This window comes from Oncorhynchus tshawytscha, linkage group LG33 (assembly GCF_018296145.1).
Source record: "Oncorhynchus tshawytscha isolate Ot180627B linkage group LG33, Otsh_v2.0, whole genome shotgun sequence".
In the NCBI taxonomy this organism is placed as follows: Eukaryota; Metazoa; Chordata; class Actinopteri; order Salmoniformes; family Salmonidae; genus Oncorhynchus; species Oncorhynchus tshawytscha.
Genome location: NC_056461.1, coordinates 18,395,821 through 18,682,575, shown reverse-complemented (window position 1 = coordinate 18,682,575; position 286,755 = coordinate 18,395,821). Strand labels below are relative to the sequence as shown.

The 286,755-nt window shown below is 43.8% G+C and overlaps 10 protein-coding genes across 20 annotated transcripts in view; 2 read left to right on the top strand and 8 right to left on the bottom strand.

Annotated features, from left to right (window-relative positions):
* The window catches only part of LOC112230921 (NMDA receptor synaptonuclear signaling and neuronal migration factor), a 46,168-nt gene extending 33,900 nt beyond the window's left edge, over positions 1-12,268 (bottom strand). For all 4 annotated transcript variants that reach the window (XM_042311475.1, XM_042311477.1, XM_042311476.1 and 1 more), the window contains exon 1: positions 11,885-12,268. In XM_042311475.1, coding sequence (XP_042167409.1) covers positions 11,885-11,955 — 71 coding nt within the window. In that variant the 5' untranslated portion in view covers positions 11,956-12,268. The remainder of the gene's footprint in view (positions 1-11,884) is intronic.
* Positions 12,269-51,075: 38,807 nt separating this feature from the next.
* LOC112230500 (patatin-like phospholipase domain-containing protein 7) lies at positions 51,076-99,266 on the bottom strand. Of its 3 annotated transcripts, none has more exons than XM_042310989.1 (35): positions 99,123-99,266; positions 89,334-89,425; positions 89,051-89,134; positions 88,296-88,383; positions 87,927-88,006; positions 86,219-86,307; positions 86,004-86,144; positions 85,750-85,909; positions 85,302-85,382; positions 84,764-84,892; positions 84,412-84,492; positions 83,825-84,035; positions 83,648-83,736; positions 83,336-83,491; positions 82,867-82,944; positions 79,182-79,387; positions 78,947-79,078; positions 78,111-78,234; positions 77,118-77,231; positions 74,722-74,788; positions 74,432-74,581; positions 73,876-73,939; positions 73,533-73,701; positions 72,498-72,680; positions 70,531-70,649; positions 67,807-67,963; positions 67,111-67,227; positions 66,573-66,642; positions 62,188-62,304; positions 61,818-61,966; positions 61,279-61,431; positions 57,264-57,383; positions 53,718-53,805; positions 52,981-53,099; positions 51,076-52,633 (listed from the first exon to the last, which is right to left on the bottom strand). In XM_042310989.1, exons 2-35 carry the CDS (start codon positions 89,421-89,423, stop codon positions 52,496-52,498), a joined length of 4,113 nt encoding a protein of 1,370 aa, XP_042166923.1. In that variant the 5' UTR covers positions 89,424-89,425; positions 99,123-99,266; the 3' UTR covers positions 51,076-52,495. The 3 variants fall into 3 exon arrangements, with proteins under 3 accessions (XP_042166923.1, XP_042166924.1, XP_042166925.1); XM_042310990.1 differs by having other exon boundaries at positions 83,648-83,733; XM_042310991.1 differs by lacking the exon at positions 52,981-53,099 and having other exon boundaries at positions 52,559-52,633.
* A 25,693-nt stretch (positions 99,267-124,959) lies between these two features.
* Positions 124,960-126,483, bottom strand: LOC112234465 (histone-lysine N-methyltransferase, H3 lysine-79 specific-like). Its single transcript, XM_024402613.2, has 2 exons — positions 125,866-126,483; positions 124,960-125,635 (listed from the first exon to the last, which is right to left on the bottom strand). Exons 1-2 carry the CDS (start codon positions 126,101-126,103, stop codon positions 125,385-125,387), a joined length of 489 nt encoding a protein of 162 aa, XP_024258381.1. The 5' UTR covers positions 126,104-126,483; the 3' UTR covers positions 124,960-125,384.
* A 261-nt stretch (positions 126,484-126,744) lies between these two features.
* On the bottom strand, positions 126,745-132,000 carry clic3 (chloride intracellular channel 3). Its single transcript, XM_024402608.2, has 6 exons — positions 131,682-132,000; positions 129,270-129,379; positions 128,889-129,014; positions 128,447-128,553; positions 128,166-128,341; positions 126,745-127,787 (listed from the first exon to the last, which is right to left on the bottom strand). The coding sequence occupies exons 1-6, from the start codon at positions 131,715-131,717 to the stop codon at positions 127,623-127,625; spliced, it is 720 nt and encodes a 239-aa protein (XP_024258376.1). The 5' UTR covers positions 131,718-132,000; the 3' UTR covers positions 126,745-127,622.
* A 4,085-nt stretch (positions 132,001-136,085) lies between these two features.
* LOC112234372 (alpha-(1,3)-fucosyltransferase 7) lies at positions 136,086-142,496 on the top strand. The gene is made up of 2 exons (XM_024402430.2): positions 136,086-136,297; positions 140,856-142,496. The coding sequence occupies exon 2, from the start codon at positions 140,863-140,865 to the stop codon at positions 141,952-141,954; it is 1,092 nt and encodes a 363-aa protein (XP_024258198.1). The 5' UTR covers positions 136,086-136,297; positions 140,856-140,862; the 3' UTR covers positions 141,955-142,496.
* Positions 142,226-146,027, bottom strand: pou5f3 (POU domain, class 5, transcription factor 3). Its single transcript, XM_024402429.2, has 5 exons — positions 144,990-146,027; positions 144,736-144,847; positions 144,380-144,510; positions 143,947-144,111; positions 142,226-143,704 (listed from the first exon to the last, which is right to left on the bottom strand). Exons 1-5 carry the CDS (start codon positions 145,743-145,745, stop codon positions 143,450-143,452), a joined length of 1,419 nt encoding a protein of 472 aa, XP_024258197.1. The 5' UTR covers positions 145,746-146,027; the 3' UTR covers positions 142,226-143,449.
* Positions 146,028-157,168: 11,141 nt separating this feature from the next.
* Positions 157,169-188,763, bottom strand: npdc1a (neural proliferation, differentiation and control, 1a). Its single transcript, XM_024402605.2, has 9 exons — positions 188,273-188,763; positions 172,326-172,475; positions 165,036-165,137; positions 164,635-164,838; positions 164,352-164,418; positions 163,494-163,578; positions 159,396-159,475; positions 159,108-159,207; positions 157,169-158,929 (listed from the first exon to the last, which is right to left on the bottom strand). The coding sequence occupies exons 1-9, from the start codon at positions 188,370-188,372 to the stop codon at positions 158,858-158,860; spliced, it is 960 nt and encodes a 319-aa protein (XP_024258373.1). The 5' UTR covers positions 188,373-188,763; the 3' UTR covers positions 157,169-158,857.
* A 6,257-nt stretch (positions 188,764-195,020) lies between these two features.
* Positions 195,021-215,114, bottom strand: si:ch211-282j22.3 (ER degradation-enhancing alpha-mannosidase-like protein 3). 2 transcript variants are annotated; one of them, XM_024402599.2, is made up of 20 exons: positions 214,972-215,114; positions 214,737-214,782; positions 214,305-214,405; positions 213,866-213,905; positions 213,422-213,534; positions 213,023-213,176; positions 205,728-205,862; positions 205,532-205,637; positions 205,112-205,209; positions 204,418-204,543; positions 204,003-204,086; positions 203,845-203,928; positions 203,594-203,718; positions 203,297-203,462; positions 203,054-203,208; positions 201,297-201,408; positions 200,891-201,067; positions 199,391-199,556; positions 197,108-197,305; positions 195,021-196,655 (listed from the first exon to the last, which is right to left on the bottom strand). In XM_024402599.2, the coding sequence occupies exons 1-20, from the start codon at positions 215,112-215,114 to the stop codon at positions 196,396-196,398; spliced, it is 2,589 nt and encodes an 862-aa protein (XP_024258367.1). In that variant the 3' UTR covers positions 195,021-196,395. The 2 variants fall into 2 exon arrangements, with proteins under 2 accessions (XP_024258367.1, XP_024258368.1); XM_024402600.2 differs by having other exon boundaries at positions 197,120-197,305.
* Positions 215,115-215,771: 657 nt separating this feature from the next.
* On the top strand, positions 215,772-225,094 carry slc31a2 (solute carrier family 31 member 2). 3 transcript variants are annotated; one of them, XM_024402440.2, is made up of 4 exons: positions 215,772-215,905; positions 223,185-223,251; positions 223,582-223,786; positions 224,044-225,094. In XM_024402440.2, the coding sequence occupies exons 2-4, from the start codon at positions 223,185-223,187 to the stop codon at positions 224,207-224,209; spliced, it is 438 nt and encodes a 145-aa protein (XP_024258208.1). In that variant the 5' UTR covers positions 215,772-215,905; the 3' UTR covers positions 224,210-225,094. The 3 variants fall into 3 exon arrangements, with proteins under 3 accessions (XP_024258208.1, XP_024258206.1, XP_024258205.1); XM_024402438.2 differs by lacking the exon at positions 215,772-215,905 and adding an exon at positions 216,872-217,047; XM_024402437.2 differs by lacking the exon at positions 215,772-215,905 and adding an exon at positions 217,101-217,224.
* niban2a (niban apoptosis regulator 2a) lies at positions 225,081-285,245 on the bottom strand. 3 transcript variants are annotated; one of them, XM_024402434.2, is made up of 14 exons: positions 285,155-285,245; positions 272,714-272,844; positions 271,657-271,785; positions 271,349-271,454; positions 270,778-270,945; positions 247,508-247,623; positions 235,695-235,799; positions 235,275-235,437; positions 229,374-229,561; positions 228,968-229,123; positions 228,603-228,722; positions 228,235-228,342; positions 227,890-228,001; positions 225,081-227,658 (listed from the first exon to the last, which is right to left on the bottom strand). In XM_024402434.2, exons 2-14 carry the CDS (start codon positions 272,825-272,827, stop codon positions 226,556-226,558), a joined length of 2,688 nt encoding a protein of 895 aa, XP_024258202.1. In that variant the 5' UTR covers positions 272,828-272,844; positions 285,155-285,245; the 3' UTR covers positions 225,081-226,555. The 3 variants fall into 3 exon arrangements, with proteins under 3 accessions (XP_024258202.1, XP_024258200.1, XP_024258201.1); XM_024402432.2 differs by having other exon boundaries at positions 284,846-285,212; XM_024402433.2 differs by lacking the exon at positions 285,155-285,245 and adding an exon at positions 284,785-284,846.
* Positions 285,246-286,755: the final 1,510 nt, after the last annotated feature.

Sequence of the window (286,755 nt, the reverse complement as noted above, 5' to 3'; positions counted from 1 at the left end):
TCTATCAACTCACAATCCTTCCCTGTCGTTTCTCTATCAACTCTATCAATCCTTCCCTGTCGTTTCTCTATCAACTCACAATCCTTCTTTCTCTATCAACTCATCAATCCTTCCCTGTCGTTTCTCTATCAACTCACCATCCTTCCCTGTCGTTTCTCTATCAACTCACAATCCTTCCCTGTCGTTTCTCTATCAACTCACAATCCTTCCCTGTCGTTTCTCTATCAACTCTATCAATCGTTCCCTGTCGTTTCTCTATCAACTCACCATCCTTCCCTGTCGTTTCTCGATCAACTCTATCAATCCTTCCCTGTCGTTTCTCTATCAACTCACAATCCTTCCTGTCGTTTCTCTATCAACTCTATCAATCCTTCCCTGTCGTTTCTCTCAACTCACCATCCTTCCCTGTCGTTTCTCTATCAACTCTATCAATCCTTCCCTGTCGTTTCTCTATCAACTCACAATCCTTCCCGTTTCTCTATCAACTCTATCAATCCTTCCCTGTCGTTTCTCTATCAACTCACAATCCTTCCCTGTCGTTTCTCTATCAACTCTATCAATCCTTCCCTGTCGTTTCTCTATCAACTCACCATCCTTCCCTGTCGTTTCTCTATCAACTCACAATCCTTCCCTGTCGTTTCTCTATCAACTCACAATCCTTCCCTGTCGTTTCTCTTCAACTCTATCCTTCCCGTTTCTCTATCAACTCACCATCCTTCCCTGTCGTTTCTCGATCAACTCTATCAATCCTTCCCTGTCGGTTCTCTATCAACTCACAATCCTTCCCTGTCGTTTCTCTATCAACTCTATCAAATCAACTCACCATCCTTCCCTGTCGTTTCTCTATCAACTCTATCAATCCTTCCCTGTCATTTCTCTATCAACTCTATCAATCCTTCCCTGTCGTTTCTCTATCAACTCACAATCCTTCCCTGTCGTTTCTCTATCAACTCACCATCCTTCCCTGTCGTTTCTCTATCAACTCACAATCCTTCCCTGTCGTTTCTCTATCAACTCACAATCCTCCCCTGTCGTTTCTCTATCAACTCTATCAATCCTTCCCTGTCGTTTCTCTATCAACTCACAATCCTTCCCTCTCGTTTCTCTATCAACTCTATCAATCCTTCCCTGTCGTTTCTCTATCAACTCACAATCCTTCCCTGTCGTTTCTCTATCAACTCACAATCCTTCCCTGTCGTTTCTCTATCAACTCTATCAATCCTTCCCTGTCGTTTCTCTATCAACTCACAATCCTTCCCTGTCGTTTCTCTATCAACTCTATCAACCCTTCCCTGTCGTTTCTCTATCAACTCACAATCCTTCCCTGTCGTTTCTCTATCAACTCACCATCCTTTCCTGTCGTTTCTCTATCAACTCTATCAATCCTTCCCTCGTTTCTCTATCAACTCACAATCCTTCCCTGTCTTTCTCTATCAACTCTATCAATCCTTCCCTGTCGTTTCTCTATCAACTCACAATCCTTCCCTGTCGTTTCTCTATCAACTCTATCAATCCTTCCCTGTCGTTTCTCTATCAAGTCTATCAATCCTTCCCTGTCCTTTCTCTATCAACTCACCATCCTTCCCTGTCGTTTCTCTATCAACTCACAATCCTTCCCTGTCGTTTCTCTATCAACTCTATCAATCCTTCCCTGTCGTTTCTCTATCAACTCACCATCCTTCCCTGTCATTTCTCTATCAACTCACAATCCTTCCCTGTCGTTTCTCTATCAACTCATAATCCTTCCCTGTCCTTTCTCTATCAACTCATAATCCTTCCCTGTCCTTTCTCTATCAACTCACCATCCTTCCCTGTCCTTTCTCTATCAACTTACCATCCTTCCCTGTCCTTTCTCTGTCAACTCACAATCCTTCCCTGTCCTTTCTCTATCAACTCTATCAATCCTTCCCTGTCGTTTCTCTATCAACTCACAATCCTTCCCTGTCGTTTCTCTATCAACTCACCATCCTTCCCTGTCGTTTCTCTTTGCCTCTTAATGCAGTGAAATGACATACTCCGATATCATTTAGAGGACAAACAACTAATGCCGCAAGACAAGCAGCAGTCCACTGGCAGAATTCTCAGTAGTCCTTGGATACCTGTAGATCAAATCCCCAGCCTTTGGCTCCCCTCATCTATAAACAATGGGCTGGCCAGCAATATCTCTAAATGTTGGTTAATCGAATCCTCTCGCTGTTTCACTAATTGAATAGCTTTTTCTCTTCCAGCTGCTTAGCTCAACTCCCTGAGCTTAAATCCACCTGGTAGGTATGAGTAGTTAGGCTCTCTAATTGCAGGCTCTTGTAGGGGTGCTTTATAGGGCATTGGGGCCCAGCACTTGATCAGAGGGCCGATTAAAATGTCACCTCGTCAGAGAGTAGGTGCCACTTCAGCCTCCTCAACCCTGAGTTTGGCACTGAATTCCCTCCCGCCCCCGACGCAGCTCATCAAACACATGCACAGAAGCATTTACACTCAAACCCATATACACACACACACACACACACACACACACACACATACATAACCAGCACCAAACACGGCAGAGGCCTAACTGCTGTGTGTCGGTATCATCTCACCCAATCAGCGTAATAACAGCAATCACTTTAATTACCTTTAATACACAGGGATGGAGGGAGAAAGAGAGAGAACACAGGAGCTCGATAGCTCCTTTCACAGTTGAGTAAGCTAATCTTAAGATAGTTCAGCTCCGAAGAACAGACAGACAAGGGGGGTAGAGGAATAAATAACCGAGGGAAAGCAGCATTATGTGAGAGGATCGGGAACAGACTAAATAAACGGGGTAAGGCTATCTGTCACGCTGCATCACCAGAGACAATGCACTGGCCGTAGAGATAGAATGACTCATTGTATTGCCATTGCACTGGCACTCCTTTCAACCCGCCTGCCTTTTCTTTGAAAGAAACCCATCGCTCCATCTGTCAGAGTGCTCTCGTTGTCTAATTAGCTTCAACTGATCAATCGTATCGCTCTCCTTAAGGACACACAGATCAAGAATTTGGGGATTTTCCTGATGCCATGTTTCCAAAGATGATCCAAATGGCTGCAGGGTGAGCTAACTGTTGCACTAGCCCGAGCTGGTCGAAGGGTTCAGTAGTCTGTGTGATCTGTAATGCAATCAGGTATACGTCAGATAGGGGACTCTAGATGGATAAAACCTGTTTTGGCATGGACGTTGAGGGCTTCCACCATTTTAAAGTAGTCAACTTGGTGGGGCATTCTATGGGTTAAGGAATGATTCCATGATTCCATCAGGGTCATCAGGAGGGACCAGCCAATGAATTATACTTGTGAGTAAACACTAGGCAGTGTGCACTCTTTCAGTTTGTATACCAACTCATAGGAGTAGTAGAAGAAGAAAATGGACTACTTCAAAATGGAGAAGACCTCAATGGCGCTGCCCGTGCTCTCACAGACTATCTATCTCTGTGGTGTTCACACACCCGGGCAGAAGGCGGCTGTCTCCGCATCTTCACTGAGTCAGTCTGACACTCTGTCTGCACTGTCCAATCAACACCTAGAGTGGCCAGACACCTCATAGTGCGGGGCATTTGGATTGGTGGTTGGATGCGATTAACTGTCCAACCCCATCCACCCCTATACGATAAGCACTGTGTGCTGTAAAGACACAAAGCATTACTCTTCACCAGACTGTATATACTAACAAGAGTGTGTAAAAATACCGGTAAACGGTAATGAGTGATGACTCAGACATCGGACACACATGCTGTCCGGACACAGTGGCTGAGATGTGCGTGACCTCCAGTCGTTTGCTGTGTCCACTGGCGGAGCTCTTCAGTGAGGCCCCCCCCCCACAGTTTGACCCTGTGTTTCCTGACGCTAATGCCAGGAACGGATGAGCGAGACAGAGAGGCCTCGCCACTGTGGATGAGAACAGCTGGCCTCATCCATCACACAGACACCGGCCGACGGGAGCACGGAGGAGCCATGGAGCTCAGCCATATGTCCCACTAACACAGGACGCACACTTTCACCTGAGACTGTCTGTTCCACTGCTTCTGGTTCAGGTTCAGCCTCGGAGATGAGTGCAGTTTGAGTGGGCTAAAAGAAGAGGACAGGAAAGAGAAAGCATTGCAATGAATCCATAGGTGGGCAACAGAGAGGAAAAGGGAAGGCCAAATGTCAAAAATCGTAGGTACTATCGCTAAGATAAAGAGGGAACATGCTATGTGTCGGGATCCAGCAGGGACAGAAGGTACTGTGAATGAGGCTCTTTGATGGAGCACAGAGGGAGAGAATATGAGAAGGCATAGAGTAAAGCACAGTGGGATAGAGCAGGAGAACAGGCACTGCAAAAAGAAAAACCACTCTGATAGGAGGAGCAGTTTGCAGAGCTGCAGAGCCCTGCCTGCCCTTTAGACAATGGGGAGGAGAGCAGGATGGGGTGCATCAAATAGAAGGACTCTGTGTACCAGCTGTACTGTTGTGTGTGTGTGTGTGTGTGTGTGTGTGTGTGTGTGTGTGTGTGTGTGTGTGTGTGTGTGTGTGTGTGTGTGTGTGTGTGTGTGTGTGTGTGTGTGTGTGTGTGTGTGTGTGTGTGTGTGTGTGTGTGTGTGCCTGTGCATGTGTACATGAAAGCACATGTGTAGAAAGCAGGACCACTGGAGGAGCTTCTGTGTGTTGAGCACGTTCAGCCCACAGACCCTGACACCCTTTTAATGGCTTTATGGGGTCACAACGTCACACAGCACAGGCCTGACTGTGAATACCAATCATATAGGCCAGCTGTGTGCATGTGTCTATGAGAGAGAGGCATACTGTGTGTGTGTGTGTGTGTGTGTGTGTGTGTGTGTGTGTGTGTGTGTGTGTGTGTGTGTGTGTCTGTGTGTGTGTGTGTGTGTGTGTGTGTGTGTGTGTGTGTGTGTGTGTGTGTGTGTGTGTGTGTGTATGCCTGTGCATGTGTGTGGAAAGCAGGACCACTGGAGGAGCTTCTGTGTGTTGAGCACGTTCAGCCTGACACCCTTTTAATGGCTTTATGGGGTCACAATGTCACACAGCACAGGCCTGGCTGTGAATACCAATCATATAGGCCAGCTGTTTGCATGTGTCTATGAGAAAGAGACATACTGTGTGTGTGTGTGTGTGTGTGTGTGTGTGTGTGTGTGTGTGTGTGTGTGTGTGTGTGTGTGTGTGTGTGTGTGTGTGTGTGTGTGTGTGTGTGTGTGTGCGTGCGTGCGTGTCTAGAGATGTCGGATCTTAACTTGATCATTCTTTTGTCGCAGAGAACTTTCCCCTTGCATCAGGAAATTCAAATGAGCGCTGACAGTCCCTGAAAATTAGCAGTTCTCTTTCTCTCCATGCGGGGGCAGTAGAGTCATTGGGATCAGGGCTTGCTATCAAAATAAATGTATCTTGCTTCCTCAAACACTACAGGCCAAGGTCCTATTACTGCAACATTCAAATGTACAAAAATGTGCCTGAAACACAGCCATACAGATCAGCCACCATTGTTTTATATAGCTGAATAAGATAGATATTGGTCTCCACTAGGCTATGACATACAAGTCCCAAGTGTATGCTAAGGTCAAGATTCAGTTCAATTGTGGCCTGGGGTGGTCTAGAGGTTTGGGACACAGCCTTCAGAGCACATAAAGGCCTACAGTGTTAGTGTTGGTTTGAAGCCAGCCCATGCCCTTGTGGCACAAATAATTAAATCGCCATGATATATTGACCATTTTAAATATGGACAGTTCGGGGATATTTTACCCCTGATCTTGATAAGAAATTACCATACCAGACACTATTAGACAACATAAATAAGAAACAAATAAAATAGACTACACCAACATTAGTTTCCATTCATACAAAGTGTTGGGTAAATTGTCAAGGTAGATGTGCCACGGTAAACGAGGAAATGCTTGATTTATATTATTGTACGGAATGCTGGTCAAACATATAAATCGCATTTAGTCCAAAAAGTTATTCCGATTGCAATACAAACCAGAGGGTGAACATACACTACATGACCAAAAAGTATGTGGACACCTGCTCGACCATCTCATTCCAAAATCATGGGCATTAATACGGAGTCGGTCCCCTCTTTGCTGCTACACCAGCCTCCACTCTTCTGGGCTTTCCACTAGATGTTGGAACTTGGCTGCATGGACTTTATTCCATTCAGCAAAAGCGCATTAGTGAGGTCGGGCAAAGATGTTGAACGATTAGGCCTGCCTCGCAGTCAGTGTTCCAATTCATCTGAAAGGTGTTTGATGGGGTTGAGGACAAGGCTCTGTGCAGGCCAGTCAAATTTCTCCACACCGATCTCGACAAACCATTTCTGTATGTACCTCGCTTTGTGCACGGGGACATTGTCATGCTGAAACAGGAAAGGGCCTTCCCCAAGCTGTTGCCACAAAGTTGGAAGTATATAATCATCTAGAATGTCTTTGTATGCTGTAACATCAAGATTTCCCTTCACTGGAACTAAGGGGCCTAGCCCGAACCATGAAAAACAGTCCCAGACCATTATTCATCCTACACCAAACTTTACAGTTGGCACTATGCATTCAGGCAGGTAGTGTTCTCCTGGCATCCATCAAACCCAGATTTGTCTGTCAGATTGCCAGATGGTGAAGCGTGATTCATCACTCCAGAGTACGTGTTTCCACTGCTCCAGAGTCCAATGGCGGCAAGCTTTACCCCACTCCAGCCGATGCTTGGCATTGCACATGGTGATTTTAGACTTATGTGCGGCTGCTCGGACCATGGAAACCCATTTCATGAAGTTCCCGACAAACAGTTTTTGTGCTGACGTTCCTTCCAGAGGGAGTTTGGAATTCGGTAGTGAGTGTTGCAACCGAGGACAGACGATGTTCGTGTTTCAGCACTCGGCAGTCCAGTTCTGTGAGCTTGTGTGGCCTACCACTTCACGGCTGAGCCGTTGTTGCTCCTAGACGTTTCCACTTCACAGTAACAGCACTTACAGTTGACCGGGGCAGCTTTGGCAGGGCAGAAATTTGACGAACTGACTTGTTGGAAAGGTGGGATCCTATGATGGTGCCACGTTGAAAGTCACTGAGCACTTCAGTATGGCCATTCTACTGCTAATGTTTGTCTATGGAGATCGCATGGCTGTGTGGTCAATTTTATACACCTGTTAGCAACAGGTATGGCTGAAATAGCCGAATCCACTAATTTGAAGGGGTGTCCACATACTTTTGTGTATATATAGAAATATATATAGTGTATCTTGAAAGATTTTGGTTGCAAGCAGGACTAACATTAATGTAATACTGACATCGCATTTTAGGGCGCGAGGTGACCAGTAATGATTGCAATTGAGATCAGCTGTGTGGGTGAATTTAGTGCTATTGATTGTTTAATGAGACATCAGCTGGCGATAATCTAGTGCAATCGATGGTTGCACAAGGCCCATTGTTATTTGATTATATTCCAGTACATTCTTTATGCTACCCGTTAGCCTATACATTGTCAAATAATGAAAGGTGAAAACTGATAATAGACTACTGTTTGTTTCCCCCCGGCTGAGTTGATGCGCTGATTTGGGCCAGTTGATTGATCGATGTAGGCCTACTGTACGTACACACGTTCCTCCAGACCAGTATATCTTCAAGCTTTTGTTGAGCTGAGGCACATTTCCTCGATGCGTAAATTATCAGACTATTTATTTAACACTCTTTAAAAACGCAATTCATTTGTGGGCCTAATTAATGTAGGTTCGGGCTGGTCACGAAATCGACCAGCACTCATGCGGCTCGGAGCACTCGGAGCTGGAGTGCGCTGTATAGATCACTGTGCCACAACGGTTCACAATGTTCTAGCAAGCACTAAGAATACTGATTATTCTTAGTGCTTGCCTCCCCCAAACCACTCGGAATGAATGCCTAGACTGTTAACCTTTGACTTGTTTCTGTTTTAACCCTGTAACGACGTGGAATTAATGTGCCAAAAATAGACATTCAACCACGAATCAAAGAGCAGGAATCAAATCCTTGCCAATTTCGGAATATGTGTGTTGGGGTCCGTGCCTTTAACCGCAAGACCACACAGGTAACCAAAACAGTTTATTCTGCCTACTGCTTGCCTTCAACATATAATAAAACAATTTATCTAATGTAGGTACGGTACTGCATTGTATACAAAAACCGCTTCCAGCTGCCCCCTGGTGGCGATTCTAAATCTTTCTTCAGATATTTAAATCCTCTTGCTGCAGGATTATTTTCCCTTTACGATGAGTGTGTACATGTTACATAGATTAGGTTAGTACTGTACATGTTACATAGATTAGGTTAGTACTGTACATGTTACATGTTACATAGATTAGGTTAGTACTGTACATGTTACATAGATTAGGTTAGTACTGTACATGTTACATGTTACATAGATTAGGTTAGTACTGTACATGTTACATAGATTAGGTTAGTACTGTACATGTTACATGTTACATAGATTAGGTTAGTACTGTACATGTTACATAGATTAGGTTAGTACTGTACATGTTACATAGATTAGGTTAGTACTGTACATGTTACATGTTACATAGATTAGGTTAGTACTGTACATGTTACATAGATTAGGTTAGTACTGTACATGTTACATAGATTAGGTTAGTACTGTACATGTTACATGTTACATAGATTAGGTTAGTACTGTACATGTTACATAGATTAGGTTAGTACTGTACATGTTACATGTTACATAGATTAGGTTAGTACTGTACATGTTACATAGATTAGGTTAGTACTGTACATGTTACATAGATTAGGTTAGTACTGTACATGTTACATGTTACATAGATTAGGTTAGTACTGTACATGTTACATAGATTAGGTTAGTACTGTACATGTTACATGTTACATAGATTAGGTTAGTACTGTACATGTTACATAGATTAGGTTAGTACTGTACATGTTACATAGATTAGGTTAGTACTGTACATGTTACATAGATTAGGTTAGTACTGTACATGTTACATAGATTAGGTTAGTACTGTACATGTTACATGTTACATAGATTAGGTTAGTACTGTACATGTTACATGTTACATAGATTAGGTTAGTACTGTACATGTTACATGTTACATAGATTAGGTTAGTACTGTACATGTTACATGTTACATAGATTAGGTTAGTACTGTACATGTTACATGTTACATAGATTAGGTTAGTACTGTACATGTTACATAGATTAGGTTAGTACTGTACATGTTACATAGATTAGGTTAGTACTGTACATGTTACATGTTACATAGATTAGGTTAGTACTGTACATGTTACATAGATTAGGTTAGTACTGTGCGTGACCATGCATTGATGAATTCATATGCAGGTGAGTGAGTCATGAATATTGAATGTGTTAGATGTGTGATCTCAGTAATGACAATAAAGGTTGGAGCTGACTGAGCTGAGATGAGTGTACTGAGAAGTGTAGAGAGGAGTGTACTGAGGAGTGTACCGAGGAGTGTACTGAGAAGTGTACAGAGGAGTGTACAGAGGAGTGCAATGAGGAGTGTACTGAGGAGTGTACAGAGGAGTGTACAGAGGAGTGTAATGAGGGGTGTACTGAGGAGTGTACTGAGGAGTGTACTGAGGAGTGTACAGAGGAGTGTACTGAGGAGTGTACTGAGGAGTGTGCTGAGGAGTGTACTGAGGAGTGTACTGAGGAGTGTACTGAGAGGAGTGTAGTGAGGTGTGCACTGAGGAGTGCGCTGAGGAGTGCACTGAGGAGTGTAATGAGGAGTGTACTTAGGAGTGTAATGAGGAGTGTACTTAGGAGTGTACTGAGGGGTGTCCTGAGGAGTGTACTGGGGAGTGTACTGAGGAGCGTACTGAGGAGTGTAATGAGGAGTGTACTGAGGAGTGTACTGAGGAGTGTACTGAGGAGTGTACTGAGGAATGCACTGAGGAGTGTACTGAGGAGTGTACTGAGGAGTGTACTGAGGAGTGTAATGAGGAGTGTACTGAGGAGTGTACTGAGCCTGGATCCTACTCTAGTGTATACTACTGTTTGTTCAATCATATCATTCAAACTCCAGTCAACTGAAAGGCTTGAGAGATAATGTCTATGAGTCAGGCAGGAGATTGGTGTGTGTGTGTGTGTGTCTGTGTGTGTGAAGAAAGAGATGAGAGAAATGTAAAAGAGATAGATCCCCTTTCTTTAGTCATAGCCCTGTGTGTGTTCAGAGAAAGTAGCGCAGTACAGAGTGGAAAACACACACACAGCACTGCATACAGAGAGGGTTTACACACACACACACACACACACACACACACACACACACACACATAGAATGACATAAGCATACTAATATAATCCAACATCTATCTATGACATTAACCCAGCATCTGGATTCAAGGTCATGCAGTGACCTCCATTAAACAAAGGTTGTGTGACAACTCATGTGTGACCAATCAGATATGTTTATCTCTGTGAATTTCTCTCCTATTCCACCTGCTGCAAGGTCCATTTAATCCCACCAAGGTGCAGCTGCAGCCATGATGGCATGAGGGAGCCATCACACTGATTTCATTAGTGGCTAAATTGAGTCGAGGCCGATCCATTTTTGGGAATCCATAATCAGACTACGTGCTTTGAGAAAACTGCGGGTTATTCCGCTCAATATACCCAAACAGTAAACACAGGATACCTGCGCATTGCCAACTTTAGAATAAACGTAAATGCGGTGCTGTTAGACATTATTGCCTTGGTGACACGGTTTCAGAAATCTCCCAGATGAATGACCTGTGTTTAAACTTTCACAGGGCACGCGAAGTAACGTTTAGCTCACGTGAGTCGTTTAGACTGGTTAGCCTTAGCCTATAGCCTCAGAGACCTGCCAAATATAGGATTGTTTATGCTTTCTTTGCTTAATAAATTAACGGTGGCGTTTATAGGCATTCTGTTTCCATTTTTCGACTGGTGCAATAACTCACCGTGACGCCCGATGACCGAAGGCGCGCGAGTCAATTGCGGCTGATTGATGAATTGATAGCTCGATCATTTTCCCGCAGGGTGCAACAGTGCATCCAATACCGGTAGTCGCTGCTATTAAGGTCAAATGCAGACCATTACAAATCCAATTGTTTCTAAAGATAACGGTTAATGGTACGTGTCCGTCTTATCTGATCCACTGGTTTGAAACAAGTCACCATCCGTGCGGTGGGACCCATAGGCTACAGTCTCCTAAATGGGTTAGACGATGTTGCCATCATTGTACCTTTCTTTTACATATCATGTTTGATTTTAGGCCGCCTTCAAGAGCTATATGTGCTAATGTGTTAAACTGTTGTCTGCAAATGAGATCCAGACAGAGTGAACTGAAGTTGAAATGGACTAAGCTCAAACGAATCTAAATTGCACTGCACCATACAGATGTCCAGTATACGTGAACATATTCCCTGTCATGATACACACTTTCTGCATGCGCCCTGAGACATGCATGCGCCAATGGTGAGAACAAAGGCCACTTTGGGAACCTAAACCGTAAATTGTGCAACCCATCAATTGCTATTTGTGCAACCAAGTCATGTCGAGGAAGCTGAAGACGCAGTGATGGGTTGATGTTGCTCCCCGATTATTATGATGATATCGATCCTAACTGTCCTGCACGGGACGACATAACGTAAAATAATTGCAGGGGGACCCACCATGAATAGATCTAGGCGTTAATAAACGCGCAATTACGCAGTTTCGTTAGTTAGCCTAAATACACCTGTTCTTGTTGCATAATGAGGTAGCCTTAATGTCACTGTTAGGTCCTATCTCACGCTATGTTCAGTAATTTTGTAGCACAGCAGATATCTGGCTACAGTGTGACTGACGGTAATGCCGAAAGGCTAGTCTGTCGGTGGATGTTTGGTCGGTCGGGACAGAGGGCACTCACCTAACTTTTGCTGCCACGGAAGATGTCGCATCGTTTCTTATATTCTTCCTTTTGGACACGGCAGTTCCCATGCTGACATGGAAACGACGCAAGCAGGAAAACAGCTCATTCCAGAAAACCTAGGATGGAGAAATGCGGCGAGAAGGTTGAAGGGAATCCAGGAAAGACTGTGGCAACTGGCGAGAGTTCCACTTCAGCAGGAATCGTGGTATTTTCACGTCTGCAGAGCTCTCTCTGAAAGAAACCAGCCAGTAATGCAACGGATAGATACGGGTGCCCTTTCTCGCTGCTGTGTCTTCAGAGTGCGTGTGAGGTAACGTGTACTGAACGAAAACACTGTGACGCTCTCTCTCTCTCTCTCTCTCTCTCTCTCTCTCTCTCATGCTCTCTTCATTGATCAGAACCAGAGAAAATGGGATGTGAGGGGGTTGGACTCCTGCTTGTCATCATTAGGTGTGTGTGTTTGTGTGTGCGTGTGCGTGTGCGTGTGTGTGTGTATATGTACGTGGGGGTGGGGGGGCAGTGGACAGGAAACTGAGTAGAGCCATATAAGGAGCTGTCATCCCCCTACACCAAAGTGAAATCCTGCAGTATAAATTTGTACACCAAATACAGGTATGTGCAAGTGCATTGTCCCACGTTTTACTTACAATTTCACTGAAATGTAGAAATGTACTAAGGTGCCTAAAGTCAAGATATAAGGTGTGCCCGAGTCCTTTTGGTGCTTAGTTGAGTCACTTTCTAGATAGCACAAAGCGAGGGATTGAGACACACACAAAACGTTAACCCACAGGGCAGGATACACTGGGGATTTGTGGTTGTATTCACACACTCCACTGGCAGACACAGCAAACAAGTAACGGGCCATCAGCCTTCGAATACTAATCAATCTATCCCAAAACAACCTGCTAGTGAAACAAATGAAGGAACTGGACGTCCTTGGGAGTTTGTTATAGAATCTGTTTCAGTCATTGTTACACACTCACGTACACGTACACACGCACGCACGCACACACGCGCACACACACACACACACACACACACACACACACACACACACACACACACACACACACACACACACACACACACACACATTGACACACACACACATTGAGACAAAAGGAATACAAATAAGTAAAGCAAAGCATCCCAGATCAGTGTGCGCTGAAGGCAGTCAGGTAGTAAATAATGTGAGGCAGCAGATAAAGGAAGGAATGCTGGGGATGAATGAAGAACGGACAGCGTGGCTCCACAGACTGAAGTGGAGAGGAGGGGCAGACGAGGGAGGAAATAGGAGAGATGAATGAAGAGGGGAAACAGGGTGGTTCCTTGTACAGACTAAAGATAGGGGTGTGTGTGTGTGTGTGTACACTACTGTTCAAAAGTTTGGGGTCACTTAGAAATGTCCTTGTTTTTGAAAGAAAATCATTTTTTTTGTTCATTAAAATAACATCAAATTGATCAGAAATACAGTGTTGACATTGTTAATGTTGTAAATGACCATTGTAGCTGGAAATGGACGATTTTTAGTGGACTATCTACATAGGCGTACAGAAGGCCATTATCAGCAACCATCACTCCTGTGTTCCAATGGCATGTTATGTTAGCCAATCCAAGTTTATCATTTTAAAAGGCTAATTGATCATTAGAAAACCCTTTTGCAATTATGTTAGCACAGCTGAAAACTGTTGTCCTGATTAAATAAGCAATAAAACTGGTCTTCTTTAGTCTAGTTGAGTATCTGGAGCATCAGCATTTGTGGGTTCGATTACAGGCTCAAAATGGCCAGAAACAAATAACTTTCTTCTGAAACTCGTCAGCCTATTCTTGTTCTGAGAAATGAAGGCTATTCCATGTGAGAAATTGCCAAGAAACTGAAGATCTCGTACAACGCTGTGTACTACTCCCTTCCTAAAACAGAGCAAACGGGTACTAACTATAATAGAAAGAGGAGTGGGAGGCCCCGGTGCACAACTGAGCAAGAGCAAGAGGACAAGTACATTCGTGTCTAGTTTGAGAAACAGTCCCCAACTGGCAGGTTCATTAAATAGTACCTGCAAACACCAGTCTCAACATCAACAGTGAAGAGCTGACATCAGGATGCTGGCCTTCTAGGTAGAGTTCCTCTGTCCACTGTCTGTGTTCTTTTGCCCATCTTAATCTTTTCTTTTTATTGGCCAGTCTGAGATATGGCTTTTTCTTTGCAACTCTGCCTAGAAGGCCAGCATCATGGAGGTGTCTGTTTTCTCATTAAAAATCAGCTGTTTCCAGCTACAATAGTCATTTACAACATTAACAATGTCTACACTGTATTTCTGATCAATTTGATGTTATTTTAATGGACTTTTTTAAATTAATTTTTTTAAACAAGGACATTTCTAAGTGACCCCAAACTTTTGAACGGTAGTGTATGTGTGTGTGTGTTTGTACGTGTGTCTGTGTTTGCCTATGTGTGTGTGTGTTTGTACGTGTGGGTGTGTGTGTGTGTGTGTGTTTGTACCTGTGTGTGTGTGTGTGTGTGTGTGTGTGTGTGTGTGTTTGTACGTGTGTGTGTTTGTACGTGTGTGTGTGTGTGAAGAAAGAGTTGAGAGAACTGTAAAAGAGGAGTCAGAGAGTTACTGTATTGACCTCCACCCACACCTTTCACTAAAAGCATCAATTCATGTGTCTTCCAGAGATATATGTGTCTCCACTAACCCCAAAACCACTCATGTTTGACTGATGAAATAGCTGATCAATATTTTAGTCTGAGTCGGGTAGTTATACCGGCCTATAGTGCATGGCTGAAGTGTCGCTCTTGTTTGGCTCTGCCCCATTGAGTACTATGAAAGGACATCATTCTTCCTCCTTCTTCATTCCACAAGTTGATCTCAGATCTAACATGATCAACAATTATGGGGAAATTATCGCTCTCAACCATCCATCTTAGTTAGATTTGGGATAGCTGAGATGATCTCATTACCAGTAACAAAAACTATGTCACTCTCCGTGGTCCTGAAAAGAAAGTCACTCGAGTAAAAGCACTGCTTTACTTGATCAAATTATGTGAGACTGGAAGGAGAAAGTAAGACAATGCTCCAACAAAATCCAGATGTAACCTACATGGTGAAAAATGTGTGTTGCTCTCCATGGTCCTGAAACATCAGGTCAGCTGTACTACTAGGAGACAATGTACAGTATTTTGTTTTCCATGGTCCTGAAACAATACACACAGGTCTGATAGCTACTCTGATAGCTACTCTACTGTCAGTGCATGTTTGCAACACGGTGCTCAGACAGACAGTGGCCTGAGAGTCCCACAGGACCTTGATCTCCTGACAGTTTTAATCGGTTAGGCGTACCCCCAGCCCCACCATTGTATTTCACCAAGAGGAGCTGCTCATACACCTCAAGGTAACTGTCCCTTGGTTGCCCCCCAACAAAACAAGCCTTTGAAGAGTACGGTGTCCATATGAGGACGTTCTTAGCAAGAGTTGTAGAAGAGAGGTATTTTTTAAACGAAGGTAATAAAGAGGGTTATACAATCAGAAAAGACTACGAACTGAGAATAACAGACTGTGTTAAGAAAGAATATGCCAGAGAGAATGTCATCAAATCTGACCTGCCACTCTTACCAGCATAAGTTATAGTTCAAATCTCTGAGGTCCTGTGGGAGTGTTGGAGGGAAACAGGATGTCTAGCTTCTTGATGGCTTCTCTGGTTTTGTTTATTATCCAATTCCTTTGTCCTGCTATTTGTTTCTAATAAGACACTTGATCACAAAGAAAGAAAGAAAGAAAGAAAGAAATAAAGGATGCAAATGAAGAGGTACAATGTAGGCAAATAAATGAGGTACAATGTAGGCAGATGTCTGCAGTTAAATGGTTCTCTACCTTGGTATAGAGAACTATGGCAGTATTTCTCTTAGAAGGCACAGATCAGCTGACAGGAGAAAGCAAGAGGGGGAGGGCTGTAGGAGATAGATGGCAGCAGTAAAATGACAGAAATGGAGGGATAAGATAGAAATTAAGTGTGCCCAAGGAGGGAGATTTTCTCAGACAGATGATGGATAGTGCAATCAGCGGGCAAGGAGTGAGAAAGTGTGTGTGTGTGTGTGTGTGTGTGTGTGTGTGTGTGTATGGATCCAGAATGCCGCGCTTCCATTCTGCCTCTTACCTGGATAAGTATGTTTGATCTACTGCCCTGATCAACAGACGAAAGGGAATGGCATGCAGAAACACACACATTTTCCGTCTCCGTCTGTGTTCTGTAATATGAGAAGGCGTTGGTGAATGTAGAGGAGGAAGGGCTGGTTGCCTGCTCTCATCTCCCTGGCTATGCCTATGCTCTCCTCTCCATATTGCCAAAGCTGCTAGAGAAAACAAACAGCTAAACAAGTTCAGCCAACCACCATTCATCCACTTCCCCCGAACACATGGTCTAGCCACAGCATCAATCTCACTGTAATAAGGCTGCTATGAATGTAATTACAGTGCCCAGGCATGTAGATAATCACGGCTATGAGCACATCCAGAAGCACTGATGAGGCCGAATGCAGCATAAGACATGTCCCTCAGTGTTTTGTCCTTGTCCTTGTCTTGTCTGGACCAGATGTCAACTTTGTGACGTTTACTCTACCAACTGAGGCAGACCAGCTGCCAATAACACCAATGAGCAGTTTGATTTGCATAAGCAAATCATCAGGAATGATGTTAATGTTGTCCCAACAAGCTTTTGATGGCATTGAACGTGTCAGTCAGTACTTTTCTATTTTAATTTCATCACTGGGTTTGGAATGGGATAGCGATGTCTTCTCAAAGGTGGAAAACATTTCACTGAGATGGACTTTATGATGAATAATAATGCTGGGATGACCTACTCATCAAATATAGATAGGACAGCAATAGACATAGGCTGCATCCCAAATGCCATTTTGGGACACAGTCATAGCCTCAGATGACCTGACCATGTGGATCTTTGACAGAGCACAGGTGGCTGATCATTTTAGTTTTTCACCACCATTGCCAGCAACCTTGTTGACCAACTCCCGGAATGCACTGTCACCTCTGTAAACCATCATATTCAAACCTATTATTAAGCAAGGGGCGTCTCGGGAGGACAGTTTGCATTTTCCCAAGTTTCAACTTCAGACGTTACAAAGATGCTTGAATATCTCGGCAACCAGAAACCACAGGACCGCATAACATACCAGCTATCGGACCTCGTGTAAAACACATCATCAACCATTCCATTCAACATGGAAAAGTATCACAAGAGTTGAAACATGCAAGAGTTGTTCCCTTTTATAACAAAGGAGGCAAAGTTGAACAAGGGAACTACAGACCAGTGTTAATCTTCAGTGTGCTGTCAAAGGCTTTAAAAAAAGCACTCCGTGAACAGATCGTAAAGCACATTGATGACCATAACATTTTATATGACCTTCAGTCCAGTTTTAGACAATCCTATTTGGGCTCCCGAGTGGCATAGCGGTCTAAGGCACTGCATCTCAGTGCAAGAGGGGTCACTACAGTCCCTGGTTTGAATCCAGGCTGAATCACATCGGGCCGTGATTGGGAGTCCCATAGGGCGACCACAATTTTCCCAGTGTCGTCTGGGGTAGGACGTCATTGTAAATAAGAATTTTTCTTAACTGACTTGCCTAGATTAAATAAATGTTGTATATTCTACTATTTGTTTACTATACTTGACAGATTTTATCAAGCAGGAAATTGACAGGTAGCAACCTCTGTGGTACGGTCATGCTTGACCTACAGAAAGCTTTTGATTCGGTGAAGAATAATATTTTGTTGTACAATCATAAAACAATTGGTTTTGTCACCAACTCCTTATTAGCAAAATCAAATCAAATCAAATCGTATTTGTCACATGCGCCGAATTCAACAGGTGTTGACCTTACAGTGAAATGCTTACTTACAAGCCCTAAACCAACATTGCAGTTTTAAGAAGAAGTAATTGTTAAGAAAGTATTTACTATATAAACTGAAGTAAACAAATTAATTTAAAAAAATGTATATTAAAAAAAAATAGAAGAATTACAAATAATTGAATACTTTTTGAATGCACTGTAAATGACATGCACTGTAAATGACATGCACTGTAAATGGGGTGGCAGGGTAGCCTAGTGGTTAGAGCATTGGACTAGTAACCGGAAGGTTGCAGGTTCAAATCCCCGAGCTGACAAATCTGTCGTTCTGCCCCTGAACATGAAGTTAACCCACTGTTCCTAGGCCGTCATTGAAAATAAGAATTTGTTCTTAACTGACTTGCCTAGTAAAATAAAGGTAAAATCAAAATAAATAAATGACATGCACTGTAAATGATATGCTCTCTGTCCCTGTATACGGATGATTCTGCCATCTTGGCTTAACTTAAGAATCAGGAGACCGTTGAAAAGGCCCTAAGCAGCTAACTGACCAAAGTCAGTAAGTGGGTATCTGACAACAAACGGTCTCTGCATTTAGGCAAGATAGAATGCATCCTGTTTGGTTCCAAACACAAAGTGATAATCTCTTCCGACTTCTCGTAATGGTGTCGCGGTGAAGGAACATTTTTCTGTGACATACTTGGGATGTGAACTGGACCAACACATGACAGGTGAACTCTGAATGTCATTGGGAAGGTTCACTCCAGGACAAAGGACCTGGATACAGACACTATGAGGACCCTGGCAACATCTCTGATCCAACGCCACTATGACTATGCATCTTATGGTTCAGACTGTACATCTTATGGTTCAGACTGTACATCTTATGGTTCAGACTGTACATCTTATGGTTCAGGGGTATTAAAACAAATCTGAAGGACAAACTTCAAACGTCCCAAAACAACTGAGATTGATACTCAAGCTCAGCCCTAGGACGCACATTGGCCCTAATCATTTCAGGGAACTGAACCGGCTTTCAGTTGATCTCCGGTTGGTGCAGATCAAACTGTTGATGGTTGTTAAAGTTATACTTGACTTTTGCCCCAGATACCTGTCTGGTTACTTTAATTTCATTAGACTCTCATAGCCATCACAAAGAGACCCGGTGTTGCCAATATCAGACCGCTGCGATATAGGAGCATGTCTGGACAAAGCTCTTTCCTTAACACTGGTGCAGAGGAATGGAATGGTGTACCAAACCATTTAAAATCCCGACCTATGCTTGGGAGTTTTAAGAGAAACTTAAGAAATGGTTTATGGGCAAAATGCTTTAAAACTGCACAGGCTTTAAGAAAGTACAATTGTTTCAATGAAAAGTTACTTGGTAATCTATTGTCGAATCAAATCAAAGTTTATTTGTCACGTGCGCCGAATACAACAGATGTAGACCTTACAGTGAAATGCTTACTTATAGTATAGTGCAAAAAAAGGTGTTAGGTGAACAATAGGTACAGTAAGTAAAGAAATAAAAACAACAGTAAAAAGACAGGCATATACAGTAGAGAGGCTATAACAGTAGCGAGGCTACATACAGGCACCGGTTAGTGACTGAGGTAGTCTGTACATGTAGATATGGTTAAAGTGACTATGCATATATGAACAGAGAGTAGCAGTAGCGTAAAAGAGGGGTTGGCGGGTGGTGGGTGGCGGGACACAATGCAGATAACCCGGTTAGCCAATGTGCGGGAGCACTGGTTGGTCAGCCCAACTGATTGAGGTAGTATGTACATGAATGTATAGTTAAAGTGACTATGCATATACTGTATGATAAACAGAGAGTAGCAGCAGCGTAAAAAGAGGGGTTGGGGGGGGAACACAATGCAAATAGTCCGGGTAGCCATTTCTGTTGTTCAGGAGTCACAGCGACTATGATGGTCTGCTTGAAACATGTTGGTATTACAGACTCAATCAGGGACATGTTGAAAATGTCAGTGAAGACACCTGCCAGTTGTTCAGCACATGCCCGGAGCACACGTCCTGGTAATCCGTCTGACCCCGCAGCCTTGTGTATGTTGACTTGTTTAAAGGTCTTACTCACGTCAGCTACGGAGAGTGTGATCACACAGTCGTCCGGAACAGCTGATGCTCTCATGCATGCCTCAGTGTTGCTTGCCTCAAAGCGAGCATAGAAGTGATTTAGGTTGTCTGGTAGGCTCGTGTCACTGGGCAGCTCGTGGCTGTGCTTCCCTTTGTAGTCTGTAATAGTTTGCAAGCCCTGCCACATAAGACGAGCGTCATGGCCGGTGTAGTATGATTCAATCTTAGCCCTGTATTGATGCTTTGCCTGTTTGATGGTTCGTCGCAGGGCATAGCAGGATTTCTTGTAAGCTTCCGGGTTAGAGTCCCGCACCTTGAAAGCGGCAGCTCTACCCTTTAGCTCAGTGCGAATGTTGCCTGTAGTCCATGGCTTCTGGTCGGGGTGTCTACGTACAGTCCCTGTGGAGACGACGTCCTCGATGCACTTATTGATAAAGCCAGTGACTGATGTGGTTCTACTCCTCAATGCCATCGGACGAGTCCTGGAACATGTTCCAGTCTGTGATAGCAAAACAGTCCTGTAGTTTAGCATCTGCTTCATCTGACCACTTTTTTAGACCGAGTCACTGGTGCTTCCTGCTTTCATTTTTGCTTTTAAGCAGGAATCAGGAGGATAGAGTTGATTTACCAAATGGAGGGCATGGAAGAGCTTTGTATGCGTCTCTGTGTGTGGAGTACAGGTGATCTAGAATTTTTTCTCCCTCTGGTTGCACATTTAACATGTTGATAGAAATTTGGTAGAACTGATTTAAGTTTCCCTGCATTAAAGTCTCCGGCCACTAGGAGCGCCGCCTCTGAATGAGTGGTTTCCTGTTTGCTTATTTCCTTTTGCAGCTGACTGAATGCAGTCTTAGTGCCATCATCTGTCTGTGGTGGTAAATAAACAGCCACAAAAGTATAGCTGAAAACTCTGTAGGCAAGAATTAAGTTGATCATTTTAAACACAATACAATCAGGTGAGCAAAATCTAGAGACTTAAAATGATATACTTAATTCAAATAAAGAGTTCATCAGGCTGGCTCTTAGAGAGGAGAGCAGAGTACAAACCTACTGAGCCACAATTAGTACCAGATAGTACAAGATAGTACAAGATAGTAGAACCCAAGAGATGGAAAAAAGGACATAATGAACGAAATAGATCCAAAGAGAGGAAAAGTGGAAGTTAAAGAGGGAGAGAGGGACCGACTGAAATAGAGGGAGAGGGAGAGAGGGACCGATTGAAATAGAGGAAGAGGGAGAGAGGGACCGACTGAAATAGAGGAAGAGGGAGAGAGGGATCGACTGAAATAGAGGGAGAGAGGGACCGACTGAAATAGAGGGAGAGAGGGGCCGACTGAAATAGAGGGAGAGAGGGACCGACTGAAATAGAGAGAGGGACCGACGGAAATAGAGGGAGAGAGGGACCGACTGAAATAGAGGGAGAGAGGGACCGACTGAAATAGAGGGAGAGAGGGACCGACTGAAATAGAGGGAGAGAGGGACCAACGGAAATAGAGGGAGAGAGGGACCGACGGAAATAGAGGGAGAGAGGGACCGACTGAAATAGAGGGAGAGAGGGACCGACTGAAATAGAGGGAGAGAGGGACCGACTGAAATAGAGGGAGATGGAACAGGTGGGAAGAAAGGAGACAATAACATTGGAAAAGAGGAATAGAGAAATGATTAAAAAAGGGGTGAAAGGTATTTTATTGATAAAGCAGTGCGTGGTGTGTGCCTGCTGTGCCCACATGTCCCAGTCAGCCGTATCGTGCAGCCACCACAGCAGGACAGACAGGTTGGTTTATTTATGACTCCTGGACAGCCACCTCATTAGCGGGCTGAGCACCTCCACCTACCAGGCCAATCCTACCTCAGCACCATGCCCTTCTCCTGGGTGAGTCATCCCATATGCCCCCTCCACCCAGACATCCACTCCCCCTCTCCATAAACACACGCTATTACGCGGAATGCCAAGGTGGTGGGCAGATAATTGTAATTCCGGTGGGTTACCGGGAATCTCCCTCCCGCCCCCCCATCTCCCCACCACTGCCCCCTCGGTGACATTCTCCGGTGTGACAGTGGTGGATGGATGGGCTGGAGGTCCTGGAGATGATGTGGGTTGTGGAGAACACTCTGTCTTTGTCTGTGTCCCAAATGGCACCCTATCCCCTGTAGAGTGGGCTACTTTTCACCAACGCCCATTCGTAGTGCTCTGGTCAAAAGTAAGGGCAGTACAGAGGGAATTGGGTGCCATTTGGGATATGACCTATCTTTTTATTACATAGAAGGAAGAAGCCTTTAAACAGGGATTTGCTTGCAGGATGGAACTCGAGCACCCCACACCACACCAGTTGTCATTAGCAAGAAGGAAACTCAATGATTCCCTTTCAATCATGTGCATTCTTATGGCTTCCATGCATTTAAGTATGATTCATCGCACCATATTGGCATATCATCTACAGGTCTACAGTGCCTTCAGAAAGTGTTCCTACCCCTTGACTCATTCCACATTTTGTTGTGTTACAATCTGAATTCAAAATGGATGACATTTTTTCTCACCTATCTACACACAATACCCCATAATGACAAAGTAAAACATATTTTTAGAGTTTTTTGCAAATGTATTGAAAATGAAATACAGAAATATCTAATTTACAAAATTATTCACACCCCTGAGTCAATACATGTTATAATCCCCTTTGGTAGTGATAACAGCTGTGAGTTCTTCTGGGTAAGTCTCTAAGAGCTTTGCACACCTGGATTGTACAATATTTGCACATTACTATTAAAGATGTTCAAGCTCTGTGAAGTTGGTAGTTGATTATTGCTAAACAGCCATTTTCAATTCTTGCCTTAGATTTTTAAGCTGATTTAAGCCAAAACTGTAACTAGGCCACTCAGGAACATTCCATGTCATCTTGTTAAGCAACTCCAATGTATATTTGGCCTTTTTTGGCTATTGTCCTGCTGAAAAGTGAATTTGTCTCCCAGCGTCTGTTGGAAAGTAGACAGAACCAGGTTTTCCTCTAGGATTTTTCCTGTGTTTAGCTCTATTCCATTTATTTTTATCCTAAAAAACTCCCTAGTCCTTGCCAAAGACAAGCATACCCATAACATGATGTAGCCACCACCATGCTTGAAAATATGAAGAGTGTTACTCAGTAATGTGTTGTATTTACCCCAAACACAACGCTTTGTATTCAGGACATAAAGATAATTTCTTTGCCATATCTTTTGCAGTATTACTTTAGTGCCTTATTGCAAACAGGACGCATGTTTTGGAATAGTTTTATTCCGTGTAGGCTTCGTCTTTACAATCTGTCATTTAGGTTAGTATTGTGGAGTAACTACAATCCTCAGTTTTCTCCTAGCACAGCCATTAAACTCTGTGACAGTTTTAAAGTCACCATTGGTGCAACTTATTAAATGACTTGTTAAGCACATTTTTACTCCTGAACTTATTTAGGCTTGTCATAATAAAGGGGCTGAATACTTATTGACTCAAGACATTTCAGCTTTTCATTTTTAATTAATTTGTCAAATTTTCAAAAAATATAAGGTCAAGTGGTGTAAATACTTTCTGAAGGCACTGTGGGATCTTAATTTGACCACCCTGTTGCAAGAGAATTTTCCAGGAAACCTTAAACTTGTGTATTTGTGGTTTAAAAATACTCTGATGTTTGTACTTAGGGGTTCAACAGCAAAGCTGCTGAAACTATGTTGTATTTGTTTGCGTTCATTATTATTATTATTATACCAGGTTCTTCCCCCAAGGAAAATAACATGCAAATTCCTGTGAATTGGTAGGCCTAGGATAGCGCAATTTGGTTGAACATGCAAATTGTGAAAGGTCCCGCCCCTCACCCAATTTGACCTAGATTCCTTTTTTTTGGTACATAGATCCCTCTCCTCACAAGGAAAACATTTGCCTCAAGGACCCATAATGGGTTTTCTTCCATTTTGATATTTGTGAAAAACACTTCAAATGCTACTCCTCGGAACCGAATCACTGTTCTGCACTAAAATGTATATGTAGCATCTATGGAACAAGGTCTCGCAATGCGATATTTGGTGCCGATCAGTCCAGCGGTTCTGGAGAAAAAGTACAAATGTAGTCAACAACATAAAAAAATAGGCCAAAATACATCAAAACTATATTGTATGATCAGTTTGATTCTGAGTTCCGATATTTGGCAAGCATGGTAAACATTTCAGAAGTAGTTCATCCTATGGGGATGTGCCCATTTTGTCCGGATGGTGTTACAGTGGGCCCACAGCCGAACCGCAGCATTGCTGCTTGCAGCTATATTTTCCAATATGAAATTGCAGATTTGATTTTTCCCTTACAAAAAATTATATCAACACCTACAATGTATTATAATCCACATAATAAATTCCTGTTGCTGCAGGATTACTTTCATGCTGTAGCAAACTGGTTCAAATTAAGATCCTACACCTGCAGGCTACTAGGAGGATAGTAATCCCTGTTTCAGTGGCATTCTGCATAATATGATGTCACATCAGCGCTATCTACAAACAGACTTCTGGCCAAACCTTGAAGCAGATTGTTTTATGTATGTGAGCCACAGCAAGCCCATAGTGCATCACTGTGGGATGTTGACAGTGATGAGATGGCTCTTTACTCTACAGCGGCTGGCGTCTAGAGCCTGCTCAACAAAGGAGACGGACTATCTCTCAGCAGCGCAGCACACCTTGAGGTGAGGTCAAACACTCATATCCCCAATCTGTCGTGTCCGCACCCCAGAACCCAGTGATGCATACAGCACAGCACGTTGGTGCAGCACACAAACCCAGACAGGGAAATACACACAGACACCCTGAGATTATTAGTAGCCCAACACGTATCAATACCTGTGTGTGTGTGTGGATTAGTGGCTGGGCTTGGAGGGGTTCAATTAAGTGGATGTGACAGATCCAGAAATGGAGAGGCCCTGCAGTACAATAGCAGCTGTTACTCACTGGGGTTACGTTCCAAATGACACCCTATTCCCGATATTTCGAGGGTATATCAGAGACTATAGGGCCCTAGCCAAAAGTAGTGACCTATTTAGGGAATAGGGTGCAATTTGGGACGCACACTGAGTATATGGTCGGGCAAGGCAGAGGGGGCTGATGAAAGTCTTTACCTGCCATTGTTACTCATGTTCCATTGACACACTTGTTCCAAAGAAGCCCTTCTACTATAGTACCAATCAAAAGTTTGGACACATCTACTCATTCAAGGGTTTTTCTTTATTTGTGCTATTTTCTACATTGTAAAATAACAGTGAAGACATCTAAACTATGAAATAACACGCATGGAATCATGTAGTAACCAAAAAAGTGTTACAAATATTTTATATTTGAGATTCTTCAAAGTAGCCACCCTTTGTCTCGATGACAACTTTGCACACTCTTGGCCTTCTCTCGACCAGCTTCATGAGGTGGCATGCATTTCGATTAACAGGTGTGCCTTGTTAAAAGTTCATTTGTGGAATTACTTTCCTTCGTTATGCGTTTGGGCCAGTCAGTTGTGTTGTGACACGGAAGGGTTGGTATACAGAGATAGCCCTATTTGTGTCACGTTTGTGTGGAGAGACGGACCAAGGCGCAGCAGATGTTGAGTTCCACATATTTATTTCAAAGTGAAATTTTAAGCAAAAAACAATAAATCAATAAATGAACAGTGACTACGTGGTGCACATGCACAAATACAAAACAATATCCCACAAACACAGGTGGGAAAAATAGCTACTTAAATATGATCCCCATTTAGAGACAACGATTACCAGCTGCCTCTAATTGGGAACCATACAAAACACTAACATAGAAAATATAAACTAGAACACAACATAGAAATATTAAACTAGAATACCCCCTAGTCACGCCCTGACCCTACTACACCATAGAGAAACAAGGGCTCTCTATGGTCAGGGCGTGACAATTTGGTAATATACAAAGTCCATATTATTGCAAGAACAGCTCAAATAAGCAAAGAGAAATGACAGTCCATCATTACTTTAAGACATGAAGGTCAGTCAATCCAGAAAATTTCAAGAACTTTGAAAGTTTTTTCAAGTGCAGTCGCAAAAACCATGAAGTGCTATGATGAAACTGTCTCTCACGAGGACCGCCACAGGAAAGGAAGACCCAGAGTTACCTCTGCTGCAGAGGATAAGTTCATTAAAGTTACCAGCCTCAGAAATTGCAGCCCAAATAAATGCTTCACAGAGTTAATATACACATCTCAACAACTGTACAGAAGAGACTGCGTGAAACAGGCCTTCATGGTCTAATTGCTGCAAAGAAACCACCACAAAGGGACACCAATAAGAAGTCTTGCTTGGGCCAAGAAACATGAGCAATGGACATTACACCGGCGGAAATCTGTCCTTTGGTCTGATGAGTCCAAATTTGAGATGTTTAGTTCCAACCACTGTGTCTTTATGAGAGGCAGAGTAGGCGAACGGAAGAACTCTGCATGTGTGGTTCCCACCGTGAAACATGGAGGAGGAAATGTGTTGATGTGGGGATGCTTTGCTGGTGACACTGTCTTTGATTTATTTAGAATTCAAGGCACACTTAACCAGCATGGCTACCACAACATTCTGCACCGATACGCCATACACTCTGGTTTGCGCTTAGTTTTTCAACAGGACAATGACCCTATGTGAACAAGAAGGAAAGTGATGGAGTGCTGCATCAAATTACCTGACCTCCACAATCACCCGGCCTCAATGCAATTGAGATGTTTGGGATGTGTTGGACCGCAGAGTTAAGGAAAAGCAGCCAGCAACAAGTGCTCAGAATATGTGGGAACTCTTTCAAGACTGTTGGAAAAGCATTCCAGGTGAAGCTGGTTGAAAGAATACCAAGCATGTGCAAAGCTGTCATCAAGGCAAAGGGTGGCTACTTTGAATAATCTAAAATCTAAAATATATTTTGATTTGTTTAACACTTGGTTACTACATGATTCCATATGTGTTATTTCATAGTTTTGGTATGTGAACGTAGATAAAAACCTCCCCATCTGAGTGAGCTAAATTTACAGTCTTGTTAGTGACATAACACTATGCCAGTTCACCAATCTCATTACTGCTTCAGTACAGCCGTCGCTTGGAATTAATGACATTCCTGCCGGGGCTTTAGGTTCAGAGAGTGTGTGTGTGTGTGTGTGTGTGTGTGTGTGTGTGTGTGTGTGTGTGTGTGTGTGTGTGTGTGTGTGTGTGTGTGTGTGTGTGTGTGTGTGTGTGTGTGTGTGTGTGTGTGTGTGTGTGTGTGTGTGTGTGTGTGTGTGTGTGTGTGTGTGTGTGTGTGTGTGTGTGTGTGTGTGTGTGTGTGTGTGTGTGTGTGTGTGTGTGTGTGTGAGGGAGGCCTTCAACATATATGATGCCCATGCCTATCGCCACCTTGTCTCACCTTGCCCCTGCAGCACCCCTCCTTCCCCCTTTTGTTTGTGTGTGAGTAGCTGACAGCTAAGGCTGAAATGGAGCTCCATGATGTCATCAGATATCGGCTGCCCATTGACTCTGAGAAAGTTTGAGTTTCCCTGTGTTCACACACACACACACACACACACACACCCTCTTGCACTGGGCAAGTCAGACTGGGGACTCAGGTCCTGCGTGACATGGTCCATTAAGAACAGGATGTTCCTTTGGGGATAATGTTGTTAGGAGCAACAGGCCTACTCTGAGACAGGTCCCAAACCAGAGGAGCACAAAGTAAGTCACGTCTGTGCTGACCCAGATATGTCCTCCAGGCAAAGGGACAGACAGGGAGGACAGGGAAATGACAAAGGGCACAGTGATCCGATTAAACCTGGCCTCATCTCTGCTCAATGGTAAAGGCCAATTTTTCTCTACCCCCCTCTCTCTTTTTAAGAGTAAAATGGGCTCTAAACAGAGTAGTAGACAGATAGAATGGCACTAAAGGGAGCGGAAGAATGGGAGAGAAAGAGGAGGAGAGAAATGAAAGAGTAAGAAAGAAAGAGGGACATTTTCCAGTCCGCTGAAGAGAGGGATATACATCATGGAGAGATGAATGATGGAGGGAATGGGAAGGCTGGTGACAGCCCATCCAGAGTGGAGATGAATGGAGAAGTGTATTAAATGAGGAATGAGAGAGAGAGAGGAAAGAGTGATTAATGAGTAGTTGTTGGGCTGCCAGGGGCATACACCATTCACATACAAATACTGTATATTTATATTCTGGATTCTGGTCCGGAAGCTAATTTCCTGGAATTCTATCCATTTTGTCATGTTTTTTGTACTGTGTATTTAAATACTGTATTCTCGACATAGCTCACTCTAATATTGTTACTACTGTACATTGCTTTGTGGTTGCATTGTTGATACACACCGCCTGTATTTACAGTGGGGCAAAAAAGTATTTAGTCAGCCACCAATTGTGCAAGTTCTCCCACTTAAAAAGATGAGGCCTGTAATAAGTACACTTCAACTATGACAGACAAAATGAGAAAAAAAAATCGAGTAAATCACATTGTAGGATTTTTTATTAATTTATTTGCAAATTATGGGGGAAAATAAGTATTCTTTCTTTAAGAGGCTCCTCTGTCCTCTACTCGTTACCTGTATTAATGGCACCTGTTTGAACTTGTTATCAGTATAAAAGACACCTGTCCACAACCTCAAACAGTCACACTCCAAACTCCACTATGGCCAAGACCAAAGAGCTGTCAAAGGACACCAGAAACAAAATTGTAGACCTGCACCAGGTTGGGAAGACTGAATCTGCAATAGGTACGCAGCTTGGTTTGAAGAAATCAACTGTGGGAGCAATTATTAGGAAATGGAGGACATACAAGACCACTGATAATCCCAGAACCACACGGGGGGGACCTAGTGAATGACTTGCAGAGAGCTGGGACCAAAGTAACAAAGCCTACCATCAGTAACACACTACGCCGCCAGGGACTCAAATCCTGCAGTGCTAGACGTGTCCCCCTGCTTAAGCCAGTACATGTCCAGGCCCGTCTGAAGTATGCTAGAGAGCATTTGGATGATCCAGAAAAAGATTGGGAGAATGTCATATGGGCAGATGAAACCAAAATATAACTTTTTGGTAAAAACTCAACTCGTCGTGTTTGGAGGACAAAGAATGCTGAGTTGCATCCAAAGAACACCATACCTACTGTGAAGCAGGGGGTGGAAACATCATGCTTTGGGGCTGTTTTTCTGCAAAGGGACCAGGACGACTGATCCGTGTAAAGGAAAGAATGAATGGGGCCATGTATCGTGAGATTTTGAGTGAAAACCTCCTTCCATCAGCAAGGGCATTGAAGATGAAATGTGGCTGGGTCTTTCAGCATGACAATGATCCCAAACACACCGCCCGGGCAACGAAGGAGTGGATTCGTAAGAAGCATTTCAAGGTCCTGGAGTGGCCTAGCCAGTCTCCAGATCTCAACCCCATAGAAAATCTTTGTGAGGGAGTTGAAAGTCCGTGTTGCCCAGCAACAGCCCCAAAACATCACTGCTCTAGAGGAGATCTGCATGGAGGAATGGGCCAAAATACCAGCAACAGTGTGTGAAAACCTTGTGTAGACTTACAGAAAGCGTTTGACCTCTGTCATTGCCAACAAAGGGTATATAACAAAGTCAATACAATCGATAAACTTTTGTTATTGACCAAATACTTATTTTCCACCATAATTTGCAAATAAATTCATTAAAAATCCTACAATGTGATTTTCTGGATTTTTTTTCAAATTTTGTCTGTCATAGTTGAAGTGTACCTATGATGAAAATTACAGGCCTCTCATCTTTTTAAGTGGGAGAACTTGCACAATTGGTGGCTGACTAAATACATTTTTGCCCCACTGTATATACTGGATTATTAAATGATAAGAGGCTGTCTGCACTCTTTTAAGGTCCTTACTACGGAATAGCTCATTTAATTGATGTAGTTCTGTCTGTTAAGTTCTAAATAAACAGAGTAAAAAAACTCACGGACGCTTAGTAAAGCTCAAACCAAGTTTATTCACTCAAGGGTCAGACAGCTTCACAGACAAATACATGTTTCCACCAGTGGTAGTATATATACCTCAAATATCCTCCTTCTCTCTAAACACCACATATTTGATGCTAGGTAGGAAATTAAGTGATGCAGGCAATAAACGGTTCCTTCTCCCTTAATGTGACCTGACGTGACCTCCATTCCTCACTAAACCAAGTCTCTCCACCCTTATCAGTGACTGCAACCATGTGATGGCCTTTCCTTTACTCAGTACATTCCAAGCTTTAATTGCCTCCACCATTTACATTCCTCCTACAGATAACCATTACCTTCTGGAGTAGAAACCAGACTAAGGCACTCATCATTTCCATAGGATACCTGATAATGAACAATATCTCAAGTTTAAAAGTCAGAACCCATCATGTCCTTGAGCTGTTCTTGTCTATTAATGTTCTGTATGTTCTGAGGCTTGAATGCAAAATAAAGATATGAAAACATCATGGTGACCAACAAGGCACACTTCACCAGCATGGCTAATACAGCGTTCTGCAGCGATACGCCATCCCATCTGGTCTCTGCTTTGTGGGACTATCATTTGTTTTTCGACAGGACAATGACCCAACACACCGCCAGGCTGTGTAAGGGCTATTTGACCAAGAAGGAGAGTGATGGAGTGCTGCATCAGATGACCTGGCCTCCACAATCACCCGACCTCAACCAAGTTGCGATGTTTGTGATGAGCTGGGCCGCAGAGTGAAGGAAAAGCAGCCAACAAGTGCTCAGCATATGTGGGAAATCCTTCAAGACGGTTGGAAAAGCATTCCAGGTGAAGCTGGTTGAGGGAATGCCAAGAGTGTGCATAATTGTCCTCAAGGCGAAGTGTGGCTACTTTGAAGATTCTGAAATATAAAATACATTGTGATTTGTTTAACACTTTTTTGGTTACTACATGATTCCATATGTGTTATTTCATAGTTTTGATGTCCTCACTGTTATTCTATAATGTAGAAAATAGTTCAAATAAAGAAAAACCCTTGAATGAGTAGGTGTGTCCAAACTTTTGGCTGGTTCTGTTTGTCATATGATCAAGCAAGAAAACACATCAGAAAAATAATGAATCAGTAGAATGCATGATCTAGATTATATACAACATATACAAAAGCGGACAGAGAAATATCATCAATTATTGCTTTTACATATACCATGTGAACATTTCCATAACACAGGATTGTAATAGTCGGGGAGCTTGGAGATCCACCTGCATTTTGATAGTGTACCACTAGATGGCGGTATGAAAACCAATAAGAGGCAATAGAGCCCCACAGTGGACGTGTCACAATACCCATAAAACCTTCCGGTCAAATAGGGAAATGGTTCCAATCATTTTTCTACCATTCATTTTTCCCATAGGGGATTTTAAATACACTAAAAACAAGGTCTGTGTTTTGTGTAGGCTCACCCTGGGCGTGATGTTTTGATAACTGTGTAAATCTCTCTCGGACAAGGTGAGGTTTTTAAATAGAACATCCACCGGCATTCTGTCTGGAGAAAACTAAGTTCAAGATGACTACCCCTACGTGAACGTTTTATCCCACATATTGCTTATTACATGGAAAATAGATAAGAAATATGACGTTAGGAGAGCTGTTTGCCAGTGGCAAACAATACATTCCTTTTTACAGGAATCCCTACATGCTGCACAACTACGGCAGGGGTAGAAGCAAGTCAGCCTTCAGTCAGTTCTTTTCGGGGGGGACATGAGTGTCAGCCCGAACAACAAAGTCCCTGACATTCCTGGCCCTGCAGTATGAAAAGAGGAGAGTCTGAGAAAATCTTTTGGCAAGTCGGATCAGCCATGAGCACATTCCGATGTTTCTTAATAGCGGCAAGCTTACTCAAGCACAGATGAAGCTGGTGAAATTATTTTGAAAAGTATTTGAACGCAGGTCTGCTGTACGAGAGGTCATCATATTGACCTGGCATGTCTAACTCATTGGCATATTCATTAACTGTAGTTCATTTGCATTAAACAGCCCACGAAATGTCATTGACATGCATATTAATACATCTAACTCATTCTTTGATCATTTCAAACTGTTGATGTTGTGCTGGGGAAACTTGCTTTAGCTATTTACAATGACCTCCATGAGCTTTGTGAGCAAAAGTCAAATGAGAAAGTAAATATGACTCTGGCTAAGTTTGCGCATTTTCTCACTTGGCTTAAAGTGTGTAGATCTGGGCCTACGCTGTGTTCCTGACAGTGTGCAATGCAACGTGTGTATCTGTCTCTGCATCCTACATGGCACCCTATTCCCCATATGGCTCTGTGCACTATATAGGGAATATGGTGCCATTTGGGACACAGATAGTGTGCGATTCTGTATTTAGATGCTCCCGAACCCCAGTGACGCACATCGACAGGGCCGAGCTTCCACTCACCTTCCACATGGCGCCTCACGCTCCCACTTAGCAACACCAGTGGGTATAAATAACCAACCAGGAACCGCATGTAGCCTCCCAGCACCACACGCTCTGATTTTGGATCAATCAGCAACTCTGACTCTCATCTCATTATGTTCTGTTTTTCACTTCCTCACACTCGCTTTCTCTCTCCCTTTTCCTCTCTTTCTCTTTCCTCCTTTAACAGGTGGTGACACCTTCGCCGTCGTCACCTATCTGATGGGCGATGAAAGTTGTTCAGCCAGACCAGAAATGTATAGACCCAACCTCACATAGGGGATGGCTGAGTGATAGCTGGCCCAAGGGGTCTAACTGCTTAGCAGAACCTCTGGGCGGAATGTTCTACTGATCTTCATGGAGAGACATCAGACAACTCCACAGTGGCCCAGGCATTATTGCTACACTGATCTGATGAAACCACTTTGACAAGGATGCCTTCAAAATATGTCTCTCTTAGAAAATACACTTTTGACAAGACGTAATGATGTGTATACAACCATCCGGAACCCACCGTATCACATTATATTATTTAACCAATCAATGTGTCAACAGAGGCACAGAGAGGTGGGGTCACAATGGTACTGAAACCTTCAAAGGGACATGGACATAAATCCCTGTGTCATCAAGTTTACACTGTTATCTGAAAAAGTGTGTTGCTCAAGATATACAATAGGTCAGTTGAAGTATTTGTCGTCCCCATCCAACAAAGACAATTCTAAACACTAACATGAGGGGGACGTAGTGGCGTTAAATGGCAGATAACGTGGGATACTGCATGAAGGAGTAAATAAAAAAAGTAGTACTACTGTTTCAAAAGCAACAGCATAACCCTTCAGAAACTGTGTCTGCATGGAGATGGGGGAGAAAAAAAAACTCCACTTGATCAGGCAGCCATTTTGAGCATAGTGCTGAGTCACTTTGTTTATGTGAGGTCAACTCTGCCATTCGCTCCTCCGTTTATTTCTTCCGAGCTTTAAATCTCTCTATCCTTCCTTTTCCCCATTTTATTTTCTCTCTCTCTTACTCTCTGTCTGTCTCTCTCTCTCTGTACTGAACTTCTAATCGAATGAATTTCTAATCTACTGCCATAAGAGAGAACATTGCATCATTAACTCTCTGAATACTGTTGGTCGTTGCCGAGGGTGAAATCAGATGACAGGATAAAGAGGATCGTTAAATTGAAATGAAATGCGAATAGTAAATAGTCTTTCCTCACGTCAAGCCGTATACCACCTTTTAAGAGAATTCCTTTCAAGCAAAAGTAAGATATTTCCGGCATCACAGTTGTATACTACTTTGAGGGGGATCACTGTAGCGTCCCTGGGTCTACCCTATGATGATGACTCAGTGCCCTGTCACTTCATCTAAAGAGGAGAGAGGAGGAGGGATATATTAGGTGACTAGGCCAGTAATGACCTAGATCAGGGTCCTTCCTCCTGGGTGCACGTTTTTGTTTTTGCCCTAGCACTACAGACCTGATTCGAATAATCGAAGATTGATGATGAGTTGGTCATTTAAATCAGGTGTTTAGTGCTAGGGCAAAAACATTTAGGAAATCCGTAACATATGGTATATTAAGCAAATTCACCACATATTGTACATTTTGCAAATCGTAACATTTAATATAAATTGTAATTCGGAACATATCATACGCGTGATGGACATCCACAGATTAATACATACCATGCGAAACGTAACATATCACACTAAATGGAGTGTCACGGATTGACGTACAGAATAATACGACATGCTCTGAGACCAGGTGGCTCTGAATCACTGACTGTTTTAAAGGCTTTGTGGTGACAGTGGGACTGTGCACCAGCAGCTACTGCTTCACACCGACCTCAGTTGGCTATCCAGAGGGAAAACACTACAGAGGCCTTTTGAGCTGCAGGTTGAAGGGATTTTCTGTCTGAGTACTCACACCCCCTTGTGGCTGTGTTCGAGGACACGGACTGGGTGGCCTCAATCGTCTATCTTGCTGTATTCAGCAAACTGAACAATCTGAATCTAACTCTGCCAGGTAAAGACAAAGTGTGTGGATTCATGAATACATGAATACCAGCTTTAAGCACCAGCTGTCAGATCACTGTGTGTACATAGCCCACCTGTAATTAGCCCATCCAACTACCTCATCCCCATACTGTTATCTATTTAATTTATTTTGCTCCTTTGCACCCCAGTATCTCTACTTGCACACTCATCTTCTGCACATCTACCACTCCAGTGTTTAATTGCTAAATTGAAATTATTTTGCCACTATGGCCTATTTATTGCCTTACCTCCGTTACCCTACCTCATTTGCACACACTGTATATATACTTTTTCTATTGTATTATTGACTGTATGTATGTTTAACCCATGTGTAACTCTGTGCTGTTGTTTGTGTTGAGCTGCTTTGCTTTATCTTGGCCAGGTCGCAGTTGTAAATGAGAACTTGTTCTCAACTAGCCCACCTGGTTAAATAAAGGTGAAATAAAAAATAACATAAAATGAAGATCAAACTCTAGGAGAGGAAATGCGAAAATGGGGATATAACTAACTTTCTACATATGATGTTGACAGAGTGCAAATAGTAAGCTCACATTTATCCAAACTCAGTGAGTTCAACTCCTACTTCACGGACATTGAAAACCAGTCTGCCAAACTTGACTGGGTGTGTAATCATTTCATCAACAACAACATTCTGACCAGACTGCAGACAAATCTTCTGGATGTGTCCTGAAACCGTGGCCTGAAGATGAGGTACTCAGAGACAAGACCGTCACAGTTCTGGTGTGATGTGGAGAAGGAATATCCTGATTTGTGGAAACATGCACAGAATCAACCGCTGCCTTTTGGATCTACATACTTATGTAAAGTGACGTTTTCTTCCATGACCCTAATCAAGATCTAGCACAGGAACAGACTCGACATGGAGAAAAGCCTGATCACTGTTGCCACACACCAAGATTGACAAAGCTTATGAGTGAGGGACAGGGTCAACTTTCTCATTGTTTGTTTCATACACAAGTCTGTAAATATGGGTTACATGTATTGGGTGTAGAAAATGTATTCTTTGTTTTTGTATAATTTGTCTGGAAGATGTAAAAAAAATCCAATAAAAAATATTAAACTGATGTTAGAAGACACAAGTGTTATTATTGTAACTTATTATCATTATTCGCAGTTATGACAGACACAGACAAATAATATTGATATTAAACCTAATTTAGTCCAAATCTAATCTAGGAATCATGCCGGTCGGACGCGCATGAGGGGATACTTCAGGCAGGTCAAAGTGTTTTAGTGGTACAGTACCCCAAAAAAAGGTTGGGAGTTTGGGACAATACTTTCTTCTCCTCCAGGAACGTGTGCATACACCTCTTAAACGATTCCATATGAAGTTATCTAACTATACTGTTTGCCGTATAGGTAAACAGCACTGAAAATCCCCAAAACTATCTGTACAGGACTATTTCTTGCACATTTTGATGGCGAGGAAGTAGAAACCATTTCCAGTGCAGCCCCCAGTACAACATTTGATTGACACCCCTCCTGTAAAGCCTATTGTATCAATCCAAGTATTTATTTCTATGCTTTAAAAAAACAAAAACAAAAACACATTCATAACAATGTAACCTACAAAAGGCCATCAACCAAGGTCAAACACTACGTGGTGTGTAATAAGTCGAGGTGGTATGCAGTCCAGGACACAAGCCAGGAACTACATTCACATCTGTTCTCTCCCAGTGTGTCTCCACCCACTGCTGTGCATCTCCCTCTGGGACTCCTCCCTATTGGCCACCTGCAGTGCCAATCACAGTGTGTTGCTCCCATGTCTCGCCCTGGTGCCTTCTCTGTCGCCTGAGGACTGTGCTGCCTGAAGGATGTGTGGTGTCGTCCATGTCAGCAGGTGTACCACGGCAACCAGAGTGTAATTACAGCTCCCCGCCGTTGTCAGGGGAGATGGAAGTGAGTGATTACCCACAGAAGAACCACCTCCTGGTCGCCCCAAAAACCAGAGCAGGCCGCCAGGGAACACAGAGAGATAAGGAGAGGGGGGATAAGGTGTGTGTGTGTGTGTGTGAGAGAGACAGAGGTAAAGGAGGTTGTTAAAACAAAACTAGGAAGGTATGGGCTGCATATATTTGAGAGAGAAAATGATCGCCTAGCAGTGTGCCAGCAACCGGAGGGCTGCCAGTTCAAATCCCGGGTCCGTCCGGGAAAATCTTTTGGGAACTGTGCTGGCAGCTGTATGGTTGCTGGTATCAAATCCGGGATACCATTGCCTGCCGGTGTACCCTTGAGCAAGGCACTTAAGCCACCACAACAACAGCTCCCCGGGCACCCACCGTCAGGACACAGATGTCAATTCAACATCTATTCCACTTGAAAACAACGTCGATTCAACCAGTGTGTGCCCAGTGGGCAATTTGGCTGCCCCCGGACCTCTCCAAAGGAATCTGTGTATGTGTGTCTTTCGGAGGGGTTGGGTTAAAAGCGGAAGTCAAATTTTGGTTGGACCTTGTATGCAATTGACCAATAGAGTGATCTTAAAACTTAATGTTAAAAATACAGAAAAACATCCCATTCTTGAACTGTGTATCCTGCCTATTTAAGCCTATAGTAAAAAATATATATACAGTGGGGCAAAAATGTATTTAGTCAGCCACCAATTGTGCAAGTTCTCCCACTTAAAAAGATGAGAGAGGCCTTTAATGTTCATCATAGGTACACTTCAACTATGACAGACAAAATGAGAAAAAAAATCCAGAAAATAACATTGTAGGATTTTTAATTTCTGGCTCTCACAGACCTGTAACTTCTTCTTTAAGAGGCTCCTCTGTCCTCCACTCGTTACCTGTATTAATGGCACCTGTTTGAACTTGTTATCAGTATAAAAGACACCTGTCCACAACCTCAAACAGTCACACTCCAAACTCCACTATGGCCAAGACCAAAGAGCTGTCAAAGGACACCAGAAACAAAATTGTAGACCTGCACCAGGCTGGGAAGACTGAATCTGCAACAGATAAGCAGCTTGGTTTGAAGAAATCAACTGTGGGAGCAATTATTAGGAAATGGAAGACATACAAGACCACTGATAATCTCCCTCGATCTGGGGCTCCCCACGCAAGATCTCACCCTGTGAGGTGAGCAAGAACGGTGAGCAAAAATCCCAGAACCACACGGGGGGACCTAGTGAATTACGTGCAGAGAGCTGGGACCAAAGTAACAAAGCCTACCATCAGTAACACACTACGCCGCCAGGGACTCAAATCCTGCAGTGCCAGACGTGTCCCCCTGCTTAAGCCAGTACATGTCCAGGCCCGTCTGAAGTTTTCAAGAGAGCATTTGGATGATCCAGAAGAAGATTGGGAGAATGTCATATGGTCAGATGAAACCAAAATATAACTTTTTGGTAAAAACTCAACTTGTCGTGTTTGGAGGCCAAAGAATGCTGAGTTGCATCCAAAGAACACCATACCTACTGTGAAGCAGGGGGTGGAAACATCATGCTTTGGGGCTGTTTTTCTGCAAAGGGACCAGGACGACTGATCCGTGTAAAGGAAAGAATGAATGGGGCCATGTATCGTGAGATTTTGAGTGAAAACCTCCTTCCATCAGCAAGGGCATTGAAGATGAAACGTGGCTGGGTCTTTCAGCATGACAATGATCCCAAACACACTGCCCGGGCAACGAAGGAGTGGCTTCGTAAGAAGCATTTCAAGGTCCTCGAGTGGCCTAGCCAGTCTCCAGATCTCAACCCCATAGAAAATCTTTGGAGGGAGTTGAAAGTCCGTGCTGCCCAGCAACAGCCCCAAAACATCACTGCTCTAGAGGAGATCTGCATGGAGGAATGGGTCAAAATACCAGCAACAGTGTGTGAAAACCTTGTGAAGAGGTTTGAAAACGTTTGACCTCTGTCATTGCCAACAAAGGGTATATCACAAAGTATTGGGAAAAACTTTTGTTATTGACCAAATACTTATTTTCCACCATAATTTGCAAATAAATTCATAAAAGATCCTACAATGTGATTTTCTGGATTTTTTTCTTCTCATTTTGTCTGTCATAGTTGAAGTGTACCTATGATGAAAATTACAGGCCTCTCTCATATTTTTAAGTGGGAGAACTTGCACAATTGGTGACTGACTAAATACTTTTTTGACCCACTGTATATATTTAAATGAACACACCCGCATCCAGACATGACCCAGATGGAAAACTTAATTCACAAACACAAAGATTAAGGTCATTCTGAATGACCTGCAGCATGGTAAACCGCAGAGTAGACAGAGCAGGCTGCTGGTGGTAACAAATCTTACAGTGATTTGGCCTGTGCGGCAGTGGGCACTGATCATAATGCCAGAAAGAAGTCAGTCATATACACGACATGGCCGCTGGCCACTAATCTAATCCACATTTTCATCTACTAGAAGCATTGAACACTGCAGACAAATGAGAACCTCAACAACGGCAGAACAAGCTACACCCGTCTACAGAACCAGGTACTATTATGGATGAATGGATTCTGTCTTAAGGCAAACTTACCCATCAATACACCCATTCTCTCAGAACACCGATTCCTCCTGGTGCCTTTCAGGTGCAGGGATATTGGTGTCATGTTCTCACTAACACAGACGGACATAGACACTATTAGATGTGTCCCAAATAGCACCCTATTCCTTACGTATGTGCCCTTGTCAAACGTGGTGAACTATATAGGGAATAAGGTGCTATTTTGGGCATACACTGGGAGAGAGAGTCTTACTGCCGGCTGATTGGCAGATGAACTGTCGGAGGACAATGTTCAGTTCACACAGACGAGATGAGGTGACTCGTCCAGGCCGACCTTAACTATGGGGCTTGGCTCAATTTCAATCACAGCTCCTTGAGGAGATGAGGCCAGTCTGCAATAGTGGAAATGACACATCTAATCCTCCACTGAGCCAGTGTGCCAAAAAAACACGCACGGGCAAGCGCTCACGCACACAGAAAAGTTTCATCAAAACTAATTTTGTTAGGAAATTGATTTTCTTCCATTTAAAGTCCTGTGAAGATTTAGTGGGGCAAATAACAGATAAAAACAATTACACAGACAATTGCAGTGATTAAATGAGGAAAGAATGATGTCTCAAATGAAGATAGCGTGGTGCATAGACGACTGTGTGAGTAAAAGGAAGTGTGTGGGAGTTTACCGGCAAGTAAACATAAGGACATACTATATGTACTGTAAGTGAGTGTAATTGAGGAAGTTGAGCGTCCATGTGTTTCTATTTGTATTCATGTATCAGAATGAGGTATTCAAATACCTGAAGCGTTGAAAGTGACCCACTTACCTGTTTAAGTAATCTGTGTCCCAGATGAACTGGTCAGAGAGAGAGACAGAGAGAGAGAGAGAGACAGAGAGAGAGACAGAGAGAGAGAGAGAGACAGAGAGAGACAGAGAGAGAGAGAGAGAGAGACAGAGAGAGAGAGAGAGAGAGAGACAGAGAGAGACAGACAGACAGAGAGAGACAGACAGAGACAGAGAGAGACAGACAGACAGAGAGAGACAGACAGAGACAGAGAGAGACAGACAGACAGACATATGACCATGAAGAATGACTTTCCATAAATCAACTTAGCCTCAGTAAAAAACGACCCCTCAGCCCACATATTCCCATAACGGCCCATCCGTCTGTGTGTCCTGTCGAAGACATTCAGTACTGGACTTCCTCTATCGTGATCACTCTCTCTCACGTCCCTTTCACGTTTCACCTTCTCATTTCTTTCCTCTGACATGTACAGTAGATCCTGTTACAAGCACACAGTCTGCTTGCTCTCCATTTCTTTTATCAATTCAATTCAAGGAGCTTTATTGGCATGGGAAACATGTGTTAACATTGCCAAAGCAAGTGAGGTAGATAATATACAAAAGTGAAATAAACAATAAAAATGAACAGTAAACATTACACATACAGAAGTTTCAAAACAATAAAGACATTACAAATGTCATAGTATATATATATACACTGCTCAAAAAATAAAGGGAACACTAAAATAACACATCCTAGATCTGAATGAATGAAATATTCTTATTAAATACTTTTTTCTTTACATAGTTGAATGTGCTGACAACCAAATCACACAAAAATTATCAATGGAAATCACATTTCTCAACCCATGGAGGTCTGGATTTGGAGTCACACTCAAAATTAAAGTGGCAAACCACACTACAGGCTGATACAACTTTGATGTAATGTCCTTAAAACAAGTCAAAATGAGGCTCAGTAGTGTGTGTGGCCTCCACGTGCCTGTATGACCTCCCTACAATGCCTGGGCATGCTCCTGATGAGGTGGCGGATGGTCTCCTGAGGGATCTCCTCCTGACTAAAGCATCCGCCAACTCCTGGACAGTCTGTGGTGTTGGTGGATGGAGCGAGACATGATGTCCCAGATGTGCTCAATTGGATTCAGGTCTGGGGAATGGGCGGGCCAGTCCATAGCATCAATGCCTTCCTCTTGCAGGAACTGCTGACACACTCTAGCCACATGAGGTCTAGCATTGTCTTGCATTAGGAGGAACCCAGGAACCGCACCAGCATATGGTCTCACAAGGAGTCTGAGGATCTCATCTCGGTACCTAATGGCAGTCAGGCTACCTCTGGCGAGCACATAAAAGAAATGCCACCCCACACCATGACTGACCCACCGCCAAACCGGTCATGCTGGAGGATGTTGCAGGCAGCAGAACGTTCTCCATGGCGTCTCCAGACTCTGTCACATCTGTCACATGTGCTCAGTGCGAACCTGCTTTCATCTGTGAAGAGCACAGGGCGCCAGTGGCGAATTTGCCAATCTTGGTGTTCTCTGGCAAATGGTAACGTCCTGCACAGTGTTGGGCTGTAAGCACAACCCCCACCTGTGGTCATCTGGCCCTCATACCACCCTCATGGAGTCTGTTTCTGACCGTTTGAGCAGACACATCCACATTTGTGGCCTGCTGATAATTTTGCAGGGCTCTGGCAGTGCTCCTCCTGCTCCTCCTTGCACAAAGGAGGAGGTATAGGTCCTGCTGCTGGGTTGTTGCCCTCCTACGGCCTCCTCCACGTCTCCTGATGTACTGGCCTGTCTCCTGGTAGCGCCTCCATGCTCTGGACACTACGCTGACAGACACAGCAAACCTTCTTGCCACAGCTCGCATTGATGTGCCATCCTGGATGAGCTGCACTACCTGAGCCACTTGTGTGGGTTGTAGACTCCGTCTCATGCTACCACTAGAGTGAAAGCACCGCCAGCATTCAAAAGTGACCAAAACATCAGCCAGGAAGCATAGGAACAGAGAAGTGGTCTGTGGTCACCACCTGCAGAACCACTCCTTTATTGGGGGTGTCTTGCTAATTGCCTATAATTTCCACCTGTTGTCTATTCCATTTGCACAACAGCATGTGACATTTATTGTCAATCAGTGTTGCTTCCTAAGTGGACAGTTTGATTTCACAGAAGTGTGATTGACTTGGAGTTACATTGTGTTGTTTAAGTGTTCCGTTTATTTTTTTGAGCAGTGTATATACAGTCCCTTTGCCGAAAGTATTCGGCCCCCTTGAACTTTGCGACCTTTTGCCACATTTCAGGCTTCAAACATAAAGATATAAAACTGTATTTTTTTGTGAAGAATCAACAACAAGTGGGACACAATCATGAAGTGGAACGACATTTATTGGATATTTCAAACTTTTTTAACAAATCAAAAACTGAAAAATTGGGCGTGCAAAATTATTCAGCCCCCTTAAGTTAATACTTTGTAGCGCCACCTTTTGCTGCAATTACAGCTGTAATTCGCTTGGGGTATGTCTCTGTCAGTTTTGCACATCGAGAGACTGAAATTTTTTCCCATTCCTCCTTGCAAAACAGCTCGAGCTCAGTGAGGTTGGATGGAGAGCATTTGTGAACAGCAGTTTTCAGTTCTTTCCAAAGATTCTCGATTGGATTCAGGTCTGGACTTTGACTTGGCCATTCTAACACCTGGATATGTTTATTTTTGAACCATTCCATTGTAGATTTTGCTTTATGTTTTGGATCATTGTCTTGTTGGAAGACAAATCTCCGTCCCTAGTCTCAGGTCTTTTGCAGACTCCATCAGGTTTTCTTCCAGAATGGTCCTGTATTTGGCTCCATCCATCTTCCCATCAATTTTAACCATCTTCCCTGTCCCTGCTGAAGAAAAGCAGGCCCAAACCATGATGCTGCCACCACCATGTTTGACAGTGGGGATGGTGTGTTCAGGGTGATGAGCTGTGTTGCTTTTACGCCAAACATAACGTTTTGCATTGTTGCCAAAAAGTTCAATTTTGGTTTCATCTGACCAGAGCACCTTCTTCCACATGTTTGGTGTGTCTCCCAGGTGGCTTGTGGCAAACTTTAAACGACACTTTTTATGGATATCTTTAAGAAATGGCTTTCTTCTTGCCACTCTTCCATAAAGGCCAGATTTGTGCAATATACGACTGATTGTTGTCCTATGGACAGAGTCTCCCACCTCAGCTGTAGATCTCTGCAGTTCATCCAGAGTGATCATGGGCCTCTTGGCTGCATCTCTGATCAGTCTTCTCCTTGTATGAGCTGAAAGTTTAGAGGGACGGCCAGGTCTTGGTAGATTTGCAGTGGTCTGATACTCCTTCCATTTCAATATTATCGCTTGCACAGTGCTCCTTAGGATGTTTAAAGCTTGGGAAATCTTTTTGTATCCAAATCCGGCTATAAACTTCTTCACAACAGTATCTCGGACCTGCCTGACTATTCTTGTTCTTCATGATGCTCTCTGCACTTTTAACGGACCTCTGAGACTATCACAGTGCAGGTGCATTTATACGGACTTGATTACACACAGGTGGATTGTATTTATCATCATTAGTCATTTAGGTCAACATTGGATCATTCAGAGATCCTCACTGAACTTCTGGAGAGAGTTTGCTGCACTGAAAGTAAAGGGGCTGAATAATTTTGCACGCCCAATTTTTCAGTTTTTGATTTGTTAAAAAAGTTTGAAATATCCAATAAATGTCGTTCCACTTCATGATTGTGTCCCACTTGTTGTTGATTCTTCACAAAAAAATACAATTTTATATCTTTATGTTTGAAGCCTGAAATGTGGCAAAAGGTCGCAAAGTTCAAAGGGGCCGAATACTTTCGCAAGGCACTGTATATATACAGTGTTGTAACAATGTTCAAATGGTTAAAGTACACAAGGGAAAATAAATAAGCATAAATATGGGTTGTATTTACAATGGGGTTTGTTCTTCACTGGTTGCCCTTTTCTTGTGGCAACAGGTCACAAATCTTGCTGCTGTGATGGCACTGTGGAATTTCACCCAGTAGATATGGGAGTTTATCAAAATTGGATTTGTTTTGGAATTCTTTGTGGATCTGTGTTATCTGAGGGAAATATGTCTCTCTAATATGGTCATACATTGGGCAGGAGGTTAGGAAGTGCAGCTCAGTTTCCACCTAATTTTGTGGGCAGTGAGCACATAGCCTGTCTTCTCTTGAGAGCCATGTTCGCCTACGGCGGCCTTTCTCAATAGCAAGGCTATGCTCACTGAGTCTGTACATAGTCAAAGCTTTCCTTAAATTTGGGTCAGTCACAGTGGTCAGGTATTCTGCCACTGTGTACTCTCTGTTTAAGGGCCAAATAGCATTCTAGTTGGCTCTGTTTTTTTGTTAATCCTTTCCAATGTGTCAAGTAGTTATCTTTTTGTTTTCTCATGATTTGGTTGGGTTTAATTGTGCTGCTTATCTCCATCCCCCCTCTCTCTGACCCAAATTCCCCCGCAGATCTTTACCAGCTGACCAAGGTCCACTGTCCCTTGGGGAGATGGCGAGTGAGAAAAAACTCATTACACACATCAATACGATTGGTTGCTAAAATGAAAGATGCACTATGCAGAAATCGCTTTGTCAGCTCATGCGTACTAACATTCTAATACACTGAACATGTTGGTCCCATGTTTCATGAGCTGAAATAAAAGCACTAAAAGCTGATTTCTTGCAAATGTTGTGCAAAAATGTGTTTACATCCCTGTTAGTGAGAATTTCTCCTTTGCCAAGATAATCCATCCACCTGACAGGTGTGGCACATCAAGAAGCTGATTAAACAGCATGATCATTACACAGGTGCATCTTGTGATGGGGGCTATAAAATGACACTCTAAAATGTGCAGTTGTGTCACACAACAGAATATCACATACAGTGCATTCGGAAAGTATTCAGACATCCTGGACTTTTTCCACATTTTGTTACGTTACAGCCTTGTTCTAAAATGGATTCAATTGTTTTCCCCCCCTTATCAATCTACACACAATACCCCATAATGACAAAGCAAAAACAGTTTGAGTGGCCGAGCCGGGCTCTGGCTGGGCCACTCAAGGACATTCAGAGACTTCTCCCAAAGCCACTCCTGCGTTGTCTTGGTTGTGAGTTGTTGTCCTGTTGGAAGGTGAATCTTCACCCCAGTCTGATGTCCTGAGCGCTCTGGAGCAGGTTTTCATTAAGGATCTCTCTAAAATTTGTTCTGTTCCTCTTTCCCTCGATCCTGAGTAGTATCCCAGTCCCTGCTGCTAAAAAACAGCCCCTCCCCATCATGCTGCCACCACCATGCTTCACCATAGGGATGGTGCCAGGTTTCCTCCAGACGTGACGCTTGGTATTCAGGCCAAAGATTCAATCTTGGTTTCATCAAACTAGAGAATCTTGTTTCTCGTGGTCTGAGAGTCCTTTAGGTGCCTTTTGGCAAACTACAAGCGGGCTGTCATGTACCTTTTACTGAGGAGTGGCTTTTGTCTGGCCACTCTACCATAAAGGTCTGATCGGTGGAATGCTGCAGAGATGGTTGTCCTTCTGGAAGGTTCTCCCATCTCCACAGAGGAACTCTGGAGCTCTGTCAGAGTGACCATCGGGTTCTTGGTCACCTCCCTGACCAAGGCCCTTCTCTGCCAATTCGTCAGTTTGGCCGGGCTGCCAGCCTAGGAAGAGTCTTGGTGGTTCCAAACTTCTCCCATTTAAAAATGGAGGCCACTGTGTTTTTGGGGACATTAAACGCTACAGAATGTTTTGGTACCCTTCACCAGATCTGCGCCTCGACACAATCCTGTCTTGGAGCTCTACAAACAATTCCTTCAACCTCATGACTTGCTCTGACTTGCACTGTAAACTGTGGGACCTTGTTTTCTTTAAGTATAAATTTGCAAAGAATTATGTTTTCGCTTTGTCATTATGGGCTACTTTGTGTAGATTGATGTGGGGGGAAAAGTATTTTATCCATGTGGAAGAAGTCAAGGGGTCAGAACACTTTACTCAAGTTGAGGGAGCGTTGTCATTGGCATGCTGACTGCTGGATTGTCCAGCAGAGCTGTTGCCAGAGAATTGAATTTGAATTTCTCTACCATAATTCGCCTCCAATGTCATTTTAGAGAGTTTTGCAGCACGTCCAACCGGCCTCACAACCGCAGACCACGTGTAACCACGCCAACCCAGAACCTCCACAGCCGCCTTCGCTACCTGCGGGATCGTCTGAGACCAGCCACCCGGACAGCTGATGAAAATGTGGGTTTGCACAACCGAAGAATTTCTTAAACTGTCAGAAACTGTCTCAGGGAAGCTCATCTGCGTGCTTGAGGTCCTCACCAGGGTCTTGACCTGACTGCAGTTCAGCGTCGTAACCTTCGATTGCCACTGGCACGCTGGAGAAAGTTTGCTCTTCACGGATGAATCCCAGTTTCAACTGTACCGGGCAAACAGCATGTATGGTGTCATGTCGGTTTGCTTTTGTCAGCATTGTGAACAGAGTGCCCCATGGTGGCGGTGAGGTTATGGTATGGGCAGGCATAAGCTACAGACATCGAACACAATTGCATTTTATCGATGACAATTTGAATGCACAGAGATACCGTGATGAGATCATGAGGCCCATTATCGTTTTATTCATCCACCAACATCACCTCATATTTCAGCATGATAATGCACGGCCCCATGTCGCAAGTATCTGTACACAATTACTGGAAGCTGAAAATGTCCCAGTTCTTCCATGTGCTGCATACTCACCAGATATGTCACCCATTGAGCATGTTTGGGATGCTCTGGATCGACGTGTATGACAGCGTGTTCCAGTTCACACCAATATTCAGCAACTTCACACAGCCATTGAAGAGGAGTGGGACAACATTCCACAGGCCACAATCATCAGCCTGATCAAATCTATGTAAAGAAGATGTGTTGCACTGCATGAGGCAAATGGTGGTCACACCAGATACTGACTGGTTTTCTGATCCACACCCCTAGGTTTTTTTTTTGTTGGTACACTATATATACAAAAGTATGTGGGCACCCCTTCAAATTAGTGGATTTGGCCATTTCAGCCTCACCTGTTCCTGACAGGTGTATAAAATCAACACACAGCCATGCAACCTCCATAGACAAACATTGGCAGTAGAATGGCCTTACTGAAGAGCTCAGTGAATTTCAATGTGGCACCATCATAGGATGCCACCTTTCCAACAAGTCAGTTTGTAAAGTTCTGCCCTGCTAGAGCTGCCCCGGTCAACTGTAACTGTTATTATTGTAAAGTAAAAAAGTCTAGGAGCAACAATGGCTCTGCCGCGAAGTGGTAGGCCACACAAGAACGGGTAGTGCGTACAATCATCTGCAACACTCCCTACCGAGTTACAAACTGCCTCTGGAAGCAACGTCAGCACAATAACTGTTCATCGGGAGCTTCATGAAATGGGTTTCCATGGCCAAGCAGCCCCACAGCATTCTCTGGAGTGATGAATCACACTTCACCATCTGGCAGTCCGATGGACAGATCTAGATTTGGCGGATGCCAGAACACTACCTGCACGAATACATAGTGTCACCTGTAAAATTTGGTGGAGGAGGAACAATGGTCGGGTGCGGTTTGGGCTAGGCCCCCTAGTTCCAGTGAAGGGAAATATTAAGGCTACAGCATACAATGACATTCCAGCAGTTCTGTGCTTCCAACTTGGCAACAGTTTGGGGAAGGCCCTTTCCTGTTTCAGCATGACAATGCCCCCATGCACAAATCGAGGTCCACACAGAAATGGTTTGTCGAGATCGGTGGAAGAACTTGACTGGCCTTCACAGAGCCCTGACCTCAATCCCATCAAACCTTTTGGGTGAATTGGAACTCCAACTGCGTGCCATGCCTAATTGCCCAACATCAGTGTCCAATCTCACCCAATCTTACTTATGGCTGAGTGGAAGCAAGTTCCTGCAGAAATGTTCCAGAAGAGTGGAGGCTGTTATAGCATTAAAGGGGGGACCAACTCCATATTAATGCCCATGATTTTGGAATGAGATGTTCAATGAGCATGTCCTGTATCTGTGACAAACAGATTCTCAGTCCTGTGAAATCCATAGATTAGGGCCTAATGAATGTATTTCAATTGACTGATTTCCTTATGAATTATAACTCGGTAAAATCTTCAAAATTGTTGCATGTTGCGTTTCTATTTTTGTTCAGTGTAGTTTGTGACAAAACAAGCAAGTAGAGAATCATTGTACCATCTAAACCGCTATGAAATATCTTTACTATAACCAAAAATATTGTATTTTCAGCTATTCGAAGCCGTTGTACAAAACCAAAAGTAAGACACGAAAACAAAAAACTTAAGAACGGGAAGGCTAGAAATAGCTCACATAGAACAAATCTACCACTTCTTAGACTTGCTTTATATGAGAATGATCGATCTAACACACATTTATATGTGAATTTGTTTGGGTTTCCGAAAAAGGTACATATTGCGGCTTTAAAAGCTAGTTTTCCCCTCCCCACTCAGACCACTCCCAGAGTCCTAGAAAAATGATTGCTGAAAAATTGATCTCGCTAAAAAGCTCTTTTTTTGGACCATTTGAATTGAAAACAACCGCAGTAAGGCACTCAATTGTTACCCAGCAATGATTTGATAGTGAAAAAAAACATCCTTTTAACAAATCCCCTCATTAGTACGAAGCTGGGGAAATAGACAGACACAAATGTAAAAAGACTCCGCTAACCAATAGTGGTTTATTATTAGTGAGCAGTGATAATGGATTATCAAAAACATCAATTCGGTGGTACAAGTAACATTCACACACAAGCAACGCCTAAATAGTACATAAGTCCTTCATTGTTTAACAGGGTCATTGGCAAACTGTGCTCAACATTCAAGTTGAACTAATCAGCATGTGATTGTCAGTCACCAAAGGCACAATTAAATAGCTTGAAATGTGTTAAAAGGTCAAGTTGGCCAGTTTAGTTCAGTAAAGGTTCACAAAAAGCTTTGTCCCATTCACTGAACATATGCATGCATTTTATAAACAAGCCTCCTGTTACTGACATGCTCACACACACACACACACACACACACACACACACACACACACACACACAGAGTCTCTCTTCTGCATTTAGACAGGTTGACTCCCAATCCTATCCCCTTATACAACGCATTACCTCTGATCCGAGCCCTACGGGCCCTGGTCTAAAGTAGTGCACTGTAAAAGGAATAGGGTGCCATTCAGGACGCAGGCCTTACAACCTCAGGGGACTGTAGCAAAAGGGACTTTCTAAGATCTACAACACAATGAAAGGCTACCGGTGCGTCAATATCAGCTGGGTTAAAGGCACTGCACTGATAAACACACGTAAAAATAATAATAATACGTTGCATTGATTTGCTTAATGTTGTGCCAGTACATCTATAAAGTTAGCTCTAGAGGTAAGTAAAGGTTAATAATTCATTAGTCAAATCAACTGTGTTACACTGGTCAATTGTCTAGCGGTCTTGGATGTGCCTGTACATAGATAAATGCTTTATAGCATTAACAGTGTGGTCTGCATTTAACCCTTCATCTAATTGATTGAAGCCAAAAAACAGATGAGAAGAATAAACAGATGCTACCGCTGCTTCTTCTGTGTGTCCCGTCACACTGTGCACGTCGAACTGCGCCCCCATACCCGTGACTCGGAAAGGATCCTCTTTCTTCTCCTTTTATCGCAATCTAGGACCTCAGACACCGAGGCTGACGGGAGGCGTACAGAAGGTGTGAGCTCCAAACACCAGTAGGCAGCCATTTCAGAAGAGACCGCCGCATCTTCACCACCGCCCAGCTTGTGTCCCATTCAAATTAGTGGATTTGGCCATTTCAGCCTCACCTGTTCCTGACAGGTGTATAAAATCAACACACAGCCATGCAACCTCCATAGACAAACATTGGCAGTAGAATGGCCTTACTGAAGAGCTCAGTGAATTTCAATGTGGCACCATCATAGGATGCCACCTTTCCAACAAGTCAGTTTGTAAAGTTCTGCCCTGCTAGAGCTGCCCCGGTCAACTGTAACTGTTATTATTGTAAAGTAAAAAAGTCTAGGAGCAACAATGGCTCTGCCGCGAAGTGGTAGGCCACACAAGAACGGGTAGTGCGTACAATCATCTGCAACACTCCCTACCGAGTTACAAACTGCCTCTGGAAGCAACGTCAGCACAATAACTGTTCATCGGGAGCTTCATGAAATGGGTTTCCATGGCCAAGCAGCCCCACAGCATTCTCTGGAGTGATGAATCACACTTCACCATCTGGCAGTCCGATGGACAGATCTAGATTTGGCGGATGCCAGAACACTACCTGCACGAATACATAGTGTCACCTGTAAAATTTGGTGGAGGAGGAACAATGGTCGGGTGCGGTTTGGGCTAGGCCCCTAGTTCCAGTGAAGGGAAATATTAAGGCTACAGCATACAATGACATTCCAGCAGTTCTGTGCTTCCAACTTGGCAACAGTTTGGGAAGGCCCTTTCCTGTTTCAGCATGACAATGCCCCCATGCACAAATCGAGGTCCACACAGAAATGGTTTGTCGAGATCGGTGGAAGAACTTGACTGGCCTTCACAGAGCCCTGACCTCAATCCCATCAAACCTTTTGGGTGAATTGGAACTCCAACTGCGTGCCATGCCTAATTGCCCAACATCAGTGTCCAATCTCACCCAATCTTACTTATGGCTGAGTGGAAGCAAGTTCCTGCAGAAATGTTCCAGAAGAGTGGAGGCTGTTATAGCATTAAAGGGGGGACCAACTCCATATTAATGCCCATGATTTTGGAATGAGATGTTCAATGAGCATGTCCTGTATCTGTGACAAACAGATTCTCAGTCCTGTGAAATCCATAGATTAGGGCCTAATGAATGTATTTCAATTGACTGATTTCCTTATGAATTATAACTCGGTAAAATCTTCAAAATTGTTGCATGTTGCGTTTCTATTTTTGTTCAGTGTAGTTTGTGACAAAACAAGCAAGTAGAGAATCATTGTACCATCTAAACCGCTATGAAATATCTTTACTATAACCAAAAATATTGTATTTTCAGCTATTCGAAGCCGTTGTACAAAACCAAAAGTAAGACACGAAAACAAAAAACTTAAGAACGGGAAGGCTAGAAATAGCTCACATAGAACAAATCTACCACTTCTTAGACTTGCTTTATATGAGAATGATCGATCTAACACACATTTATATGTGAATTTGTTTGGGTTTCCGAAAAGGTACATATTGCGGCTTTAAAAGCTAGTTTTCCCCTCCCCACTCAGACCACTCCCAGAGTCCTAGAAAAATGATTGCTGAAAAATTGATCTCGCTAAAAAGCTCTTTTTTTGGACCATTTGAATTGAAAACAACCGCAGTAAGGCACTCAATTGTTACCCAGCAATGATTTGATAGTGAAAAAAAAACATCCTTTTAACAAATCCCCTCATTAGTACGAAGCTGGGGAAATAGACAGACACAAATGTAAAAAGACTCCGCTAACCAATAGTGGTTTATTATTAGTGAGCAGTGATAATGGATTATCAAAAACATCAATTCGGTGGTACAAGTAACATTCACACACAAGCAACGCCTAAATAGTACATAAGTCCTTCATTGTTTAACAGGGTCATTGGCAAACTGTGCTCAACATTCAAGTTGAACTAATCAGCATGTGATTGTCAGTCACCAAAGGCACAATTAAATAGCTTGAAATGTGTTAAAAGGTCAAGTTGGCCAGTTTAGTTCAGTAAAGGTTCACAAAAAGCTTTGTCCCATTCACTGAACATATGCATGCATTTTATAAACAAGCCTCCTGTTACTGACATGCTCACACACACACACACACACACACACACACACACACACACACACACACACACACACACACACACACACACACACACACACACACACAGAGTCTCTCTTCTGCATTTAGACAGGTTGACTCCCAATCCTATCCCCTTATACAACGCATTACCTCTGATCCGAGCCCTACGGGCCCTGGTCTAAAGTAGTGCACTGTAAAAGGAATAGGGTGCCATTCAGGACGCAGGCCTTACAACCTCAGGGGACTGTAGCAAAAGGGACTTTCTAAGATCTACAACACAATGAAAGGCTACCGGTGCGTCAATATCAGCTGGGTTAAAGGCACTGCACTGATAAACACACGTAAAAATAATAATAATACATTGCATTGATTTGCTTAATGTTGTGCCAGTACATCTATAAAGTTAGCTCTAGAGGTAAGTAAAGGTTAATAATTCATTAGTCAAATCAACTGTGTTACACTGGTCAATTGTCTAGCGGTCTTGGATGTGCCTGTACATAGATAAATGCTTTATAGCATTAACAGTGTGGTCTGCATTTAACCCTTCATCTAATTGATTGAAGCCAGAAAACAGATGAGAAGAATAAACAGATGCTACCGCTGCTTCTTCTGTGTGTCCCGTCACACTGTGCACGTCGAACTGCGCCCCCATACCCGTGACTCGGAAAGGATCCTCTTTCTTCTCCTTTTATCGCAATCTAGGACCTCAGACACCGAGGCTGACGGGAGGCGTACAGAAGGTGTGAGCTCCAAACACCAGTAGGCAGCCATTTCAGAAGAGACCGCCGCATCTTCACCACCGCCCAGCTTGTGTCCCATTAAACTAGAGTGATTTATATTAAGAGGGAAGAACACGGGACACAAACAATCAATATCCACCATCTCCAGGTGGCTAGTCAGACAGACTCAGACAGGAATATGATTATGCATTGACTGTTGAAAATAGTTGGTCCTGTATTTGTTGTGGGTCTGTAAGGCACTGTGTTAGCGCTAGTGCTCAAGGGACTGGCACCCAGAGAGTCAGTTCCTTGCGCTTCCAGACTGTGGGTTCAGTGACTCTTGGCATGGTCTTCGCTCAGTGGCGGGGTTCCCCTCTGTTTCCTCCAAGGGGTGGGGCTGTAGGCGGGGGGTGGGGGGAGGAGAGGGGGCTCATGTCGCTGTAGCCCGGGGGAGGAGGGCGACGTCTTCTCCCCATGTCCAGCAGCTCTTCATCCTAAGGATGAGGAGGACACAGTGACTAGCTGATATGTCATTAGGCTAATCTCAGGCTTAAAAGTCTCAAACGGAGAGAGAAAATGATAAGACTGCACAGGTCCTAAAATGTCCTCTTATTTTACACTGTCACGCAATATCGAGTTAAGAAAAAGCATCAACATTCAACAATGTGTGGCTCAGTTGGTAGAGCAGGGTGCTTGCAACGCCAGGTTGTGGGTTCGATTCCCACGGGGAACTAGTACAAAAAAAGGACACAAACGTCAGACTGTAAACTATAAGGTCACTCTGGATAACAGCGTCTGCTAAAATGACTCAAAATGTAAAAATGTAAACCCTTCACCGCACCGTGTCCGCAGTCTCCTCCCCCTCGGTGGTGTGTTCGCTGTAGTGATTGGACAGCTCAAAGTCTGAGTAGGCACTCTCCATTGCCTCCTCCTCATAGTCTGTGGGGTAGTCGGACTCCTCTGAGATAGGGAAGGGTCATGGAGAGGGAAGCGTTGCGGGGTGGAAAGAGAAGAGATGGAAAGGTGCACAAAGAGAAAGGTGGTGAAGAAGAGAGTGGACAGGGGTGATGAAAGAGGAAGGAGGGGTGTGTCATAGGAACTGTCATAGCTGCATATTAATCATAATTTAACCAAAACAAATGTATCTGCTAAGTGAGTGTGGCTGCATTCACAGAGCCCAAACAATAGTCAACAACAAGCAAGGAGAAAGACAAGATAAGCTTATTTTCTATCTTCCCCAGGAGTGCAGGAGGCAGAGTGCCAACCCCATGACAGAGAGGGGAGGGGGGTGAAAAGCTAGCAGAGCGGCATTAGAAACATAAATATTCAATTGCTCCAGCTGTGACGGTAACAGGAAGGTCAACAGCTATTGGCTCGCAGGCTCTTCCCAGCTTACAATAAAAAAAGGCCTTTTTCTAGTTAAAATAACACAGTTACAGCTTTTCCCCTCTCTTGTTGCCAAATATCTGGGGTCCCAGAGGTCATGTGTCTCGTTGTGATAGGCCTACAACTTATAATGTTTGACCTCCACAGCACTCTGCTGCTCTATGTGCAGATCAGATCATCTGCCAGTCTCACCGTCGACCAGAGCTGGTTTGGCCAGCTCAATGCGGGACACGATCTCTGCCAGGTCAGTGAAGGAGGCGTTGGGACAGGTCACAGGTCCCTGCAGAACACATAGGACAGACAGCACACTGGTATCATACACTAGAGGCCCCATACAGAAATCATTCAGAATAATAGCATTAAAACACACATTTGTACATTATCTAGTCATGACCATCCATTCTGGTCTGGATTTTATTACTGTTCTGGTTAGCGATTGTATCGCCGTCATGGTTTTGTTTTTCCGCCAACGGTTATTTGATCATCTATTGTCGCCTTGGATGTCTGCTGAGGACCTCTTCAACCTCCTCCTGATACCTGCTGCTTCCAGCCTGCCCTGGTCTGTCTCTCTCTGTCTGGTACAGTTGCCCCTGCCTATCTCTCTCTCACCTACATCGCAAACTTTTTACTGTTCTGCTGTTGGACTACTTGATTTGTGACTCTTTGTTTTGTTGCAAATGACATAGGTGATCACTGTGCTATTGCCTGTGTGAGAGATGGTAAAATTCCTAAGCGATCTCCACCTGTCGTTACGAAAAGAAAACTGGAAGTGGTTCAATATTCAAGTTTTTTTAACATTTGTATTTAGCATTGAATGGAATGGAATTAATCCCTGATGTTGAACTAGCCTTTTCTTCCTTCCACAAAGCATTCCAGGATGTATGCAATAGGCCCCTTAAAAAAATTCAGGATTACGGGCAGAGAGAACCTTTGGTTTACTGATGAACCTGCTCAAATCATAACGGAATTAAATGCTATGTGGGCTAAAGCTTTTAAACGTCTTTGAAATCTGGGTGTGGCTATGACCCGAAAACTGAAAGCAGACCACTACCTTAAATTTACTTTGGATAATTTAAATAATCCCGCCACATTTTGGCAAGTAGCGAAAGGTTTAAAAAGATACACAGCTTCCCAAACAATTGTTGGTAGACACACAGATTGTATCTGAGAGAACCTCTATTCTGAAAGACTTAAATCAGAACTTTCTAGATGCAGGCAGTTTATTTGAAAAGGTTAAAGGTCTACATGAGCCCCCTGTGAATTACTGGTCATGCTCTAGATTGGTTTATAAATTACCTATCAAATCGTACACAATGTGTAATGGTGGGTTGTTGTAAATCTGAGTCTACAGAGTTGTGCTCAGTTGTTCCGCAAGGTTCTATTTTGGGCCCACTGTTGTTCATTTTGTAGACAACAACATTGGGGATCATATTGAAATAGTGGATGTACATTTTTATGCAGATAATACTGTTCTTCATTCAAGTGGTAGTAGTTTGTCTTCAGCTTTTCAAAATGCCCAAAGAGCACTTAACACAATACAACAGAAACTGTATGATTTGAAGCTGGTTCTGAATTCGGGTAAACAAAATGCATGGTATTTTTATTAACGGCATAAGGCTTCTATTTCTCTGGAGGCCAGGAAGGAGCTGGTACGATGTACATTACTGGTGGCTTTAGATTTAATTTAACCTTTATTTAACCAGGAAATTCAGTTAAGAACAAATTCTTATTTACAATGGCGGCCTACCCCGGGCCAAATCCTAACCCGGACGATGGGACAATTGTGCGCCGCCCTCTGGACTCCCAATCATGGCCTGTTGTGATACAACCTGGAATCGAACCAGGGTCTGTAGTGATGCCTCTAGCACTGAGATGCAGTGCCTTAGACCGCTGTGCCAGTTACAGTGTGCATTCGGAAAGTATTCAGCCCCCTTGACTTTTTCCACATTTTGTTACGTTACAGCCTAATTCTACAATGGATTAAATAAAACAATCCTCAATCTACACACAATACCCCATAATGTCAAAGCAAAAATCAGATATAGCTTCTTTACATAAGTATTCAGACCCTTTGCTATCAGACTCAAAATTAAGCTCATGTGCATCCTGTTTCCACAGATCATCCTTGAGATGTTTTTACAACTTGATTGCAGTCCACTTGTGGTAAATTCAGTTGATTGGACATGATTTGGAAGGGCTCACATCTGTCTATATAAGGTCCCAAGGTTGACAGTGCATGCCACAGCAAAAACCAAGCCATGAGGTTGAAGGAAATGTCCGTAGAGCGCCGAGACAGGATTGTGTCGAGGCACAGATCTGGTGAAGAGTGCCAAAACATTTCTGCAGCATTGAAGGTCCCGAAGAACACAGTGGCCTCCATCTGGAAGAAGTTTGGAACCACCAAAACTCTTCCTAGAGCTGGCCGTCTGGCCACACTGAGCAATTGGGGGAGAAGGAGTTGAACAGAGAGTTGACCAAGAACCCGATGGTCAATCTGACAGAGCTCCAGAGTTCCTCTGTGGAGATGGGAGAACCTTCTAGAAGGACAGCCATCTCTGCAGCACTCCACCAGTCAGGCCTTTATGGTAGAGTGGCGCTTGGAGTTTGCCAAACGTCCCCTAAAGACTTTCAGACCATGAGAAACAAGATTCTCTGGTCTGATATAACCAAGATTGATTTTTTTGGGCTGAATAAAGCATCACGTCTGGAGGAAACCTGGCACCATCCCTACAGTGAAGCATGGTGGAGGCAGCATCATGCTGTGGGGATGTTCTTCAGCGGTAGGGACTGGGAGACTAGTCAGGATTGATGGAAAGATGAACGGAGCAAAGTACAGAGATATCCTTGCTAATCTGCTCCAGAGACGTCAGGACCTCAGACTGGGGTGAAGACAGGAGTGGCTTTGGGACAAGTGGGCTTGAACCAGGACTTGAACCCAATCGAACATCTCTGGAAAGACCTGAGAATAGCTGCGCAGCGATGCTTCCCGTCCAACCTGACAGAGCTTGAGAAGATCTGCAGAGAAGAATGGGAGAAACTCCTCAAATGCAGGTGTGCCAAGCTTGTATCATCATACCCAAGAAGACTCAAGGCTGTAATCGCTGCCAAAGGTGCTTTAACAAAGTTCTGAGTAAAAGGTCTGAATTACATTATATTACATTTTTATAAATAAAAAAATAAAAAAAACATTTTTGCTTTGTCATTATGGGGTATTGTGATGGCATTATGGGGTATTGTGATGGCATTATGGGGTATTGTGCGTAGATTGATGACGAAACAAAAACTATCTAATCCATTTTAGAATAAGGCTGTAATGTAACAAAATGTGGAAAAAGCCATGAGTCTGAAAACTTTCCGAAGGCCCTGTATATATGCAGGCCTCAACCACAACTGAGAGCACTTGACTCAGCATAGCATGAGGCCCTCAGGTTCATTAACAATGAAAAACGTCTAAACACATCACTGTGATCTCTACAGCGCCGTTGGCTGGTCGTCATCGACCTCGCGTGGGATAAACACTGGTTTATAAGGCCACTTTGGGTAAAATGACACTATCTATACCTGTTCTTCTTTAATCAGGTCAGCAAATAAATATCAATTACGGTCCCGTTCTCATTTGCTTTTAACAGTCCCAAGAATTAGAACAGTTTTAGTTACTCAGCTCCGTGGTCCTGGAATTCTCTCCTGAACATTTAAACATTTGATGATCTAGTCACTCCCTGACCCTCCCTCCCTCACGTTGTTGTTGCTGTGCGTGTTGTGAAACTCTTCCTGGTGACGGTCCTTCAGCATCTTCTCCACCACTCCACTGCGACTCCACACGTCAAACACCGTCTTGCCGTGCTGGTAGCCCACCTCCTACACACACACACAAGGCTGAATGTAATGTAGCTAATGGGGGGGCAATCCTTGAGGCAATCCTTGAAAACCTTCTCACACTTTTGACTGAAGATGGAGGAGGCAAGAGAGACAAATAACGAGACAAATAATGAAGTGTGAAGAGGTGAGGTCTAGAGTAAGAGGGGGTCATGGGAAAACGAGAGGAAGCAAGAGGAAGCAAGAGAGAATAACAGACTGACTGCCCAGGTCAAAGAGAGAGAGAGAATAACAGACTGACTTCCCAGGTCAAAGAGAGAGAGAGAATAACAGACTGACTGCCCAGGTCAAAGAGAGAGAGAGAATAACAGACTGACTTCCCAGGTCAAAGAGAGAGAGAGAATAACAGACTGACTTCCCAGGTCAAAGAGAGAGAGAGAATAACAGACTGACTGCCCAGGTCAAAGAGAATAACAGACTGACTGCCCAGGTCAAAAAGAGAGAGAGAGAATAACAGACTGACTGCCCAGGTCAAAGAGAGAGAATAACAGACTGACTGCCCAGGTCAAAAGAGAGAGAATAACAGACTGACTGCCCAGGTCAAAGAGAGAGAATAACAGACTGACTGCCCAGGTCAAAGAGAGAGAGAGAGAGAATAACAGACTGACTTCCCAGGTCAAAGAGAGAGAATAACAGACTGACTGCCCAGGTCAAAGAGAGAGAGAGAATAACAGACTGACTGCCCAGGTCAAAGAGAGAGAATAACAGACTGACTGCCCAGGTCAAAGAGAGAGAGAGAGAGAGAGAATAACAGACTGACTGCCCAGGTCAAAGAAGAGAGAGAGAGAGAGAATAACAGACTGACTGCCCAGGTCAAAAAGAAGAGAGAGAGAGAGAGAATAACAGACTGACTGCCCAGGTCAAAGAGAGAGAGAGAGAGAGAATAACAGACTGACTGCCCAGGTCAAAGAGAGAGAGAGAGAGAGAATAGAATAACAGACTGACTGCCCAGGTCAAAGAGAGAGAGAGAGAGAATAACAGACTGACTGCCCAGGTCAAAGAGAGAGAATAACAGACTGACTGCCCAGGAGAGAATAACAGACTGACTGCCCAGGTCAAAGAGAGAGAGAGAGAGAATAACAGACTGACTGCCCAGGTCAAAGAGAGAGAATAACAGACTGACTGCCCAGGTCAAAAAGAGAGAGAGAATAACAGACTGACTGCCCAGGTCAAAGAGAGAGAATAACAGACTGACTGCCCAGGTCAAAGAGAGAATAACAGACTGACTGCCCAGGAGAGAATAACAGACTGACTTCCCAGGTCAAAGAGAGAGAATAACAGACTGACTGCCCAGGTCAAAGAGAGAGAGAGAGAATAACAGACTGACTGCCCAGGTCAAAGAGAGAGAATAACAGACTGACTGCCCAGGTCAAAGAGAGAGAGAGAGAGAGAGAATAACAGACTGACTGCCCAGGTCAAAGAAGAGAGAGAGAGTCAAAGAGAGAGAATAACAGACTGACTGCCCAGGTCAAAAGAGAGAGAGGAGAGAGAGAATAACAGACTGACTGCCCAGGTCAACTGAGAGGTCAAAGAGAGAGAGAGAATAACAGACTGACTGCCCAGGTCAAAAAGAGAGAGAGAGAGAGAATAACAGACTGACTGCCCAGGTCAGAAGAGAGAGAGAGAGAGAATAACAGACTGACTGCCCAGGTCAAAGAAGAAGAGAGAGAGAGAATAACAGACTGACTGCCCAGGTCAAAAAGAGAGAGAGAGAGAATAACAGACTGACTGCCCAGGTCAAAGAAAGAGAGAGAGAGAGAATAACAGACTGACTGCCCAGGTCAAAGAAGAGAGAGAGAGAGAGAATAACAGACTGACTGCCCAGGTCAAGAGAGAGAGAGAGAGAATAACAGACTGACTGCCCAGGTCAAAAAGAGAGAGAGAGAGAGAATAACAGACTGACTGCCCAGGTCAGAGAGAGAGAGAGAGAGAATAACAGACTGACTGCCCAGGTCAAAGAGGAGAGAGAGAGAGAATAACAGACTGACTGCCCAGGTCAAAGAGAGAGAGAGAGAGAGAGAGAATAACAGACTGACTGCCCAGGTCAAAAAGAGAGAGAGAGAGAATAACAGACTGACTGCCCAGGTCAAAGAGAGAGAGGAGAGAGAATAACAGACTGACTGCCCAGGTCAAAGAGAGAGAGAGAGAATAACAGACTGACTGCCCAGGTCAAAGAGAGAGAGAGAGAGAGAATAACAGACTGACTGCCCAGGTCAAAGAGAGAGAATAACAGACTGACTGCCCAGGTCAAAGAGAGAGAATAACAGACTGACTGCCCAGGTCAAAGAGAGAGAGAGAGAGAATAACAGACTGACTGCCCAGGTCAAAGAGAGAGAATAACAGACTGGCTGCCCAGGTCAAAGAGAGAGAGAATAACAGACTGACTGCCCAGGTCAAAGAGAGAGAGAGAGAGAATAACAGACTGACTGCCCAGGTCAAAGAGAGAGAATAACAGACTGGCTGCCCAGGTCAAAGAGAGAGAATAACAGACTGAGGTCCCAGGTCAGACTGAGCCCAGGAGAGAATAACAGACTGACTGCCCAGGTCAAAGAGAGAGAGAGAGAATAACAGACTGACTGCCCAGGTCAAAGAGAGAGAATAACAGACTGGCTGCCCAGGTCAAAGAGAGAGAGAATAACAGACTGACTGCCCAGGTCAAAGAGAGAGAATAACAGACTGGCTGCCCAGGTCAAAGAGAGAGAGAGAATAACAGACTGACTGCCCAGGTCAAAAAGAGAGAGAGAATAACAGACTGGCTGTCCCAGGTCAAAGAGAGAGAATAACAGACTGGCTGCCCAGGTCAAAGAGAGAGAGAATAACAGACTGGCTGCCCAGGTCAAAGAGAGAGAGAATAACAGACTGACTGCCCAGGTCAAAGAAGAGAGAGAGAATAACAGACTGACTGCCCAGGTCAAAGAGAGAGAATAACAGACTGGCTGCCCAGGTCAAAGAGAGAGAGAATAACAGACTGACTGCCCAGGTCAAAGAGAGAGAGAATAACAGACTGACTGCCCAGGTCAAAGAGAGAGAGAGAATAACAGACTGACTGCCCAGGTCAAAGAGAGAGAGAATAACAGACCGGCTGCCCAGGTCAAAAGAGAGAGAGAGAATAACAGACCGGCTGCCCAGGTCAAAAGAGAAAAGAGAGAGAGAGAGAATAACAGACCGGCTGCCCAGGTCAAAGAGAGAGAGAGAGAATAACAGACCGGCTGCCCAGGTCAAAGAGAGAGAGAGAGAGAATAACAGACCGGCTGCCCAGGTCAAAGAAGAGAGAGAGAGAATAACAGACTGGCTGCCCAGGTCAAAAAGAGAGAGAATAACAGACCGGCTGCCCAGGTCAAAGAGAGAGAATAACAGACCGGCTGCCCAGGTCAAAGAGAGAGAATAACAGACCGGCTGCCCAGGTCAAAGAGAGAGAATAACAGACCGGCTGCCCAGGTCAAAGAGAGAGAGAGAATAACAGACTGACTGCCCAGGTCAAAGAGAGAGAGAGAGAATAACAGACTGAATGCCCAGGTCAAAGAGAGAGAGAGAGAATAACAGACTGAATGCCCAGGTCAAAGAGAGAGAGAGAGAATAACAGACTGAATGCCCAGGTCAAAGAGAGAGAGAGAGAATAACAGACTGGCTGCCCAGGTCAAAGAGAGAGAGAGAGAATAACAGACTGGCTGCCCAGGTCAAAAAGAGAGAGAGAGAATAACAGACTGGCTGCCCAGGTCAAAGAGAGAGAGAGAATAACAGACTGGCTGCCCAGGTCAAAGAGAGAGAGAGAATAACAGACTGGCTGCCCAGGTCAAAGAGAGAGAGAGAGAGAGAGAGAGAGAGAGAGAATAACAGACTGGCTGCCCAGGTCAAAGAGAGAGAGAGGGAGACTCACAGCGATCTCGTCAAACTTGCCAAACTCCAGTGTACGGTAACGGTCTATGGGAGGCCTGATGTACTCGCAGTAGTCACTGCTCTTCACCGACTCCAGCTGACGCACACAGCACACGTATGCCAGCCGCGTCTGAATCTCTGCCATGTTCAACACCTACAGGGGTCAAGGGTCAAATGCCACAACACTTAGCACAGCAGGGTGACAACTGTGCACATACCTCCAGTGCCTAGTGTGTCCAAAGTGGCACCCTAATCCTTATATAGTGCACACGTTTTGACCAGAGCAAGAGTAGAGCACTAAATAGGGAAGAGGGTACCATTTTGGAGACACAAAGTAACTCCACACATTCACAGTTCGTGAAAAACTGCAGAAATATTCTCAGTGAACGACAACACATTTTCACTCCGATATGAAACCAATACCATTTCATAACAATGAATTGCAAAGTCGGACATGACATGAATGCCATATCATCACACCAAAGCTTTCGGTTTCCACCTGAGGCTGTAGTCCTATACAGTGCTGTGAGAGAGGCTCACCTTGACCTTCTCTGCCAGTGGGTTGAGGCGTTTCCATAGCAGCCACCAGCCGGAGAGCGAGTCGCCGTAGTTGGTGAGGTTGGTCTCGTCCTGGCTGCCCACGTCTATGGCGATCACCACCTTGGCACCCATGGAGCGAGCCACGTCCGCTGGGAGAGGGGCGGAGACACGGGTTTAGGGCTTAAGGTGACAATGAACATTGAGGAGTTTCACTTTTTACACACTTGAACATGTACATCGGACAAATAGAAGCACCCACCAAATAATAATTATTAGTGGTACATCGCTGAGCAGGAGAGAAGCCTATCCCCACCTTGTCTTATCTTGCCACTGCAGTGTGTGTAAGTGTGTGTGTGTGTGTGTTGCTGACCTGGTAGGTTGTTGATGTAGCCTCCGTCCATCAGTAGGTGTCCGTCTTTAGGGTCACATAGAGGGGGCAGGTAGCCAGAGAGAGACATGCTGGCACGCACATACCTCCACAGAGAGCCTGAGACAGGGACAATTAAACACAGGGAGGCACATAAGAGGAACAGGTGCCTTCTTCACAATTCAATCAGTTAAAACAGAGAAGAGGGTTAGAGAGAGAGAGGTAGAGGGGTAAGAGAGCAAGAGAGAGGTAGAGAGAGAGAGGGAGAGAGAGGGGGGGTAGAGAGCAAGAGAGAGGTAGAGAGAGAGAGGGGTAGAGAGAGCAAGAGGGAGAGAGGTAGAGAGCAAGAGAGGGGTAGAGAGAGAGGGGGTAGAGAGCAAGAGGGGTAGAGAGCAAGAGGGGTAGAGAGCAAGAGGGGTAGAGAGCAAGAGGGGTAGAGAGAGAGAGAGGTAGAGAGCGAGAGGTAGAGAGAGAGGTAGAGAGAGGTAGAGAGAGAGAGGGAGAGAGAGGGGGGTAGAGAGAGAGAGAGGGGTAGAGAGAGAGGGGGTAGAGAGCAAGAGGGGTAGAGAGCAAGAGGGGTAGAGAGCAAGAGAGGTAGAGAGAGAGAGAGGTAGAGAGAGAGAGAGGTAGAGAGAGGTAGAGAGAGAGAGGGAGAGAGAGGGGGTAGAGAGCAAGAGAGGGGTAGAGAGAGAGAGGGGTAGAGAGCAAGAGGGGTAGAGAGCAAGAGGGGTAGAGAGCAAGAGAGAGAGAGAGCGAGAGGTAGAGAGAGAGGTAGAGAGAGGTAGAGAGAGGTAGAGAGGGGTAGAGAGAGAGAGAGAGGGGTAGAGAGAGAGAGAGAGAGAGAGGGGTAGAGAGAGAGAGAGAGAGAGAGAGAGAGAGAGAGAGAGAGAGGGGTAGAGAGAGAGAGAGAGAGGGGTAGAGAGAGAGAGAGAGAGAGGGGTAGAGAGAGAGAGAGAGGGAGAGAGAGAGAGAGAGAGGGGTAGAGAGAGAGAGAGAGAGAGGGGTAGAGAGAGAGAGAGGGTAGAGAGAGAGAGAGAGAGAGGGGGTAGAGAGAGAGGGGTAGAGAGAGAGAGAGAGAGAGAGGGGTAGAGAGAGAGAGGGAGAGAGAGGGGGTAGAGAGCAAGAGAGGGGTAGAGAGAGAGAGGGGTAGAGAGCAAGAGGGGTAGAGAGCAAGAGGGGTAGAGAGAGCAAGAGGGGTAGAGAGAGAGAGAGGTAGAGAGCGAGAGGTAGAGAGAGGAGAGAGAGGTAGAGAGAGAGAGAGAGAGAGAGAGAGAGAGAGAGGGGTAGAGAGAGAGAGAGAGAGGGGTAGAGAGAGAGAGAGAGAGGGGTAGAGAGAGAGAGAGAGGGGTAGAGAGAGAGAGAGGGGTAGAGAGAGAGAGAGAGAGAGGGGAGAGAGAGAGAGAGAGAGGGGTAGAGAGAGAGAGAGAGAGGGGTAGAGAGAGAGAGGTAGAGAGAGAGAGAGAGTAGAGAGAGAGAGGTAGAGAGAGAGAGAGAGGTAGAGAGCAAGAGGGGTAGAGAGCAAGAGGGGAGAGAGCAAGAGGGGTAGAGAGCAAGAGGGGTAGAGAGCAAGAGGGGTAGAGAGCAAGAGGGTAGAGAGCAAGAGGGGTAGAGAGCAAGAGGGGTAGAGAGCAAGAGGGGTAGAGAGCAAGAGGGGTAGAGAGCAAGAGGGGTAGAGAGCAAGAGGGGTAGAGAGCAAGAGGGTAGAGAGAAAGAGGGGTAGAGAGAAAGAGGGGTAGAGAGCAAGAGGGGTAGAGAGCAAGAGGGGTAGAGAGCAAGAGGGGTAGAGAGCAAGAGGGGTAGAGAGCAAGAGGGGAGAGAGAGAGAGAGAGAGAGAGATTGAGAGAGACAGAGAGCGGTAGAGAGCGAGAGAGAGGTAGTGAGCGGTAGAGAGAGGTAGTGAGCGGTAGAGAGAGAGGTAGTGAGCGGTAGAGAGAGAGAGAGTGAGCGGGAGAGAGAGAGAGAGAGAGGTAGAGAGCGAGAGGTATAGAGCATGGTAGAGAGAGCGGTAGAGAGGTAGGTAGCGAGAGAGAGAGGTAGAGAGGTAGAGAGGTAGAGAGCGGTAGAGAGAGAGAGGAAGTGAGCGGTAGAGACAGAGCGGTAGAGAGAGAGAGATCGGTAGAGAGAGGTAGAGAGCATGGTAGAAAGAGCGAGAGAGAGAGGGGTAGATAGCGAGAGAGAGGGGTAGAGAGAGAAGTAGATAGCGAGAGAGAGAGAGGTAGATAGCGAGAGAGAGGGGTAGATAGCGAGGGAGAGAGAGAGAGGGTAGATAGCGAGAGAGAGGAGAGAGAGATAGAGAGGTAGAGAGAGAGAGAGAGAGAGGTAGATAGAGAGCGGAGAGAGAGAGAGAGGTAGATGAGCGGTAGAGAGAGAGTAGAGAGAGAGAGGGTAGAGCGAGAGAGAGAGAGAGAGGGTAGAGCGAGAGAGAGAGAGAGAGAGGGGTAGATAGCGAGAGAGAGAGAGAGAGAGGGGTAGATAGCGAGAGAGAGAGAGAGGGGTAGATAGCGAGAGAGAGAGAGAGGGGGTAGATAGCGAGAGAGAGAGAGAGAGAGGGGTAGATAGCGAGAGAGAGAGAGGGGTAGATAGCGAGAGAGAGAGGGGTAGATAGCGAGAGAGAGAGAGGTAGATAGCGAGAGAGAGAGAGGGGTAGATAGCGAGAGAGAGAGGGTAGATAGCGAGAGAGAGAGAGGGGTAGATAGCGAGAGAGAGAGGGGTAGATAGCGAGAGAGAGAGGGGTAGATAGCGAGAGAGAGAGAGAGGGGTAGATAGCGAGAGAGAGAGAGGGGTAGATAGCGAGAGAGAGAGGGGTAGATAGCGAGAGAGAGAGGGGTAGATAGCGAGAGAGAGAGGGGTAGATAGCGAGAGAGAGAGGGGTAGATAGCGAGAGAGAGAGAGAGGGGTAGATAGCGAGAGAGAGAGAGAGAGAGAGGGGTAGATAGCGGGAGAGAGAGAGAGGGGTAGATAGCGAGAGAGAGAGAGAGGGGTAGATAGCGAGAGAGAGAGAGAGGGGTAGATAGCGAGAGAGAGAGAGAGGGGTAGATAGCGAGAGAGAGAGAGGGTAGATAGAGAGAGAGAGAGAGAGGGGTAGATAGCGGGAGAGAGAGAGAGGGGTAGATAGCGAGAGAGAGAGAGAGGGGTAGATAGCGAGAGAGAGAGAGAGGGGTAGATAGCGAGAGAGAGAGAGAGGGGTAGATAGCGAGAGAGAGAGAGAGAGGGGTAGATAGCGAGAGAGAGAGAGGGGTAGATAGCGAGAGAGAGAGAGGGGTAGATAGCGAGAGAGAGAGGGGTAGATAGCGAGAGAGAGAGGGGTAGATAGCGAGAGAGAGAGGGGTAGATAGCGAGAGAGAGAGGGGTAGATAGCGAGAGAGAGGTAGAGAGCGAGAGAGAGAGGTAGAGAGCGATAGAGAGAGGTAGAGAGCGAGAGAGAGAGGTAGAGAGCGATAGAGAGAGCGATAGAGAGAGAGAGAGCGATAGAGAGAGAGAGAGGGTAGATAGCGAGAGAGAGATGGGTAGATAGCGAGAGAGAGAGAGGGTAGATAGCGAGAGAGAGAGGAGAGAGATAGAGAGATAGCGATAGAGAGAGAGAGAGAGATAGAGAGAGCGATAGAGAGAGAGAGAGCGAGAGAGAGAGGTAGAGAGAGGTAGAGGTAGAGAGAGAGAGAGAGGTAGAGAGTAGAGAGGAGAGAGAGAGAGAGAGAGAGAGGAGAGAGAGAGAGAGAGAGAGAGAGAGAGCGGAGAGAGAGCGGTAGAGGAGAGAGAGAGAGGTAGAGAGAGAGAGGTAGAGAGCGGAGAGAGAGAGAGAGAGAGCGGTAGAGAGAGCGGTAGAGAGAGAGGTAGAGAGAGGTAGAGAGAGCGGTAGAGAGAGAGGAGAGAGAGCGGTAGAGAGAGGTAGAGAGAGAGAGAGAGGTAGAGAGAGAGAGGTAGAGAGAGAGAGCGGAGAGAGAGAGGTAGAGAGAGAGAGGGTAGAGAGAGAGAGTAGAGAGAGAGGTAGAGAGAGAGAGGTAGAGAGAGGTAGAGAGAGAGGTAGAGAGAGAGAGAGAGAGTAGAGAGAGAGAGCGGTAGAGAGAGGTAGAGAGAGAGCGGTAGAGAGAGAGAGAGAGAGCGGTAGAGAGAGAGTAGAGAGTGAGGTAGAGAGAGAGCGGTAGAGAGAGGTAGAGAGAGAGCGGTGAGACAAAGAGACAGAGAGAGAGGTAGAGAGAGAGGTAGAGAGAGAGCGGTAGAGAGAGGTAGAGTCGGTAGAGAGAGGTAGAGAGAGACGGTAGAGTAGAGAGAGGCGGTAGAGAGAGGTCCCTTCAAGAGAGGTAGAGAGAGGTAGAGAGAGAGCGGTAGAGAGAGAGAGAGAGCGGTAGAGAGAGAGAGAGCGGTAGGTAGAGAGAGACTTGAGGCCGAACCGTCTGTGTGCACTCTCATGGTGGAGGCAGTGATGTCAGTGGTGATGTTGAAATAGGGGATCCACAGGTCCTGAACAAACAACAGCACCACTTGTCATTAAATGGTTATGTCAATATTGCAACTGTAAAAGGAGGCTTAATTCCCTTCAATTATATTTATTGCCAACGCGTTTCAAAGCAGGCTCCTTTTCTTATTAGTATAATAAGTTCAATCTTTCAGGCCGTGTACGACAGGCAATTTTTAAAAATGTATTTAATCTACTCTTTGTTTACACAGGTGATCCCATTATGATGAAAAATGCCTTTTTACAAGAGAGACGCAAGACACACTAACTCCGACTGCGCCGTTCCTCACCTCTATCCGTTCCTCACCTCTATCCGTTCCTCACCTCTATCCGTTCCTCACCTCTATCCGTTCACCTCATCCGTTCCTCACCTCTATCCGTTCCTCACCTCTATCCGTTCCTCACCTCTATCCGTTCCTCACCTCTATCCGTTCCTCACCTCTATCCGTTCCTCACCTCTATCCGTTCCTCACCTCTATCTGCTTGCCCTTGAACACCGTGTAAATGCTGGAGTTGAAGGCAGCGCCAGAGAACATAGAAGTGATGGGGTAGGTCAGGTCCAACACCTTCTTAAACACCAACGTCATTCCCTGCAACACACCACCAAGAAGAACCCCCAACAAATCCATGAGAACACGTTTACTTTCACCTTCATTTGACCAAGTCGTCCCATTGAGGTCAAAATCAGGTTTCTTCAAGGTTGACCGGCCTGGACAACATTTAAACACTTGAAGGTTTGAGTGAAGATCAAGTTAATATTCCTCGATTTGGTCTTTTCTGGATTCCTCGCATCCTCTCTCCTTGCCTCCTTCTCAAGGCATTTTGGACAAAAAGATACAACGTCCTTCCCCTTGGACTTAGTCTCTCCTTCTCAAACTGCATTAGGAGGAACAACAGACTGACTGCCCAGGACAGGTGGGGCGGCAGGTAGCCTAGTGGTTAAGAGCGTTTGGCCAGTAAACCAAAAAGGTTTCTGGTTTGAATCCCGGAGACAAAAAAAGAAAGAAAATCAGTTGATGTGCCCTTTAGCAAGGCACAACCCGAAAAAAGTCGCTTTGGATCAGAGCGACTACTAAATTACTTAAACGTCAACGTGAAACGACAGAGGACGTGAGGAATCGCGGAAAGATGCGCTGAGAAAGAGACTAGCCGTGGTGAATTCCTCTCACCATAGCCCACTCTCGTGCCCTCATCCTCATGCGGCAGTGACTGCGGTCCTCTGCGTACAGCGCCCCCATCAGGGAGCCGATGGAAACACCTCCCACCAGGTCCACAGGGATCCCTGCCTCACTCAGAGCATGCATGATACCCACCTGAGAACAGCCCCTGAGAGAGGATGAGAGGAAGAGGAGCGAGAGACATTGGAAATATGCTCACGACTCCACACACACACAAATTCCCTCATTAAAACGTATCGGAATGTAGATTGAGGTAATGTCTTGGCTTCCATCGTCATGTTTGTGGTTCTGATGGCTAACCCGTCTGCAGTGTTCCCTGTAATTTGGCAGGTGTACTAACAGATTGCATTGCAGGTTGTTGGAAATGGTTTCACACAACATACATACATCTCCGTGTACTGTTAGGGATTGTAACTGCCAAGTAGCCAACTTGTTTAACACTACCACATACAGTATGTCAACACCAGTACCACAATTCACAAGGGGCCCAAAATGTACGCCTTATCCTACACACTTCCCAGTAGTTGGTATTCAGGCTTACCTTATGCAGGTATGTAAACGGGCTTTGCAGGCGTGGTTCCCTTGCGCGCGCTGAATACATTTAATTCAACCAATGAATACATTTAATTCAACCACTGAAAATCCTCCCACTCACTGGACAACACATTTGCTCGTGGAGTTTGCATTCAATAGGGCTTTCAGTGCATTTATGTTAAGCTGTCCCTTTAAATACAGTGTGCCTTTAATATGGGTTTGTTGACAGACTCACTAGAAGACATTGAGAGAACGGGTTCAGATTATAGGGATCAATCAAAGAACGCCATCTAAATGTATGTATATTGGTCTCCGTTTCAGCACCAACTGGTAGATTTAAAAACACTCTGATCTTGGAGATTATTTAGGCACATTTAAAGGTTAGGAACGTAATTGAGTTAAGAGCCTTTACGCACAAAATATATTGAGGAATAAAAAATAGTGGTTTGCTTCAACCTGAAAGTTGCCAGATTCTAGATCAATGCATGAAATATTGGAAGGTAGAAGAAAAGAAAAGTGTACAATATGAGTTGAACAATAGTCCTATAAATGTACCCTAATCATAGTCCTATAAATGTACCCTAATCATAGTCCTATAAATGTACCCTAATCATAGTCCTATAAATGTACCCTAATCATAGTCCTATAAATGTACCCTAATCATAGTCCTATAAATGTACCCTAATCATAGTCCTATAAATGTACCCTAATCCTAGTCCTATAAATGTACCCTAATCATAGTCCTATAAATGTACCCTAATCCTAGTCCTATAAATGTACCCTAATCATAGTCCTATAAATGTACCCTAATCATAGTCCTATAAATGTACCCTAATCATAGTCCTATAAATGTACCCTAATCATAGTCCTATAAATGTACCCTAATCATAGTCCTATAAATGTACCCTAATCATGGAACTGTATGACAACGGTCCAGTCATCATGAACCGTGCGCCAGGCTCCAGCTTTAAACTGCTAACGTGGGGTCTGAGTACCAGTAACGATTCAAAACAGGCTACATGTCCCAAATTAGCGCACACCATTAGCCTAATGTGATCCACTAATGCTAGAGACCCTCAGGAACAACTACACTGATGTGACAGAGGAAAGAAAGGCACATTGGAATGGAATGACGCAAGATGTAAGGTACAAATTGAAGGAAACCCTAAAGTGAGTTCTAAATGTATGTGAGTATCACAGAACGGTGGCTCCCGATATCGTGGCTAATATTTCACATGCTAGAAACGGTCAAATAAAACAGATGTTATCCCGGGAAAATTATAAGGGCATACAATAAAATATCTGAATAACGGCACAGCTATTTATAGCCTATTTCACTGTGGAAAAGGGGCCGCAATACATGTCACGTTGATATGACTGTCAGTTTGCTGGTATGGTTTCGCCTTCAGGGATCATAAGGGGAAATGATCTAAAACAATTGCTGCGCGTGTATTTACAATCTCCAAACAGATTTAAACTAATTTACCTAGCTCTTATAAAATGTCTAAATTACGGTTGCATTGAGATTCTAAAAAAAACCCATGAAAATAAAGCAGATGCTTTTTCCACTTGGAACCGGTAGGTTCGCTGAAACCTCATGGTTTCCTCGTGTGAAAAGAGGGTGGAATTTTTAGGGGATTAAGTCAAGGTCAGAATACGGCGTGTCTGTAGACACACCTTCATTTATACCATCTCCATCCCAAAGGAATAGCGGGTGAATAGCATGCTATTCTCATACTAAAGTTCAAGGTTAGAATAAGAGTAGGGAGAAAGGGGCATGAAAAAGGACATGACCTTCCATTTAACGCGTGCTTCACGCGAGTCCCGAATTCCCCAAGGGGAACAAGACAAATATTAGTACAAAGCATTTAACAGGCACGAGTTAAGAGCGAGAGAGAGACAAGAGGAACCAACCTTGAAACATCCCCTGAACACAACACAAAAACAGGACAAACGGAAGGAGAAGAGAGAGAAAGACAGGAGAAGAAGAGAAGAGGAAATGAGCAAGATGTTACATTTGGCAGAAAAGTGGAAGCATTCTGCTTTGAGTGTTTCATGCATTAGGAAAGACAACACCACCACCCCCCCTACACGGCTCCATAGAAATTACTATAAATGGGGCCTAGTGACGTCAGTGACCTAGAGGACAGAGGTTAGAGATCAGGGGTCATTGGGGCGTACCTGGCCCCTCCTCCCCCCAGTATGAGGGCGATGGCGTTCCCGGTCAGGACCCTGGCCAGCCGGGAGAAGTCAGAGTGGCGGTCAGCCGGCTTCTGGAACACACGCTGATACATCTCAATCTGGAGAGGAGAGCAATACACAGCAGATATTAAAACACTATTTCTTCAAATGGTGGGACACTGGAAATAACTGTGGGGTTGTGAGGCAATTCCTTCCTTAGTTATGAGTTAGGGGCGTGAACATTTAAATTTAAATAAAAATTTTAAAAAATGGGGATGCTTAACGTTAAGAATAATAATTTTTTTGTTGTGTTACGTCGATGCAGAAAGTAAACAGCATTTTCGAAAAAACTAAGAGCGTTGAAGCGCGAGGCTCATCTTCTCCTCTGTTCTAGTGCCCTGGCCACCACTCCCTGGCCACCACTCCCTGGTCACCACTCCCTGGCCACCACTCCCTGGCCACCACTCCCTGGCCACCACTCCCTGGTCACCACTCCCTGGCCACCACTCCCTGGCCACCACCCTGGTCACCACTCCCTGGCCACCACTCCCTGGCCACCACCCTGGCCACCACTCCCTGGCCACCACTCCCTGGCCACCACTCCCTGGCCACCACTCCCTGGCCACCACTCCCTGGCCACCCTGGCCACCACTCCCTGGCCACCACTCCCTGGCCACCACTCCCTGGCCACCACTCCCTGGCCACCACTCCCTGGCCACCACTCCTGGCCACCACTGGCCACCACCCTGGCCACCACTCCTGGCCACCTGGCCACCACTCCCTGGCCACCACTCCCTGGCCACCACTCCCTGGCCACCACTCCCTGGCCACCACTCCCTGGCCACCCTCCCTGGCCACCACTCCCTGGCCACCACTGGCCACCACTCCCTGGCCACCACCCCTGGCCACCCTGGCCACCACTCCCTGGCCACCACTGGCCACCCTGGCCACCACTCCCTGGCCACCACTCCCTGGCCACTCCTGGCCACCACTCCCTGGCCACCACTCCCTGGCCACCACTCCCTGGCCACCACTCCCTGGCCACCACTCCCTGGCCACCACTCCGTGAACAGCACGGCGCGAGCCAATACACGTGCAGATACGGCAACAAATCACTCTCCAAAAATACTGAATCTTAGGAGTCAATTCTTAGAGGAAACAAATCTTGGCACTCAATGGGAGTCGATACCGGGAGTCGACGTGCAAGGAGTCGAGGAATCAATTTTTTCGGAGTCGACACTTCACCACTATGACATCATCGTTAACAGTTGGAAAAATGGCAGAGGAAGGCAAGCGACGGCAGCGAAGGCCTGTATGGCAATATTGAAATGAGAAGGTTAAATGAGAAGGAAATTGAAACTTTGCGAGGTGGAATTGGAGGTACAGTAATGACAGTACAGGTGCAATGCTTAACCTTCTGAAAAAGACCCAAACTGTAGCTGGCAGCAGCCTTGTGAATTCCCGTGGAATTTTATTCATTTTCTTATTGTTTTAACGGAAAACCGATTAAAAACGGCAGTTTTTAAAGAAAAAAATGTAATATTTGTCACATCCTTATCATGGGTGGCGTGTGCAGTTTGGGAAGATCAGGTGTGTGTGTGTAACAGTTTGGGAAGATCAGGTGTGTGTGTGTGTAACAGTTTGGGAAGATCAGGTGTGTGTACCAGTTTGGGAAAATCAGGTGTGTGTACCAGTTTGGGAAAATCAGGTGTGTGTGTGTGTGTGTACCAGTTTGGGAAGATCAGGTGTGTGTGTGTGCGTACCAGTTTGGGAAGATCAGGTGTGTGTGTGTACCAGTTTGGGAAGATGGGAAGATCAGGTGTGTGTGTGTACCAGTTTGGGAAGATCAGGTGTGTGTATGCATATACCAGTTTGGGAAGATCAGGTGTGTGTGTGTACCAGTTTGGGAAGATCAGGTGTGTGTGTGTGTACCAGTTTTGGAAGATCAGGTGTGTGTGTGTGTGTACCAGTTTGGGCAGGCTTCTCTTGGAGAAGACCCTGCGTGGGCAGGAGAGGTGCAGGTGTCTGGAGATCCAGCTCCTCATGTTGAGCCACTCCACAGTGCCCTGGGGCGGGGGGCCGTCCTCCCTGTGTAACAACACCAGTTGCTTCTGGGCCCTCACCGCACTGACCTCCAGCATCCGCTCCAACTACAGGGTCAAAGGCCAGGGGTCAACTAGAGGTTGGCCAAGGAGAAGTAGGACATAGTTTGTCCAGAATTAAACAGGCATGTATTGCATACTGAGAGGAGAGGAGTTTCTTACACAATAGTATCAAGCCACTTGAGTCTGTGACTGGTTGGTATTCCTCTCTTTATCTTAGTAAATGGATATCATATCAGGGATAAGAGGTCAGCGAGGTCGACCCTACCACCAAGACCCAGGCATGACTCAAGAACCCAAGGATCTGCACTGACGCTAATCCCACATCAAACACAGTGGCCTGCTAACACGCTAAGCTAGCTAACCTCTCCCCAAGCACCATGGAAATACGCTAAGCTAGCTAACCTCTCCCTAAACATCATGCTAACACGCTAAGCTAGCTAACCTCTCCCTAAACATCATGCTAACACGCTAAGCTGGCTAACCTCTCCAAAAGCCTAATGCTAGTTTTGCAACAAACATGGGAGGTCCCGGTCTGTTTTGTCCGTCCCTCCGTCAGTCAAACAGAACGGTGAGCAAAAAAACAGAATTTGTCCAATCGAAACTCTTGTTTTGATTGCAACTGTTTGCACTAAGGATTACACCCCAGGAGAGGGGCCTATTTCCTCTGCTTCTGAAGCATTTGCTGCCACTGAAGATATTCAAAGGCTAGACAAAATTTAGTAAGTGTGGTCACGCATGCAAACGTATTGCTACACCCTCTGTGGAAGCACATAAATGATTCTGTAACAGTCCAAATGTGTTACAAGTGACAGACTCATAGGATGGATCAGTAGAATTCCATTTCCCAAAATCAGTTCCCCTCCCAGAGCCCCCAGTCCCTCCTGGTTCCCCCCGTACCTCCCCCACAGCGGGGTCTTGCTCCCCCAGTCCCACAATGATGATGCAGTCGGCCTGGCGGATACATCGCTGGGTCCAGGGGGTCAGGGTGTAGTCTGTCTGGTAGAGCACGATGCGGTGGATGTCCTCCTGCTGGCCCAGCCAACTGGACAGACGATACTCATGAACACTGACACCGAGAGAGAGAGAGAGAGAGAGAGAGACACCGACCAGACCAGACCAGACAGACAGGAGGGTGAAGCGAGAGAGAGACAATGATTTACTTCTTTAACAAATATAAGGAACCCTTTATAATGCATGTGGTTAGTTCAAGATGCACACAACCCCGTTCAGTCAAGCTCACCTGTCCAGTGCGGCCGCTCCCAGGCGCTGCTTGATGCTGTCGCTGGTCAGTAGAAGTGTGGGGCCTATGAAGAAGGACAATTTAGGTCAGGTCTGTGGAAAGGGCATACCTAAATCAAATCACATTGTAGTTGTCACGTGCTTCGTAAACAACAGGGGTCGACTAACAGTGAAATGCTTACTTACGGGTCCTTTTCCAACAATGCAGAATTAAAGATAATACAAAATGAAAAGACACAGTCATGGTCCAACTGTACTAACTCATATCATTCCCCAGGCCCTAAAGCTTTCTAAGAGATGACCTGGCCACCGGAACACAGATCATTCTACTGAGGAGGGAGGACGGCCAATTCAAGGTCCCCATGAATGGAGATCATTAATTCAGCCTCAGCAGAATATTAGATCATAGGAAACAGCACCCGGACATAAACACAATGTCCCCTCCCCCTATCTATATAGATGAGAAATCTATAGAAGGGCAGCACTGCTGAACTGCACTGTCTAGACAGCCTTGAACTGACATGATGAAGAGAGAGGTGGAATGTGTGTGTGGTTACCAATGGCGATGAGTGCGTGCTGCAGCTCCAGTGTGAAGGCTGTGAGGGGTACCTCCTCAGACACAGGCAGCACGGTGACAGTGGACAGGTTGGACGCCGGGTTCCCTGCATCCCACTTACTGCCTGGGGTGTGCAGGGCCAGGCTCCGGGCTGGGAGGAGGACAGACACACAGCCATGGATGGAGAGAGCCACATTATCATAAAGATATATTACACATAGCAGGTAAATGAGGGGTTAGATCCTTCTGGGTACAAAAGGTGCCTGTAAACACACACGCACGCCTACACACCTGTCAGAGGGCCATTGACCTGCTGAAGGATCTTCTGGCCAAGAAGGTGGATCAACCTCGTGACTACCTAAAACAAGAGAAAGAGAGCGTCAGCGTGTGTGTGTGTGTGTGTGTGTGTGTGAATGAGAAGTGTGTGTGAGGGAGTGAAAGCCAGTCATAGACCAAGGTAGACTTCTCATCTTTGTATGTGTCCCATCATGGCATCTGTGAAAGCACGGGAAGCACCATAGAGGCCATCTCTATTTTAAAGTAGTCCATGTATTCTTCTACTTCTATGAGTTGGTAAACAAACTGAAAGGGTGCATACTGCCACCTGGATTGGGTTGTTTGAGCAGGTATAAAACCCAAGGTTGGTGATTTACCGCCACCTGCAGTTATGGAACATTTGCTCATATGTAGGTATGTGGCGGTCACAAATTTTCGTCAGCCGGTGATTGTCAAGCAAATAACTGTCGGCCTCACGGTAATTGACCGTTAATTAACAGACACATTTAGCATCTTCTGGCTTCCACACATAGCTTACGAGCCACTGATGCAGAACTTTGAAACGTCTACATTTGAACAAGTCTAATAAATCCATGTAATATAGCCTAAACCTTCACAATAAATCCATTATTTATTTTAGACAGGTCTAAAGAAACATGATGTGAAGAAAATGTAGTATATTTCAGAAGAACAGAATAGTATACTCTGAGTTGTCCTTATGTTAGGTCCTCATCTGGCTGTGCCATATGGCTGTGGGCTACACTAGTTCATTTAGCAGACAATATTTGCTTAGGATTCCGTGGCATTATTTTATAGTATGAAGAATACAATTGAACAAAGCTGAATAAAATATCAATATTTTCTCCAAACGATTCAGGGAGTGTACACATGCGCCTATTCTGTGTTGAGCGGTTAACAAAGAAATAGGTATCTATATGCTAAATGTACAGTTATTCATGTAACTTGTTGTTCTACAAACAGGCTATATGTTTTGATTTTTAATACATTTTAAGTCTGCACAACAGTGATCACCGAACAATGAGACAGCCTATAGGGAGGAGGTCAGAGACCTGGCCGTGTGGTGCCAGGACAACAACCTCTCCCTCAATGTGAAAAAGACAAAGGAGATGATTGTGGACTACAGGAAAAGGGGGCCCGAGCACGCCCCCATTCTCATCGACGGGGCTTTTCCTTTTTTTATTTAGTTCACCTTTATTTAACCAGGTAGGCTAGTTGAGAACAAGTTCTCAGTTACAACTGCGACCTGGCCAAGATAAAGCAAAGCAGTGTGAGACAGACAACAACACAGAGTTACACATGGAAAAAACAAGCCAAAAACACAATAAACAAGTCAATGACAGTAGAAAAAAAAAGAAAGTCTATATACAGTAGTGGGGCTGTAGTAGAGCAGGTTGAGAGCTTCAAGTTCCTTGGTGTCCACATCAACAACAAACTGTCATGGTCCTAACACACCAAGACAGTCGTAAAAACAAAGCTTATTCCCCCACAGGAGACTGAAAAGATTTGGCATGGGTCCTATGATCCTCAAAAGGTTCCACAGCTGCACCATTGAGAGCATCTGACTGGTTGCATCACTGCCTGGTATGGCAACTGCTCGGCCTCAGACCGCAAGGCACTACAGAGGGTAGTGCTTACGGCCCAGTACATCACTAGGGCCAAGCTTCCTGCCACCCAGAACCTCTATACCAAGCGATGTCAGAGGAAAGCCCTAAAGACTCCAGCCACCCTAGTCATAGACTGTTCTCTGTTACCGTACATCAAGCGGTACCGGAGTGCCAAGTCCAAGTCCAAAAGGCTTCTTAACAAAAGGCTACTCCAGTTGTAAAGATAAACAATGTGCTTAACATTAGGAAAGTTGACAAATAAATATAGTAGTCCTAGCCTATAGAAAGCTATAGAAATCCTCCTCTTTTTAATAGAGGCCATCACTCTGTTTTCTCATGCAACTGCATAGCCTATAGAAATGTTGCGCAGCATGAGCTCATGAAGTGTTTGATTAGATTTTCAAACTATTTGCATTGATGTCAGTGATTAGAGGGACAATAGAGTGCTGAGTACCAGGCAGTTATCAAGTTTGGTAGTCTACTAATGACCATCAGCAGCATGAGAGCTTGGAGAAGCCTAATTACCGTTACTAAATGGTCACGTAGAATTTGACTGCCTTCATGACTCGTGACCGCCGGTGTGGCGGTAATACGGTCACCGCAAACAGCCCTACTCACAATGGATTGGCTGATCCCTCCGGATGACCTTGATGGAATGATCTGATTCTTCCCACCCAGTTACCTACACAAATGGTGAAAGTCCTCAATGGCGCTGCCGATGTGAAAACGCGCTTTTGGGTATTAGAGTCGTCTATCTAAGTCTATGAAGCCAGTTGACCTACATACCTGTGGGAACTTCCTCTTAATGTAGCCGAGTGCTCCCTCTGGTAGTTTGGCCAGCTCCGAGTCACGTACTGCATGCACCGTGGTGGCTCTGTTCTGATGGGTCAGGGCCTCCACCTGGACGGGGACACATCAACCACCAGAGGCTCCCATTGGTCAACACTGCGAATCATCCCTCAATCATTATACAGGAACTATGCACCAAACTTACCCCTTAACACTCTTGCAATTGATTTAATAATCATTGCACATTCCTTGTTTTCATATGGAGTTGAAGTGATCTTAGCCCTACAAATAGGAACATATTTAGTTTTTAAAAAAGCACTTACTGGTGCAAAAAATGTAAATACTATTTAAGATAAAAATTAGTGATCAGAGGAACGGATCAAGAAAAGCATGGTGAGCCAGACTTTTTAAGCCCCGGTGATTCTCGTGTCCATTTTCATCAGCGTCAACAAGCCAGCCAGGCAGTGACCTTTCATATCAAAGCGATTGATCTCTCTCTCTCTGTAATAACACTGTGATGCTGGTACACACATGGTCTAATTCTGTATCCTCGCATTCCACGCTCTCCTGACTCTGTCCTCATGGACACCGTAACTACGGCTACCGTCTGGAGCCGGTAACCATGGCATCGGACGATTCGCCTCAGGCAGGTATTCTTAGCAGCATAGGCATTGCCACAGCAATGCAAATACACATCAGCCAATGGGAGCGTAATGCAGTGAATTAAAGGGAGAGGGGTTACCAAACAGAGCTAAATCCTCTCTGGATAGCAGATACACACACACCTCTGAGATGTTGTAAATAGCCATGTCATGGTGGGGCGTACTCATGACCCTGCATAAAACCGTGTCAGTGTCTAAATGGGTTTGCTTACATCTAGAATCAATAAAAAACTATGAATTCTTTAAAAGCCTGGCATTGTTTATTCTATGGCGGCTGCGTTTTTAAAATGGTACCACCCATTGTGCCACCTGACATTTGACCCCTTACCACGCCGATGAGGTCACCGCGGCCGTACTCTCCGGTCAGCTCCTTCTTGCCGTCCTCCTTCATGATGACGGAGCGCAGACGGCCACTCAGAACTATGAAGGTGCTGTCTGACTTATCCCCCTGTCTGAGAGAGAGAGAGAGAGAGAGAGAGAGGATTGTTTCAACTGTAGCCAGACAAATTCAAGCTTCCCGAATTGGATTGTAGTAATGTCTTGACTTCCATTATCATGTTTGAGGTTAAAAGGGATATTGCGTGATTTCAGTCTTTTCTTTCTCCTTGCCCAGAGTCAGACGAACTCATGGAATCCATTTTTATGTCTCCGGGTGCCGTTTGGAGATGATTGAAGTCCCGTACGCTAACAGACGCAATAATGGGACAGATGCGCTGCCATCTCTACGCGACAGAGAACAAGGAAGTGGATAGAATCTCGTTTCTTATTATCATCAGTCAAATTAAAAAGATGACAAAAATAACGACTACTTTGTGAGACTATAAATGACCAACCACCCAGCTTTGGAGTAGTTAAGTCTTATTTCCCTGCTTTTGAAGAGGAGGAGCTGGCTAATGTACCGGGACTCTTCCAGCAATTGCGCTAAAATAAAGATATGCTAACTTTAAATCATCTCCAAACCTGCATGCAGATACATAGAAATGGTACGTAGAAAAACAACCTCAAATCTTGAAATCTCGCCGTATCCCTTTAAGACTAATCACACTTGGGGATTCATTGTAGATGTACCATCTCTAGATGAGATGGAAATACTGTAGATCAGTGAAGGCAGTCAAGCTGAACGGAGCGTGATAGACATCGGTGTGGACAGAGGGGTTTACCTACCTGTAGACTGCCCGGCCGGCCTCCACAGCCATCCAGTCCAGAGCAAAGTCTATCTGCCTGACGAAGGACGACATCCTCCGAACGACCGTGTGAGCTACGTTCAGCACCACTGTGGGTTCTGCACGCATGATCCTGAGGGGTGGGACACACACACACACACACACGTAAATGTCGGAGTGTGCATGCATGTATATGAAATACATGTGCACGACAGTGTGTATTCCCAGTGCCTCACTCGTAGAAGTGGGTCTTGGAAATGGAGAGGAAGCTGCAGTCTCGGTGGGCTCGGACAGTGAAGATGAGGGGCTCGCCGGTCAGTACAGCCAGCTGGCCCACCAGCTCCCCGGGGTGGGTCACAAACAGACATGTGTCCTCCTCGCGGTCGATCATCCGCTGGTACACATGCAGCAGGCCCAAGATCACAAACTGCACACTCACCTCCTGAAAAACACACTGGGATGAATACTTTCCAGGAAATCAACCAAGTTCCTGTCCTGGGAATAATTCATATTTATACCCAAAAATTTGGAAGTGCCAATTTAAAAACCAAGAAATGGTCACTATGCCAGGGTTCTCCCAAAATAAGATTGTCGCTGGGCCACATTGTCGACTTGGCTGCTCCTCTATGTCCAGATTTCACAGCAAGTGAAACTGATATTTGGCCATGAGTGTAACTTTGATCGCCAATGACATTGTTGTGAATTGCGAAATAGGATGTTCATAAATTCGGAGCGTAACGATGTTCCTCAATTAATTCAGCGCATTTTCAGCAGTAGGCCTAGGCTACCTCGAGGAAATTGTTTAAATATTAAGATCTTAACGGGGACCAACTCTTAAAAAATATATATCCATATCGACCTTCATACAGTGTGTTGATGACACATTCTTTAAGTAAGCTCTCATATGGGCAGCGATACGAGACAGAGAAGCAGGGGAAATGTCATAGCGGTATTTTGACAAATATAGGCGAGAGACCTGCTTCGATCATGCAACCTATGGATTACAGAATAAAGTTAGGAATTTTCATGCGAGACAGGAGTCAGGATTTGGGGTTTCAGTGGGATTGGGATGACAGGGAAATAGCCTAGGCTCTATATAAGGATACTACTTGTGTCAATAATACACCTGATTTAGGCTAAGTTATTGCATGCTCAAGGTTTCTGATCAGTGATAGATGAGAAAACAAATAAATTAGCTTGCACTTTCACTTGTCCAGCCAGAGGTCAATTAACCAAATGTACAGACAGATTCAGAGAAACAAAATCACACTGATTATCAGTCAAAGGCTTTTGGTCGGGAATAGGACAAGGCTGAAGAGAAAAATCTACTTGTATAACATGCTAGCAAAATCAGCTAATACAGTTGAAGTCGGAAGTTTACATACACTTTAGCCAAATACATTTAAACTCAGTTTTTCACAATTCCTGGCATTTAATCCTAGTAAAAATTCCCCGTCTTAGGTCAGTTAGGATCACCACTTTATTTAAAAAATGTGAAATGTAAGAATAATAGTAGAGATAATGACTTATTTCAGCTTTTATTTCGTTCATCACATTCCCAGTGGGTCAGAAGTTTACATACACTCAATTAGTATTTGGTAGCATTGCCTTTAAATTGTTTAACTTGGGTCAAACGTTTTGGGTAGCCTTCCACAAGCTTCCCACAATAACTTGGGTGCATTTTGGCCCATTCCTCCTGACAGAGCTGGTGTAACTGAGTCAGGTTTGTAGGCCTCCTTGCTCGCACACGCCTTTTCAGTTCTGCCCACACATTTTCCATGGGATTGAGGTCAGGGCTTCGCGATGGCCACTCCAATACCTTGACTTTGTTGTCCTTAAGCCATTTTGCCACAACTTTCGAAGTATGCTTGGGGTCATTGTCCATTTGGAAGACCCATTTGCGACAAAGCTTTAACTTCCTGACTGATGTCTTGAGATGTTGCTTCAATATATCCACATAATGCCATCTATTATGTGAAGTGAACCAGTCCCTCCTGCAGCAAAGCACCCCCACAACATGAGCTGCCACCCCCGTGCTTCAAGGTTGGGATGGTATTCTTCAGCTTGCAAGCCTCCCCCTTTTTCCTCCGAATATAACAATGGTCATTATGGACAAACAGTTCTATTTTTGTTTCATCAGACCAGAGGACATTTCTCTAAAAAGTACAATCTTGGTCCCCATGTGCAGTTGCAAACCGTAGTCTGGCTTTTTTTATGGAGGTTTTGGAGCAGTGGCTTCTTCTTTGCTGAGCGGCCTTTCAGGTTATGTCGATATAGGACTCGTTTTACTGTGGATATAGATACTTTGTACCCGTTTCCTCCAGCATCTTCACAAGGTCCTTTGCTGTTGTTCTGGGATTGACTTGCACTTTTCGCACCAAAGTACGTTCATCTCTAGGAGACAGAACGCGTCTCCTTCCTGAGCGGTATGACGGCTGCGTGGTTCCATGGTGTTTATACTTGAGTACTATTGTTTGTACAGATGAACGTGGTACCTTCAAGGCGTTTGGAAATTGCTCCCAAGGATGAACCAGACTTGTGGAGGTCTACAAATTTTTTTTATGAGGTCTTGGCTGATTTCTTTTGATTTTCCCATGATGTCAAGCAAAGAGGCACTGAGTTTGAAGTTAGGCTAATTGACATCATTTGAGTCAATTGGAGATAGGCCTTGAAATGCATCCACAGGTACATCAAAAGTTTCTGAGGACATGACATCATTTTCTGGAATTTTCCAAGCTCTTTAAAGGCACAGTCAACTCAGTGTATGTAAACTTCTGACCCACTGGAATTGTGATATAGTGAATTATAAGTTAAATAATCTGTCTGTAAACATTTGTTGGAACAATGACTTGTGCCATCCACAAAGAAGATGTCCTAACCGACTTGCCAAAACTATAGTTTGTTAACAAGAAATTTGTGGAGTGGTTGAAAAACGAGTTTTAATGACTCCAACCTAAGTGTATGCAAACTTCCGACTTCAACTGCATATGAGTAAACAAGAGTAAATATGATAATTAGCACTCAGCTAACATTTCCCCAGCCTAATTGTTACCAAATATCCAAATGGAGATTCAGTGTTAAACAAAAATTTGATATTGATTGATTTATCTAGACGGGTCCCCTGCGCTTGTCTCAAAACAGCGCGGTCACAATCAAAACAGTGCTGAAATGACCTAGGTGACCACACACACACACACACACACACACACACACACGACTATTGCTTTAAATGAGTATGACGGATGGATATGACTTTGGGAGTTTCAGTAGAAGCCAGAATTTGATAAATTACTAAAATTGCATTAGCCTACTTAATTCCAATATTTTCCTCATTCAGTTGATCCTAACTAAAGAGTTTCTGTCTCTGCGTCTTTTCTAGGCACAATGGCTGTTTCCTCTTCTCCTCACGTTGCTGCCGCCCGCAGCTCTTTCATTTCTGTGATGTTGGACCACGTCTGGGCTTTCATTTGTGGGTCAGAAGGGGATAGAAGGGGATAGAATTTTCAGTTCTGACGAGAACTCTAAACGGCATTCGGTTTTCGTGTGCAGTCGATTGTCCAATCCAGTGTCAATTATGCGTGTGCTTTGAATATATGGCGAATTTGTGTGCTAAATACATTAGCCTAAAGGCTTTCACGTGACAACCTGTTTGTATAATGTCCCATTTAATGTTTTTGCAATCTTCTGCTATACATGTTGCGCATTTTGTGGAATTGCATCAGTGCGACAGTGGGGAGGAAATGTTGTAATTTCCCCAGTGTTCGGATTATTCCATTGGTCCATTAAGCTATGGAAGTTCAATCAAGCACAGACAAAGGAATGCTTCCAAGTAGTATTTGAACCCAGGTGTGGATGAGGATGAACAAAGAGGAGAACCAGCTTATGGTTGATGAATTAAAGCAGACAGTATGGTGCTCTGACCTGGTCTCCCTGTCTGGCCACCACAGAGCCTGCTTTGACCTGGTGCAGAGTCACCCTGCCCTCCAACAGACCAGGGTCCTGACAGAGAGGGAGAGATTATGGTACAGCAGGATTAAGGTGAGAGACTGCTAGGGATTCAGACATTGACGAGAGAGAATGTGAGGCCGCAAGAGGAAGCAAAGTTCCCGGGAACACACCCGGTCCCGTCTCACAGTAGTGCTCTCCATAGATGTAGAACGGCATATGGCCGCCGATCCACACATGGACAGAAGAATGACTTGAAAGGTAACGACTGTTCTAGTTATTCTACCTCTATGGAGAGCATTACAGTGAGAAATAGAATACATATGGCCGCCGATCCACCCTTCACACTGGAATGACTTACATTGGAATGTCTAGTAATTATATTTCTGTGTATTTAACAATATACTATAGATCTATATGGTATTCCCTGTCCAAAACGTCTCACCTGCAGCTGGATGATGCCCAGCAGGTCTTTCTTGGCAGCCTGAAAGATGGAGCTGACCTTGCTGGGGTGGACGGTGTCGGAGCGCCCCCCGCTGTCCGTGTAGTGGAACACGGCAGAGGGTGTGTGCTGCATGGTCACACTCTTCTTCAGGATGGACTGGAGGAAGGTGAGGGGAGAGAGGGCGGGGGGGGTTTCAGACATGAGTGAGGCAGAGGTCTGTCAGTGACCTGCGTCCCATATGGCACCCTATTCCATATTTAGTGCACTACTTTTGACCAGGGCCCATAGGCAGAGGGAGAAAAGGGGGCTCACCTTGTAAATGACAGGGCTGGAGGGGCGCTCGTCTATGGTGACTCTGGCTCGCTCGTACGCCATGTTCAGGTCGATCCCTGTCACCCCTGCTGAGCAGAGAGAGGTATTGATGGGCATAGTGTATGTGTGAAGTCCCAAGTGAGTGTAGTTGCAGCACTGGGCAGGGGACAAGCCTACCTGTGCCGTCAGTGGGCATAGAGATAGAGCGAGTCTTCCTAAAGGCGTTGAAGGGGCTCTCTTTCCCGGCGTCTGTGTCCGAGGAGGTTTCTGCGAGTGCAGGTGTGGGGGCGAAGACTGGGTCCTCCTGAAAGTGGGGTCTGCGTGGGATCCTGCCCGGACTCCCCTCTATCACCCCAGCAACCGCCACCAAGGGGACCGCCTGACGCTCCTGTCAATCAAAGAGGCAAAATATTGTATTAACTATTCACCCCATATCAACCTAATCATGCATTTCACTAATAACACAACAAATGTGGCCTTGGATGCATGTTTGATTGGCTATAAAGAGAATACAATATGAGGTGGGTGAACAATAGAATGAATACTAGAGAAAATCCAATCTGTATGACAGAATTCCACTGTAGAATAATGTGGCTGTTGGAGAAGATTGGGTCAGGGAGGGTCTGAGTGACATAACTTTTAAACCTTCTTGCCGTTGCTATTCCATCAGTGTCACTGCCCTTTATGTTATTTATAGAGGCTTGGGATCCATGTTATTCATGTGCGTGTGTGTGTGTGTGTGTGTATGTGTGTGTGTGTGTTACCGGGTTGAAGAGCTCTGTGGTTAGGCCCAGGTAATTATGTAACGCCAGGAAAGTCACTCTCTGGAGTCGCACCATGATTATCTGGAACACAAACAAACACCAAGGTGGATCAAACACCACTACACAACAATGCCTGTGATACAGCCAAAATAAAAGACCTCTCCAGAACAATCAGGGTGTACTTTCAACTCAGGTTAGGCAGAGTATTCACCCGTGGGTGTGTCCCAAACAGGCCAATAGGGAATAAGGTGGAGTTTGGGATGCAGCCCTTGCCATTAAGGGGGGGGGGGTCTCATCCAAAGAGTTGTTTGTTTGAAGTGTGTTCAGGAGTGGGCTGAGGTTGGGGCCGTACCTGAATGACGCGCACCAGAGTCTCGGGGTACTTCTCAAACACAGACTGGAAGGCTGAGGCGGGCAGACGCAGGATAGTGGAGCGAGACGCAGCCCGCGCTGACACAGTCTTATAGGGGGCGGGGTAACCCTGAGGAACACAGGAACCAACCAATCACACAGGGAGGGGGAGAGAGAGAGGACAAGAGACAGGGGAGGAGGTGAAATCAGAAAAACAGGAAGGAGGAGGAGAGGGAAGAGTGATGTCTGAAAAGAGAGGGGGAAACATGAACAGATGAATAGAGGTACAGTAGTTAAGAGACAAAAGGCAGAGAGATGGATGGATGGAGGACAGGGAGGAGGGAGAGATGGATGGAGAGGATAAGCCAGAGGTGAGGAGGACAGAGGCGTGGGTGTGACACGTGTCAGATGGAGGGAAGACATAGGACGCGTCCCAAATGACAGCTTGTATGGTGCACCGCTTCTGACCACAGCCCTGCGGTCAAAAGTAGTGGACTATAAAGGGAATAGGGTGCCCTATAAGACCGCAGTAAACTCACGGTGATGATGTCCAGAATACTGAGCAGGCTGTGGACACTGTCCCCCGGGAGCACGTCCTTCACAACCGGCTCTGTACCATCCTGTACACCATACACACACACACACACACACACGGATAACTAACCTTGTGGGGACACACAAATCAGCCTCATTCAAAATCCTATTTTCACTACACCTAACCCAAAAACCTAACTTTAACCCTAGCTCCTAACCATAACCCCAAATCTAACCCTAAACTTAATTCTAAACCCCCTAGAAATAGCATTTGACCTTGTGGGGACTAACAAAATGTCCCCAGTTGGTCAAATTTTTGTACAGAAAGATAAGTTCCCCTAGGTGCAAAGAATAACTTATAAAAATACGTCTGATATTGACTTAGCTGGCGCTGAGCTCGTCTACAGTAGGTTTCATGGTGTATTCCCAGCAGGTATTCTAGCCCAGTCTTACGTTCTCGTGGATGCAGAGTTCCAGACGTCCATCCTGGACAACGTAGATGCTGTCGTCGTCGTCGCCCGGCCGGAACAGCCCCTCCCCCTCCTGCAGCTCCACAAAGACCATGTGACGACACAGCTCCAGGAACAGAGGCTTTTCAAAGTGGCCCAGCACCCTGAGAACAGAGGGAGACAGCAAAGAGTGACACAGAACACACACAATGCTACTGGTGTTCGCGTGTGTGCGTGTGTGTGTGGGGTTGTGATTACCGGACGTTTTTGAGCATGTAGAGGACCTCTGAGGGCAGGTTGGAGTTCTGAACATCAAACTCAGTCAGGTCCGCCTCCAGCAGGGAGGGAGGGGGTTCCTTGGGCTGCAGAGTAGGGGGCTCCTTACGGATCCGCAGGATCCTAGAGCGCAAACACATTAAATAGCAGAGACTAGTGCACCCTTCCTTATCGGTAGTTTTGAGTAGAGATGGTACCTGCGAGCTATACTCAGGACTTTGGGTCTCTTCCGAGGGCGCAGCTTGGACACCGAGGTAGAAGATGGAGTTGAGGAAAGGGTCTGGACCTGTGAGTGACAGAGAGAGAGACAACGAAGGAAGGAATGAAGGAAGGAATGAGTTCCCAAAAGCACAAAATGCTAATTCGCTCTGCCCTCTAGTGGGGAAACATGTAACTGACATTTCTTATCATCAGAAGACACAGTTGCAGCCAAATATATTGTCACCCCTTGCACTTTGTGGTGCTCATTTGTCATGGAGCAATTATGGTTAAGAGACTGGACTCTGTAATAAAGAGCAAGGATGCATGATAAACAAATGCCAAGTCACTCACCCACCATTGCACCTTGTACCAAATGGTAGGTTGGAACCTCACTTTATATGCGCAGAAAGATACATTTGTATGTGTTCATCTACAAAGGCCTTTTAGGTCAATTCCCTCTTTATCTCTGTAGTCTGGTCTCCTTCACCACCAGCTGTTACCATACCCGGTCTGCTAGGTGGTTGCTACTTAAAATCCCCAGGACATTCACAGTATTAGGCAAGACTGCCTTCTCATCTTGTGCACCAGAGGCATGGAATTGTCTACAATCCAAGATTCATCTAGATATTTAAGTGCCACTGAATGAATTTAAAATATTGATGGGAGAGACTGTTACAGAGGAGTGCAAATGCTTTTTTTTAGGGTGGATCGTATTGTAGTGTCCTATGTTTTATTTCTGTAATGTATTGATTGTTGCTGCCTTCTTGGCCAGGTCTCCCTTGAAAAAGAGACTCTGGGTCTCAATGAGCTTTTCCTGGTTAAATAAAATAAATAAAAAAGTGCCTTGCTCAGAAGGCACATGAACTGATTTTTCACATTGTCGACCCGGGATTCAAACCGGTGCCTCTGATGCAGGTTGTGGGTCTTCCAGCAGGACAAGGACCCCAAACACACACCTGGAATGTTCTGGAGTGGCCAGCAAAGAGGCCAGACCTGAATCACATCCATAACAGCAGTTATGAAACATGAAAACAGCAGCTGGTGGTGGGCACACCTCAAACAAAGCAGTTTGCTGCAGAAGATTGGGCCAATTTGCCAGTAGAAAGGTGCAGCAAGCTCATTGCCAGCAACAATAAGTACTTGTTGACAGTTCTCTTGGCCTAAGGCTGTACAACAAAGTATTAGGTACGGGGTGCCAATCATTTTGCACATGCCCTTTGTCTTTATTTTCCTAATTAAAATTGTAAACTTAAGTTGATAAAAATATAATTGGTTCTGCAATAGCTGTAACAGTGACCAAAAAAAAAAATTCTCTACCTGATTTTAGAATAAATAATTATTTAATAAAAGTGCGAGGGTGTCAATATATACAGGGCATTGGGAAAGTATTCAGACCCCTCGACTTTTTCCACATTCTGTTACGTTACAGCCTTATTTAAAAAGTGTATTAAATGTTCACATGAATATGGGCCCCGTAATGCATGGCAGAGAGCTGAGTGACTTGGGGAAGAATCACTTCCATTTTCCCAGGTAAAAGTAGTTTTGTCGTGAATTCGGGTGATACCCCTGGCCGGAATTCAAACCCGGGTCCTAACCAAACTTCTTAGCCTTAACGCTCAGAGATCCTTATGGTCCCTGGTCAAAAGTAGTGGCACTATAAAGGGACTAGGGTGCCATTTGGAACACAGACCAATAATGACTAACCTTCCTCATAATCTTCCGGCCGTAGAAGAGCACCTTGTCTCTCTTCCTGAAGCGATAGCGGGGAACAGCCTGCTGTCCACCTTCGAATAGACACAACAACATGCTATCAACAAAGATAACAGCACTTGTGCAACAGTGGCTACTGAGCATACAACGAATGAACGCTGTCCCGTAAAACATAGGACTTCTCTGTTCAGGTCCAATTCATAAGTCCCGTTATTATTTCCTATTATTATGCCGATGTGGTTACACTTTGTCATTTGCCACCAAATGTGTTCAGTTACTTTAATGTCAAAGTTTAATATCAACTGTTTCCTTGCCCCTCATGTTTGTCCCATGAAGTGGGGAGGAAGAGGATGGATGACTCACTGGCCAGCTTGTATCTTCTATAGAGGAAGAGCACCACGATGCCAATTAGAGAAACTGCCACCACAGCCCCGATCAGCACGCCAGTCAACTGGACAACAAAACAAAGTTATTACCATAAAGATCCATTCAATTACAGTGTTCTATTCTATGGCTAGTTTGGTGTTAGACACAGGCACTGGGAACCACAGAACATGATCACTGAATTCCGATCAAGAAGTCATGTAGAGACCAAAGGGGGAGGTGGGGGGGCTACATCAAAGACCTCCTTCCTCTTTTTGTTTATTCTTGGTGCCTAAGGAGGCTTTACTAGACATTGTTGATGTAGGATTTACTTTCAGAAGGTCGGAGACTTTACTATGGTTATTATGTTAGGTTTTTTTGCTTTATTAAAATGTTTTGCACGCATGGAAATAGAAGTTTATCTGGGGTGTATTCACTAGTGCATGCACACCATAGCAAATAGTACCAAAAAGTTTTTTTTTGCAATGTAAACAAGTTTCTATTGGACAAGATCGGGTACGTCCCGTTAGCGTCCTAGTGAATACACCCGGGCGTACTCACTAGGAAGCATCAGAACCGATCGGAGGTAAACAGAAGCTAACGGAGCGAAACAGGGAGGGACCAAACTGAATTTGTCTAACAAAAAATTGTATGCTGTTGCGAAAAGGTTTGGTGCGGTGAAAACGTTTTGCGACAATAAATACACCCTAGCTAAGCACACATTCACGTTCATAAAGCTTAGTGGATCTCTGTACCATGGTAGTCTGCATCCTCTCCTCCACAAACTGCTGGACACGTGCCCTGATATCCTCCCTGCTGGGCACCTTTCCTGCTAAGTACTGTGGAGAAACAGGCAAACAAAGTCATAAAGAAAATAATTGATGTAGAGTGCAGACAAATGCAAAGATTTATAGATCCAGTAACCCCCCCCCACACACACACACACACACACACACACACACAGGAATCAATATTGTGATAGGAGTGTTTGAAAATAAATGATGTAATAGAACATGGCATTTGCTGGACTTAAGATACCGTTTTCAGTCCTGACATGTCATCGTTGAGATTGTGACTCAACGCACTGGTCCAACTGCACTGGTCATCAGTATCCTCTTCGCCGCCCATTCCTACACAAACACACACACACACACACACCGCACACACACACACAAAAATAGGGTGAGAAAAGCAGGGATGGAGAAAGTTGCTAAAGTAGCTCACACATTCCAGCTGCAGATGATCTGGTGTACAATGTGATACAGCGCCGCAAACAAGTATTTGCCCCTTTCTGAGCCTATATTTTTACATATTTTGGACACCGAATGTTATCAGATCTTCAACCAAAACCTAATATTAGATAAAGGGAACAAACACTGCACCTCATACCAACGGTGGTAGTGTGATGCTTTGGAGATGCTTTGCTGCCTCAGGACCTGGACGACTTGCCATCATTGAAGGAACAATGAATTCTGTCTTGTATCAGAAAATTCTTATTTTTTTAAATAATATTTAAATGGACACACCTACTCATTCCAGGGTTTATCTTTATTTTTACTATTTTCTACATTGTAGAATAATATTGAAGACAACATGTACAGTCGTGGCCAAAAGTTTTGAGAATGACGCAAATATAATTTTCCTAAGTCTGCTGCCTCAGTTTGTATGATGGCAATTTGCATATACTCCAGAATGTTATGAAGAGTGATCAGATGAATTGCAATTAATTGCAAAGTCCCTCTTTGCCATGCAAATGAACTGAATCCCCCGAAAAACATTTCTGCTGCATTTCAGCCCTGCCACGAAAGGACCAGCTGACATCATGTCAGTGATTCTCTCGTTAACACAGGTGTGAGTGTTGACGAGGACAAGGCTGGAGATCACTCTGTCATGCTAATTGAGTTTGAATAACAGACTGGAAGCTTCAAAAGGAGGGTGGTGCTTGGAATCATTGTTCTTCCTCTGTCATCCATGGTTACCTGCAAGGAAACATGTGATGTCATCATTGCTTTGCTCAAAAAGGGCTTCACAGGCAAGGATATTGCTGCCAGTAAGATTGCACCTAAATCAATCATTTATCGGATCATCAAGAACTTCAAGGAGAGCGGTTCAATTGTTGTGAAGAAGGCTTCAGGTCACCCAAGAAAGTCCTGCAAGCGCCAGGACTGTCTCCTAAAGTTGATTCAGCTGCGGGATCGGGGCACCACCAGTACAGAGCTTGCTCAGGAATGGCAGCAGGCAGGTGTGAGTGCATCTGCACGCACAGTGAGGAGAATACTTTTGGAGGATGGCCTGATGTCAAGAACGGCAGCAAAGAAGCCACTTCTCTCCAGGAAAAACATCAGGGACAGACTGATATTTTTCAAAGGGTACAGGGATTGGACTGCTGAGGACTGGGGTATAGTCATTTTCTCTGATGAATCTCCTTTCCGATTGTTTGGGGCATCTGGAAAGAAACTTGTCCGGAGAAGATAAGGTGAGCGTCCTGTGTCCTGTGTCATGCCAACAGTAAAGCATCCTGAGACCATTCATGTGTGGGGTTGCTTCTCAGCCAAGGGAGTGGGCTCACTCACAATTTTGCCTAAGAACACAGCCATGAAAAGAATAAAGAATGGTACCAACACATCCTCTGAGAGCAACTTCTCCCAACCATCCAGGAACAATTTGGTGACGAACAATGCCTTTTCCAGCATGATGGAGCACCTTGCCATAAGGTAAAAGTGATAAATAAGTGGCTCGGGGAACAAAACATTGATATTTTGGGTCCATGGCCAGGAAACTCCCCAGATCTTAATCCCATCGAGAACTTGTGGTCAATCCTCAAGAGGCGGGTGGACAAACAAAAACTCACACATTCTGACAAACTCCAAGCATTGATTATGCAAGAATGGGCTGCCATCAGTCAGAATGTGGCCCAGAAGTTAATTGACAGCATGCCAGGACAGATTGCAGAGGTCTTGAAAAAGAAGGGTCAACACTGCAAATATTGACTCTTTGCATCAACTTCATGTAATTGTCAATAAAAGCCTTTGACACTTATGAAATGCCTGATATTATACTTCAGTGTTCCATAGTAACATCTGACAAAAATATCTCAAGACACTGAGGCAGCAGACTTTGTGAAAATGTATATTTGTGTCATTCTCAAAACTTTTGGCCACGACTGTAGTAAACAAAAAAAAAGTGTTACCTGGAATGCTTTTTTCCCCAAAAGTTTGGAAGTAGTTCCCACATATGCTGAGCACTCGTTAGCTGCTTTTCCTTCACTCTGCGGTCCAACTCATCCCAAACAATCTCAATTGAGTCAAGGTTGGGTGATTGTGGAGACCAGGTCGCCTGATGCAGCACTCCATCACTCTCCTTGAACAAATAGCCCTTACACAGGCTGGATGTGTGCTGGGTCATTGTCCTGTTGAAAAACAAATGATAGTCCCACTAAGCCCAAACCAGATGGGATGGTGTGTCGCTGCAGAATGCTGTGGTAGCCATGCTGGTTAAGTGTGCCTTGAATTCTAAATAAATCACTGACCGTGTCACCAGCAAAGCACCCCCACACCATCACACCTCCTCCTCCATGCTTCACGGTGGGAACCACACATGCAGAGATCATCCGTTCACCTACTATTTGTCTCACAAAGACACGGCGGTTGCAACCAAAAATCTCACATTTGGACTCATCAGACCAAAAGGACAGATTTCCACCGGTCTAATGTCCATTGCTCGTGTTTCTTGGCCCAAACAAGTCTCTTATTATTATTGGTGTCCTTTAGTAGTGGTCTCTTTGCAGCAATTCGAACATGAAGGCCTGATTCACGCAGTCTCCTCTGAACAATTGATGTTGAGATGTGTCTGTTACTTGAAGTCTGAAGCATTTATTTGGGCTGCAATCTGAGGTGCAGTTAACTCTAATGAACTTATCCTCTGCAGCAGAGGTAACTCTGGGTCTTCCTTTCCTGTGGCGGTCCTCATGAGAGCCAGTTCTTGGTTTTTACAACTGCACTTGAAGAAACTTTCAAAGTTCTTGAAATGTTCCGGATTGACGGACCTTCATGTCTTAAATTAATGACGGACTATCGTTTCTCTTTGCTTATTTGAGCAGTTCTTGCCATAACACAGACTTGGTATTTAACCAATTAGGGATATCTTCTGTATAGCACCCCTACTTTGTCATCACAACACAACAGATTGGCTCAAATGCATTAAGGAAAGATGGTTGAGACATTGCCAAGAGTGTGCAGAGCTGTCATCAAGGCAAAGGGTGGCTACTTTGAAGAATCTCAAATTTAAAATATTTTGATTTGTTTAACACTTTTTTTGGTAACAACATGGTGTTATTTCATAGCTTTGATGTCTTCACTATTATTACAATATAGAAAAAATAAAGAAAAACCATGGAATGAGTAGGTGTGTCCAAACTTTTGACTGGTCCTGTACAAACATCAACTTGCAGACTCACACAAACGACTACAGTGTCCTCAGAAAGTATTCACACACATCTTGACTTTTTCCACATTTTGTCGTGTTACAGCAATTTAAAATGGATTCAATACAGATTTCTTTGTCACTGGGCTACATACAATAGCCCATAATGACAAAGTGGAATATTTTTCTTATTACAAATTAATAAAAAATTCTAAGCTGAAATGTCTTGAGTCAATAAGGATTCAACCTCTTTGTTATGGCAAGCCAAAAATAAATGGAGGATTAAAAATGTGCGTAACAACTCACATAGTAAATTGCATGGACTCATTCTGTGTGCAATATGACTACCTCATCTCTGTACCCCACACACATCTGTAAGGTCTGGCAGTCGAGCACTGAATTTCAAACACAGATTCAACCACAAAGACCATGGAGGTTTTACAGTGCATGGCAAAGAAGAGCACCTATTGGTAGATGGGTAGAAAAACAAATAAAATTGACACAGAATATCCCTTTGAGCATGGTGAAGTTATTCATTACACATTGGATGGTGTATCAATACACCCATTCAGTACAAAGATACAGGTGGCCTTCCTAACTTAGTTACCAGAGAGGAAGGAAACTTGCTCAGGGATCTCAACATGAGGCCAATGGTGACTTAAAAACAGTTACAAAGTTTAGTGGCTGTGAAAGGAGAAAACTGAGGATGGATCAACATTGTAGTTACTTCACAATACTAACCTAAATGACAGAATGAAAAGAAGAAAGCCTGTACATAATAAATATATTCCAAAACATTGCATATTGCTTGCAAAAGTAATAAAGTAATACTGCAAAAAATGTGGCAAAGCAGTTCACTTTTTGCCCTGAATACAAAGTGTTATGTGATGTGTTGTATTGGATTTTCCCCAAACATTACTGAGTACCACAACTCCATATTTTCAAGCTTGATTGTGGCTGCATCATGTTATGGGTATGCTTGTAATCGTTAAGGAATTGGGAGTTTTTTTAGGATAAAAAATACATGGAATGGAGCTAAGCACAGGGAAAATCATAGAGGTAAACCTGGTTCAGTCTGCTTTCCACCATAAACTGGGAGATGAAATTCACCTTTCAGCAGGACAATAACCTAAAACGGAAGGCCAAATCTTCACTGGAGTTGCTTACCAACAAGACAGTGAATGTTCCTGAGTGGCTGAGTTACAGTTGACTTAAATCTACTTGAAAATCTATGACCTGACAACAGTTGTCTAGCAATGATCAACAACAAAATGAAGAATGTTGAAAAGAACAAATGGACAAATGTTGCACAATCCAGGTGTGCAAATCTCTTAGAGACTTACCCAGAAAGACTCTGTAAATCACTGCTAAAGGTGTTCTACAAAGTACTGACTCAGGGGTGTAAATAGTTACAGTGCCTTGCGAAAGTATTCGGCCCCCTTGAACTTTGCGACCTTTTGCCACATTTCAGGCTTCAAACATAAAGATATAAAACTGTATTTTTTTGTGAAGAATCAACAACAAGTGGGACACAATCATGAAGTGGAACGACATTTATTGGATATTTCAAACTTTTTTAACAAATCAAAAACTGAAAAATTGGGCGTGCAAAATTATTCAGCTCCTTTACTTTCAGTGCAGCAAACTCTCTCCAGAAGTTCAGTGAGGATCTCTGAATGATCCAATGTTGACCTAAATGACTAATGATGATAAATATAATCCACCTGTGTGTAATCAAGTCTCCGTATAAATGCACCTGCACTGTGATAGTCTCAGAGGTCCGTTAAAAGCGCAGAGAGCATCATGAAGAACAAGGAACACACCAGGCAGGTCCGAGATACTGTTGTGAAGAAGTTTAAAGCTGGATTTGGATACAAAAAGATTTCCCAAGCTTTAAACATCCCAAGGAGCACTGTGCAAGCGATAATATTGAAATGGAAGGAGTATCAGACCACTGCAAATCTACCAAGACCTGGCCGTCCCTCTAAACTTTCAGCTCATACAAGGAGAAGACTGATCAGAGATGCAGCCAAGAGGCCCATGATCACTCTGGATGAACTGCAGAGATCTACAGCTGAGGTGGGAGACTCTGTCCATAGGACAACAATCAGTCGTATATTGCACAAATCTGGCCTTTATGGAAGAGTGGCAAGAAGAAAGCCATTTCTTAAAGATATCCATAAAAAGTGTTGTTTAAAGTTTGCCACAAGCCACCTGGGAGACACACCAAACATGTGGAAGAAGGTGCTCTGGTCAGATGAAACCAAAATTGAACTTTTTGGCAACAATGCAAGACGTTATGTTTGGCGTAAAAGCAACACAGCTCATCACCCTGAACACACCATCCCCACTGTCAAACATGGTGGTGGCAGCATCATGGTTTCTGCCTGCTTTTCTTCAGCAGGGACAGGGAAGATGGTTAAAATTGATGGGAAGATGGATGGAGCCAAATACAGGACCATTCTGGAAGAAAGCCTGATGGAGTCTGCAAAAGACCTGAGACTGGGACGGAGATTTGTCTTCCAACAAGACAATGATCCAAAACATAAAGCAAAATCTACAATGGAATGGTTCAAAAATAAACATATCCAGGTGTTAGAATGGCCAAGTCAAAGTCCAGACCTGAATCCAATCGAGAATCTGTGGAAAGAACTGAAAACTGCTGTTCACAAAAATGCTCTCCATCCAACCTCACTGAGCTCGAGCTGTTTTGCAAGGAGGAATCGGGAAAAAATTCAGTCTCTCGATGTGCAAAACTGATAGAGACATACCCCAAGCGACTTACAGCTGTAATCGCAGCAAAAGGTGGCGCTACAAAGTATTAACTTAAGGGGGCTGAATAATTTTGCACGCCCAATTTTTCAGTTTTTGATTTGTTAAAAAAGTTTGAAATATCCAATAAATGTCGTTCCACTTCATGATTGTGTCCCACTTGTTGTTGATTCTTCACAAAAAAAATACAGTTTTATATCTTTATGTTTGAAGCCTGAAATGTGGCAAAAGGTCGCAAAGTTCAAGGTGGCCGAATACTTTCGCAAGGCACTGTATGTAAATTCATTTGTTTTATTTTTAATAAATTAGCAAAAAATAAATAAAAACAAACATATTTTCACCTTATCATTATGGGGTATTGTGTATAGATGGTTGAGAACAAAATATATATTTAATCCATTTTGAATTCAGGCTGTAACAACCAAATGTGGAATAAGCCAAGGGGTATGAAGACTTTGTGAAGCCGCTGTACATCTCATTTGCCCAGACCCGCATGCTCACACCCCCATCCTTTGTGATTGCATTGTTGTTTGCCACTTGGCCTTAAATTATTCCAATTTGTTTTTCCTCGGTCGCCCATGCTATTTCAATATTAAATTGAATTTTTCCATTGTGTTAATAATGAGAAGAGAATCATCGAACCCATTGGGTATCTCGCCAAACCCCCATATAGTATGTCTTGAAATATGCAGACAAACAGATTCAAAGTAGCTTTACATTGTAATACTTCTGACAGTCAACTTTCTAGCTCGCATCCATAACTTTTGGACATTCCAAGAAAGCATGGATTATTGGAGTCATCATTAGTTTTACATTTAAGACTGCCGTTGTGCTGTAGAATCTGTGAATTTTGTCTCATAATATATTCTAAACATTAGTTTATAATGGATTAATCATACATTTTTGTTAACTGTAATTTTGTTAGTTAAGCTCCAACTTTCCCTCCATCGTGTGCCAACATCAGTTCTTTTTAAGTCATGGTTCAGATAGTTTCTATTTTTTTCTAAGTGATTTCAGTTGGAAATGCTCTCTGCAAGGTTTTGTACATTATCCTTGTCATATGAACATACTTTTCTGACTCAAATAAGACTCCCTCAACGCTGCTCTGATCGCCAAAAGATTTCAAATGGAAGTTGTGATATGTAACTTTTAAGTTTAAGTTTAAGCATGTGGTCAGTCAAAAATTACTTTTTAAAATTGTGTCATGGAAATAGGCATATTTCCTGTTACCAAGACATTTGCGGTTTCTATTCACATTTTGTCTGACCATAGGGGAATTAATGTATTATAGCTAACATCATCAAATATGTCAAAATATATATGAACGTAAAATGTAGCACACACATTTTCACAGGAATGACATCTTATTTTTTCCAACTTTAAAAATGGAAAGTTTAAAAATGCTCCCAAGCACAATTTAACCAGGTATTCTCGACTAGAGGTAAAATTAGACTGATTTAGTCCATTATTGGGCCAACGTTACTCCTTATAGTCCAAGGACCTTACATGTTGTGTTTAAAGGTGAATTGGCTCTGGAAGTCTAAACTGCCAAATACTCCATCTAAATGTGAATCGATTCTCAATTGCGGTACGGTTCTAAAAACATAAATCTCTCTACTTTCATATCAATCAAAATGATTTCACAAATGCAAAATGCAGCTTACTGTTTTAACACCGTTGCAGCCAACAGTATTATTCAGAGACAATATGTTTATGGTGTCCATCTTCCGTTTACTCACAGGTGTTAGATGCAAATAGCTAATTCAAACAGGTCTTCCGTCTGTTTTCCGTAAACATGTGCTGTAACATGAAGATATGGCCTTGTGGGAACACAAACCCTAAAAAGGTGTGTATCAATTTAACCTTTTGTTTTTGGGAGGAGAAAAATGACAACGGAAGCAGAAGCTGTTGAGGATCTTGAATCTAATGGCGGTAGAATTAAGGAAAATATGACAACAGAAAATGGAAAACAGCAAAGTAGCGTACAGCGCTGAGAATGTTCCTTCGTATCTTGTAGGAGTACAGTTTGTTGATGATGAGCAGTTGATTGGATTACCAATCTTGAAGAATTAATTTGAGATATCCAAACTGGTGGAGAGAGTGCTGGGTAAAGTAAAGGCTATGATAATCACAAGGCAGGCTTGTTTTACGTACTTCTGAGGATCAGTGTGTCATAATCACAAGTCAGGCTTGTTTTATGTACTTCTGAGGATCAGTGTGTGCTGCATCTCACCCGATTCGATAGGTTTGCCTGTGTCTCTTCGGAACAGGGCGCACTTCAAGGTGGTAATATCTGGCATCTCGTGGGAAGTCGATGTTGCACAGACTAAACATATTCTTGGAGTGATTGATGCACGTCGGTTGAATCGAGTGGTTAATGGAGCGAAAGTGAAATGTCGGTCTGTTCTTTTCTTTTTGTTTTTAAAGCGGAGCCCCTCCCTACCCAGGTGAAGTTGGGATATGTGAATTATAATGTATTGTAGAAGTGAGGAGAAAGTGAAGTGTTGCAATTGTGGTGGGCACCATGAAGCGACATCTTTGGAGTGCCCGACGAGGGTGAAGGAAGATGAGGTGGCTAGTGTCAGGATTAATCAGATCATCTCATATACAGCAGCAGTGAGACAGGTTTAGGGATTGAGTGGTCCTGAAGAGTCCACGGTGGTCGGTAGGCATTCTCCACGGGCAGGCTCTCACCAGCAGGACCCAGAGATGTTGCATGTGAAGGTGGAATTTGTGTTTTTTTTATGGCACTGGTGGTCAAATGGCACAGCTAAGGTGGAGAAGAGGTCCAGAAGGATGTATGTTATTGTGGAAGTGGCAGAGCGGTTCCTGGGACTGAAGGATTTTGGGGGAAAGGATTTACACGATGTACTGGCATGAGCAGAGGTGTAAAGTACTTAAGTAAAAATACTTTAAAGTACTAAAGTGATTTTAGAGGGGTATCTGTACTTTACTTTTTATATCTTTGACAACTTTTACTTTACTATACATTCCTAAAGAAAACCAGAATGGTTGCGTCTGGTTTGCTTAATATCAGGGATTTGTTTTATACTTTTGATACTTAAGTATATTTAAAACAAAACACTTTTTGAATTTTACTGGATGACTTTCACTCGAGTCATTTTCTATTAAGGTATCTTTACTTCTACCCAACAATTGGGTATTACTTTTTCCAACCGGTCACGTACAATTACCACCCTCTCAGGCCCCGGAGCCTGGGGAGGGAGTTATGGAAATGTGATGGACTGAAAGAGTGGGAGATATCATGGAACTGAGAGTCATGATCAAGGGCTAGAGCCTCTAGTAACGTTAAGAGGTAAATTAGAAGTTCTGGCAGCAGGCTGAACGTTTGACGTCCCAGTCAATATCCAGGCAACTTCAAGCGAGACGCTAGCTAATTAGCTGATTTGCGTTTGATTTAGCTACAATAAATATTACGATTATTACGTGCACGCTGGTGTGTACAAGAAGACATGCATAGACTGTTCATGTACTAGCTTACGTTACCTGGCTGACGTTACTAGTAAAGCAGAAATGCTGGTTAACGTTGGAAACAGTCACAATCAATCGAAGCCACACAAAGTCTAATCACATTAAGATAAAGCTCATGAAATGTAGGAGCTGGAAACTTACTTTAGAACTTTCTTGACTTGCTATTTCTCTCTTTCTCGTCCACCATAGCTAGCCATATGATACAGTTGAGAAAAAAAATAAAAATAAGCTATTCCTCCTGGCTGCCCAACCCCACCCATTTACATCACTAGTCAATCCCTGCTGTTGCCGTCAGAACTACGCACAGTGTAATTCATTCCAATTGGCTATAGTTATATGCACTCATCCTATCAGAGTCGTGCTTATATTTTCAGTTAGCTATGTACTTCCTGTTTACACGAGCACTGTCAGAGAGGAAGAGGCGAAGCGAGATGTTTTACTCCACCCAAAATAAGCCGTATTCTTCTTCGATGAGGTTTAACGTCGGTTGACATCCAATAAATGTTGCATTACCGCCACCTACTAGACTGGAGTACAACTCCCTTATACTTTGCTTGAACATACCCTACCATCAAACACTCACATTTAAAAAAAAAAAACATCTTATAAAAAAATAACAACACCCTACTCCACTATTTAAATGTATTTTGTCCTACCTCAGACCAACAACCTGAAAGGATGGGACACCACCACTTAACACACCCTGTAACTCGTCAGATGTCTCGCACACCCAAATACCTCTCTGCAGCTGCCACCACAACTCCAATTTTCTGCAACGTACATTCCATCCCTGCAGGTCAGTTGATAACTATTGCTATAAATGCTAAAAATCAAATCTTACTGAAACATATATCACTTGTTGGCCTTGACCCATCTTCCTCTACTTTCTTCACTGCCTCAGCATATGACAGCTCTAACCCTGGAAACCTCAACGTGCCTCTCTCGCATGGGACAGTTCTTATCCCCAGCCCCATGGGCACCCCTACAATTAACACATACCACTACTTAGGTCTCAAAATTAGGTCTCAAAAATCACAGGTATCTAAGTTAGCAGCTAGCTTAACTACTGTCAAAATAAGGAGACGCATGTTGTTCTGATGGGATAAGTCATCTATGTGAAGCTAGCCACAATACAGATTAGCCACAATAGTGGAATTTGTTGTTCACCTTAGCAATTGTTAGTGAGATGAGACATTGTGCCATAATATAAATAATGTCTTAGCTAGCAATAAATGCACATGTATACCATGTAATTTGTCATAGCCATTTTCACAAAATGGCATGCATACTTTTAATCCAATAAATTGTTGTCATATACAGACATGAATGTGAAGTAGGCAAACTGATACAATAATCCTAAATATAGGTACTATTTTGTTTAGTTTGGCTTGTCATCTGATTTACTGGAGCCTGGTGGAGATAGATGCAACCATACAACAATGCCTCTCCTTCTAGCACTCACTACCTCTATCAGTTTCTCTCTCTCTCTCTCTCTCTTTCTCTCTCTCTCTCTCTCTCTCTCTCTCAATTTCAATTCAAGGGGCTTTATTGGCATGGAAAACATTTGTTTACACCCCCAGTTTTTCGGTCTTTTCTTCACGCGAATGACGGGGATTTTGGCCTGGTCTCCGGGAAGCAGTATATCCTTCGTGTCTCATTAAAGAAAAAATCTTTGTCCAGTTCTAGGTGAGTAATCGCTGTTCTGATGTCCAGAAGCTCTTTTCGTTCATAAGATACGGTAGTAGCAATGGTACTAGCAACATTATGTACAAAATGAGTTACAAAAAATATATACAAAAATAGCACAGTTGGTTAGGAGCCCGGTAAAACGGAAGCCATCCCCTCCGGTGCCATTATTCACTGAGCAGTGAGCATGACTACAACAGAAGAACCACCTTAAAACAATCCTTGCTGCTTTGTTCGATCTGCAGCCTCCTAATTTGACTTGCTGATGCATGTCCACAGAAAACAGAACAGTAGTTCACCTGACTCTCAATTAATGCTTGGGTTATTTGTTTAAGAATCTTTTCCGGTAAACATTGAGCTATCCTTCTGATCATGCATGCAGTTTTAATATTTTTCTTTACATAGATGAGTTATTTGAGACAACCATGATAAGCAGCTGTGTAGCTGCACCCGTAGTAGTTTGGTTTCTGCCACTTCCTCAATTTGTAATCCTCGATTAAGGCAGCCCGCCCTTGTCTGATTCAGAGGGGTTGGGATAAATTCGGAAGACACATTTTAGTTGAAGGCATTCAGTTGTACAACTGACTAGGTATCCCCCTTTCCCTTTCCTTTCCCCATACGTAATTGTATCCCATGCTTTATTGGTCTTTTCCTGATGGAACAGACCAACTTAACCTTGGTTTTCTTAATGTTCACAACAAGTTTGTTCTAGCAAACCCACTCACTGATATTTTCCAGATCTACTTGTACAGCTTTCTGGATCTGTTGAAGCGATTGTCTTGTATAAATTGTAGTATCATCTGCAAATATAGTAGCTTGAGTTTCAGATAAGGCATAAGGAAGGTTGTTGGTATATATATTAAGTAAAGAAGTGGCCCAAGGCAGCTGCCCTGCAGTATTCCACAGTCTAAAGCATGAGGGGAAGAAAACAACCCATTGATATAGGTAGACTGTTTCCTGTCAGTTAGATATGACTCTACCCAATTCAATGCTGCCTTCTTAACCCCATAATGCAATAATTTTGTCAAAGTGATCCACTAAATCAAATGCTGCACTATAATCTAAAAATAGTACACCCACAAACCTGCCATTATCCATAGCATTGAGCCTCTGGCCAGTCATGTCAACCAATGCAGTGGTAGTGGAATGGTTTTTGCAACAATCATGCTGATTGGCTGTAATCAGATCATTCTTTTGCATGTACCACCATATTTGTCTACTCACAATACCCTCCAATATCTTACTGAGTGAAGGTATTAGATTAATTGGTTGACTATTGGCAGGAGTAATGGGTTCTTTGCTGTCCTTCAGGATTGGACACAGTTTAGCATGCTTCCATACATTTGGAAATGTCCCCTTTTCCAGTGACCAACTAAAATATGTATTTCCGTGGAGCTGCAATCTGGGAGCAGCATAGCGATGTAAAACATAAGATCCTAGCCTGTAGATTTACTATCATGTAATGACATCAGTAGGTTTAAATCCTCCTCTACTGACAGCATTTGTAGTCTAAAAGAGCAGGGTTTTTTGCTCATAACATGATCATCAATCCATTGAACAATAGCTTCTTTGAAAGAATTGCTGTTCACATTATCACTCAGTAAATTCATTTTCTTTGTTAAAAAAAATCTGCAAAATGATTGCCTGGGCTCAAACCCAGAGTCTCTGGTGGCACAGCTAGCACGATGCGATGCAGTGCCCTAGACCACAATGCAGTGCCCTAGACCACTGCGCCACCCGGGAGGCCCCAACTGTACTCTTTCTTACTGGTGTATGATGGTCCATTACCTCAGTGAGCAAATCAATAAAACATGCTGTAGCGTGATTTAAATCATCCTCTAGATAAATCAGCTCCCAGGGTACAGCAGCCAAATCATTTAGAAATAGCTCATGATTAAATGTTTTGAAATTTCTCTTGACCACAGTCCCAAAGAAACACCAAGGTTTCTTTGGAACCTTGGTGTTCATGGTTATGGTCACAATATTATGGTCTGTCCAGTCTCAGTAGACTATATCTATGATTCCTGTCCCTTCTCAGTAGACTATATCTATGATTCCTGCCCCTTCTCAGTAGACTATATCCATGATTCCTGTCCCTTCTCAGTAGACTATATCCATGATTCCTGTCCCATCTCAGTAGACTATATCCATGATTCCTGTCCCTTCTCAGTAGACTATATCCATGATTCCTGTCGCTTCTCAGTAGACTATATCCATGATTCCTGTCGCTTCTCAGTAGACTATATCCATGATTCCTGTCCCTTCTCAGTAGACTATATCTATGATTCCTGTCCCTTCTCAGTAGACTATATCTATGATTCCTGTCCCTTCTCAGTAGACTGTATCCATGATTCCTGTCCCTTCTCAGTAGACTATATCTATGATTCCTGTCCCTTCTCAGTAGACTATATCCATGATTCTTGTCCCTTCTCAGTAGACTATATCCATGGATGTTCATTTGTCCATCATTTACAGATGCATCCAAATGCGTTTTGGTCAAAGCGAAAATATGAAAATGATTTATGTTGACCAAGTTAAAAACCTAATGTATTTTGTTTGGAAGGCTGTATACATTAACCTGAGCTATATGCAGCCCTTTACTTGTCAAGTGGAGATCAATAGAACATGTATTCATTTTAGTGGAGATCAATAGAGCATGTATTCATTATAGTGGAGATCAATAGAACATGTATTCATTATAGTGGAGATCAATAGAACATGTATTCATTATAGTGGAGATCAATAGAGCATGTATTCATTATAGTGGAGATCAATAGAGCATGTATTCATTATAGTGGAGATCAATAGAACATGTATTCATTATAGTGGAGATCAATAGAGCATGTATTCATTATAGTGGAGATCAATAGAGCATGTATTCATTATAGTGGAGATCAATAGAGCATGTATTCATTATAGTGGAGATCAATAGAACATGTATTCATTATAGTGGAGAACAATAGAACATGTATTCATTATAGTGGAGATCAATAGAGCATGTATTCATTATAGTGGAGATCAATAGAGCATGTATTCATTATAGTGGAGATCAATAGAACATGTATTCATTATAGTGGAGAACAATAGAACATCTATTCATTATAGTGGAGATCAATAGAGCATGTATTCATTATAGTGGAGATCAATAGAGCATGTATTCATTATAGTAGAAGTTGTCATGATACACTACAACACAAACTCAGATTTGAACATTAAATTAAAATAGCCAGGGAGTTACTCTAGAGTCCCGATACAGTTGGATTAAAATAGCCAGGGAGTTACTCTAGAGTCCCGATACAGTTGGATTAAAATAGCCAGGGAGTTACTCTAGAGTCCCGATACAGTTGGATTAAAATAGCCAGGGAGTTACTCTAGAGTCCCGATACAGTTGGATTAACATAGCCAGGGAGTTACTCTAGAGTCCCGATACAGTTGGATTAACATAGCCAGGGAGTTACTCTAGAGTCCCGATACAGTTGGATTAAAATAGCCAGGGAGTTACTCTAGAGTCCCGATACAGTTGGATTAAAATAGCCAGGGAGTTACTCTAGAGTCCCGATACAGTTGGATTAACATAGCCAGGGAGTTACTCTAGAGCAGTGGTTCTTAACCTTGTTGGAGGTACTGAACCCCACCAGTTTCATATGCACATTCACCGAACCCTTCTTAATTGGAAAAATAAAATGATTTTTTCAAATTCAAAACATATGTATATATTTGACTGGTGCACAAAATGAACCGTGCATCAACATCACTGTGTTCGAAGATGTAGAGAAATGCTATTTCTTATGCAGGTGACCAACCTATTGCTAATACAGGGCTACAACTCAAAGTAAAGCCTGTGGGGTCCCCTACAGGATAGCTCCCGCATTACACTAACTGCCAAAACCAGCGCACACACATAATCTCCTTTCTAGCTGAACATTGTGTGCCCGAAGATGATTCTACGATGACGGACAGACAACTGAGCCAATGGCGGAAGACTACAGACTACACCCCAGCTGAACCAATCCAAAGATCCGATCTTCCAGAATCAACCTACTTTCTGTTCTGTATATTAGTGGTGTACTGATTGTAACGGTCTCTTTGCCTGCTGTTCCATACGAACTAACGGAGGAGCCGTAATTACGCTGTACTAGATATCTTCACTCTGAATAAACTGTTACTTGTCATAAAATTGACCACTTTGTCTGAATCGATCCCATCTACATATCTAATTTCTAACAGAACTTGGTAGCAGAGGATGGTTAACTAACGGTCCAGTCGAAGTGAACTGATTGGGTGTGCGAGAACGGGTGAGCTCGTGGAAAGGACGATTCAAGGAGGACGGGTGAAGATTTTTCGGTGGGTGGACAACAATTCTGCTCAACTCGGGAAACTGATCTAAAGGTGCACCATAAATAAGGTAAGCAAAACCTGTTAAATCAAACTTTGCATATTGTCGTATAGTCTGTCTAAATTTTGATCAGTATTTCCGAGTAAGTATGAATTCTTGTGTAAATTTATAATTTGCTGACGAGTCGAAAGAACAGTGTAGTGAACATATGTAGTAACGAACCGGCGACGGCCGGTGTGATATAAATCATTGATGAGATATCAGTAAGGGGATAGTTAATTACTATTCATTAAATCTGGCGCCGAGGGGATAAATTGTAATTTTGTCCCGTGACCCGGTCAGCACAGTCTGATAGCTTTCAATGATGAGAGATCACTTTTAAGGCCTGGATAGTTCCGATAGGGGTCGGGAATAGAGATCAGTAAGGGGATAGTTAATTACTATTCATTAAATCTGGCGCCGAGGGGATAAATTGTCATTTTGTCCCGCGACCCGGTACGGCTCAGTCTGATAGAGATTCACCGATAGGGGTCGGACATGTGTAATAATTCTGATAGGGGTCAGCTCGATAGGGATCAGGAATAGAGATCAGTAAGGGGATAGTTAATTACTATTCATTAAATCTGGCGCCGAGGGGATAAATTGTAATTTTGTCCCGCGACCCGGTACGGCTCAGTCTGATAGAGGTTCACTGATAAGGATTGGCTTTCAGGGGTCAGAGATATAACGTGTTGTTTTGTCTTGTTTTGTCTATTTGTAACTGTTTATATTAAAATGCAATGTGGTTGTAATTGTTTCCATTAAGATTGTTGGTGGTTAGATAGAGGGAGAGAGATAGAATTATAATAAGGGATATTGGATAAATCCGAAACTTCTATATTGTATGTACCTATGACTTCTGTGTTAAATGTATAATCAGGAACGAAATGACTGATGTATAATTGAAATAATATCTGAATATAATATTTAAATATTGAGACTAAATAGTCGAATAGATCCCTTGGTTGTGCGCTCCACAAATGCTATACCAACCCATTCGTTTTTTTTCTCGAACTAAAACATACTAAGGAGAAGCTCAGAGATAAGACAGAGCACGAGCAGCAGTGTCTCTTCGAATACATCGTGGGTATTAATCAACGTCGGGCGAAGTATATGCTAACTATATTCAGATAGAAGGAGAGAATTTCGATTAAAACTACGATTAAATTCCGATTGAATTAAATTAAATTACGTTTAAAGCAAATTCACAATGGCGACCCCCAATACTCCAAAGCTGAGGTTTAATGAGTTCCTAGAACAAAAAATAGAATATAGATCAGGGGGAAAGGAACAATGGAAGCACATGAAGAAAGTTTGGGAGGGATTAAAGCTAAAATGGACACAAGAAGGTTATTTAGGAGGGGGACCGCCATCCGCGGTTCAGCTGAAAACAATGGAATGTGGGTTAAAAGAGACGTTGCAGGAAGCTAGAGAGAAAGAGGAAGAAAAGAACAAAAATCACGTATTTAAGAAAAAAGGGACTAAACAGAGAGAAAGGGCAGAAGTGGAACTGAAGATAGGAACTTGGGCCATCGAAGAGGCGCTAAGAGCACAACTGAATAAAAAACCGGAAATGATGGGGGTGGCCACTCCCTCACAAGGAGAAGATGAGCAGACGGACCACCACCAGGAGATGGCGCCAAATCCATTTCCCTCTGCCCCGCCAACACATGTGCCCTCAACGACCCGACCCCTTTACCCAGTCCTATCAAATTTGCCTCCACCTTATACTGATAAGGGGAAAAGGGCCGGGCCCGCGTCAACACAGGCCCCTGTGTTCCTTGTACAAGAAGGAGTACTCCAAGGGGATACGTTGATCACAGGGGGCCACCTGGAGTGTGAAGAATTAAAGCCTGGCCCACAGGGTTACTCCACACCAGGGGGTGCACAAAGGTGCACACCAGGGCCATCTGACATGCATGCCCCTCGATCTATGCGAGAACAGCTCTGCCCCAGTGGCCACACGAGGAATCCATTCATAGATGGAGCAGGGGGCAACGGGAGCAGCTTGAAGTCAGAGGGGAGGGGAACCCCCACCTCCTGCACATCCAGTGTGTACAGAGAACATAGAGGGGAACAAAGGAGTGATATTAGTAAGGAGTATTTCACAAGTGGCCGCCGACAAGAAGAAAATTTAATGTCTTTCAGCGAACCGGAAGAACAGGAAGGAGATGATATGGAACCACAAGAGGAGACAGAGGAAGACGTTCCCCTCACGGCTGCAGGTGTATGGGAGGCAGAAAGCCAACTGAAACTCATGGAAGAAGTCGCAGCAGAAACGGGTGAAATAGTCCTGATACAAGGAGTTTTTAAGGGAAAATCAACCCCCGTTGAAACGGCAGTAAGACGGTCGAGGCGCATCATAGCCAGACAAAGGAGAGGAGAAGAAGAAGAAGCCCAAAGACAACATGGGCCGTATCAAATGCCACTCAGGATGGACGACACAACGCACCGAGAGGAATACGTTGCCTGGAAGATGCAAGATTTAACGGCCCTGATGGAACAGCTCCCGAGCTTACATGGGGGTGCCTCAGCCTGGCTGCTTCAGCTTCAGTCCCTAACTTCCGGGGTCCGGCTTGCCTTGGGGGACATGAAGGCCTTATTGGCTAGGTCAACCGACTACACGACCATGAATGCCCTAATAAACACAGCAGGACTGGGAAAATTGGGGTCAGCAACAGAACCTGAGAAATACAGAGTATCACTGTGGAATGAGCTCAGAAGGGCATATCCCACCGAGAAAAATTATGCAACCCTTACCTCTTTTGCCATGGAAGACGGGGAGCAGGCAGCTCAATACCTAGATAGGGCCAAGACCACCTGGAGGTCAGTCCACATTGAACCCCATGACCAGAGCGGAACCACTCTCAGCATGTGGAAGGAGATGGTGGTGAATGGGACACCCATAGAAGTGAAAACCAAGCTTAGGGCCACAGTGGGGCTGATGGCCTTGCCCACTGCCCAATTCAACTCCCATGTCCACCATCACATCTCTCAATACAACAAAGACAAAGGCACGGCTGATTCACAAGTTCAGTCGCTGCAACTCCAACTGCTCAAATTACAATTGAATGAGGCCCAAAAGACCGCAAAGCCAAAAAAGCAAATGGTGGCGGAGGAACCCACTGATATAGCCAAGATTGTGACTCAGACCATGAACCAGATGTTGGTGGCCGCTCCAGCACCACCGACCCCCGCACAGGCACCGGTCGTATACGCCGCCCCTCCAAATCCAGGAGCCAACTACGGATATGAGGGTTACACCCAGCCTGGATTTTCTAACCCATCTGGACCGACATGGGGGGGACCGCCGCAAGCTAGAAGAAATTGCTACAACTGTAACCAAGAAGGGCATTATGCAAGGATCTGCCCTGCTCCCCTCTCACAGCAGCGCCAGTCATACTTGGCCTACAGAGGGAGGAGAGGTGGACAACGGGGAAGAGGGGCCCCAAGGTACCCAGCCCCTGCCCAGGGATATCCACCAGCCCCTGCCCAGGGATATCCACCAGCCCCTACCCAGGGATATCAACCAGCCTACAACCCAGCGCCCCCTACCGGTCCCACCTTCCAGGGGATGTCCGAGGGATACCCCCCATGGGAATGAGGCTGCCCACCACCACCAGTTGGGTTAGATGGCCAACAATTCTCTGTCCACACGGAACCCACTATTACATGTGTAGTACAAGGGGTCCCCCACAGGTTCCTTGTGGACACTGGATGTACATATTCCGCCATCAATTCTCATCAACCCCTCTCTTCAGACAAGGTAAAGGTGGTGGGGGTCTCAGGAAATCCTGAAGATCAATACAAAACTACTCCACTATTGTTCCAGTGGGGCCCTTCCAGTTTGAAACACCAATTCCTATATTGTCCAAATTGCCCAATCAACCTACTAGGTCGAGACCTACTCTGTAAGTTAGGATGCGCAATCTACCTAACTGAGTCAGGTGTGGAGGTCGCGCTCGATCCACCGCCAAGGGCCCGAATCCTGATGCTCCCAATTCTGCCCGCACCTGCTCTATCCACCACACAGGAGGTTTACTGGCTCAAATGCCTACCATCTGGACCTGGAACTCCTGCCATCCAATTTCAATTCAACCAATGGAGGAAGCTAATATATACCTTCCATCCCTATAAGACACCACAGGCTGAGTTGCACTGCACTCTCAACGTCACTGACGACGAAGACACGCCGTACACACAAGATTGGGATGAAAACATGATGCATCTTACCCCAAACATACGCTGCCTTACCATCGTGTGCGGCCCTGAGGGGCTGGCAGCCCCAGTCATACTCCCACACCATATTAAACCTTGGTATCAACTGGGACCCGACTCTGCTCCACACGTGACCCTCGCAGTAGGGAATGGACATGAGGCCCGAAGTCTGGGTCCAATGATAAAAAGGGCCTCGAAACTCACTTGGGAAGCGACTAGTACACCAGGCCTGTTGAAGGCAACCACCGAAGAGATGTGGCGTCTGACTATGGTGGACACTGAAGAACAGTGCCAGCCTGAGCGCCTCACTCTCCCCAGGCATCACGGGAAACCATATTCTGATCACCCTTCCTCCCCTGCTGTCTTGGACTCCATAGACAAGGCAATATGGACAACCACACCATTTGACGTGGGAAAGTTACAGGTCCAACCAGTGTGCATTACCCTAACCAATCCGGCACAAGTACCAATATTTCGAACCCAATATCGACTGAAGCAAGAACAGACAGAGGGGATAAGACCCACTATCGAAGGCCTACTGGAAGCTGGGTGCATATACAGGACTCTATCACTCTGGAACACCCCCATACTTCCTGTTCTGAAGGCAGGAGGAGAAACATACCGGATGGTGCAGGATTTCCGGGCTGTAAATGAAGTTACCACACCCATCGATCTCCCTGTTCCAGACCCACACATCATACTGAGCAACCTGTCACCCAAACATCGGTATTTCACCGTAGTGGACTTGGCCAATGCCTTTTTCAGCATCCCATTGGATGAGGCTTCCCAGCCACTTTTTGCCTTTACCTACGAGAATCAGCAATTTACCTATTCCGTACTTCCCCAAGGTTACACTTCTTCCCCGGGAATCTTCAATTATATTCTGAAGACTCACCTGGCAGAACTGAAAATCCCAGAAGGAGTGATACTCATACAATACGTAGACGACCTGTTGCTGGGGGCTCCCACCTCAGACCTCTGTCTAGAAATGACTAAAACCCTGTTAGACTTTCTGGCAGTCAAAGGCTACAAAGTCAAGATGTCAAAAGTCCAATCATGCAGACGAACCGTTCTGTTCCTGGGAAGGGAAATCTCAAGCGAGGGGGCCGGACTCTCAAAATCACACCGAGACTCAATCCTACATCATCCCAGGCCCATTACTGTTTCAGGAATGCTCTCTTTCCTGGGGTTGACGGGATACAGCCGTACTCACATCCCAGACTATACTGAAAGAACTGAACCTCTGAGAGAAATTGTTCGAGAAGCTGGCCCAAGAAACCTACAGGCCCCACTTACATGGACTCCTGAAGCTTCAACGGCGTTTGGGCTCCTGAAGACTGACCTGTCTGTGGCTGCTGCTCTCACGGCACCAGACTACGGTAAAACATTTCACCTGGATGTTTCTGAAAAGGAAGGCTTTGCATCCGCGTCCTTTTTCAGAAACATGAGGGGGAGAGAAGAGTACTCATGTACCACTCTTCAAAACTTGACCACATTGAAACCGGCCAGACCGCCTGTTCCAGATACGTTGCGGCGGTAGCCAAGGCGATTGAGAAGACAGCCCATCTGGTAATGTGCCACAAGATGCAAATACACACCCACCACGGGGTGGCAGCATACCTCATCAGCAAAGAATTTACCTTCAGTGCGGACAGAAAAAACAAAATCCAGAACAAATGCACCCAGTCACACATCACTTTTGTGAACACCGACAAGAACATGGCAGATGCACTCACCGCAGAAGATGGCCTAGCACACTCCTGCCAAGAGAGGGCAGCACAAGAGCTCAAACTGAGACCAGACCTGGAAAATGAACCACTGACATCTCCAGACCTATGGCTGTACACAGACGGATGTTGCTACAAGGGAGACACAGGAAACGTAGCTGCCTATGCGGTCGTACAGCAGCTGCATGACAAAACACATGTCACGTTGGAATCAGGAATTATCCCCCAGCCAGCATCGGCACAACTTGCGGAAATTGTGGCTTTGACTCAAGCTCTAGAGAAAGCCGAAGGAAAAACTGTAAACATTTACACGGACTCGGCATACGCACACGGAGCAGTGCACATAGATGGACCACAATGGGTTAGGCGCAACTTTACCACCACAGGTAACCTACCCATCAAGCACCGAGCCCAAATGGAACGTTTGATGCATGCCGTGTCCTTACCAAAGACAGTGGCCATAATGAAATGCCGAGGCCACCAAAGACTGACCAGCAGAATCAATCAAGGAAATGATGCCGCAGACCTGGCAGCCAAGGCCGCAGGAGGATACAGCCCCCGACAGATGGTGCTCGGGATAGAACCGGCAAGGACTGAATTGACAAGCCAACACATACTAGAACTACAGGAAGAGGCAGGCCCTTACGAACATTCGGTTTGGACACAGAAGGGAGGCTCTAAGGGACCAGATGGAATATGGAGATGCCATGATGGCCGACTGGTGGCTCCGGCTAATCTCTGTCCAGAACTGATAAGGGAAGCCCATGGACCCACTCATGAAGGGAAACTCAGAACTTTACAGAAGGTTTCATACATATGGTGGCACCCCCACATGAAGGACATGACAGATTTATTCTGTGACGAATGCAACATATGTGGAAGCCACAATCCAAAGAAGCCCTACCAAACCCCGATGGGGGCCTACCCGGTGCCAAACGCATGTTTCAAGACATCAGTATAGACTATACAGACATGGGAGAAGACAATGTAAAGAACGGGAAGAGATATTTGCTAGTAATGGTAGATAGATTCTCTAGATGGGTAGAAGCAATTCCAACAGCTAAGGAGGATGGGAAAACGGTCATTAAGTGGCTACAGACAGAACTCATACCTAGATATGGGGTCCCTAGACATATCCGAAGCGACAATGGGTCCCACTTCGCAAACAAACACCTGAGACAGGTGGAGGAGAGGTTCGGCATTATACACAAGTTTGGTTCCGTGTATAAGCCGCAGGCCCAAGGCCTTGTGGAGCGCTGCAACCAATCTCTTAAGTGTAAGATAGCCAAAGTGTGTGCTGGTACAAAACTGACATGGGTGGAGGCCCTGCCACTGGCGTTGATGGCCATGAGGTCATCACCTGGGGCAGGGACTCATCTCTCACCCCACGAAATAATGACAGGAAGAGTAATGCCAGGTCCACCAAGAGAGGGAGGTCATATGCCCCCTCTTGATGTACACCAGATAGGTATGACTGACTATGTAAGAAAATTGACGGAACTGTCCGCAGCTCTTTCCAAACAGATACACAAAGTCCATGAGGGGGAGCTGACGGGAGATCCGGAGCAACTGAGGGTAAAGGTCGGCGATTGGGTAAGGATCAAGGTCCACAAAAGAAAGTGGGCGGATCCCAGGTGGACTGGACCGTACGAAGTGAAGGAGGTTACTTCACACTCAGTCCAGGTCAAAGGTAAATCGGGCGCACCTTGGCACCACTTGACTCATTGTACACCAGCACCGACTCCTTCTAGAACTCTGACTGAAGTCAGGGTCGATTTGAGCGACCTAAATTTGATTACAACCACAGAACCCTTAGTTGGTGAGGATGTGGGAGCAGCTCCCCAGCACACCAACTAACAGGTCGTCCAGAGATAGGGGCTATCCCTGGACGAGATTGGGGATATCGGGCCCCGTGTTTGTTATTTTTATTGTAGTCACAGGAGTTTCCATGGGGATTCTCCTGTGGGTATTAGAGCATCATACACCTACATCACAAGCAGATATAGGACCCTCTAATGGGTCATCCAACCTGACCACATCCATGGCACATATAGAACTGACCAATCATTTGTGCAAGAGGCATTCCACCACCCCTGACACTGATTGTAAGGCCAACGACATACGGAGCACGACCGTTTGCGTCCCCGCAAACGCAACTAATATCATTAACATCCCTTGGGGGACTTTAGGGTACTCTAGGCTAAAGGGGAGGGAACAGGCGGGGACCAGTGCACTCTGGTTTGCCGGACACGTCTGGTATATGACATTAGGGAAGGTTGGCGATTGGTCTTGGAGGAATTTGGTGGGGGAGACAGGTAATGGGTGGGAAGACTGGACAACAGACGAGGGGGCAGTGAAATGGCGGAAGCGACTGACTTTAACTAAGACAAATACGGGACTGAAACTTACTGTTAGGCCAGGGGGCCAGCCCTTAGGGTGTTATGATTTCATACTGGCCCCAGGGAATTCCGGGGTCAGATATTGGTTGTGGCGAATTTGCGTGACTAATAATCCTAAACCGACTTCGGTTACAGTAAGGAATGACATGACCACACCCGTAAAAGGGTCCCCGTCATCCCCACTGTTTGGCCCGGTGGAGGCAATATCCAGGCTTAAAAGTCCGGATGATGTAATTTTAACAGCCACAGGAGTCTCAGGTTTTTCCAATAATTGGCTATTGTTGACCGAGGAAGCTGCAAATACCACCAGGCAGAGTTGTGTGGTGTGCATGGGAGCTCGTCCATTGCTCCGCATTGTCCCAGCAGTAGTGACTCTAGCATGTCTAATTCCTCTTATGACTACAGATAACCCCAGGGATAATTGTACTGCCTGGGATGAGGTCTATCCGGTTACTAAATTCACCACTAGGAACCCAGTGTTTTCCAACCAGGTTGCAAGGGCAAATTTTACTTGTGTCAATATGACGGGAGGAGGAACCGAGGTGGGATGGATCCCTGCGGATTGGTGTCTGGATACAGTTAATATTAAGGGAGCCTCAGGCCAATATCCAGAGCAGATGTGTGGTGGTGGTGTGGTAGCACGGTCCTGTTTGATAAGTTACCCTCCAACAGTACTGGACGCTGTGCACTTGTTACTCTCTTGTTGCCTGTTTCTATCTACCCTATAGGAGCCGAGGACCTTGTTCTGCGGATCCAGGGAGTGAATCCCGGATATAGGGGACGTTCCAGGAGAGACACCACCCCATCTAGTGGAGACCCCTCCTACATAGACGCTATCGGAGTCCCTAGGGGAGTGCCTGATGAGTATAAGTTAATAGATCAGGTAGCTGCAGGGTTTGAATCATCCATCTGTTGGTGGTGCACAATTAACAAGAATGTTGATCGTATTAACTATATACATTACAACGTCCAAAGACTAGGCAACTGGACTCAGCAGGGTTTTGAAGCAGTACATGGTCAACTGGCTGCAACCAGCCTGATGGCTTTCCAAAATCGTATTGCCATTGATATGTTACTCTCTGAGAAGGGCGGAGTTTGCTCTATGTTTGGTGACCAGTGTTGTACTTTCATCCCTAATAACACAGCCTCGGATGGTAGTTTGACGGTCGCTCTGGAAGGTCTGCGGACGCTTAATGGTAAAATGAAATCTCATTCTGGGATAGATACCTCGATGTGGGACTCCTGGATGAGTGCGTTTGGTAAATATAAAACCCTGGTGTCCTCCATTTTGGTATCCATTTCGGTGTTCGCTGCCATTTTAGTTCTCTGTGGATGCTGTTGCATTCCATGCATCCGTTCCCTTACCACTAGGGTTATCTCTAGAGCTATTGACCCTTCCTCCCCTTCCCAGATGTTTCCTCTGCTGGATAAAGACCTACTTGAATTCGAGGATGAGGAGGAGAGTGCCTATTAGGTTTACATTATATCTGCTGTTGCCTTATGGGGATGTATGTATGTGTTATGCAAGTGGATCATTCCGCCTGACTTGCCTAGTTTAAGTCACATCTCTTTGGAGATGTGAAGAGAGGGAATCACAACTTTTTCCTGCGGGAAAAAGTTGGCTTATGTAGACAAGCATTTTACTTTTATTTTGAGCTGTTGTTCTCCGCTCTGTTAAATGAGGGTTGTAAGTTCCTAGGTGGCTGGTAGCCAACTTAGTACATAGTGGGATTGAATGGAGAACATGATGGTAATACATATATATCTATTTCTGTTTAATACGTGCCTTATTTCATAGTCCCCTTGGGAGAAGTTTCTCTTTGTGTCTGGATCTAGTTAGGTTGTGTCACGTCTCTGGTGAGACGTGAAGAGAGGGTTTTGTAGAGAAATGCTATTTCTTATGCAGGTGACCAACCTATTGCTAATACAGGGCTACAACTCAAAGTAAAGCCTGTGGGGTCCCCTACAGGATAGCTCCCGCATTACACTAACTGCCAAAACCAGCGCACACACATAATCTCCTTTGTAGCTGAACATTGTGTGCCCGAAGAGGATTCTACGATGACGGACAGACAACTGAGCCAATGGCGGAAGACTACAGACTACACCCCAGCTGAACCAATCCAAAGATCCGATCTTCCAGAATCAACCTACTTTCTGTTCTATATATTAGTGGTGTACTGATTGTAACGGTCTCTTTGCCTGCAGTTCCATACGAACTAGCGGAGGAGCCGTAATTACGCTGTTCTAGATATCTTCACTCTGAATAAACTGTTACTTGTCATAAAATTTACCACCTTGTCTGAATCGATCCTTGACCGGCTCACCCATCTACATATCTAATTTCTAACACTCAACACTAAACGTGAACGGCTGTCTCACCCCATGCTGGATATGACTCTCTTGTAGGGAAGTATCCGTCGAGAGACTTTGCAAGCTCATCTAAGTGCGTGGCAATTGCTTGCTTCAGTTCCGCGGCTACAGAAATGTCTCCGATTCCAGATACATCTTCGATCTTACTTACACAGTCGTCCAGCAGGGGAAAGTTTGCGAAGTTATCGTTCTCTATTCGTTGTTTCCATAACGGTAGCTTTTTTTGAAAAGCCTTCAGGTTTTCCTCCGCTTCGATGATGTTGACTCCACCGCCCTGCATCTTTTGATTGAGATGATTGAGAGCTGCGAAGATATCGGCCATGTACGCTAAAATGAGAATGAACTCAGAATTTTTGAAGCAATCTGCATGACAATGTTGGTGCTCTTGCAAAAACAGGGCTAATTCCACACGCACGGCAAAAACACGATTCAGCACCTGTCCCCGGGATAACCACCGAACGTTAGAATGGTACAGAAGTACCTCGAATTCAGAGCCCATTTCTTTACACAGCTTATATAAGTACATTATATATACAAAAGTATGTGGTGATTGGTGTAGTAACCTTGTTGAACTGAAAGAAGATGTGAAACATTTGAGAAATTTGGGAATTTATATAGGGAATGGGGGAGGCCTGAGTTCCACAATTTTAAACAGATGGGAATTTATGTAGTGAATTGGGGAGGCCTGAGTTTGAACATTTGAAACAGTTGGGAATTTCTGTAGTGAACTTATGGAGCTGCTGTTTAGAGAGCTTGTGAAATGAAATAGTATTTTCCAGGTAGGTCTGCCTGAATATAAGTAGCTGTTAGACTTGTCCTATTTATATTTGTATTTATTATGGATCCCTGTGTGTGTGTGTGTGTGTGTGTGTGTGTGTGTGTGTGTGTGTGTGTGTGTGTGTGTGTGTGTGTGTGTGTGTGTGTGTGTGTGTGTGTGCGTGTGCGTGTGTCTGTGCCAATGTTTGTGTTGCTTCACAGTCTTCACTGTTCCATAAGGTGTTTTTTAAATCTAATTTTACTGCTTGCATCAGTTACTTAATGTGTATACCTCTCATAAATAAAAGTAGTGATGAAGTCATTGTCTCCTCCACTTTGAGCCAGGAGAGATTGACATGCATATTATTAATATTAGCTCTCTGTGTACATCCCAGGGCCAGCGTGCTGCCCTGTTCTGAGCCAATTGCAATTTTCCTAAGTCCTTTCTGTGGCACCTGACCACATATTTACAGTACTAAATCCATGTGTGTGTGTGTGTGTGTGTGTGTGTGTGTGTGTGTGCTTGTTTTTAAACCCGTCGAACCACTGACCTCCCAAAAGACTTCTCGGCAAATCCATATGAAGATTCAACAAATGTCCATATATCCATATGAAGAGTCAAACAAATGTCCATATATCCATATGAAGAGTCAAACAAATGTCCATATATCCATATGAAGAGTCAAACAAATGTCCATATATCCATATGAAGAGTCAACAAATGTCCATATATCCATATGAAGAGTCAAACAAATGTCCATATATCCATATGAAGAGTCAAACAAATGTCCATATATCCATATGAAGAGTCAAACAAATGTCCATATATCCATATGAAGAGTCAACAAATGTCCATATATCCATATGAAGAGTCAAACAAATGTCCATATATCCATATGTAGAGTCAACAAATGTTTACAACCCCTATACCTCAGGAGACCACATAACAAATGTTTGAAAACAGTTATGAGTTGTCCTGGGGGGACTGTCTCAGTCAATCATACCATCCTCTTTTTGAAAGGGTAATTGTACTCTTTAAGATGGGCCCTTTACTTATGACTTAAACAGATCCATTATACCCCCCCCCCCTCCCCCTTAATAACCAATTACTGCAGTGGGCTAAATCTGGGGCACACAGAGTATTGCTTGGTAGTCTTTAAAAAATCTACTGTGAAACAAAAGTGTACACCTCACACACATGGTTATGGACTTAACAAAGAAGACACCAGTAACATAGTGTAAATGTATTCATTTTTTAGTTTACAACCTAATATGACACTTTAAATACATCACAGAAGACTGAAATGTAACAAAATGCCTATTGAACTGTACACTGAGATGCTCAGTTGGTCAATATTCCCCTCCAGTGATTCCCCAACATCTTGTCAACATGTGCCCGAAAAATGGAGCAGATATCTTATACCAATCCATCTTTATAGACACTTGTCATTAACAAGGATCTAAGAGGCCCCTATAGTGTACAAAAATCTCTCTAAAATGTCAAATGTTTTAAAAGCATCTTTATTTTCAAGCATGTAACTTTTGTCACAAAATATCTTTATGACCAAATTCACATTCTTTGAATTGAACTTGGACAATTTGGTGATGAGAATCTCATGGTTAACAGTATCAAAAGCCTTCCTTAGGTCCAGAAACACAGCCCCAACAACGCCCCCTTTGTCCATCTTGGACTTCACATTTTCCAGAAGAAAGCAGTTGGCCGTTTCTGTGGAGTGTTTCGCTCTGAAGCCAAACTGCATGCAGTGTAATGTGAAGGGGCTGTTGTTGAGGTGGGCAATCAGTTGTTCTGCTACACACTTTTCAACAACCTTTGACACCACAGGTAGTATACTAATGGTCCTGTAGTTACTCACGTCAGCAGGGTCGCCCAGTTTAAAGATGGCCGTTATTATGGCCGACTTCCATACCCTTGGAAACACCCTGAGACCAATAGATGTGTTGGTGACCTTAGTAATGGGGCCAATGAGTGACTCTTTGTAGTTTTTAAGAAAGGTAGAGTCCAGCCCAAACACATCTTTTGCTTTAGAGTTCTTTAGCTAATCACCTTGTTCACCTTTGACTCAGAAACCTCCCTTATGATGAAGACAGGTTGAGTGTCATTTACTAGCACTGAACCCAAGAAACCAGTGGAGGGATTCTGTGTCAGAGTACCCTGACAGAGTCGATAAAGTAGGAAATGAAGGCTTTTACTATTCCGACTGCATCCTGTGTTAGATTGTTATTCACCATGATTTCTAGTCTTTTTGCAGTGTTACTATGGTCTTTCCCTGTTAACTTTTTTAGATTCTCCCAGATCAATTTAGAATTTCCCTTTGCTTCACCAATTATGTTAATAAAAAAGTTTACCTTGGCCTTTAGTGTAGACATTCATTTGTTTATGATTTCATGACTGTTTGATAGTAGATCCCTGAATGGTCAAAAACCTCTTCAAATAGAAGTATGTTTGTAGCACAAAATATCTTGCAGGTCGGCCCTCTTTCACTCTCTCATCATGTCACAAGCTGACAGGCTCCCAGAGGCAGGGCCATAAAAGGCCCCAGCTCACTCAACTGCCCCTCCCCTCTCCAACAGCCATCAGCTCAGAACAACATGAAGACAGAGCAGCAAAAATATAATTTGGGAATTCTTTCTTCCTTATGGAGATTTTTGAAGGTGAGTTGAATATTCAATGTGATGTTTGTATATGTTTGTATAATATATATATATTGTATATATATATTATTTAAAAATGATGTGTCTTAATTGTTTTCATTGACCTGTATGTTTTCAAAAAAAGGAAGGCTATTTATCCATTGACCCTCTTACTGTATCAAACCTCTCAGACTAGAAACTATGATTAGAAACGATAATTAGAAACTATGATAAACTATGATCAAACAAAGATGAGAAACTTTGAACAACTATGAAGCCATGTCTGTGTGTGTGAGTGATGATCTATTATTTAATTGTGTAATATGACTCTCTCTCTCTCTCTACTACATCTCTCAATATATACCAAAGTAACAAATATTTAACAACGTTTCAACTTTTTTTCAACTTTCGTTTTGTATTGCAACAGTTCTGAAGGACAATTACATCCAATTTTTAGAGAATTATTAATATAATGTGTTGCATAGTGTGCATCTGTGATAACTTAATGTAATAGATTCTCTCTCTCTCTCATGAAAAGACATGACACTGGTTCTCTGTAAAAACACTTTGTGACAACTGCTGATGCAAAAAAGGGATTTTAAGAAATACATTTGGTTGATTGACAGATGTGTGTTATTATAAAAAATAATATAACACTATGATTATCATTATTATCATTATTATTATTATTATTGTTACAGGTGAGACATAAATGTCAACGTCATGTCGAGTGCTCATATCTGAACAGCAGCCCCACATAATCACGTACAGCAGCCCCACATAATCACGTACTGTAGCTCCAACTTACAAGAATGTGTTTACAAGGCAGTGATGAAAACAGTTTATATGAGCGCTAATTCAAACATACAATGATATATATTTGATACAATTACCCATTCAAAAGTGTTGTTACAAAATCACTTCTCATTGTGTAAATTTCAAGGTTTCACAAACATAAAACAACTATATAGTTAATGTTTCTCGGACTAACACATTGTTGAGTTTCCAATTGACTAAAGAACAGTCATTAAGACAGAACATAAAGAGTTGTAATATAATCTGTATACATGTCATTCTATACTGAAAACAGGTACAGTCTGAAAGATTTTGTTGTTGTTGATGTGATAACACATTTTTATTAATGTCTCAATTTAGGAGAATACTGTTTATTTTTATCAAATTGTATTATTCATGTTGTCTCATACCATGCTAATACACTACCAAGCAATGCAAGCAGATGTATGTCTTTTTGGATCAAGAATTGATCAATAATACTAATAGGGACGATCAGATCCTCTTACCTATTCAGGCATCATATAATACACAGCCACATGCATATCCATAAACTCCACCAATAAAACATTGAAAACCTTAACATGACTACTGGCAATGTCATTATTTTCGTCACCATCCATCAATGGTTGAAGTGCATTATATTTCATTAAAGGTCAATTACATTTTAAAACCCTTTATTTTTCTTCAAAAATGTTACTATCAACATATTACTATTATTAACAGTTTACTATGCAATATTAAACTATACCTCTGTTTTTTTACTAAAACTTTTTATATATATCATACATATTATTATAACACATTACTACAAAATATATATTTAAAATGTATAATTATTTTTAATTGTTGGAAGACAGATATTTTTATGTTTTAGAAAAGAAGGCCTCGGGAAGGGTTCTCTCTCTCTCTCTTTCTGCTTGTAACCTCACAGCTTGTAACCTGGCATCACCCATGTAACCAGGCCTCACACATACCCCAAGGCGGGAGAGAGTCAGAGAGAGAGACAGCGATTTCATTCATTGAAGGTAAATCACAATACACCTAGAACTGGTCTAGGAGATATGTTTTCTGTCGTTTTCTGTGGTTTATCTGTGTCATACTTGTCTAGGACACTCACTAAACCCTAAACCTCAACTAAATCTTGTAATAAATAATGTGGAAATTGAGCAAGTTGTCAAGTATGTGAGGAGAAACGGACCAAGGCGCAACGGATGTTGAGTTCCTCATATTTCTTATAAAGTGAAACTTAGCCAGAACAAAACAATAAATCAATAAACTAACAATGAAACGTGACTACGTGGTGCACATGGACAAAACACAAAGCAATATCCCACAAAACAGGTGAGAACAGGGAACCCTTAAGTATGATCACCAATTAGAGACAACGATAATCAGCTGCCTCTATTTGGGAAACATACTCAATCCCAAAACATAGAAACAAAATGACAAGTACACCCCCCTAGTCACACTCTGACCTAAACACCATAGAGAACCAAGGGCTCTCTATGGTCAGGGCGTGACACAAGTTGAGATGACTAAACTGCTTGGAGTCTCTGATGGCACAGCTGGCGCTGCAGTACAGCGCCCTTAACCACTGCACCACCCGGGAGGCCTCTGCTCTGCCTTCTTAACAACACTATCAACAAGGTAGGTCCTACAGGCCCTAGTTTTGTTGCACCTTGACTACTGTTCAGTCGTGTGGTCAGGTGCCACAAAAAAGGACTTAGGAATATTGCAATTGGCTCAGAACAGGGCAGCACAGCTGGCCCTTGGATGTACACAGAGAGCTAATATTTAATAATATGCATGCCAATCTCTCCTGGCTGAAAGTGGAGGAGACATGGATTTCATCACTACTTTTATTTATGAGAGGTTTATTGACATGTTGAATGCACCGAGCTGTCTAAACTACTGGCACACAGCTCGGACACCCATGCATACCCTTACAAGACAGGCCACAAGAGGTCTCTTCACAGTCCCCAAGTCCAGAACAGACTATGGGAGGCACACAGTACTACATAGAGCCATGACTACATGGAACTCTATTCAACATCAAATAATTTATGCAAGCAGTAAAATAAAATTTAAAAAAACAGATTAAAAAACACTTATGGAACAGCGAGGACTGTGAAGCAACACAAACATTGGCACACACACACACACACACACACAATATCATATGCATATGCACACACATACACACAGACACAATCACACACACACACACACACACAAAATAACATATGCACTATACATACACATGGATTTAGTACTGTAGATATGTGGTAGTGGTGGAGTAGGGGCCTGAGGGCACACAGTGCGTTGTGCAATCTGTGAATGTATTGGAATGTTTTAAAATTGTATAAACTGCCTTCATTTTACTGGACCCCAGGAAGAGTAGCTGCTTTTTTGGCAGCTAATGGGGATCCATAATAAATACAAATATAAATAGGACAAGTCTAACAGTTACTTATATTCAGGCAGACCTACCCGGGAAATACTGTTTCAAATGTTCAAACTCAGGCCTCCCCAATTCACCACATAAATTCCCATCTGTTTAAAATTGTCAAACTCAGGCCTCCACCATCCACTACATAAATTCCCAAATGTCCCATCTTCTTTCAGTTCAACAACACATCAATCACCAGGACAGCTTCATTGCAAACACATGCTTTACCCAAACAGCTGCAGTAGGAGGTTACATAAGCACTCACTCAATTGCTGAGAACATCCGGACAGGATGTACATAAATGGGCATAACCGCGTGACACATAAAATAGGTGGTCATCAATTACTTTTGGACACGTGCTGTCTACTGTATTTCTTCTCTTAGGCCACTTAGTTCCAGTGAAGTGAAATCTTAACACTACAGCATTCAATGGCATTCTAGACGATTCTGTGCTTCCAACTTTGTGTTTCCTGTTTCAGCATGACAATGCCCACGTGTACAAAGTGAGGTCCATACAGAAATGGTTTGTCGAGACCGGTGTGGAATACCTTGACTGGCCTGCACAGAGCCCTGACCTCAACTCCTTTGGGATGAATTGGAATGCAGACTGCGAGCCAGGCCTAATCGCTCAATATCAGTGCTTGACCTCACTAATGTTCTTGTGGTTGAATGTAAGCAAGTCCCTGCAGCAATGTTCCAACATCAAGTGGAAAGCCTTCCCAGAAGAGTGGAGGCTGTTGTAGCAGCAAAGGGGGGGACCAACTCCATATTAATGCCCATGATTTTGGAATGAGATGTTCGACGAGCAGGTGTCCATATACTTTTGGTCATGCAGTGTATATTGAGAGCAGGTGCTTCTAAGCAATTAACATCCCATCATGTATAAAATGCTAGGCAGGTCATTATTTTGACTACCATGGCTATTCCTCCATTGGATGATAATGCGCCCATCAACAGGGCACGAGTGGTCACTGAACGGTTTGATGAGCATGAAAACAATGTAAGCCATATGTCATGGCCTTCTCAGGCTGAATTCCAAATGATTCCCTACCCCTCGCCCCTCCATTTGCGTGTTCACGCACGCGTCTGCCGTATGCACCAGTGCAGTGGTGGGAAAAATACACAATTGTCATACTTGGATGAAGGTAAAGATACCTTAGTAGAAAATGACTCAAGTAGAGGTGAAAGTCACCCAGTAAAATACTACTTGAGTAAAAGTCTAAAACATTTTGGTTTTAAATGTACTTAAGTATCAAAAGTAAATGTAATTGCAAAAATATACTTAAGTATCAAAATTACGTCATTCAAGTCACGGGTGTGTCCCGAAGTAGATGGATTTATGGTGCTTTAGGGAACTCTGGGGGTAAAAAACAAGGTCGGCAAAGTCGGAGTTCTAGAAAAAGGCTGAGTTCCCGACTTAGAATTCTGAGTTGGGTGACCGTTCAAAACAATTTTTCCCAGTCGGAGCTCGTTTTTTTTCAGAGTTCTCAATTGTCTTGAACGCAATAAAGTCAGAAGTCTGAGATTTCAGAGTTCCCAGTTTCCAGTTGTTTTGAACACTGCATTACTCCACTACCATGAATAAAATGACACGCGTTGAGGACCAATGAAATCTGGTTCCCTTCCTCTCATCATCCCCTTCATTTGAAAGCAACCCCGCAGCATTATCAAACTTCTCCATGTGTCATTATAGGGAGGGTGTTCTTTTCTTTGAATGCTTCATTTGGTCGTCGGTAAACATAAGACCCAGCTGCTGATGGAGACACAAGAAGGCCTGATTGAATGGAGCAAAAAGACACCTAAACCACCTTAATCCGGGGAAAATGCTATTTCGGAAGGTACAGATCAGCGGTCTGTTTACCGAAGATCAAATGATGCATTCGAAGAAAAGAACACCCTCCATACTATCACACATGGGGAGGTTTTATAATGCTGTGGGTTCGCTTTGCTGCCTCTGGTACTGGGGGCCTTAAACGTGTACAAGGCATCATGAAATCAGCAAATTATCAGGTGTTGGAATCCAATATTAACCCAGTGTTCAAAAACTGGGTCTCCATTGAAGGTTGTGGGTCTTCCAGTAGGACAATGACCCAAACACACATCAAAAAGCACCCAGGAATGGTTCAAGAAGAAACACTAGACTGTTTTGAAGCTGCCAGCGAAGAGTCCAGATCTGAATCACATCAAAATCTATGGCAAGATCTGAAAACAGCAGTTGGTCGAGAGCACCCCTCAAACTTTGAAGAATTCGAACAGTTTGCTGCTGAAGAGTGGGCCAAATTGCCAGTAGAAAGCTTCAGCAAGCTCATTGATTGCTACAATAAGTGTTTGTCTGCAGTTATCTTGGCCAAAGGCTGTGCAACCAAATACTAGCTCTGGTGTGCCAACAATTTTGTCCATGCCATTTGTCTTTATTTTCTAAATTAAAAATTGTAAACTTAAACTTACAAGAATAAAATTGTTTCTGCAATGTTGAAAATCCAATAACAAGATGTGGAAGCCAAACCTTTTTTTTCAGTAACAATTTATTCGTGAAGAAATAGGGATTTATTTAAGAAATTTGCAAGGGTGACAATATATTTTTTCTGCTACTGTATTTGTTCTAACCCAGCACTAACACTCCTTAACATAACCCAGCTGATGAATCGGTGGTTGATGGGCTAGGGCTAGGCTACCAAACCTTTCTTTGTGGTCTCCAATAGAGCAACAAGGACATCTTACAATCATTGAGACATTTCTGCTCAAACTTTTGGTGATTTCATTATTTATTGGTTTTACGCACCAACCAAGACTATATTAAGCTTAAGGTAGATGGTACCTGCTTTTTATGGTGTAACTACAGTATTTTCAGCTAGCTAGCTATCTCTGCTTCACTAGACTGCTAGACTGACTGGACGATTATTTGTCACTACCTTGACTGGAATGTTTGACAGGATGAACTTAACAAAAGTTGAATAATTGTATTAATATACTTCAGGAGAAATAAATGTGTAGACTCTGGAGTGATTCAGAGGCCATCCTTATCTTCTCCTCTTTAAGCTTTTCCTTCTCCCTTTTCTCCTCTTTCTTGTCTCTTCTCTTGTCTTGGTATTCATACCAGCACCCTTCCCATTTCTGTCTTCTTAGTTCAGCCTTGAACAGATTCTGCCTCTGCTCTCTCTCGCGCTCGGCCCGTGTGCTGACAAGACAATGGGCCACGGATCCAAGACCACCTCCTAAGGTGCCTGGTGGGGAGAAGGGAGAGTTGGTAGACTGTCAATAGTGGACAGAGATGCGAACCCAGGTCGCTGGCGTGATATGCAAACAGCCTACGTATCGTGCCAATAGGGAAAAATAAACTTATAGAAACTGTAAAGTAGAAGAGAAAAGAGTAACTAGTGAGAAAATACTGACGGTAGCCTAATGTTCAGTTAGGCTCGAGATAAAATATTGGTTGTCTAGCGTAGCTTCCTACCTATGCTGCATAAATGACCGCCTTCCTCCTTCTCCCTCTGAGAGGTCCTCTCGATTTGTTGTCGGTATCTCTCCTTGACCTTAGTATTTCCCCAGTTGAAGATTCTCCTACTGACACTTTTATCTTTCTTGTTCTTTTCTTCAATGATGCTTCCACCGTCATCTTCCTCCGCGGTTGCTTTGGTCCTCATCTCCTCTTTTGTCTGTCTCTCCATTTTCTTTACTCTCCTCTCTTTCATTCTCTGCCGGTCTTTCTTCTTTCTCTCTGTCCATCTGTTTCTGGCTCTATTTCTTTCCACCTCTCTTTCTTCTCTTGCTCACATGCTGTATGTTTTTCTACCTTTGCTCGTCTTGCCTTAATGTACAGCTCTTCCCATTTTTTGCACCGGCTGTGCTCTGTCTTTCAATCTGTTTCTCGGTCTTGTCTCGCTTTCTCCATCGCTCCTTTGTCTTCATCAATTCGGCGTTTAGCTACCTTCCTCCGTTGATCCTTCTCCTTTCCATTGCTTTTTCATTCTCCCTCTGTCTTCTCAGCCGATCACTGTCCATTTGTCTTTCCTTCTTCGGTTTCTCTCTCAGTTGTTCCTCATCTCCGTCTTTATCTCTGACTGGTTTGGTATTGGCAATCTATCTCATTTTCCTTCTTAACCCTCTCCATCTGTTTCTCCTCTCTCTGGAATCTCCTTCCTTGATAGAATTGATTCTCTTATCAAAGACAAGAGACTCATATATAATATATCTATGGACCGTATTCTGTTTGAACCAAAATCAATATAAAAAGAAGTCCACCCATAGAATTAGAATGATCATTCACATGTTATGATTCCACCCACAGCAGTTAAAAGGCATCCATTTGATCAATAATTTTCATGAAACGAGGCAGTTTCGTGAACTTTATTAGATTTGTACTGTTTCCCTCTGGCAATCCAAACACTTTTAAATAAACCAATTAAAATGATGCCTACTCAAGACTTAATATTGCTCTGGGCCTACGAGATGTGACAGTCATTTCAACGTAGAGCATTCCAATAAATGCAAAACCTATCAACCCACACACAACTGTACCACATTTATCTTTGTTGACGTAGCATGTGACATCTGTGCCGTCTCCTTGTCTCTCACAGGTAGAAAATCCAGATCATTACAATTGCCAGACAAAGTATGCACATTGCTAGTTTATTGAATGCGAGCATAAAATACATTGAAAGGTTATTAAACATAACATTTGAACTGTTGACCATAACTCAGAGAATGCAAATATCTACAAAAACGAAACAGGCAGCACACAATTGTATTGTACGCACATGGTCCTCCCTAGCTCAGTTGGTAGAGCATGGTGCTTGCAACACCATAGGGAGTCCTGGGACCACCCATATAAAAAGAAATGATGCACGCAAGACTGTAAGTCACTTTGGATAAAAGCTTCGGCGAAAAGGCATATATTATTGATATAATACACATTGTAATAGTACATGTACAGTATAAGTAGACTTTCACCCTGCACACACAGTGTTATACATCAATATGTTATTGAAAGAAGGCAGACAAGCCTCGTTCTGCAGCTCGGGCAGCAGGCGTATTGTTCTGGTCCTCATCTCTTCATAGCCCTCTTTTCCCTTTTAATTGTTTTAATATGTTTCTTCTCTTTTCTAAACATATCTTTTTCAGCTCCTCTTTGACCCTGTCTGCCCTCTCACCCCCACCCCTCTCTATATTCTCTCTCGTTGCACCCCTCTTTCCCCCTCCTTCTCTGCTGATCTACTTGTTGAGGTATTTGGCCACTGATTGGTAGGCCAGTAGGATCTCTGAGTCCTTGGGACAGGTATATCGGAACTCGTCCTGCTGGTTGGCCTTGGTGAGGTAGCGGGTCAGACCAGTCAGAGCCACAGGGATCTCAAAGTCACGGTACTTCCTACACACCACCTGTGGGGGGAGAGAGGGAGGACACACACTAAACCGCACTGAGCAACGTTTCATCTGTTTACTATTAGCACAGTGGTGCCAGTGGTACTTGTAGTCATACAGACCAATAAAAGGCCATGCAATGTATATATTCCCATTGTTTGAACCATTGTTTGATCTTCAAGACTACCCATACTGTCCGTATTTAATCACTACAGTGCCATGTTACCAAAACGACACCCCTGAGTACACCTATAAATACCGTGAATAAACATTTTCATTTCCTGATCGAGATTGAGATGTTTACAACAGAGAGGAACAGAAGAAATGAAAGGACAATAGATGACATAGGCAAAGGCGATGTGGTCTATGAGTTCCTGGAATGCTTTATCTGATAACCTTGACTATGTTGAGCTTGGGAAGCAGGTTGCAGTCAGCTAGACTGAGGGAGTTCCCATCCAGATAGTGCCGTGAGTACTGGCGGGCGTCTGGGTTCTGGTCCAGCTCATGTGGGAGTGGCGTCAGCAGGTACTGATCCAACTTCATCAGGCTCCTCAGAAACTTCTTCTCCAGCACTGAAAAGGAGCAAAGTCTCATCAGAAGCTGGAACAAGGCTCATTTTATGACAGGACATACTGTTTCAATGACTCAGCGATTTCTAAACACGGAGGGGCTCTTACTATCATTGAGGCCAGGGTTAGGGTTCTTGATGTATGCAGAGAACTTGTGGAAGATGTCATCTCCAGCACCGTTGGACTCCTTGTAGCGACAGCAGAGCTTGGGGTACCTGGAAAAGCATTGTCATTAGCTCTCAGCGTTCTGGATCAGTGAAACCAGTGGAGGATGCATTTGACCGCAAAGGCGTTAATTCACCTGGAATAAACATTTATTTATTAATTACCTGTCTCATTTGCCGTGTGTGTGTGTGTGTGTGTGTGTGTGTGTGTGTGTGTGTGTGTGTGTGTGTGTGTGTGTGTGTGTGTGTGTGTGTGTGTGTGTGTGTGTGTGTGTGTGTGTGTGTGTGTGTGTGTGTGTGTGTGTGTGTGTGTGTGTGTGTGTGTGTGTGCGCGTGCGTGTGTGTTGCCGTGCATTTATGCCTGTTTATGTTCATCACACACTCACTGTGGAGGAGCCAGGGCCTCCTCTAGAAACTCCTCGATCTTGTTGGTGTCAGTGCGCACCTCCTCCCCAAAGATGAGGAACGGGGGCTGAGAACCCGGGGCCAGGTCCTTCAGCACCTCTGGAGCCCTGACAACCAGAGGACCAGATGAAACACATGAGGGAGAAAGTCACTCAACTGCTCACTTCATCTATTACACACAATCCTCTAGTCGTTCTGTCATCATTAGCAGTTCATAAGTAGTGGCAAATGACTTTTGAGGATGCATGGGCATGTTTGGACAAGCACTTGGATTCAGGCGTGGCTTGGATGTAGGGAACGGTTGCTTTAGGTGTGTTGTGGAGAGTGTATGTGTGTGAGGGTGAATAGCCACATTTACGTACCTCTTCATGTCCACTGTGGTGAGGGTGAAGTTGGCCCCCTTCAGCCAGAGGATCATGAAGAGTCGCTGACAGAAGGGACAGTTCCCCACGCTCTCCCCATCATCACTGGCCTGACAGGTGGAGGGGTATTTGAGAAGGACTTTTTCATATTGTAAGTACAGTGTCACAAAGACGATTGATTGCTGTACTTGGTACATTATACCCCCTTACGTAATTCCGCTGTAGTAAGGACAGTAATGTAAAATGTCACCGTTTTATTTATGCAGCACTTTTTACAACACTTTGCGAATTAAGATAATTGAGTCATTGGACTGTAAGGAAGTGAAGGCATTTTCAGCAGCAGGGGATAAAGACAAGCAGAAAGCCTCCAAACTGGACAATCCTCTTTTTCAGTTTCTGTTCACCTGACCTGGCTTCAAAAAGAAAACACACCTATACGCTGTAACTGTACAGGATTTATGTAAACAACAAGCTTTTATGAAGAGGTTACATTGCTTCAGGGTCACTCCATATTATTTTAATCACTTTCTGACTGCACCCTTTTGATTTGAACAAAAACTTCCATACATACAGTACCAGTCAAAAGTTTGGACACACCTAGTCATTCAAGGGTTTTTCTTGATCTTTACTATTTTCTACATTGTAGAATAACAGTGAAGACATTGAAACTATGAAATAACACACATGGAATCATGTAGTAACCAAAAAAGTGTTAAACAAATTCTTCAAAGTAGCCACCCTTTGCCTTGATGACAGCTTTGCACACTCTTGGCATTCTCTCAACCAGCTTCATGAGGAATGCTTTTCCAACAGTCTTGGAGGAGTTCCCACATATTCCATCTCAATTGGGTTGAGGTCAGGGGATTGTGGAGGCTAGGTCATCTGATGCAGCACTCCATCACTCTCCATGGTCAAATAGCCCTTACACAGCCTGGAAGTGTGTTTTGGGTCATTGTCCTGTTGAAAAACAAATGCTAATCCCACTAAGCACAAACCAGATATGATGGCGTATCACTGCAGAGTGCTATGGTAGCCATGCTGGTTAAGTGTGCCTTGAATTCTAAATAAATCACTGACCGTGTCACCAGCAACGCACCCCCACACCATCACACCTCCTTCTCCATGCTTCACAGTGGGAGCCACACATGTAGAGATCATCCGTTCACCTACTCAATGTCTCACAAAGACACGGCGGTTGGAACTAAAAATCTCCAATTTGGACTCATCAGACCAAAGGACAGATTTCCACTGGTCTAATGTCCATTGCTTGTGTTTCTTGGCCCAATCAAGTCTCTTCTTTTTATTGGTGTCCTTTAGTAGTGGTTTCTTTGCAGCAATTCGACCATGAAGGCCTGATTCACAGTCTCCTCTGAACAGTTAATGTTGAGATGTGTCTGTTATTTGAACACAGTGAAGCATTTTTTGGGGATGCAATCTGAGGTGCAGTTAACTCTAATTAACTTCTCCACTGCAGCAGAGGAAACTGGGTCTTCCTTTCCTGTGGCAGCTCTCATGAGAGCCAGTTTCATCATGATGGTGCGATTGCAATTGAAGAACTTTTTGAAGAAGTTCTTGAAATGTTCCGCATTGACTGACCTTCATGTCTGAAAGTAATGATGAACTGTCGTTTCCCTTTGCTTATTTGAACTGTTCTTGCCATAATATGGACTTGGTCTTTCACCAAATAGGGCTATCTTCTGCATACCACCCCTACCTTATCACAACACAACTGATTAGCTCAAACGCATTAATAAGGAAAGAAATTCCACAAAATAACTTAGGCTTACCTGTTATTTGAAATGCATTCCAGGTGACTACCTCATGATGCTGGTTGAGAGAATGCCAAGAGTGTGCAAAGCTGTCATCAAGGAAAAGGGTGGCAGCTTTGAAGAATCTCAAATATAAAATACATTTTGATTTGATTGACACTTTTTTGGGTACTACTTTATTCCGTATGTGTTATTTCATAGTTTTGATGTCTTCACTATTGTTCTACAATGTAGAAAATAGCTAAATAAAGAAAAGCCATTGAATGAGAAGGTGTGTCCAAACTTTTGACTGGTACTGTAAATGAACATGAAAAAAATCTAAGTTTAAGCGTTTTTAGATCATTGATGTTAAAGTTTCAAAAAGTATAATTTATTTTTACAAATATATTATCAAATAGTTTGACAACGCTGTTTTTGAGCTTCCCAATGATATCAAACTAAACCGTTTATATTTTTCTCGTGATAGGGTGGGGCATGCTAAATGGGTCAACGTTCATCTATATCCTGAAAGTACAAGTCCCTGCTGTATGCTGTCTCCCATTCCAAGATGATGGAACTAAAATGTACCCCTGTTGTTAGGACCAAAGTTCAAAATACAGTAATACAGTCTCCATTGGAGGCAGGTTAGGATTCTAACTCTTACCTTGATGAAAAGTTCAATCTTGGGGACCTCCGCCATCTCTCTCCTTCGAGCTTAGCAACTAGTTAATGTTGGTTCTCAGAGAAGCGAGAGCTGTCAGTGTCATCCCAATCCACACACACATACATACACACACGGCTAAATCACCGTAGGTCACCGAAGGTCAGAGGATCCAAATGGTTGTCTTAGTGTTGAAGGTCAGATTTGCTGTTATGATAAAAGATGGTCAGCAACAACACTGGTTTGTTAGGGCCAATCCTCTATTCCTCCCTCTCTCCCTCTCTTTAGTACCTCTCTGTCGCCTCTCTGTTTCTGTCTCTCACCACACCCGCCACCTGTCTCTGAAGAAAACGCCCCCACCAGACCTACCAGTCAGACCAGTAAAGTGAGATCACCCCACCTATTCTCACTCTCCCACAGGCCTCCAAACAATGTAATGTCAGTGTGGCTCTCTTCCTCTCCCACCCCCTCTCCACCACCTTCCTGCGTACCTTACCCAGCTATACATTTTGCAGTGTTTTTGGTGGACACATTAAGCCCACTTTCTCTCTTTGAGCGGCATTTATGACCGGATGAAGTACTCATCATTCAACTGAAAACTCTCAAAGATGACAAAGAGAGTTGAGTTAAGGGGAGAGAGACAGAGGGAGAGAGAGAGAGAGAAAGAGAGAGAGCGAGAGAAACAGAGAGAGAGAGAGAGAGAGAGAGAGAGAGAGAGAGAGAGATTACACAGACCCACAAAGAATTTGAAAACACAGTGGCAGAATACCTGACCACTGTGACTGACCCAAAATTAAGGAAATCTTTGACTATGTACAGATTCAGTGAGCATAGCCTGGCTCTCAAGAGAAGACAGGAAATGTGCACACTGCCCACAAAATGAGGGGGAAACTAAGCTGCACTTCCTAACTGCTAAATGTATGACCATATTAGAGACACATATTTCCCTCAGATTACACAGACCCACAAAGAATTCAAAAACAAATCCAATTTTGATAAACTCCCACATCTATTAGAAGAATGGTGCCAGAGGGGAGGACTGTCGTTTAACGGGCTCTTAAACCAACTGTGCTATTTTGTTCGTTTTTTCCTGTTGTTTGTAACTTATTTTTTTACTTATTTTGTACATATAGTTGCTGCTACCGTCAGCGAACAGCGATTACCCACCTCGAACTAGATAAAGATTTTTACTTTAACGAGTTCGACGTGAAGGATATATTGCTTTCTCTGGAACAGGCCCAAATCCCTGTCCTTTGCGTGAAGAAAAGATGGAGAAAAAGGGGGCGGAGTTCGGGATGCCTTCTGAGAATTCGTAGGCGAGTGAGTAAGCCTCTCAGTCCTATTAGCCGATGTGCAATCATTGGATAACAAAATGGATGAGCTCAGATCAAGGATATCCTACCAACGGGACATTAAATTAAATGTAATATCTTATGTTTCAGCGAGTCGTGGCTGAACAACGACGGTCCTCTGGCAAGACTGTGTCTGTTTGTAAATAACAGCTGGTACACGAAATCTAATATTAAGGAAGTCTCAAGGTTTTGCTGCCGTCTGGTTTGCTTAGTACAAGGAATTTTAAATGATTCATGCTTTTAATTTTACTTTTGATACTTAAGTATATTTAAAACCAAATACATTTAGACTTTTACTCAAGTAGTATTTTACTGGGTGACTTCCACTTTTACTTGAGTCCTTTTATATTAAGGTATCTACTTTTACTCAAGTATTACAATTGGGTATTTTTTCCATCACTGCTGCACGGTAAGCGGTACCGGAGCACCAAGTCTAGTTCAAAAAATCTTCTTAACAGCTTCTACCCCCAAGCCATAAGACCCTTAAACAGTTAATCAAGTGGCTACCCGGACTATTTGCATTGTCCCCAGCCCACACCCCATTTTTATGCTGCTGCTACTCTCTGTTTATTATCTATGCATAGTCACTTTACCTTTACCTACATGTACATATTACATCAATTACCTCGACTATCCGGTGCCCCCGAACATAGACTCGGAACCCTCTGTACCGGAACCCTCTGTATATAGCCTCGCTACTTTTTCCCTCCTTAATTATTTGTTATATATATATTTTTTTTTTTTCTTTCTTAAAATCTTAAAACTGCATTGTTAGTTAAGGGCTTGTAAGTAAACATTTCACTGTAAGCTGTTGTATTTGGCACATGTGACAAATACATTTTGATTTGATTTGAAATACCACAGTGCGCCATCACATCAGCAACATTTGTGACCTGTTGCCACAAGAAAAGGCCAACCAGTGGGGAGCAAACACAATTGTAAATACAATCCATATTTATGTTGATTTTTTCCCCTTTTTTACTTGAACTATTAGCACCTCTTTAAAACCCTGTATATAGACATAATATGACATTTGAAATGTCTTTATTCTTTTGTAACTTGTGTGAGTGTCATATTTACTGGTCACTTTTTATTGTTTATTGTTAACTTTTGTTAATTCATTTCACTTGCTTTGGCAATGTAAACAAATGTTTTCCATGCCAATAAAGCCCCTTGAATTGAAATAGAGTGAGTGAGTGAGAGAGAGTGAGAGAGAGAGAGAGAGAGAGAGAGAGAGAGAGAGAGAGAGAGAGAGAGAGAGAGAGAGAGAGAGAGAGAGATATGAGTGAATGGGTGTGGTGGGTTTAACACTGATATACACTGATATAACACTGATAGACTTCACACTGTGCAATCTGGTGTGCGTACTCATAACTGCATTACTTTCATCAGAAAGGAAGTTGATCAGCTTACAAGAAATTGGAGGAAAACAATGTAAATGAATAGAGCTAGATGACTATAAGTGTCTGTGTAGTTCATGATGGACATGAACCACAGGTGTAAAAGAATGTAATGTGAATCTAAAAACCCACTATGTGTCTTTTGGTTGTAAATAATAAAATCTCTGTGTGAAAAGAGCCTTGTTTTCTCTCTTCTCTTCTGTCTGCCAAGAAACAGTGTGTTGAAAGTCACTTGTGGATTGACTTCATAGACACACCTCGTTCTACAACAAAAATGAACATCTGGGTAGAGGAATTGAATAGTTTAGAAATCTTGAGCGACCAAGTCACTTATTGAAGCTGTGATGTTGGTTTAAAACAGAGGAGGCTGGTGGGAGGAGCTATAGGAGGAAGGGCTCATTGTAATGACTGGAATGGAATAAATGGAGTGGTGTCAAACACATCAAACAAATTGAAAGCACATGTTTGACTCAGTTCCATTTATTCCATTACAGCCATTACAATGAGCATGTCCTCCTATAGCTCCTCCCACCAGCCTCCTCTGGTTCAACCAGTGATTCCTGAACAAAGTTCCATTAAGTATAGAGAGAGGACAGGACAGTGCATAAAAACAAGTTCAAGAGCAGTTAACCAACCCGGAGTCAAATTGTGTATGCTAATGGAAACATAGTGTGTCTAGGGCTGTGGAGCTGTTATCAAGTTAAATATAAACATATCCTCTGGCTAGAGAGGGGGTATCTGGGGAGAGATGGCTTGGCACCTGCTCATATGTAGCTGGAAAGTCATGGCTTAAGGTGGATGGACTATGTGAAGGACCATACTTCCCCCACAACAGCCATCAGTGACAGGCAGTGACTGAGCAGTAACCAGACCAGAGAGCCAGACAACAACCAGAGGGTGGGGACTACTGGACCACTACACCGGACCACTACACAGGACCACTGAGTGCCACTGCAACAATGATTGTGGGCCCATTATTTTGAGAGTACATGTAATCGACAGTCTTTTCAGTTGCAACTGTCTTCACAAGTGCATGCCTGGGCCCCTCTTGGTTTCCTGATTTCTTAGAAGAGTTTAGAGAAGTGGAACATATAAAGTAGTTTTAGTTCTGTTACAATACACTATTGTATTGGGGAATCAGGTTGAGATAGATGGTTAGTTTCCTCTCTCTGACATTTCCGCTTACTGAACAATACATAACAATTCAACGTCTAGTCCACAATTGTTCAATATAACGTCATTGAAACTTTGATTCGACCCGTGCGTGCCCAGTGGGTAGCTTGATCTCTTTTCTTCTGATAATTTGCTGAACCTATTTTATCATACAACATAACATGACTCTAAAAAGGCTGGCTATAAACTTTTACATGTGAAACTTGAGATATCCAAAAAGGCTACTGTGTCTGAATACGTTCTCCCTTTCTTATAAGTTATGTTTTAAACGGGCAAATCCCGGTACTTCACTGAGGTTAATCATTATACACAACGAAATACAGACTCTGCAGACCTATTTGTCTTCATTATCACTATGGCCACACCAGAGTCTGGTAAACATACCATTCGACTGAGAGAAAAAGCGGGGGGGGGACAGAAAATGAGAAGAGAGAGCGAGAGAGTGTGAGAGAGAGCGAAGCGAGAGAGACAGAAAGAGAGAGAGTGAGAGCGAGAAAGAGCACATAGTGCTGCAGTGCCCACAGACCACACATCCTGATACAGTTGTCTTTCAATCATAACCCAGATCAGCACAGCCTTTTCACCTCTGCTTTTGGTGGACACTCTTTGAGCAGGGTCCCCATCAAGGCCTCAGCAAGAACAGACAAGACTGGGACTCCACATCCACTGACCCACAGCCCACCTTCCTTCCCAGGTTAGTGGATAGAGATGGACAGACGGACAGCGCTGTCAATGGCATGTTTGAGAAGGAGTTTTGGTGTTTTATTCTTCCTTTCACTCTGTATTGCATATTGTACAATGATTCGATTCCAGTGGTAAAATATGAATCTTAGTTGTGAAGTTGTCTCTCTTTTACTGCCACTATTCCAGTTTCTCTTATGTGTGGGGCTTGTGGTTGAAACTACACAAACGGCTTGTCAGAGGTTGCATGTGTTGTACCTCGAATGTTTCACCTACTGTGCAACGATCTGCAAACTCACTTAACTTAATAAAAATATAAGGTTTTGAGTTACAGTTTTGATTTAGTTTTTGTATACTTAATTTCATACAGATCTTTCAAATATAAATGTTTTCCCCTCAAAGTCAGTGGATAGGGCTGGCAAATTGTGTATGGTTCTGTATGGCCCCTTTTGCCTTTTCCAGTTTGCCTTTCCAGTCTCCAATGTGTCCTTTAGGGTGGTGGTATAATTTCCACCAAAATGATTTTGTCATTGTTGTTCAGAACCCACCCGTCGTCAAATTCGCCACCTCACCCAGTCCATTGGTTGCGCGAGTTAATCTGCCGTGTATGGAGATCACCCGCGCCCGGTTGCGCCTCTCAGCGCGCGCCCGGTACCCAAACCTGCATGCAGGTCCGGTGCCAGAACAAATCAGTTGGATGGGCATTTGATTTCTTCTTATAGGCGGGACGTTTTTTTTTCACGGGACCTGTTTTAATAAAGTTTGGGGACGTTTACAATTTATCCTACGACTTCTAACTATCTGCGTGCTAGTTGTGATCATTTTTTCGTGGAACAGTTTCATTTCAATAATAACGTTTTCATTTCTAAAAAGTATTGTCATCATACAAATATGAAAAAAAACTAAACATATAAAAGTTACAATTCAACTAATGCTAGAGCACCAGCCTTGCCATATGGACACATTGATAGCCTACACCATGATCCATTGGCAGCTAACGAAATTAGCGTATGGAACTCAGAGATAGCCTATAGACCAATGCAGCAGTAGGTCTATAACTTCCATTGTCAACTAAGTAAAATATGCTGATGAAAATTCAGGTTATTTCACTATTGCTAGTGAAGTGCAACATTGCATGAACTCGGCAGGTTGTCGTGCTCAGGCGCGTGCGCACTCAATGTTATTAATACAGAGAATGCGCACATTCTCATTGTTCACATGCAGCACTCCAAACAAAAGACATGGGAAAAAAAATGATAAAACTCTTAAATTATGGTTATGAAAAAAAAAGAGTTTCTCACGAATGTAGCAGGTTGTGAACTCTGCAAACATGGGTTGCACTCAGAGAATGAGAACAGTAAATGACTGTAATACATGCATAAACAGAAATGAATGTAACCAAATGAGGGTGATTAATGGTACAATTATTATGCCTACTGGTTACACACACTTCCGGTAAAAAAGTTTCAGAAGACCTACTCATTCAAGGGTTTTCTTTTTTTAAAACTATTTTCTTCATTACAGAATAATAGTTAAGACAACAACAAAAAACGATGAAATAACACATAGGAATGCTTTTCCAACAGTCCACATATGCTGAGAACTTGTTGGTTGCTTTTCCTTCACTATACAGTCCGACTCATCCCAAACCATCTCAATTGGGTTGAGGTTGGTGGATTGTGGAGGCCAGGTCATCTGATGCAGTATTCCATCACTCTCCTTCTTGGTCAAAGAGCCCTTACACAGTCTGGAGGTGTTTTCGATCACTGTCCTGTTGAAAATCAAATGATAATGGGACTAAGCCCAAACCAGATGGGATGGCGTATCGCTGCAGAATGCTATGGTAGCCATGCTGGTTATGGGTGCCTTGAATTCTATATAAATCACAGACAGTGTTGCCAGCAAAGTACCCCCAAACCATAACACCTCCACCTCCACGCTTTACGGTGGAACATACACATGCGGAGATCATCCGTTCACAAAGATATGGCGGTTGGGACCAAAAATGTCCAATTTGGACTCTAGACCAAAGGACACATTTCCACCGATCTAATGTCCGTTGCTCATGTTTCTTGGCCCAGTAATTTGACCATGAAGGCCCGATTCACAGTCTTGATGTTGAGATGTGTCTGTTACTTGAACTCTCTGGAGCATTTATTTGGGCTGCAATTTTTGAGGCTGGTAACTCTAATGAACTTGTCCTCTGCAGCAGAGGTAATTCTTGGTCTTCCATTCCTGTGGCGGTCCTCATGAGAGCCAGTTTCATCATAGCACTTGATGTTTTTTGAGACTGCACTTGAAGAAACTTTTTAAAGTTCTTGAAATGTTCCATATTGACTGACCTTCATGTCTTAAAGTGATGAAGGATTGTAATTTATCTTTGCTTATTTGAGCTGTTCTTGCCATAATATGGACTTGGTCTTGTACCACAAATTCCACAAATTAACTTTTAACAAGGAACACCTGTAGATTGAAATGCATACCAGGTGACTACCTCATGAAGCTGGTTGAGAGAATGCCAAGAGTGTGCAAAGATGTTATCAAGGCAAAGGGTGGCTGCTTTGAAGAATCTATTTCTTTAACACTTTTTTGGTTACTACATGTTTCCACATGTGTTATTTCATAGTTTTGATGTCTTCACTATTATTCTACAATGTAGAAAATAGTACAAATAAAGAAAAACCCTGACATGAGTAGGTGTTCTAAAATGCTTGACCGGTCATGTATGTAACAGAGATGCAATTTTTTGTTAAACAATCAAAGGGCAAACAATTCACACAATGGATGTACAAGAATTGCTGGGAGACAGCGAAGCACGGAGAGCTGAGTGCATGTATTCTGGAGAGAGATGCCCATATCTTCGCCACACACCCCTCCCCTTCTTCTAGCCTCAACATTTTAAATTATACTCAAGACACATCATCTTCACAGATTTTAGATGCTTTTCACTGACAGCCTCAGCTCAATAATCGACTAGGCCTATTACGCTGCCCGAATTGCTGGCTTCCCAAATAGGTATAAGAAGATAATAATCCGCTAAGTCAAGCTCTCTGGTACAGTATTTTGAATTGTTTTTATTTAGACAGGAGTAATTTGTTTATTTTGGCAAAACATCCATTTACTTTAGGGTATGCCAATATCTGAACAGTGCACTCGCCCAACTTTCCTTTCTAATTCGCAAGTGGCTGAAACCAGAGATCTGTATATAATGACCTGATGCACATGTCTCCTTCCTAACAATGCCAGTCATTGTCACAAAGACAGGAATGAAGATGACAAGCCTAGGTCTGCATATTACGCCCATAGAAACATATTGGACTTATTCAGGACAGATTTTGTCCTGAATAATAAGTAGCTAGCTACTTAGTTTCAACATCAACAGCGAAGCACTTGATTTAGCTGACATAATCATCATCAAAATATTTGGTCTGGTTGCCTGACGCTCAGCAGAGAGGCAGAAAGACACAGAGAGGTAAATCACAGTCGGTAGAAGAAATCAAGCCAGCTAACTAGCAGATTTACATCAATCACCAATATCAATGATGAGCCGATAGCCTGCCCTCTTTCCCCATTTGTTTTTTCACTTTGAGTAACTGCACCTGAAAGACCTGTGCATGGCCCTGCTAAGCCCTAACCTAATCATAACCATAACACTAAATGCATGGCCCTGCTAAACCCTAACCTAATCATAACCATAACACTAAATGCATGTTCATTATTGGTCATTGTCAGAGTCAATACCGTAAATTAACAGATGCTGTATATTTCGGCGACTGTGTCATCATGTACTAAACACGAGTAATGATGATTATAATCCATTGTCAATAGCAGGTCTAGTCATACTCATCATCCATTGAGTCATTGACACAAGAAGGCACAAACAAAACAGTTGAGAAGGGGTGGAACCTACATTAGCTAAGTGGGTCCTAATATTTATCAAACGCATCTGTTGAATTACATCCCCGTCCTTGATCTGTGGTCTCGCCAACTCCATTGCTCTCATAAAACCAAATATTGAGCTCAATGTACTATGATAGCAGTGTAATCACTTCCTGTCTCCCTCTGGCCCTGAACACACCCAGTGTCTTTATCACAGGAAGGCAGTGTGACAAAAGTGACATTGGGACAACCACACACTTGGGAGGGATAAACAACCACAATACAGGAAGCAAAATGTAACACGCAACACAAGCAAAAAGAAACTCAATCTCCAACTGATCACTCCCATCTTTGACAAAGACTACTCCCAACATCAAAATTGAGACGGTAGAGATGGTGACAAATTAGAAAAAAGTGCATCAAGCTGCTACATGGAGATACATAGCTAGAGTCATTCAGCCTTTAATAACTTCCAAATCAACCACTCCCTGTATGTCTAATAATACCATGGGATGGATGGCAGGAGGTGACACAATACAATGAGAACAAAATGGTTTCTTCTGCCAGCAGATAAAGGACCAAGCAATGATGTTCTACTGACAGTATGACTAGAGGGATAAGGTCAGTAAGTGGGCTACTGTGTACAGATTAACTAAATCCTGTGTTCTCTGTTTATTTCCCAACACTGAAAGAACCCTGATGACCAACAACGGTTCAGTTCTACCATGGGGATCCCCCTCATTCTGCTTCAGGCTCTTCTTCTTCGTCACCTGCCTGGTCCCTCTTCTGTACTTTCTGAGTATGTATGAGTGGGGTCTGTACTCTGACAGACTCCACATTGTCACCGGGAACCTCACCATCCTCCTGTGGCATTGGCCCTTCGGCCCGTCCTACAGCCTGGAGGGAGACGTGTGCTGGGACAGGTACCGTATCCCTGGCTGCCGCCTGGTGGACCAGCGCTCCCTCTACCCCAGCGCTGACCTGGTGGTCTTCCACCACAGAGAGCTGATGACGGGCCAGGAGCGGCTGCCCTTCCACCTCCCCCGGGCGAGGCACCAGACGTGGGTCTGGCTTTCGCTGGAGTCCCCTGACAACAATGGAGACCTGAAGCCCTTCAATAACGTGTTCAATTGGACCATGTCCTACCGCCGTGATGCCGATTTCACCATACCATATGGAAAGCTGGTGCCGAAGGACAGAGATACTGGCAATTATAGCAGCACACAGGGCTACATTCCTAAAAATAAGTCCCCTCTGGCCTGCTGGGTGGTTAGTCACTACAACCCACAGCAAAAGAGGAGCTTGGTGTACAATAGCCTAAGGAAAAGCATCAAAGTAGAGGTGTATGGGCAATTGGAAGGGAGAGTACTGGCCCCCACCAACTTGCTGCCCACCATCTCACGCTGCTACTTCTACCTGGCCTTTGAGAACTCCATCTCCAAGGATTACATCACAGAGAAGCTCTGGCGGAACGCTTACCAGGCAGGGGCGGTGCCTGTGGTTCTGGGTCCACCTCCAGATGACTACATGGCCGTGGCCCCCCCCAACTCCTTCATCCACATTGAGGACTTTCCATCCACTACGGAGCTGGGGAACTATCTCAGCCAGCTAATACTGGATGAGGAGAGATATGCTGGGTACTTTGCATGGCGGCGCAGCCATCAAGTGAAATTGTACACAGACTGGAGGGAGAGGCTTTGTAGCATCTGCTCCCAGTATCACATCCTGCCTGCTCAGAAGGTGTACCGCGACCTGGAGGCCTGGGTCAGGTGGGGACACAAAGTCCACTGACATAGCCTCAAAGGCTTTCTGCATACCCAAATGAGCTCCGACTCCAGTGCACTACTTTTGAACAGGGCCCATAAGTACACCACCTAAAAATGCACAGCTTCAGAAGTATTAGTCATCTAGAACCAGTGCGTTTCACATGCATGGACATGTTTCAATGAGTTAGTAAACTACACATTGAGTAACAGGACTTTCCTGTGTTATAGTTCCACCCTCTGCCAAAAACTAGTGGTCCTAGTTTCCTTCCCCACTCCCAGCAAAATAACTTGAGAACTGGCTTTATGAACATTTTAATTGATACAGTAAGATGTGTAAAAACAGCAGAATTTAACTGAAGTAATGTTACAGTACCAATGCATACTCAGTGCAGAAGGTACAGGCATTAGAACACCCACAAGGTAAAAACCTTAGCTGTGAGAACAAAACGTAAAATTGTCAACTTGGAATAAATTGTAACTACACGGGAGGATGGAATGGAAAATGTACAGGTAACATCCTCAGGTTTCCCCAGAGAATTAGCCAGTTTCAATAAATTATCAAATATGCTTTCAATTATAAACATGGGATTGCATAAAAACATGTCACGAGAGCAGAGTCACAAGAGGAAATTACTTTAAATACACATGAAGGCACAAGATTGTGACATGGCCATTTTAGAAAGGCCCGATCAAAGCAACTATTATAGGATTGAGGAAGTCAGTGACAAACAATTTAGGTCACTGACGATCACGTTAACAAGAAAAACTGGTTGAGGGGCAGTACTCAATGCCCCACTCGACAGACATCCTGCCATTTGTCCCCTTGGTGCAACATGAACTACGGTTCCAGTTTTAAAATAATAAAATCACTTCAGTTAATGTGCAACAGTGCAATTCTCAGCAACACAAGTAAACTGTATTTGTGTCATACTTCCACTATGAAAGTACTCCTGAGCAAAAGAATACTTATAGAAACTCTAGATAAGAAAACTGTCACCTGAAAATAGCTAACCGCTGGAGGATAAGCCAGAACAAAGATATTCAAGATAAAGAAACAAAATATTTTAAAAAATGGTCAGACTCAACAAAACCAAAACTTTGTGCAAAGCCATCTCATAACGGATTCAGAGCCGATGGTTAACCCCCCCCCCATCCCCTTAGTCATGATGCTGTCTGGGGCGTCGACAGTCGTGCAGATGACTTGCAGCTGAACTGGGTGGGAGGCAAGGCACAACTGATGAAAAGTCAACATGAAGCAGAGACAAAAGGCAGTGTCAAGATTCCCTGGCCTTAAAGACACCGGGAAGTTCCAGCTTTGAGCCATTTATTTACTGACCAACAAGCCACCAGTCACTTGACTTGCTCTCTGTGGTCCAGAGGGACTAGGGTGTGGTAGAACTGCATATGAGGACAACCACCTGGGTTGGTGGGGGCTAGAGGACTAAAGAGGTAGCCATGTTGGGTGGGGAAGGGAAGAGGTGGCCACATGGCCCAGGCTGGTTTGGAGAACTGGAACCTGTTTAGCTTGTCAGGTGACCCACCAGTCCAGGGTGCAGGGCCTGCTTAAAGACATCTGGCCTCTGGAGGGGGGGCATGTAGAAGGTGGGGCCCCCAGGGTGGCCAGAGAAAGAGTACCCCTGCCCGGGGAGGGGTGAGTGAGCCATGTGCGGGGGAGGGGGGCTCTGCTCATAGTACTGTCCTTCACACTCCTCATCGAAGGGGAGGGCCAGGCGCTTGCCCTTCTGTCTGCGGTTACAGAACCACACACGTACCACCTGCCAAAAACAACATAAGTCACAAGCTTACCAAAAAGCATTTCCACACCTCTTATATTAGAAATATAGAACCAGACAGGGTCAGAAGTTAACAGCACTAAGATTCAAACCATGGCAACACAAGCAAGAAGGCATTTGCCATAAATGCATTTAGGCACCATGTCATGTAAGAGGAACTTAAAAGCCATATAAGGTTGAGGAAGTAAAAGACAGTAAGTGATGGCCAGCTGTATGGGACTCACATCTCTCTCCAGACATAGGTCATCAGCAATGTGTGTGATCTCCTGGGTGTTCGGTTTGGGACACTTGACAAAGTAGGACTCCAGAGCAGTGCGCACCGACCCCTCCAGACTGGTCCTCCGCTTCCTCTTCCTGGTGTCCACAAATACCCGCTCGATCTTGTACATCTGGGGACAAACATGAACTTATATTTAGACCGGGACATTGCAGTGTGCTTTAGTCCATTCCAGAGGTGGTAATACTATGATGCCCCTCAACCTCCCCTTGCCTATGTAGCTTCTGCGCTATTTAACAGTGAACATTGTCTAATAAATATTACCTTGGTTGCTCATAGAAATGTATGCATTTTCTATCCTCAAGATGGCATCCTACACTCCACAAACCTGGCCCCTCTTGAGCAGATGGGTTTCTAAACTACAACCAACATGTACTCACATCCTGGGGGTTTTCCGAGGTCTCAGCCTCATTCAGCCATCTCCGGAGCAGGGGCTTCAGCTTGCACATGTTCTTGAAGCTAAGCTGGAGCGCTTCAAAGCGACAAATTGTAGTCTGGCTGAACATCTTGCCTAAACAGAGAACAAGTTGTCATCAGTAGTTGAAGTCACTGCAACTACAGTAGATGCAGTGAAGGAAATTAATATTGCCTTAACACATTTGAGGAAACTGTAGTCCACATCAATTTAACGAGACACTCAGCAAATTCAGGGGGCAAAGAATTGTATTCACCGCCTCAATGGAACAGAAGGGAAAGGTTATGTATGGATAGTATTCAACACAGCAGGAAAACTCACCATAAAGGTTGCCTAGGGCCAGGCCTACATCTGCTTGTGTGAAACCCAGAGTTATACGCTTGTGTTTCAGCTCCTTGGCAAACTGTTCCAGCTCCTCAGTTGAAAGGTTCTCCTGTTAGAGGGAAATTTACTAACGACATTAGGAAAACATTTCACAACAACGCTCTCTTTGAATGAAAGGATAACTTGTAGGATACACGCATAATAGTACAATGACTATAAGATAACAGTACATAGAGGACCGTTTGACTCGCCTCTTCCTCCGAGTCACTGCACCCGCCGCTGGAGGAACCACTGCTCCGGGTTGAGGTTTGCGCCTGGGGCGCTTGGGCAGTTTGGCTTGCGTTCCCGTTGAAGAACGTGACCCCGGGTAACCCATTACTGGGGGGTGAGGGCGAGAGAGATGGGGACGATGAAGACGATGTTGAGGGTATGGAGTTGAGGTTTTGAGCAGTGGTATTCGCAGCCGTGATATGGGGAAAGCCGGGCCAAAACGACGAGTTCCATGGAGTCGAGTAGTAAACTCCGTGAGCTACAGCAGACGAAGGTGGAGTTGGATAATGTTGAATCTTTTGCCCATACTCGTCATTGACATCCTTCTCAAGCTTTATTTCGGACATCTTGACTTGTTCCCTGGTGTCGGTGTTATGTGGGTTCAGGTTTGTGGGGTGGGTAGCCGCTGCGACCCCTGCTACTTGCCCGGTGTACTCCGGAGCGGCGATAGGACACCAGTGTTTGGGTTGGCAAAAGTCACCGGCTTGCAAGTCGGAGGCCCTATAGTCACCAGTGCCCGGTGGGAATGGCAAAAAGGTTTGATTGGTTGTTGGAGGCATCCCATTATATGCGGCCTTGTTGAAGAGAAGACTATGATGTTGTAGAACGCCGTGTGGGATCTGGAGCGACGCGCCTCCAAAACCCTCTTGACTCAAGGCCTGGGCGTACATGGCCCGGCTGAAGTCATCAGGCCGGCTGTTGCACTCCGAAGTAGGGCTCTGGGGTCGCTCCGACATTCTCCTTGGTTTGATCGCCTTCGTAAAAGATCAGGTGATATTCAATGACGCTTGCCGTTTCGAATAAACCTTTTCAGAAATGCAAGCAGTTTGTTGCCTATGTGCGAGAGACCCATCAACTGTAGTCCATTGAATTTCGCGTTCACCACCACCTTGCTTCGCCTTCAAACTCAAACGCCCGTCTCACAACAAACACTCCAGCTCCACAGGTTTCATCTGGCGCTGGAGGTTGCGATGTTAATTGCCTCGCCTCCCATTGGCCGCGAGAGACAATCACGCACAGCTGACGGTAATTTTGTGAATGAACTTGATTATTTTATTTTTTTCATTCACGGTGTTAAAACAGTGGGCGTGCTTTCCCATTCGAAACTTTGGAGAATCTTTTTTTTTTAAACGACTAAATATAGACTGTTCCTCTTCCTGGGATAAAATTTAAATAATGCAAGCGCAGGTATGCAAAACTCCTGTAAGCAATTAAAGGAAATTATCTTGGAAAAAGTTAGGCTATATGTAGTTCACGGATTCAATGTTGATCCATTTAGTATGTTTACATTACTAATCAGTAGGATATTCAGTGATTGTAGCTAAATTATCTGACATGCATGGAGCATTGTGTGGACTTTGTTTAAATACTTTACCTTAACGAGCTTTCCTTGGTATACATGCAACCAGATGCTGAAGTCGAAGGTGGAACAGCAGAATTAAAAGATGTGGACTATTGCTCATTAGAAAGAATGTATAGGTCAAATTGTGATCAAATCAACAATCACGTTTAATTCAACGTCTCGGGAACCTTGCTGTTCCTGCTCAATTTTCATGCTTCACTCACTGTATATCTATTTTATATTAGAATATCAAGCAATATAGAAAATATTAGTAGGCCCATATGCATTTTTATTAGCCTTTAACCTTAAAAATAAAATGTTATTTGTCACATGTTTCGCAAACAACAGGCGTAGACTAACAGTGAGTCTATAAAGCAGTCTTACGACATTTCATATTAGACAATTAACTCAAAACGAATGATTCACATAATGGTTGAACTTCGCCCAAGACTGACAACTTTACGCACAATTTGCACACACAAGCCACATTTTGCCCATAGAAAATCAAGACAACGCAGAGGATATTCATAAAATAACTAAAAGCATCCAGGTGAACTTATACTATAGCCTTGATTGGTGTATTGAAAATAGTGGAGAGCCATCGCACCGATACAGATGCGCACCCCCAGAGCGAATCGTTGGTACAGATTGTGGCAGGAAGACGCACCACGGGAAGGAGTGGGGGTGTCATTGTGCGACTTGGCCCGGAGGCACCCCGCGGCTTTCAGACCCGGAGTAGCGATGGCGCGACCATTAACTTCTTTACAGACACGAACAATAAGTCGCAGCCCTTTGATTCCGCCCCACACACACCCACCCCCTACCCTGAAACAAACACTCTCCAAGGTTTCACTCAAGCCACAGTCCAGAGAGTGACGTATTTGATGGGGTGGTTGATGTGACACGGGAGTTATGCCAGTTATGGCATAGCATGTATTATCATCGTTTTTGTTTCGATTGCTAAACCACCACCACACTCAATACTTCCGGACGATTGTGTTCCTTCTCTAACCAACCTATCCACCTTCGGACACACTGACCCGGCAGATTGAACCAGGAGAGCGGTGCTCTCTCGTTCTCCCCATCTCGCCCTATTACAAAGCCAGGGGGAGAGGACCTTGGAGGCAACAGGAGCCAGTGAAAGGCTTAAAAAACATCAAACTCCACATACTGGCATTGTCCTGTGCCATGGACTTGGGAGGGAATTGTCATGCTAAACGTTGACACTTAGGGAGAAAGTGGGATGGGGTAAGAGGTACAGTGAGGGGGAGGGAGGGTGCTCAGGGATGAGCCACAAGTCAAAGCTGTAAAGATGGTTAATGGTACTGTACACGGCAACACTTAGAGAGACAACTCAGACATATCGAGTCTGTCTAGCACCAGGTCCAAATAAGCTCCCTGTACTACAGTGTATTCTAAATGCATTATCAGCCATGAGGAGGTGTGAGGGAGAGTCACACATATCTGTGTGTGTAAACAATGTAGTTCAGACACACAGTCACCACTCACCAATGACCCATCCAGGGTGACTGAGAGAAATAGGAGCATAGTGGTACAGCCTGGTTTCAACCATTTAAACCAATATGCTTTAAGTTCATTGCCATAATACTTTAGTTTGTCTTGAATATTTGTTATTATCGCCTTCATCCCCTTCTGACTCCATCAGTGGAGAGATTTAATACATTTTTGTCAGTTAGTAGACAGTCTTATTTAGAGCAACTAGGGTTAAATGCCTTGCTCAAGGACACATTGATAGATTTTTCACCTTGGGGAATCAAACCAACGACCTTTCAGTTACTGGCCCAATGTTAACCGCTAGGCTACCTGCCACCCCGTACAGATTGGCTTGCCCAGAAACACTTGTTTATTTGTCCTGAGTGTCTGAGAGGTCACTGTGCACCAGGCCATCACAGGGTGTATAGGTACTGTATATACACATAACTTCTTATTCAGGCCAGGAGTTTTTCCTGACCAGGAATAACCCTTAGTTATAGCCTATATACAACAACTAGGCCTTGGAGTTTTCCTGAGCCTTCTCCCTAAAGCACCCATAGTAAACCCCCAGTTTTACTCCACAGTCTCCCCACCTCCCCCCTGCCGCCTACCTTCCCCCACAAACAAGACTGATGGCTTTTTGATTTTCTCCCTAACGGCCCTGCCTTTGACACCCACCACCATCCCTCCACCCATCGCAAACTTTCAGCAGTTGACCAATAGCTGCCTCCCTACCACAGTCCACGAGGACAATGGGCTTTAACGGCCCTCGGAAGGCAGCTCAATGGGGACAGTTACAAGAGCCCTCCATCCCCTCCCCACACACAACCGCTTGCACACACACACACACACACACACACACACACACACACACACACACACACACACACACACACACACACACACACACGTTGAGGGGCAGACGGTTGAAGAGCAAAGATGACCACAGTCATCCTTGTCCACCAAAGAGAATTGAGGAGTGTGATAAAAAAAAATGGTGATGAAAGGTGAGAACTAGGGAAACTGTTTTTTATTGGGCGTGGTATGTGATGTTATACAGTACATAAATAGTAAGACAAAGTTGGATGACCGATTCATCCCGCCATGGGGACGCTCAGTTGTCTGATCCCCAGCTCCCTACCCCATCCCCTCCTTCTCCAGCCGTCCTCCTCTTCATCCTATTTACAATACTATATTCAATCCCACACAGTTTAATTTAGCCTTTTTTGTGCGGAGTCTATTTCAGTCCTTTAAAGAGCAACATACTTGAGAGATATAGTAGTATTGTAGATTACTTTATCACTGACCTCAACCCAGAGTCTCTCAGAGCGTTTACACTCACTGACACCCCTATCGGATCACAGCAAAATCAGTCTACTTGAACAGAGCAATGCTCAATCATGAGGCGTCAAAGCCAAAGAAACTGCACAATATTAAGACACGCTATAAATGGAAGGAAAGTATGTGGAAACCTACCAAAAACGATTAGGCAACAACAAACTCAGTCCCTTTTAGACAACATCCTGGACAAAACATTTCACTGTAATAGTGAAGGTGTAAACTTGGCAGTAGAAAGCCTAAACAGTATATTTTACCTTTCAGCTTCCCTATCAAATCAAAAGATTTAAAGCAGACAACCTAAGAAAATTAAAAACAATGACAAATGGCTTGATGAAGAATGCAAAAACCTAAGAAAGAAATTGAGAAACATATCCACCCAAAAACAGAGACCTACGCCTTCACTATGGTGAGTCACTAAAATAATACAGAAATACAGAAAAAGAAGGAACCGCATGTCAGAAATCAGCTCAATGTAATTGTAGAATCCATATAATCTAACCACTTCTGGGAAATTTGGAACACACTAAACAAACACCACAAAGAGTCCTTGCCAGGCTCCCTACAGACGGCTCGTCAGGCTCTCATGCCTTCACCGGATCGCCAGGCTCCCCTGCTTCCTCTGGCTCGTCAGGCTCTCATGCCTCAGCCGGATCACCAGGCTCCCCTGCTTCCTCTGGCTCGTCAGGCTCTCATGCCTCAGCCGGATCACCAGGCTCCCCTGCTTCCTCTGGCTCGTCAGGCTCTCATGCCTCAGCCGGATCACCAGGCTCCCCTGCCTCAGCCGGTCTGTCAGGTTCCCGCGCACCAGTCGGCGACAGGTTCCCGCACATCAGCAGGGGTGACCGGTCCGCTCCTGATCCCAGCGATCGTCCCTTTGGTTTGGGTCCTGTGGCTGGAGTCGAATGCGCCGGGGATACTGTCACATATGCACTCTCCGGCACTCTAGGTCGCCATGCTCCTGCACCTCAGCCGGACTGACACGTTTCCCGAGCCTCAGCAGAGATGACCGGTTCGCTCCTGATCCCTGGGATCGTCATTTTGGTTGGCGTGCTGCGGCAGGAGCCTCGAGTCACGGAGGGGGGTACTGTCACGTGTGTTCCCTCTCTGGCCTCTAGGTCACCAGTCTGCTCATTATGGCACACACCTGTTACCAACACTACACTCACCTGGACTCTATCACTTCCCTGATTACCTTCCCTATATAAACTCAGCAAAAAAACAACGTCCTCACACTGTCAACTTTGTTTATTTTCAGCAAACCTAGAGACATAAACTGAACAAGTTCCACAGACATGTGACTAACAGAATTAGAATAATGTGTCCCTGAACTAAGGGGGGTCAAAATAAAAAGTAACAGTCAGTATCTGGTGTGGCCACCAGCTGCATTAAGTACTGCAGTGCATCTCCTCCTCTTGGACTGCACCAGATTTGCCAGTTCTTGCTGTGAGATGTTACCCCACTCTTCCATCGAGGCACCAGCAAGTTCGCGGACATTTCTGGGTGGAATGGCCCTAGCCCTCGCCCTCCGATCCAACCGGTCCCAGACATGCTCAATGGGATTGAGATCCGGGCTCTTCGCTGGCCATGGCAGAACACTGACATTCCTGTCTTGCTGGAAATCACGCACAGAATGAGCAATATGGCTGGTGTCATTGTCATGCTGGAGGGTCATGTCAGGATGAGCCTGCAGGAAGTGTACCACATGAGGGAGGAGGACGTCTTCCCTGTAACGCACAGTGTTGAGATTGCCTGCAATGACGACAAGCGCAGTCCGATGATGCTGTGACACTCCGCCCCAGACCATGACGGACCCTCCACCTCCAAATCGATCCCGCTCCAGAGTACAGGCCTCAATGTAATGCTCATTCCTTCGACGATAAATGCGAATCAGACCATCACCCCTGGTGAGACAAAACCGTGACTCGTCAGCGAAGAGCACTTTTTTTCCAGTCCCGTCTGGTCTAGTGACAGTGGGTTTGTGCCTATAGGCAACATTGTAAAATCCATGTACAAATTGTAGTTAAAATTGGCAAAAAACAAACATTTCTTTCCACAGGGCAGTGGGGTGAAACATATATCAACGAATTGGTGAGGGCACTAGAACAGTCTGCAGCTCTCGGCCTCACCCTACTAGAAGTCAAATGTCTGCTGATGAACTAGTGGTTCTGTCTCCAACCAAGGAGGGCCTTCAGCAGAACCTTGATCAATAAATCTCAGTCAAACAAAAATAACTGTGTTACAAAAAAGGTCCAGTTGCCAAACCAAATCAAATCCTATTTGTCACATACACATGGTTAGCAGATGTTAATGCAAGTGTAGCGAATTGCTTGTGCTTCTAGTTCCGACCATGCAGTAATATCTAGCAAGTAATCTAACCTAACAATTTCACAACAACTGCCTTATACACACACAAGTGTAAAGGAATGAATAAGAATATGTACATAAAAATATATGAATGAGCGATGGCCGAACGCCATAGGCAAGATGCAATAGATGGTATAGATTACAGTATATACATATGAGATGAGTAATGTAGAGTATGTAAACAATATATAAAGTGGCAGTGTTTAAAGTGGCTAGTGATACATTTATTACATCAATTTTTCAAAGTGGCTAGAGATGAGTCAGTATGTTGGCAGCAGCCACTCAATGTTAGTGATGGCTGTTTAACAGTCTGATGGCCTTGAGATAGAAGCTGCTTTTCAGTCTCTCGGTCCCCGCTTTGATGCACCTGTACTGACCTCGCCTTCTGGATGATAGCTGGGTGAACAGGCAGTGGCTCGGGTGGTTGTTGTCCTGATGATCTTTTGGGCCTTCCTGTGACATCGGGTGGTGTAGGTGAGAGCATCCTTGGAGGGTAGTTTGCCCCCGGTGATGCGTTGTGCAGACCTCACTACCCTCTGGAGAGCCTTGCGCTTGTGGGCGGAGCAGTTGCCGTACCAGGCAGTGATACCTCCTGAGGCTGAAGAGGCTCTGCTGTGCCTTCTTCACCACGCTGTCTGTGTGGGTGGACCATTTCAGTTTGTCCTTGATGTATACGCCGAGGAGCTTAAAACTTTGCACCTTCTCCACTACTGTCCCGTTGATGTGGGTAGGGGGCTGCTCCCTCTGCTGTTTCCTGAAGTCCACGATCATCTCCTTTGTTTTGTTGACATTGAGTGTGAGGTTCTTTTCCTGACACCACACTCTGAGGGCCCTCACCTCCTCCCTGTAGGCCGTCTCATCGTTGTTGGTAATCAAGCCTACCACTGTAGAGTTGTCTGCAAACTTGATGATTGAGTTGGAGGCGTGCATGGCCACGCAGTCATGGGTAAACAGGGAGTACAGGAGAGGGCTGAGAACGCATCCTTGTGGGGGCCCCAGTGTTGAGAATCAGCGGGTTGGAGATGTTGTTACTTACCCTCACCACCTGGAGGCGGCCCATCAAGAAGTCCAGGACCCAGTTGCACAGTTATGGGGTCGAGACCCAGGGTCTCGAGCTTAATGCCTACCACTTTGAAGATGCAAAATATTTTTGTGAAACAAACAAATAAAACAAAATACAGAAAACCTGAGCGTGCATAACTATTCACCCCCCTTAAGTCAATACTTTGTAGAGCCACCTTTTGCAGCAATTACAGCTGCAAGTCTCTTGGGGTATGTCTCTATAAGCTTGGTACATCTAGCCACTGGGATTTTTGCCCATTCTTCAAGGCAAAACTGCTCAGGCTCCTTCACGTTTGAATGGGTTCTGCTGGTGTACAGCAATCTTTAAGTCATACCACAGATTCTCAATTGGATTGAGGTCTAGGCTTTGACTTGGCCATTCCAAAACATTTAAATGTTTCTCCTTAAACCATGTGAGTGTTGCTTTAGCAGTATACTTAGGGGCATTGTCCTGCTGGAAGGTGAACCTCTGTCTCAGTCTCAAATCTCTGGAAGACTGAAACAGGTTTCCCTCAAGACTTTCCCTGTATTTAGTGTCATCCATCATTCTTTCAATTGTGACCAGTTTCCCAGACCCTGCCGATGAAAATGGTGTTCCCGGGGTGATGAGAGATGTTGGGTTTGCGCCAGACATAGCATTTTCCTTGATGGCCAAAAAGCTAAATTTTAGTCTCATCTGACCAGAATACCATCTTCCATATGTTTGGGGAGTCTCCCACATGCCTCTTGGCAAACACCAAACGTGTTTGTTTATTTTTTTATTTTAAAGTGCTCCTATGGACAGATACTCCAATCTCTGCTGTGGAGCTTTTACAGCTCCTTCAGGGTAATCTTTGGTCTCTTTGTTGCCTCTCTGATTAATACCCTCATTGCCTGATCCGTGAGTTTTGGTGGGCAGCCTTTTTGGCAGGTTTGTTTTGCTGTGGTGCCATATTTAAAAAAATAATGGTGCTCCTTGGGACGTTAAACATTTCAGATATTTTTTTATAACCCTGATTTGTAGAGAAGTACAGCTTTGTCCCTGACATGTTTGGAGAGCTCCTTGGTCTTCACGGTGCCCCTTGCTTAGTGGTGTTGCAGACTCGGGGGCCTTTCAGAACAGGTGTATATGTACTGAGATCATGTGACAAATCATGAGACACTCAGATTGCACACAGGGTGAATACATATGCATGCACCACTTTCCCAGTTTTTAATATATATATATATATATTTTAACAAGTCATTTTTTTCATTTCCCTTAACCAATTTGGACTATTTTGTGCATGTCATTACATGAAATCCCATTTAAATTACAGGTTGTAATGCAACAAAATAGGAAAAACGCCAAGGGCGATGAATACTTTTGCAAGGCACTGTACCTTGACCTAAACATCAGCACCACAACTTCCACAAATCTGTGAACGATCTGAGAGACAAGGCAAGAAGAGCCTTCTACGCCATCAAAAGGAACATCAAATTTGACATACCAATTAGGATCTGGCTAAAACTACTTGAATCAGTTATAGAACCCATTGGCCTTTACGGTTGTGAGGTCTGGGGTCCCATGCCCACCATAATTCACAACATGGGACGAACACCAAATTGAGACTCTGCATGCAGAATTCTGCAAGAACATCCTCAGTGTACAACATAAAACAACAAATAATGCATGCAGAGCAGAATTAGGCCAATTCCCACTAATTATCAAAATCCAGAAAAGAGCTGTTAAATTCATACGCAGTGAGTCAGGAATCAGAAAGAGAGTTAAATAATAAGACAGCAGATGAACAAACCATGCGTAGCGTACTGAATGTGAAAACAAACCAATATTGTCTGATGACTGAGGCTACTGAGGGCTAAATAAAGGGAAGGTAATCAAGGTGATGATAAAGTCCAGGTGTGTGTAATGATGGGGAGCAGGTGTGCATAATGGTGGTTGCCAGGACCAGTGCCATCAAGCGCTGGAGAGGGAAAGGGAGAGGGCGTGACAATTATGACAATTCTACAACCACCTAGGAAGCGATTTCCAGACATTCCATAACAAAGCCATTACATACAGAGAGATGAACCTCGAGGAGAGTCCCCTAAGCTAGCTGGTCCTGGGACTCTGTTTACAAACACAGACCCCACAGAGCCCCAAGACAGCAACACAATTAGACCCAACCAAATCATGAGAAGAAATATATGATTACTTGATACAATGAAAAGAATTTACCAAAAAATAGAGCAAACTGGAATGCTATTTGCTCCTAAACCGAGAGTCCACAGTGGCAGAATACTTGACCGCTGTTACTGACTCAAAATTAAGGAAAGCTTGACTATGTACAGACTCAGTGAGCATGCTATTGAGAGAGGCCGCCATGCCTCTCAAGAGAAGACAGGCTATGTGCACACTGCCCACGAAATGAAGTGGAAACTGAGCTGCACTTCTTAACCTTCTGCCAAATGTATGACCATATTAGAGACACATTTTTCCCACAGACCTAGAAGGAATTCCAAAACAAATCCAATTCTATTGGGTGAAATACCAGTGTGCCATAACAGCAGCAATATTTGTGACCTGTTGTCACAAGAAAAGGGAAACCAGTGAAGAACAAACACCATTGTACATACAACACATATTTATGTTGATTTATTTTCCCTTTTGTAATTTACCTATTTGCACATCCTTGCAACACTATATATAGACATATGCCATTTAAATGTCTTTATTCTTTTGGAACTTGTGTGAATGTAAAATGTTCTGTTCACTTTTTGTTTATTTCACTTTTGTTTAGCCATTTCACTTGCTTTGGCAATGTAAACATGTTTTCCATGCCAATAAAGCCCCTTCAATTGAAATTGAAAGAGAGATATGAGTGAATGGGTGTGGTGGGTTTAACACTGATATACACTGATATAACACTGATAGACTTCACACTGTGGAATCTGGTGTGCGTACTCATAACTGCATTACTTTCATCAGAAAGGCAGTTGATCAGCTTACAAGAAATTGGAGGAAAACAATGTAAATGAATAGAGCTAGATGACTATAAGTGTCTTTGTAGTTCATGATGGACATGAACCACAGGTGTAAAAGAATGTCATGTGAATCTAAAAACCCCTACTAAAAACCCCACTATTTATACTGGGTGAAATACCACAGTTTGTCATTACAGCAGCAAGATTTGTGACCTGTTGTCACAAGAAAAGGGCAACCAGTGAAGAACAAACACCATTGTACATACAACACATATTTATGTTTATTTATTTTCCCTTTTGTAATTTACCTATTTGCACATCGTTATAACACTGTATATAGCCATAATATGACATTTGAAATTCCTCTATTCATTTGAAGCTTTTGTGATTGTAATCTTAATACATTTTTGATTGTTTAGTATCTGTTTCATATGCTTCGGCAACGTAAACATAAGTTTCCCATGCCAATTAAAGCCCAGCCCTTTGAATCGAATTGAGAGACAGGAGGGTGAGAGAAACAGAGGGTGGAGGGAAAGCGAGAGAATGGAGATAGAGGGAGGTACAGAAGAGGGAAAGAGAGAGAAGGGAGATAGAGGGAGGTACAGAAGAGGGAAAGAGAGAGAAGGGAGATAGAGGGAGGTACAGAAGAGGGAAAGAGAGAGAATGGAGATAGAGGGAGGTACAGAAGAGGGAAAGAGAGAGAATGGAGATAGAGGGAGGTACAGAAGAGGGAAAGAGAGAGAATGGAGATAGAGGGAGGTACAGAAGAGGGAAAGAGAGAGAATGGAGATAGAGGGAGGTACAGAAGAGGGAAAGAGAGAGAATGGAGATAGAGGGAGGTACAGAAGAGGGAAAGAGAGAGAATGGAGATAGAGGGAGGTACAGAAGAGGGAAAGAGAGAGAATGGAGATAGAGGGAGGTACAGAAGAGGGAAAGAGAGAGAATGGAGATAGAGGGAGGTACAGAAGAGGGAAAGAGAGAGAATGGAGATAGAGGGAGGTACAGAAGAGGGAAAGAGAGAGAAGGGAGATAGAGGGAGGTACAGAAGAGGGAAAGAGAGAATGGAGATAGAGGGAGGTACAGAAGAGGGAAAGAGAGAGAATGGAGATAGAGGGAGGTACAGAAGAGGGAAAGAGAGAGAATGGAGATAGAGGGAGGTACAGAAGAGGGAAAGAGAGAGAAGGGAGATAGAGGAGGTACAGAAGAGGGAAAGAGAGAGAATGGAGATAGAGGGAGGTACAGAAGAGGGAAAGAGAGAGAAGGGAGATAGAAGGAGGTACAGAAGAGGGAAAGAGAGAATGGAGATAGAGGGAGGTACAGAAGAGGGAAAGAGAGAGAAGGGAGGAGAGAGAGAAGTGCACATCATTACAACACTGTATATATCCATAATGACATTTGAAATGCCTCTATTCCTTTAGAACATTTGTGAGTGTAAACTTTTTGTTTGTTTCACTTTTGTTTATTATCTATTTCACTTGCTTTGGCAACGTAAACATATGTTCCCATGCCAATAAAGCCCTTTGATTTGAATTGAATAGAGAGAGACAGAGAGAGTGTGCAAGAGAGGAGTGAGAGAGAGAAAGAAAACGAGACAGAGATGCATACTATGCATTGTCCTTTTGCAAGCTTCACTTGAGGTAAAAACGTTTAATTCAGAAGCGAGGCCTGCATGTACAAAAATATACAAGTGAACAGTTTCACTCTTTCTATGCACATTTTGCAACGCCAGGGTTGGGACTGACAGGGACGAAAGAGAGAAAAAAATACTAGATAGTGACATCCACCATGGATCATCAATCCTATAGACATTCTTACTAAGGTGTACATATCAATGTACATGTCTCCTCCAGTTACACATAGGAGGTCGAATCAAAGTGATTATCATATTCAAACATGTCGGAATCAAACCAAGCATGAGAAATCATCTGGTACTACATTTTCCAATATGCTTTCTTAAATCTACAATATTGATTTAACAAGTTGAAATTTGCTACACCAAATGACAAGAACTTAATCCTAAACCCTGTTTTTGGAAGATACGAATAGACAGACATCACAAATATGTGACATACATTTTTTTGCATCCATAAAATAGTACTTAAAAGATTATATCACAGTATATCATGACAGTGTCCCTTTGTGTTCCTCTTGCTCCTTGGCCAAATGCCAAGCACTTTTCATGAAAAACCCTTCATGTGTACCAGTATCTACAGTATAATGACCTGGGGTTAGCTACTAGCTATGCATGGCTAATAGAGTAAGGGACTGTTTTGATGTGTGTGTGTCTGCACAATTGATGTGTGTGTGTGTCTGCACATATGTGTGTTCTATAGAGGCTTTGGGAGATAATAACGGACATTACAAAGGTGAGCAATTGAAACACTGATTCTAAGAGAGAGAGAAACCGAGCAGCATTTTCTAACCTCCTGCCAAATGTATGACCATATTAGAGAGACATATTTCCCACCGATTACACAGACCCAGAAAGAATATGAAAATAAATCCAATCTTGATAAAACGGCCACGTCTATTAGGTGAAATACCACAGTGTGCCACCACATCAATAAGATTTGAGACCTGTTGCCTCAAGAAAGGGGCAACAAGTGGAGTACAAACACCATTGTAAATACAACCTATACGTTTATTTATTTTCTCTTTCATACTTCAATTACTTGGACATTGTTGCAACACTGTGCCAATAATATAACATTTGAAATGTCTATATTCTTTAAAAACTTTTGTGAGTAATGTTTACTGTTCATTTCTGATGGTCTTTTCCTTTGTTTATCCTTTCATTTGTTGTCCATTTCATTTGCTTTGGCAATGTAAACATTTGTTTCCCATAGTAATGTTCTCGTTGTGAGATTAAATGACAAACCAGCTTAAAAGACCAAGGAAAGGTGCAAAGACATGAAACAACAAATTATATTCAAAAGGAACACTGTCTTTTACTGGAAAGTACAGGGGACTAGGCCTTTTGTATGATAGAAACACCCTACTAGTGACCAAGTCCTAGGATACAGGAAGATTGTCTACATCCCAAATAGCACCCTACACCCTATGTAGTGCACTACTTTTGACCTGGACCCATAGGGTTCTGGCCAAAAGTAGTGCACTATATAGGGTGTAAGGGTGCCATTAGAGACATATATCTTGAGTTTCATACATCTGTCAACCTCCTGACTCTTCATTTCCTCTTATATAAGCCCATCCAGTTCTAAGAACGGAGAGTTCACGTGCTATTTTTCCAGAGTACAAGAAATGGTGTGTGTGTGTGTGTGTAGGCATGAAAATCTATGGGTTTCACATGGGATTCCCCTGGTAGTGTAGGGTAGAGTCGTTAAACAAAGGATTCTTCACTTCCATCTCTCCAGTCTGCAATGAAACAAAAACGCTGCTGTTAAAAGCCTAACACAAACAAAGTCATCATCATTGTGAATAGTGTGTATTAAACAAGAATTTGTGTGCATATGTTGTGTGTTTTGTGTGTGTGTGTGTGTGTGTGTGTGTGTGTGTGTGTGTGTGTGTGTGTGGTATGTTGGAGTAGACCCACCGGTGCCAGTCCAGGGCACTCGTACACAGTGAAGTCTCCGTCCACTTCCTCCTCATCTGACGTGACTTCTGAGTCAGCGACCTTCGGTTCCGATTTATGACTGAGAAACAACAGAATGCACCAAGATGAATGTGTGTTTATTCATATTTGAATGGAACTGAATTGTGGGAGATGTCGAGAGAGAGAGATTGAGAGAAGGAGATAGAGACAAGGAAAGAGAGAAAGAGAAAGAGAGAGAAAGAGAGAGAGAGCGAGACCGAAAGGGACAGGAGGAGGACTAGAGCTCACTTTTCCATGGAGAGCATCTGCTGTTTTTGATGCTGGTAGTGGTACATCTGGGCACTCTGGGCCAACTTCTTATCCCCCGACTGAAAAGGGAAGAGAAGAGGCACAAGAAAAAAAAGGGGTAATAATGTCCCCAGTATTTTACAAATGTTCCATTCCAAGAATGAATCACTTTTTTTGCCCGGGTAACCCGGTATTTCCCGCCAAAACTGGAAGTGTCATTCTCAAGCATATACTGTAAAGCATATACTGTACATATGTCTGGATTTGATTAGAGCTTTGATCGCATGAAAGTTCAAGCCTGAGCCTGATGAGCCCTACTTTAAAAGACATTTTATGATCCCAAGCCCAAAAAGCCCAAATGATTGTGCCATTATCCAATACATTATCCAATACATTATGCACGACAGAAAACCATAAAAGCCCAAAGTAGTAGCTATACTCTCTTGGATGAATACATTAAACAAGCTCCAGTAGCCTAATCTTTTTCAGTGTGGACTGTAGCCTATTACTGTAATTGTATTGTATTATACTGTATTATATGGACTGGAATTTTGGACCTCCTTCAAACCATGGAATGCAGGTGCAGGATATGTGTCCTACAAAGTTACAATTATAGGCCTATTATACCATTTTATAATTAGTAGGCTGACACATATACAGTACCAGTCAAAAGTTTGGACACATCTACTCATTCAAGGGTTTTTCTTTATTTTGACTATTTTCAACATTGTAGAATAATAGTGAAGACATCAAAACTATGAAATAACACATATGGAACCATGTAGGAACCAAAAAAGTGTTAAACAAATCAAAATTGATTTTATATTTGAGAATCTTCAAAGAAGCCACCCTTTGCCTTGATGAAAGCTTTGCCCACTCTTGGCATTCTCTCAACCAGCTTCACCTGGAATGATTTTCCAACAGTCGTCCCACATATCCTGAACACTTGTTGGCTGCTTTTCCTTCACTTTGCGGTCCAACTCCTCCCAAACTATCTCAATTTGGTTGAGGTCAGGTGATTGTGGAGGCCAGGTAATCTGATGCAGCACTCCATCACTCTCCTTCTTGGTCAAATAGCCCTTACACAGCCTGGAGGTGTGTTTTTGGTCATTGTCCTGTTGATAAACAAATTATAGTCCCACTAAGCACAAACCAGATGGAATGACGTATCGCTGCAGAATGCTGTGGTAGCCATGCTGGTTAAGTGTCTCTTGAATTCTAAATACATCACAGACAGTGTCACCAGCAATGCACCCCCACACCTCCTCCTCCATTCTTCACAGTGGGAACCACACTTGCAGAGATGATCTGTTTACCTACTCTGCATCTCACAAAGATACGGTGGTTGGAAACATAAATCTCCCATTTGGCCTCATCAGAGCAAAGGACAGATTTCTACCAGTCTAGTTTCTTGGCCCAAGCAAGTCTCTTCTTCTTATTGGTGTCCTTTAGTAGTGGTTATTTGCAGCAATTCGACCATGAAGGCCTGATTCAAGCAGTCTCCCCTGAACAGTTGATGTTGAGATGTGTCTGTTACTTGAACTCCGTGAAGCATTTTTCTGGGCTGCAATCCGAGGTGCAGTTAATTGCCTATTTCTGAGGCTTGTAACTCTAATGGACTTATCCTCTGCAGCAGCTTTAACTCTGGGTCTTCCATTCCTGTGGCAGTTCTCATGAGAGCCAGTTTTCCAATAGTACTTGATGTTTTTTTTCGACTGCACTTGAAGAAATGTTCCGGATTGACTGACCTTCATGTCTCAAAGTAATGATGAACTGTAATTTCTCTTTGCTTATTTGAGCTGTTCTTGCCATAATATGGACTTGGTCTTTTACCAAATAGGGCTATCTTCTGTATACCAACCCTACCTTGACACAGCACAACTGATGGTCTCAAACGTATTAAGGAAAGAAATTCCACAAAATAACTTAACAAGGCACACCTATTAATTGAAATGCATTCCAGGTGACTACCTCATGAAGCTGGTTGAGAGAATGCCAAGTGTGTGCAAAGCTGCTATCAATGCAATGGGTGGCTACTTTGATTAACCATTTTTTGGTTACTTTTTTTATGGCACCATATCCCCCATATAGAACAATACTTTCCCCATATATGTGTTATTTAATAGTTTTGATGTCTTCACTACTATTCTATGATGTAGAAAATAGTCAAAACAAAGAAACCCTGGAATGAGTAGGTGAGTAACTTTTGACTGGTAATGTATACAGTGCAGTCGGAAAGTATTCAGACCCCTTCACTTTTTCCACATTTTGTTACGTTATAGCCTTATTCTAGAATGGATTCAATTGTTTCCCCCCCCTGAATCTACACACAATACCCCATAATGCAAAGTAATGTTAGCAAATGTATAAAATAAATGTAAATATTGCATTTACATAAGTATTCAGACACTTTAATCAGTACTTTGTTGAAGCACCCTTGTCAGCGATTACAGCCTCAAGTCTTCTTGGGTATGACGCTACAAGCATGGCACACCTGTATTTGGGGAGTTTCTCCCATTTTTCTCTGCAGATCCTCTGAAGCTTTGTCAGGTTGGATGGGGAGTTTCACTGCACAGCTATTTTCAGGTCTCTCTAGCGATGTTCGATAGGGTTGAAGTCCGGGCTCTGGCTGGGCCACTCAAGGACATTCAGAGACTTGTCCCGAAAGCCACTCCTGCGTTGTCTTGGCTGTGTGCTTAGGGTCGTTGTCCTGTTGGAAGGTGAACCTTCACCCCAGTCTGAGGTCCTGAGCGCTCTGGAGCAGGTTTTCATCACAGAACTTTCTGCACTTTCCTCCGTTCATCTTTCCCTCTATCCTGACAAGTCTCCCAGTCCCTGTCGCTGAAAAACATCCCCACAGTATGATGCTGCCACCACCATGCTTCACTGTAGGGGTGGTGCCAGGTTTCCTCCAGATGTGACGCTTGGAATTCAGGTCAAAAAGTTCAATCTTGGTTTCATCAGACCAGAGAATCTTGTTTCTCATGGTCTGAGAGTCCTTTAGGTGCCTTTTGGCAAACTCCAAGCGGGGTTTCATGTGCCTTTTACTGAGGACTGGCTTCCATCAGCCACCACCATAAAAGCCTGATTGGTGGAGTGCTGCAGATATGGCTGTCCTTCTGGAAGGTTCTCCCATCTCCACAAAGGAACTCTGTCAGAGTGACCATCAGGTTCTTGGTCACCTACCTGACAAAGGCCCTTCTCCCAGAATTGCTCAGTTTGGCGGGGCGGCCAGCTCTAGGAAGAATCTTGGTGGTTCCAAACTTCTTCCATTTAAGAATGATGGAGGCCACTGTGTTTTTGGAGACCTTCAATGCTGCAGAATGTTTTTGTCTTCCCCAGATCTGTACCTCGACACAATCCTGTCTCGGAGCTCTACGGACAATTCCTTCGACCTCATGGCTTGGTTTTTGCTCTGACATGCACTGTCAACTGTGGGACCTTATATAGACAGGTGTGTTCCTTTCCAATTCATGTCCAATCAATTGAATTTACCACAGGTGGACTCCAATCAAGTTGTAGAAACATCAAGGATGATCAATGGAAACAGGATGCACCTGAGCTGAATTTTGAGTCTCAAATCAAAGGGTCAATAAGGTATCTGTTTTAAATATTTAATACATTTGCAAAAATGTCTAAAAACCAGTTGTGGAAAATGTGGAAAAAGGGAAGGGGTCTGAAAACGTTCTGAATGCACATTGTATATATGTATATACTGTATGTGTGTGTAAGAGACGAGGCTATTTTAGTGAGATTTCTTTCTTCTTCTGTCATTGTGACTAACACACAGGATGTGGCCCATGTGGTTCAGTTGGTAGGGCATGCAATGCCAAGTCTCTGGGTTCAATTCTCGAGGGGGACCAGTACAAACAGAAAGTACGACAATGTATGCGCTCACTACTATCTAAGTCCATCTGGACCCTTACCCTGTGAGTAGTCTATGGACAAATATGAGACAAATCCATGCTTTGGTTTAGTTTCCCTGGCACTGTTTCCAAATGATAACTTTTTAGCATTTGTGGCACAAATCTCATGCAAGCCATGGTAACTATATTAGTATTTTGGATGTGTGGTTCCCCATAAGGACAATGTACTTACTGAAGGTCTGTTGGCTGTTCCATTCCCATGGCTTCCAAATGCAGGGTAATCTACCTTCTGGGCCAGACGGGATTCCTTCTGCAGCCTGTAGGGGGCAACATTATTCTGGGACATTAGAAATGGAGAGACTGGAGAAAGAACAGTATGCAAAATATCCCAAAGCAACTGCATTGTGGACTAAGGATTTGTCCCAATGGCAACCTATTCCTTATATAATTCACTTATTTTGACCAGGGCCTTCTGGGCCCTGGTCAAATGTAGTGCACTATAGGGAATAGGTTGCCATTTGGGATGCAAACGAACAGTGCTGTGCTTCAATTCATTCTTCTTACCTCCCAATGGCACCATATCCCCCATATAGACCAACACTTTTGAGCAAAGCTTTATGGATCCTGGTCAGATTGAGTACACCATAGGGCAGTGGGATCCTCTAGGCATGCAACCTAACAGTGCAGTGCTTCAATTTATTTGAACCTTTATTTAACTAGGAAAGTCAGTTAAAGAACAAATTCTTATTTTACAATGAAGGCCTAGCCCGGCCAAACCGTCCCCTAACCCGGACGACGCTGGGTCAATTGTGCAACGCCTTATAGGACTCCCAATCATGGCTGGTTGTGATACAGCCCAGGATCGAACCAGGATCTGTAGTGACGCCTGCGATGCAGTGCCTTAGACCGCAGCGCCACTCGGGAACCCTTCATAAAATGTTCTGAAAGGGAAATCTAACATGCTCCAACAACAACACTTGCCAGCAAAACAATGGCGTCTAGCACATCTTAGTTGTCAAAATGGAGTATCACCGTTATTATATATATTGTCGTGCGTCTGTAACTAGAATGTTATTGTCTGATGTCTTACCTGACCCAGAAAACTGACGCCAAGATCAGGCCCGCGGCGCCAAAGACGACACACACAGAGATCATAACTGCAGAGGTGGACACAAACAGAGAAGAGGATAGAGTGAACACAAGTTACACAAAGGATGAGAAATGGTGTGTGAAATTGAATCACTTTCAATCGTTTATAAATAGTTCTGTATATTTGCATCATACTAAGGCAGTTTATTAGGGCTGGCCTGGGTGCTCCGTGCTGCTCCTACATCATAAACGTGTCTCTACTTTCAACTCATGAAGCCACTTACTGACGAGGAGATTGTCCTTGGAGGTGTATGGGACGGCTATGAGGCCATCAGGTCCTCCCGCTCCAACCCTCCCCAGAGCCCCGGTGGCAGGCTGGGGGGCCTGGGTGGAGGGCTGGGTGGTGTTGGGCTGCCCCGCCGAGGGTTGGACCTGCCCTCTCATTCTGGGAGCCTCTGTCTGAGTCCTAGCTGCCTTGGAGCGGGTGTCTGGGAGAGAAAGAGAGAGATTGAAAGAGAGAGAGAGATTAAAGGATTAAGCGCGAGAGAGAGAGAGAGTGAAAGAGACATTAATATTGTTGTGGTGTAGATAATGTTTTGGATGTAGCGACACGCATCTATAGAAAAGTGACTGAAACCTCAAAGAAAAGAAATGCATAGAAATGCATACAGAATGTAAGGCTCACCTGATTGTTTTGATTGTTTGACCTCAGACACTTCCTGTTTGGCAATGACAGAGTGAAGGAAGTCAATCTCTTCATCTAGATCAGAGAAGGATGTGACTTTACCTGAGGAGAAAGACAGGGGAAGATAGAACTGTGAGTCTGTGTGAACATAATACCTTGGTTCAGCATATGAAGAGGTTTTATTGTCACATGCACCAGATAGGTGCAGTGAAATGTGTTGTTTTACAGGGGTTAGCCATAGCAGTATGGCACCCCTGGAGCAAATTAGGGTTAAGTGCCTTGCTCAAGGGCACATCTACAGATTTTTCACCTTGCTGGCTCAGGTATTCCAAGCAGCGACCTTTCGGTTACTGGCCCAACACTCTAACCTCTAGAATACATATGAATTGTACTTCTACATTTGGGAGTTGGTAACCATATAAATGAGAACAGCGTGGTGTGTGAAAGAGCAATATTTAGACAAAACAGGGCATCCTGTATGTCTGAAGAAATAAGCCTGTGTGGTGTTGTGTGACTGCAGGTGTAAGCAGACCACGGGAGAGTGAGAGTGTTCGTTTGTTTGTGTGTGTGTGTGTATGATGGACAGAGAGTGTGCCAGTGTGTGTTTGTTTGGGATGCAGTGAAAAGGAGACAAAGCCAGGGTGTTGTTCCAACAGCTCGGTTGGCCAGACAGTAGGCCACATTCCAGAACTGGGCCACAGTTCTCCCTGGTTACCAGGGTACGTAGTGTGTGTGTGGCCAGGGGATGGAGCCCGGCAGGGGGCTTGTGCGATCACCCCCCGACTCGGCCCTGCTCCCACACACACACACACACACACACACACACACACACACACACACACACACACACACACACACACACACACACACACACACACACACACACACACGAGGCCCTAAATCTCACTCAGCTGAGTGCTAATGGTGATGAGAAATGGCTAATCTCACCCACTCCATTGTGGAGCATTTCCATTCAGGATTTACCCCAGTGCTTAGACTTTTCTGTTTCCATCTACGCAGGCCGGCACCCGTGGCTGACTGGGCCATGGCTCCGGCAGACCTGCTCTCACTTGGGGCCAAAGCCCGGCCACTGGTACTTTTCAGCTTCTTTTTTTACATAACAATGGCTAACTGTGAACTTTAACACCTTCTCAGAAAGCAACTGTTTTCATTATGCAGAGGTTGTTGATTCTGCTCTTCACAAGTCCTCACCGTCGGCCCTAGCTATGGAAAATACAATTTCCCTGTAGTGAAACAGCATGAGCCATATCACCGCCCGAGCCACCGTCGTGAACATGCTTAATGTACAGTCTGACCGGGTTTGTATTAGCGAAAGCTCTGTCTCATTAATGATGAAGGCGGTGTTGTCCTCTCCAGAAGGGTGGCCATCTGGTGGTGGTAATGTGCGTGATATGACGTGGCAGCACTTTCACTCCGTGCTTTGTTACTTTTTTGACCCCCCCCCCTCTCTATCCCTGGACATTTAGTGTGCTCCACAGCAGGTGTCAGTGGGGGCGGGTCACGCCATCTGTACTCTGCAGGTGGTGGAGTGCTCCAAGTGTGCCAGTGTACTTGCCAGCAAGAGCACTATTTCTACCCTACTTCGTTAGCCAACTGCAAAGTCTGACAAAAAAGGACAAAATAAGAAAGAAAATGAGAACTTTCCTGAGATATTGTGAATGGTATGAGTACAGGAGTGAGAGGGTACATAATAAGAATCTGTGTGTATTACATCAAGTTGGCAAGATGCAGTAGGTGGTATAGAGTACAGTATATACATATGAGATGAGTAATGCAGGGTATGAAAACATTATATGAAGTGGCATTGTTTAAAGTGGCTAGTGACACATTTTTCCATCAATGTGTCACTAGCCACTTTAAACAATGCCACTTCATATAATGTTTTCATACCCTGTATTACTCATCTCATATGTATATACTGTACTCTATACCACCTACTGCATCTTGCCTATGCCGTTCTGTACCATCACTCATATATTTTTATGTGCATATTCTTTATCCCTTTACACTTGTGTGTATAAGGTAGTTGTTGCGAAATTGTTTAGGTTAGATTACTCCTTGGTTATTACTGCATTGTCGGGAACTAGAAGCACAAGCATTTCGCTACACTCGCATTAACCTCTGCTAACCATGTGTGAGACAAATCAAATTTGATTTGAAACCACAGAAAATGGAGCCGGTATTTGTACGTTTTTTGTCTGAGTGAGAGTGTCTAGTACATAGAGACAGCAGGAATGAGGAAATGGACGTGTGTGTCAGTAGATCCTCACACACTGACTAAGCATACACCTCTCCTTGTGTCGGAGAGCAGGTTTTGGCAACAGCTTGATAATTACCCACAACCCCCCAATATCATGATAATTACCCATAACCCCCCAATAGGTGTCCAGTGGGGCGGTAAGTTACTGCAAACAAACAATAAACAAGTAAACAGTGACCCATCTGTGAGGTTCTCTTACTCCACTTACAAGACATTTACAGCACATTTGTAATGTCCCATTCCTCACGCTGGCTACACCAGGACAACACAATCAGTTACCGATCATTTCCCAATACAACATGAAGACACATACTGACATTTGTATTTCCAGTGGGGGCTGCCCTGCTCTTGTTAGTGAAAGGAAAGGTCTTTAAAGGAACACTGAATGAAAGTATCTGCATTTGAGTAATTTAGCATACGCTCTTATATTACTGCATGACTACATTACTGCATGACTTCCAATATTACAGTTGATCTCACTGACTTATATTTCTCGGGGGGAGGGGTCATTCTTAGGGTCTACTGCTGCCCTCTTGTGGCAAAGTGAACAATGCACCGGTGAGTATTTTCAAAAGTCCCTCCAATATCCTGCACTAGGTAAGACGGGCAAGAACATGCTCTACACCACATGGCTTCCTCTTGACCACATACGGCAAAGCTTGCCGGCCCAGGTGTGTATTCCGGTCGGAGGTACTACTCCCTACTCTTCCATCCTCAACAACACATCTCTCTCTCCATGTTCACACTTGCAGTAGCTACGCAGCACCATTGACATATGTGTAAAACACAGCATAAAACTACTTTTCAAGTGAATTATTCATCCCTCTAACCCGAACACCAAACTGTAAATATCTTGTATTTATTTTTAAGAACACAGACTTAGGTCTGACTATGGAGGGGTCAGTCTGACCACAGTTTTACATGCTGTTGATGACCAAGTTAGAATCACCTACATGGGCAAGAAGTGACACAGTCAATAAACATAGTCACGCACACACACACACACAGTCCCTGGGTACAGCTCTGCTATCAGTACATACTGTGTGTATACATATCTAGTTCCCCTGACTGTTTCACAGCGTTGTTACCAGACAAAGCCCAGGCTCCAAGGCAGGGAGTGTTTACCTATGGGAGTGTACGCCTTGATGTCAAACACAGGCTTGTCCTACACGCATAGACTACTGTTCCACTCACTATACTCACCTAGCTCCTGGAATTTACCTACCCTCTCACCTCTGCTCCTCAGGCCATCATGGCGCCCACTGAAAAACAGTCCTACTCTTACTTTTCTGATGGTATGCATATTGTGCCTACCCATGACAACTTGACCAACATACAAAGCATGGCACCTACACTCACATATCTGTGTATCAATGTGTCTGTGTGCTTGTGAAAAAGAAAAAAAGATGAAGTATGCTTGAAGTATGTGAGTGTGCATTTGTGTGTAAATGTGTCTGTATTACATGCTGCTGTGGAGTGTCTCTGCTTCCTGTTCTCACCCTGCTGCTCTCTCATGCATAGTCTAAGACATCTGGGCTGCCACATAGAATAATGTATCCGTTTCTATTCCTCTAGGTCCCACATAAGCCCCTATCTGGTCCCACTGTGTCTGGGTGGGTTTCTCTCTCGGTGTACAACACGCATGGCTGTACTGGAAGAACCACAAAAGCCTGCCTCAATAGATATGGCCGACCGACCGACAGACAGAGACGGCTAACCTGCCGACCGACCGACAGACAGACGGCTAACCTGCTGACCGACAGACAGAGACGGCTAACCTGCCGACAGACAGACAGACAGACACACACAGACAGACACAGAGAAAGAAAGAGAGAGACAGACATGCAGTACACTGGGTGATTAAAGGCGGTAGTCATGTGTCTGCCCAGCTAAAAATATGAGGGAGAAAGAACGTTTTTGTAATGTTACCCACAATGTTCCTCTAATACCAAGAGTGGACAAAGCTGTCATCAAGGCAAAAAGGTGGCTACCTTGAAGAATCTCAAATAGAAAATGTATATACATTTGTTTAACTCTTTTTTGGTTACTACATGATTCCATGTGTATTATTACATAGTTTTTATGTCTTCACTATTAAAAAACCCTGGAATGAGTAGGTGTGTCCAAACATTTGACTGGTACTGTATATTGTTAAGAATGTGAGAGTAGGGGGACTCCCCTATCGAGTCTAGAACCCAGGCCACCAGCACAAAGGATGTACGCCCTAACCACTTTCCCAATAAGGAACATCTCTAGATGAGCTTATTGGACCAGTATAGTTAGGCCCTGTCCAGAATAAACCCAAACCCCTCGTCCCTAGGCACTTGTATAGATCTGAAACAACTTGATAGGTGTAATAGGGTGAACGCACTTTGAAGTCAATCTCACCTCTGTTAATAAAAGTACACTCACCACATGTTTTGGTGTTGATCACAGTGATTCAGGAGTATCATTTAAAACAGGTTAACATGCCCCACCAACATTAGACAATTAGACAGAAAGCTCTTAAATATCTGAAATAAGTCAATCAAATCAGCGAGGAGAATTGTCCGTGAACAAAGTCTCACACACACACACACACACACTACAGGGCATCCGATTTAACAGCAGCATCTCTGCATCAGCTCATTAACCACTTAGTTTGACTGTGTTTGACCAAAGCCCATAACCCACGTCTGGACGCTCGGAGATCTGTCGCTTGACACAGGCTTGTGCCCCAAATGACACCCTATTCCCTACATCAAATCAAAGTTTATATGACACGTGCGCCGAATACAACAGGTGTAGACCTTACAGTGAAATACTTACTTACAGGCCCTTAACCAACAGTGCAATTTTGTAAGTAAAAAATAGGTATTACAGAGGGCTGTGGTCAAACGTAGTGCACTACAGAGGGCTGTGGTCAAACGTAGTGCACTACAGAGGGCTGTGGTCAAACGTAGTGCACTACGTAGGGAAAAGAGGGGATGTCATTCGAAAACATAATGTTAACTTGCACTGCTATGCGGATGACACACAGCTGTACATTTCAATGAAACATGGTGAAGCCCCAAAATTGCCCTCGCTAGAAGCATGTGTTTCAGACATAAGGAAGTGGATGGCTGCAAACTTTCTACTTTTAAACTCAGACAAAACAGAGATGCTTGTTCTAGGTCCCAAGAAACAAAGAGATCTTCTGTTGAATCTGACAATTAATCTTAATGGTTGTACAGTCGTCTCAAATAAAACTGTGAAGGACCTCGGCGTTACTCTGGACCCTGATCTCTCTTTTGAAGAACATATCAAGACCATTTCAAGGACAGCTTTTTTCCATCTACGTAACATTGCAAAAATCAGAAACTTTCTGTCCAAAAATGATGCAGAAAAATGTATCCATGCTTTTGTCACTTCTAGGTTAGACTACTGCAATGCTCTACTTTCTGGCTACCCGGATAAAGCACTAAATAAACTTCAGTTAGTGCTAAATACGGCTGCTAGAATCCTGACTAGAACCAAAAAATTGGATCATATTACTCCAGGGCTAGCCTCCCTACACTGGCTTCCTGTCAAGGCAAGGGCTGATTTCAAGGTTTTACTGCTAACCTACAAAGCATTACATGGGCTTGCTCCTACCTATCTCTCTGATTTGGTCCTGCCGTACATACCTACACGTACGCTACGGTCACAAGACGCAGGGCTCCTAATTGTCCCTAGAATTTCTAAGCAAACAGCTGGAGGCAGGGCTTTCTCCTATAGAGCTCCATTTTTATGGAATTGTCTGCCTACCCATGTAAGAGACGCAAACTCGGTCTCAGCCTTTAAGTCTTTACTGAAGACTCATCTCTTCAGTGGGTCATATGATTGAGTGTAGTCTGGCCCAGGAGTGGGAAGGTGAACGGAAAGGCTCTGGAGCAACGAACCGCCCTTGCTGTCTCTGCCTGGCCGGTTCCCCTCTGTCCACTGGGATTCTCTGCTTCTAACCCTATTACAGGAGCTGAGTCACAGGCTAACTGGGACTCTTTCATACAGTCCCTAGGAGGGGTGCGTCACTTGAGTGGGTTGAGTCACTGATGTGATCTTCCTGTCTGGGTTGGCGCCCCCCCTTGGGTTGTGTCGTGGCGGAGATCTTTGTGGGCTATACTCGGCCTTGTCTCAGGATGGTAAGTTGGTGGTTGAAGATATCCCTCTAGTGGTGTGGGGGCTGTGCTTTGGCAAAGTGGTTGGGGTTATATCCTTCCTGTTTGGCCCAGTCTGTGGGTGTACTCGAATGGGGCCACAGTGTCTTCTGACCCCTCCTGTCTCAGCCTCCAGTATTTATGCTGCAGTAGTTTGTGTCGGGGGGCTAGGGTCAGTTTGTTATATCTGGAGTACTTTTCCTGTCCTATTCGGTGTCCTGTGTGAATTTAAGGGTGCTCTCTCTAATTCTTTATTTCTCTCTCTCGGAGGACCTGAGCCCTAGGACCATGCAGGACTACCTGACATGATGACTCCTTGCTGTCCCCAGTCCACCTGGCCGTGCTGCTGCTCCAGTTTCAACTGTTCTGCCTTATTATTATTTGACCATGCTGGTCATTTATGAACATTTGAACATCTTGGCCATGTTCTGTTATAATCTCCACCTGGCACAGCCAGAAGAGGACTGGCCACCCCACATATCCTGGTTCCTCTCTAGGTTTCTTCCTAGGTTTTGGCCTTTCTAGGGAGTTTTTCCTAGCCACCGTGCTTCTACACCTGCATTGCTTGCTGTCTGGGGTTTTAGGCTGGGTTTCTGTACAGCACTTTGAGATATCAGCTGATGTACGAAGGGCTATATAAATACATTTGATTTGATGTTCACTGCACATAGATAAATACGCTGTGCAGAACTCTCCTTTAGAAACTTGAATCACTATCTACTGAAGCAGCTTCATCAAATACATACAATAACAAATGTCATAAATGAACCACATCCCCTTGATTATAATGGAGATTGCGGGGCCGTCTGTCTGTGCATAATCTGTGTGTACTGTGTAATGGCCAGACCTACATACCATGGTGACGGCGGCTCGTCCTTGCCACGCACAATCCTTCCTCGTTCTCGTCCAATGGATTGAGACACGGGCCGCAGTAGGATGTGCCAGGTTTGCAGAAGTGCCGCCCCTCGCGGGCACAGTCTATGTGGTCCGGGCACTTACCCCTAGCTAAATAGAAAGAGAGAGAGAAGGCATAAAAAGAGACAGTTTAGACGCCACACTCTATTGCTCACCTCCTCTGACAGCATATACTGAATCCTGGTTCTCATGATTCGTACGGAACGTGTGAGAGGCATCATCCCCCAGGTGCCATGACAAAAGAAGCTGCTCGGAGATGACAAGACGACATGTAGTCATGACAACCTACTGAATTAAAGACACACCAGTCAGTGGCAGACTTCATTTTACTATGTACACGGAACAAAAAAAATACAGAACAACATGTCAGGTGTTCCTCCCATGTTTCCTGAGCTGAAATAAAAGATCCCAAAAACCTTCTCTCAAGTTTCGCGCACAAATTTGTTTACATACCTGTTCGTGAGCATTTCTCCTTTGTCTGGATAATCCATCCACCGGACAGGTGTGGCATAACAAGAAGCTGATTAAACAGCATGATCATTAAACAGGTGCACCTTGTGCTGGGAACATTGAAAGGCCACCCTAAAGGTTTTGTCACACAACACAATGCCACAGCTGTCTCAAGTTTTGAGGGAGTGTGCAATTGGCATGCTGACTGCAGGAATGTCCACCAGAGCTGTTGCCAGATAATTGAATGTTAATTTCTTTACCATAAGCCACCTCCAACGTCCTTTTAGAGAATTTGGCAGTACGTCCAACCAGCCTGAGAACCCAGACCACGTGTATGGCGTCGTGTGGGCGAGCGGTTTGCTGATGTCAACGTCACAGGAGGCTGCTGAGGGGAGGGCGGCTTATAATAATGGCCGGAGCGGAGCAAATGGAATGGCATCAAATACCTGTAAACCATGTTTCCTGAAGCTGAAAATGCCTCAGTTCTTACATGGCCTGCGTACTCACCAGACATGTCACTCATTGAGCATGTTTGGGATGCTCTGGATCGACATGTAAAACGTGTAAGAAAGCGTGTTTCAGTTCCCGCCAATATCCAGCAGCTACGCACAGCCATTGAAGAGGAGTGGGACAACATTCCACAATCAACCTGATCAACTACGGGAATGAGATGTGCCGCGCAGCATGAGGCAAATGGTGGTCACACCAGATAAGGATCCACACACCTGCTTTTCTGCTTTTCTGATCCACACACCTGCTTTTTTTTAAAGGTATCTGTGACCAACAGATGCATATCTGTATTCCCAGTCATGTGAAATCCATAGATTAGGGCCTGATTAATGAATTAATTTCCTTATATAAACTGTAACTTGTTGCATTTCTATTTTTGTTCAGTATACAATTTACAGGGATTTCTAATAGCAAAACACTACTTACTGAGCGTGCTGTTGTTTCCATTGCCTATGCACATAGAAAAAGCAGTCCTTCAAACCAGAAGTGTCATCTATGAAAATCAACGGAGAAATACACAACTTCAACTTCAAGGCCTAGATTGTGAAGTACTGCTGACGTGAGAATTATACAGTATGACAGATTGAATGACAGCCTGAGTGATTCTCCAATCTGTGACACACACACACACAAAGTGGGTCACCAGGTGTTTTTTTGTTGCAGAGGCACACTAGGCTCTTTCCCGGAGGGATAATGACAATAATAATGATTAACCACACGCCTATCAGGGTTAAAGAGGCAGAGTTGTACAGAGTGGTACAGTAAGCATGGGCAGGTCGGAGGGCATAGTACAGGAGGAGGGTATTCATAGAAACTCATGCCCCCTAGGCTGCTGCAGAGCTACAGCATTTGTCGCCATAATGACCTCCATGGCAACCAGAAGCTCTTGCAAAACTACATGGTGGATGGATTATCTTGGTAATGGAGAAATGCTCACAGGGATGTAAATAGAAATAAGCTTTTTGTGCGTATGGAACATTTCTGGGATCTTTTATTTCAGCTCATGAAACATGTTCCGTATAAGACAGACATAGTTACAGGCACTCAACGTGTGGGGGAGACAAGGCTAAAAATGACAAGGAAGTGAATTCAGACAAGTGAAAGAACTTATTCCTGCATAGTGGTGGAGCTGGGTTAGACTGCAAACAGGTGTGACCAGAGACTGTTCCTCTCTCTATCGCTCTGCTACGCACTGGTAACTTTCCTACTGTACATGCATTTCCTCTCTCTCCCTCTAGGGGATGTGTGTCTGAGTGTCGTCTGAAAGGTTGGATGTGTGTGGTGGAGTGTGATCATGCTTGTGTGTGTCTGTTGGCGTGTGTGCACCTGCCTGTGTCACAAGACCAATTCAAAACATAGGGCTAGGTACTCACGACAAACAAAAGGTGATAACTTATGGTATCACATAAAAAAGGACCACACACACAGATTGTCTATTGTCAATCACACACATTTCCTCACCCTCTTATAGGTCTCTGGCATTGTCTCAAAAGTCATAAAGTCTCTGAAATGTATTCTTTATTGTTTCCATAATGAAAGGTAGCAATGTTGTCTCCCCTGTTCTCACTGATTCTGCCAAATGACTCAGTATCACTATAGCCTTTGGATGCACACGTGCAAGCCTCCTCCATCCCTCCATCCTGGATTAAATTCATATCTGCCTCCTCCCTCCCTCTCTTTGTAATCTCTTGTATTTTGGCCTGGCACGTGCCACTCTCCCTAATGTTCCTCTCCTCTGATCCTTCCACACGTCTCATCTACAAAACTCCCTACTGTAGACGATCATGTCTAGGTGGTGTATATGTGAGATGTCTGTGTGTGATAGAATTTGAGTGTGTGCAATTGCCCTCGAGGGACAGAGAGAGAGAAAGATAAATATAATTTCTATATCTGCTCATGTGATCGTATTAGTCTGAGTTTGTATGTGACGTTGTGTGTTAGTGTGTGCGTGTGAGAGAGTCTGAGTATGTGTTTATGTCAATCTGATTATTAAGAGTGTGTGTGTATGAAGTAATTGGCCTTCTTCTCTCAAGGAGTGCCCCAACGTGCCACCCACCTCCAGCCTGCCTGCCAGCCAGCCCTTCTCAGTGTCCTGTCCTGAAGGTGACCGTGCTTATGTTACCCAGGACAAGATGGCCTCAAGCACTGCTCACTGCTGCCACATGTGATGTGGCTTCTGGCTACAGCTCCCCCAGTTGTCCTGCCCAATGGAGTCAGCCAGTCTGTCACATTGAAGCCACCTACATGTTGATCCTCATAAGTCAATACACTTCAGGAAGCCACATATCCTGCCCTTTGAAGTCTTTATAATCCCTCCTTCCCTCCATTTAATTCTGTTTGTCCACCTCTCTCCATCCATGGGTCCTTTCATCAAATTGTGCCAGATATTTCGTCTTCTCAGGCTATTTGATCGAACAAATCTATAGATCAAGGAAGAGCAAAGAGCCAAGACGACCCAGATAAGGTGTCACACAATAGGACCCAGATCATGGAACAACAATGCAGTGAGTCTTCAGACAATTTCCTTAATCAAATGACACACCCATTTCCCTCTACCGCTCCTTATCGCATCTTTCTGTCTGGCTTGGTTTAGGTCATTATGGTTAGAAAATCATAGTTTCACTTAGAATAGATATGGTACCAAATACAGTTGAAGTCGGAAGTTTACATACACTTAGGTTGGAGTCATTAAAACTCGTTTTTCAACCACTCCACAAATTTCTTGTTAACAAAGTATAGTTTTGGCAAGTCGGTTAGGACATCTGCCTTGTGCATGTCACAAAACATTTTTCCAACAATTGTTTACAGACAGATTAATTCATTGTAAATATACAGTGAGTTCCAAGAGTATTGGGACACTGACATTCTTTGGTTTGTTCTGTCTCTGTACTCCAGAACTTTGGATTGGAAATGATACAATGACTATGGCATTAAAGTGCAGACTAACACCTTCAATTTGAGGGCATTTGTGCGTCTGTAACTTTCTCACTCATCGTTATTCACGATTCATTCAGGAATTCATCCATAATCATGGTAGCATCCATATTAATGTAGAAGTGTTTAGAAACATATTATGTACAACAAAAGTGACTCCAAAATGACAATACATTATTTACCATTAATTTCTATTGGGCACAAAATAACCTGAAACACAACCACGCTTGATGTAGTCATTGCGTGCTGGGAATATGGGACCAAATACTTTACTTTTCACTACTTTAATACACATGTAAATGAATTTGTCCTAATGCATTTGGTCCCCTAAAATGGGGGGGACCATGTATAAAAAGCGCTGTAATTACTAAACGGTTCAGCCGATATGGATGAAAATACCCTCAAATTAAAGCTGACAGTCTGCACTTTAACCTCATTGTCGTTGTATTATTTCAAATCCAACGTGATGGAGTACAGAGCCAAAACAACAACAACAATAATTGCTCAATGTCCCAATACTTTGGAGCTCACTGTATCTAAATGCATGGTTGGAATCATATTATCTGTTCTATCTCTGTACGTTATGAGGTATAACATATTATCTGTTCTATCTCTATGTTATGAGGTAGAACAGATAATATGTTATATCTCTTTACGTTATGAGGTATAACATATTATCTGTTCTATCGCTGTACGTTGTGAGGTATAACATATTATCTGTTCTATCTCTGTACGTTATGAGGTATAACATTATCTGTTCTCTCTATACGTTATGAGGTATAACATATTATCTGTTCTCTCTATACGCTATGAGGTATAACATATTATCTGTTCTATCTCTTTACGTTATGAGGTATAACATTATCTACAATGTAAAGTAGTGAGTGTACAGCTTGTATAAAAAACAGTGGAAATTTGCTGTCCCCTCAAAATAACTCAACACACAGCCATTAATGTCTAAACCGCTGGCAACAAAAGTGAGTACACCCCTTAAGAGATAAGTGCATCATCAGCCCAAGGTACTGCTGCATAAAGCAAATATAGGAGGATAGTATAAATCACCTAAGGCCCTTTATTAAACCTGCGACAGAAGAGCTTGTTGGAAGGGGAGCGGTGTGTGTGTGTGTGTGAGTGAGTGAGTGAGTGAGTGAGTGAGAGAGAGAGAGAGAACCATTAGGTCATTCGGTCAGGTGGGACCAGCGAGGTGCAAATACAGTTATGTATCGCCAGAAACCTGAAAGGTTGTTAGATCGACTCCCCTGAGCTGACAAGGTAAAAATATGTCGTTCTGCCCCTGAACAAGGCAGTTAACCCACTGTTCCTAGGCCGTCATTGTAAATAATCAAATTTAAAAAACTATGTACAACATGAAAAATTACTATTCAAGCCATCTGGTGCCTGCCAGGCTGTGCAATCGTAGACAGTTCCAAGAAGGGCAGAGAAGCAAACAGTGCCGTGGCAATCTATTGTACCACAGATGGGAAAAGGCCCTGACGTGGCACTGTTGACTTTTTATTGACTTAATGAGGCACGATCAGATGTCATGAGAAAAGCTGGAAAATGGCACCTATCCCGAGCGATTCACAAGTAATGCGTTCATCTTAAGGTAGCTAGGTGAGACAACAACATATCACAGTCCTTGTAAGCAAGTGTTCCATAAAAGCAGCTATCAGCAAAGTCAGAGCTCGTAACAAATGACAAGTGTGAGTTTTGGTGCAAGAAAAGCTGTTTCTATAAACAGATAGGTGCCGTTTCTAAATTAGGGGCCTTGCAGTGCCTTGAAAAAGTATTCAGACCCTTTGGATTTCTTCACATTTTATTGTGTTACAAAGTGGTTTCAAATGTATTTAATTGTAATTGTATAACTAAAATATAGTTGTTGCACAAGTATTCAGCTTCCTGAGTCAATACATGTTTGAAACACCTTTGGGCATCGATTACAGCTGTGAGTCTTCTTGGGTAAGTCTCTAAGAGCTTTGCACCCCTGGATTGTGCAATATTTGCCCATTATTCTTTAAACAAATCTTCAATCTCTGTCAATATGTTGGGGATCATGGCTGAACAGCAATTTTCTAAACCTGCCATAGATTTTCAAACAGATTGTTGTCAAAACTGTAACTTGGCCACTCAGAAACCGTCACCGTCTTCTTGGTAAGCAACTCCAGTGTATATTTGGCCTTGTGTTGTAGGCTATTGTCTTGAAAGGTGAATTCCTCGACCAGTGTCTGGTGTAAAGCAGACTGTAGCAGGTTTTCCTCTAGGATTTTGCCTGTGCTTAGCTCAATGAAAAACTACCCAGTCTTTGCCAATGACAAGCATACCCATACCATGATGCAGCCACCACCATGCTTGAACATAAGGAGGCAGTTAATCAGTGATGTGTTGTATTGAATTTGCCCCAAACACAAGGCTTTGCATTTAGACCAAAAAGTGTATTCCTTTGCTGTGTTTTTTTTTGCAGTACTACTTTAGTACCTTGTTGCTTACAAGATGGATGTTTTGGAATATTTGTATTCTTTCATTTAGGTCATTATTGTGACTCACTACAATGTTGTTGATCCATCCTCAGTTCTATCTCAGCCATTTAACTCTGTAGCTGTTATAAAATCACCAATGGCCTCATGGTCACATCCCTGAGCAGTTGAATTCCTGTCCTGCAGCTCAGTTCAGAAGGAATACGATCTTTGATGTGTCTGGGTGGTTTAATGCATAATCCACAGCATAATTATTAACTTGACCAGGCTTGAAGAGATACTCAATGTCTGATTTGTTATTGTTACCCATCTACCAAACGCTGCCCTTCTTTTATGGGGCATTCGAAAAGCTCCCTGGTCTTTGTAGTGGAATCTGTGCTTGAAATTCAATACTTGACTGAGGGACCTTACAGATGTTGTATGTATGGGGGACAGAGGAAGGGTTAGTCATTCAAATATCATGTCAAGCCTTATTATTTCACACAGAGTGAGTCCATGTAACTTATTTTGTGATCTGTTAAGCAAAATGTTAGTGCTGAATAATTTAGGCTTGCCTAAACGAAGGGTCCGAGATTTTTTTGTTTATATTTTAAAAATATATAGGATTTCTCTTCCACATTGACATTAGAGTATTTTGTGTAGATGGTTGACAAAAAAAAAAAAAGACAATTAAATCAATTTGAATCCCACTTTGTAAAACAATAACATGTGAAGAAATACTTCTGCAAGGCACTGTATATAGTCCAGGACAAGAAAGTAGTGCACTGTACAGGAAACTGGGTCCCATTTCGGATGGACCCCAACTGTAACTGTGCTTGTCCGCCCGTGTCGATGGAAACAGAGAAATCTGAGTCTTGGAAAAAACACTGGTGTCTACACCACCTGGCCGTCTACACTCATCATATTAATGGAAGCATGTATCGTGGGATGGGTATCAAACGGCACCAGGGCCCACAGGGTTAAAAGTGTAGTGCAATTTGAAACGAGTGGGAAAATGTCCCTATCAAACCAAGCTGTTCCTATCCTCAGGATACAGGTTCAGTCTGGTGATTTAACCATGACCCTGATATAGGTGAGCAAATAGCTTATCAGCGTTCAACACCATTGCACCCTCCAAGCTCATCACTAAGCTAAAGACCCGGGGACTGAACACCTCACCTCCTCTGCTACTAGATCCTGGACTTCCTGACAGGCCGCCTCCAGGTGGTGAGAGAAGTCAATAACACATCTGCCATGCTGACCCTCAACACGGGGGCCCCTCGGAGGTGCATGCTTAATCCCTTCCTGTACTCCCTGTTCACCCACGACTGCGTGGCCACACGTGACTCCAACACCATCATTAAGTTTGCAGACGACACGGCGGTGGTAGGCCTGATCACTGATGACGATGAGACAGCCTATAGGGAGGCTATATAGGGGGCAACAACCTCTCCCTCAACGTCAGCAAGACAAAGGAGCTGATAGTGGACTTCAGGAAACGGAAGGGCTGTTGTGGAGCAAGTCTGCACCTGTTGTTCACGAAAATTTGATTTGATTTATCTTCAGTGAAAAAAGCCTGACAAAAGACTGTCTCAATAGCGCTTTCTTGTTAAGTCCTTCAAAAGTGTTGAAGAGGCACCTTTAGAGTGGAAGCAGATGCACTCACAGTCACACACAAAACCTCACAACTACACCGAACAAAAATATAAACGCAACATGCAACAATTTCAAAGATTTTACTGAGTTACAGTTCATATAAGGAAATAACTTAATTAGGCCCTAATCTATGGATTTCACATGACTGGGAATACAGATATGTATACCTTTTTTTTAAAAGTAGGGGCGTGGATGAGACAACCAGTCTATCTCATTTGACCACCATTTGCCTCATACAGCATGACACATCTCCTTTGCATAGAGTTGATTAGGCTGTTGATTGTGGCCTGTGTATGTTGTCGCTCTCCTCTTCAATGGCTGTACAAAGTTTTTTTTTTTAACCCCATTTCTCACCAATTTCGTGGTATCCAATTGGTAGTTGTCTCATCGCTGCAACTCCCGTATGGATTTAGGAGAGGCGAAGGTTGAGAGCCGTGCGTCCTCCGAAACACAACCCAACCAAGCCGCACAACTTCTTGACACAATGCCCACTTACGCCAGAAGCCAGCTGCACCAATGTGTCGGAGGAAACACTGTGCACCTGGTGACCGTGTCAGTGTGCACTGCGCCCGGCACGCCACAGGAGTCTCTAGTGCGCGATGGGACAAGGACATCCCTGCCGGCCAAACTCTCCCCTAACCCGGACGATGCTGGGCCAAATGTGTCTCCCAGTCGTGGCCGGCTGCTACAAATACTGGACTCAAATCCAGAATCTCTGGTCGTTTTTTAAATTGTACCTTTATTTAACTAGGCAAGTCAGTTAAGAACAAATTCTTATTTTCAATGACGGCCTAGGAACGGTGGGTTAACTGCCTGTTCAGGGGCAGAACGACAGATTTGTACCTTGTCAGCTCCGGGGTTTGAACTTGCAACACTCCAACACTCTAACCACTAGGCTACCCTGCCGGCGACGTTGAAGGTGGCTTATGGTAGAGAAAAAAACAAATTCTCTGGCAACAGCTCTGTTGGACATTCCTGCAGTCAACATGCCAATTGCACACTCCCTCAAAACTTAAGACATCTGTGGCATTGTGTTGTGTGACAAAACTGCATTTTAGAGTGGCCTTTTATTGTCCCCAGCACAAGGTGTTTCTGTGTAATGATAATGGTGTTTGATCATTTTCTTGGTATACCACACCTGTCAGGTGGATAGATTGTCTTGGTAATGTAGAAATGCTCACTAACAGGGATGTAAAAAAACATCTGGGATCTTTAATTGAAGCTCATGAAACATGGGACCAACACTTTAAAATGTTGCATTTATATTTTTGTTCAGTATAAGACAGACATAAATTACAGTCACTCACTGTGTGGGGGTGACAAGGCAAAAAATGACAAGGAAGTGAATTCAGACAAGTGAAATAATTTGTTCCTGAATAGTGGATTTGACTGACACACGACTTCACAGTAACGGGTGAAGCCGGATCAGACTCTTTCTCTGCTGTGCATCACTGATAACTTTCATACTGCACATGTCTTTCCTCCTCCCTCTCTCTCTCTCTCTCTCTCTCTCTTCACACACACAGAAAACCATTTCCATAATGTCTGACACAGCCAGTTATTACCAATGTCCATTAGGCTAATGACCTGGTTATTAGCATTAGTGAGAACCAGAACAAATGACAGAAAATAGGACACACAGACACAGCCTGTTCATCTGCGCCATGACAGCAGTGACTACCACAAATACAGCAAGCCTTCACTGTCTTCATTCTCACTCTTTTTTTTTTTTTTTTTACATCTCTCAGAGGACAGTGAGATTAGCAGAAACCCTACAGCACAACATAGACAGCATTGATTCAAGATGCAATGGGTTAAGTCTGGTTAAATCTCTCTGGATCAATGGGAGGAATCACATTGCCAGCCACAATTTCACTGAGAGTCTGTGCCATGATTTCCCCTGGGCTGGCTGGGAGAAACTTGCTTGCCTGGTCTGCTGTGAGGCTTCAGAGTTGCCACGGCAACAAGTCCCTGTGTTGTGAGAAAAAAAATCTTCCTTTCTACCTCCTTGCCCCAAAGACCGACCAAACAACATTTGTTCAGGAGGAACGCCAGAAGGAAAAGGAACGAAGGAAAAAGGAATCAATAATACCTCCTTTCTGGTTGTTACGCAAGAGATTTCAAAAGTGCAACATTCATTTCAAAGGAATCTTTCTGAGAGCAACCCCTCAACTGTATAGTCTTCTTCTGCATCTATGGGCGTGTAGTACATTTCCTTATATTATACCTAATCTCGGAAAAAGTAGGTTTTTAGCTCACATTTGGCCAGGGTGATAATGAAGAATGAGTTCTAGCTTATAAATGAAACATTACATCATATTAACGCACCAGTAGCTGCAGAATAGTTCCTAACCCGCTCTCGGAGGTCTTTATCGGCTTACTGCCTGCTGCCATGTTGGTTCAAGACCAGGATTTATGTAATTTCACTGCCAGGTTACTCAATCCAGCTTTATTACTGAATCACAGTCTTCTGACCCCTCCTGAGCCTAACTGATCTCAGAGCAGGTAGTAACAGCATTCGTCACTTACGCCGCTTTTCGACTACAACACCAGTGTTACACAAGTGTTTAAACCCTTGTTTTTCCATAGCTAGGGCTGACAGTGAGGACTTGTGAAGAGCAGAATCAATAACCTCCGCATTATCAAAACCGTTGCTTTCTGAGGTGTTAAAGTTCACAGTTAGCCATAGTTATGTAAATGTTGCTGAAAAGTACCAATGGCCGGGCTTTGGCCCCAAGTGAGAGCAGGTCTGCCGGACTCATGGCCCAGTGAGACATGTAAATTCTTGGTCTCATGTTTTATGAGCTGAAACAAAAGCTCAGAAATGTTCCATATGCAAAAAAAAGCTTATTTCTCTCAAATTGTGTACACAAATGTGTTTTAGTGACCATCGCTGTGTTTGGAGGAAAAAGGGGGAGGCTTGCAAGCCGAAAAACACCATCCCAACGTGAAGCACAGGGGGTGGCAGCATCATGTTGTGAGGGTGCTTTGCTGCAGGAGGGACTGGTGCACTTCAAAAAATAGATGGCTTCATGAGGAAGGAAAAGTATGTGGATATATTGAAGCAATATCTATAGACATCAGTCAGGAAGTTAAAGCTTGGTCGCAAATGGGTCTTCCAAATGGACAATGACCCCAAGCATACTTACAAACTTGTGGCAAAATGGCTTAAGGGCAACATAGTCAAGGTATTGGAGTGGTCATCACAAAGCCCTGACCTCAATCCTATAGAAAATTTGTGGGCAGAACTGAAAAAGTGTGTGCGAGCAAGGAGGCCTACAATCCTGACTCAGTTACACCAGCTCTGTCAGGAGGAATGGGCCAAACGTTCACCCAGCTTATTGTGGGAAGCTTGTGGAAGGCTACCCAAAACATTTGACCCAAATTAAACAATTTAAAGGCAATGCTACCAAATACTAATTGATTGTATGTAAACTTCTGACCCACTGGGAATGTGATGAAATAAATCAAACCTGAAATAAACCACTCTACTATTATTCTGACATTTCACATTCTTAAAATAAAGTGGTGATCCTAACTGACCTAAGACAGGGGATTTTTTACTAGGATTAAATGTCAGGAATTGTGAAAAACTGAGCTTAAATGTATTTGACTGACTTCAACTGACTTCAACTGTATATAGTGTTGTAAAGATGTGCAAATGGTTAAAGTACTAAAGGGAACATAAATAAACATACTGTACATATGGGTTGTATTTACAATGGTGTTTGCTCTTTACTAGTTACCCATATCTTGTGGCAACAGGTCACAAATATTGCTGCTGTGATGGCACACTGTGGTATTTCACCCAGTAGATATGAGTTGATCAAAATTGGCTTTGTTTTCAAATTCTTCGTGGATCTGTGTAATCTGAGGGAAATATGTCTCTCTAATATGGTCATACATTTGGCAGGAGGTTAGGAAGTGCATCTCAGTTTCCACCTCATTTTGTGGGCAGTGTGCACATAGCCTGGCTTCTCTTGAGAGCCAGGTCTGCCTTTCTCAATAGCAAGGCTATGCTCACTGAGTCTGTACATAGTCAAAGCTTTCCTTAAGTTTGGGTCAGTCACAGTGTTCATCTCTCCAGGTTCATCTCTCTGTAGGTTAAGGAAGGTTTGGGAATCGCTTCCTTTTAGGTGGTTGTAGAATTTAACGGCTCTTTCCTGTATTTTGATCATTTGCGGGTATCGGCCTAATTCTGCTCTGCATGCATTATTTGGTGTTTTACGATGTACACGAAGGATATTTTTTCAGAATTCTGCATGCAGTCTCAATTTGGTGTTTGTCCCATTTTGTGAATTCTTGGTTGGTGAGCGGACCCCAGACCTCACAACCATAAAGGGCAATGGGTTCTATAACTGATTCAAGTATTTTTAGCCAGATCCTAATTGGTATATCGAATTTTTAGATCCTTTTGATGGCATAGAATGCCCTTCTTGCCTTGTCTGTCAGATCGTTCAGAGCTTTGTGGAAGTTCCCTGTGGCGCTGATTTTTAGGCTGAGGTATGTATAGTTTTTTTGTGTGCTCTAGGGCAATGGTGTCTAGATGGAATTTGTATTTGTGGTCCTGGCGACTGGACCTTTTTTGGAACACCATTATTTTGGTCTTACTGAGATTTACTGTCAGGGCCCAGGTCTGGCATAATCTGTGCAGAAGATCTAGGTGCTGCTGTAGTAGGCCCTCCTTGGTTGGTGGCAGAAGCACCAGATCATCAGCAAACAGTAGATATTTGACATCAGATTCTAGTAGGGTGAGGCCGGGTGCTGCAGACTGTTCTAGTGCCCGTGCCAATTCGTTGATATATATGTTGAAGAAGGTGGGGTTTAAGCTGCATCCCTGTCTCCCCACAGCCCTGTGGGCAGAATGTCTATATTTTCAAATAAATCTAACATAACAAAAAAGTCAAAGGGTCTGAATACTTTCCGAATGCACTATACATATCAGGAACACATGTAATTCCATTACTGAATGTAAATCAAATCAAATGTTATGTCACATGCGCCAAATACAACACAGTGAAATGCTTACTTAAAAGCCCTTAACCAACAATGCAGTTCAATAGAGTTAAGAAAATAGTTACTAAATAAATAATGTACTTTTTACTCCATACATTTGACACCCAAAAGTACATTACATTTTGAATGCTTAACAGGACAGGAAAATTGTTAAATTCACACACTTATCAAGAGAACATCCTGGTCATCCCTACTGCCTCTGATCTGGCGGACTCACTAAACACAAATTATTCATTTGTAAATTATGTCAGTGTTGGAGTGTACCCCTGTCTATCCTTAAAAAACAAACTGCAAGAAAATCTAGTTTGTCTAATATGAGCAATTTGAAATGATTTATACTTTTACTTTTGATACTTAAGTATATTTAAAACCAAATACTTTTAGACTTCTACTCAAGAAGTATTTTACTGAGTGACTTTCACTTGAGTCATTTTCTATGATGGCATCTTTACTTCTACTCAAGTATGACAATTGGGTACTTTTCCCACCACTGTGTGTATGTGCACTTGCGTGCACATGTTATTTGTGACTAGCAATAACAGTTAAACTGTAATCTCTCCATCTAACACAAGCCAACCCCCAGGAGAATCACTGAATACTATTAGTGACAAGAGTGCCAGTGAGCCACACAAAAGCACTGCCTCTGCAATGACATACCTGACCTTAAAAAACAAAACACGGGTGACAACAGGGAGAATCAACATAGAAGGAGGAAGTTAAAGAAGGGGCAGAGAGAGGATGGTCCTGACGTACATACCTACACGTACACTACGGTCACAAGACGCAAGCCTCCTCGTTGTTCCTAGAATTTCTAAGCAAACAGCTGAAGGCAGGGCTTTCTCCTATAGAGATCCTTTTTTTTAATGGAATGGTCTGCATACCCATGTGAGAGACGCAGACTCGGTCTCAACCTTTAATCCTTACCGAAGGCTCATCTCTTCAGTAGGTCCTATGATTGAGTGTAGTCAGGTCCAGGGGTGCGAAAGTTGAACGACAAGGCACTGGAGTGACCACCCTTGCTGTCTCTGCCTGACTCTCCACTCGCCTACACTGTAAAGTCCACAACCTGTTGTATTCGGTGCATGTGAGAAATAACATTTGATTTGATTTCACTGCCTCTGACCCTATAACAGGGTCGGAGTTACTGGCTTGTAAAAAGAATGGAAGTCATAGGTTACATAACCCCCCGTTGTCATCCGACTTCCTTATGTGAAGTCTCAGTTGCACATTTGAAGATGTGCAACTGCTGTTTTAATGTATCACCATCTTGCTTCTTGGAGGAGTTTTTGGAAACATTTTATGTGCAGTTTGAGCTACTCTAGGAAGTGACGTTGCAGGCTAGCTCAGTGCTGCTCCCTCTCATTGAGTATCTAAGGCACTGCATCTCAGTGATATAGGCGTCACTACAGACACCTTGGTTCGAATCCAGATTGTATCACAACCGGCCTTGATTGGGAGTCCTATAGGGCGGCGCCTACGGACGCCTTAATGCTCCCGAATCGCTCTCTCTCTCTCTCTCTCTCAACCTCTGAATGCTCGGCCATGAAAAGCCAACTGACATTTACTCCTGAGGTGTCTATAACCACTGTGGTTATTATCTGACCCTGATGGTCATCTATGAATGTTTAAACGTATTGAAGAACGATCTGGCCTAAATGGAACAGCCAGAAGAGGACTGGCCTGGTTCCTCTCTAGGTTTCTTCCTAGGTTCCTATCTTTCTAGGGAGTTTTTCCTAGCCACGATGGTTCTACATCTGCATTGCTTGCTCTTTGGGTTTTTAGACTGGGTATCTGTCTAGCACTTTGTGACAACTGCTGTTGTAAAATGGGCTTTATAAAATATATTTGATTGATTGAGTGGTGCAAGTGGTCAGTGAGATAATGATAATGTGTGTGTGTGTGTGTGTGTATCTGTCCAGTAAAATGAAGAGATTATGTGTGTAAGAGTATCCAGCAGTTGTGTTTCCCACAGTGTTGAGAGCTCAGGAGAGATCCTCTCTCATGGTCAGTCAGTACCTCTCATTTTTGGCCCCAGATATCACGCAGCTGGGGGATAGAGTCGCAGACACGACTATTCTAGCTGCACTCTGGGATCTTACATATCATACAAATTGCAAACATTGTATGATATACAAATGGCTACATTTGTAGCATATCACATGAAATGGGTGACATAGTACACAATCGGATGAGATGGCGCACAAAAAAAACGGGACCACTTTTGACTCGTGAGCACCACTTTCAAAACTACTGTTTGAAATTACACAAGAATGCATCTTTAATTCTCTAATTCATCCTTTAAAATCTCATCCCTCTCTTATAAAAGTGATTTAAATGAGGTCTACATGTTCGAAATTTCCATGAAAATACCATTTGAATTAAAATCACGTAGTGTGTTTGATTAGATTAACCAAATGCAGTATGGGCTAAAACTGCACATAATGATTTACTTAAAAATTATAGATTGTATGAATGACAACACATGTCAAGCAATACAGGCTAGACTACGTCCATTTGCTAGGGTATACACTATACGGAGAATGCATTTTCCTGGTTCCCTCTTCTTAGTTTGCTTACAACTCCTAGTCACGCACTAAGCGTTACATAAACACAATTGACTTAACATATCCAATATCCAACATATCAATTGCAGTGCCCTTTGGACAATTTTCAACCCAAAATGATCGGCCAAATAATGTTATTGTATATGTTATGGTTGCTGCTGTTTTTACATTGAATGCAGGCTGTTTTGAGAATCTGAAGACATTATAATAAAGGCATAATTGTATAAGTTTATATGAGACAGAACAAAACTATATATAATATTGAAACAGTTTCCCTTGTGCTGTAATAAAACGATATGCTTACTTGGCATACTTGCACTGACAGTGGCGAGAATGATACACAGTAGAACCCCGGGCTGAAGCGAGGCCCGGGGTTGTCGTTCGATCCGCTTCGAAGGCAGCATCCTTGAGAGGACTTCTTTAGGAACCGTGAGCCAGACACCGGGGCATAGGGTTGGTCATCATTCCCCCTACTCGTTTTCAGTGCGAAGTGTTTTCCGTGACAAATAAATCCTACACTAGTGGACAGTCCGGTTCACGGTCTATGAGCCGCTGGTTAATCCGTAGCACTGCTAAAGATCGCGGTGCGCAAATTGAAGCAAGGGGAGGCGGGGAATTCTGCAACAGAGAGATCAGATGGAGAGGCAGGGTGAACTGCGGCGGTAGGCTACGTAAAATCTTCGTGTCAGCCTCATGACGCGATTAGAAAACAGGTTTGGTAATTTTGCCAATCTAACAGACCGAGCGCAGGCAGGTAGGCGAAATGCAGGTGTTTTCTGCTGTTGCCTCCAATGTTTGACCAAAAACGGTTTATTACATTGTCTCTGGTTTAACCACTATCAGTCGCACATAAATGAACATAGGCTTTAACTCATGTTCTACCATCACCGATGTTATCACTGTAGCAAGGGTGGGGCAGCAATGTTCTTGTTTGCAAGATAAGAAACGCAATGGAAAGTCCATGATTATAATGCCATAGAAAGGTTTTATGTAGGTCTAAGCAGCTAGTTTGAGTTTCCACTATCACACTTTTCTGAGATAATAACATTGTTAACATTTGCCTATTTTCGTGCTATGACAGTGTAAGTACCAGACAGTGAGCACAGCTTTAGTGCATGTTGGTGTTAGCATCGACGAGGAAGGTGACTTCGTTATCATATGGGTCCTAGTCCAAGCACTCCACATCTAGAGTTCCACTGTCAGGCCTTCTCCCGTCCGCTGGCAGCAAAAGGGGATAGCTTTATTGCAGCTAGCCATACAGGGTTGGTTTCTCGAACACAGATTTAAAGGCGCTGCATGGTCAATCCGATTTCTGCGTTGGCCGTGCAGCATGTACAGTGATAAGGCCTATGCATTCATACTCCGCAATTGCGTCATACCATCTACATGGCACCTCTGACCACATTTCGGGTCAAGTATAAATTGCCTCTAAACCTAGTCCTGGACTAACAAACAAGCTCAATGGAAATTCTACATTGATATAGGTTTCCTGTCCATAAATGGGCTTAATCTGGGTCCGGGAAACTGGCCCACAGTTTTTGTAGCGGTATTGCTCATTAAGTGTGAGAATCAACTAAATAACCTCATTCCCATGGCCACATATGCCCTCCAAGACGTTACCCCTTTTATCTCAGAGTACTCTTACGACATGGAGTGTGAGTAGTGGTTTACCTCATGGCCTGGAGGCCTGTCCAGCTGTTCTGGTGCTCCCTTCTTAGCAGAGTTCCTCTGGGAGTGACTAGAACGCTCAGACTGGGCTGAAAACATGTTGGCACTCAAGAGGACCACAGAGAAAACTGAAAAACATGACAGACTGGAGACAATGTGTGCATCTCCCAATAGACTAAAGTGGCGTATTTTCTTCATCGCCTTCCCTTCACCTAAAGAGTGGATCGGGAAACCACACTGTGCTTTCAGATCATTGCAGATGGGAGGAGAGGAAATCACTTTAAAATTCACAATTCAGCTGTTTGGATATGGGTCAAATTGAAGGCTCACATCTGATGGGTTGCTTCTTCTTTGAGGTGAGGAGCTTGGAGTGACCCAGACTGGGCAGGGGGAATGAGTGGGTCTGGGAGGACATCTTGGATCGTGTGAGAGGGCGCACCCTGCTGATCAGTGTAGGGAGGAGCAGAAGCTGCAATGCCAATATTATTACTAATGTATTAGTAAAACCCTCACCACAGTGCTAATAGGACAAGCAGTTTACAAGGTTTCAAATATCAGAGGTAAATAAGTGCTACTTTGGCAGAAGCTCACCGGAGCAGAGTACTGGCACCTAAAATGTTCTACTGCTTGAGCTCCTGCACCTCTAGAGTATTGTGGAGCTCCTACACCTAAATATAAACAGTACCGGAACACAAAATGAGTACTGGCATCTTTTTCAGTCCAAGTCAAGCACTGGAGGTAATTCAAATATCAAACTTCTCTTTTTTGGTCACAAGTCATTTGGTTGTGAAATAAAGTTCCATATCAAAACAAGCAATTGTAATGTAGGCCTATGTTCCGCCAGGAATGATGAGGATTAAGTAAGTAATATAGGTCTATCGCTAGTGATTTGGTACTATTGACATTGTTTTTTACCTTATGTCCAGTGTCTTTGTGAGAGACCAGGTCAGTATACTGGGTCTGGCTTAAAGCCTGTGCTTTGTCACAACTCTCCCCTGAAAGGAGAGGATTTTATCAGGCTCCAAAACTCACAATAAAGCAGTGAAACAAGTACTGAAGTAGGGTTGCAAAGGGTCAGAAATTTTCCATGGTAAGTTAAGCCCTGGAATATGGGGAATTTTGCTTAAATTCATCAACAAATTAAGTTATAACAGTGAACCTTTTTTTGTGGGATACACATTACATATTTTGGTTAAACTATCCCCAATTCAATGGATTTGCACGCTCTGCATGCACAGTGCACTCTTCCATCACTTGCACACTAATGAGATGCTATTGAGCCCACACTACTACACTGTCTGAGTCAAGGACTACATGCTATCTGGTAAGTTTATTACAATACTGGGTGGGGTGAATATATTTTATATAATGACATTCTTTGTTTACTAGTAAATAGTAGCCTGTGTGTTTAAATCATATCTAACAATTTCTGCTAGTTAGTTTTTGCTACCATGTGGGTTTTAGCTTGCTTGAGCCTGCTAACTGAGTGTTAATTCACCTGTTTCCATACATGTTTAATTTAAAACATTTATTTACAAAGGACTTGTTTAATCTAACTGCTTAACTATTTATCTGTACATGGAATTGTATTGGGTTTTAAAAAAAAACTAAATTTTCCCCCTAATCTTTACAAGAAAATGCCACGGGCACTATCTGATGATGTGTGGAGACATTTCACTGCAGCTAATGTAGAATGAAAATCTGTGTACATTTGCAAATACTGTGCCAAATCATGTGAAGAATGCAACAAAGATGCAGAATCATCTGGCCAAGTGCATAAAGTTCCCTCAGTGCTCACAACAAGCAACCTCTGACAAAAGTCCCTCTACTTCTATTCGAGGTGAAAATGTTGAATCAGACACCTTATTGATAGCAACAGCTCATGGTCCTCCTCGAATCAGAAGTTTTTTTTGACACAAATGGAAGAATGTAGTCAGAGAAATGCTGATGAATGTCTTGCTCTAGCTGTGTATGCAACTGGTTCACCTCTGAAGCTCACAGGCAATGTGTACTGGAAGAGATTTCTGAATGTTCTTCACCCAGCATACACCCCTCCAACCAGACATGCTTTATCTACTAATTTGCTGGATGCCGAATTCAACAGAGTTCAAGTGAAGGTCAAGCATATCATAGAGAAAGCAGACTGTATTGCAATCATCTGTGGTGGGTGGTCGAATGTTTGTGGGCAAGGAATAATTAACTACATCATCATCTCCACCCTTCAACCACTATTCTACAAGAGCACAGACACAAGGGACAACAGACACACTGGTCTCTACATTGCAGATGAGCTGAAGGAAGTCATCAATGACCTTGGACCACAGAAGGTATTTGCACTGGTGACAGACAATGCTGCGAACATAAAGACTGCTTGGTCTAGATTGGAGGAGTCCTACCCTCACATCACACCCATTGGCTGTGCCGCTCATGCATTGAATCTGCTCCTCAAGGACATCATGGCACTGAAAACAATAGATACACTCTCCAAGAGAGCCAAGGAAATGGTTAGGTATGTGAAGGGTCATCAAGTTATAGCAGTAATCTACCTCACCAAGCAAAGTGAGAAGAATAAGAGCACCACATTGAAGCTGCCCAGCAACACTCGTTGGGGTGGTGTCATCATGTTTAACAGTCTCCTGGAGGGGAATGAGTCTCTCCAAGAAATGGCCATATCACAGTCTACTGATATGGACAGCCCCATCAAGAGGCTCCTCCTGGATGATGTACTTTGTGAGAGAGTGGTAAGCAGCCTGAAACTCCTGAAAACTATAGCAGTAGCCATTGCAGATTGTTGAAGACCATGCCATCCTGTCTGATGTTCAGACTCTGCTTGCAGATGTAAGAGAAGAAATCCATACTGCCCTGCCCAATTCACTTTTGCTCCAAGCAAAGGGAACTGCAGTTATGAAATGCATCAAAAAGCGTGAAGACTTCTGCCTGAAGCCAGTACACGCCACAGCTTACATGTTGGACCCCAAGTACGCTGGCAAGAGCATCCTGTCTGGTGCAGAGATCAACAAGGCCTATGGTGTCATCACTACCATGTCTCGCCACCTTGGCCTGGATGAGGGCAAGGTTCTTGGCCATCTGACAAAGTACACTTCCAAGCAAGGGCTTTGGGATGGAGATGCAACATGGCAGCCGTGCCAACATATCTCATCAGCTACCTGGTGGAAGGGACTTTGTGGATCTGAGGCTCTTTCCCCTGATGCCTCCATCATCCTCCAAATCCCACCAACATCAGCTGCCTCAGAGCACAACTGGTCCTTGTTTGGGGACACACACACACCAAAGCACGCAACAGGCTGACCAATACAAGGGTTGAAAAATTGGTGGCCATCTGGGCAATTGAGGCTTTTTGAGCCTGACAACGAGCCATCCTCAACAAGGTTGGAAAGTGACAGTGAAGATGAGGCCTCAGAGTCTGATGTTCAAGAGGTGGACATTGAGGAGGTCCAGGGAAAAGACATATGGAAGCTTGAGAGGAAGACAACCAAAGCTTTAGTTTCTAGACTATCGTTTTTGGGAGATGCAATGGATCATTGAGGATCATTCAATATTCCCTTTTGTTGTTCAGTGAAATCATCCCATGTGAAGAGTCAACTAATTTAATTCAAGTTAGATTTGTAAATAAATCATTTAAAAAATATATTTTGGAAGGATTAAATCATTTGCAATTGTCTACTTATGATAAGGTAAAAGGTTTATGTTTGTGTCCATATGATATGGTAAATATATCCAATGCAAAAAACATCAACAATTAAATGGTATTAATATTCATTTGCATATTCACATTATTTCCCACAGAAAGTTTCCACCTCTGAATATTCCCCAAAATGTGCAACTCTATACTGAACTAAATAAAAAATCTACCTGGATCTTGGCTCATTGAGAAGCTACGAAGCACAGTCTTGTAATTTACTCCTAAAGGCAACATCTATGGTTAGAGTAAACCTTAATACACACACATGCATCTGTAAAGTCAAAAGTCTGTTTTTGTTCTGTGTGAAGTGATACATTATGTGCATCCCAAATGGCACCCTATATAGTGCACTACGGTTGATGGGCCTTGGTTGAAAGTGGAGCACATAGGGGATAGGGTGTCACTTGGGACACATATGGTTGGGGCTCCCAGTAGTTCCCTTTGAGCGGATACTGGGCTCCAAATTTGGTCGCTTTCATCCAAAAATCCAAGTCTGAGTATGGTTGAATCCCCACAAACAAAAGGTGGTGGTCGTCATGACCACAAATGACACTTAAATGGCCATTGACGTCATCTTGGAATGAATTTTGTGTTACATCACTAAGACCCCCGTTACAGACATAGAATAAAATCTCATTCATTCTAAAGTTATAGAGCCATTACTAGTTCATAAACCTACCTAGATACCTCTATGAACAAATGTGATCATTGAAAACATCTACATTGTAATATTTTGTTGAGGGATGAAGAAAAACTAAGATCATGATTCTTAATTTATTGACAAGATCAGGTGCTTCAGCGCTCAAATAATACTTCTCAAAAGACAAAGTACATTATCTGATACTACTATCAGAAATAATCATTTTGGCACTTTGAGCTTCAGTTATCCCGATCAGTCAACATTTCCAAAATGTCCTTAATAAATACCCCAAAAGACAAATCATTTTTAATGTCCATTTCTTCTCTGAGTGAACAGTAATGGTCACAGAAACCATAGATACAGATGGACTTTGCCTTGAAATCAACAAGTACTGTATATAGGTGGCTGTGGTGGATTAAGACTTCAAGTGAAGTAAGCAGCAACAATGAGAGGTCTACTACACAAAACATTAACTGTGAAGAAATCATGTACTCTGTCATGACAAAACACTTTCTCTATACAAACCATACCCATGTTTCCACAGGGACATTGGGAATATAACCCACTTTTACACCTTAAAATATATTAAATATAAAACCCATGCAAAAATGATTAAAACACATGGCAGATCAATATTGAGACTCAGGAATGATACAATACGCGGATGTGAGTGACTGCATCTGATCATACAAATAGAAACGTTATGGCTGCTGCATCTTAACTCGTGTTGGTACACACACCACACACACACACGCCCAGGTAATCTCATAATGCAAAAAGAAAGATGGAGACAGAGAAAAATAACAGTCTGATGTTCTTACTGTCCACACAAAGAACTACACACACAGTGTCACACACACAAAGAACTACACACAAAAAGAGTCACACACGCACACAAAGAGTCACACACACACACAAAGTGTCACACACACACACAAAGAGTCACACACACACAAAAAGAGTCACACGCACACAAAGAGTCACACACACACACAGAGTCACACACGCACACAGAGTCACACACGCACACAAAGAGTCACACACACACACACAAAGAGTCACACACACAAAGAGTCACACACACACACACAAAGAGTCACACACACACACAAAGACTCATACAAAGGATGTTTGCAATGAGGACACCGAACAGAGAAAACACCAACGGTGTGTTTGATGTGCTGTGAGCTGCTTGGGAAGAAGTCCCTGGATGTATGGTCCCACCATGACGATAGCTCTAGGAGGAAGATGCCGGTGTGCTGAAGTGCATGGCATTATAGGCCGTCTGGTGGCACAGGGGCAGTGGTGAAGATCGGCAGAGTACCAACCTAGAGCTGGTAGACTCAGCGTCATGACGTTGCCACGAGCAGCACTACAAAAATGCAGTTTAAGCGCAGTGCAAGACTTTCTCCTCACACAGTATCCGCGCATGAGCGCGGCTGCACTTCATGTTACAACGTGGTTTTATACGGGACCCAAAACGGCGGAGGAGTTGAGCCTCGCGCTTCAATGCTCTTAGTTGTTGCGGAAATCGGACTGATGTATTGTGTTTACATAACCGACTGACATTTGAAAAATGAAACATGCATGACTAAGGTCGATAAAAGGTATTGATTTGGTAGTGTAGTAACGATTGCACACACACATCTTTTTCACTCTTACATTTCCCTGATATAGCTAACAGTACAAAATAAATTAAATTGAACTCATCGGTTCACCCAAAATGGCATCTTGTCCTTTTGCTAAAAGCATTCTTGTGAGTGTTAACACATCCCTTTGGTCAGGAGAGCCCATTCCTCACCTATTCATCTTCAAAATAACACTACTAGCCACACTGTAAATTCACTCACACGCCACTGAATTGACAGAATACCAACTTGTTACAGGGGACAGTAAAGCAATCCCCTTGTCAGTGCAGCCGCTCAACACAATCTAGCCTACAGTACAGAGACTCAAACACAAGGCCTCAGACAAAGTGGGTTCCCTATATCAGCCCAATATCCCCTCCCACACTTACCTCAGCTATTTCTCTGAAATGTGTTGTTATCAATTCTCTCTTACAATCATCTGACTAAATCGGTCATCTCCACAACACAACTGAGTTGGCTTGAGGCTACAGTAGCAAGGTAAGACTAACTAGCTACCTGCCCCATGCCCATCCTATACATTAATAAATACTGCAGTTCCAATAACTATCAACTGTACGAGACCACCCTCAGATTTTAAAAGGGGTAGTGAGTGAGTCAATGGGATTGACTGTCACACTGCTAAGGTCCCCTTTTGAGTCAGTCCAGTCCAGAGCGTGCAGCAGGGCCCTCTCTGGCACGTCAACGTGCATCTGGACACCGACCAGGGATCAGTGCTGGGGAGCCCAGGCCCTTGGTCAGTGGGAGGGGGTTGAGGAACCTAACTGAGATCAGGGGTCTGTATTGGGGTCGTTGGCGCTGTGGGAGGGAGGCGAGGCAGCAGTTTGTCCGTAGAAACATGGCATATGATCGTCTCCAGGTGTCAAGCAGCTGTCTCCTTGCTGTTTGTACTCCTCTTCCTCCAACACTACCTCTCCCTTCTCCAGGACAAACTGCAGGGTGGGGCCTCTGGCTTCTCCGTCTTCCAGCTCCCCCTCTTCCGCCAGGCGGAACTTGATGTTCATCTTCCCCAGGGGCTTGTCTGCTTTGTCTGAAGAGTAGTGATCAGGAGGAAGACAGAGCGAGAACAAGAAAGAGAAAGGAAGACAGGGGGAGAGACAGTCAGTGGCAAACACGTAATCTGTTACACCTCTAACATCTAGCACACATTTAAGTTACAAAGTGTTATTCTTCATTGAACCCAAACAACTGATACTAGAGTTCAACATTAAAATGTCTGTTAGGCTTTTGGGCTGTTTCACCTTTGCTCAATTTAGAACTCTTCCCCCGCATAATTAACCCCTATAGCTTCAGTCCCATAGGCAGGCCACCTCTTTTTTATTTTTTAGATTTTGTACATTTTACACTTGATTTAGCTGCTGGAAACAGAGGGGGAGACAGGTAAGTGGGAGAACAGTATGATAGATGCATTGGTTGAACCCTGGTCTCCGGTGGGGAGCAGTATTACCAGACCATGGGCTCTGCACAGGCCCCCTCTCTTACCTGTTGTCTTACCTAGCCGCCTCTCTTTGGGCAGCATCAGTACATCGACGTTGCTGTGGTCCTCCAGAGCAGAGGTGAGCAGCGCCCCCTCCTGGCTGAATAGGAACACCAGGGGGATGGTGATGTCAGCTGTGGACCCTCCATCTCCCACCATCTGGAACAGGGGCGTCTCTGCACTGTTACTCCCCTCCCGGTGGTCTAGGAGGGACGGAGGAGTTATGGGAAATGTTGTTTTTCAAAACACAAGTGGGGAGGGCTTGTCAACTCAAAGAGGAATGCCATATTGATCAAAGCCCATTTGTGAACCAACTCTGATCTTAAGAGGTAAAAAGCAGAGCTACTGTAAACTCACACTGATAAAGTAGGTGATGGTTCCCCAAAACCAACCGTTTGGGATTTTTACTTCAGTAAGTAGTACACTGTAACAATCCAGACCAATATGGCCTTCTAAATCTAGGTTAGGCCCCACTAAGCTATTTTCCTAAGCTCCTCTTACAGCAGAGTAACAGGCTGTGTGCTGATATTATGGGCTATGAGTGGGTGTGTTGAGCAATGTTCCCTCTAATTGTTTTCGGCAATGAGCAAACTTCAGGTCTGCTGAGTGGAAACTTGAAAATTCTGTACACACTAAGTTACAGTTTTAAGGGTGTACACATTAAGTTAGTGGCCAAGTAGGCTAGTGTGGCTATTTGATCACAATGTAGGCCTACCAGAGTGGTCTACCATCAAAAACGATTGAAAAAATGCATCCCATAAAATTGCAATTGCTGTTTTATGATACAGCCACCAGTAGCCATGTGCGATGTTCAATGTAGGTCTACATACCATGAGAATTTTAAAAAGCATTATGCATGGGCCGTGACATTAACATTTTCCTTCAGACAAGTCGATGACTGAAAATGGTATATTGTGCGTGATGCAAAAAAACACTTCAAAGTAAAATGCATTATTATTATCATTATTATTCCATTATTACCATATACCATTATTATTATTCCATTATTACCATATACCATTATTACCATATACCATTATTATTATTATTCCATTATTACCATTATTATTATTCCATTATTACCATATACCATTATTATTATTATTTTTGATTTAATTTTACCCCCTTTTTCATGGTATCCAATTGTTAGTAACTACTATCTTGTCTCATCGCTACAACTCCCGTACGGGCTCGGGAGAGACGAAGGTCGAGAGCCATGCGTCCTCCGAAACACAACCCAACCAAGCCACACTGCTTCTTAACACAGCGCGCATCCAACCCGGAAGCCAGCCGCACCAATGTGTCAGAAAAACACTGTGCACTGCGCCCGGCCCGCCACAGGAGTCGCTAGTGCGCGATGAGACAAGGATATCCCTACCGGCCAAACCCTCTTTAACCCGGACGACACTAGGCCAATTGTGCGTCGCCCCATGGACCTCCCGGTCGCGGACAGCCTGGGCCACTGACTGTCTCTAGACCACTGCGCCACCCGGGAGGCCCCCCATACCATTATTATTACAGAGAATCAGATGAAAATGTAGGCTTTGCTACCCTCTGCCTTTTGGCTTATTCAAGCTTGTCTCTTAATACAATACTGCACCTTGAAAACATAAAAAAAGCTCTTTAGTCTTTGACGGAGGTCATGTCAGAAACTCGGGACCTCAGAGATAAAATTAACATAAGTTATTTGTGTAGAGATTCCTATTGGTTGATTCTGATACTTCCCAAGTGGGATACTCAAGTATCATCTTTCTACAATGAGTAAGCAAGTCAGAGTTAATGACATGAACACAGCATTTACTAAACTCGCTTTTGAAAGATGGATAGAAATGTAGGAAGCAATCACTCCCCTATTGCTGACTAGAAACTAGCTATAATTTGGCTAATAACTCACTAACTAGCAAAAAATATCAACAAATGTGCAAACGCGGCTACATGCGGCTCTGTTCTCAAAACAAGCACATCTACTTGTGACAGCTTGTGTCCGTCAATGCAATAGAATCCTGCGACGATGCGCTCTGCCTAAAACCAAATCACAGTTGAATTTGTTTTGGTTTGTTGCATCGAAAGGGGCTAATATGGATATTTGATAACAATACCCACAGAGGGAAACATTGATAGTGTAAACTAAAGGGTCAAAATTAGTAAAGTTGAGTGAAGTTCAATCTCGTGCTTCTCTGCTGGTGTTTCTTTTGCCCGGCAGTCCTGGGGGAGCTGGATGGTGTTGAGGCGTGAGAGAGAGAGAGGGGGACAAGCAGAATGGGGGTGTGTGTGTTCCATTTCCTCACCTATGAAGATGACTCCGATAGCCCCAGCCTCCTGTAGCCTGTGGGCCTTGGCAGCAAACATGCAGTCGCCACGCAGTGCCAGGGCAATGTGCCCGCTCAGGTCCTCAGCGTTCTCTATGGGTCCACACGCTGTGTAAGGGGAGGTCTTCACAATGCTGCCCTTCACCTGGGAGAGGAACAGGTTATGTACAGTTGAAGTCGGATGTTGGAGTCATTAAAACTCATTTTTCAACCACTCCACAAATTTACAAACTATAGTTTTGGCAAGTCGGTTAGGACATCTACTTTGTGCAGGACACAAGTAATTTTCCCAACAATTATTTACTGACAGATTATTTCACTTATAATTCACTGTATCACAATTCCAGTGGGTCAGAAGTTTACATACACGGAGTTGACACTTGGAAAATTCCAGAAAATGATGTCATGACTTTAGAAGCTTCTGATAGGCTAATTGACATCATTCGAGTCAATTGGAGGTGTACCCGTGGATGTATGTCAAGGCCTACCTTCCAACTCAGTGCCTCTTTGCTTGACATCATGGGAAAATCAAAAGCAATCAGCCAAGACCTCCGATTTTTTTTTTTTAGACCTCCACAGGTCTGGTTCTTCCTTGGGAGCAATTTCCAAACGCCTGAAGGTACCACATTCATCTGTACAAACAATAGTATGCAAGTATAAAAACCACGGGACGATGCAGTCGTCATACCGCTCAGGAAGGAGACGCGTTCTGTCTCCTAGAGATGAACGTACTTTGGTGCGAAAAGGAAAATCAATCCCAGGACAACAGCAAAGGACCTTGTGAAGATACTGGAGGAAACGGGTACAAAAGTATCTATATCCATAGTAAAACGAGCACTATAACCGAACCTGAAAGGTCGCTCCAAAACCGCCATTAAAAAGCCAGACTACGGTTTGCAACTGCACATGGGGACAAAGATTGTACTTTTTGGAGAAATGTCCTCTGGTCTGATGAAACAAAATAGAACTGTTTGGCCATAATGACCATCGTTATGTTTGGAGGAAAAAGGGGGAGGCTTGCAAGCCGAAGAACACCATCCCAACCTTAAAGCACAGGAGTGGCAGCATCACATGTAAACTTCTGACCACTGGGAATGTGATGAAAGAAATAAAAGCTGAAATAAATCACTTTCTCTACTATTATTCTGACATTTCACATTCTTAAAATAAAGTGGTGATCCTAACTGACCTACGACAGGGAAGCTTTACTGGGATTAAATATCAGGAATTGTGAAAAACTGAGTTTAAATGTATTTGGCTAAGGTCTATGTGAATAAGTGAGTGAGTAAGAGATTCCTGTAAATACTCTGTACAGTATTGAGACAGACATCCAGAGATCTCCAAAACTAACATGAGTCAATATTTAATTGGGGTCATAAATGTAAGGGGACAAAAAGGTGCATGCCCATCTCTTACAGTATGAATATTTTGAGTGGCATAAAAATAAAAAAAAATTGAAATGAATGTAAGAAAGCTAACCCCGTGCTCCTGCTTGGTAAGGTCCATTCCAAACTTAGCTGGTCCTGCAGTCAGGACCGTTCTACCCAGAAACGGGGGGGATATGAGCTGAACGAGGAGGGGCTCTACTTCTTCCTCCTCTGTGGTCTGGGTCACCTCTGCCACCAGTTTCACCCTGTAAACACCTTTATGTACCTCCTGAAAATAAGTACATTGGCGTTATTAATTACACAAGGGCATTAATGAGACAGGGCAATGTTTCCCTGCTAAACAATAGCTTGCGTCCCAAATGGCACCCTATTCCCTACACAGTGCATTACTTTTGATCGGGCTCTGGTCAAAAGTTGTGTACAGGGAATAGGGTGCCATTTGGGACAGAGTCAGACAATAGAGAGCAAGAAATCAAAAAGCTGCCCACGCTTCTTACCCCCGGTGTCCCTGTTGCCCCAGCCTCGCTCAGTGGGGTGAGGGAGATGCCCATGTTCCTCAGAAACTCAACAGGCTCCATACCGTGGTCGTGAAGCGGCAGCTCGATGCCCCTGCAAACACACACATACTCATCAGTGGCTAGGTCAGAGTCACTTAGCAGGGTTAACACAAAGGATGACGGAAGAAGCAAAATCAGTTTTAGTGAATGTGTAGGTCTTTACAGCCACACAACATTTACTACAAGTGCCTTCAGAAAGTATACAGATCCCTCAACTTTTTCCACATTTTGTTACGTTACAGCCTTAATTCTAAAATTGATCCCCCCCCTCAATCTATACACAATACCCCATAATGACAAAGAAAAAACGGTTTTGAAATGTGTGCCAATTTATTAAATAAAAAAACTGAAATATTACATTTACCTAAGTATTCAGACCCCAGACCCTTTAGTACTTTGTTGAAACACCTTTGGCAGCGATTACAGCATCACATTTTCTTTGGTATGACACTACAAGCTTGGCACACCTGTATTTGGATGGTTGCTCCCATTTTTCTCTGCAGATCCTCTCAAGCTCTGTCAGGTTGGATGGGGAGCTATTTTCAGTTCTCTCCAGAGATGTTCGATCGGGTTCAAGTCCGGGCTCTGACTGGGCCACTCAAGGACATGTCCCGAAGCCACTCCTGCGTTGTCTTGGCTGTGTGCTTAGGGTCGTTGTCCTGTTGGACCTTTACCCCAGTCTGAGGTTCTGAGACAACCTGCTCAGGACCTCAGACTTTCATCAAGGATCTCTCTGTACTTTGCCTCGATCCTGACTAGTCTCCCAGTCCCTGCCGCTGAATCCTCACAGCATGATGCTGCCACCACTATGCTTCACCGTAGGAATAGTGCCAGGTTTCCTACAGACGTGACGCTTGGCATTCAGGCCAAAGAGTTCAATCTTGGTTTCATCAGACCAGAGAATCTTGTTTCTCATGGTCTGAGAGTCTTTAGGTGCCTTTTGTGCCAGGCTGTCATGTGCCATTTACTGAGGAGTGGCATCTCTTCGGCCACTCTACCATAAAGCCCTGATTGGTGGAGTGCTGCAGAGATGGGAGAACCTTCCAGAAGGACAACCATCTCCACAGAGGAACTCTAGAGCTCTGTCAGAGTGACCATCAGGTTCTTGGTCACCTCCCTGCCCAAGGCACTTCTTCCGATTGCTCAGTTTGGCTGGGCAGCCAGCTCTAGGGAAGAGTTTCTTGGTGGTTCCAAACTTCTTCCATTTAAGAATGATGGATACCACTGTGTTCTTGGACCTTCAATCTGCAGAAATGTTTTGGAACCTTTCCCTGTTTCTGTGCCTCGACACAATCCTTGGTGTTTGCTCTGATTGCACTGTCAACTGTGGGACTTTATATAGACGGGTGTGTGCCTTTCCAAATCATGTCCAAACAATTGAATTTACCACAGGTGGACTCCAATCAAGTTGTAGAAACATCTCAAGGATGATCAATGGAAACAGGATGCAGTTGAGCTCAATTTCAAATCTTATAGCAAAGGGTCTGAATACTTATGTAAATAAGGAATTTCTGATTATTTTTAATACATTTGAAACAATTTCTAAAAACCTGTTTTTCCTTGTCATTATGGGATATTGTGTATAGATTGCTGAGGAATATTTATTATTTTGAATCCATTTTAGAATAAGGCTGTAACATAACAAAAAGGTCAAGGGGTCTGAATACTCTCATTATGAACTCTACACACACACAAACCTGACAGGCGAAGCGTGGAAGGCTCGGCCCACCCCAGTCAGGTACTTGTAGCTGTCCCTTATGGTCTTGGCGAAGGAGGGGTTGTTGGGGAAAAGGGTCTGGGTGCTGGGGCAGGAGTAGGTAAACAGGTCTTCCTCCAAGGCAGTGGGCGCTTCCTGGAACATATAGACACAAAATGGCAGATAAGTTTCAGCTCTTCTGACCATAACGCAACACAACTGTTGGTAACTGACTCAGCCTCACCGTGTTGTTGCCCCGACAAGGGGGCTGTGAGGTGGACAGGGAGACAGGCAGCAGGTGGGCCTCGGTGGTGAAGATGTAGTCGTCGATGTCGAAGTGAAGCTGGTTCTTCTCAGAGAACAGAAGGTACAGGTACTTAAACATCTCCGCCAGGAAGAACGAGTCCATCCTACAAAAAAAGGGAATGTTTGAAATCACACGTATTGCTATGTAATTTTAGCTCTCTTGCTCAAAGAGCACCATGGAATCAGTGGATATGACCGGAGGTTTTAACCCATATGATTCGCTGCGATCCCCTACCTGTCCTCGTGGGCCCCTGTGCGGACGTCCTGCACAGCTGCAAACCCACAAGGTACCCTGGCATGGGCGTTGAGTTTTTCCACTATGGACTGGCCCACCCTGAGGTAGTAGGGGTCGCCTGTGGCCTGTGGAAGGGAAAACATGGTCTATCCCATTCTCAACCCCTCTCTCAAGCAGTTCACCCATGTACACAGAGTATACCATTACTCTGCACCTTTGGCTTTTCCCAGTGGGAACCCAAACTGCATTACCTTGTAGAGGTAGTAGGTGCTTTCTGCAAACTCTGGTCTCAGAGGGTGTTGACCCCAGTGAACTCTGAACTCGGTGGTGAAAGCCTGCAACGTTAGGAAAAACACAGTCAAGCAAAGCTGAGAGCAGATATATTGACTCAAATGTCACTTTTCCTTACCTCAGGGAGAAACTTGTGCTGCTTGGTGACTTGGTAGAGCATCTCATGGGTCTCTATGGCTGGCTTTAGGTCTCCTCTCAGAACCTATGGCCAAGGGTTGATAATTCAGTCATTACTATGAACGATTCACTTTCAGAGCGTACACCTGTTCATTACAACCCCATTGAAACGGATAGAAACTCAACCAAATAAAATAAATGAACAGTCTTCTGCATTAGTGGATAGATGTGTGGTCATGATGATGGCATGATCCAAGCAAAGGGTCTCATGAATTCGTGTGACATTTGCATACAAAAGTAGTGCACTATACATCGGGAATAGGATGCCATTTGGGAGGCGGCCTGCATCATATTGTTATGAAGGGGCTAACCATGCCAAGTGGTGGCGATGACAGAGGCGGTGTCATGGGACTCACCTGCAGGCCGGGGAAGAAGGCGAGTAGGGAGTCCATCCAGCTGCGGACGCTGACCGTGGGGTTGTGCATGTGCACGTTGAGCAGCAGCGGAGGCTGGCTGATGTACTTCATGATGGCTCTGTAATGCTGTAGGAGACAGAGCAGACAGCAGGCATCACTAAATACACTCACATTATGTATGATGTGTAGAGTTGATATGGGGGAGGTTAGATCAGTGATCTGACTGAAACCCCATTTACACTTCATGAATCAGGATTTTTCTCAGCAGCGGTGGTGGTAAAGGGGTGGGAGCGTGGTAGCGTCCGTGGCCGGTTTAAGACTCATCTTGGCCGCAGAAACACAATGTTTCTGTTTTTAAGCTAATTGTACACATTTCGTCATGGGGCTGAGAGAAAAACTGCAGTTTCAAAGCTAACTTCGCCACTGCTAAATGCCTATAGGGGAAACACTGACAATAATATAGACCTTGTGATATCTGATAACTTTCATCTGATCACCATCTGGCCACAGTTCATCTGGACATTTACATTTGAAATGAACATGCATGCATATGTTATCTGGTTATGCAATCTGGATGCCGGTAGCATTTAAATGTAAAAATGCTGTCTGACAAATTGGAGTGTTCTCTACAAGCAATAGAGCAAAACATTGCAATAGATCAGCAGCTAGTGAGAGTAGAGAGATTGGGTCTCACAGTGTTGAACCTCTCCAGGTAAACGTTGTCTCCCAGCAGAACATAAGCCTTCATCAGGTACTCATAGTAGGAGTCAATGCCAGCACCCACACCACTGTCTGGAGATGCAAGGGAGACAGTGTTAATATAGATTTTGACTGATCTAAAATGGGAATAACAACCAGGCGGAGACACACATATTCAAAACCAAACCCAGCTAGTAGTATTGGAAGTGACTAATGGCTGATATAAAGGAACTGAGAGGGTGTGTCATCACATGGTGCGAGGTGATAAAATGTTTGTTCCTCCAGCAACATTTGGACTTTTTAAATGTGAGAGTGGGTGGCCATGTGTGCTGGTGTAGGCGAGTGTGTGTTGTCTGAGCGGCTGAGTGTGTGTTGTCTGAGCGGCTGAGTGTGTGACAGTGGAGCTCTGGCTCACCCCTGCGGACCCAGTCACCATTGTGGATATTAATGACTGTGCCCACGAGGTCACTTCCTCTCTGTCTCTTCTCCCACAGGACGTCCAGGGCCTTCCTAGCATTCTCCTGTTGGGACACAGAAACATCTTCATACAGACCACGGGTTCATAAATACAAAAAAATATATATTTATTATTACTGGAATTACTTATGTACCTCGAACACGGCCTCCCCAGACAGCCGACTGAGAGCAGCAAACTCTAGAATCATGGTCCCTGCACAGGCTGTACAGGTGTCCGACTCAGTGCCTGTGCGTGACAGGGGATTAAGGACCCCGTACCTCAGGTTTACCTGCAAACAAACAGAAGTATATTGTATGCATATTATTGTGGCCCTGGCGGCACAGAATAATCAAACTGTGCGACTGCTCAGAGGTGCTTGGGAAGATGGGTCACAACGGGGGACCAGTGTGTGTGTGTGTGTGTGTGTGTATCCAAGCTCCATCAGCTAGGACTAGATATCGGCTAATAAAATATTCCCATTCCTGCTCAAATTGGCATCCCTTCTTAAACAGCCAAACTGTATACTCATTCACACATCAAGTCTTGAGTTGGATTCAGGGATGGAAATTCATACAAACTGCAACAGACACAATCACTGACTTATATTCCCTTTGTCTACTTGTCCCATTCTTCAATCTTGTCTGGGATATGTTTTAGTTGGCACAACTGTGTGGAGTATTTGATATACAGTGCCAGTCAATAGGTTGGACACGCCTACTCATTCAAGGGTTTTTCTTTATTTTTACTATTTTCTACATTGTAGAATAATAGTGAAGACCTCCAACTATGAAATAACACATATGGAATCATGTAGTAACCAAAAGTGTTAAACAAATCAAAATATATTTGAGATTCTTCAAAGTAGCCATCCTTTGCCTTGATGACAGCTTTGTACACCAGTGGCATTCTCTCAACCAGCTTTAAAAATATATATTTTATTACTTCTTTAAATTAGCACAACAGTTTTCAGCTGTGCTAACATAATTGCAAAACGGTTTTCTAATGATCAATTAGCCTTTTAAAATGATAAACTTGGATTAGCTAACACAACGTGCCATTGGAACACAGGAGTGATGGCTGCTGATAATGGGCCTGTGTACGCCTATGTTGATATTCCATAAAAAATAAATCAGCCGTTTCCAGCTACAATAGTCCGTTACAACATTAACAATGTCTACACTGTATTTCTGATCAATTTGATGTTATTTTAAATGAACCAAAAATGATTTTCTTTCAAAAACAAGGACATTTCTAAGTGACCCCAAACTTTTGAACGGTAGTGTATATTTTTTCATAACGAGATGCAGTACAACTGAGGCAAAGGTGTTCAAAATTATGTTGGCTGCGGATCTGGTTTTGTACTGTAGGTGGCATCATGAGCTCTTTTTGAAGGAGGACTCCTATCTCTTAAAGCAGTGGTTCCCAAAGTTTATATAGTCCCGTACCCCTTCAAACATTCAACTTCCAGCTGTGTACCCCCTCTAGCACCAGGGTCAGCACACTCTCAAATGTTGTTTTTTGACATCATTGTAAGCCTGCCACACACACACACACACACTATACATTTATTAAACAATAGAATGAATGTGAGTTGTCGTCACAACCCGGCCCGTGGGAAGTGACAAAGAGCTCTTATAGGAACAGGGCACAAATAATAATAATCAATAATTTTGCTCTTTATTTAACCATCTTACATTTAAAAAAAAAACGTATTTGTTCATCGAAAATTGTGAAAAACTCACCACGTGTTAACGAGTAGGGTGTGCTTGAAAGGATGCCCATAACTCTGCAATGTTGGGTTGTATTGGAGAGAGTCTGTCTTAAATCATTTTCCACACAGTCTGTGCCTGTATTTAGTTTTCATGCTAGTGAGGGACGAGAATCCACTCTCACATAGGTACGTGGTTGCAAAGGGCATCAGTATCTTAACAGCACGATTTGCCAAGGCAGGATACTCTGGTCTCAGCCCAATCCAGAAATCTGGCAGTGACTTCTGATTAAATTCCATTTTCACAGAAACGCTTGTTGCAATTTCGATGAGGCTCTCTTGTTCAGATATCAGTAAGTGGACTGGAGGCAGGGCATGAAAGGGATAACGAATCCAGTTTGTGTCATCCATTTCGGGAAAGTACCTGCGTAATTGCGCATCTAACTCACTCAGGTGCTTCGCTATATCACGTTTGACATTGTCTGTAAGCTTGAGTTCATTTGCACACACAAAACAAATCATACAATGATGGAAAGACCTGTGTGTTGTCCTCTGTCTGCATTAACAAGAAGAGCTCCAACTTCTTAAATCATAGCCTCAATTTTGTCTCGCACATAGAATATAGTTGTGGAGCATCCCTGTAATCCTAGATTCAGATCATTCAGGCGAGAAAAAACATTGCCCAGATAGGACAGTCGTGTGAGAATCTCGTCATCATGCAAGCGGTCAGACAAGTGAAAATGATGGTCAGTAAAGAAAACTAAGCTTGTTCTCAATTTTAAAAAACATGTCAATACTTTGCCCCTTGATAACCAGCGCACTTCTGTGTGTTGTAAAAGTGTAAAATGGTCTTTGCCCATATCATGGCACAGTGCAGAAAATACATGAGAGTTCAGGGGCCTTGCTTTAACAAAGTTAACCATTTTCACTGTAGTGTCCAAAACGTCTTTCAAGCTGTCAGGCATTCCCTTGGCAGCAAGAACCTCTGGGTGGATGCTGCAGTGTACCCAAGAGCCTCTGGGTGGATGCTGCAGTGTACCCAAGAGCCTCTGGGTGGATGCTGCAGTGGACCCAAGTGGCGTCAGGAGCAACTGCTTGCACGCGTGTTACCTCTCCACAATGTCTCCCTGTCATGGCTTTTGCGCCATCAGTACAGATACAAACATGAGCAGCAGCTACGTTTGGCTCCATACGGACCGTTAAGTGGAATTCCCGCGAGAGAGTAGAGAGAGATTCCCGCGAGAGAGGTTAATGTGATTGGATGTTAATTATTTGACATTGTATTATTTCGCTGAACACTAGATGGTTTAATTTTATTTTTGGCAGTGAAAACATGGCTACTCAGTCGAGAACAACTTCACCCAAATGCATTGCCCCATTGGAAAATATAAAATGGACTGTTTGAAAATGTGAAGATTAAAAATCAATAAAAAAGTAATAAAAAAAAAAAAAAAGTGACTCACGTTTTTATTTGGCGTACCCCGGACGGCATTGCCGTACCCTAGTTTGGAAATACCTGTCTTAAAGGATCCATGTGTACAGGGATGGTCAGCCACCCAATGGGACAACAACCCACTTTGGGATGGGGAGAGGTTTTAGTGGGTGGAACATTGGAGGACAATTAGAGGTTTACTTAGTCGCAGCTACAGTATGCTTAACGGTGCAAATATCATGGTACAGCAATATGAACATTCAGTTATCATGGTACAGCTATATGAACACTCAAATATCATGGTACAGCTACATGAACACTCAAATATCATGGTACAGCTATATGAACACTCAATTATCAGGGTACTTCTTAAAATGGTAAGTTAACAAACATACACTATATTTACAAAAGTATGTGGACAAACCTTAAAATGTGTGGTTTCTGCTATTTCATCCACACCGGTTGTTGACAGGTGTATAAAATCGACGCACACAGCCATGCAATCTGCATAGAAAACATTGGCAATATAATGGCCTTACTGAAGAGCTCAATGAGTTTTAATGTGGCGCTGTCATAGGATGCCACTTTTCCAACAAATCAGTTCGTTAAACTACAAATACTTAGGTGTCTGGTTCGACTGTAAACTCTCCTTCCAGACCCATATCAAACATCTCCAATCCAAAGTTAAACCTAGAATTGGCTTCCTATTTCGCAACAAAGCATCTTTCACTCATGCTGCCAAACATACCCTTGTAAAACTGACCATCCTACCAATCCTCGACTTTGGCGATGTCATTTACAAAATAGCCTCCAATACCCTACTCAACAAATTGGATGCAGTCCATCACAGTGCAATCCGTTTTGTCGCCAAAGCCCCATATACTACCCACCATTGCGACCTGTACGCTCTCGTTGGCTGGCCCTCGCTTCATACTCGTCGCCAAACCCACTGGCTCCATGTCATCTACAAGACCCTGCTAGGTAAAGTCCCCCCTTATCTCAGCTCGCTGGTCACCATAGCATCTCCCACCTGTAGCACACGCTCCAGCAGGTATATCTCTCTAGTCACCCCCAAAACCAATTCTTTCTTTGGCCGCCTCTCCTTCCAGTTCTCTGCTGCCAATGACTGGAACGAACTACAAAAATCTCTGAAACTGGAAACACTCATCTCCCTCACTAGCTTTAAGCACCAACTGTCAGAGCAGCTCACAGATTACTGCACCTGTACATAGCCCACCTATAATTTAGCCCAAACAACTACCTCTTTCCCAACTGTATTTAATTTTTATTTATTTATTTATTTTGCTCCTTTGCACCCCATTATTTTTATTTCTACTTTGCACATTCTTCCATTGCAAAACTACCATTCCAGTGTTTTACTTGCTATATTGTATTTACTTTGCCACCATGGCCTTTTTTGCCTTTACCTCCCTTCTCACCTCATTTGCTCACATTGTATATAGACTTGTTTATACTGTATTATTGACTGTATGTTTGTTTTACTCCATGTGTAACTCTGTGTCGTTGTATCTGTCGAACTGCTTTGCTTTATCTTGGCCAGGTCGCAATTGTAAATGAGAACTTGTTCTCAACTTGCCTACCTGGTTAAATAAAGGTTAAAAAAAATAAAAAAAATAAAAAAACTTCTGCCCTGCTAGAGCTGCCCCAGTCAACTGTAAGTGCTGTTATTCTGAAGTGGAAACATCTAGGAGCAACAACGGCTCAGCCGCGAAGTGGTAGGTCATACAAACTCACAGAACGGGGCCGTTGAGTGCTGAAGCACGTAACATTTGTCTGTTCTCGGTTACAACACTCACTACCAAGTTCCAAACTGCCTCTGGAAGCTACGTCAGCACAAAAACTGTTTGTCAGGAGCTTCATGAAATGGGTTTCCATGGCCGGGCAGCCGCACACAAACCTAAAATCACCATGCGCAATGCCATTTGCTGTCTGGAGTGGTGCAAAGTGTGGCGCCATTGGACTCTGGAGCAGTGGAAACGCGTTCTCTGGAGTGATGAATCACGCTTCATCATCTGGCAGTCCTACGGACAAATCTGGGTTTGGCGGATGCCAGGAGAAAGCGACCTGCCTGAATGCATAGTGCCAACTATAAAGTTTAGTCGAGGAGGAATAATGGTCCGGGTGTTGTTTTTCATGGTTCGGGCTAGGCCCCTTAGCTCCAGTGAAGGGAAATCTTAACCCTTCAGCATACAATGACATTCTAGACGATTCTGTTCTTCCAACTTTGTGGCAACAGTTTGGGGAAGGCCCTTTCCTGTTTCAGCATGACAATGCCCTCGCGCACAAAGTGAGGTCCATACAGAAATAGATTGTCAAAATGGGTGTGGAAGAACTTGACTGGCCTGCAAAGAGCCTGAACACCTTTGGGATGAATTGGAATGCCAACTTCGAGCCAGACCTAATCGCTCAACATTAGTCCCCGGCCTCACTAATGCTCGTGGCTGAATGGAAGCAAGTCGCCACAGCAATGTTCCAACATCTAGTGGAAAGCCTTCCCAGAAGAATGGGGGCTGTTATAGCAGCAAAGAGGGGACCAACTCCATATTAATGCCCATGATTTTGGAATGAGATGGTCATGTAGTGTATTTGTGGGAGAAAAAAAAAAAATCACCCTGATTAATTCTTTAGTCATATTCCATATGACCTATTTACTTATGGGCCTGCCTACACCTATAGACTTGCTCTTTAAATTATATGAGGGAAAAAAAATACTTTATTTGGAATGGCAAGCCAGACAATTCATTTTTCCTATTTCTATAATTCATATGAATTCAGAGGGAAGAAATGATGAAATATTAAAGCATTCGACCTCTCACTAAAGGCTTCAGTCATACAAAAACTATACTTGAATACAAACTGGTTCTCTAGCAGATAAGAAAGAATGGCTCACTCAGATTACATTTTAACATTATCTCCAAAATATTGCTATCTTTAAAACAAGCAATAGAAAGCTGGTTGCAATTTCAGTTTAATCCAGCAGAAAAGACTGAACAAATATTATGGTTAAACTCAAATTTACTAATTGATATTTAAAAAAAAAATTGAAACGGTATAATCTTTGTAAATGATTTCATAAATAGGACTGGTGGAGTTACGTCACACATTCAGCTAACACAATTATATGGAAATGTCTGCTCTATCCAAAATTACAACCAAATGATTGCAGCATTATGCACAAAGTTAATTTAAGGACCAAAACATTTACACCTGCATCATACAGGTTGCAAAATACTTGGGAGATTTTCGATGTTCATACTCCATGGCACATAGTCTATGAACTGATACACAAAATGATGCCAGATTCAAAACTTGAATATTTTTTATTTAAACTACAATACAAAATTATTTGTGTGTTCCCCTGGGGTAGGAAAGGCCACTGGTGGTGTTAAAGGCAGGGATACAACCATCCCAGCTCTACAGATTGTGCTTTGAAGAGACAGAATCATGAGATCACTTGTTTTGGTACTGCCCATATGTAGCTTGTTTTTGGTCGCAGGTTCAGGAATGGCTGATGTACTTGGAGCTAACTCTGCAAATAGCACTGCTGGGTGATTTGAAAAGTCATAGTCAAATCGATCAATAATATAATAATACTCTTAGCAAAGGTGTTTATCTTTCATTTACTATGAGAAACTATGAGAACAGAAAGGTCCAGAACTTTTGTGAAACATCGCAGCACAGCGGGAAAAATATGTGGCTGCTAGAAATCAAAACTGGATGCTCTTCAGAGATAGATGGGAGGGGTTGAGGGTAGCTGAAGGCTGGGACTAAAAACAAACAAAAGGTAACTAAAATGTAAAATATACTGTCTGAGAAAAGTATGTAGACTGTATAAACTGGAAGGGTAAGTATTGTTTTATTAGCCAATATCTAGTCCTAGGATGTAGGGTTTGGGGAAAATAATAAAGTTGGACATTATTATTATTAGTTTTTAAATTAAACATTTTGTAGCAATGTAATTGTCTGCATCATTTCCAATCCCCAATATATTTGGGGGGTTAATATATTTATTTAAAATAATAGCTGCAATATTAAAGCTAATCTACCTATAAAAAATATAAAAAAATGTATATTATATGTACTACATGCGTATTGTCAGATAATTATTCGACTACAACGCTATCTTGAATCACTTTGAATCTTCTATTCACATTCAGCTGGTCACTCCTTTCAGACCTGAATCGTTTGGTATTTTTCCAACATTGTGGAAAAACAGAGTTCTGATAAACAAGGCTTTGCGCCCAGGGGAACCGCGAAAAGCAGACATGTGAAGAGTGAGGTGTGTTACCCTGGGGTAGGGAAGGCCACTGGTGGTGTTAAAGGCAGGGAGCAGTCTGTTGCCCAGCTCCTTGGCCATGTGGAGCAGCTCATCTCTGTACCACTGCATCCTCTTCCCCCGCTGACGGAGCATGTCTGCCATCGTATGCGCCCCCAGCAGGCCCCTGTAGGGACAGCAAGATGATGGTGTGGTGAGCAACATGATGGTGTGGTGAGCAACATGATGGTGTGGTGAGCACGTGGCAAATGTCTGGACAATTTCCTATTCATCTAAACACTGACAGCACTATATGATAAAGTCGTACAGTTATTAGAACATAATGTCCAATTACACATTTGAACCAGTATCATACACGAACTTGGAGAACTACTGTGTCGTAGTGAGACAATGCATTGTATAGGTTCGTACCCCAGGACTCGGATGTTGGTCTCAAACACAGACACCACCACATCGTTGTCCAGCCTGACATCCCTCAACGTCCTCCTCACCGCATCCTCAAACTCGTCCAGCTTGTTCAACACCTGGAAACACGGACAAGCAACATTCGTTAATAGAGGAAAAGACTGAAGAAATAGGTGTTTAAATACTTAAGAGTAAACAAATGAGAAACTTGCCTGAAAAAAACAACAAATTATTCCTGTGATTCCTACATTTCAATGATTTTTGCTAGAGTTTCCAGAACCATTAGAAAGAAGGGCTATCCATTTAGTCTATACTGCCATGTACTTTATGTGTGTGCTCTGAGGGGTTGTCGTGAAAATGGATCCCATTTGTTCATTGATTTCTCTATAGACATTTGTGGTACTACAGCTGACTACAATTATAGCCACACAGACAGGATCAGATACTCACCACCAGAGTATCCAGGGTGTCAATCAGAGTGAGGGAGAACCTAGGAGAAAACAAGGTTATATTTGTTAAGGGACATTATAGCAAAAATGTTTGCAACAAAACCTTGAAAACTGTAGTTTCTTATTGGACAAGTTCAGATAGTCCCTCCCTGTTTCAGCCCGTCTTATTCCATTTGGTGCTTAATGAATATGACCCAGGTCAGGAGGATGAACTTCTGCACACACAACACAACATAGATCATGCTCCATGTCAGCTTCACCATAGCCATCCTCTATTGTGTTTCCAGGCTAAGTGTTACATACAAGGTCTTAAGGAAGAACCAGAGAGGGTTCGGATAGGTCACGTCAAACAGAGTATAACAGGCTTTCCCACATCAAGTCCAAATGCATTTCCTTTTCCCATGAGCGTTACATATTGAGAAACGTGCGGTTGTACTCACTTCCCCAGAGAGTCGTCGATGTCTCCCCTGTTGGGCTCCAGACCACGCACCCTCCCCCTGCAGCTCAGGGGCATCAGCTCGTCCGCTGGGTACGCGTATTTCTGTGGCAGAATCAGGGAACAGGTGCAGTCAGGGTACGGTACACGTACTAATTAGGAGGAACACTTGTTTAAATACGTTTGAACTTGGAAGTATAGGCCCGAGTGGATGGCACACAGTCAAGTCAGAGAGCTGTTTGAGCAAGAATACAATATCAACAAAACAGTTAACAGAAGCATGCCCTGGCCAGCTACATGGTCAGTAACAGACAAACAGCCATAGCTATGGCCTGAAGCATCCAATTTTGCCCAATGTAGTTGAAAGTGACAATAATAATGCAAAATGGCATACATCTGATGTGTTATTAGAAATTATGTGGTCAGACAGACTTACCATATAGCTGCCATAGGCATGATCGAACATCTCAACGATCTGGTCCCTGTAACAGAAAGAAATATACTACATCAACATAACCAAGTCATTTCTAACAGACAAGATGACGGATAGGTAAAGTGCTGGTGTGTTCAACGATTTAGTCCCTTCGTCTTCACAGCACAGACCTCGCCACTCAGTAAAAGGTGGTCATTGCGCAATGCTGGAGTGTGATCACACACGGTTGTTATCTCACCTGATTTTGCTCTTTTCTTCTGGTAACATGGCCTGACCTTCCTGGCCATTGGCCCAGCTAAGAAGGCCTGTAAGGAGTAGGGCTCTCAGCATCATGGCAATGCCAGGAGAACCCTGTGGCCAGCAAAACAGCTTTGCACCCATTTAATCTGACACGTCTGTACACAAGTGGGTGTTCCTGTGCTCTCAATGACGTCCCTGAAAAATCATATAGTCCAATGCATTTCTTCTCCCGGAACCTGCATGAAGTGGTCTCATGGACAAGCACTAGAGTTCAGAGACTTGACAACTGGTTGTCTCCACTACAGTTGATGGGCTTAGCTGTCAAAATAGCTCATTGACAACAACAATCAGGTTACTTGCATGTTACCCTTGCCAGGATCAATAATTAGCGAGCCTAACAAGAGTACCACCGGGTACGTTGGAGATTGAACTTTGCCACAATAGACATCTGTGGGTGTACCTAGCTTGCAAGCTATCTAGCTATGTCCATATACTTTGAATCACACACGAATCTCCTCTTATGTTCACTAGCGTGATTTCCCAGTCTATAATCAGGCGTATACTCAAAATGACAGGAAGGAACTCCCATCAGCTTAGCTGGCTAGTTAGCGAACTTAGCTAGCTAATTATCAAAGAGGAGCCAGTGGTGATGTCTGCTTCGTATTGCAACACAGCCCTCCTCTTCCGTGTCAGCCCCAGTTACACGGACAACGTCTGTCTCCCGACCCAAATGTTTTTTTTTTTCAACCAAACCGTCGAAACCCCAGGGAGAAATCAAATCAGACGGTGCTTAGCTTCTTTGGTGGCTACTTACTTAGCTAGCAATCTACTACAAACGACGAGCTTTGAGGATACCTCGTGACGCTATTGGTCAAGGCGGCAGAAGTAAAAGGAAGACATTGGCCGTGTTCGAGAGGATCAACACCGTCCAAGTATGACTCGCTGATCTACAAATAATAATGAGTAGTTATTTATGATACAATGTTCTTTGTGGATCAGTCAGTCGTCAGTCGCCTGCAATGTCGAACAAGCCCAATTTACGTCGTTTGTATCGTGATGGAGCGTATCACGATATGAATGTTGACGTCAAAGGTTGCTGCTTTTCAAAGTTACATGATCAGTTATAGCCATAATATTGAGTTACAATGTAGGCATACTTTTTTTAAACTTGCTAGATCAACCGGAGGAGCATGGTCAATTTTAAAACAACACTGCACTATGCTTATCCTTTCGTATGCATTATTAGACTATGAAGTATGCCTAAATGTAGGCTTGGCTATCACATTCGAATGTAAGTGGAGATACTGAGATTGTATCTTTGTTTTATGGCGGTCCGCAAACAAATGTTATAGGTGCATGCCACCGCCTATCCCGTAGTATGAATTCATTACACTTTGTGAATGCAGTGAAATCTCGTAAACCCAAGTACTTCTCTGCAGCTGCCACCACAACATCCATCCTCTGTCATTTGCGTTCCATTTCTGTGGTAGAATTGCTGGCCATGAACGCCCCCCCCAAAAAACAATCTTACTAAAGCCCATGTTATTCCTATCACTCTCTACTGGCCTCTACCTACTCACAATCCCTCAACCTGCCCCTGGACCCATCTTCCACTACTACTATCTTCACTGCCTCAGCATATGACACCTTCTGCATTACTCTGATCCTGGCAACCTCAACCTGCCTTCCTCTCACTGGGCACCTCTGATCTCCAGCACCATAGGGACTACTACAGTTTACAAACACAACTTTTTCCACCGATACTACACATTGCTGCGGATTGCGTCTAGCTGCCTTGCAAATTAATGATATGCACAAGACTACATCTACCATCTACCCTTGCGACATTTTATAACGTCATGTGGTGCCGCGGCTTCATCATTGTCAAACTGTGCAGGGCAGAAGCATGTTTATGGTAGCCTGCTGCCCTGCGGTCAGAAACGAGAAGAAGTGGAATGCAACTAAATCCCGTCAAAACAACGTCTCTAGTTCGCTCTCGTCGGTGATGGGGAGGGACTGAGGAACCCCCCAAAAAAATATCTTATTTGTCTGCTCAAGTTGATCAATCATGTCTGTAAGTAGTTTCTTCGCAAAGTGTTGTGTTGCATTTGTTTTTTGTTGTTTTGGTGATACAATACAATCATATGTAGGTAATACTTTCGCAGAGCATTACACCATTTGACTGTTTTGCATGACAGAGAGAGAGAAAGGGAGAGAGCGCGCGAACGAACATGTTGTAGGCTACTGTAATGTGAGTAATGCTGGCGCTATTGATACTTTATCATATTTTTTATTTATTTTTTCAACCTTTAATAAACTAGGCAGGTCAGAACAAATTCTTATTTTCAATGACGGCCTAGGAACAGTGGGTTAACTGCCTTGTTCAGGGGCAGAACGACAGATGTTTACCTTGTCAGCTCGATACGATCTCGCAACCTTTCTGGTCACTAGTATATGGAAAGTGACCTGCTATGTTACGTAAAGAGTTTGAATGCTTTGAGCCATACATAGACCAATTGCCTAATTGGATGTCCACAATTTCTATTTAGGTCACTACATTATTCAAATCTGATAATGGATCATGGGCTATATCTTTCCATAAATCACATTTTTATCTGCAGACTCAATAGCCTTGGTTTCTCTAATGACTGCCTCGCCTGGTTCACCAACTACTTCTCTGGTAGAGTTCAGTGTGTCAAATCGGAGGGCCTGTTGTCCGGACCTCTGGCAGTCTCAATGAGGGTGCCACAGGGTTCAATTCTCGGGCCGACTTTTCTCTGTATACATCAATGATGTCGCTCTTGCTGCTGGCGAGTCTCTGATCCAGCTCTACACAGATGACACCATTCTGTATACTTCTGGCCCTTCTTTGGACACTGTGTTAACAACCCTCCAGGCAAGCTTCAATGCCATACAACTCTCCTTCCGTGGCCTCCAATTGCTCTTAAATACAAGTAAAACTAAATGCATGCTCTTCAACCGATCGCTGCCCGCACCTGCCCAACATCACTACTCTGGACGGCTCTGACTTAGAATACGTGGACAACTACAAATACCTAGGTGTCTGGTTAGACTGTAAACTCTCCTTCCAGTCCCATATCAAACATCTCCAATCCAAAGTTAAATCTAGAATTGGCTCCCTATTTCGCAACAAAGCATCCTTCACTCATGCTGCCAAACATACCCTTGTAAAACTGACCATCCTACCAATCCTTGACTTTGGCGATGTCATTTACAAAATAGCCTCCAATACCCTACTCAACAAATTGGATGCAGTCTATCACAGTGCAATCTGTTTTGTCACCAAAGCCCCATATACTACCCACCATTGCGACCTGTACGCTCTCGTTGGCTGGCCCTCGTTTCATACTCGTCGCCAAAACCCACTGGCTCCATGTCATCTACAAGACCCTGCTAGGTAAAGTCCCCCCTTATCTCAGCTCGCTGGTCACCATAGCATCACCCACCTGTAGCACACGCTCCAGCAGGTATATCTCTCTGGTCACCCCCAAAAGCAATTCTTTCTTTGGCCGCCTCTCCTTCCAGTTCTCTGCCGCCAATGACTGGAACGAATTGCAAAAATCACTGAAGTTGCTGATATCTCCCTCACTAACTTTAAGCATCAGCTATCAGAGCAGCTTACCGATCGCTGCAGCTGTACATAGCCCATCTGTAAATAGCCCATCCATCCAACCAACTTCAAACCTCATCCCCATATGTTTTTCTGCTCTTTTGCACACTCATCTGCACATCTATCACTCCAGTGTTAATTTTCTAAATTGTAATTACTTCACCACTATGGCCTATTTATTGCCTTACACTGTATACAGATTTTTCTATTGTGTTATTGACTGTTTGTTTACGTGTAACTCTGTTTTTGTCGCACTGCCTTGCTTTATCTTGGCCAGGTCACAGTTGTAAATGAGAACTTGTTCAACTGGTCTACCTGGTTAAATAAAGGTAAAATAAACAGGCAAAGGCTCCTGCTGAGAATTTCATGAAGAAAAACGTGTATGTATGCATCTATCTCACTGAGCTCGTTTTCCTTCACTGGCCTTGACACTGCGTCCAGTTTAGGACACAGTAGGCTCTCTTGACAATCAAATTGGCTGATAAGCTCACATGCGACAGCATGGCTGTCTTTCCAGTGCTGCTTATTGTTTGTCAGTACAAGCTGAATCTGTGCTCTACGAATGGTGGTCATTGTCTTTAATTGCCACAAACTATTTGGACTATTGGTTTTGGTTGGAAGACCAGAGAGCCCCTTTGTCTTGGAATGCAAAACCTGTTATGGTTGTTTCCTCTGGAAAGACTAACTTACAGTATGTCCTCCAGGGAAAACTTGACGAGTTTCTGCGAGTCCTGTACTTAAGTTTATAGGAGATGTGCAAATATATTATTGAAGGGGTTAGCCAACCTATAACCTACCGAGTATCTGGTTGTTGCTGCCTCTTATCAGGTGAAATTAAGTATACATATTTTTTATACTTGTTATTCTGTAGCCTGTAAGTCCATACTATTGTGCTATTTTGTAACCTTTAAGTGAAAATGAATACTTACTGGAATTTGTGTGTGTGGTAGGGAGAGGAAAAGGAAAAATGAGAAAATATATATATATATATATATATATACACACACACACAGTGGGGCAAAAGTATTTAGTCAGCCACCAAATTGTTCAAGTTCTCCCACTTAAAAAGATGAGGCCTGTAATTTATCATAGGTCACTTCAACTATGACAGACAAAATGAGGGAAAAAAATCCAGAAAATCACATTGTAGGATTTTTAAAATGAATTTATTTGCAAATTACGGTGGAAAATAAGTATTTGGTCACCTACAAACAAGCAAGATTTCTGGCTCTCTCAGACCTGTAACTTCTTTAAGAGGCTCCTCTGTCCTCCACTCGTTACCTGTATTAATGGCACCTGTTTGAACTTGTTATCAGTATAAAAGACACCTGTCCACAACCTCAAACAGTCACACTCCAAACTCCACTATGGCCAAGACCAAAGAGCTGTCAAAGGACACCAGAAACAAAATTGTAGACCTGCACCAGGCTGGGAAGTCTGAATCTGCAATAGGTAAGCAGCTTGGTTTGAAGAAATCAACTGTGGGAGCAATTATTAGGAAATGGAAGACATACAAGACCACTGATAATCTCCCTCGATCTGGGGCTCCACGCAAGATCTCACCCCGTGGGGTCAAAATGATCACAAGAACGGTGAGCAAAAATCCCAGAACCACACGGGGGGACCTAGTGAATGACCTGCAGAGAGCTGGGACCAAAGTAACAAAGCCTACCATCAGTAACACACTACGCCACCAGGGACTCAAATCCTGCAGTGCCAGACGTGTCCCCCTGCTTAAGCCAGTACATGTCCAGGCCCGTCTGAAGTTTGCTAGAGAGCATTTGGATGATCCAGAAGAAGATTGGGAGAATGTCATATGGTCAGATGAAACCAAAATATAACCTTTTGGTAAAAACTCAACTCGTCATGTTTGGAGGACAAAGAATGGTGAGTTGCATCCAAAGAACACCATACCTTCTGTGAAGCATGGGGGTGGAAACATCATGCTTTGGGGCTGTTTTTCTGCAAAGGGACCAGGACGACTGATCCGTGTAAAGGAACGAATGAATGGGGCCATATATTGTGAGATTGTGAGTGAAAACCTCCTTCCATCAGCAAGGGCATTGAAGATCAAACGTGGCTGGGTCTTTCAGCATGACAATGATTCCAAACACACCGCCCGGGCAACGAAGGAGTGGCTTCGTAAGAAGCATTTCAAGGTCCTGGAGTGGCCTAGCCAGTCTCCAGATCTCAACCCCATAGAAAATCTTTGGAGGGAGTTGAAAGTCCGTGTTGCCCAGCAACAGCCCCAAAACATCACTGCTCTAGAGAAGATCTGCATGGAGGAATGGGCCAAAATACCAGCAAGTGTGAACCTTGTGAAGACTTACAGAAAACGTTTGACCTCTGTCATTGCCAACAAAGGGTATATAACAAAGTATTGAGATAAACTTTTGTTATTGACCAAATACTTATTTTCCACCATAATTTGCAAATAAATTCATTAAAAATCCTACAATGTGATTTTCTGGATTTTTTTTCTCATTTTGTCTGTCATAGTTGAAGTGTACCTATGATAAATTACAGGCCTCATCTTTTTAAGTGGGAGAACTTGCACAATTGGTGGCTGACTAAATACTTTTTTGCCCCACTGTATATACACATTTTCATTCTTATATTTTTTTGGAAGATGTTGGATTATTTGCCAGGAAAACTAAAAAAATGAACTGTCTAAAATAAAGGAAAACATAAAAATTGAGAACTGTAAAAAAGAGTAATGAGCTGAGTATAATTGAATTATATTATTTGCTTATTGTAACATGTTAGATTTTTTATGTTTGTTGTTGGTGATAGTGTATGTTTTAAGTATATGTGGTTTATTGTTGGTGACTGATATTAAATAATTGAAAGGATTGCAAAACGTGATGTAGGTAGAGGGGCAGATAAGGAGAGGTTTTGAGATTCTACAGCTTGCTTTAGAATCTGTGTGTCTGTGTTTTGTATATTTGTTGGTTTCTGAAATACATTGACTTTTTATTTTTACATTTTAGTAATTTAACAGGCGCCCTTATCCAGTGCATTAATCTTAAGATAGTTAAGTGACACAACCACATATCACAGTCGTAGTATATCAACCAATTCTAAAGTTATAATCCAAAGAGGTTTCCACATCACTTTTGTATATGGTATACTTCCCCAAGATGCAAGGGGAGAAGGAGTTTGATTTTGTCTTAGTACAGATCTACAGCGGATTGCTTTCACGTGCTATAGTAGAGATAATCCATTTGAATTCAATCACCTCTTTGATTTGAACGAAACCTTCCATTCATATGACGATTTGTAGAGGTACTCAAAGTGACTTTTTGGACCTGAATTCAAAACATTCAAGAGATAACAGTGCCCAAAGTTGACCTATTTTGCAAACCTTGAGACATCCATGACAATATAAACATTTGAGATGGATATAATTTAAAAGCTTACTAACAGGGTTGTCAATTTGTTTTTCACTTTTATTTAACCAGGTAGGCCAGTTGAGAACAAGTTATCATTTACAACTGTGACCTGGCCAAGATAAAGCAAACCAGTGCGACAAAAACACAGTTACACATGGGATAAACAAACGTCCAGTCAATGACACAATAGAAGAATCTGTATACAGTTTGTGCAAATGAAAGCAATAAATAGGCCATAGTGGCAAAGTAATTACAATTTAGCAAATAACACTGGAGTGATAGATGTGCAGATGAGGATGTGCAAGTAGAAATACTGGTGTGCAAAAGAGCAGAAAAACAAAAGGGGATGAGGTAGGTAGTTGGATGGGCTATTTACAGATGGGCTGTGTACAGCTGCAGCGATCGGTAAGCTGCTCTGACAGCTGATGTTTAAAGTTAGTGAGGGAGATATGTCGCCAACTTCAGTGATTTGTTTTTTTTGCAATTCCTTCCAGTCATTGGCAGCAGAGAACTGGAAGGAAAGGCGGCCAAAGGAGGTGTTGGCTTTGGGGATGACATGTGAAATATACCTGCTAGAGTGCGTGCTACGGGTGGGTGTTGCTATGATGACAAGTGAGCTGAGATAAGGCAGATCTTTACCTAGCAGAGACTTATGGATGACCTGGAGCCAGTGGATTTGGCAACGAATATGTTGTAGTAGAGTAGAGTGTTGGAGGCTATTTTGTAAATGTCGCCAAATTCAAGGATGGGTAGGATAGTCAGGTGGAATTGTTGTTTTAATATTGTACTTGAATAGGAATATCGGTTTTATATTATACTGTCAATGAAACCCACCCTGAATTCAAGAGCATGTTGTGTCTCAAGCGATGGCAGGCACAACACAACCTCAAAAGATGTAAAGTAAGGTCTAAGCAACAACATATGCAAATATGAAACAAAAAAATCGTAGTTTACATGTTTTTAGATAAATGATAGACCAATTGGTCATATTAACAGGAGTCAGTCTGTCTGGCAGAGTTTGGATCAACGGCAACAAAGCACATGTCATTATCTACCTGACCAAGCTTTATATTTCACATACATGGATGTCCATGTAACCAGGATTTCCTGCACAGGTCCCAAACCTGGTCCGCTTCCTTGCAGTATACTGCTGTTTACTTGTTGTTCAATTGCTCTTTTCTTATCCAGATGACCTTTGAGGCAGGGAGCAGCGTGATGCTGCTGTTTCACTTCTGGGATGTGCAAGGACCTGCAGGTAGGCCAACACTGACAGACCTGTGCCCTCAGGAGAATCTAAATGATATATTTTTGAACCCATTTGTCTGGTTGACTATTACATTTTTTCCAAGTACAGTTCAGCCCCACCATTCTGCATAGTGTTTCAGGTAGCAAGTTAGCACTTGTTGCTTATATAGACCTGTTCCAATAGGGCATCTAGTGACGCATGCCATGGTTTCTTACACTCATGTTAAGTAACTGCTGTTGACTCTACAGTACTATAAATATAGCAGACACTTTTGGGGCCACTGTTGATGACCATCATTGTTGTCAACCGCGATAAGCTCTGTGGCCAATGTGTTTGCAGGGATGGTGCTGTCGGTGTTCGTGGTCCTCCTGTTGACCGTGTTCTACGAACTGCTGAAGGTGTGGAGGGTCTGGCTGGGGAAGCGCCCCTCTCCCTTCCACTCCTCAGACTGCCGGGGAAGCAGCACTGCATTAGCCAGTAGCCTGTCGGTGTCCTCTCTGGCCCCCATGGAACAGACTGCCCCCACTCTCTCCCCCACGAACAGGTAGGATTCACACAGGAGCAGCCCTGCCCATGTAGTCGTCTGTGATTACCACGTTCCAGGGACGCTGGCTTTCATCCACCAGATCCCCAAATTGGCCAGAGAGTGCAAGCACCTGGTTTCACAGGCCGACGTGAATGACCGATCAATTATAAGAAAGCCGAGCAGGTCATTAGACACGAGAACCTGAAATGTGCACCTGTATATAATTACCAGGGAGACTACTGCAATCACTGTTCTCCCTGTCTCATTTCACCCAGATGGCTTCTCCGTGGGATCCAGACAGCCCTGCACATCCTGCAGGTAACCCTTGGCTACATGCTGATGTTGTGCGTCATGTCCTACAACACCTGGATCTTCCTGGGGGTCATCTTGGGCTCCGTCCTGGGATACTTCATAGGGTTCCCGCTACTGGGTCAAATCTGATCAAACAGTGGAATCAACAGAACGAGAATAATCATTTTCCTGGACTATAGGCACTAGTTATCCTGTTGGACAAACGTATCACAGCACCTCATGGTGTTTTTCATACTGACCCTGTTGCACACGCCATGTGCGATAGATCTCCCCGTGACTGTCACTTCTCAAGTTACCTGAAGTGAAAGGTGGTTCTCCCCACTTATCTTAAAGCAGAGGTGTGCGAAGTAAAAAGCAAGATGGAGGCTTCCATAGTGTGACAGAGTACAGCATGGTAGGGGAGTGATCGAGCACACCCATGGTACATTTAAGATAAGTCTCAGGAAGTTGATGCTTTTTTTTTTGTGTTACCCTGTATGACCTACTGTACTATGCATATCCACTGACATATGCTTGAGTTCAACCTGTGGCCTCATTCTAGCATCTAACTCCAAGGTCAGGCTTACTTGCAGAGGGAACTGAGATTATGCATTTCGTCAGCACTAGTCACAAGACATTTTCTGGAATTGCCACTGACAGCACAGAAGCATGTGATTGAGTGTTGTAACTCTGTCAGGCTCATTGGGTAAGTGTTTAAATTGCTCTTAAGTACATAGAGAACTGAAAATGTGGCTCTCGTTAATCATTTGAGAGAGAGACAATATACCCCAACCCTTTAGTGCCTTTTGATATCCTAAATACATTTGAGGCATATTTCCTGTTGAATTATACAGTAACCTAATCATGGATGAACGCTGAGCTTTTCTTCAAATCCTATTGATCTACAATAAACTGAAAGTAGATCATGGCCTGATTTTAATCTGAGCTTTTCAATGGACTTTATATGAACATGTGCTTACTACTGTTGTATTTTACTGATAGTAATAAAACAAATACCACAAACCTTTTAACATATTTAATTAGATTTTTTTAAGTACTTAATTGGGTTAAACAGTTTACCATTTTAGTCGAGATAGATGAGAAATAGAAAAAAAAAACATATCAAATCAATATATTTACTAATCAATAAAAAGCTCTTGCGTAGGGCTTTACACAAAATGAAGACTATAGCCGAGGATAAAGCATTGGGCACCATACAGAGTATTTGTCATAAATAGAGGAAGGAAACAGAAGGACTCCATCTTAAAGGAGTAGTTCAGAGTGAACTATCCTTCTAAGTCACGGAGATACATGGACCTATTTTCCCCAAGATTACAAACTCAGCCTGGTTAAGAACAAATATATACAGTGGCCATAAACATAGCATGGATAGAAAATCATATTTCCCTCATTTTGAAGAGTGGGGAAAATAAACAAATATAGACTTGGTTTATTCCCTTGGTGGGGCCGGAGGAGACTGTGGACAAAGAGTAAGGTGTGATGGATCTGCACTCAAAGCCAACTTCATTTTTCATTTTATTTAGACTGACAGAGGCCTCTTCATGACAAGGTACATAGCGTGCTGTCAACCATCTACACAACACACTCCCACACGCAGACGAGAGATTCTGATGCGTCACAGTCAAGACAAGATATCAGCAGAGCAAGTCCCTTTAGTAATAACTAAACGTGCTCATGGCAGTGGCACTGTGGCTGACGCAGGACCTCAAGCATCTATGATAACACTAGTGACTGTGTTAGTCAACTGGAAGCAGACAGAAAAGTAGGAAGTAACCTTGTCATGCACTGTGAAAAGATACCAGAAGGCTGCTTGTGAAAATTTACAATTAAATGGTTCAAAAACGAGGCTTAAACTTATTTCAAGACAAAATCACTCTGGCTGATTTTATACACTAGTGTGCCAAGTCATTGTTAAAACGTGTTAAAAAGCAGAGCTCCCAGGCCCTGAATGCAATGACAGATGAATCTCTATAATGATATGTTTTCGACAATGCCCATTACAGTAAGATGGCATGACAGAGGTAAAACAGAGCCGTTTGTGTCAAAAGCCAGCTTACAGTGCCTCCTAGTGCTCAGTAAGAGGTCATGCAATGACCAGTGAGTGTGTACCCATGCACCATAAAGTGTTCCACATCTATCCTGCCATGCATCTCTGTGAACATATCCTGAAGGCCCTTACACATGGGCATCTGTAGTGTAAAGTAACTTTTCCACCTCATATTCGTCATCTCTAGAACCATACCAGTGTCTACATGTGAAAACGCTGCCTTTCTATGATCTGTGACAGCACAGGGTAAGATTCAAAGTCAGAAAAAGGATTTTCAAAACCTCCAATAAGATTCTAGCCGAAGGGAGGGTAATTTTCTTGCTCCCCACGTCACTTTTGATGACATCATCTGGTATGTTGACACTGGTATTGTGCTGGAGATGAGAATGAGGTAAAAAAAAAAGAAATATTCTCCCTTGTCTTCCCATTCAAATGTCATATAAAATTTCAGTTTCGGAGTCCTCCCCGGTCTCAGAGTTGTCGTGAAGTGCAGCGTTTCCCTGTTCCACAATCACCTCAACCTCACCTGGATCGGTTAGAGAGTCCTCTGTTTTCAGAACATCCTTCATTGGCTGAGCTTCGCCCTCATCCAAGGCCTCATTGGTCAGTGACTGGAAGCCGCTGTCATCGTGGTGCCGGGGGCTGGAGTCAGCCAATGGTGGGGCCAGCTCAGCGTCAGAGTCTACGGCACACTCCGTTATCCTGTCTTCGTCCTCTTCCTGTACCGCCATCTCTATTTCCTGTATGGCATTCTCGATAGCCTCATCTTCTCCCTCGATGGCTGCCTCCACCTGGTCCTGCCTCTCCTCATGTATCATTATCGCCATTTCCTGTAAGGCATCCTTGATGCCCTCTACCTTGCCCTCAAAAGCTGCCTCCCCTTTTTCCTGAAGCTCCCCCTCAGCTTTCTGGTCTGGACCTCTTTCTATCAGCTGCTTGCTCACTTCCTGTGGGGCACTTTTCCACTGCAGTGACTTCCTGTGCACCTCCTCCACCACGGTGGTGATGAGCGTCACCTCCTCCTCTTCGCCCTCTAGCGTCAGCATCCCCGGCTCTGTCCCATTGGTGAGAACAGCCAAGTCCTCCTCTGAGGCCGGGACAACCATCTCCACCACCGGATTGATGAGGTAACGGATCTCCTGCACGTTGTCTGGGGAATTTGGCTCTGGTTCCATGGGGGTCGCTCCCTCCTCCTCCTCTTCTTCCTCTTCCTCGGGGATGAAATCCACCCCCTCCTCCATCTCCCCCTCCTCGGGGATGAAATCCACCCCCGGCACCTCCAAGCACGACTCGTAGGGCAGCGGGCCCATCCCGTCCAGCTTGATCATGGAGACCACTTGCCTGCGCCGCCATTTGGACCGGCCACATCCTTCCGGGGACTCGTCAGACTCCTCATCCCCGCCACCGAACTGGGCGGCCCAGTCTACCGAGGGGCTCTCCCCCAGCAGGTGGAGGTCGGGGTCGCTGTTGGTCAGGATCATGCTGTCTCTGTACAGGTTGTGTCTCTTCTGGACTGCCGCCTCTTTCACAGCTGTAGGCACACAGATTTACGTCAGCGCCAAATTCACAAATTGCCTCAGATTTGCACTGCTGAATCTGCTGATCTAGGATCAGGTCTTCCCTGTCTATATAAACATAAGTGTGCTCTAAAAAAAAGAAACATTTGATCCTAGATTAGCAGTCCTACCCGGAGATGCTTTACGAATGGTCTAGCCTATGCCGGGCCAGTGTCTCCAATGCGTGTCCAGTGTCCACCACTCACCCATCATGATGTCCTTGGTGACAGACTGCAGCACCACCTCTTCAAACATGTTCTCCACCAGGATGAACCGGGAGAAGTCCTCAAAGATCAGCTCCTGGAAGGGAGGGAGGTCCTGAGAGGGAGGAGAGATGTTGTTACAGACTAATGCACTAGACATAGGTAACGTCCCAAGTGGCACCCCAGTCCTTTATATAGTGCACTACTTTTGACCAGAGCCTAAATAGATTACAGGGTTCCATATGAGACAGAACCATAGAGTAAAGGGGTGGCTAGGGTGTGAGGGGTATCTGTGTCTTAGGAGACTAGGATAGCTGGAAAAAGAGACTTAAAACCAGTGAGCCTCACCGGATGGCAGGAGGGAGCCAGCTGCTTCAGCATGTAGGGGATGATGATCTGTAGCAGGGCCTCTCTGAAGAACTTCTTACGCACCGTGCTACTGTCATAGTCATATTTCTGACAGGGACAGACAGAGGGATGCAGACAGAAGACATCAAGACTCTTTTTGATGGCAAGGGTTGCCAAAAATTCCCAGGGTTTCTGGTCTACCGATTGGATTTTTCCCAGAATCAGGAGGGAATAAGCAGGAAATCTGGAATCCTTCAACCAGAATTTTTAGAAAACCTTTTCAACCGTATTAATGGCCAATCTATTCTTAATCCTTCAATCAAATCAGTCATTCACCTTCATCCTTATCCCCCCTCAGTCTAACTAACCTTAAGAACTCTGTCCTGGCAGCATTGGATGGTCTTACACAGGTTCTCTCCTCTCTGGTCCTTTTCCTCCAGACTCTGGTGCAGCAGCTGTTCGAACGTGTACACAGCGTTGTCCATTTGCTTTTACACAGAGGAGAGAGGACATTAGTGATACACTGGGGGAAAAGACAGATCGTCAATGACGATCCCACGTAGCTCATTCGGTGGAGTTCCTATGGTGTTCAATGAAATACCCTCTCTCACCACCAGATGGTACCGCTACAATCCATCACAAAGTGCAGTAAGAACAGTAACTACAGTGTTGGTAGTCTCGTGGGGCATCTTCATACCCACCAGGTAGTGGGATTTGTGGGTTAAGATCTCACCTCTCTCATGAGGATCTGAGCCCTCTGGACGAACACGGAGGGGCTGGACACATCAAATCTCTGCTGCAGCCCTTCCAGACTCAGCTGCTCCACCTTCTCATAGCAGCTCTGCATCTTCACCGGGTGGAATGCCAGCATAGAGATCTTCTCCATGTGCTGAGAGAGGGGAGGGGGAGAAAGGCGAGAGAGAGAAGGGAGAGTGAGAGAGTAGGGAGAGCGAGAAAAAGGGAGAGAGGGAGGGCAGAGAGAGGGGGGAAAGAGACGGACCGAGATGAGTTGAGGACATGACAACACCGAGCACTTCAACAGATCCTCAGTACATTTTATAGAACTGTCACAGAGGTCACCAAGGACAGTAGGCGTGAACTCCAACTTGTGTCTGCAAGTCCTCCGGTGGTCCACTCACCTCCCCCAGTTTGTCCTTGCCCCCTCCGTTGAGCGTGTTCTTGCTGACCTCCACCAGCTCTCTGAAGAAGACGTCTCGGACCTCGGAGAAGCCTCTGCTGGTGGGCTCCATCAAGGCTTCCAGGATGGAGCTGACGTAGGGCTGGACGCTGCGCCGAAGGAGCTGCTCTGCCCTGGGCAACACCAGAGCTACGGAAGGGGGGTGGAGGAGACAATAAGGAGTATGGTTAGTCCCCATGGTCAGTAGACAGTAAACACCCGCACTTCAAGACCACAGTAATACCAAGCATTACCCAGAGACATCCGACTGAAAAGTCTGGAGGAAAGGAACCAAAATATCATTAGCCGTCAAACCTGTGACTGAAAGGGAGAAATAATGCAGCCATGATATAAAGTACTACTAACCTGGCTGCTACTGTAGGCCTAAATGTCCAACTCAAAGTCATGAACAGTTGTCAGTCATTTCCACACAAAACATGTGAGTATTGTAATCAGATCCCGATCAACTGTTCTGGCACAGGAGGCAACCATGACAAAGTGAAGGTGGAACAGACAGACTGCTATGCCAAACGTAGGTAAGCATTGCCACACCTCTGGTAAGAACTACATCAGTCAATCACATGCATTTATAAAACTTTTTTTTTTACATCAGCATATGTCACAAAGTGATTATACACAAACCCAGCCTAAAACCCCAAAGAGTTTTGCAGATGTAGAAGCACAGTGGCTAGGAAAAACTCCCTAAAAAGGCCAGAACCTAGGAAGAAACCAGGCTCTGAGGGGTGGAGATAAGAGAACATGGCCATTAACGCCAGATTGATGTTCAAATGTTCATAGATGACCATCAGGGTCAAATAATAATTACAGTCGTTATAGAGGGTGCAACAGGTCAGCACCTCAGGAGTAAATGTCAGTTGGCTTTTCAGAGCCGAGCACTCAGAGGTCGAGACAGCAGGCACAAAAAAAGTGTTTAACATGATCTGTGAATGACTACCTCATCTCTGTACCCCACACATACAATTTTCTGTAAGGTCCCTCAGTCAAGCAGTGAATTTCAAACAGATTTAACTGCAAAGACCAGGGAGATTTTCCAATGCCTCGCAAAGAAAAGGCACCTATTGGTAGATGGGTAAAAAAAAAAAAAGCGGACATTGAATATGCCTTTGAGCATGGCGAAGTTATTAAATACACTTTGGATGGTGTATCAATACATCCAGTCACTACAAAGGTACAGGCATCCTTCCTAACTCAGTTGGTGAATTTAAACCAGTTACAAAGTTTAATGGCTTTAGAAACCTGAGTATGGATTAACAACATAGTAGTTACTCCACAATACTAACCTAAATGACAGAATGAAAAGGAAGCCTGTGCAGAAAATATTCCAAGACATGCATTCTTTGAAGTTTAATACTTTTGAATATATTTAGCTACTTTAAGTAAATACCTGCAGTCAACTTGTGCAATATCTTTGGAAATAAAGAAAATTGCCTTCTTAATTTCACCTGTCAAATTATTATCAAGCTTACTGTATGTAGTCCCATGTCACGTGGTGTTTGTTTACAAGCACACAACGACAAGAAACCGGAGCCTTGTGAGTCGCTCACTGTTGCGCAGCATGTGCCAGCTGAGGGGTATTTAAGTCTGTAATAAAGCCCTTTTTGGTGGAAAACTAGCCTATGCCCTCGTAGGCCCACCCATGCCCTGTCATGTGAAATCCATAGATTAGGGCCGAATTAATTTATTTCTATTGCCTTTCTATTGCCTGATTTCCTTATATGAACTGTAATCGCCGCATTTATATTTTTGTTCAGTATATACACTACCGGTCTAAAGTTCTAGAACACCTACTCATTCTTAATTTTTTATATTGTAGAAATTCCACAAATTAACTTTTAACAAGGCACACCTGTTATTTGAAATGCATTCCAGGGGACTACCTCATGAAGCTGGTTGAGAGAATGCCAAGAGTGTGCAAAGCTGTCATCAAGGCAAAGGCTGGCTCCTTTGAAGAATCTAAAATATATTTTGATTTGTTTAACACTTTTTTGGTTACTACATGATTCCATATGTGTTATTTCATAGTTGTGATGTCTTTACAATTATTCTACAATGTAGAAAATAGTAAAAATAAAAGAAACCCTTGAATGAGTAGGTATGTCCACATTTTTGACTGGTACTGCATGTATAGAGAAACACACAATGGGATGTATAGACATTATGGACAGTAAGTGGATAGAATATGTAGTATATCTGAATAATATGTAGGATAGAATAGTATATGTACAGCAATAGTTAAGTAGAATGGCCTTGACTAGAATACAGTATATACATATTAAATGGGAAAACAGTATGTAAACATTATTAAAGTGACCAGTGTTCCATGGCTATGTGCATAGGGCATCAGCCTCTAAGGTGCAGGGTTAAGTAAGCGGGTGGTAGCCGCTGTGACAAACTTATTTCAGGACTTGTGGAGGCCGGCTCATGATGGCTATTTAACAGGCAGATGAAAGCTGTTTTTCAGTCTCTCCGTCCCAGCTTTGATGCACCTGTACTAACCTCACCTTCGGGATGATAGCGAGGTGAACAGGTCGTGGCTCGGGTAGTTGATGTCCTTGATGATCTTCTTGGCCTTCCTGTGACACCGGGTGCTGTAGATGTCCTGGAGGGAAGGCAGAGTGCTCCCGGTGATGCGTTGGGCAGACCGCACCACACTCTGGAGAGCCCTGTGGTTGTGGACGATACAGTTGCCATACCAGGCGGTGATACAGCCCGACAGGATGCTCTCAATGGTGCATCTGTAAAAGTTGGTCTTCGATGGGCCAAGCCAAATTTATTCATGTGTACGCCATGTGTGCGTGGAGAGGTTATTTTCCTGCACCACTCTGCCAGGGCCCTCACCTCCTCCGTGTAGGCTATTGTGTCTTCTGCAAACTTGATGATTGAGTTGGAGGCGTGCTTGGCCACGCAGTCATGGGTGAACAGGGATTACAGGAGGGCGCTGAGCACGCACCCTTGTGGGGCCCCTGTGTTGAGGATCAGCATAGTGGAGGTGTTGTTGGCTACCTTCACCACCTGGGGGTGGCCCTTCAGGAAGTCCAGGACCCAGTTGTACAGGGTGGGATTCAGACCTAGGGCCCTGAGCTTAATGATGAGCTTGAAGGGTACTTTATTTAACTAGGCAAGTCAGTTAAGAACAAATTCTTAATTACAATGACGACCTACACCAGCCAAACCTGGACGACGCTGGGCCAATTGTGAGCCGCCCTATGGGACTCGCAATCATGGCCGGTTGTGATACAGCCTGGATTCGAACCAGGGTGTCTGCAGTGACACCTCTAAAGATGCAGTGCCTTAGACCGCTGCGCCACTCGGGAGCCTAATCAACAGCATACATAGGTATTCCTCTTGTCCAGACGGGATAGGGCAGTGTACAGTGCGATGTCGATTGCATCATTATTGGGGCGGTATGCAAATTGAAGTGGGTCTAGGGTGTCAGGTAAGGTGGAGGTGATATGACCCTTTAACGAACCTCTAAAGCACTTCATGATGACAGAAGTGACTGCAACAGGGCGGTAGTCATTTAGTTCAGTTACCTTCCCTTTCTTGGGTAAATGTTTGCCAGCTAGATAGCTTATAACTATTAAGTTAAGTCTAAAATGTGTTAAATGCTCTGTATTTGGTTTGCTAATTTAGTAGCTAGTTAGCTATCTAGCTAAGTGGTAAAGTTCTTCCAAAATCAAGTAGTCGCTTGGTAACAGCAGAGAATCCTCTTCAGAATCAAAAGCCTTGCCGGGTAATATTTGTTTTGGCGGGCAGCAAACCGCGAGTAGCATTTATTTTTGTTATTTGTACAGTTTAGGTCAGAAACTGTACAAAATGTTTGCAATGCGCTCGTTAGCATTTAGTTAGCATTCTCTATGGGATTTTACATGTACTTGTCAGCATTGCTAACCTTCGGATTTCAAAGCATCAGTAGGGTTTGATAACAGCACCCCTTGTGTTCAGTATGGCAATCTGGATTCCGCCCAAGCCTAACATGCTGACCAGACTGCTCTCGCTTGTGCGCCATCGCGCGCATATTGATTTTGTCCATACACAGCAGACGCAATCAGGACACGCAGGTTGAAATTTCAAAACAAATTCTGAACCGACTATATTAATTTGGGGAAAGGTCGAAAAGCATGAAACATTTAAGGCAATTTAGCTAGCTAGCTTGCTGGTGCTAGCTAATTTGTCCTGGGATATAAACATTGGTTTGTTATTTTACCTGAAATTCACAAAGTCCTCTACTCCGACAATTAATCCGCAGATAAATTTGTTTCTAGTAATCTCCCCTCCTTCAGGCTTCTTCTGACTTGTATGGAGGTTGGCAACCAACTTTAAGGTGCATTACCACCACCAACTGGACTGGAGTGTGGACCTCAGTTCATCTTTTAATCTCCCACGTGGATATTTGCTCCTAAAAATCAACGAGGAGATGGGAGAGGCAGGACTTGGAGAGGCAGGATTTGCAGCGCGTCAAGTGTCAAACATTCAAGTGTCGCAAACATTCATTTTGCGACGTGATTGGTGAGGTCAGCATGAAATGGGTATGCTTGGGAGTTTCAGGATAAAAATAGAAAACGGAATTGTGCTAAGCAGGAACCTGGTTAAATTTGCTTTCCACCAGACACTGGGAGGTGAATTCAGCTTTCAGAAGGACAATAACCTAAAACACAAGGCCAAATCTACACTGGAGTTGCTTACCAAGAAGACAGTGAATGTTCCTGAGTGGCCGAGTTACAGTTTTGACTTAAATCTACAGCAAGACCTGAAAATGGTTTTCTAGCAATGATCAACAACCAATTTGGTAGATCTTGAAGAATATTGAAAATAATAAAATGGGCAAATGTTGCACAGTCCAGGCGTGGAAAGCCCTTAGAGACTTACCCAGAAAGACTCAGCTGTAATTGCTGCTTCTACAAAGTATTGACTCTGGTGAATACTTATGTAAATGAGACAAGTCTATTTCATTTTCAATAAATGTGCACCATATTCTAAAAACATGTTTATACTTTGTCATTATGGGGTACTATATGTAGATGGGTGAGAAAATCAATCTACTTAATCCATTTTGAATTCTGTCTTAACAACAAAATGTGGAATAAGTCAAGGGTCATGAATACTTTCTGAAGGGACTGTGTGCTATATGTGACCAGTTACTGTAGTGTAACTAAATACAAAACCTAATAAAAACAGTAATGGACAAAAATATTCCATACACACTAATAAACACAGGACATGTGAGCCCTGGCCTCCAGTGACATCCAAGGAATGCAGTCCTTCAACATTGTCTCCATGGGAAACAAAACATAAGAGAAAATGTTAGCGCAGGAAGGCAGAGAGATGAGAGAGGGGCGAGAGATGAGCGTAAGGGATAAGGAGTGAGGGATAAGACCCTTCTATCCCAAATGGCACTTTATTCCCTACATCGTGCACACTACTTTTGACTAAGAGATAGGGATTGTCAAAAGTAGTGCACTATGTAGGGAATAGGTGCCATTGGGGACGCATTCAATGACTGATCTAACTGCACTCAACAAAACACAAACACTAGAAATGACAAACCATTGCTAACAATGGCCCCTTTGTTGAGGAGCATTACAGCATTGCTAATTTTACAGCGTAGGTAATTCCCTTGACTATCCACTAGACGCTTGGACTGAAAAAGTGCCATCGTTGAGACAACTAACGCACTGTGATTAAGTCGACACACTGCATCACAGCCTGTGTGTGTGAAAAGTGTAAGGAGTGTTTCCTGTGGGTGCTGCTGTGTCACAACACGAGGTGAGAGGGTGTCAGGATATTTTTTTTTTTTTTTTTTAAAGCATGTGCATGTGTGCTCGCCAGGACGCCCTCTCACCGCGGATCTTGCCGCTGACGTGTTCCTTGGAGGTGATAATCTGGTCCATGTCTGTGCGTAGAGCGGCGTCTAGACGGGGCGTCTCTACCTCACAGGCCTGGACGAGAGCCTCGTATTGGGCCTGGGTCTGAGACAACACCTGCTTATACACCGCCTCAGAGATCTGGAGAGGGACAGGGAGAGAGAGAGAAAGGGTTGTCCCAGATGCCACCCTATTCCACAACCTTTGACCAGGGCACATAATGCACGTGTAGGCTGGTCAAAAGTAGTGCACTATGTAGGGAATAGGGTGCCATTTGATCAGGAATGTTGGGCCAGGAGTTTCAGACTATGTGACCTGAACAGGAAAAACAGTGTGCTCAGGCAAACCTCTGGGGCCTGGGAAAGAACAGAGTGCAGCACGTAGGTAGAACGACTCACCAGCATCCAGTTCCTCTGTCTCTGTTTTATCTTCCCCTTCAGACGGGGACCGATCAGATTCCTCAGCTCTGGGTAGAGGGTCTCCATCACTAAGTTGGCTAGGATCTACACACACACACACACACACTGCATTAATCACTTACAATCTTTAAAGTGTGTGTATAGGATGTGCCTGTATGAGTAACCAAGAGAAGTAACTAGTGGCTGGCAGGACTTGGCACCTAGTAAAAGCATATGAGACTTTAGAGAGGCTTTGTTGTTGGAGTTCGGTGTTTCCACAACAGAGAAAATGACAAGGTGTTGTGTCAGTCTTAATCTTTGTGGCATTTCAAACAGAACGGGAACAAACACACAACTAACTGGCAACCTGAAGAGCGCAACCACTTCAGAGTCACCTACATGAATGGGTTGACTGGTGTGTTTGCACAAGAGTATGCAGGTTCAGTATATGAGTCCATCCCAAATGGCACCCTATTCCCTATAGTGCACTACTTTGACCAGGGCTCACAGTAATATGTGGCATCTTTACACAACATAATAATTGCTAAATGTATGAGTGAGGAGCTGTTCACAATATTCCTATTTTGTATGTTGTATTTATTATGGATCCCCATTAGCTCCTGCCAAGGCAGCAGCTACTCTTCCTGGGGTCCAGCAAAATGAAGGCAGTACTACAATTTAAAAAAAACTTTAGAATGCATTTCACAACACATTAAGTGTGTGCCCTCTGGCCACTAATCTACTACCACACATCTACAGTGCATTTAGGAAGTACTCAGACCTAGACTTTTTCTACATTTTATTACATTCAAATCAAATTTATTTATATAACCCTTCGTACATCAGCTGATATCTCAAAGTGCTGTACAGAAACCCAGCCTAAAACCCCAAAACAGCAAGCAATGCATTTCATTTGCCTTATTATAAAAATAGTTTTTTAAAAATCCCATCAATCTGGGCTCCCGTGTGGCGCAGCGGTCTAAGGCACTGCGGCGTAGTGCTAGAGGTATCACTACAGACCCTGGTTCGATCCCGGGCTGTATCACAACCGGCCGTGATCAGGAGTCCCATAGGGCGGCGGACAATTGGCCCAGCATCGTCCGGGCCAATCATTGTAAATAAGAAATTGTTCTTAACAGACTTGCCTAGTTAAATCAAATACATTTTTAAAAATCTACACACAATACCCCATAATGACAAAGTGAAAACAGGTTTTTAGAAATGTTTGCAAATATTTTACAAATAAAAAAATAAAACAATGTACATAAGAATTCAGACCCTTTGCATGAGACTCAAAATTGAGTTCAGGTGCATCCTGTTTCCATTGATCATCCTTGAGATGTTTCCACAACTTGGAGTTCTCCTGTAAATTCAATTGATTGGACATGATTTGGAAAGGCACACACCTGTCTATATAAGGTCCCACAGTTGACAGTGCCTGTCAGAGCAAAAACCAATCCATGAGGTTGAAGGAATTGTCTGTAGAGCACAGAGAGGATTATGTCAAGGCACAGATCTGGGAAAGGGTACCAAAACATTTCTGCAGCATTGACGGTCACCAAGAACACAGTGGGCTCCATTCTTAAATGGAAGAAGTTTGGAACCACCAAGACTCTTCCTGGAGCTGGCTGCCCTGCCAAACTGAGCAATCGGGGGAGAAGGGCCTTGGGTCAGAGAGGTGACCTAGAACCCGAAGGTCACTCTGACAGAGCTCCAGAGTTTCCCTGTGGAGATGGGAGAACCTTCCAGAAGGCCAACCATCTCTGCAGCAATCCACCAATCAGGGCTTTATGGTAGAGTGGCCAGATGGAAGCCACTCCTCAATAAAAGGCACAAGACAGCCCGCTTGGAGTTTCCCCAAAAGGCACCTAAAGGACTCTGACCATAAGAAACAAGATTCTCTGGTCTGATGAAAGGGAGATTGAAGTCTTTGGCCTGAATGCCAAGTCTGGAGGAAACCTGGCACCACCCCTACGGTGCAGCATGGTGGCAGCATCATGCTGGAGGGAATGTTTGCAGTACAGAGAGATCCTTCCAACAGGACAACGACCCTAAGCACACAGCCAAGACAGGTGTGCCAAAGCAAATTTCCCAAATACAGGTGTGCCAAGCTTGTAGTGTCATACCGAAGACAAGGCTGTAATCGCTGCCAAAAGGTTCTTCGACGAAGTACTGAGTACTTGTGTAAATGTGATTCACATTTTTTATTTGTAATAAATTTGCTCAAAATTCTAAAAAAAAACTGTTTTTGCTTTGACATTATGGGGTGTTGTGTGTAGATGAGAAACAATACATTTTAGAATACGGCGGTAACATAAAAACGTGGCAAAGGTCAATGGTCTGAATACTTTCCAAATGCAGTGTATAACAGAAATCTGTGTGCATAGTGCTATTAAAGAAACCTTCAGGTCAGTGTTTGAGACAGGATGCAGTTTGACCACTATGTAACTAATATCATGGGTCATTAAATTGATTCATTCTGCATTAAATAATTAAGTCATGTAATATATGTATTCATATACAGTAGCATGGTATTTTACACCCTAATCTCTCACCCAGAGTGTCATGAGACTATTTTCTCCCTAACATGCATTAAAATACACACTCCAAACAGATAAATATGCTGGGATTAGGTTTGTCAGAGGGCCAGTTCTCCATTTCCCTTTGCTCATTAGTGGTTCTGCATTATAAAAAGGTGCTTACAGGCACACACACACAGCTTTTTACCTGCAGCGCATCCGCCTCACTAGATTTACAGCAAACATTTTTTTTAAAAGGCACTCAAACACTGAACACACCTCAGTCCACCCCTCCTCCAATCCAACCCATCATACACAGTCACTCACTTGAAAGGCCAATTTTTTATTTAACCTTTATTTAACTAGGCAAGTCAGTTAAGAACAAATTCTTATTTACAATGACATCCTACCGGGAAACAGTGGGTTAACTGCCTTGTTCAGGGGCAGAAAGACAGTTTTTTTTTTACCTTGTCAGCTTGGCGATTCGATCCAGCCACCTTTCAGTTACCGAAGCTCATTGGCTGAAACTCGAATTACTAGGGAGCTGGCCCGCGTGGGGGGAAATGCAGGGGAAAAAGGCACCACACAGCTTCCAGAAAACAGTCGCTTTCAAACTAGGGATTTCGTGGCTAATTGAGATAAGACACTAATTCTGCTCATACACTATATGCATGTATAAACTACACATTGACACATCCAGCCCAAAGCAGGAGGTTTACTAGTCAAAGTTCAGGACCATGTCTTTAAAGCCCAAATTATACCGGGCCTGATTGTCCCATTTGAATTACAGCCACAATTAGAAGTGATCGTAGGGTGTGGCGTTACACAATATGGCCAGATGGTGGTTTACTCATGGGCCACAGCTACGGCCAGAGCAGAGGGATGAAGGTCCAGTCCTCGGGGTAAAAATCACAGAGAAATGAGTTCCCCCCCCCTCATTGTGTTTCAGAAAACAAACCCCTGGCTTTGTTACACAATACAAACAATGGCAGTGTACGTCATCTTCTGGGTCGTGGTCTTGTTTGATATAAGAAATTATAGAGGATACTACTAGACAGTACTGTACTAGTGGTACACCTCACCCGTCTAGTTGCTCTCGGTTCTTGGTCAGAATCACATAGGGGTAGATACAAAACATAATCCAGCATACATTTCACTGGTAAACAACTATAGTTTATATGCCAACATACAGTACCAAGTTTGTACATTGCAGGTTCTTTATTTGGACTATTTTCTACATTGTAGAATAGTGAAGACATCCAAACTATGAAACAACACATAGAATCATGTAGTAACCAAATAAAGTGTTAAATCAAAATATTGTTGTTGTTGAGATTCTTCAAAGTAGCCACCCGCTTTGCCTTGACGACTACTTTGCCCAGTCTTGGCATTTTTTATAAATTTTTTGTTGTTGATTTGTTTAACACTTTTTTGGTTACTACAGGATTCCAGAGTTGTCTTCACTATTATTCTACAATGTAGAAAATAGTCAAAATAAAGAAAAACCCTTGAATGACTAGGTGGGTCCAAACTTTTGACTGGTACTGTATATGCGGGACGGGTTTGTCACAGGAGTAGGCCAAATGTTTCCTGAGCCCTAAGAAAAACAAGCAAGCAGCCCCCGCCCTGCAGCACAAACACTGGCCCTATGTCCCCTTTTTCCTGTGTTGCGTGTTTGTAGACACACTGGGGGGCGATTGAAACTAGCCGGAGGGAGACAGGAAAAGTGCTTTACTGCCCCTACCCAGGACCCAGCCCATGCACAGTCTGGCACACAACACACACACTCTGTGCTCAATAACTCTTCATTTACCTTCCCAAAGCTCCTCCAATAAGACTAAACTGGGATTCATTCATTAGGAACGGACACGGAAAAAAGGTTTTACTACCATGTAGCCTAATGAATACAACCCTACACTAAACAGTCAAACATGTCACCAGACAGCTAATAATCATTCGAAACACACTGTCGGTTCATTCACATGGGGAAGACCAACATCTATGGATAACACACACACGTCCGACTTCTAGTGAAATCATAAGGGAAACTGAAAACAAACAAGTTTGACATGATAGTTCTGAGGAAGTGGTTAAACATGTGTAAATATGCACACCCCACCCAACCCATCTCTTAAAGAGGACAACAAGGATACAGAACACAGCCTTACAGTCTTTATCCATCTACATGTGTAGTAGGCCTGGCTTGCTTTGGCTGCAGAATATAAAACCATAACTTAAGTTTTAATACGATTTAATATGCTTGAACCGGGGCTCGACTTGGCCCACTCTGCTTTCGACATACTTGAATAATCGTCTCAATGCGGTCTAGACAACAGATTGGAGCTGAACACAGCGGCTAGCTACGTGACATGCAGAATTTTCCCCCCCTTGTCTCTAGATGTTCATTGAAGCCTACTGTTTGGTTGGTGAGGTACGTGCTTTAGGACACCTGTAATGCTCTTGGCAAACCCTACGTAGGCAACAAAGGCTAGAAACACACTTTTACTCCTGGAAGGACAGCTGTTATTAAATAGGGCCATGATATTGACACGGTAAATCTAGGGTGCCCATCCAAATATCACCCTATATAGTGTACTACTTTTGACCAGGGTCCACATAGGGTGCACTATATAGGGAATAGGGTGCCATTTCAGATGCGTGCCTCCTGTCTCATGCCCAACACTGTGATCCCTTCAAAGTTTAGTCTCTCATACTAGGCAATTCCGATCACTTCAGGACATCAGAGTAACAGTGTCCCACCCGAAATGGCACCGCATTCCATCTACAGTGCAATACTTTTGACAAGGGCCCGTAGGAATTAGGTGCACCCAGAGGGATGTGATTCAGGGTATGGCACCACTTAGGTTTACGTTTACACAGGCAGCTCAATTCTGATATTTTTTTCCACTAATTGTCATTTTGACCAAGCACATCAGATACTTTCCAGAACTGGTCTGATTGATCAAAAAAAACTATTATTGAAAAAAAATATCAGAATTGGGCTGCCTGTGTAAACAAAGCCTTGGTCCCTACTGCTACCTTTATACCAAGCAGAAACACCATTACCAGTCCCACAAAACAGACCAAGGCCTACAGAGACAGAGGAAAGAGAGGGAGAGAGCTTTGAAAAGCCATCTTTCCCTGTGTTGATGAGAATTGGGAGGACAATGAGTGAAATGGAGCTAGTGAGAAAGAACAGGCGTTTTGAAAGGAAGACCACCCAGGCAGGGCCACACCTGAGTAGGTGGACTGTTCCTACCCAAGCAGGGGTAAGAAACAGAGGGGGGATTTGAAATGAGTCTCTTTCAAAGGAGACCCCACCCAGAGAAGCAGGGGTCTGTTCAAACTGTGACAGTGGGTGAGGTACAAGAGGTGCTCTACACTGTTCTCATTCAATATCTCAAATGAGGGATTCACCAGACCCTCAAACTCGAAGAACCAAATCCCACACGTCTGTCGGAGACAGCTGGGTCGACTGGCGAATGAGGTGAGCCCCATCCCCTCATACCAAAGAGCCACTCGCCAGTCCGCTAGTCATTATCACCTCTTCCTCACAGAGTACTACTCTAAGCTCTTCTCGATATGATCGGTTTTCCTGTTTGTAGGTGTGTCGCAAGGTTACACCGCCGTGCACAGGTTTTACAGCAATCGTTTTCTGTGTTGGGCGACTTTACCGAAAGGAACATTTTCGCGTCGGGTAATAATGAGCTTTTGCACTTTTTCTTCCCTTTGTCTCTTGTGTTGGCTAGTGGCACACAGCTAGCTACTGAGACTTGACTAGCTTCGCTGCAAGGCTTAGCTAACCTAGTTATTTTTGCCCCATCATTTTTGGTAATTAGCAAAGATTTTTTGTTGATAAATGTTAGTCACCGGTTTGTGGTTATGGATGGTGTAAAAATGAGAACAAAAAATAATTCTTTAAAACAAAAATACATTGTATAAAACTAGATATAGGCCTAGATACAATGTAGGCCTATAGGATACAATATTTAATGAAAAGCAGTAAACATACACATAGTTTCACATTCTTTAATAGAATCATAAAAACACAGACCGAGTTTTGAAAATCAGTGGAATTAGAGTATGATAGCTAAGGAGATGGAGGAAGCGTCGGTCTCCGGATTACATCTTCAAACTAAGGGCAACCATGGCATCCGTGACAGGGATAATCGTCCATTCCATGTATACGGGTAAGATAGTCTAGCTAGCCACATTTTCAGATATTACAAGTTTCTAATTTTAACAGAAAGTCGTTTTCATTTCAAGTTAAAGTGTACGGTTAGCTAGCTGGCTCGCTAGCTAACGTTACGTGTATGATCTGTATCTCAGAACCATTTGCTTTGCTCGTTATAACCTAATGTTAGCTAGCTAACATTGAACCTGGTTGGTTAGCTACCTGCAGATTTATGCAGGGTAGTAATGTCATGAGTTGGGTTTATGGTTCATTGTTTACCTAGCTAGCTACATGTCTTTAAAAAAAAGACTACACTATGCAAGTAACCATTTCAATAGAATGTCACTGCGACAACTGTTGAAAGACGTAGCTGGTAAATTTACTGTGGCTATCTACTCTGATTTACCCAGTAAACGTGGGCAAAAAAGCATAAATCGTTGCCAGCAGGGGGGCTATTCAGGTGCTTTTGGTCCCAGACTTGGTGCTCCGGTACCGCTTCCCGTACGGTAGCAGAAAGAGTCTCACAATTTTTAGGGCCTTCCTCTGACACTGCCTGGTGGGGTGTACACACTACCCTCTGTAGCACCTTGTGGTTGGATGCTGAGCAGTTGCCATACCAAGAAGTGATGCAAGAAAAGTCAAGATGCTCTCAATGGTGCAGATGTAGAACATTGAGGAGCGAAGTGCCCGCTTCACAACTGCGGTGGTGTGTTTGGACCATGATAGGTCATTAGTAAATGTGGACACCGAGGAACTTGAAGCTCTTAATCCACTCCACTACATCTCCGTCGATGTGAATGGGGGTGTGTTAAGGCCATCAGTTTCCTGTCAGCGTGGCAAATGTGTTGTTCCTACCCTCACCACCTGGGAGCGGCCCGTCAGGAAGGCCAGGATCCAGAGGGAGGTGTTCAGTCCTTAGCTTAGAGGACAGTATGGTGTTGAACACTGAGCTGCAATCAATGAACAATTCTCACGTAGGCATTCCTTTTGTCTGGGTGGGAAAGGCAGATGTGAAGTGCCATAGAAATTGCATTATCTGTTGACCAGTTGGTGCGGTACGCGTATTGGAATGGGTCCAGGGTTTCTAGGATAATGGTGTTGTGAGCCATAACCAGCCTTTCAAAGATGGTAACCTGTCTAAATGGCTTTGGCGTTCTTAGGCACAGGGACTATGGTGGTTTGCTTGAAACATGTCGGTATTACATTGTGGGTAAGAGAGAGGTTTAAAATGTCAGTATAGGCACTTGCCAGCTGGTCAGCGCCTCCTCTGAGTACTCGTCCTGGTAATCTGTCTGGCCCTGTGGCCTTGTGAATGTTATCCTTGAAAAGGTCTTACACACACGTCGGCTACAGAAAGGGTAATCATACAGTTGTCTGGAACAGCTGGTGCTCTCACGCATGGTTCACTGTTGCTTGTCTCAAAGTGAGCATAGAAGGCATTTAGCTCATCTGGTAGGCTTTTGTCACTGGGCAAGCATTCGGCTGAGTTTCCCTTTGTAATCCGTGATAATTTGCAAGCTCTGCCACATCCAACGAGCATCAGAGCAGGTATAGTAGGATTCGAAGTCCTGTATTGACACCTTGCTTGTTTGTTGGTTCATCGGAAGGCGCATCAGAATTTCTTAAGCGTCTGGATAAGTGCCCTACTCCTTGAAAGCAGCAACTTTAGCCTTTAGCTCAGTGCAGATGTTGCCTGTAATCCATGGCTTCAGGTTGGGATATGTACGTCGAGAGTTGCAGTCCGTTTTAGAATGGGTGGCCAGTAATAAACATGTCCTGAACATCTCTAAAACTAAAAGCATTGTAAACTCAAACAAAAAATCATTTTCCAGGAACCTGGTCTTTCAAAGATAATTTGTAAAAATCCAAATAACTTCAGATCTTCATTGAAAGGGTATAAACACTGTTTACCATGCTTGTTCAATAAACCATATACAATTAATGAACATGCACCTGTGGAACGGTTGTTAAGACACCAACAGCTTACAGACGGTAGGCAATTAAGGTCACAGTTAAGAAAATTTAGGACACTAGAGGCTTTCTACTGAATCTGAAAAAGTCATGCCTGCCCATACCATAACCCCACAGCCACCATGGGGCACTCTGTTCACAACAATGACATTAGCAAACCGCTCGCACACATGATACCACACTTGGTCTGAGATTGAGGCCGGTTGGATGTACTGCCAAATTCTCTAAAAAAAAACGATGCGGCTTAAGGTCAAAAAGTGAACATTCAATTCTCTGGCAACAGCTCTGGTGGACATTCCTGAAGTCAGCATGCCTCAACTTGAGACTTCTGTGGCATTGTGTTGTGTTACAAAACTTCACATTTTAGAGTGGCCTTTTATTTTCCCCAGCACAAGGTGCACCTGTGTAGTGATTTTTATGCTATTTAATCAGCTTCTTGATATGTCAGGTGGATGGATTATCTTGGCAAAGGAGAAATGCTCACTAACAGGGATGTAAACACATTTGTGCACAACATTTGGGAGAAAAGCTTTTTGTGAATATGGAACATTTCTGGGATCTTTTATTTCAGCTCATAAAACATAGGACCAACACATTACATTTTTATATTTTTGTTCAGTGTTTAACATTGTGTAGAAAATTACTAAATTGTTTGCATAGTTAACACAGCACTGACACACACACACACACTCCACCAGACATGCCACCAACTTGTCACAGTACCCAAATCCAGAATGAATTGAAGGAAACAGTAGTATATAGAGCCATGATTGCATGGCAACTCTTACACCTCATATTGCTCAGGTGAACAGATGTTTTTCTTCAGTATTGAGTCTGTACCGAACCTTTGAGTAGTTCTGTCCTTGAGCTCTTCTAGTTTAATGTTCTGTATTATGTCATGTTTCACATGGACCCCAAGAAGAGAAGCTGCTGCTTATCGCAACAGCTAATGGGGATCCTAATAAAATACCAACACCAAAAATACCAAAATAGCTAAGCGGTGAAACAGATCTGGGAGAGATACGGTCAAGCATTTATAGATCTCTTTGCACGAAAACACACACTATAACGCAACACAACTTGGTAGCTGGAGACAACTCGGGTTGAATTTGCTGGCACACGCTTGGCAGAGGGTGTTGCATTATACTTTTACTCGCCTCAGCTCCAATCTAGAAGGCTCATCCCTCAACTTGGTAGCCCCTCGATGGCCAGGCGAGCTCTGCATAGCGGAGCTCATCTTCCTGATGTACGCCGAGCCCTGGCAACTGCCATTACGCAGGGATCTGCTGACCCAAGTCAATTTGACAACCTTACCCAGACACCATGGCCCTCTGGGCCTGGCCCGTGAGAGGTTAAATCTGGATGCGACAGGCCTGCCCTCTCAGAGTCATTGAGACTATCCAGAGGGCTCCTTCTACACGCCCTCTGTATGGAATCAAGTGGTGCATTTTTGAGAAGTGGTGTGACCAGAAACACATCATTCCTGACCAATGCTCTGTATTTTTATACTTTTTTTGAACAGAGGGAAAGCTTTCTCCAGCCGCCTTCTCGGCCTTTCACATAGGCTTCAACAAGAACACGGTGGGGAAACACCACTTGTTAATGCGTTTCAATTTTAAATAAAAATAAGGAACCTTTATTTAACTAGGCAAGTCAGTTAAGAACACATTTTTATTTACAATGATGGCCTACCCCGGCCAAACCCGCACGACGCTGGGCCCATTGTGTGCCGCCCTTTGGGACTCCCAATCACGGCCTGATGTGAGTATAGCCTGGATTCGAACGAAGGGACTGTAGTGACGTCTCTTGCACTGAGATGCAGTGCCTTAGACCGCTGTACTACTCGAGAGCCACGGAGGGGGCGCGTCGCTTACGGCCAGTTCCCAAGCCTTTAGTCCAGTCATGGGATTTGTCTTTTGTGCTCGAGGCCTTTTCATAGCAACCTTTTGCACCGCTGGAAAGCGTGGAGACGACACATCCCTCCTTTAAGACTGCTTTATTGGTCGCCCTTATGTCCCCAAAGAAAGTGAGAGATTCATGCCTACAGTTGGCACGGGGCTTTTCCAAGGTTGCCTTATTGCTCAACCCTGCCTTTATGCCTAAAAGGTCAGCAGCAATTACAATTCTCGCCTTGGACCTTGTGGCTCTCCATCCGCCGCCTTTCCCTTCTACAGAAGAGCGACTCCACCATTTTTGTCGAGTATGAATGGATAGAACGAGAGCTTTGCACAAGAGCGACCAACTCTGTCACGGGAGCCTCCCTGCAAGGGCAGAACCAGTCAACGGTTATCACATTGGATGGCGGAAGCTATTATATTGGCCTATAATAGTAAAGCGTTCCAGCTTCCAGAAGGCCTCACGCCACCAGAGGTATGGCTACTTCTTAGGCACTGTTCAATTCTCCTGCAAGGAGATGCCCTTGCGATACAGCTTGTTGGGCATCCCCTTATACTTTTAGGAGGTTCTACCAGCTAGACGTCACTGCACATTCTTTGGTGCATACGGTCCTTAGTGTCGGGGCCTCTGGGGGTTGATATGTTGTAGTTACCTGGCTTCGGAGAACATGTTGCAATATGAAAGTTGGCCATATTCCTCATTTGAGGTATTGAAACTAATAATGGAAAGATGACTTAAGGTTACTTGTGTAACCCTGATTATCTGATTTTATGAGTGAGATCTCACCGTATTCCCCTACTCACAAGTGTGAGGACGTTCGGCATGCTCGAGAATGACTCTAGTTTGAGGCTCAATTCATTCGCCACTCGACCGGTCCGTCTCCGACAGATGTCGGAGACGGTTCTTTGCGCTTATAAGATTCTTGTGAATCCCTTATGTGAGATACAGTATCTAACTCATATCAGAGAACTGATGTTATGCAAGTAACCTTACTTGTGTCTCTGTACTCAGAGGTCACAGTCAACAAATCCTCAATAGACAGACAGACCTCAAATACACACCAGCTGCCTGACTCGCATCCATCATGGACACTGACCACTCAAGAGGTTTAGCTAAGGCCGTGACTCAGACCTGCTGTAAGTACTGTAAGGTGTTAGCGTCACCTATTCACAATACATTCAAATTAAACGAGGTTGACTAAATGTGACTCAGTCCTCAAGGAGCTAGAGCCAGCTCCATAGTGTTCCTCTCACCTGTGGTGGCCCTCCACACATCATGTCCCAGGTGCCGTAGTGTCCCTGAGCCTGCCTGTGGAGCCGCACTGCATCTGTGAAGGCGGGGGTCTGCACCCTGCACTCCTCTGACAGACCTGGAGGGGGCAGGCAAGAGCACACAGTTACGATAGGCTGGAGCATCTGTGGTGGAAGTGATTGTGACGTTTGAAATGTTTCAGTATGAACACTGAGGTCGAGTCTCAAATGGCACCCTATTCCCCATATAGTGCACTGTTTTTGACCAGGTCCCATTAGGCTCTGTTCATAAGTAGTGCACTATATACGGAATATGATGCCATTTGGGAAGGCCCTGAGAGATACAGTTTGTTTGGAAGACACAAAACAGGCGTGTCAACTGCACTGAGCGACCAGCTATCAAACTATTCAGGTAATTGAATTTGAAAAATCTATTCAAGCTTTTACATGGCTTTTCAAAACATACTTTTCAGTTGCTCAAGGAAGTTGCTAGAACACTATCAACGACCTCTTGGCCCTACATAAACCAGCCATGTTCCACCACAGCGGCTATTTGTTAATAATAGGAGCTTGACCGTGGGACAACACAGGAATCACAGCCCTTGTCAGGCAGCAGTCATGCCCAAAACAGGAAGTGACAGAGGCGGTGTAGTTACTATGGTAACGGCCTCTCCCAGTAGCAGCAGGGACAATGGTAGGCAGCTGAAGAGGAGTCAGCACACATGTTCATAGGGCTATTTCGCTTTCAGGAAGTCAGCACTCATGTGGGTTTGCGTATGTGGTGAAAAATACACCAGCCTTCAAGGTCAGGGTATTCTGAAATAAGGCTGAAATCGGTTTCTCAAGGTCATTGTATTGAAACACTGTCTAGTAGGTAGTGTGTTGAGGTATGGACATTAATTGAATAGCAAGCAAGCAAGATGCCATATGGATGGATAGGACAGAGCTCCACAGCATGCATACAAAGAACACCATGTGCCAACATGTGCATACAAATCACTATGCCAGGTAAACAGAATGGTGAAGAGCTATTGATTGTGCCAACGTACAGATGCGACCTAACGACTACAACCCTCCACAGAATCCGTAGAGGATAGCACTCAGCTTAGTCGAGGTCAAGCAACCCACTGAGAAAATACTATGTAGGAGGAGACCCCTGCTAAATATAAATGTTTGGGGGAAAATACTCTTACATAACGGAATCGCATATCACCTCACGACTCCACAAGAGTCAAGCGTACAGGAAAGACCCACTTGAGTGTGTCTGTGATGTAGTCTAGTCATGTGCAAATGTGTGTGTGCGAACGTGTGTCTATCCCGCATGCCACGGCTGTGGGTTTGACAAAGAGAGGAAATTATATGGAGAAGGTTGGGGGAGGGTTAGACAGGAAGCACTCCCTCTACCCCCATGCCCGCTATGCCAACTCTAGGCTGATGGGTGAGGGTGAAAATGGGGCTAGTTTGTCTTGGCATTCATGAGAACAGACACAGGTCAGCTGGCCACGTCTGTATCCAAAATGGCACCCTATTCCCTATATATAGTGCACTTCCCTATATGGTGCACTCAAAAGTAGTGCACTACATGGGGAGTAGAGCATCACACAGCAAGAAAAATGTGTCACCAGGGATAAAGTGGGACGGACCCCCTTTTAAAACAAGCCTGCTATGATTTCCCTTCATAAAAATAACAATTTCTCATTCCATGTTCCCCTTGGGACATGTGGAGCAGTGTGAACTTTTACTAAACTACATGTAAACTCTAAAACTAAAAGCATTGTAAACTCAGCAACAAAAAAAAGTGTTTTTCAGAAGTGTCTTTCAAAGAATTTGTAAAAATCCAAATAACTTCACAAATCTTAATTGTAAAGGGTTTAAACACTGTTTCCCATGCTTGTTCAATGAACCATGAACAATTAATGAACATGCACATGTGGAATGGTCTTTAAGACACTAACAGCTTACAGACGGTAGGCAATTAAGGTCACAGTTATGGAAACTTAGGACACTAGAGGCCTTTCTACTGACTGAAAAACACCACAAGAAAGATGCCCAGGGTCCCCGCTCATTTGTGTGAACGTGCCTTAGGCATAATGTCCGGGAACTTGCAGGTGCCTTGGTGGAAGAGTGGGGTAACATCTCACAGCAAGAACTGGCAAATCTGGTGCAGTCCATGAGGGGGAGATACACTGCAGTACTTAATGCAGCTGGTGGCCACACCAGATACTGACTGTTACGTTTGATTTTGACCCCCCGCTTTGTTCAGGGACACATTCCATTTATGTTACTCACATGTCTGTGGAACTTGTTCAGTTTGTCTCTCAGTTGTTGAATCTTATGTTCATACAAATATGTTAAGTTTGCTGAAAATAAACAGTTGACAGTGAGGACGTTTACATACCCCCCCTTTGCCTCCAGAACAGCCCAAATTCTTCAGGGCATGGAAACGTTGTTCAATCGGTATCAAAAGGACCTAACTGGACCTCATTTTTCGTGAACAGGGTGGTGTACCTATTAAACTGGCCACTAAGTATCTCAACACAAATGAACACCCACACATGGAAAGCATATCTTAGTGCTTCGAGGCAATACCCTGGAAAAGGGAATAATGTTTAATTCACAAAAAGGCTTGTTGGAAACCTTTACTTATACCAAGATCAGGGAACAGATTGCATCCAGAGTAGCAGCAGACATGAGAAAGTGTGTGTGTTTTGTAAAAATAGAACATGTGGTAACATTTACCAATGTCTCTTTATTTGAGGCATTTCCGTCTCTCTGCACTACTGTGGTTGGCGTGACTCCCGAGTCCTACCACAGCCAGATCCCAGTTCCCAGGCCTTCACATCCAGCCGTTCTCGCTCTGTGTGTATACACAATGGTAAATAGACCCCACCATGGCAGAAATATGGCCCACTCAGTCTGCTAAGGGTTAAAGCAGTGATGTGGTGTTAAGTTGATCAGGCCAGGAGGGGTATACTACATCACTAGATATTTTCAGGATTTTATCAAGTTAGCCAGTGTCAGCTAGCGTCACATTCCAGCTCAGGCTTTATCCATGATACGAAGGGGGATATTGATCCTGTATCTGTCGCTCACTCAAGCCGGGCTCGTAACTGTGGGCATGTTGCATGTCGAACACCAAACTCTTCATTGAGACAACGCTGAAACAGCAATTCATGGGGGAGTCAGTGGTGTACTGTGTGTATGTGTTAGTGATGAAAATAATAATAATACACATCGATATACACACCGTTCAAAAGTTTGGGGTGTCTTAGAAATGTTTTTTGAAAGAAAAATCACATTTTTTGTCCATTAAAATAACATCACATTGATCAGAAATACAGTGTAGACATTGTTAATGTTGTAAATGATTATTGTAGCTGGAAATAGCAGATTTTTTATGGAATATCTACATAGGCATCCAGAGGCCCATTATCAGCAACCATCACTGTGTTCCAATGGCACGTTGTGTTAGCTAATCCAAGTTTATCATTTTAAAAAGGCTAATTGATCATTCAAAAACCCTTTTGCAATTATGTTAGAACAGCTGAAAACTGTTCTGATTAAAGAAACAATAAAACTGGCTTTCTTTAGTTGAGTATCTGGAGCGTCAGCATTTGTGGGTTCGATTATAGGCAGAGTTGCAAAGAAAAAGCGATCTCTCAGACTGGCCAATGAAAATCAAATATTAAGATGGGCAAAACAACTAACACTGGACAGAGAAACTGCAAAGAAGGCCAGCATCCCTGAGTCACCTCTTCACTGCTGACGTGGAGACTGGTGTTTTGTGGATACTATTTTATGAAACTGCCAATGGGCCTCTTACAAATAAACTGAAATACCTTAATTACATAAGTATTCAGACCCTTTGCTATGAGTCTCGAAATTGAGCTCAAGTGCATCCTGTTTCCATTGATCATCCCGGAGATGTTTCTACAACTTGATTGGAGTCCACCTTCGGTAAATTCAATTGTTTGGACATGATTTGGAAAGGCACACACACACACACACACACACACACACACACACGTCTATACAAGGTCCCACAGCTGACAGTGCAATCAGATCAAAAACCAAGGAGTCAGGTCAAAGGAAATGTCCGTAGAGCTCCTAGACAGGATTGTGTCGAGGCACAGAAACAGGGAAAGGTACCAAAACATTTCTGCAGGTTGAAGCTCCAAGAACACAGTGGCCTCTATCATTCTTAACCTCTCGTACGCTAGCGTCCCACCTCGACAACAGCCAGTGAAATTGCAGGGCGCCAAATTCAAAACAGAAATCCCATAATTAAAATTACTCAAACATACAAGTATTATCCACCATTTTAAAGATAAACTTCTTGTGAATCCAACCAGTGTCCGATTTCAAAAAGGCTTTACTGCGAAAGCACACCATGCGATTATGTTAGGTCAGCACCAAGTCACAGAAAACCATACAGCCATTTTCCAACCAAAGAGAGGAGTCACAAAAAGCAGAAAGAGATAAAATGTATCACTAACCTTTGATGATCCTCCTCAGATGGCACTCAAAGGACTTCATGTTACACAATACATGTATGTTTTGTTCGATAAAGTTCATATTTATATCCAAAAATCTCAGTTTACTTTGGCGAGTTATGGTCAGAAATGCATCGTCTCAAACAAACATCCGGTTAAAGTGCAGAGAGCCACGTCAAATTACAGAAATACTCATCATAAACATTGATAAATGATACAAGTGTTAAACATACAAATAAAGATAAACTTCTCCTTAATGCAACCACTGTGTCAGATTTCAAAAAGGCTTTACGGAGAAAGCACACTTTGCGATTATGTTAGGGCTGCGCCTACCCACAGAAACCCATACAGCCATTTTCCAACCAAGGAGAGTGTCACAAAAGTCAGAAATAGCATTAAAATTAAATCACTTACCTTTGATTTTCATCTGGTGGCACTCCCAGGTCTCCATGTTAGACAATAAAATGTTTGTTTTGTTCGATAATGTCCCTCTTTATGACCAAAAACCTTTTTGTTAGCGCGTTTTGTCCAGTAATCCGTCCATACAAAAAGGTTTTAAAAAGTACAATAAAAAGTCAGTAGAAACATGCCAAATGATGTTTAAAATCAATCCTCCGGTTGTTTTTGTCATAAATAATCAATATTTCAAAACGGACAAAAGATTCGTCAATAGGAAAGGAGAAACAAGAAAAGGCGCATTCCTGATCAGGTGCATGGCTGATGAATGGAAATTTCCACTGGCCACTGATTGAAAGTGCTGTATCGCCCTAATTTTTCAGAGTAAATGCCTAAAGACTGGCCACATGTCGAGGAAGCCAGAGACTGAACTGGGTCCTAAGTATTTGTATGGTGGATAGGCTTTCAATGGAAAAACAGCCTTTCAAAATAATAGTACTTCCTGGTTGGATTTTCGCCTACCATCTCAGTTCTGTTATACTCCGACATTATTTTAACAGTTTTGAAACTTGTGTTTTCTATCCAAATCTACTAATTATATGCATATCCCATCTTCTGGGCCTGAGTAGCAGGCAGTTTAATTTGGGGGGGGTGACTATTTGTTTAGGGAGGTGACCAGGAACCTGATGGTCACTGACAGAGCTCCAGAGTTCCTCTGTGGAGATGAGAATCTTCCAGAAGGACAACCACCTCTGCAGCACTCCAATCAGGCCTTTATGGTAGAGAGGCCAGACGGAAGCCACTCCATAAAAGGCACGACAGCTCGCCAAAAAGGCACCTAAAAGGACTCAAGGAAACACGATTCTCTGGTCTGATTAAACCAAGATTGAACTCTTTGGCCTGAATGCCAAGCTGCACTACTGGAGGAAACCTGGCACCATCCCTAAGGTGAAGCAGGTTGGTGGTAGCATCATGCTGTTGGGATGTTTTCCAGAATGCTCAGGAACTTTGGAAGGTGAACCACAGCCAAGACCATGCAAGAGAGTCTCTGAATGTCCTTGAGTGGCCCAGCCAGAGCCAGTACTGGAACCAGATTAAACATCTCTGGAGAGACCTGAAAATAGGGAGCGTTGCTGCACAGCTATCCATCCTGACAGAGCTTGAGAGGATCTGCAGAGAAGAATGGAAGAAACTCCAAATGCAGATGTGCCAAGCTTGTAGAGTCATAAGACTGAAGTACCTTTTGGCAGTGATTTACAGATATGTTTATTTTTTAATACATTTGCTTTGTTAATAGGGGGTATTGTGTGTAGACGATTAATGCTCAGGATCCTCTCAAGCTCAGTCATGGGCATTAATATGGAGTTGGTCCTCTCTTTGCTGCTATAACAGCCTCCACTCATCAGGGAAGGCTTTTCAACATTGCTACGTGGACTTGCTTCCATTCAACCACAAGAGCATTAGCGAGGTTGGGCACTGATGTTGGGCGATTAGGCCTGGCTCTCAGTTGGCATTCCAATTTATCCCAAAGGTGTTTGATGGGGTTCAGGTCAGGGCTGTGTGCAGGCCAGGCAAGTTCTTTCACACCGATCGACAAACCATTTCTGTATGGACCTCGCTTTGTGCACAGGGGTATTGTCATGCTTAAACAGGAAAGGGTCTTCCCCAAACTGTTGATATAGTTGGAAGCACAGATTTGTCTTGAATGTATACTGTAGTGTTAAGATTTCCCTTCACTGGAACTAAGCCTAACCCGAACCACACAAAAAACAGCCCTCCGCCAAACTTTACAGTACTTTACAGTGGGTACTATGCAGGTAGTGATCTCCTGGCATCCCCCAAACCCAGATTTGTCCGTCGGACTGCCAGATGGTGAAGTGTGATTCATCACTCCAGAGAACACGCTTCCACTGCGCCAGTGTCCAGTGGCAGCGAGCAGCAAAGGGGCGACCAACTCCATATTAATGCTTATGATTTTGGAATGAGATGTTTGACGAGCAGGTGACCACATACTTTAGGCCATGTAGTGTACTTTACTAAACCTTTAGGTGTATGGGTAATGAAGATGTGGCAGGTGATGGTATTATCACTTGATGACAGGTGAAGCCACAGGAACAAGTGGTTGTCATGGACACCAGGTATAACAGCCAAGAACAGCAACAAAGCCATTTTTGACCACAGTGACAACTGCCTGTGACTACTCCAACTCTATGAAAGGGAAAAATAGAGAACTCAGCCATTTTCTTCAAATTCACACCATGGAACCCTATTCCCTATATAGTGCACTACTTTTGAAAAAGCAGAGCACTATAAATAAGGGTATAGGGTGCCATTTCAGATGAAGCCTCATAACTCCAGCTAACAATCAATTCTCTGAATGTGATGCAAATCACTTTTATTGGACTGCACTTTATGATAACCAATTCCCCTGCGAGCCCAGAATATGCAGCAAGCCACACATTGTGTTTGTATCTGTGGTTAGACTTATGAGGGAAGACTGAATGGTGTTTCTGTACTGGTCAGACTATATCACCTTGCAGCATATTCACTGTGTAAATGCTCTGGTTAGCACTTAACCACTATTCAAAGCAGTTCTTTGACAGTATTATTATTATTATTAGCAGTATTATGCTCCCTGCAACTTATCCTTAGTGATATTCTAAGTAACAAGAGGCACTATACACTGAACCATACAGTCCTAGAAAGAAAGAGGGAAATACTAAACGAGAATTCTGACCAACACAATTCCTCTAACGACTACTTCCAGTTCTGCCAACTACTACTTCTCAAATACAGTTGAGTATACCTGCAGGAAATGACATGCATGACAACATGCACATGACTCATGTTATGTTGCCCTTCTAGTTATGTACATGAATACTGTCCTAAATGTGTTATATTTACGCACATGCACGGATGCATAGAAACAGACACACCCCATCTAAACACAGAGGGCATTTAAGAGGAGTGAAACCTCACCTAGTACACTACAGACCCAAGAGAAAAGGGGCTGAGGACAAACCGAATAGGCCAATAATGAATTATATATATAAATATACATATAAATAATAGCCCCTTTTCTCTTGGGTCTGTAGTGTACTAGGTGAGGTTTCACTCCTCTTAAATGTATATATATATTTTTTTTAAACACAGTTCCCCTTCAATTCAATTACTATCAGTTGTAACTACTGCCAGCTCAGCATTCTAAACAGCAAAGACGACAGTTAAACTGCTAATGAGCACCGTCACTGCAGTGGAAGGAAGCACACAGCAGGAATGTTGTCTTTAGAGGAGTGACTGGAGGGCTAGCAGGCCTGGACAGGTAGGGGATGTACCATGGCTCTGCTTGGCTCCAGAAAGGGGCCAACGAGGGGTGAAGATTCTGGAGCTTTTTCATGTTTGTAAAGAAAGTTGAAGACACTAGTCAATGTGCAGCTGGGTGTGTTAAGCCCACCCAATGTGGTGTGTAGGTGTTACTCATAAAGAGACTAATTATGGGTCTGAGAGAAAAATGATGGGCTTGTAGTTCTGGTAACAATACACTGCATGGCTCCAATACAACCAACTTACAAAAATGATAGAGAATGCTTTACATCAATCAGCGGCATAAATATGAGAAGACCTCTTCAAAAGGAGGAAGTCTAAAATGGACACAAACATTGTCAGAACCATTGTGTGTGTGTGTGTGTGTGTGTGCGCGCTTTGATCCCAAGTAAACACGGGTCAGATCCTCCCAGGGCGTGGGTTGTTAATGGTCCAGACTCAAGAGTGTGTTTATTTAAAAAGGGCATTATAAGAAGGTGAAATCTGAGGACCATCAGTTGATGATAACAGTGCAGTGATCACCATGTTATTGTTTAGCTGCTTCAGCCACCTGTGGGACCCAACAAGTCTGTTCATATGATTTCATCGGTGTGCTCTACTTCACTCAAATCGCTGTTATTGTTTCACCTTTCTGTGAAAGTGACCAAACCAGCTCCGTGCGTGCATCCACCATCGTGCGCATGTTAAGTTTGTCTATCCTCAGACGCAAATCAGGACACACAATTTGAAATATCAAAACAAACTCTGAACCAACTATATTAAATTTGGGGAAAGGTCAAAACAAGAAAACATTTAGCTAGCTAGCTTACTGTTGCGAGCTAATTTGTCCTGGGATAAACGTTATTTTACCAGAAATGCACAAGGTCCTCTACTCCGGCAATCGACAGATAAAAAAGGGGAAACCTAGTTAGTTTCTAGTAATCTCTCCTCGTTCAGTCTTCTTCGGACTTCTTATGGTGGTTGGCAACCAACTTTAAAAAGGTGCATTACTGCCACCAACTGGACTGGAGTCTGGACCTCAGTTCATCGTTCAAATCTCCCACGCCCCAAAGCTAGCCTTGAGCCAGGCCGGGATCTCCCGGCCTGCTCAGTGGACCCTATGATCACTCGGCTACACAGCTGATGCCTCCCGGACTCTTCACTAACACGAATAGAAGCCTCTTCATCACCGGATTCCTGCAGTAAGCTCTGGACCTTTGCACAGGACGCCCTTGTCCCAAAGCTAGCACCAGTTAGCCTCGAGCCAGGCGCATCTCCCGGCTAGCAAACAAAATTACACCAGCTAATTTGGCCTGGACCCTCTGTCGACACGGAGCCCCGCAGATCCATCGACTGGTCTGCCGACGTAATTCCGTCTGATGTCCGGCAAAGGCCGGTTGAGGGCACATCGGTAACACCCTTGTCCCAAAGCTAGCACCAGTTAGCCTTGAGCCAGGCGCATCTCCCAGCTAGGGTAGTAACGACTACATTACGGGTTCCCCGTTTCATCTATTGCTGTTCACTGGACCCTATGATCACTTGGCTACATAGCTGATGCCTACTGGACTGTTCATTAATCACGGTACTCCATTTTGTTCATCTGTCGGTCCCCAGCCTCAAACTCAGGCCCTGTGTGTAGTTAACTGACCCCCTCTGCCCATTCATCACCATTTTACATGTTGTCTTACCCGTTGTTATCTTAGCTAGCTCTCCCAATCAACACCTGTGATTGCTTAATGCCTCGCTTTAATGTCAATATGCCTTGTATACGGTTGTTTAGGGTAGTTATCGTTTTATTTTACTGCGGAGCCCCTAGTCCCACTCAATATGCCTTAAATTGCTCTTTTGTCCCACCTCCCACATATGCAGTGACCTCACCTAGCATAACTAGTGCCTCCAGATGCAAACTCTTATCATAACTCAATGCCTAGGTTTACCTACACTGTACCCTACCATACCAGTCTCTATATTATGCACTGAATCTATCCTACCACGCCCAGAAATCTGCTCCTTTAATTCTCTGTTCCCAACGCACTAGACAACCAGTTCTGATAGCCTTTAGCCGTACCCTCATCCTACACCTGTGTTCCTCGGGTGATGTAGAGGTTAAGCCAGGCCCTGTGTGTCCCCAGGTACTCATTTGTTGACTTCTGTAACCGTAAAAGCCTTGGTTTCATGCATGATAACATCAGAAGCCTCCTCCCTAAGTTTGCTAAAGCAGTGAGTAAAACACACTTCACCAACCCTGATGTCCTTGCCGTGTCTGAATCCTGGCTTAGGAAGGCCATCAAATTCTGAAATTTATCCCCAACTACAACATTTTCCATCAAGATAGAACTGCCAAAAGGGGGAGGAGTTGCAATCTACTGCAGAGATTGACAGAACTTTGCAGGCTTACATTCCAGGTCTATGCCCAAAACAGTTCGAGCTTCTAATTAAAAAAATTAAACCCTCAGCTCCCAGCTGTGCCCTGGACACCATATGTGAATTGATTGCCCCCCATCTATCATCAGAGTTCGCTCTGTTAGGTGAGATAAACTGGGATATGCTTAACACCCAGGCCGTCCTACAATTTAAGGTAGATGCCCTCAATCTCAACAGGTGGGTTCCTAATCCCTAAATCCGTAAACATGGGCACCCTCATTATCCTAACCAACTTGCCCTCCAAATACACCTCTGCTGTTTTCAATCACGATCTCTGATCACTGCCTGCATCAGTTACGTGTCCACGGTCAAACGACCACCCCTAATCACTGTCAAACTCTCCCTAAAAACACTTGAGCAAGCAGGCCTTTCTAATCTACCTGGCCCGGGTATCCTGGAAGGATATTGACCTCATCCCGTCAGTACAGGATGTCTGGTTGTTCTTTAAAAAGTAATTTCCTCACCATCTTAAATAAACAAGTGCCTTTCAAAAAATGTAACACTAAGAACAGATATAGCCCTTGGTTCACTCCAGACCTGACTGCCCTCGACCAGCACAAAAACATCCTCTGGCATACTGCACTAGTATCGAATAGTCCCACGCGATATGCAACTTTTCAGGGAAGTCAGGAACCAATAGTCACTTAGGAAAGCAAAGGCTAGCTTTAAAAAAAAATTAAAAAATGCATCCTGTAGCTCTAACTCAAATGTTTTGGGACACTAAAGTCTATGGAGAATAAGAGCATCTCCTCCCAGCTGCCCACTGCACTGAGGCTCAGAAACCGTCACAACTGATAAATCCTTGATAATGTCAATAAGAATCTCTACGGCTAGCCATGCTTTCCTCCTGGCTACCCCAACCCCGGCCAACAGCTCCACACCCCCCGCAGCTACTTGCCCAAGCCTCCCCAGCTTCTCCTTCACCCAAATCCAGATGTCTGATGTTCTGAAAGAACCGCAAAACCTGGACCCGTACAAATCAGCTGGGCTAGAAAATCTGGACCCTCTTTCTAAAAATACCCGCCGCCATTATTGCAACCTCTATTACTAGTCTGTTTCGTATCGTCCGAGATTCCCAAAGATTGGAAAGCCCCCTCAAAGGGGGTGACACTCTAGACCCAAACTGTTACAGACCTATATCCATCCTGCTCCACCTTTCTAAAAAGTCTTCAAAAGCCAAAGTTACACAGATCACTGACCATTTCGAATTCCACCGTACCTTCTCAGTCAGGTGTGCAATCCGGTTTCCGAGCATCACTACTCTGGACGGTTCTGACTTAGGCATTTGTAGTTGTCCACATATTCTAGGTGTCTGGCTAGCCTGTAAACGCTCCATCCAGACTCATTAAGCATCTCCAATCAAATTAAATGTAGAATTGGCTTCCCATTAAGCAACAAAGCCTCCTTCACTCACGCTGCCAAACATACGCTCGTTAAACTGACTATCCTACCGATCCTCGACGATGTCATTTACAAAAGAGCCTCCAACACTCTACTCAGCAAACTGGATGCAGTCTATCACAGTGCCACCCATTTTGTCACCAAAGCCATCCCCAACCACTGAGACGTGTATACTCTCGTCGGCTGGCCCTCGCTACATATTCGTCACCAAACCCACTGGCTCCAGGTCATCTATAAGTCTGTGCAAGGTAAAGCCCCGCCTTAGCTCACTGGTCACCATAGCAACACCCTCCCGTAGCACGTGCTCCAGCAGGTATACATCTCACTGGTCATCCCCAAAGCCAACATCGGCTTTGTCCGCCTTTCCTTCCAGTTCTCTGCTGCCAATGACTGGAACAAGTCGCTGAAGTTGTATACATATCTCCCTCACTAATTTTAAGCATCAGCTCTCTGAGCAGCTTACCGATTGCTGTAAATAGCCCATCCAACTACCTACCTCATCCCCATATTGTTTTACTTTTTTTGCACACCAGTATTTCTACTCGCACATCTATCACTCGTGTTAATTTGCTAAATTGTAATTACTTGCTACTATGGCCTATTTATTGCAGTATCTCCTTACTCTATTTACACACACTGTATATAGATATTTATTTTGTTATTGACTGACGTTTGTTTATCCCATGTGTAACTGTGTTTGTCGCACTGCTTTGCTTTATCTTGGCCAGGTCACAGTTGTAAATAATTATTTAACCAGGTAGGCCAGTTGAAAACAAGGTGAAATAATTTAGATTTTTTATATATATATTTTTATTTTATTGTTTTAACGTGGGTATATGCTCATAAAGACCAATGAGGAGATGGGAGACACAGGACTTGTAGCGTGTCAAGTGTCTAAAATAGAACTAAGTTCTATTTTAACATCCGACTACGCAGACACTCATTGACGCGTGCAAGTAGTTCGGATGAAATGATTGAATAAAAAGTGTACATGTATTTTTGCAAAGCTCACGCACGCAATGCGGCTGGTGTGGTCAGCATGTAATTCAATTTCTCACTTCTCCATGGTTGTGTCCCAAATGGACACCTATTGCCTATAGAGAGCACTATGTAGGGAATAGGGTACCATTTGGTAGGCATCCCATATTAACTACATTCCTGGTCAGGCTCTACGTCTTAATCACGGCAAACTCACTCAGTAATTCTGATGTCACAAAGGACAGTCAACCGACGAGAGTTCTTTTGACATGGAATGTCAGAATTTTAAAAAACTGAACAATGGTAAGAATACAACTCCTGTCAAAGCAAGACTGATGCACATCTTGTTGTAGCTTATTTTAGCACTTCATGGAACACACTGCCTTAATGGACTTTATTTATAAGCTAGTGCTGCTAGCTGTGGCTTTTAACATTATCGCTACCGGATGGCGATCCAATGGATATCAATGGCCATTGACTGTCCAATGCTACTGCTGTGACATGTTCACTAACCAAAAAGGGACAGAGTGGAAGTGCCATTGGTGTGACCGCGTGATATTGGGTGGCTACAGAAGGACGTTTGCCGGCTAGCCGATGAGCTGAATCAGAGCCTTATTGATGAGTTCACCAATGTAGCTATAGCCCAGGCTCAAAATAGCTCTGCACTGAACATCTCGTGGAGAGTTGGGTGAATTTGATGTGTCCCACTTCTCGGAGAAGGTGGCTTGTTCAACTCCACTTCACCACAGAGACTGGGCCGAGACGGTTACTCGAAAGGGCACGAGCGAGCCGAGACTTGAAGGATCCATTCCATCTGGCAAACAGATTGTCACCGCTGGAAGTGGATTATCTGACCCCACGTTCACCTGGCAGCCAGAATGTGTCCTCTGTCCCAAACAGGGGAACACCTCACCGCTGGGTTTCCACGACATCAGAGCACCGAACCAACGGAGGATCTCGTCACCCCCCCCTAACAACCCCCTTTCTCACATGGCGCTCCTCGCTGCACCTCAATGATTTTTGGGGGAAACTACACTGTGGAACAGGATAAATGATATAAAAACTAATTGTAAAAGCGCTGGAGTACCTTAAATGAAAATCTAGGCTATAAAGCTAACTCTGCTCCATCCTTCATTCGAGCAGATCAATGAAAACACTTTGATATTGCCAACCACTTGAATTGTTTTTTTTTGTTGACAAGATTAGCAAACTTAGTCTTCATAGTCATGCATATCGGACAAAATAATGAAAGGCAAGCACTGTAGTGGAGTTCGGCAATGTGGGTGTGGAAGAGGTAAAAAAATCTGGATGTCAATTCCTGATGTCAGTACTGGAATACATTGCAACTCCCGTTTGCCACATCTTGAATTTAAGCCTAGAAGACGGTATGTGCCCTCAGGCCTGCAGAAAGGCAAAGGTCATTCCACGGCCCAAGAATAACAAAGCACCCTTTAAATAGTTCAAACAGCCGACTATATATATATATTTTTTTAAATCACCCTGTTACCGATGCATAGAAAATTTGAGGGAAAAAAAAGACAAAATACATGTAAATTATACATTGTACATTGTACATGTACATTATACAAATTGGCAAAAGGACTTTCAGCAAGGTTATAGGGAAGGACACTCAACATTCGCGGGACTTATACAATAGACTGATGATTGGCTGAACGAAATTGATAAGAGGCATGTGGGAGCCGTTTTGCCAAGACTTCAAGTGCAGCTTTTGATTTCATTGCTCATAACATTGTTGCAAAAAAAAAAAAGCTAGATGTTAAGGATTTACATCCTCTTCCTTATCGTGGATTGAGAGTTACATACAGTGCCTTCGGAAAGTATTCAGACCCCTTGATTAACCACATTTTGTTACGTTACATCCTTATTCTAAAAAGTATAAAAAATTGCCACACACACACAATACCCCATAATGACAAAGCAAAAACCGGTTTAGACATTTTTGCTATTTTTTTTTTTTTTTTTAAATCTACTGAAAACTCATTTACATAGTAATTCAGACCCTTTACCTAGTACTTTGTTAAAGCACATTTAGCAGCAATTACAGCCTGGTGTCTTCTTGGGTATGACACTACAAACTTGGCACATCTGTATTTGGGGCGTTTCTCTCCTTCTCTGCAGATCTTCTCAAGCTCTGTCAGGTTGGATGGAGAGCGTTGCTGCACAGCTATTTTCAGGTCACTCCAGAGATGCTTGATCAGGTTTCGTCAGACCAGAGAATCTTGTTTCTCATTATCTGAGAGTCTTTAGGTGCCTTTTGTTAAACTCCAAGCGGGCTTTCATGTGGCTTCCGTCTGGCCACTCTACCATAAAGGCCTGATTGGTGGAGTGCTGCAGAGATAGTTGTCCTTCTGGAAGGTTCTCCTACCTCCACAGAGGAATTCTAGAGCTCTGTCAGAGTGACCATCAGGTTCCTGGTCACCTCCCTGACCAAAGGCTCTTCTCCGATTGCTCAGTTTGGCCAGCACTAGGAAAGAGTCTTGGTGGTTCCAAACTTCTTCAATTTAAGAATGATGGAGGCCACTGTGTTCTTGGGGACCTTCAATGCTGCATAAATGTTTTGGTATCCTTCCCCAGATCTGTGCCTTGACACAATCCTGTCTTGGAGCTCTAGACAATTCCTTCAACCTCATGGCTTGGTTTTTGCTCTGACATGCACTGTCAACTGTTGCGCCGTATATAGACAGGTGTGTGCCTTTCCAAATCATGTCCCATCAACTGAATTGATCACAGGTGGATTCCAATGAAGTTGTAGAAACATCAAGGATGATCAATGGAAACAGGATGCACCGGAGCTCAATTTCCAGTCTCATAGCAAAGGGTTTGAATACCTATGTAAAAAAAGTGTTTTTTTAAATTTAATACATTTGCACTGATTCTTGAATAAAGCCTGTGTGTGTACGCTGACGATGCAACAGTATAGACGTCGGGTACGAAAGTTAAATAAATACTTGACACCTTTAACAGAGCTCCAGTCAGTTTTAGAATGGGTAACTAGCAATAGACTTGTGCTAAATATTTTTTTTAAAATAGAAACGCATAGTTTTTGGGACAAATCAATTGCGCCACCTTAAACCTCATCTAGATCTATTATTGAATAATGTGGTGATGGAGCAAGTTGAGGAGACTAAACTGCTGGGTGTAACCCTAGATAGCAAGCCGTCATGGTCAAAACATACTCAATGGTTGTTAAAATGGGAAGAGGTTGTCTGTCCATGATAAGGTGCTGCTTTGTTTTGACATCTCAAATCAACCAGACAGGTCCTACTGGCCCTTGTTGTTGCACCTGGACTTGTGTGGTCATGTGCGGCAAAGAAGGACATAGGCAAGTTGCAGTTGCTCCAGAACAGAGCACTTAGATGTACACGGAGCACGAATCGCAATGGCATGCATGTCAATCTCTCCCGGCTCAAAGTGGAGGAGAGATTAACTGCGTCACTATTGGTCTTTTTGTGAGGTGTTGAAGGTACTGAACTGTCTGTTCAAGCAGTTGGCACACAGTTCGGACACTCATGAGTACCCCACAAGACATGCAACCAGAGGTCTCTTCACAGTCCCCCGGTCCAGAACAGAGGCTGGGAAACACACAGTACAGTAGCCATGACTACATGGAACTCCGCCACTCAAGCTAGCAATAAAAAAATAAAAACTACACCTTACGGCAGGATGGGGGACGAGACAGACATTTTTATTAGGGCTGTCAGTTTTTTTTTTTTAAATTGACGCCATTAACACATTTTGTTAGTTTGAGCCCCTGAACCACCCATAGTTCAAGTTCAAGCCCATGCAGCAGATGTGCTAGTTTGACAACCACTTTACTGGCTAGCCACTTGTATGACTGAATGATGGGGAATGGTAGTAAGGGGCTTTTAATATGCCAAATTCAATTTTAATCCCTCCCAGGTGGCTCTCTGGATAAAAACTCTAATTTGCATCTACCGCAAGGCTGAATTTGTTTATCACCGAAATGCATCGAGTCCTCGTTATCATTTACGAGCGAAACACACCGTTGATGCTGGCAATACAAGTAACGTTACCAGTAACAATGGAGGACATCTTCGGCAGGCTAAGCTAGAAGAGTGTGAGCGCGGGAGACCGATGGACAAGTCAACGAGCAGCAAGCAAGAAATAGCACTGGACTTAGGTGAGTAACCACAACTACCCTGGAGTTACTGCGCACCATAATCGGTGAGAAACTGCGTTCACACGCGCACAGAAGTGATGCACTATGCTGAAACGCGTGCCAAGCAGGTCATGGATGTAGCAAAGCAGTTGAACATTGAAAATAAAGTTCCCACACTTTGCACAGACCGTGCACAGAACATGATCTGCCTTTTGAACACCTGCCCTGCGCAGTCTCCAAAAAGGTCCATCATAGTGTTCCTACAGAACAGCAGGTTCGACAATGCCCTTGCTAGCCAACCGCTGAAATATTATTGGCCATTTCAAAACACAGCCCACCAAAAAGGTGCAGAACACAAGATGTCAAAAGATGGATTTCCACTCTGGAAATGGTAAAACTTGTCCACAGAAAACAACCACAGAGATGCTCTGGCACAACAGAAAACATCACTATGCCAACCACAGCTGAACTTTGTGCCATCTCCTTCAGGTGATGGAAAACTGATGACCTGCCTGTGGTAAGATTCAAGCTGAAGTTCAAAACAAATGTTATTGGACACATACACATGGTTAGCAGAAGTTAATGCGAGTGTAGCAAAATGCTTGTGCTTCTAGTTCCGACAGTGCAGTAATATCTAACAATTCCCCAACACACACACACAAATCTAAAAATGGGTGAATGAGAATATGTACATCAACTCAGCAAAAAAGAAAACGTCCTCACTGTCAACTGCGTTTATTTTCAGCAAACTTAACATGTGTAAATATTTGTATGAACATAACAAGATTCAATAACTGAGACAAACTGAACAAGTTCCACAGACATGTGACTAACAGAAATTGAATAATGTGTCCCTGAACAAAGGGGGGGGTCAAAATCAAATGTAACAGTCAGGGTCTGGTGTGGCCACCAGCTGCATTAAGTACTGCAGTGCATCTCCTTCATGGACTGCACCAGATTTGCCTGTTCTTGCTGTGAGATGTTACCCCGCAGCCTCAGAGTTAGTGATTGCTGTTTAGCAGTCTGATGGCCTTTAGATTGAAAAACAGCTCGTCTCTCTGTCCCTGCTTTGATGCACCTGGACTGACCTCGCCTTCAGGATGGTAGCGGTGTGAACAGGCAGTGGTTCGGGGAGGGGGTGTTGTCATTGATCTTTTAGGCCTTCCTGTGACATAGGGTGCTGTAGGTGTCATGGAGGGAAGGTAGTTTGCCCCCGGTGGTGGGTTGGGCAGACCTCACCACCCTCTGGAGAGCCTTGCAGTTGCCGTACCAGGCTGTGATACAGCCCGTCAGGATGCTCTCGATTGAGCATCTGTAAAAGTGGGTGGGTGATAAGAGAAATTTCTTCAGCCTCCTGAGGTGCTTGAAGAGGTGCTGTTGCGCCTTCACCACACTGTGTGGGTGGACCATTTCAGCTTGTCTGTGACGTGTACGCCGAGGAACTTAAAACTTTCCACCTTCTCCACTGTTGTCCCTTCGATGTGGATAGGGGGGTGTGCCCTCTGCTGTTTCCTGAAGTCCAAGATCATCTCCTTTGTTTTGTTGACGTTGATTCAGAGGTTGTTTTCCTGACACCACACTCAGAGTGCCCTCACCTCCTCCCTGTAGGCTGTCTCGTCGTTGTTGGTAATCAAGCCCACTACAGTTGTGTAGTTTGCAAACGTGATGATTGAGTTGGAGGCGTGCATGGCCACGCAGTCGTGGGTAAGCAGGGAGTACAGGAGGGGGCTGAGAAAGCACCCTTGTGGGGCCCCAGTGTTGAGGGTCAGCAAAGTGGAGAGGTCGTTTCTTACCTTCCCCACCTGGGGGCGACCAGTCAGAAAGTCCAGGACCCAATTGCACAGGGCGGGGTTGAGACCCAGGGCCTCTAGCTTGATGAGCACTATGGTGTTGAATGCTGAGCTGTAGTCAATGAACAGCATTCTTATAGGTATCCCTCTTGTCCAGATGGGATAGGGCAGTGTACAATTCTGATGGTGATTGCGTCAACTGGATCTGTGGACCTGTTGGTGCGGTATGAAAACTGAAGTGGGTCTAGGGTGTCCGGTAAGGTGGCACTGTACTATTCTCAAAGTGGGAAAAGGTGTTTAGTTTGTCTGGAAGCGTGATGTCGGTGTCTGTGACGTGGCTGGTTCTTTTTGTTGTCTGTTATTTCCTGTAGATCCTGCCACATACGTCTTGTGTCTGAGCCGTTGAAATGCAACTCCACCTTGTCCCTGTACCAGCATTTTGCTTGTTTGATTACCTTGGAGGGAATAACTACACTGTTTATATTCAGCCATATTTCCAGACCTCTTTCCATGATTAAATGCGGTGGTTCGCGCTTTCAGTTTTGCACGAATGCCGCCATCCATCCACGGTTTCTGTCTAGGGTAGGTTTTAGTCACAGTCTCTAAACTCACTCATCAAGTCAGCATATAGGTTGTTGTTGTTCTGAGGCTGACTGGAACATATTCCAGTCCTCGTTATCAAAACAATCTTGAAGCAAGGCTTCCGATTGGTCAAACCAGCTGCCTATAAGGCGGTAGGAGCAAGACGGCGTCGTGGTCTGATTTGCCGAAGGGAAGGCAGGGAGGGCTTTGTATGCATCACGAAAGTTAGAGTAGCAGTGGTCGAGAGTATTACCCCTGCGCGTGGTGCAATCAATATGCTGATAGAATTTAGGTAGCCTGGTTCTCAAATTTGCTTTGGTAAAATCCCCAGCTACAATAAATGCATCCTCAGGATATATGGTTGCCAGTTTACATAGAGTCCAGTGAAGTTCCTTGAGGGCCGTCCTGGTGTCTGCTTGAGGGGGAATGTACACAGCTGTGACTATAACTGACGGGAATTCTCTTGGTAGGTAAAATGGCCAACATTTGATGGTAAGGAATTCTAGGTCGGGTGAGCAGAAGGACTTGAGTTCCTGTACGTTGTTATGATTACACCATGAGTCATTAGTCAAAGCATACACCCCGCACTTCCTCTTCCCAGAGAGGTGTTTATCTCGGTTGGCGTGATGCATGGAGATGCCCGGGGTCTGAACTAATTCCGACAACATATCCCGAGAGAGCCATGTTTCCATGAAATTTTGAATTTTACAATCTCTGATGTCTCTTGAAGGCAACCCTTGCTCGAATTTCGTCTACCTTGATGTCATGAGACTGGACATTGGCTAGTAGTATACTCGGGAGCGGTGGGTGATGTCAGGCTCCGTAGAAGTGCACCAGGTGGCCGCTCCGTATGCAGCGCCGTTGTTTTGGGTCGGCTACTGGGATTAGATTCATTGTCCTGGGTGGTGGTCCAAACAGAGGCTCCGCTTTGGGAAAGTTGTATTCCTGGTCGTAATGTTGGTAAGTTTACGTTGCTCTTATATCCAATAGTTCCTCCCGGCTGTATGTAATAAGACTTAAGATTTCCCGGGGTAGCAATGTAAGAAATAATACATCAAAAAAGAACTCAAACCGAGGCGACCATCTCTCATCTTACAGAGCTTGAATAATACATTATGGCCTCTCGTATTTCAAACATGTTACAAAGAAAAACAAATTGTATCATCTTTTACCAGATCTAATGTGTTATATTCTCCTACATTCCTTTCCCATTTCCACAAACTTCAAAGTGTGTCCTTTCAAATGGTATCAAGAATATGCATACAGTATCCGTGCTTCAGGGCCTGAGCTACAGGCAGTTAGATTTGGGTATGTCATTTTAGGCAAAAATTGAGAAACAAGGGGGCCAATTCTTAAGGACCTGAAGTGCCTTCCCAGACCTGAGGGGCGAGGTGTGGGCTTTGGTTAGCAACTTGCTGAAGGAAGAGAGGCCTGCACAGCAACCTGATAAAGCAACCTGTCAGAGCCACCAAAGAAGAAAGCTGCCCTCTTGTTGAGTTCTTCTGAGTCTGATGAAGAGGAGTGTTACGTTCCCCAGTTTCTGTGTTGTAGTTTGTATTAGAGTGTGTGTTTCAGGAGATGGCTTCCTGAATTCTCCCCAAGCAGCTGATTGGTCAGCCCCATTGATGATTGGAGCCGACACCGCCCCCTCGTCAAGATACAGCTGTATCTGATTAGACTCCTTCTGAAGCTATATAAAAGCCAGTATTCTGTTCAGAAGAGATAGACTGCTGAGATGATTGCTGAGAGAGGAGGCTGATGGCTATAGCATATGTTGGTTGTTTCTCAGCCAGTTGGAATGTACTAGGTTAGTTGTAGATGGGAGCAGCTTTGGTATGTTCTGTGAGAGTTTGTTGCTCAGTTAGAGCCTACCTATTTGATGTCCTGTGTTTCTCAGTGTGATTGTGAAATTGGTTATAATACTCTGTTTCATTTGTTCCCAGGGGGTAAGGGGAAGGCACCTAGTGAGTGCTTAGGCAAGAGGCCCGCGGGCATACATATACCCGTAGTATATTCACGGTCTAGGTAAGACCTGGGCGGACCACTCCCTGTATTTTGGTTAGGGCACCAGGTGGTGCTAAGTTAGATAAGTAGTGGGTAGGCAGGTTAGATAGGAGAGGGGGACTTTGACATTTACTTTCTTTGCTTTGGTTCCGTCCAGCCCCTTTTCCCCATATTACCGTGTGACGGAATAAATTCCTTGTAAACGGTACCACTCTCTGCCTTTGTCATCCTTACTCGCACCTACAGTCCCATACCTCTTTCACTTCACGGGGAGTTGAGTTGTAGCAGGGTGTTGCGTTCCCTCTTCACAGAGGCTTGCGTAACAAGGAGTCCATTGAGAAAATGTGTAGAGCGTTACAAAGGACATGGAGGACTGTCCACTACATTGGTGGTCACAGCATGCAGGGACACACCAGGCTGGCCTGCATTGCACAAATCTACCTGGCAACACCTGCCTGAGAGGTTTTTTTCACCCTCTGGGCATATCGTACAGAAGAAAAGAGCAGCAGGCTCGTTTGTCTTAGCAACTGGCTCAGTGAAAATAAATAGGAGGATGACTAAAGTCTATGGTCATAGGCTTATGTGTGGAATTCATGACATTGGACAGGTTTATGCCCTTTGTATCCATAGAGACAGTTGTTTTTTTTCTTATAGCCAACCCTCCAATTAGTAATTGGTAGAACAATCATTTGGAATGGCTGAAACTTTAACTGTGTGTGTGTGTGTGTGTGTGTGTGTGTGTGTGTGTGTGTGTGTGTACTTCAAGAAAATGTATGAGGGAGTAGCCCTACTGGGTGCATTAGTAATTGTATTGCTTGTTATGGTGAATATGCCATTAAAAACATGCTTATAACTCAATACATAACGATTTGTCCATAAAAATTAGTTACTTATCACCATATTTGAGCTAATTTAAAAAAAAATGTAAAAATAAAATTGAGATTCATCGCAATTATTTAAATTGTTTGACAGCCCTCATTTTTATATATTCTGTATAGTATTATGCATTGTATTCTGTGATGTATATTATGTATTACATTTGTTGTTTTTTTGTTCCCTGCAGCAGCAGCTAAATTGGGGATCCTAATGAAATAAACAAATATAAACGTCTCTTGATATGCTCCGCTAGGTAGGGGAATACACAAACACTCCACATTTACTGCTGTCATCGTGGGGAGGTGAGGGGAGTTTCACGTCATCCAACACCAATGTTTACTGTGTAGCACCCTGCACTCACCACACCAGGCTGTATTCATCTGTACAGATCAAATGACTGATTGGTTAATGGAGCATCCTGTCTGGGCGGTTTACTTGAAGATGCATCGCGCTACAGAAAAAAGATGGGGCAGGAACCTAAGGCTGGTTCTGCATTGGACAAGGCTTACTTACATTTATTACATTGGGGTAATAAAGAATTAGGCCACACCCTGCCACTCACATGCCCTCCAGTACTCAGAGTAGAGGAACATCACTCCAGACTATCATAACTAAGTCATAACTTTAAAAAAAAAAACATTCCTGCCTGGCTGCATTTCACTCTCACTGATAGACCAGCTCATTGAGATGGTATGCAAAACACTCACATAGCGACACACACACCCTGGTCTGTGTTGTGAACAATGGCAGTAAGGCAGAAGAGCGATAATTGGCCAGGGTGGAGCTGAGGGAGAGTCTCTGCGTTGTTCCCTACCTGTCATCCAGAACCATCAAATGGCTGTGTGTACACTGTGTTAACTGTGTCATGTGTTCACAGCTCCTCACCATTGTTGCTGTGCCTGACACAGTCCTGGAGCACAGCATGCCACTTCGTCTGCTCCTTCTCAGTCAGCACACAGAAGTAGTGGTGGCGGGCGTACGGGTGCCACAGGATCAGGGGGAACTGGGTGGCACCCTTGACAAATGGACCACTGCCCACCTTAGCCTTTACACCTGACCACACACACACACACACACTTAGTATTCATAGCTTCTTCATCAGGGTTGTATTCACTAGTCACCAAATGGAAGAAAACAGACTGATTGCTAAACTTTTGCTACAGTGTGCCCTAGGGCTCTATTCAAAATCGGTATCTCGGAAGTTCAGAGTTACAGCGCGATTGAAATTAAAAGGCAATGTCCCCGCATTAGCCGAGAACGCATTTAGGGAAACGTAACACTTAAGCAAACCAGATTGAATAGAGCCCCTAATGAATACGGCCCAGCGAGCCACTGAGGACTTTACTATTTGATCTCACATTGGATGAAGTCCTGGTTCAACGACAATCCAACAGCGTTTATCATGATCGGACGTTTATTATACAGTCAGCGGCCGTTACCAAATCGTCTCTCTCACCTGGCAGGCTGGTGCTGACCAGATCCAGGTACTCTTCCATGGAGGTCAGAGCTTTGTATCCAGCACAGTTGATGGTTCCTTTAGGGTGCAAGCCCCTCTCGTGAGCCTATCAGAGAGCACGGAGTGAGAAGGGGGTAGTATCAAGGAGAGAGGGTGAAAGAAAATGTACAAGCCGTTCAGAACCACCAACCCACAGCTAAAGTTATGACCCAAATGATTCAGACTAGCTGACATTGAAGTTTGGTTATGAAGTCAAACGTGAAACAAGCAAGAAAATATATAGTTTCAGTTTTTCCGACTGCCCTCACCACTTTGTTCTCGTAGAAGCTAACGTCATATGTGTCGGCCACGAAGACAAAGCGGTTTCTCCATTTCTTGTTCCCCTCCAAGTACTGGAACAGACCCCCAGAGAAGATAGAGTGGTCTTCTAGAGGATTCTACCAAAACACAACAGACAGCGTTAGCGATAGGGCTATCAGGCTTTTGGTCAAAAGCAGTGCACTATATAGGGAATAGGGTGCTATTTGAGACTCATACATACAGTAATGTCAGGCTCTATTCTATTCTCTGTTCTATTTTACACGCTGGAGGCGATTAAGACCGGAGGGCTAAAGTGAGAGCACACAAGTTTTGGATAGTGTTTACACAACCACACTTCGTTTTTACATGTCCTGTAGTAGATCAAAATACTGGAACTCAAACAGCTTAATCCCAGCAGAGGAAGGCCAGAAATAAGGGGATGGAGAGAAGCGAGGTTGTGTGTGCTTGGAAGGTGCTGACTGGCAGTGCTCTGTAAAAATGTGGTGCCTGTGCGTTATTCAGAAATATTTTTGGGGAGTGTAAATAAGTGGTTCTCGTTGTGTGTGTGACTACCCAGGGCATCACTAAGGTAGTGAGTAGAAGAGACGAGGGAAACAACATTCTTAGCACCCTCCCCGTTTGTTCATGTGTGAATTCTGCTCCACTTTCCTGCCAGTGACTCGATGGTGGAGACTAACACAGAACTCCACAGCACTGAAGTGGAGATGGCTACAGTACGCGTTTCCTATCTGTGTCCACCGATTTTGACTGTCGAGTTTAAAAACACACACGGCCTTGCACTCAGAGATATAACCTTGAGACTCAGAGGATGGTGAGGAAGAGATAAAAAGGGGGGTAAGGAGGTAGAGAAGGAGAGAGTTGTAGATGGTGTGGGAATACAGTGAGAGGGGAACTGAATAAAATGGAGAGCTTGAGCGAGAAGAGAGAGAATTTGTGTGTGTGTGTGTGGGGGGTAGGTTGACAACAACAACAAAAAAAAACGGCAAAACAGAGGGGTGAACGAGTGCAACAGACAGTCATCCCCAGGCCGGCCTGGCCGCTTGCCTTGCGGTGCAGGAGCTGTGACTGGGGCCCTCCTCCCCCCTCGATCTCAAAGCGGACACTGTTAAAGAGGGCCACAGCATACTGCTCCTTGTACACATGGCCAAACTCCCCCATCACCTGCCTGGCACGAGCTGTGGGAAGAAAGACAGAATTTACAGTTGGGGTGTAACACAGTCACAGGATAGACAACACAATTGAAGAGCAACACAGTCCGTAAACACACCTGGCAACAGACCATAAACACAGCTGGCAACACCGATAAATGTATTCTATGAGAAGGAAATATCCTGCCTGTTTGGTTCTGTCCGGGGGTATCGTCGGACGGGGCCAGTGTCTCCTTGATCACGCCTGTCTCAGCCTCCAGTATTTGTGCTGTAGTAGTTTGTGTCGGGGGCTAGGGTCAGTCTGTTATATCTGGAGTATTTCTCCTGTCTTATCCGGTGTCCTGTGTCAATTGAAGTATGCTCTCTCTAATTCTCTCGCCCTCTCTGAGGACTTGAGCCCTAGGACCATGCCTCAGGACTACCTGGCCTGATGACTCCTTGCTGTCCCCAGTCCACCTGGCTGTGATGCTGCTCCAGTTTCAACTGTTCTGCCTGCGGCTATGGAACCCTGACCTGTTCACCGGACGTGCTACCTGTCCCAGACCTACATTGCTTGCTGTTTGGGGTTTTAGGCTGGGTTTCTGTACAGCACTTTGAGATATCAGCCGATGTAAGAAGGGTATTATGAATAAATTTGATTGCTAACCCATTATGTAAATCGGAAATGACAACAGGTTACCCAAACATCACAGTCAAAACATTAAACACCGTCAACAATCACAGAAAAACAGCCACAGAGACAGCGAGAGCACAGCTAGGCCACACAGTCACCGAAACGCAGTCTCAGCTGGCAGCAGAGCCAGAAAAGCGTGACACGTCAGTAATGTGACTCGGTAGATTACAGAGCATTTGGCTAAGAGCTTGGTGTAGAAGAGAAGCTGTTAGTATGCGACTATCGAGGCAGGCATTGAGGACAGGCGAGGGCTATAAAAGGTGACTCTTAACTAGGCTCGGACTCAGACAGGAAAAGCAGAGAGAGACTGGAAGAGAGGGCATTAAACCCTCCAGTATCTTTACCACCTTTCTATCTGCCTTATAGGAAAAAGTCCAAGCAGTAAAATTCAAATTGCTCACCATGTGTCTTTATAAGGAAAGTTAGCAAGTCAGGAGCCGCATCAGCTTTCACTGAGAAAACACTACATATCATGATGGTACAATAACTTCATTCTCAATTGGAACAGATATTGAAGATGACTTTATCATACCTTTTGTTACAGTCAAGGAGCATCAGAGCCTGGAATAGGATTGTGCCAAATGTATTGTATTTGTAGCAGACTACACCATCTGGAGTGAGGTTGCAAAACCCCAGTTATTCCCCCCCCCCCCCAAATTCTCATAAAACCTGGACATTTAAAAAAGTTAACAATTTTTCAACCCTAATACGGACAATCAAGCATCATGTTGTTGAATGGTAACATACCATGGTCTAACCAGAGTCATTCTTGAAAGGACTTCAACAACAGAATTGCTCACAGTCCATTTAGGGTTGGCTTGTGGTGGTTCAGTGTTCTCAGCTCAACGTGACACCAGTCCATGAGATGTTTATGGCAAAGGCGCCACAGGAAAGAGAAAGGAGCCTTTGAGTAGGAGGGCAGGAAGGAAAAACCTGACAACAAGATAAGAACCAGTGGAAGAGCCAAGGAGGGAACAGAGACAAGTAAACAGGGTTTATCCTGTAAACTCAAAACACACATTTAGTCACTTTATGAAATGCCCTGTATAAAAACACAAGGGATCTAAAACAGAATAGATCCTGAATGTTTAACATGTCTAATAGATGTTTCATGCTGGTCTAGGGTTGCAAAATTCAGCCAACTCTCAAAACACCCAGAAATTCTGGTTGAACGATTCCCAGATTTCCGGCTTATACCCTTCAGGTTCCGGGAATCTTCCAAACTGGAAAGTTACTGACATTTTGAAAACCTAAAATCGAGACAGTTCCACCTACATAATCAATTCTTGCTGGTCTACACAGATGATTTACATTTTAGTCATTTAGCAGACGCTCTTATCCAGAGCAACTTATAGGAGCAATTAGGGTTAAGTGAGTTGCTCAGGGGCACAGACCTATTTTTCACCTAGTCGGCTTGGGGAATTTAAACCAGCGACCTTTCGGTTACTGGCCCAACACTCTTATCCACTAGGCTACCTGACGCCCCAATGATAGCCTCGGTGTGTCTTCATTCGAGAGAGTCTCCAATCAGAGACTTGGAAAGCTGCACTATTATATGCCGAGCAGAGACATGGCTGGATGACTATGTAAGTAGGACTCAGTGGTTTGCTCCATGCATCGGTACGATCGGACAAAGGAGGGCTCGGGCAAGTCCAAAGGGGGAGGGGTGCGTCTTCATAAAACAACCAGCGCAATGCTTCCAGTGTGAAAGAAATCTCAAGCTTTTGCTCACCTGATATAGAACACCTCATGGCATGCTGCAGACACTTATCTACCAAGAGACTTCTCACCCGTAATCAGGGCTGTATACATCTCTCTACAAGCCAACGCCACTGTAGCACTGAACGAACTGTATAAACAAACAGGAAATCACTCACCCAGCGGCAGCGCCTCTGATGGGCGTTGACTAATGCGGGGAGACTTAAAACCGGTCTACCTCACTTTTACCAAACACGTGTCCTGCGCCACTAGGGGCGCTAAAACTAGACCACATATAAGGCCCTCCCTCATGCTCCCTGCGGGAAATCTGACCATGACTCTTTCTCCTGCTTACAAACAAAAGATGAAAAGAGCAAGTACCAGTGACGTGCGCAATATGGAAATGGTCCGACGAAGCAGACTCAATGCTAAAAGACTTTTGCTAGCACAGACTGGGATATGTTCCAGGATTCATCCAATAGCATTGAGTTTACCAAATCAGTGACGGGCCTCATCGTAAGTGCATATATGATGTCTCCAGAGTAACTATACGAACGTATCCGAACCAAAAACCAGAGCAACCACTTACAAGAAACAGGACACATACAAGAAAGCCTGCTACAACCTCCGACGAGACATTGAACATTCAAAAGGACAATATAGGAGTGAGGTGGAATCCTATAACACCTGGCTCATATGCTCATCGTATGTGGCTGGGCTTGCAGACGACAATGGATTACAAAGGGAAACCCAGCCGTAAGATACCCAGCGGTGCTTTTTATTCTCACTTTGAGGAATACAGAGTCTTGCATGAAAGTACTTGTTCCGGATGACTGTGTGAGCTCTGTGTGGCCAATGTGAGTAAAACTTTTCAAAATGGTTTAAGACTCACTAGGCTGCCGGGCCAGAGGGACTACCAGGGTGCATTCTCAAAGCATGCGCTGACCAGCTGGCAAGTGTCTTCATGGACATTTTCAATCTCTGTGTCCCAGTCTGTAATCCCAGGATGTTTTCTAGCTGACCACCTTTGTCCCTGTTCCTAAAAATTCCAAAATAACCTGCCTAAATTACTATCGCCATGTAGCACTCGCATATGTAGTTATGAAGTGCTTGTCCTCTCCCAGCTGGACAAGAGGGGAATTAACTATGTGAGAATGACGTTCAGGCTACAGTTCAGCGTTTAACAGCATAGTGCCCTCCAAGCTCATCACCAAGCTGGGGAACCGGCGACTGAACACCTTGCTCTGCAACTGGATCCTGGACTTCCTGACAGGACGGCCGCAGGTGGTGAACGTAGGCAACAATATTTCCGCCACGCTGACCGTCAACACAGGGGCCCCTCAAGTAGGCTTGGGAGGTATACAGAAGTTTAATAAAATGTGAATATTTGTAGCTACTTAAGTAAATACCAACTTGTACAATACACTAGGAGATTAAGCAGATTGCGTTCTTAATTTCACCGGTCACATTATGAAGCTTAACAGTAGTCCACATTCACGTTGTTTTGTTTACAAGCACACAACAACGAGAACGGAAGCCTTGTAAGTCACACTCACTGTTGTGCAGCATGCGGCAGAAGATTGTTGCACCCTGGAATTCCAAACTTTAAAAAATAAATTTGAAACGTTTGCCAGCTAGAAATCTTAATAGTTAAGCTAAGCTGTATAAAATGTGCTAAATGCTCTGCAGTTGTGCATTTGGTTTGCTAACTTAGTAGCTAGTTACCTAGCTAGCTAAGTGGTTAGCTTCTTGCAAAATCAAGCTTCTCTTGGTAACAGCAGAGAATCCCCTACTGGATCAAGTGCCTTGCTGTCTAATATTGTATTTGTGGGTGCAGCAAACTGTAGCATTTTAACTTTTTGAGCTGGGATATCTGTCCTGCAAATAGTTTATGTCAAATACTGCACTCGTTAGCATTTACATGTACTTGGAGTGGCTGGCTGGAGTTTGGGATGGCACAAGGTCGATATCAAGATATGCAAAATGCAGCATCATGATGCATTTTGAAAGTTACACATCTTGAAAACTTGAATGACGACATTCAAAACATTTTGGGAATATCTCAACAATGGACTAATGAAACAAATACTAAAAGATAGTTTGTGTGTGGAGTTTTCCTTTAAGTTTGCTGATGTCATGATGGTGGTAGGCCTAATTAATCACTGGTGGCGATAAGACCGCCTACAGGGAGGAGGTCAGACACTTGGCAGTGTGGTGCCATGACAACAACCTCTCCCTCAACACCAGTAAGACCAAGGAGCTGATCATGCAATACAGGAGAAATAGGGGAGAGCACACCCCCATCCACAGGGTTGTAGTGGAGCGGGTCGAGAGCTTCAAGTTCCTTGGAGTCCACATCACTGTGGTACACACACATCTGCAGTCATGGAAAGGGCACGACAGCGCCTCTTTCCCCTCAAGAGGCTGAAAGATTTGGCATGGGCCCTCAGATCCTCAAAAGGTTCTACAGCTGCACCATTGAGAGCATCCCCGCTTGGTATGGCAAATGCACCACCATCAACCACAAAGCTCAACAGAGGGTGGTGCAGACAGCCCAGTACATTAATGGGGCCGAGCTCCCTGGCGCCTGATCTAGAGGTCCTGGATGGCAGAGGAAGGCCTAAAAAAATTGCCAAAGACTCGTCACCCAAGCCATAGACTGTCCAACCAGCTACCGTCCGGCAAGCAATACTGGAGCATCGGCTCTCGGACCATCAGGCTCCAAGACAGCTTCTACCCCCAAGCCATATAACTGATAAATAGTCCAGGTAACCAGTAATTAACTCTTGCACAGACTATGCACACACACAGTACTAGTCAAAAGTTGGCCCACAAACTCATGCAAGTTTTTTTTCCCTACATTATAGAATAGTTAAGACATTAACACTATGAACACATGGAACCATGTAATCAAGTGTTATATCAAAATATTTTATAATTAAGATTCTTCAAAGTAGCAACCTTTGCCTTGATGACAACTTTGCACTCTCTCAACCACCTTCACATGGAATGCTTCTCCAACAGTCTTGAAGGAGTACCCATATATGCTGAGCACGTGTCTGCTTTTTCTTCACTCTGCAGTCCAACTCATTCCAAACCATCTCAATTGGGTTGAGGTCAGGTCATCTGATGCAGCACTCAATCACTCTCCTTCTTGGTCAAATAGCTCTTACACAGCCTGGAGGTGTGTTGGGTCATTGCCCTGTTGAAAAACAAATGATAGTGGGACTAAGCCCACTGGGGCGGCAGGTAGCCTAGCGGTTAGAGCGTAGGGCCAGTAACTTAAAAGAAGCTAGATCGAATCCCTGTAAAAATCTGTCATTCTGCCCCTGAACAAGGCAGTTAACCCACTGTTCCCAGGTAGGCCATCATTGTAAAGAGTTTGTTCTTAACTGACTTGCCTAGTTAAATAAAAAGGTTAAATTAAAAAATAAATTAAAAATAAGCCCAAACCAGATGGGATGGCATATCGCTGCAGAATGCTGTGGTAGCCATGCTGGCCAAGAGTGCCTTGAATCCTAAATAAATCAGACAGTGTCAACAGCAAAGCATCCCCACAACACATTTCCTCCTCCATGCTTCACGGTGGGAACCACACATGCGGAGATCATCCAGTCACCTACTCCGCGTCTCACAAAGACATGGCAGTTGGAACCAAAAATCTAAAATTTGCCATCAGACCAAAATGACAGATTTCCACTGGTCTAATGTCCACTGTTCATGTTTCTTGGCCCAAGCTAGTCTCTTCTTATTATTGGTGTCCTTTAGAAGTGGTTTATTTGCAGGAATTCAGCCATGAAGGCCTGATTCATGCAGTCTCCTCTGAACAGTTGAGATGTGCCTGTAACTTGAACTCTGAAGCATTTATTTGGGCTGCAATCTGAGATGCAGTTAATTGCCGACTTCTGAGGCTGGTAACTCTAATGAACTTATCCTCTGCAGCTGAGGTGACTCTGGGTCTTCCTTTCCTGTGGCAGTCCTCATGAGAGCCAGTTTCATCATAGCGCTTGATGGTTGTTGCGACTGCACTTGAAGAAACTTTCAAAGTTCTTGACATTTGTTGTATTGACTGACCTTCATGTCTTAAAGTAATGATGGACTGTAATTTCTCTTTGCATATTTGAGCTGTTCTTGCCATAATATGGCCTTGGCCTTTTACCAAATAGGGCTATATTCTGTATACCACCTCTACCTTGTCACAACACAACTGAATGGCTCAAATGGATTAAGGAAATAAATTCCACAAGTTACCTTAATGCACACCCGTTAATTGAAGTGCATTCCAGGTGACTACCTCATGAAGCTGGTTGAGAGAATGCCAAGCATGTGCAAAGCAATCATCAAGCCAAAGGGTGGCTACTTTGAATATTTTGATTTGTTTAACACTTTATATGTCTTCAATAGTATTTAAAATGTAGAAAATAGTACAAATAAACGAAACACTTGAATGAGTAGGTGTGTTCAAACATTTGACTGGTACTTTACACACATAATGACAACAAACACGCACACTCACCTGCTTCTGCAAATCTGTTCCTTCTTTTACTCTTATTATCCATCCTGATGCCTAGTCACTTTGCCTTGCCTTCATGTACACATCTACCTCAAACACACAAAAGTAAGTGGACACCCCTTCAAATTAGTGGATTTGGCTATTTCACCCACAGGATGGCACCGAAGAACCTGGCTGACGTTTTGCATTCTCCCAACCACATTGTGATATTTTTTTAAACTTATTGTCTACATTCCAACTAGTCAGTAGGTCAAATTTCTGCCCTGGTAAAGCTGCCCCGATCAAATGTAAGTGCTCTTACTGTAAAGGTCTAGAAGTAACAACGGCTCAGCCGCAAAGTTGTAGGCCATGCAAGCTCACAGAACGGGACCACCGAGTGCTGAATGGGCAGCACGTAAAAATCATCTGTCCTTGGTTGCAACACTCACTAACGTCAGCACAAGAATGGATCGTCTGGAATTTCATGAAATGGGTTTCCATGGCCGAGCAGCCGCACACAAGCCAAAGATCACCATGCGCAATGCCAAGCGTTGGCTGTAGTGGTGTAAAGCTTGCCTCCATTGGACTCCGGAGCAGTGGAAACGCGTTTTCTGGAGTGATGAATCACGCTTCCCCATCTGGCAGTCCGACAGACGAATGAGTTTGGAGGATGCCAGGAGAACGCTACGTGCCCAAATGCAGTGCCAACTTTAAAGCTTGGTGGAGGCGAGATAATGGTCTAGGGCTGTTTTTCATGGTTTGGGCTTGGTGACTTAGTTCCTGTTTAAGCGTAATAATGCCCTATGCACAAAAGCAAGATCTATACAGAAATGGTTTGTCGAGATCGGTGTGGAAGAACTTGACTGGTCTGCACAGAGCCCTGACCTCAACCCCATCAAACTCCATAATAATTACACAGGTGCACCTTGTGCTGTGGACAAAAGGCCATTCAAATGGGCAGTTGTCACAACACAATGCCACAGATATTTCAAGTTCATGCAATTGGCATGCTGACTGCAGGAATGTCCACAAGAGCTGTTGCTAGATAATCTAATGCTAATTTCTCTACCATAAGCCACCACCAACGTTGCTTTAGAGAATGTAGTACATCCAACTGGCCTCACAAATGCAGACCACGTATGGCATTGTGTGGGCAAGCGGTTTGCTGATGTCAACATTGTGAACAGAGTGCCCTATGATGGTGGTAGGGTTATGGTATGGGCAGGCATAAGCCACAGACAACGAACACAATTGTATTTTAAATTGATGGCAATTTGAATGCCATTCATCCGCCGCCACAACCACCACCTCACATTTCAGCATAATGCCCCAGCTCTTCCTTGGCCTGCATACTCACCAGACATGTCACACATTGAGCATGTTTGGGATGCCCTGGATCGACTTTTAAAACAGCGTGCCAGTTCCCGCCAATATCCAGCAACTTCGCACAGCCATTTAAGATAAGTGGGACAACATTCCACAGGCCAGTCAACAGCCTGATCAACTCTATGTGATGGAGATGTGTTGCGCTGCATGAGTGAAATGGTGGGCACACCAGATACTGACTTTTTTAAACCCCAATTTTATGAGATCCAATTGCAATCTTGTTTCATCGCTGCAACTCCCCATCGGACTCGGAAGAGGTGAAAGTCGAGTCACGCGTCCTCCAAAACATGACCCACCCAACTGCACTTCTTAACACCTGCCCGCTTAACCCGGAAGCCAGCCGCACCAATGTGTCGGAGGAAATACTATTCAAATGAAGTCAGCCTGCAGGCACCCTGACTCCTGGTCACGGCCGGTTGTGAGACCGCCTAGGATCCGAACCCGGGTCTGTAGGGACACCTCAAGCACTGTGTTAGACCATTGATTCACTCGGGAGGCACCTGACTGGTTCTGATCCACACCCCTACTTTTTTTTTTTTTTTACGGTGTCTGTGACCAACAGATGCATATCTATATTCACAGTCATGTGAAATCCATTGATTAGGTCCTAATGAATTTATTTAAAAATTGACTGATTTCCTCATATGAACTATAACAGTAAAATCTTTTAAATGGTTGCGTTTATATTTTGTGCAGTATATTTCATTCACGTACTGCACTTCCGACAGGCTGGGTTAGTGTGCCAAAGCCACTCTCACAAGGAGTTAGGTCAAATTACACACTTCCCCACTGGAATGAAGGCACGGCTTGACGGACAGTCTGCAGCAGACTAAACTGATGGAGATTTGATTACACTCAAGGCCTAAGTTATGAAACTGTATGCCCTGTCATCTAGAGTCCAATTCAAACCTGGCTTTGATTGCATCAGATCAAAGGAGCAGTCAGGGGGTTAGATGGACAGCACCCCCACCTACCTTCAGCATGCATTCATGCATATATGCATTCATGCATATATGCATTCATGCATATATATGAGAGCGAGAGGTACAGTAGTCAGAAGTCAGTAGTCAGTAGTCAGAATGCATTGAACATTAGCCTTCCTGTTTCTGTTGGTTGCAGACTGTTGAACTCTTTACAGATGGAAAACTAGACTGACTGGAACACTCCTGCAGCTTGAATGGTATGTACGGTCACTAGGTAGGTCTACTGTATTGTATGTACTAGGGGATGAGGGAGTGATGGACTAGGGTCAAGCAGTTCACTGACAACTGATTAACACAAGTCTAGGAGTAGGAAAGAAAACAGAAGTGTGTGTGTCAGCTGGTGAGAATGTACCTTGCCAGCAAATGTGGAGGCATCCCCCAGTACAGCTAACTATTCCAAACAGTATACTCCCCATGGACAAGAGCTGACTAACCACTCCTCCCACCCACACCCAAACAGGGCTGTCACCTTTAGCAGTTGGTTGGGTTGTGTTTGTGAAATAGACAAAAGGTATAAAATGAAACTGAGATATGAATTAAAAGGCATGTAGAAAGAAAACCATATAGACAGAATGGGGGGTTACTTCCCATTCTACTGTGTGAGAACCAGACTGGCTTTCTGTTCATTAATACCAAGGCATGTTCCTACCTGCTTTTTCTTCTGTACTTACTTGCTTCGCTCTTTCCTTCTGAAGCTGCAGCTTTGGACATCTTTAGAAGCTACAGCTACCGTCTGGTTTCTGCCCTCGCTCTTTACCAGACTAAAATACAGTCAGACTTATGAGTGGAGGAAGGGTTCACTATTATATCAACTGGCTAGGCTTTATTTTTTTAGTATTAGGTAGTGTGTATATTACTATGAACAGTGATGTAATATACTCTCGCAATAGTAGGGAAATAACTGGCCTACTTTAGCCCGGTTTTTACCTGGTGCTAACTAGCATCCTTGGTCCTGATCTTGTCCACGTTCTGGTTGTGCCCACGTTTTTACAAGTGGAGATCATTAAAAAGATGCGTCGTAATGTGATTGTGAACAGTTCTTCCTGACCACCTCTGGAGGTAGTCAGGGACCTATTGTATCTGGATATCGATCGAGTGTAAAACAATCTGGATGGTCAAGCCATTTAAATTCATCATTATACCCACCTCTAACATCATTGACAGGAAGCACCAATGACTTATGGCATTAATAATAGTCTTAAACCAAATAAATTCATGTTAGTTTGAAATAATTAATTATATATATATATATAATTAATTATATATATATATATATATATCTCATTTATATACAGGGAGGTACCTGGAAATCTGGTCACAATGCAGACAAAGTGGACAGAGACATTTTAATACCATGATCAGATCATATTAAAGGTTAAAAAAAAAATATATATATATCTATCAGATCAAAAAACCTACATGTTACTGCAAGGTGTAAACGAGGCTCCTTTTGCTTGTGATGACATTCTGAGAGCCTCACTAGAAGTTGCTTGCCGTTTGCGACAGACCCGTCACTTCCACAGATCTGACTGAAGTAGTAGTGTTTACAGCACATAGCTGGCGTTCATCTTCTCAAGAAGCAGTGTTAGAGTTGATACCTCGTGTTACCGGGAAAGACTCCCCTAGGAGAGGTTCCATCCCAAATGGCACACTATTTCCTATATAGGGCACTACTTTTGAACAGAGCCCTGTGGGCTCTGGTCAAAAGTAGTGAACTGGAGAATAGGGTGCCAATTGGGATTAATCCATTATGTGGAGAGACCACAGATGTCTGTAAATCTGCCTATTCTCTGGATGACAAGTCTTATAGGAGGCACAAATACAGACATTCATGGTGGAGAGAATCAGTTGTAATCAGGAATGAGGGTGAGTCTGGGGGGAAAGTGCATACATTGTTTCCAGCCACATCCTGGATTCTGAGGTCAGAACCCAAGACTGAGTGGTTAGCTATGGAAAACACAAGATTGGAGTAGCCTGATCAGACCTCACTTCACCCAAGCAAATGTACACCAACAGGGTTGAATTGTGGACTGGTTCAGTGAATCACAAGTAGCCCAAATAGGCCTACCCTCATTCCAGGTCTCACCCTTGTTGACCTTTCAGAAGGACACATTTCAACATGAGAAGTTAGCAGACCAATGCTCAAGCAATAGTATAACTTCGACAAGAGGGATTGCACTCCTCAAACCTAAATAGTTCAGTCCATGTGACAGTTTAGCCTACACTGCTCCCTAAATTGACAAAAAATATTCTGTGGGAGTGAGAGGTTGGGCAATACATGATTTAAATAGACTTCTGTATGGGCCAAACTAGTGCACTAACATTATGATCAAGCCGCCTGTCATTGGGAAAGCAGTTATCTCTGGGAAATAAGAACTTCCACTTTGGGCTTGCATTAACATCTGCTAACCATGTGTATGTGACAAATAAAATTTGATTTGATTTGATTTGATTTGGGACTGACTGTTCTAAATGTACTTCAGCTGAGGGTTATGCGCGGCAATTTGACATTCTGTAACAATCTGTAATTTATTGAAACATTTGTAGTCTAACTTTCGAGGGATGCTGACTGTCGAGTTAAGTTTCCGGTGAGTGTGGAAGGACGTATCGTTTTAAATCAATTGTCTTGTACCCCTCTTCACATTTTACGCAAATTAGGCAGCAACTCACAAGAGGGAAATTAGTGGGAAATTCAATTTCCACGAGTTCAGTTGTCATGAGAAGGGAGAGCTTACCTGTAATCATCTCTCGCTTGCCCTTCCACGAGTTCAGTTGTCATGAGAAGGGAGAGCTTACCTGTAATCATCTCTCGCTTGCCCTCGTCCAGGTGAGTGGAAATAACATCCCCCATGGCTACACCCCCTTGGTGAACTAACAACAATCCCCGACGAACGCGACCCCAAGAGAAGGGGCAAGAGAGGCGCGTTGGCCAATATCAAGGACAATATCTGAAACTGGGTGATAAAGAAAAACACTAGCCTACTGCGTAACACTTTCCCCTCCCCCGAAACGACCCCACATTCAATGTTTAAACGCAAGTTGGTCGCTTATCCTCCAGAAAACCTGAGTCGACAGAAAGTTGTGGAAGAGCGTTTAGTGTTGTACCTCGTCTGGACTAAATGTAACATCAGAGTGGGCTCGTTCATTCTGACAAGACACGCCCTCTGAAACTCATAATTGTTCAACGTGTTCAGCCTCCATTCAATGTCATGGGTGTGGCTTTCAAGTTAATCTTCTGGGCCCAGTTTTTAAAAAATTATTATCTGGATTTTGCCTATCGGATCAGATGAAATGCATTGAAAAGTAATGAATAGAACGGATGAATCATTGTCTTGATTAATTATATTATTATATGCATTTAATCAGATCAGATTTCCTGCAATCCGATAGTATTACATTTTAGAATTGGGTTTTTCAAAACTGAAATTAGATTCTGATCCTCCGTATAGGTATTTGGATTTGGTAATCCAATCTGACTTCAAATCGAAGTTAAATGCTGTTTTTACGTTTTTCAAAGGTGATAAATATAGTTTTGGGGCCGAAAATCATGATTATTTTATTCCACTGGAAAGGTGGATTTAGAAGGTGAAAGGCTCTACAACCAATAAATATCAATGTAATTTGGGTGACAAGGCTTAGAAAACTTTCTTACATCTGAAAACTAAAGGTGAATTATGTTAAATTGACCGCAGTATAGGCATGTGGTCAGTTGTTATATTGACAAGTGTGTACTTACTTATAAATGATACGCAGGCTCTATTACTTTTAATCTAGGTACCTTTATTCATGTAGTTTAGTCATTTATTTCTCCTATGACAGTGTAGTAGTACCCGAACCTATCCAGTAGATGGCAAGGTGCAGCCCAGTTCAAAGCACTGAAACTCTGGATTCTGTGATATTGATATATTATATTGATATGATACAATATGATCTTTTTTACACAGGCATCCCAATTCTGATATTGTTTCCACTAATTGGTCTTTTGACCAATCACATAAGACCTTTTCATATGAGCTCTTTTTAAGACCTAATATGATTGGTCAAAAGACCAATTAGTGGAAAAAGATCAAAATTGGGGTGCCTGTGTAAACACAACTATATTGTGATATCTGGATCAGAATGATCCTCTCCAATTCTTTGCTAAAAAACTGGCTCTAAGACAGACAGATCGATCTGATCCTGAATTGCAAAAAAAAGGGCTGTGTTTCAACAGGCAGCCCAATTTGAATATTTTTTTTCACTAATTGGTCTTTTGACCAATCAGATCAGCTCTGAAAACGATCTAATGTGAACAGATCTGATGTGATTGGTAAAAATACCAATTAGTGGGGAAAATACCAGAATTGGGCTGCTTGTCTAAACACAGCCAAAAAGGATTACAGAATCTGGATCATTCTTATTTTGTGTGGTGTTCATAGAATTATTTACATAAATTATATCTGGCCATAATTTCAACTTCATTATTGAGGTAAGGAAATGTTGCTTTTAGCTTTGGAAACAAATGTAGGCTAATAATCGTTTTTTAACACTAGTCTAGGATAGACTACAGACATCTATCATGTTTGATGATGACATGTCATTCTGTCATTCTGTTCAGTTCGTGTCAATTGTTTGACTTCTGTTTTGGTAAGAAAGTCATCTTTGACACTGACAGTGTTTAGGAAGAGGATGATGAGTGAGAGAGATGGGGATGAGACTGGCCAAAA

Excerpts from the sequence above, each read along its gene's own strand:
- LOC112230500 (XM_042310989.1), bottom strand. The coding sequence starts at position 89,423 with ATGGGCGGCGAAGAGGATACTGATGACCAGTGCAGTTGGACCAGTGCG. Across the intron at positions 84,493-84,763 it reads CTCTGGTGCGCGTCATTCAG|ATAATCATGGTGCGACTCCA; the intron begins GTACGGCCCCAA and ends TTTGTGTTCCAG. Across the intron at positions 67,228-67,806 it reads GGGCACGAGAGTGGGCTATG|GGAATGACGTTGGTGTTTAA; the intron begins GTGAGAGGAATT and ends GGTGTGTTGCAG.
- LOC112234465 (XM_024402613.2), bottom strand. The coding sequence starts at position 126,103 with ATGAAAGAGAGGAGAGTAAAGAAAATGGAGAGACAGACAAAAGAGGAG. Across the intron at positions 125,636-125,865 it reads CGGTCATTTATGCAGCATAG|GCACCTTAGGAGGTGGTCTT; the intron begins GTAGGAAGCTAC and ends TCTCCCCACCAG.
- clic3 (XM_024402608.2), bottom strand. The coding sequence starts at position 131,717 with ATGGCGGAGGTCCCCAAGATTGAACTTTTCATCAAG. Across the intron at positions 129,015-129,269 it reads ACCACAGTGGACATGAAGAG|GGCTCCAGAGGTGCTGAAGG; the intron begins GTACGTAAATGT and ends TCTGGTTGTCAG. Across the intron at positions 128,342-128,446 it reads TAACCCTGGCCTCAATGATA|TGCTGGAGAAGAAGTTTCTG; the intron begins GTAAGAGCCCCT and ends GCTCCTTTTCAG.
- LOC112234372 (XM_024402430.2), top strand. The coding sequence starts at position 140,863 with ATGACCAACAACGGTTCAGTTCTACCATGGGGATCCCCCTCATTCTGC.
- pou5f3 (XM_024402429.2), bottom strand. The coding sequence starts at position 145,745 with ATGTCGGAGCGACCCCAGAGCCCTACTTCGGAGTGCAACAGCCGGCCT. Across the intron at positions 144,112-144,379 it reads CCTCGGAAAACCCCCAGGAT|ATGTACAAGATCGAGCGGGT; the intron begins GTGAGTACATGT and ends GTTTGTCCCCAG. Across the intron at positions 143,705-143,946 it reads ACCTATGTCTGGAGAGAGAT|GTGGTACGTGTGTGGTTCTG; the intron begins GTGAGTCCCATA and ends TGTTTTTGGCAG.
- npdc1a (XM_024402605.2), bottom strand. The coding sequence starts at position 188,372 with ATGCTGCCTTCGAAGCGGATCGAACGACAACCCCGGGCCTCGCTTCAG. Across the intron at positions 164,839-165,035 it reads CAAACAATCAAAACAATCAG|ACACCCGCTCCAAGGCAGCT; the intron begins GTGAGCCTTACA and ends TTTCTCTCCCAG. Across the intron at positions 163,579-164,351 it reads GCGTCAGTTTTCTGGGTCAG|GCTGCAGAAGGAATCCCGTC; the intron begins GTAAGACATCAG and ends TGCCCCCTACAG.
- si:ch211-282j22.3 (XM_024402599.2), bottom strand. The coding sequence starts at position 215,114 with ATGGGTGCAAAGCTGTTTTGCTGGCCACAGGGTTCTCCTGGCATTGCC. Across the intron at positions 201,068-201,296 it reads GGGCAACAGGGACACCGGGG|GAGGTACATAAAGGTGTTTA; the intron begins GTAAGAAGCGTG and ends ACTTATTTTCAG. Across the intron at positions 199,557-200,890 it reads TTACCAAGCAGGAGCACGGG|GTGAAGGGCAGCATTGTGAA; the intron begins GTTAGCTTTCTT and ends TTCCTCTCCCAG.
- slc31a2 (XM_024402437.2), top strand. The coding sequence starts at position 217,165 with ATGACAGAGAGAGAGAAAGGGAGAGAGCGCGCGAACGAACATGTTGTA. Across the intron at positions 217,225-223,184 it reads ATGTTGTAGGCTACTGTAAT|ATGACCTTTGAGGCAGGGAG; the intron begins GTGAGTAATGCT and ends TTTCTTATCCAG. Across the intron at positions 223,787-224,043 it reads ACTCTCTCCCCCACGAACAG|ATGGCTTCTCCGTGGGATCC; the intron begins GTAGGATTCACA and ends CATTTCACCCAG.
- niban2a (XM_024402432.2), bottom strand. The coding sequence starts at position 284,900 with ATGGGGGATGTTATTTCCACTCACCTGGACGAGGGCAAGCGAGAGATG. Across the intron at positions 272,845-284,845 it reads CAAGCGAGAGATGATTACAG|CTCGTGCCAGGCAGGTGATG; the intron begins GTAAGCTCTCCC and ends TTCTTCCCACAG. Across the intron at positions 270,946-271,348 it reads GGTCAGCACCAGCCTGCCAG|GTGTAAAGGCTAAGGTGGGC; the intron begins GTGAGAGAGACG and ends GTGTGTGGTCAG.